This window comes from Dermacentor variabilis, chromosome 4, assembly GCF_050947875.1.
Source record: "Dermacentor variabilis isolate Ectoservices chromosome 4, ASM5094787v1, whole genome shotgun sequence".
NCBI lineage: Eukaryota > Metazoa > Arthropoda > Arachnida > Ixodida > Ixodidae > Dermacentor > Dermacentor variabilis.
In genome coordinates this window covers 176,062,414-176,282,364 of record NC_134571.1, presented here as the reverse complement: position 1 = coordinate 176,282,364, position 219,951 = coordinate 176,062,414, and the positions used below count along the sequence as shown (strand labels likewise).

Below are 219,951 nucleotides of genomic sequence, written 5' to 3'. Positions count from 1 at the left end.
TTACATCTACCCCACAACCGACAGCTCTGCAGCGAAACGTCATAGCCGCTGGGCAACCACAGTGCTTTGTTATAGGGAAGATAAGTTTGTTTGTCGTAATAATGCTGGTATTTTTAAAACCAACCTAGAAAAAATAAAACTAGTAATCGCAGAACGCCGTGCCACGTCCGCACGCTTCCACGGCGCGAGGAAACGAATTAAAATCCAGCTGTTATAACGGAAGTGTAGCAGACGAGAAATGCGAATCCCCACATTGATGTCTCCGTAGCGTCATTCTCAGCGTCGCCGTCAGATGAGCACGATCCCCGAGGGGAACAGGTAACAATTCAATAACGTAACAACTCAATAAAGCAAACCACGCCGGTTGTACATCTCCCATGTGGCCTCACGTGATTCTTCTGGCGTTAACGCTTTGTGTTTTAACATGAATATAATTGGAGGACGCTTAAGCTTTGGCTTTAGTAGTGGAACGCTACAGCAATTGAAAATCCTTGACTTTCTCACGTCTCCCGGCAACTGCTGCTTATGTAACCGTAATGTTTACTGGGAAACGCTAACGTCGAACGCTATGCATGAAGGCGATCTTTCTGGTAGAAACGCGACTCTTGAGGCGGCCGCGATGCGGCGGAGGCAAGCGCTATCTGCAGGTGTTCCAAGGAACCGGCAGCGCTGCTTTATGGCCTTTGAGATCTTCGCGCGCAAATCTGAGAGGCCAAGGCCCTTGTATGGGTGGTACAAACGCTGGAAAGTGGACTTCTTTTTTAGTTTTCGCGTAACAGAATTATGTTTTTTGTATATTCGAGTTACAATCCGATGCTATTATGTCTGTAGGTTGTGTGCAAGTTGTACTTTACGATTTTTCTACGTATTTTGTCTTGCGAAGTACAATTACTTCAGTAATTTTCTTGCGCCACACGGAAGGCCTGAGTTGTTGGGTATGCGTGGTTCGAAATTCCCGTTGTCGAGGGGACGCCACACAGGCGACGCCACATTTTCTGCAACACGTGGGCCTTAACACTCCCGCCTTAAGAGCGAATGAGTTTACGTGGCGCCAAAACATCACTGGAGCGCCATACAAACTGGCTGCCTTCTTCACAATGTGGGACATATTGTGGACATAAGGCATTATACAGGGCTTCATCTGCTTCTGGGCCGAGACAGGTTTCTTTTTAAACAAATCTTTCTTTATCTTTTCATTTGACTTGTCCGATGCTGCTGCTGTTTTGCACGCCACGTAGGGAGATGCTTGATAACGTGCATAATGTACATTGCAGGAGTGTGGGAAACCTTTCCAATGAACTTCGGGGGCGTCGCAACTATGCCCTCCGCAAGTCCCTGGTCGTTGTCACGATGCTCTCTGGAATTCTCTCGCCGTCGACATAATGATGTAATTACGCATGAGCCCCTCACAAAAGCATTGCAAAAGCTGCAGCCCTTACATTTTTAGTCACGCGCAATGGCCGAGAGGGAGGTAGAACGGTAGGCAGAAGGAACAGGACGCGTAAAGCCAACTCCGTAATGACGAGAGAGAAGGAAGTCCTATCAGACACCTTCCATCACCAAGGCAAAAATTTCCGCGAGCGTCGACTGATATTTTAGCCTTAAGCTTGTCCATTCGCCGTGCTCCTCTTCACAATCGCCATAACTTCGTACAAGGACCGATCTCTGTGTGCATTTCTTCTGCATTTGCTCCGCTTCTTTGAGTATTGATACTGAAGAGATCGCAGGTTATGTGCATTCACATCGAGCTATATGTGGAGTAAACTTGAAGAAATCAGTAACGTGGTCTCGTTTCGTTTCCACTGAGCACACTGACGCTTTGCTGTTAATCGTTTGTTTGAACTGTGTCAATGACTGCAAGGTGACACCAAGACCTGAGTCGGTCGCATGAAATGTGATATTTGCGCTATATTTAATTATTGGATACCTTACACTCGAATTTCTGGATTGAGAATCCGACTTTCCGCGAGGACTTGGCCGTGTCTTAAGCTCCTCTCAGACCAGAGATGAGGGAATACTTGTAGGAGCTCCAGTAGTGCTTCGAGAATTTCGGACTTTTTATTGGTGTATGCAGTTGCAAATCTTTTGGGAGACCGTGAAATACAAGCGCTAAGGCTAATCTTGATTGAAAATCTAGTTCAGCAAGTCGAAGCAGTCGCTGCTTCTCAAGAAAGTAGCGAAGCGGGGAATCGGACCTAAAACGTTAAAACAGTGCCTGGTCCTATCGCTGCACGTTATTACTTCGGGATGCTGACAAAAAAAAACTCTTTCCACATGCACCAAGGCTCACAAACATGCTCTATGAAGGGCAACTAATGCCGCACTCTGGCTAGACCACTCAGATGGTCTCGCAGGGTTAAGACCCGGTCTTGGTCAGAAATCTACCGATTGTATTTCGCTGAGGTCTCATAGAAATTCATCCATCTTTCTAGGTTATTGGAAGACCCGTGAAAAGTTTCTGGCATTAAAATTTCAAGTGAATGGTTTCTCTTGTGGCCTAAAGCAGACAGGCGAACTTGCGCCGCTGCGCTCTGTTGCGAAGATTGTTCTTGTTGCATTGCTATGGCTTGTAGAATTGATGATTTGCGGTCATACGACGCTGCACGACCGAATGGTCGTCCGAGTGCCAGCTGGTTAAACAGGGCCAATGGGATATTTACCTTAGCTGAACCCCGTTAAACAAGCTCTTCGGGCGACACAGAAGCTCGATCCAGAACAAGATCCAGTAGCTCACCCGTTGTGTCCTCGGGTAGGTCGACCGGAGAATAATCGTGGAGGTTGTAGCCTTTGAATACAACTGGGTCGTTGTACCTCTCCAGGAAAAAAAAAATGCCCGCTTCTTCGTTCACTTGTCGGCTGCGCCGAAATTTCCAATGCGCCCTCACATATCAAATAGGTCAAGTTAGCGCTATGTCGCCATTTCTTGCTTGTTTAATCTTCTCCTTTGTCTCCCGGTTCCTTCGGATGTTATCTCGCATCTTCTGTTTCGGCACGCTTCAAATAATTATAATAATATAATAATAATAATTCAAGATATGGTACGGCACGTTTCTGCTATTTCTGAAAAATAAGCACCATGGAAGTTGGTCCACGAGTACAACTGACGCAGGGTCTTTGTGCGCAGACGCAAAGCCGCTATAAAGCACCGCGGCCTGAAAATGACGACACGCAAGTGCTGATCCAGCAAATAAACAGTTTATCCGCGGTGCCCTTACCCTGCAACACTTGGGTGGGTGAGGGGGGAGATGCCTGATGCCTAACGGAGCACGGGTGGCCAGCGGGTGCTGGTCCGTCGGTCAAGGGACGTTGCAGCAGCTATTGCTCCTAAGGCTTCAGTAAAAGGATTTCTCTCTCTCACCCACCGTGGGATACGGCGTGCGAGGGAGGGACATTGCTAACCTTCTCTCAGGTTACGGACAATGGCGCCCAGCAACGCCTCGAGCAAACACTTCTCGCTGTGCGCTGTGTGCACAACTTAGACAAACGCAAGTGCTGCATGCAAATATTCTTTTAACACCTAATCACTGCTGCATGCCGTCGAAATCAAAGCCAAATGCAGTCAATGAACACAAACAGCACAGCAAGCTTCGATTACATCGATTCCCATAGTGCGTGGAATCTGCATAATGTTATTTTCGTCTAGGGCCCTTCACCTTCTTCGAGAGGGTTTAATGGACCGCTTTCAAGACTTAGCCCGGGTATCCGGCTCTAAAAATAATCGCCAATTCTTTGTCAAAACTGCGCTGCATTGTGTAGGGATAAGACTAAGATTGCTTACTTTAGGCAGAGGGCGGAGATTCCTGTGTTTGCTAGTTTCTAATGTCCTAAAAGCATAAGGCATGATGGCTTTCTGTGAACGCTTACCGTAAAACCAACCCACATGTTATTCATACAAAATTATTAATAAGATGACTCGGACGAAGATGAAGTCCCATCTACCGTGCTACCAGGTACAGAAGGAATAGCAGTTGCACACGTCCCTGCAAGTGTCGGCGCGCATGACGCGATAACCAAGGTGCACAATGGCCAAATGCAGTCGACAAACCAAGACCATTCGTCTCTTTTCGCTCATTTATTCCTAGGCTGCATGCCTTGGAAAACCTCGCTTGGCTTCTATTTGTCACCGCCCACTCATTGCAGCCCACAATTTATTCGATTATTCCAATTTGTTTGAATATTTGATTTGACTAGACCAGAAGTACATCATGCGGCAGGCTGAGACCCATTTACTTTCCACTTTGTGTGTGTGTGTGTGTGTGTGTGTGTGTAAGATAGAGAATCCGGACTGGGTTTACTTTGTAGCTTCGTCCTACAGTGGGATGGATGCTAATTTTCCCTTTCTTTCCTTCCTTCCCTCTTGAACCTTCATTGACATTGCAGGTTTGCGCATAACTGATTTGCCGTACATGTATTTTTCCATGCAGTTCTGGCAGCTGTCTGGCATTGTCAAAGAACAGCTCATCTGCAACGCACCGCCTACTGGAGCAAACGGCAAGAAGGTCCGCCAGCTCGACAAACTTGGCGCCCACATGTTGGATTACGTCCGCTCCTACCTGAAGGTCGGTGACATTCTGGACGACGAAGAGGAGGAAGAGAAAAGCGAGAACGCAGCTGCTGCCGTGGAGCGTTGCAGCAAGCGAAAGCGGGCGGACAGCACCGATTTGCTGCAGCAAGAGCACTGACCGGCACAGGAACTGAGACCAATAGTGCGGCTCTTCTTAGCCGTAAAAGCTTTTTAGCAACTGTTAACCAGGCTGAAGTCGGCGCTCACCTTTTTACGAGTTGACGACTGTTCCCTTTTAGGCAAAAGGAACGTGAAATTGGTCAATAAAAATGTTTTTAAAGAAATGGTTGTGGCGGGTTTCGAAAAAATGCGCTCTTTCCTTTTGCAAAAACATGAAAACAACATGGCATGGTAGCATACGAACGCGTCCGTGACTCTTATGTAAGGGAAATTTTTTCACTTATCAAGGGACTCTGATAGTTCCTTTTATAAGAATCTTTGTTCACTCCAAAACAAGCCGTCGCAAGCTCTTATTTCATTTCAGGCTACATGTTTCTAATTTCTTTATTTCTTTTTCTAATGACCTTCCAACCTACTTTGTCTGTTAGGATGAAGCATTTAATGAAATTCATGTAACAAAGAATCTTATAAAAAGTGAGAAAAAAACAGATTTCACAACAGGACGGTTCGGATGGACAATTTCCTGAGGTTCAGAGTAAATGAAGGTGGCACAAAAAAGCGAGACCTTGCGAAAGTTTAGGTTCTGGAAGGACTTAACAGAGGAATACAATAACGTTAGCGTAGTTAGGCTTAAGGCGCAATAAAATCCATCAGATGGTTGTAATGATTGTCTCCCACTACGACGTGTCGTCGAATTATATCGTGGTCTTATCTAGTAAAACCCAAGAATATAAATAATTTTGTTAATAGGCTTGTAGCAGATGCCAGTGTCCAGCAAGGTTATCGATGCCATAGAGCACTTTCGAATTGAACTTTTAAAATTTTGCTAGTTAAAACCGATTCATTGAATTAGGGTTGGTCATGCTTTAAAATGAGGACCAGCGAAGGAAGGTTTCCTCCGGCAGTCAGTCGGTAATACGCCGAATGGCTGTTACATGGCGTTCTCTTTGTGTGTGTCTTTGTGATAAACATGTCATAATTGTCAATATTATTCCAGGTAACGGCACGCCTTCAGTCCTAAATGTTACTACGAGGTACAAATTTGTATTTTTCCACAGCAGGAAACTTTCTCTCTGGAGCTGCCGCCTAGATAGATCAGAACGGAGAAATGGCTTCGCTGGTCACTCCATCCGACAGGCTGGCGCTAACTTGATATAAATGTGGAGGTTTAAGTATACAGACTGCTTGAGGCAGATATAAGTTCTGCCTCTTTGTTGTTTACACAGAAATTGCCGAAAAATTTATTTCTAAACGAAAATAAAAAGCACGATAGAACTCTAACTGTACAATGTGACGACATATCAGAATAGCGAGAAGAGGGTCAAAAGAAGTAACCAAAGACAAAAAAATGCATATTTAGACACCGTTCTGACAAATTACAATATTTGTGAACTAGGCTTTCTCAAATCTCGCATCTTGATAGCGGCTATTGCGCGTAAGCACCAAACTAGCATTCAATCTGCCCAGTGATGTATGACCTTCAATGTTAAACTTTTACTTTCCTGCCAACTTCGCAGCGACACTAGCGATGCTGCAGCGATCATAACTTTGGCTCACGGTGCACACGTCGCGATACTTGTCGCGTGCTCTGATGGGTAGACTAAAACAAAGCATGGAAAAGGAATCAGTGCGCTATAGCTGTACTTCCGGCTAAATTACGGCAGTGAATCGTCGCTTCGATAAGCCCTTCCGATTGCGCGCCGTGCTAATGACTCATTGGTGATATTTACGTCTAGAACGTCTTCAAGACGTCGAATAGGCTTAACACGGAGGAACAACAAGACCAGAAGCGTTGTCTTGTAGTCTCACTGTCTTGTTATTTTCATTGTGCTCGAGTACTGACACGATACACGCAATGAATAAGAATACAGGTACCCACGTCACGGTACACTGGATTCATGGACATGCTTCGAAGCATTACAATACTGCTGCTGACAAGCAGGCACAGAGCCCTCTCATTCGTGACACTTCGTCAATTCCCCGTCTGTGTCCCACCGGATGGGACTCTCGTGGAACACACACGCCATTACCCCCCCCCGCCCAGTGTGTCTGCTCTCTCACACCCCGCCCCAAGTCTCCTAACCAGAGCGGAGGAAGTTGTGCTTAGAGGTGTCACGCTGAGGGTGGCTGTTACACAGGCTGCCACTTCTCAATGAAATACGCCACACTTTACATCAATCGCAACATGCCCATACAGTCGTCTTCCAGTGACGGTGGGAGATGCTTGCCATCATTTATTTATTTATTTATTTATTTATTTATTATACCCTCAGGGGCAACGGCATTACAGATGGGAGTGGGGAATAAGTTGAACATATATTATGCACAACAGCGTGAGCAAACAGACAAAATATACTAGTACAAATATACAATATTAGCGGATAAGAAACAAAGTAAATACAGGTTATTTCGAATTATTCGAACTACATATCTTAACGTACATAGATTACATAAACCAAGTTGTATAAGGGACGTTAGTAAGCAGAGTTCACAATTCAATGTGGGAAGAGCGCTCAAACCATAGTTGTAAACACAGTGAAAACAAGAGTACGCAAAACAAGATGTCATGTAAGGTTTCTATTAAACGGTTGATATTCCTCATGGTATGGAATCACCGCGACCTTACGGTCCGTTCCTGTGGACTGCTCTTCGGTGACCATATATATACATATATATATATATATATATATATATATATATATATACATACATATATATATATATATATATATATATATATATATAGCTTCGCCGTTAGGTTTCCTTTTCTTCCTGCGGTTTGCATCAGCTTTTGCAGGACTTCTCGTAGCCTCCTTAAAACAGCTTTAAGAAGTTTTGCGGGATGTCTTGTAGTTCTCTTGAACAGTTGTAGACGCTTTACCCATTTTGGCTGGTCACAGACGTCTATAACATGTCTTGCGAGTAGGATGTTTTCTTCATGCTCCCCGACATACCACAACAGTCAAGGGTACCTTAGTTATCCCTACGTGGATCAATGTGAAGGCGTTGCTGCCACGTCAGCAGAAGCGCAGTGACCTCACATGTCGAATGGCGCTCCTCACTAGGTGGGCACAACGCAAGGGCAAGGGTTCGACTTCCAGCAAAGCTCTTGGGTTCGAGTTCCTATATAACTCTACCTTAAATAAATATTCCTTATTTAACTTCTTCTTAACACCCAAGTCGTGGGCTCGACTCCCATGCCATGACGAGGGTTTGACTGCCACCAAAGCTCGTGGGTTCGAGCGCCTTAAGTAACCACATTTTAGTTAAATTTGTCTTAATTAACTTTGCCTAAATAACACGATAGGCCGCGGGCGTGAGTACCATAACTCTATCTCAGTGAACTCCGCTTATTATGTTAGTCTTAACTAACAGAAAAGGTCGTGGGTTCGACTCCCACCAAAGGCTGCGGTTTCGAATGCCTTATTTAAATCTGCTTTAATAAGCTTTACCTTAACTAACTTCGCCTTAATTAGCACCAAATGCCGTGGATTCTACTCCTACCAAAGGCTGAGTGTTCGTAGCGTTTTTAGACCAGCCTGTGGTCCACGCCAATGCCGACAACGTCGGATTTTCTGCCTGATGAGCCATAATGATGTTTATGCATTAATACTTGGTTTCCCATGGCGCCTCATACAATCACCACAAGTCTTCTCGTGTGGCGAATGTCACGCGGCTTGGCTTCTGGGAGGTGGCGAGATGTGCTCGGCCTCGGCGCGTCGGTGTGGCTGGCCCCGGTTGGGGTGGTCACGTGCGCTGAGCGAGCACGTACGCTGCCGGTGCGGTTGTGGGCTTAATTGTAAGATGCCCGAGTCTCTCGAAAGAGTGGCAGGTCACGGCTGGCCCCGAGCTGGAAGCGCTTTCGTGCTTCGCGGATCTCGGGTAGGTGAGGGGCCAACACAACACACTACCGCTCATTTTTTTTTTATGGCGTTAGCATTCTTTGGCTACGTCACGCACTCTTGGAGCGCTATGTATCTATGAAAGTTTGTACTAAACCGTTTTCCCGCTTGGGTTGGTCACTGGGTTCGGTGGTCGAACGGGTAGCGCGCATCAGACTGTTGTGCAGAGGTAACAGGGTTCGAATCCAACCGTTGTATCGCTGCCAAATGGGCATTGCTTCAAGCGGCAGCGGGATCTCGATGACGAAGAAGACGACTCTGCTTGCGAACAGCATTGTCCGTTGGCTTCTTGGCCAATCCCCTGTAGCGCCATGAAATAATGAGCAAGGAAACAAGGCACCGCGCGATGTCGTTCGACATGCCTTGCACGAAGAGGGTTCTTATCGCGGACGAGTTGAACAACGAAAGCGGCAGCGAGGCTTCGTCGCGCCGTACTAATGCATTTTTGGCAAATATTTGCCAAAATACATTACAAACCAACGCATTAGCAGACTGCGCACTGCGTATGGGTCGCTTTTCAATGAACGTCTATCCCGCCAATGCTTTAGCCAGCTGCGCCATGAATGCAATATGACTGTGCCGTTCATCCATGAATCTCCCACCGACTTGGGTCACTGTGTACATGGCCCTAGCTGTGTAGCAAGCAAGGCAACAATTCCCGACATTCAAAGGGACTAATGCGCCACGCTTCTGGTCTCGGAAGCTATGTGCAGACTTCTCGGCAGCGCCCCCAGATGGAGCCGCGTATCCAGAAAAAAAAAAGCAGAAGCACGAGAGAGCTGCTCGGTTGCCACATGACGCGTTTCTCAGCGTTCGCACGCGCCGTCGCACCATGTATTTCGAGGGCCAAGCGCAGGTTTCGTGGCGGCGGCGCCAAATGGCGTCGAGTATTCTTAGGGAAGCGCGAAAGGGGAGTGCCGCTTCACTACACGCCTCAAACATAGCTCGTTCCGACGGTGGAAAAACCTCGTGTCTCTGTATTGATTCAATGCTAAACGCAATATCGTCGACAGTCATTGTGCGATGGGTTTTGCCGCAACTTTTCCCCGCCACAGAGTTTGTGAAATTGACAAGTATCCGCCGCTGCTCTTGGAGGCCGAACAGGGAGGGTATTCCGTATGAGTTCACCTAGTCGCCTGTCCATTTCAGCCGCTGCTGAATGGCTGGGGCTGCTCAACCAGTGCTGCCGCCGGGTTCGTACATGTAAAACAGGCACAAACGCGCTCCCGCCTTGGTGTTCAGCGACTACGATTGCTGTTCGGACGCTTGGAAGTACACCCACCTGTTGGGAATTCGGCAGCATGGGACTACCAGACATCATTGTTTTATTTACCTTTATGAATTTATTTAGAAGCCTACATCGCGCATTTGGGCATTGTTTAGGGAGGATGGAAGAGGAGCCACAATGAAAATAAGAAAGCCGATAGGCACCCCCAGCTGTCAATTGAACATTCAACTAAAGCATGCATCTTGCAAGAAAGAGGAAAACACATTTGCGAGAACATCAATAACACTGACACCAAAGCAATTCCACTCGTTAATCGTAAAAAAAAGAATGACCAAATACAGTCGTCGACATTCTAATTCAAGAACCATTTTAGCATGAGCACTTCTGCGCGATATGTAGAATGGGGTCTTTATGTGTAAAATTTTTATAATACCAGTTTCATAATACAAAATGGAATGAAAAAAATTTCCACGCAATACTTTTCTTCGCTGCTGAAGAGGTTCAGGACCTAATTTATTTTTACTGTGAGTTATAGTGAAATGAAAGGGATAAATACCGCTGACAAAGCGTGTAACACGATTTTATATGCGCCCAAGTTTATAGATGAGCGCTTGGCGGTGAGAATCCCGTACTGAGCAATCATATTAAAAGATTGGATACACATTGGTTACCCACAGGGGTTCTTTAAGGCTTTTGGGGACAGATTTGAAATTACGTTTACGGAAACTTAACACACCATTGGCTTTAGCAGTTGCGTGGCCTACTTGTTTATTCCATGATAAATCAGTACACAGACATCAAGGAAATTAAAATGTCCAATGCGATCTAGAGATGTACCATACAGGCTATAACCAGAATGGAACGGTTTGCATTACCTCGTAAACTAAGTAAAAGAACACTTAATTACATATAAAATCGTGTTTATAAGCAGTAGTTTTTCAAATAATAAATCTTATTTCATAAAAAAGGAAGCCTCATAAAGAAATACAAGTCCGCGTTCGTGTAGTGATTCTAAACTCCACAACTTTAACTTCAAGTTAACTGAATCATCCCTTATATATTCTGAACATACAAAACGCTTCGTCAGTCGTTTAATTATCTATATCTGTATGCCATTTTAAATTATATCGACAACTGTAACACCCAGTTACTCGAAAGAATCTGCAGTCAACAAGCTGTGATGTCCGATGGGTCATGAAGTGCTGCACAAGGACCGACATATCCCGCGAGTTCACCTGATTTGGACAGCTTTGAATGCGTGTCTGCCTGGAAATGAGCACGTTCGTGCGACAGCCCGATGCGTCAGCCTCCTGGCGCCGGTGGAACGCTGAGAAGGTGGAAAAGACACCACTTACATACACGCATAAACTGCAACACTACACACTATCGCGTAGAACGCTCACTCCACCACACGTGGAAGTAAACTGTGCAGGTGCAGCCGCTTGGCGCAAGCTCCAGACTAATACGTTCCCCAGCCTTGTTCTCCGCCGCACTTTTTACCCTACCCAGCATCCCGACAAATGTCCTTTCTATAGAGGACACCCAAACATCTACCATTCTACGTGGGAATCCTCCAAACCACCGGGCCTTCCAGAATATCCACGCCTCCCCATCCCAGCGGAAAGCCGCTCTTTCCATCAAAGCCTCGGACGACGAAGCGATGCCTGATTGACCGGACCAGCCCGATAACAGATGAAAATGGACGTTAGACTGAGTGCTCCACCCTCTGTTACTTCACTGCAAAACAACAAATAAAAATTTGTACTACTATTCGATATGATAATAAAAACGTCGCAGTTTCGCCCGAAAGGCGATAGCAAATTAGTGGACAGGTACACGAAGTAAGTAAGGATAAATGCGAAGTAAGGATAGTAGATATATCGGCCGTTTGAATTAGAAACATAGGCATGCTAACTAAATTAACCATCATGGGGTCACGCACGCACAAGCGAACATGAACACATCTCTCTCGATGACCGCGGAAACTCGCTGTCTAATCGCTGGAGCGAGGAAGCGCGGCAGCAGCAGCTAGCAAATTGACCTTCGTGCTGCGTCTCGCATCAGCGCGAGCTAAGCCGCAGAACAGAGCGCGCGTCGGAGTGGGTCCTCGTCGCAGATGGCTTTCAAGATAATTGCTGCCCGGCTTCGAGTCCCGGACCATGGCGAATTTTTCTTCAACAGCGAAGCATTTCTTTCGAGGAACCCGTATGGTTTTCCTTTGTAGCACTTCGCTACGTTTGGTTGGATGTGTCATTTTCCCATTATTCATTACTTCCCTCCAACTTGCGGGTTTGCGCACAACTATTAGGCCCTAATTAAATATAATTGCCATTACAGTTATATCGACACCCCAGACGCATTTCTGCCGTCGGTGTCAGCGCCGTCGCTGTCGAGGTAAGGTTCCATATGAAGTCCAAGGACGATAACATCGTCGCCGCGCTCGGTATGCTAGAACACGATAGTCTCTAACCGGATGGGCTGAGCGCATACTCCGGAACCCAGCGACCGGCCGCCATCTTCCATGAGCTGCCAAGACACATTCGCGTGCATGTAGTCTGTGTGTGCTACGGGGTGTTCAATGTGTGAATACATCTGTGCCCCCAACATCTAAGTACAGAACACCATCAGAGTGTCATTGGGTCATATATAGATGTGCAAATAACCAGCGTCAACGAAGCAGATTGCAGAGCACCGTTTGCGACGAACACGATGTGCGTCGAGAGCTGTGCCGCTGTGCCGTATTCAGCCGTGCATGTACTTTGGTCTCTGTATGTGTGTATCTATGCGTGTCTCTCTATGTGTATGTGTCTCTCTACGGGTCTCGATTACACAAAGGTCTGAGCTGGGCTTCGTACAGCGGCTCTCGTCATAGACCTCCGCATGTGATTCACAAGTAAATGCCGCGAAAGTGTTCGCACCGCTAGAAAGTTCTGACGCTCATGACAATCTAACTCAAGCGTAACAGATCAAATTCCATGCACTGGTGTTAGTGGCCACGAAATCTCGCAATACCTTTCCGCAACTATTCGAAACATTTACGTGTGAAAGTTGGTTTGTGTCGCTTATCATAACTACTGGCCAGAGGGCAAGATCGGCGTTATTTGTTAAAAAAGTTTGCATACATTGGGCACAGTAGATCCGACACGGCTGAACAAATGTTAATTCATTCTTCCGCCGTCCCGAGACAAAAAACGGACACGTCTGGGCGTCCGCGCACATACGCTACGGCATGCCACCTGTTTTTAAGGTGTGGGCGCGAGATTTTTCCAGCCCCTACAACGCGGAGTTAAAGCATATCGGGTGCCGCAAGGCTTTTACTAGTTCATTGCGTATTGTCAGACATGCAAATCAAAGCGGAATAGCCGCAGAACCAATGTTTCGGCATAAAAAGGTAACACGGACTTAGCCGAACGATCCGCTCCGCCTGCGGACGTTGCGCTTCCCACAGCCACAGGATTTGCAGCACAATATTGCCGAAAAGCTAAAGTTCGCTAACCGAATTCGCTAGCTAAAATTCAACATCTCGTCCTTCGTGAGAACTTCGAAGAAATGACAAAGCGCAAGCACTGCTTCTACCTGCGGTCGCCCCGCTTGGCAGCTCGGAGCCGTTGGAGCAGCAGGTGGCGCCACCGCTCTTTGAAAATGGCGCCACTCAATTTTTTTCTGTGTTCTGGTGTATAGACCGTTTTATTCATTGCGATCGCAGCGCGATCTATTGTGCGGCGGCATGCTGGTATGTGGGATCGCGCTGGAGGGTGCATAGTGAACGCGCTGTTGACGACGAGTGGCAAGATTTCGCACCTTCCTGACAGGTGTCAACAAGTTGTTTGATTGGAAACCTTCTTAGGCTGCCATCACTAAACTTTTACCTTCGATATAGCCGCAATATTGAACGGCGACGGGCCCAGAGGCGCTCCCGCAGGTCTCCCCACTATAGAAATAGGAGGCGAGTCAAGTGTGAACACTGTCGATACGTAACGTGTTATTATTGTATGTCTATCCTTGGTATCATTCGGTCGACAACAATCAGAGGTGTCTCCATGTGTCATGCGGTGTGCCGCGCCAGCGTACATCCCAATCTAGGTAACTGCGAAACTACGAGGAAGCACGCTTTGCTCACATTCTCGGTCCTAAAATTTTCGCGGTACGATTTCTTAAACGTGGTTTCTCTGGCACCCGGACATCAACTTTTACAAAATAAGGAACTGCAGAATAACTCGATCGAAAAGGCTCTTAATGTGTATAAATCGAACTGATGATATTAGCTGCGAATACGCGACGATCAACCAGATGCATGCGACGCATCGAAAGATTAGGCGAACTCTTAGGTCTCGAATGGTTCCTGTGCGTCCAAGGGCACCTCGCCTACTCGAGAGAGCTGAAAAACGGAACAATTTCTCTTTGCAACAGCAACTTTATTTTATGCAGTAATACAGCACGCGATGAGTGGCGTCGACAGCTTGCCGGCGAGATTCCGAAGCACGGGAGAGCCCATGTGATCTGGGACAGGCCGGCACGTTGTACGCATGGCTTTGATTTAAGAATGGAAAAGAACGCACCTGTATTTCTTAGTCGGCGCGTACTGTTTTCCTAATACGTCTTCGGTCAACTTCCCCCAGAACGTTGTTTGCCAAGCATGATAATCTTAGAACACGTTTGAACAGAATAAGTTTAATGTCTGTGCGCGAACAAATAGTTAGCTTCATCCATTCGCAGTAGTTGACCGATTTGAATACGCACCTTTCTTTCGTATTCCAGTTTGATCATGGGTGCCCAGTTCGGAGTTCAACGCCTAGCGCTCACTGGGAACAAAATCTTCAGAACATACAGGTGGTGGCATCAAGTCCTTTCTGCTTATACTGGCAATACAAAGAGGAAGCTTCTCTATCGCAGCGGCAGTGTCCATTACGTCGTCTCGGTTGAAAATGCAATTCACGCTCACTTCTTAAAGTTATTTTTGATGCCGAATACAGCAGAATGGTACTCCCGACGACCCGGGTGGGTGCGCACGGCCACCCGGGCAGCTTTTATCTTGAAAGCCATCTGCGACGAGGACATGCTCCGACGCGCGCTCTGTTCTGCGGCTTTGCTCGCGCTGATGCGAGACGCAGCACGAAGGTCAATTTGCTCGCTGCTACTGCCGCGCTTCCTCGCTCCAGTGATTAGACAGCGAGTTTCCGCGGTCATCAAGAGAGATGTGTTCATGTTCGCTTGTGGGTGCGTAACCCAATGATTGTTAAATGAGTTAGCATGCCTATGTTTACAAATTCACACGGCCGATAAATCTACCATCCTTACTTCGTATACCTGTCCACTAATTTGCTATCGCCTTTCGGGTGAAACTGCGACGTTTTGATTATCATATCGAATAGTAGTACGAATTTTTATTTGTTGTTTTGTAATGAAGTAAGAGAGGGTGGAGCACTCAGTCTAGCGCCCATTTTCTTCTGTTATCGGGCTGGTCCGGTCAATCAGGCATCGCTTGGTCGTCCGAGGCTTTGATGGAAAGAGCGGCTTCCCTCTGGGATGGAGAGGCGTTGGGCATTCTAGGAAGGCCGGTAGGTTTGGAGCATCCCCACGTAGAATGGTAGAGGTTTGGTTGTCCTCTACAGAAAGGACATTTGTTTGGATACTGGGTAGGGTAAGAAGTGCGGCGGAGAACAAGGCTGGGGAACGTATTACTCTGGAGCTTGCGCCAAGCGGCTGCAGCTGTACAGTTTACTTCCACGCGCGGTGGAGGGAACGTTCTAAGCGATAGTGTGTAGTGTTGCAGCTTATGCGTGTATTTAGGTGGTGTCATTTCCACCTTCTCAGCGTTCCACCGGCGCAAGGAGGCTGACGCATCGGGCTGACGCACGAAAGAGAGAGAGAATCAACTTTTGTGCTGAGCCCTTAGTGACGGTTGGTGCGCGCTGGCACCAGATGGGGTAGAACCTTCTTTTCAGGTCCCATATGCGTCCAGCAGTTCCTGGCCCCTAGCCGCCAGCGCGAGCTGGGTCGGTAGGTCGGGGCTGGACAACAAGGTCTCCCATCGCTCGGGGGGGTTGGGACTGGGGAGGGTGGGGGGTTCTTGAGCTTAGTGCACTCTGCAAGGATGTGTGCTAGAGTGCCTTTTGACCGTCTGCAAAAAGGGCATGAAGTGTCATGCTCTGTTGGGAACATCTTGTGCAAGAGCACGGGATGCGCTAGCGACCCCGCTTGCGTGCGTCGCACGATCGTTTGCTGCATTCGGTTGAGTTGCGGATGTGGACGGGGAAGCCTACATCTGCCGATTCTGCACATTTGCGTGATTTCTTTGTAGCTTGTCACGGGGTGCGGTAGCTCTGGCTCGTCCTCGGCCCGGATTGAAAGTTCTCGGGCATAGTGGTCGGCGAGTGCGTTGCCTTCCACGTGCGAGTGAGCCGGGATCCACACGAGCTCAACGGCCCGTCCCGGTGATTTGCATATGGTGAGGATCGCTAGTGCCGCGGGAGAGATGTTCCCCTTGCGGTAGCTTGCGTAGGCGGTCTGGGAATCTGTGACCACGGTCCTCACTCCCGGTTGTGCGAGTGCGAGGGCCACGGCCACTTCCTCTGCTTCGGCTGTATTCGTCGTCCGTATCGACGCGCCTGTGACCAGTTTATCATTGGTGGTGACGACCGCCGTTGCTCTGGTTCCGTGCTTGGGAAGCGAGGCGTCCGCGTAGAGGACCTCGGGGTCCTCTTCCAGCTGTCGAGCCAGTGCCTTGGCCCGCGCAGAGCGTCTCTCGTTGTTCCTCCCCGGCTGCATGTTCCTGGGGAGTGGCTTGGTTTTAATAATGTCTCTCCACGTTGTGGGGAGCGGCTCCGTTGTCGGTAGCTGTTCAATTTGCCATCCTATCTTGCGTAGGACGGCCCGACCGTGCTCTGTCCGGCTCAGCCTTACTCTCTGCTGGGATAGGTGTGCGTCCACCAGCTCTTCCACCGTGTTGTGGGCACCCATTTCCAGCAGCTTCTGCGTTGACGACTAGACTGGGATGCCCATGGCGAGTTTGACTGCTTTCCTTATCGTCGTGTTCAGCGTCTCCCGGTTCATCTGCGCAAGTTGGACGTACGGGGCGGAGTACGTTACGCGTGACACGACGAATGCCTGCACCAGGCGCAGTGCGTCTTCTTCTTTGATTCCTCTGTTCCGGTTGGTGACTCTCCGGATCATGCTCAGGACTTGCTCGGATGTGGTCTTGATTTTGTTGACAGCTGCGTGCGCCTTGCCGTCGCTGCGCAACAGCAGGCCCAGTATCCGGATCTGCTGCGTTGGTTTGATCTCTGTGCCGTCGATGGTGATGATTATGTTCGGCGGCGGCTCTTTCTTTGGTCTTCCGGGCTGTACCATGAACAGCTCCGATTTCTGTGGAGCGCAGCTCAGGCCGCAGGTCCTGGCATACTCGTGGACGGTCGTTGCCGCTCTCTGCAGGGCTTCCTCCACCCAGGCATCGGATCCCGCGCGGTTCGTCCACACCGTTATATCGTCGGCATAGAACGCGTGGTCCACGCCCTCGATCTGATTGAGTAGTTCGGGCAGGGGCAGGAGTGCTAGGTTGAAAAGCAGAGGCGACAGGACAGACCCCTGTGGGGTACCCCTGTCTCCGAGCTCCACAGGCTCTGACCGTTCATTTCCTATCTGGATAGTTGCTGTTCTATTGGTTAGCAAATCTTTAATATAGCCGTAGGTCTTGCGGCCACACCCCGTCTTGCGCAGGTGCTCGAGCACGCTGCCGTGGGACACATTGTCGAAGTCCCCTTTGAGGTCCAAAGCCAGTATACCCCGGGGCGCGTGCCTCGTTGCTCTTTTAAACACTAGTTCGTGTAATTGGATCAGGACGTCTTGGGTGCTCAGGTGCTGGCGGAATCCATACATGGTCGCCGGCATCTGACTTGTTTCGTCCAGGTGTGCTTGAAGCCTTCTGAGAACCATGCGTTCCATGACCTTGCCCACACAGGACGTGAGCGAGATGGGGCGCATGTTCTAGAAGGTCAGAGGTTTGCCGGGTTTAGGTATGAACCGTACCTCGGCCTCTTTCCATTCTGCGGGCAACTTCGAGCTTTCCCAGATTCTGGTGACGTGACCCAGCAGCCCGCGTGCCGCCGCATCACTCATGTTATTGAGCAGCTTGTATGTAATGGTGTCCGTTCCGGGTGCGCTCGTCTTATTACTCTCGTCTATGGCTGTTAATAACTCCGTGATGGTGAACGGTTCATCCAATGCCGGATTTTCCGGTCCCCCGTACTCCTCCGGTATCGGAAATCGCCCTCTCTCCGTCTTGAGGTAGATCGCCTTGAGGTCTTCAATGAGCCTTTGGCCGTTGCCATCGTACGCGTTCAGAACTTTGGTGAGGTTGCGGTTGGTTGCGGTCTTGCTGCTCAACGGGTCGATCAGGTGTCGGAGCAGGCACCAGGTCTTGCGCGCCGACAGCTTCCCCTGCAGCCTGTCGCACGTACTCATCCAGTTCTCTCGGCACAGCTTGGTTGCGTATTCAGCGATCTGTTTGTTGAGGAGCGCGATGCGTTTGACGAGCTTCTTGTTTCGTCGTTGACGCTTCCATCTTCGCGTGAGCGAGTGCCGCGCCTCCCCCATGTGTGCTAGTTTGGCATCGACGAAGGGCGTCTGCATCGTTGTCACAACTTCTTGAGTAAATCTATCGAGCGCGATCTTTTGTTCTCGCGCCCAATCTGCGTACGTTTGATGTCTGCCATCCTCCGTGTTTTCTCCGGAGGTCTGGTTTTCTTCGTCCGTGTGCTTGCGCATTCGGTCCCAGTCGGTGATCCGGGCTTTGCCGAGGGCTGCCCGGTACCTTGGTTCCTTCAACGCCCCTCACACTACATGGGGTTACAAATACCAATCTAAACGAGGCAAGGCTCTGGCAAAGGCAATGGAGGACCAAGAAATGGCGCTCCTAAATGAACCGGGCGTCGTCACCCGAAAGGGAAATAGCGTCAACAGGGACACCACCCCGGACCTGTCGTGGATGGCGGGCTCCCTAGAAGTGGCCTGGCGGAACGAAGACGTTGACCTGGGCTCCGACCACAGCATCATAAGTGTCGCACGAACGCGCTCATTGCCAGGCAGACACGCATTCCAAGCTGTCCAAATCAGGTGAACTCGTGGGATATGTCGGTCCTTGTGCAGCACTTTATGACCCATCGGGGATCACAGCTTGTTGACTGCAGATTCTTTCAAGTAACTGGGCGTTAAAATTGTGGATATAATTTAAAATTGCATACAGAAATACATAATAAAACGACTGGCGAGGCGTTTTATATGTTCAAAATATATAAGGGATTGTGGCGTCGAGCGACCACGTAGACCGGTAAAGTCTCGGGCTCTCGCAGGAGAGGAAGAACCGACACTGGATCGCTTGGCGTAGCATTCTTCTTTTAATAATCTTCTTCGGAACGCTAGCCCGTGCCGGAGCATGCCAGCCGCTTGTGCCTCGTGTAGACGCGAGCGTCTACGTCATCTCTCGTGTGACGCCGATGCTGCTGCCGCTACAGGATGATTCAGTTAACTTGAAGTTAAAGTTGTGGAGTTTAGAATCGCTACACGAACACGGACTTGTTTTCTTGATGAGGCTTCTTTTTTATGACATAAGATTTTATGATTAGTAAAGCTACTGCTTATACACGTGCGTTTATATGTAATTAAGTGTTCTTTTGGTCATTTTACGACGTAATGCAAACCCATCCATTCTTGTTATAGCATGTATGGTGCATCTCTCGATTGCGTTGAACATTTTAAATTCTTTGGTGTCTGTCTACTGATTTATCATGGAATAAACATGTAGGCCACACAACTGCTAAAGCCAATGGTGTGTTAAATTTCTTTAAACGTAATTTCAAATCTGTCCTAAAAAGCCGTAAAGAACATGGGATTGTTTCTCGGTACATTTGAACTAACCTGTTAGAAAAACAAGTTGGCACTAGATAGTTGGCTGCAACAAATTCTGTCCATTTCTGCTGGGGAAGCGAGCGAAATAATTGCAAAGCTAACAATAGGCGACACACATGACTATCAGAAAGTAAAATCTGCATTACTAAGGCAATATCGGCTCTCAGGGGAGGCTTTCCGCCGTCGTTTTCGGGAGGCAGCCAGAACGCCGGACATGTCGCTTCAAGATTTCACTTACAAGCCAAAAGCCAGTTTAATTCATTGGCTAAAAGAAAAAAAATGAGTTCGGTTGTCACGACGAGGTTGCGGAGCTAATCTCCAAGGACTAGTTCTATGGATCCTTGAACGAGAAGGCGCGCCTGCGGATTCACGGAAGGTAGGGCGAAAAATCTGGGAACTTGCTGCACCGCTTCGAGTTGAATTCGCCACACGTCGCGAAACCGAGAAAACCGCGCGTCAGGCCGTTCACCAAATTGAGCAAAGAGGAAAACAGGTGCCCGATTCACCGCGATGAACCTGGAGGCCGTACAAAAGGCGTGCAGTCTGATGACTCAGGAGAGAGTAACACCGCAGTAAAATGCGAAAAAAATCAGAAAAAGTTTGAGACTAGAAAACGAGTGGTCTATTTCTGTTGCCAGGAGCCTGGATACCTTGCGGTCGGCTGTTGGAATCCTAGAACGGTGTTTTCTTTCGTGAATGGCGACGATGACAACTTGGCCCTGACTGAAGCAGTAGCATCGCCAAATATGTCAGAATATTATCTTTACTTAGCTTGAAATCACTCAGAAATACTGCTGAAGAAAAAGGACCTGAGTTGTGGCCTCCATATAGTCCAAGTTCTGATGCGTTGGTCCTGCCAGCAATTCCAAGATGAAAGAGACACTCTCCTGGAGAATCTGCAAACAAGGACCAACAAGGAACACGGTGCTGCATCCGCATGCGCGCCTGCAGCACTTTATATTTCGCGAGGGATCCGTTATAGCCCTCACCTCCTCCTCCTCATCGTCTCCGTCTCCGTCTCCTCCGTCTCCTCATCGAATTCTTAAGAGAGACTGGTTTGATCCTTCAGCGCTATTGTGCGAGACGCTCCGGCGGAGCAATTGCCGGCCTTGATCGCCATGCTAAACCCGCCTGTTGCTACAATTCACTACCACCACCACCACCGAGGCTCGAGAGATCGCGGGTGAGGTAAATAACGGCAATGAAGCCAAAAATATTCGTCATGACGTAGACAGTCAGGAATCACAACCCATAGCTAGTGAAACCAGTGGAAATGCTCTAGCGAGGAAGCATCCGGGTCAGTGAGAATCTCTCTGAGGATAGGTTTACATGCTGTTTTTAGCGCGAGAAACTCGAAAAAAAGAAGGCTGTGAGAGGCGAAACGAAATACGAATACCACAGCAAGGGCTAACAGAGGAATCGGAGACTAATTTGGCACTGACACATTCGGAAAGCTACATATACCTGCTCATATTTGTTAAAGAAGGCATTCTGGCAGAACAAGAAAGCAATTACAGAAGATTACGAATTTGGGCAGGTTGGCTTGGGATTGCGAGTATCAAACAGCGCTAATGAACTGGACGAAGAGAGTCATTCCAAATGGTAGACTATTGTAGCACGCAGTTGCAAGCACAGGCTACTTGAAAGCTTTTCGTTATGCTAATCGCATAACGCAATGTGAATGCAAAAATGAAATGGGAAAGGATGTACGGTGCTTGCCTGGAAGACCATTGACCCCGATAGGGTCAAGGGCTTCTTTTTGCCCGTTGTTCTCTCCAAAGACAGTCCCATCAGCTCCTGCTCTGTGAACACGTGATGGTGTAAGACTTGAAAACTTGTTTGGTCCACCATGGCAGGCCATGGTAAGCTGTTCCAGGATCACCTCGTCGATGAGCACTCCTCCGACCTATGTGAACCTGCACGTGTAACGATAGGTTAGCAAGGTGGTTTAAATTTTTAACCGCATAAATACAACAGCCGTACTCCAAATGAATCACAACAGTAGTGCCTGTTGCATATCTGGAACTCTACTCTTAATTTTCATAGGTTTCTAAAATTTTCATAGCCTCTAAAACTGTTTGGATGCCACGTGCTTCAGAAAAACAAGGGTTTACGCAGCACAAATAATAAGAATGATAAGCAAACCAAAGTATAGAATATATTCAGGATACTTAGCGCAATCTGCATTTTTACGATACTTCACATACTTTCAGGTGTCTGACTCCAACCATTTTACCGCCAATTTCGCTACTGGGTAGTCCATGGTCTAACTGGTAGAGTATGGGGATTTTATGTTAAAGGAAACGGGTTCATAACCAACCGTCAGAACACCTTGGGTCACTCTGTAAGTGACCGTGGCTATGTGCCACTCTTCAATGAACATCTTTCACGCAATCTTATGCAACTGCTGCTTGAGTAGGCAAGAAGCAGCAGGAGCTCGAAGATGACTGTCAACATCAATGCAATTAAAACTACTCATTGGATTCGCTTGGTGTGCCCCAGAAGTAATCTGCCAGATTATACTCAGTTGTACGAACAGTACATAAGCAGGGTGCCTACCAAGTTGACATTTCTGAATTCCCAGAGTTTTCCAGGTTTTCCCTGAGTGCTATTGCAATATTCCCTGAGTGATGCAGAACTATGTTTTAACTCAAAACGGGCTGAAACCATATCGCCCGATGATGTCACTCTCTAGTAAGCATATGAAAAAAGTAAAGAAGGACTTAATCCAATTTGTATACTAAGGAATAGTGTTTATGTTATTCAATAAGAGAATAGAAGCGAGGGGTTAGTAAAATGCGCAGCAAATAAAACGTCTTCGAAAAATATTGCAAATTGTGTCTGACATTCTAAATACAAATAAAAAGGAGATGCATGCAGAAGCAAATATTTTCTAATATGATCTATTTCTATCAACTGATGCCAAGCTCAGTGGCGTGAGGCCCGAGCTTTGTCACAACTGAGATTCTCTATCAACAGCTTGTAAGTCAACCTCAACCGTCCTGACATACTCTCAGCCCGCACACGACGCCTCAGTCTTTTGTTTCACTGCTTTAAAGAGTTTATTTTGGTTTGGATGAGGGACACCTGAATCTCGACATCAAGCAACACTTTGTTTCTTGAACTCAAGCTCCTTCAAAACGGCGGCAGCACGCTTGCTTTCCCGTTCATTCCTCAGTGCATAGGTCCTTTCTGTTTTTGTCCACTTTCCGCCACTCGTTCGCCCCACGGACCATTTCAAGCATCGTCTTTGACAGTTGCATTGTCCACGTCCGATTTGTCGAACTCCCTAGGGGCCGCGAAAACGTCCGAAAATTGGCAAGTTGGAATAAATAAATACATGTAATTTACGGCCCTTAAGGGCTCAAACAGTCACAGGCACATTTGAAAACGCTCTGAAGGCCTGTAGGTACACGTATTAGGCATATCGGTGCTCGTACTGTGACAGTAGATACAAGGTGCACGCGTGTTAATTGAACAATACATACTGTGTCCCATGGCAATAGCCCGTTCCCACGCATGTTATGCTTCACTGCAATAGTTTTTCGTATGCTTCACCAAATAACATTTATGTGCAGAGGCGAAGCTGACTTTCGGAAACCGGCACTATGGAATGCATCGTGCTTTCCAAGTTTCTAAGCCATTCGCGAGGACCACAACAAGGAATCGCTGCCATTGCTGACAGCACCGAATTCCCTCAATGAAAAAGATGGCACTCAATGGAAACAAGCTTAACAGCGAACGTCGAAGCAGCTAGATCTAGCGTTGCCGCAGTGGTGGCTACGGCTGCCAGCGGATCTGCGTGCGAGAGCGCCGGTTCGAGGTGGCGAGGTAATCAAAATGACAACGGTGTTGGCTTTGATTAATGCCTTTCGGACCTGCGGTAACGGCAAAAAGTCCGAAAAATCGTTCGGTGGAGGGTTCTTGCGTCCGAAGGTTCAGAAGTTCTGATACATTGACTCTATGGGCTATGTGGTGGTGCCGCGAAGCCTTCAAATTATCCGGCATCCGGAACGTCGGTCGTTGACTGTGCACTGGCCACTCCTCCAGCCGACGACAGGGAGTCAAAGACAATTCATTACGATTCCTGTCTGTTACTCGAGCCAGCATATCGCGACTTTGAACCCTTTCAATAAGTCGCGGTAATGCTGGCTCGAGTAACAGACAGCACCCTTTCAATAAGAGACGACGACGAAGTTTTTGTGCAGGGTTGCTCGTTTTCTTCTGGTGCTGCAGTATTTCTCTATTTATGTTAATTCGTGCATCAGTAATAAGCAAAGACATTTGTGCTGAACCCCGAAGTCTCCTACTATGCTGGGAGATCCTCCATGCGGAGCTTTCCATGAAAGATACAGTCTTGGACTCGTCTGGCTGTCTGCGACCGCCCGACTACAATACCATAGTAGAATGAAAGGTGACACTGCCTTCACAATTCACACTCAATCAACGCACCGCATATAAAAATAAAAAAGAAATGCACTTATTCTTTAGACATAAATACCCGTCATATGCGATTAGGAACACCATTTGATTTATCCGACCACAAATACAAAAGTACGAAGTAGCAAGAACTAAAGCCCTTGAAAATTCTTAAAGTAGCAACACTATCCTCCTCTGCCTTCGCTTCTCCTTGTTTCTCCTTTCTTTCGCGCTTTCTCTTCGGCCGTGCTGCCAGCTAGATAGATCAAATTTATTAAAAGAATAATCAGAAAAACCGGTAATGGCCCGGGCCCCTAGTCCTGGGCTCCGCTGGCTCTTGCCATCTTCTCAGCTCTCTTTATCAGCTTGAGCAGGTCGCCGAGGGCCGAGCTGTACAGCTGTGCCTCCCATTGCTCCCTCGTGGTGTTCGTGTCTGGGTGTTCGATGTTGTGTTGTGTGCACTCCCACGTACTGTGGTATAGGGTTGGTGGGGCCCCACACCACGGGTATTCGTCCTTGTAGGCTGCGGGGTGTATCCGATGTAATATGTGTAGGTTCGTGTGAGTGCCTGCCTGGAGCCTACGCCAGGCATTGGCATCCTCTGTCTTTAGATTTCGGTGGGGTGGTGGATAACGCAAGCGACGCCCTCTGTGGTAGTTCACGATGGCTCAAGGTCGACAGGGTCCGAGTCTTCTGCAGCCGGCGTGATGAGTGCTCGGTTATGTACGAATCCTCGAGCTGCTCTGTCGGTCTGCAGATTACCCGTAATGCCAGTGTGGCCCGGTATCCATATGATGGTTTGGGTGGTGAATTCCTCAGGCTCCTCCTTGAGCATTGAGGCTAGGACTTGTGCAGCAGGTCTTCCAATTATTCCCTGTAAGAAGTTGCGGCAGGCCTGCTGGGAATCCGTGAGGATCGTCAGTGGTTGGTTTACGTGTAGGCCCTCGCGGATGACTAAAGAGTTGGCCAGGTCTTCGGCTTCCGTAATCGTGCAGGGGCTGGTCGATGCAGCGGAGTTAACTTAGCCTCAGTGGTCGCATGGCACTGCCACTGCGCCCTTGTTCGTCCCATACATGGCTGCGTCCGTAAAACGGGCCGTGGTATTGAACCTGACTGCTTTCTCCGTGTACTGGGTCCTTGCTTTCCTCCTGCCGAAGCGTAGCTTAGGCTCCATGTTGCGTGGTGTCGGGGCAAGGTGAAACCTGTCCTGGACGTGACGAGGTATCAAGCAGGTCTTATGGGTTCGTGTTATAGCTGGGAACCCCAAGGTTTGCAAGGCCTGCCCGCCTGTGCGAGTCCGCGCAAGTTTCTCTTGTTGCTACGCGTAAAGGGCTTCTGTCAGTTCGCTGAGGGTGTTGTGCAACCCTAGCGCCAATAATGTTTCAGTCCATATACTCATTGGCAGTCGGAGAGCGGTCTTCAAAGCCATCCTCAAAATTGTGTCGGCCTGCTTCGTCTCGGACTGTACGAGGTGGTAGTAGGGCAGGCTGTATGTGATTCTGCTCAACACCAGGCTTCCGACCAGTCGGAGGGTATCCCTTTCCGTCATGCCTCTGCTATTGGATGTTACGCGGGAGATCATGCGTGATGCCGCCTTGACACTGATCTTGAGGAGTGTAAGGCTGTGTGTGGCCCGCTGGTTGGACTGCAGCCACATGCCTAGCACCCTCAGCAATGGCTTCTCTGGTATGAGGCCCCCGTTGAGGCGCACCTCGAGTCTTCTTGTTGGGTCTGTGGGGACTGTGTGGCTACCCCGGCATCGCCAGACTCGTTTGAGCTCACATCCTACCATGCGTCAGCATAGCAGACGACGTTTCACAGGGTGAATGCACGCATAGCAAGGTGGAGCGCATTAAGCGCTCGTGTTGGCTTTCTAGCGGCGAGTAAGTCAGTGTACAGCATAGAATTTCTATGCGGAGGTCTATACAAATTCAGTAATTGCAGATTTTTACCTGTGTTGATAACTATCTGCAGAAAAAGTACCTAAACTACCGCTAACGCCGTCCCATGACCATAAGGAATGTATCGCGTGCGGTACATTTAGGTACGCGACATTTGTCGAGCTCGTGTCGCAAGATCTTGTTGCAAATGGTTGCAAATTACGATTGAATGCTAATATCCCGACCCTCAGCAAGCCCTCAGTAACCTAAATAATCGGCACCGTCCTTAGCAGGTGAATTTCCGGCGTGCGTCAGCTATGACGCACAAAGGCTGGCTGAGGGCACGAACGATCGCTGTTCTAAAATTTGATAGAGTATTACCAGCTACAGTGCTTCCTACGTCCTAGCCTTCGTGCGTGCTTGCCATTCTTCTATGCATTCGCAAAGGCTCAGAAGTGGGCATTGGTTCTATTGTGTATTTCTTGCCTCGAAGTCGATAGAAAAAAGCGCGGTCCATCATCCAGTCAGAACTGGGCGTGCGTAGAAAATTAAATAACTTTTTTAGCGTTCGTTCGCAAAGCGCGAAAGAGGTAATAACGCTTGACTCAGGCTCAAGCAAGAGCACAAAGCTTACACTGAGTAAATTATTTTTAGTCTTTCAGGTTAGTGACTGATCCTGAGTAACAGTTTATCGTGCGTTAGCACGTTCGATAACGAAATGACGCACTTGTGAATTGAGTTGCACCATTAGTAATTTAGACGGGCATGCACTGAGGAAGGTTGCAGCCGCTCCGAAATTCCATTTGCAAGATATTAGTGTACAGTGAAATTATGACCGAGCAAACGACTAAACCAGCCAACGGCAGAGTGGGCGAACCTATATTTTCTTTGCGAGTACTCTACTAAATTATCACACACTTTAAAAGTCACATAAATTGGCCTGTACGTTTCAAAGGCTTATGATGCTGTTTGGCTAAGAACGCGTCCCGTTACTAACATTCAGGAGAGCGCGCACGATTTTAATCACTGTGCTTGTATCGTAAATCCATTTACCGACAAAGCTAATCGCTCTAAAGAACGCTAATAATTGTGCAACCACAAAAGGCGGAGAGTTACATTTCTAAGATGCCTTTCTCGCTGCAGCCTCCAATTCTGTAAAAATACTTTCCTGGATGTAATAGTTTTGTGATCCAGTGTTCGGACGCAGCCGCGTGAACCAGTGAATTCAAGCCTGTTAGCGCATGAGCGCACAAAATACGAGCAGGTAGTACTTATATAAAAGAAAGTATACGTCGCGTAGGAATAGTGTTAAAACGGGCAGATAAAGGGCAACGCGCTCAGAGAACTGTGTCATATATACTACGTTATGGCTCGTAGCAAATTACGTAATCCTCGACACATAGTATACTATGAGAGATTCTCAATTTACTTCGCATATTACGGTGAAGTATGTCGGTCATAGGTTCTCCCTCCCAATTCGCTTAACCGACGTCTTTATACTTAACCCGACGGGTTTTTCGGACAATATCGCGAAGAGCCTGTTGCCTTGGTGAGTCTATTTCGACATCTGAAAGCGCAGAAGCTCATTGTAATGGAAAACGCCGTGGTGCGTCGTCACACTTAGCATAAAATGTTCTTTGGGGTGATCGCAAACAACAAACAGAACGCACACGGAGGAGAAATGCCGTAAGCATGTGCTTCTCACCAGCAGGTGGACGCTTCTGGGCCATAAATGGCGGTGACGCGCGACTTTAACCAAACAAAGCAGGCACGAGCTGCCACGTGACGCTATTAGGCCAATAGCGACGCGTCTTCAGCCTCTGCGAGGGCGCGCGCTCAGGAGGCGGCATTCTTCAAAGCGTGCCGCTAATTTGCAGTTTCAGGAATTTCAGCATCAACGACCTCGCTGAGCAGTATTTCCAGCACTAACCAACGTCGCGATCTTGGTGCGTCCTAATTCGCTTCTAAAAACACGGAAACAAGAAAGCCGGACAAGGACAAGCACTACTCACAACTGCTTATTGGAAGCAAGGAGAGTACATATATATCCTCTTGTCACGCATGCGCCTACCAAGCATGCATACCAGGCGCATGCAAAACATAGGCGGTTGCGCAAGAAGTTAACGTCGTCATCTAGGAATATGATAGAAGGCTCACTTGCACACATATCTCTATTCTTGATAAAGAAAGCCTCAAGAGCTAGCCTAGAAGAGGCGTTGCCGCTCCTACCCAAAATAGTTGTCGCAGAAAATCGAGCGTCACAACCACACGCGCTAACATGAGCCACCAAATGTGCGCTCTTATCCTCCTTTTTCTTTAGTTTTTGCGCATGTTTCTTTGAACGGGAACATGTTCCCTTAAACGCATGTTTCCTTTTCTGCGAGAAGCATTCGGGGCTGCCTCCTGCTCTCACAGCAAACTCGAGAACACAGCTTCGAAAGCTTGCTGGGCGCAGAAAAGGAAACATGCGTTTAAGGGAACATGGGCAAGAAACAAAAGAACAGCACCTTTCTGCTTAACGTCTAAAGTAGCCCTTCACACTGGATGCAAAAATTCAAGACGCTCCTTCACAGAGCCTGCACCGTGGCGGGAACTCACAGGGTCGTCGCCTGCGGAGGCTTCAACGCGGCGCAGTCGGCATAGGGATATAACAAGCAATTGGCCAAGGGGCGAGGCCTGTTCCAAGACACAATAGACCTGGGCTTCACCCTCATCGCAGACCCGACTGATCCTACGAGGATTGGGAACTCCGTGTCCAGGGACATGACGCCGGACCTCACCTTCGTGAGGAACGATGAGAAGGGAAATATCTCCTGGCGCAACACGGGGTCTGAGCTCGGCAGCCACCACTACATCGTAGAGGTCCTCATACCAGATGAGGTCAAGGCCTCGGTGGATACCAGAAAACAGAATTTTACAGATTGGGATGCCTTCCCTAACCTGTTACCAACGGAGATGCAGGGAATCGAGAACATAGAAAAATGGTCAGCCTATATCGCGGGGAAGATCACGGAGACGACCAAGATCATAGGAACGGATGACAGGTCGGACAAGGTTGACAGCCGCCTTGCGCACTTAATCGAAGCAAAACAATCTATCTTAAACAGGTGGAAGAAGCAATGACTAAACCGGCGCCTAAGGAAGAAGGTGGCGGAGCTGCATTGCGCCATCGAAGTCCATTGTCGGGTGCTCGCACGCAACAGTGGAACGAAATCTTTAGCGCTGCGGACGAGCAGATGCATTGCGGCAAGACCTGGAAATTGATGCGGCATCTGCTGTACCAGACTAAAACAAAATCCCACCAACGCGACCGCCTCGCAAAGATCGTTCACAGAGCAGTCAAGGAAAACGGGGAACCCGAAGTAATCAGACGCATATACAGCAAGTACCTCCCAGTTAGACCCACGGAAAGGCACCCCGAGTACGGTGGTCAAGCCAACGAGAAGCTCGACATCATGATCAGCGTCGTCGGCATCATCATCATCATCAGCGTCGAGGGGGTGCGAGCGGCCCTGCCCGAACTAAAACGCAAGTCGGCAGCCGGCCCAGATCACATCTCGAACAGAGTGCTCAAGAACCTCAGCGATGCGGCCATCGAGAACATCACCGGTTATTACAAGTGCTGGAGGGCGGGGTCACAGCCCCAGCAGTGGGGGACTGCCAAGACCATCCTCATTCCCAACCCAGGCAAGCCGCCGAACACAGTGCACCAACGGCCCATCTCCCTCACGTCCTGCGTGGGCAAGGTGTTGGAGCACGTCCTCATGTTAAGGTGGCAGGACTACCTGCAGGAGTCGGGACTATACCCCACCACGATCATCGGGTTTCGGCATTCCCTCGGCACCCAAAACGCGATGATTCTGTTGAAGACAGATATCATTGACGATGACACCCTAACGAAAGACAACAATGCCATTCTGGGGCTGTACCTGCGGAGCGCCTTCTACAAAGCGAAGCACTCTGCGATCCTAGCCCAAGTGTCCAGACTCAACATGAGCGCAAGAACGTACAATTACATCAAGGTCCTTCTGACGGGGTGGACTACCGAGCTCTGCACCGGCGATCTACGGCTCCAAGAGAAGAGGCTTGCCAGTGTCGGGACCCCACAAGGCTCGGTCATGGCGCCGTTTTTATTCAACCTCGTTGTGATCGGGGTGGCCAAGCGACTCTCTTGAGTCGAGAGGGTCCGGAACACTACCTACGCCAATGACATCACGCTGTGGATTCCGGGAGGCAGTGGTGGTCACAGTGAGAGCACGCTGCAAGAAACCGTCGACGCGATCGAAGACCAACTAAACGGTTCCGGTTTGATCTGCTCACTGAGCAAGTCAGAACTGCCGGTGTTACCACCGAAATACGTCAGGCGTAACAAGAGCGAACCGAGGGATTACGAGGCCACCAAAATCGAGACGAGGAACGGCCAAGTGATCCCGGCGGTCGACAAAATCCGGGTGCTCGGCATGATTATAGACGAACGACGGGGCAACGGCGAGACCATTTCCCGCCTTACAGCCAAGATTACCAACGCAATACGTCTCATCAGACAGGTGGCCAACCGCAAGGCTGGGATGAAGGAGGAAAGCTTGATTCGGCTTGGGCACTCCTTCGTAATCAGCCATGTCACCTACGTTGCAGCCTTCCACAACTGGATGCAGTGTGAAGAGAATAAGATCAACGCCCTGATACGCCGAGCTTACAAGGCGGCGCTCAGACTATTCGAGTGTACGAACACCAACAAGCTCCTGAGCCTGGGGCTGCACAATACACTCGAAGAAATTGCGGAAGCGCAATGGACCGCCCAGCTGGAGCGGCTCTCTATGACCGCAGCCGGCAGGCGCCTACTTCAACACTTGGGCTTCACGCCCGGGGCGAAAAAGGCGAGCAGCGATGTTCCTATCCCGGACGGGACCAGGCGGCGGATTCGGGTAGACCTCATCCCGAGAAATAGGAACCCAGAGTTTAACAAGGAGAGTAGAGCGGCGAGGGCCAAGGCTCTCATCGACTTTCACGCCAAGGACGAGCACGCAAGATTCGCGGATGCGGCAGAATACCAGGGAGAAAGCGCGTCGTTCGTAGCTACCGTCATCGAGGCCTCGTCCAGTGCGGCGAGGGCAGCGGCGAGCTTACGGGTTCGCGAAATGTGTCAGGCGGAGGAGGTGGCCATTGCCGACCCTGGGTGCCAAACGGTGTTGTGTGATTCGCGAAGTGCATTGCAGAAATATGTCAAGAGCAAAGTGTGGGGTGAGGCTATGCGCGTTCTGTGCTCGGCTGACCTGCAACGAGACAATATGTATGTTAAAATCAAGTGGTTCCCGGCGCACGCGGGCAACGATGCGTCGGAGAAGCATGATAACCACAATGAGACGGCACACACAGGCGCGCGAGTGTTAACCAACCACGCCGCTGCAACCGACCGTCCAACGTGGTGTAGTGCCAAGGACCGCATGACGAGGTTCAACGAACTTACACAGTTTCACCGCCTGGCTCGAAGGACTTTCCCACCCCTGCACCCGGGGCTGAGCCGAGCGGAGGCGGTACTGTTGAGACAATTACAAACCTGTTCCTTACCCACCCCAGTGTTAATGAATCATCTGTACCCGAAAGTATATGTGAGTGTTGTGTGCCGCGTGTGCAAGCGGGAGAGGGCCACCCTGACGTACATCCTATGGGATTGCACCATGTTTCCCGACGAAGCTTCGACAAGTACAACGATTCCGCCGCGACTCGCAGCTGCGGCGGAATGCTACGACTAAGACAAAGACAAAGATAGAGCGAAACCGACGGAACCTTGCCCCTCAGGACGACCGACCCCGGGAGTAACACGCGCTGGAGTTGAGTAGAAACCACCCGCTGAGAAGACGTCAGGGTCCGCGTAGCGGCGCCATTTAGTCATGACGTCGTTCTGCAGGCGACTAAATAAAATTGTTTCTCTCTATCTCACTGCAAAGAATGTGCACACTGGCCCCTCGTCCCAATCAACTGTACTCTATTCCACTCTATAGCTTCTCATGTATTTTCATTCGTATTTTAGTTTTTCTGCTACTATTTCAAGAGGACTTCGCCATCATTACCTTCAATTTTTAGAGCGCAGCTCTTAGGCGCCCATTCATGCTGCGAGCATCGGCATCGGCAGCGAAGCCGAGCGAACGAAAACAGCGACAGAAGACATAACGAATGCTCAGCGGGAGATGAAAAACTTTAGACGCGAACGCCAGAGACCCATGAGAGCGGCCCCTTCAGTGAAGTGCTCGCGCAAAACTGGCGCCATGCGAACCCGTCTCACTGCTCGTTTCGTTCTATCGTCTGCTCGCGTCAGCTCTCGCTCGCTGCTCTTAGGGTTGCTTGGTTTGCTATCGTTTGCGCTTGTTTCGAGTGTCATAATTTACGATTTTTGTAATCTGACTGCATGCGCGACGCGAATTGCTTAGTTCTTTCTGGAAGCCATGCGGGCCTCAGCGATTACACTGGAATCACAGATGGAAAAAAAATCAACAAGAGGGGATACTAGGCGAAAACTGGCAAAAGGAAACACGTCTCGCCTAGTTTGAATATCATCCGGTGACGCGAGCATTGAAAGAAAAGAATATTAAATGAACTTACAGACAACGTTTTATTATTTTTATCTTCTCTCATGCTAAAAATAAAATATTGTGTGTAAGTGAACTTATACTTTGCGACTTATTTTTCTTGCGTCACCTAGCAACAGGCTAACGGCACGCGAGGAGTGAAACGCATGCGTCATGTATGCAATCATGCGTGCGTCATGCGCCAGAAAGACCACCGAAGCCAGCGAGGCCGGTTGCGCATGCGAAGTGCGCCTGTTTGGCAACCCGGAGGTTGCCCGTAGGGGACTGGGCGTTCCACTTGCTCGCTGACGAAGCACTCACTGTCGGTATTGGCCAAGGATTGAGTGGCTGTTTTTTTATCTATTTTGTCGCTTATCAACAGTTTTTCTGGTCTCACTATTGTTTGGCTAGTCGGACCACGCAGATGTCCTTTTCTTCGCCGGGGCCGGGGGCCTTCCCCTGGTCCGCTTCTGTTCCTCCGCAGGAGTTACCTGTGGATCTGTTTCTACGCAACGGCATCACATCAGTTCCTGTGGCTCTAGTTCCAACCAATAACGCAGTCATACGGATGAAGAATCCGAAAGCGATTCAGGCGGAATTGCGATCGGCGACGGCCCAGTTCCAGACCATCACTGAGGTCCGCCAGTTTGGCAGAGGTGGAATCCTCTGCTTTTCGGCAGACCAGTCGTGTGTACAAGACCTGTTAAAGTGTTCGCTGTTTGCCGCCAATCCGGTGAGCGCATTTATTCCTCCCCACTTGGCATGTGTGAAAGGGCTTGTCCGCGGCGTCGACGTGAACATGACACCGACAGAGGTATTAGAGATGCTTTCACCCGCGGGTGTAATTTCATTTTATCGGTGTGGACGTGTGGTCGAGAAAAACAGGGTCCCTACTGAGTCGATCATAGCCACATTCGCAGGGATAATTCGACCCTCAGAGATAAAGGCATGGCCTCTAATCTACAGAGTGGAACCTCTGTCCCCTCGTCCCCTGCAATGTGTGAAATGCTGGCGCTACGGACACACGTTAAAAGGATGTAGATCTGCTTCCAGATGCCGAATTTGTGGTGAAGAGCACAATGCTAGCGAATGCAAAAGCAAGGAAGAAAGATGCTGCCTCTGCAATGACGCGCACTCTGCAGATTATTCTAATTGCTCAGCAAAGACACGGGAAATTGAAATTCTGGAAATAGTTGAACGAAGACGTTGTTCGCGTAGAGAAGCCGTAGCGGAAATTCATTCTAGGACACAGGGATACGCCGGCGTCACAGCCCGCCAGGTGACAGCTACGGATGCGTCTCTTTCAATTTCTATTGCTAATGCCATCGAAAGGGCAATGGAAAAGTCTATGGAGCGTCTAGCTGGAAACCTTTGTGAGTCCCTGACACAAATTCTAACTAGCCAGATGGCCCAGATATTCGCAACAACAACAGCAGTTGGTATAACTTCGCGAACTACTGAGTGTCCACGTACTCCAAATGAGGAAGTAACCGCCAATTGCACGTCGCAAGATGCCCAAATTGTAATCCCACCAGTCGATGCTAACCAGACCCAATGCACAGGCTCCAACGATACCACAGAGGGCGCAGATGAAATGGACATGGATCCTCGATCATTAAAACGATGTAGGTCCCCTTTGTCTAAAAAAGCTACGACTCTAACTCAGGCAAAGACAAAAAAGTATCAGAAAGACAGCCTTACAAAGGAAGCTTTCTTAAAGGAAAACATTTTAGGTAAGGCAGTTACTGAGTCCATACTTACACAACCATAGGTCTCCTTAAAATTATTCATTGGAATTGCCGGTCAATTTACTCTGCAGCAACAGATTTATTGTATCTATCATCGAAATTTTCCCCGGATATCATTGCTTTGCAAGAAACGTGGCTTTCAGTACATCAATATATTCAATTGACGAACTATCGATCTTTCCGACTGGACCGTCCATCGAAGGGCGGAGGTTTAGCTTTCTTTATCAATAACAGAATCAGCCTTAAGGCAAAGATTTCATATAAACATATGTCCCCCGAAAATGAAATTCTCGCATTAGATATAACTATACCAGGGTGTCCACCTTTCTCGTTAGTAAACGTATACTTTCCGGCGGGTGTACAGAACACTCGATGTTTGAATTCTGCAGTGACTTCATGGTGTAAGGACAAAATTCTGGTTGGAGATTTCAACTCACATCACACGGGCTGGGGCTTTTGGACTGAGCAATGTGGAAAACGCTTGTGGGATTGGACAATAGATAATAATCTGACTTGCCTGAACTCTAGAATTCCTACATATATTTGTAAACAGTCCCGCTCCGCATTGGATTTAAGTTTCGTAAGTTCGTCCTTCACTAACTGATCCTGGACAGCCTTGGACTGTGCAACCAACAGTGACCACTTACCAATAATGGTTGAAATTGCTTGCCCGATTAGGCCATCGTGCTCCCAGGTACGCGTATTTGTAGATTATAATAAATTTAAATCCGATCTTAAGGTACATTTGGCTTCTCATTCCAACAAGCAGGAAGACACCAAGGCTATGAAACTTTGTGCGGTACTTAAAAGAACGTACAAAAAGGCTGAATTCAGTGTTACATCTGCAGAGCAATCATCTTATAGCCCTTGGTGGAATACAGACTGCACGCGAGACCACCGACGCCGACAGGCAGCTTGGAAGCAGCTCCTCTACAACCAGTGCCCCAAAAATTGGTCTGATTACAAGTTTCATGCTGCTGTCTTTAAACATACAGTTGCTAAAGCTAAAGAGGATTATGATAGGAAACACTATGATTTCCTTTCCAAATCTAAAAACAAAAAACCGTTGTTTAGATATATGAGATATCGGAAAATTCTGCCATCGCCAGCTAATATTGATTATGTCAATCTGTCTCCCGATGAAATGAGAAAATCTCTTGAACTCCTTGCTAAAGGCTTGGAGAGTAGATTCTCGTCATCGATGTCGTATAATTTGCAAAAAGTTGCCCCATCCTTTGTGTACACTGAAGTTACATTGCCTGAATTATCTCAAGTGATTCGAAACTTACCTTTGTCAGCCCCTGGTCCTGATGGAATTACCGTTCACATGATAAAAATTTTATTTGATCTATCTCCTGGAGATCTTCTAAACATTATAAACTATTCCTTACACAAAGCCTGGATACCTAACGATTGGAAAGTAGCTAAAGTAATCCCGATACCTAAAAAACAAGGACTAGGTTATAACATAGAAAATATCAGACCTATTGCTCTTACTTCTAATATGGTCAAACTCATAGAGAGGGTATTACACTGCCGAATTACTGTCTGGATGACAGATAATTTAATATTAAGTCCAAATCAAATAGGCTTTAGAGCTAATTGCTCAATATGGTGTGCCCATGCTGATTTAGAGAGCCGCATCCAACTTGCCCGGAAAAGGAGAGAATATTCTGCTTTGATGAAATTAGATATAGCTAAAGCTTATGACAGCGTCGAACATCCAATTCTACTGGATATTCTGCAGCGTCGTAATTTGCCCAATTATATAACCGCGTGGGTGGCAGAATTTTTGCGATCAAGAGAATTTTATTGCTTCAAGGACGGATGTTCTTCGTCTAAATTCAGACAAACTCGCGGAGTTCCCCAAGGATCTGTCCTATCCCCAATATTATTTAATATATTAATGAGCTCTTTCCCAACTTGTCAGGACGTGCACGTTTACGTGTATGCAGATGACATTGCATTTTTTCTGCCGACACTGACATTAACACATTATACCAAAAATTACAAAGATACATGAGCATGCTAGAGGTATGGCTTCAGACAATTTGTATGTCATTAAATGTAAGCAAAAGCGCCCTTTTAGTTTTCTCGGTCATGGACCCGGTTTCAATTTCTCTAACTTATAAGCAAGAACCCATCCCACAGGTTGAGTCTCTAAAATATTTGGGAATCACATATAATGGCAAACTCAACTGGAGTCCACACATAGAGAGTGTAGCGGGTAAGGCACAACGTGCTTTAGGTATTCTGCGCAGAATGAGTAACCGAAAATATGGACTACGTAGGGATTCACTGTTGATGATTTATAAAATGTATATGCGCCCCATATTGGAATTTGGGTGTGTCTTGTTCTCAGGCGGCCCTGCTTATAAAATAAAGCCTCTGGTTCTTTTGGAGCGTGAGGCCCTACGCCTGTGTCTGGGACTCCCCAGGTTTGTGGCTATTAATGTTATCTACCAAGAAGCACGCCTTCCAACATTGCCCTGCAGATTTCGCATCTTAACAGTTCAAACATTTCTGAAATTTTACAGCTTGCAGCTTAGACGATCTCAATACGCATTCATTAATGATCCAAATTCCTTCTTCCTTGCTCACTGGCCTCGATTTCACACTCCACAGATCATATTTGTTCAAAAACAATTAGATAGCCTGAATGTGAACATTCGAGAGGTAATTCCGTCAACCGAATCACATCAGAATATTAAGATAGATTTTGATGACATTTTCCCCCCAAACTCCAAGTTTCAATCTGCCACTTTTTTAAATAACCTGTTGCAAGATTACCTAGCACACGTGCAAACAAATAACATAATAGCTACAGACGCTTCAGTGAACAACGAAAAGGCGGGCGTAGGCATCTTCTCGCTTCCGCTTGGCTGGTCATTCTCCTTGAGACTGCCAGACTTCACACCTGTCTTTGAAGCCGAGCTTTTAGCAATTCTTTTAGCGCTTCGGAAACTCCCGTCGAACTTAATAAGTGCGGTTATTATGACAGATTCCCTTTCGGTCTGTACTTCGCTTACGGCTTCACCCAATTCGCCACCACTAAAGACGTTTCTAACATTAGTTCCTCCACAGTTGAATTCTCTAAAACTATTATGGGTACCTGGACATTGTGGCTTACATTCAAATGAAATGGCAGACGCATTAGCGCGAGCGTCCCTGAGTGGACCTATAATGCCCGTTCTTCCTTTGGTGGCTCACATAACAGCAATTAGATATAGAAAATATTCATTTCATAGAGATATCAGTGAATCAATAACAACATGGACAGAATATCAGCACCTCAAATTTCCGTGGAAAATCCAGTGGTGTCCATCAAGACAATCAGAAGTAGCAATCACGAGATTACGCTGCCGTGTCCCTCCATTAAACCTATATTTACACAGGACTGGTCTGACGCTGTCACCTCTGTGTCCATACTGCCAAGAAACAGAATCACTAGATCATTATTTTTTGGTATGTCGACGATACAAATTGTTAAGAAAAAAGACATCTAGAACTTCCGTTCGCAAAATTAGGGTTAATGTTATCACCAGAAATTATACTATTTTTCGGTGCGTCAGTTATAGGGGGCAGCCACAGGAACGTTTTTGATGCCGTTTGCAGTTACATCCAGTCAACAAAACGAATAACTTTTTAACTTTCTCTTGCATTTTGTTTGTTTTTGTATGTTTTCTTATCTCCCTTTCGTTAATTTTTTTTTCTCATCGAATAAGTGGCACTTCAAAAGAATAGGTGAACGTTTCTGCACCCAATTCTTGGCCAATCCCCCAGTGTGGGTATGAGCCATAACATGAGGCCATCATCATCATCATCATCATCACGCTCTTTCACATGGGCTGCGCCGACTATCGACGTTTTAGCCGAAAACTCGTCAACTGCACCAGCCTCGACTATCCGACCGGGTTCCACTCGACAAACGCTCCGTTTCAAGACCAAGTTCAAGTCCGTGAGTACCCGCCGTGGTTGCTCAGTGGCTATTGTGTTAGACCGCTGAGCACGAGGTCGCGGAATCGAATCCCGGCGACGGCGGTCGCATTTCGATGGGGGCGAAATGCGAAAACACCCGTGCACTTAGGTTCAGGTGCACGTTAAAGAACGCCAGGTGGTCGAAACTTCCGGAGTCCTCCACTACGGCGTGCCTCATAATCAGAAAGTGGTTTTGGCACGTAAAACCCCATAATTTAATTTTTATGTCCGTGAGTGAATTTTTCGTCATCTCACAGGACGTTGAAAATTCGAAGCGGCGGAAGCCCCGTTAGGCCTCGATAGGCCTAGCGGGTGAGCGACCGCCTCATCACTTAATAACCGGATCGCTTCTGCCGAGCGTAGGAGATGGCTACATCAGAAGACACGGACCTCCAAATGACCCCCTTGCATCTGGTTAACAACGCGGACGAAAACGGGGACAAGAATAATTTCCGAAGCGGGGACTAGCAAAAGCGAAGAGATCGCCGCCCACAACCAGGTGACGGACGGCTGGCAGTTAGTTCTATGGCGGCGACATCGAGAGGCTGTCAAGCACAACGACAGGGAAACGGCTTCCAACAACAAAAATAATATAAACGGACAGCCATCAGCAGTCGGCGCGAAAGGAGACGGGCAAATCGGTCGTCGCAACATGCGCCCGAGGAAGGGGAAGCCTCTGCCACCATTACCGATGAATGACATCAGGATAATACTGAAGCCCCACAAGGGACTAATGCTCAAGGAATATCTGAGAGCAGACATAGAACAAGCGATTATTCGGGCTACTGGGACGATAATCACAGGAAACTTACCGAGCCAGCGAAAAATCACCGGAGAAAATTGCATACTGCGAATCCGAGAGGGAACGAATATCATCATCGTCTCCACACCTTCACTGGAAGTGGCGGACGTCATTCGTCGAATCAAGTGCATGGAGCTGCGAGGCAAGCAACACCCCTTCGACGTGTACGTAGCGGATCCAGATGATACCTACAGAGGGGTGGTGCACGGATTCCCAGCATATAGCGAATCAGCAGATCTCCAGCAACACCTAAGAATCAGGACCCAAGGAGTCACCATCAAAAGGGCCCGAATGCTAGGAAGCTCAAATACCGCTCTCCTCACCTTCTCGTGGGACACGCACCCCAAATGCGTGTACTACGTGGGAGTAGAGATGCGGTGTACAGAGTAGAGGCTAACAATCCAAATGTGCCTGGAGTGCATGCAAAAGGGACACCGCTCGGACGTTTGTCCGAACGCGAAGAACATATGCCGTGGCTGTGGACTCGAAAATCGACCCCCACAAGGACACGAATGTGCAGTGAAGTGCGCCGTGTGCAGGGCAGCGGCGCACGAGACTCATTGGTGCCCGAACAAGCTGATTGCTGCCAAGCGCGTGAAGACGACTTGCCAGTCTCGATCGCGAAAGCGGTCGGGACAGAACACCAAAAAGACACCGGGGCGCTGGTTTGAATCGACGGAAAAGGAGGACTTCTAAAGGCATCGATCGAGATCCAGATTTCCACACGGAAGCAGAGCGAAAGGCAATACCCCTCGAGGGATCCCTCCAGTCCCAGGGCTTCACAACGGTAGAATTCCCCACTGCCTAAAAAACAGCAGGTGAGCTGGACGAGGGTTGTTTCTCCCACTGCACCAAAACAGAATACTGGTGAAAATGATAAACCTATTGAGAAATTGGAAAAGGAAAATGCGCGACTTAGAGAACAGCTCTCAGGAGAAGAACGCAAATGACAATCACTTGAGAAACAAATGTCAGAGTTGGAGGCGCGCTTCAATAGCACAATACAACAGCTGGAAACGCCACGTCAGTCTGAAGAAATAGCCAAAGTGAAAGCGGCGGCAGATATAAACTCCGTCTCCGCGCAGTCTGCTACAAGCCAAATTTCAAATAACGCGCTGATAACAGCAGCACAGATCCAGACAGTAATCGCTGAAAACTTGAAAATATTTATTCACGAAATGATGACGTTAGTTACCCAAAGGTTAAAGGAATTGCAACAACTATGCACGAACGATTTCCAGAAACACAAGGTATTCGTGGTGGAACAGCTTAAGGCAGTCTCGAAGGCTGTTCCCACCAAAAAATGCGCAATTGCGATAGGAGCGGTTTCGGCAAAAACTAAAATGAGCCACTGCGTAACAGAATCCGACGCCTCGGACACGCAAACGTCACGGGCTCAAAATAACGGTGGGCAACATGGCTAATCACGCTAAGAAATCACAACAAATACAAAATTCAGAACAATTAGAGATATGGCAATGGAACTACCGCTTCTTCTCCAGGAAAGCGGCAGTCTTCCACCAGTTTATCAAAAACTCCGGAATTGCTCCGGACGTGATATGTCTGCAGGAAGTCGGGGCCAAGCCGGCCAAACTGAAGGGATACTACACTCTGAGCGATCCTCAAAATTCGAAGGTCACCACGCTGGTGAGCAAGTCGATAAACGCTCACCGTAGTTATCAGTGTGATGCCAAAGAAACGAAGTAAGGCACGCACACTAATCAGAAATCTGCACAGTCCTCCCAAAAGCAAAGGGGACGACTTACCCCACATTCTCTCAGCAACAAAAGATTTAGCGGGCACCAGGGATAAGGCGGTGATAGTGGGTGACTTTATTGCACCCCACATACTATCGCGATACGCGAAAACGTCGCACAAAGGGTTCCTACTCCAGCGCACCGCAACGGCCTTGGGCTTACGGGCAATCAGTCAGATCGGCAAACCGACGCGCACGGGTAACAGCGTTAGCAGAGACACGGCGCCCGACCATGCCTTTACAATTAACATCAGAGACGCACAATGGGTTTCCTTTGACGAAAATCTGGGAAGCGATCACGACATCATCCGAGTAGCGCTCTCCACGCCCAACATATGGAGAACAATAGGAATGACTAAATTAACTGACTGGCCTCGTTATAGAGAACTCCAGAGAGCACTGGAGGAGTCGGATACAGCCCCTACCAACATGCGAGAATGGACTGAATTCCTTCGACGAGCACACGGGGAGACCACTACAGCCATTGAGCGTACAGCGGAGGTGCCGGTGATAGACTCTCATCTGGTCAGCCTATGGGAAGAGAGGCGGAAACTGGCCAAGAGGTGGAAAACGCAACGTCTAAACAAACACCTGAGACAACGCATCGCTCTCTTGGCAGAGCAAGCCTAAGGCCACGCCAACGAGCTCGCTAAAAACGAGTGGGCGACGTTCTGTGGAACCCTATCAGGAACTCTGGTAAAGACGAGTACATGGCGAATACTACGAAGCATGCTAGACCAAATGAGCAGGCGTACTGAGAATAACAAGGAGCTCCAAATTATAGCAGACAACTTCGAGGGTACCCCCCAGACCAAGATCTAGTCCATGCTCTTCAGAAAAAGTTCATTGGACGCTCACCTGCCACGGGATTGTCGTACGCGAGGAGACATTACGCGGGGGAGGCGAGCCCTAAATTAGATGAAGAATTAACGTACGCTGAAATGTTTGAGGCGGCACAATCCACAGTTAAAAACTCGGCATCGGTCCCATACTCGATCACAAATGCAATCATTCGAAACATGGATTCGATAGCCCTAGCTAAAATAACAAAGATTTTAAATAGCCAATGCTGGGCCAAGGGAGACTTGCCCCAAGAGTAGAAATTGACTAAAATAATCATGATCCCCAAACCAAAAAAGAATCCCTCGATTGATACACTACGGCTGGTGTCGCTCACGTCCTGCCTGTGTAAGCTTTATGAAAGGGTTATCCATAGCAGATTGCAGCGATACCTGTAAGAGCGAAGCTGGTTCCCGGACTCCATGATAGGATTTCGCACGGGTTTATCTTGCCTAGGATGCGTTCCTCTTACTTAGAGACGAAATTCTAACTAATATACCGTACGGAGACAAGAGACTAGTCCTAGCACTAGACCTCAAAGGAGCCTTCGACAACGTCTCTCACGCCGCAATATTGGAGGAACTCGAACTCCCGGTTTGTGGGGAGCGTACATACAATTACTTAAGAGCATTTCTTTCCAACCGCGAGGCGAGCATCAGTATTGGCCAAATCACTTCGGATTTATTTAGAATGCCTGACAACGGAACACCTCAAGGAGCTATATTATCTCCTCTTCAACATGCCGATGTGTCGCCTGGCGCGCGATCTGGATCGGAACCCGACCCAGGTTACACGCTCTACGCAGACGACATCACGCTGCGGACCAGCAGAGGTTCACTAGGGGATAAGTAACATACGCTCCAAAGTGCAGTAATAGCGGTGGAGAAATTTTCTACATAGAGTTGCCGGAAGTTCGCACCCAAAAAATTTGAGGTCATCTGGATACACGCGAAAGGCTACACATCCAGAGGGTCGATTGACATCGTGGTTGAGGGCCAACCTGTCCGAGAGGTACCCACGATGCGAGTCCTTGGTTTGTGGCTTCAGAGCGACTGGATAGCAGTACACACACTCAAGACCCTCAAATCCAGCCCAGAAAACAGCCCAAATGGTACGTCGCGTGACGTATCGAATAGTGGGAAAAAAAGTGAGGCGTGCAGACAGGACACAAGAGTAGAGAAGGGGACAACACGAACGCCAACTATCAACTGAAGGGAGCGCTGAGGCGAGAAAAGAAAGAAGGCACAAAACTCATCTGCGCATGCTCAGGAATGGTAACACCACCTGTCAGTCGGGTACACGTGCTGGTCTACGTGAGAGATAACCGTTAAGGCACTTAATCTCTTCCTTATTGAAAGTAATCGAAGGCTGACTCACGCACGCACTTCCACCATCATAGATATGACATGCCTCTACCATAAGACGCATGCCTTCATTCTTCTGCCTGTACAATATCTCGCATTCATCTAACTCTGGCGTGCAGGAACAATCTCGGCAATGTAGCGAAGGATTAGAAGGCAATCCACCGGTTAACAACCTTTTATGTTCCATTAGCCTCTGATTGATACACCGTCCCGTTTACCCTACGTAGAACTGGCCACAGCTAAGGGGAATTTTATAAACCACACCCATACGACAGTCAGTAAAACTGTTGTTTTTATTGTGCTTCACTGGACAAATATCTGTTCGGTTTTTGCCTTTTACCCGCTCCTTTTTATTCTGTACGGCAGCGCATATCTTACCTAGCTTATTGGGAGCAGTGAAAGCAACATTAACATCATATCTACTTGCAACTTTTCTAGCCTGTGCGACACTGCATGTAGAAGGTAAAAGGCAAGAAACGAACAGATATTTGTCCAGTGACGCACAATAAGAACAGCAGTTTTACTGACTGTCGTGTGGGTGTGGTTTATAAAATTCCCCTTAGCTGTGGCCAGTTCTACGTAGGGCAAACGGGACGGTGTATCAATCAGAGGCTAATGGAACATAAAAGATCGTTAACCGGTGGATCACCTTCTAATCTTTCGCTACATTGCCGACATTGTAACTGCACGCCAGAGTTAGATGAATGCTCGATATTGTACAGGCATAAGAATGAAGATACGCGTCTTATGGTAGAGGCATGGCATATCTATAATGGTGGAAGTGTGTGCGTGAGTAAGCCTTCGATTACTTTACATAAGGAGGAGATTTAGTGCCTTAACAGTAATCTCTCACGTAGTCCGCCACGTGTGCCCGACTGACACGGGGTGTTACCATTCCTGGGCATGCGTAGATGAGTTTTGTGTTTTCTTTCTTTTTTCGCCTCAGTTGATAGTCGGCGTTCGTGTTGTCCACTTATATACTTTTGTGTCCTGTCTGCACGCCTCACTTCTTTTTTGCATATTGAATCCCTACCAACTAGGTCAGCTTTCTGTCGTTTGAAAAGTGGGAATGCGAGAAGACCGTACCCTAAGGCTCGTACAGGCCATAGTGGTTAGTCGAATCACGTATGGCTTACCGTACCAAATCCTGAACAGGGAGGAGGAAAAGCAGGCTAACACAATAATCCGAACCGCTTTCAAAGCTGCTCTGGTCCTGCCTAAATGTACTTCAACGTGGCGCATGTTAGCTTTGGGAGTTCACAATACTTTCGACGAACTGAGGCAGGCCACCCTGATGCGACAGAGGGAGCGCCTCAGCTTCACAAAAACTGGTAGGACAATATTGGCTGGACTCAGTATCCCAGCGTACCCCATTTATCAACATAGCAGGCCGTACCTCTCCTTCCTTCGATGAGATCCAAAATTACAGTGGCCCAAATGCCAAAAAATATGCGTCCCGAGCACAACAAAGAAAGTCGCAAAGCACGGGCACAACACATTCAATCAGCGTACTCTAAGAATCATAGGTACAACACGTGCTTCACGGACGCAGCTGTGTATGCAGAGGCGACCGGGCAGTGCTACCAAAGCAGGTACGCCCTGGCAGTCGTGAACACGATCAGCCAGCAGCAAATTACCGCGTCGGCCACGGCGGGATCCCCAACCACGGCTGAAATATTAGCAGTCGCGATCGCACTCGCTCACGCGGAGCGTTCGCAAAGGTACTCGGTCGTGGTCACGGACTCCCAGGAGGCATGTCGCATGTTTCTCAAAGGGCACGTGGCTGCGGCTAGCCTCGCGATAATCCCCAAATCCTTCAACTACCATCATCGCCTACTCTGGTGCCCGGGCCACGCGGGGTTACGGGGGAACGAAAAGGCTAACGCGTTAGCTCGAGGGTTCACTAACCGAGCGAGGGCGTCCTCTTCTAACGCCAACCATCCGCACTATCCCTCACAAAATTCTACCAATTTAAATGCCAAAGACATCCTTGCTCATCAGCGCGGTGTCCGCCGAAAATACCCGCCGCCTCACCCACAAATTAGCGGAGAAGAGGCCGCCGATTGGTGTAAAATACAGACCGGGGTATTCACCCATTTAAAATTGTTAAATGCCATGTATCCCACTCGTTATAGGGCGAACTGTCCTTGGTGCGGTGGCATAGCTACCCTAATACATATAACCTGAGAGTGCACTAAGCATCCTCATAGGCCAAATACCAGTAACGCTGTGGAGCAGTGGGAGGCACAGCTCGCCCGCTCCTACCTGGCAGGAACAAAGTCCTTAATTAGCCAGGTCAGGCAGGCGGCAGAGGCCAGTGGAGCCCTGGAATGAGAGGCTCCAACCACCCCACCTTCAAATCTTTTCCATTTCAATAAAGTTTCTATCTATCTATCGGCTACCCGTCTCTTTTGGATGTAGCGTGTTTGTTGGGCTCCCGGCGTATTCTTGCGTTCCTTCTGCACTTCAACACGGCACCACTGCACTATCGGACTACGGCAAGGTGAGAAATTTTGTTCGACAGTCTGCGACGTATTTCAAGCAATTTTGGCGTTTGCGACACGGAACCGAGACTTGTCACGCCGTTACCGAAAAACAGCTTGGCCGTTCTCTAGCAGTTAAATTGAGCTAATTTGTGGTACTCGGAGATGTTTACGACGCTTTCTTTGAGCCCCAACATATTGCACCTTATTTATGTAGTTTCTGGTTGCGCTCGGCGTACCCGGCTTTTTCACGCAGTGAGCGAAGAGTACCTCCACCGTGGGGACAGTTTCACGTCTACTAAACCTTACTGGGACAAGTTCGTGACGCTTTCCCTGACCCCCAACATTATTGTAATTGATTTCGCTACTTTTTGTAATAATTCAGAGGCACGCTCGCCGCGCCTGGCGTTGTGACGCAGTTTACGAAAGGCTGCTTCACCGTGCGACTCAGTAATTTTGGCACGTACTGAATTTTAGGGAGACAAGTTTGTGGCGCTTTCTATGGCCCCGCAACATATACCTACTTTCGGTATTCACGCTTGTGGAAGACGCGACGAGCGATTTCCAAGAGTTATAACACTGGAGTTTGTTGCTTGCTCTGGCAGAACGCGCAAAAGGTAACGCCGAGGAGCACGAAAACCAAGAACACGAAAATCCCGCCCTCCGAACGACTGCAAACAGGCTTTGCGTCCACGCCCTTCTTTTGAGTGCGAGTATAAGGCGTTTTGCGAGCGTCTATTGTGGTCTGGCTGAGAGCTTGTGTTGTGGCAACTTCTATGTATGTAGCGTACTATAGCGTCGGCTGAAGCGAATTTGTTTTGGAAATGCGCAGTCGCCGGTGAATTTGTGCTCTTGAGGAGTAGGAAATTGCTTGGAAATTAGATGTTTAAAGTAAGGCTTATCATTTATAGTAAGGCTTAGAATAAGTTGGGTATTTTCGACGCCGTGCTCGAAAAAGTGAACTGTTCTTGTCTGTAACGTCATCCCTTCACCACATTCGCACGTTTCTCCTCTACACGCAGTATGCCTATAAGGTCTCAATACGAAAATGATACGCGCTTGTAATTAACTTCTTTCAGCTGACGTAATCTGGTAGAGTCTCGTACGGGAACTACTGCTGCTTAGCTGGTGCCACAACGTTGGATGAACGCACAAAAAGGGCGGAACCAGTATTTATTTAGAACGAAACACTTTCTAATTTACAAGGCGTTTTGCGTCTACTTTATGAAATTGCACGTGGCGCAGATTCGATGGAGGCTTGTAACGTTACATTGTTTGCAATCCTGTTAATATCACTTAACTCATTTCGGCAATCATTCACTACCGCACACGAATGAGCAACAGAAGCAATAAAAAAAAGCGCCGAGTAGCGCTGCCGGCGTAGCACGGGCCATCTAGCGTTCAAAATACGCGCGCCTAGCACCGAAACCGGAAGATAATCTGATCCGGTTGGTGCGCTACAGTCAATGCGGCCGCTGGGCTCTATGGGAGTCTATGGGAGGGTCCGCTCTTAGTGAATGCCTCTCGATGCTGGAACATTCGACGAGTCACGTATAAAAACCGACGCGCTTGGCCTGCAGATAGACTGCCGACGATCACCGATTTCGCTCACCGCTATCGTTGTGCTTGAGTGTAACTTGTTTGCCGTCTTAAGTTCACCCAATGAATAGTTGTATTCTGAATCCATAGTTTCGGCACTGTGTCGTTTTTCACTGCCACGTGACAATATAATCATGATCCAAAATAGCGTCAGCCAGTTCATTCTGAACAATGAGGGACGCAACAGGTGGAAGTGCTTCGTCTGCCGCAGAGTATAATCTAGCTGCCTAAGCAGAGGCTTAGCGCCGTGTCCGAGAGGAACCTGTCGTTCAGAATCAAATTCATTACCACAATATATCGCGAATTCTAAACACCTGAAGAGCTGCGCTCTAAATTCATATTAGCGACTATGATAATCATCGGTGAACTTGTTTTTCTGAAAGCGAGAAGACATACCTCATTGTTAACGGGAATGAATGTCTTGTATTATATGTTTTGCTCATTTGCTGTAACCCAGTCCCCTCATTATTGCCTTTGGTCCTGAGGGTAATTACAAATAAATAAAGTATTTTGAATTTTTGTATTGGAGCGGCCTTCGCAGCTATCGGCACAAACAATTTTTTTCAAATAATTCATTTTTTTATTCAATGAAGGTTCAAATTAAAAATAAATCGCTTCTCCTGGGTACGTGCCATATTTTAAAATATATTGAAAGTGTTTTAAAAGCGGAAACAATGACTTCGTGCCCACTTAGTGCCACCCGAAACAGACTCTAAATTGGCTTATCGCTCGCAGAGTGCAGGGTCAGACCAAGAATTAGGCATTTCTCTCAGTTTTTATTAAAGTCCGCATAGTAATTCTCCTCCTCTTCATCATCGTCATCGTCATGATCATGTGCGTGGAAGAAGAAGATTGGCAACGGCTGGCAAGCAGTTACTGACGCCAAGCGTCAAGAGCCCTTCTCCGTCTTTCTTACTCCGAGGCCATGGCGGTCAACATCCCAGGCCTGGTGGCCATTGTGTTTTTCTATCTGGTCATCCTTGTCGTAGGCATCTGGGCAGGACGCAAGGGTGGCGGCCAGGAAAAGGACTCACAGAATGTCACCATTGGCGACCAGTCTAATATCATGCTCGCCGGAAGAAACATCGGCCTCTTTGTCGGCGTCTTCACAATGACAGGTGCGAATGAGCGATGCAGTGCTGCGATTTCGTAGTAATGATTTGCGCTCCATTCTGTGCCATTCTTATCAGCCACCGTTCAAGGCCGGCATATCCGCCTGATGACACGGTTGGAAAATCATTCTGACGCCTGAAGAAGGGCATAAAGCGGGAAAAGCCATAGCGTCAGAAAAGGGATCGCTACAGAATCGCAACCGCGCATCCTACTTTTCAGCCCTTCCGAACTGTGACGTGTTTCAGTCACCTGAAACGATGCTTCCGTTTGCTGTTATCTAAAACCATCGGCAGTATTGCATAGAGCGTGATGATGACCAAGGAAGCTTGCCGCTTACTGTCGACTTTCTGTAATAAAATAAGTAAAAGAAGTCTAATGTCTAAGTATTCGCCGAATTGTGCCATATTGCATTTAAGTAACCAGTAAACATATAGCGTTTTTGCTGATTAAGATGTCTTGCTATTCCCAGGCCTAAAAGCACACGAACTTGAGTGGCTTTGACAACGCGCCTGTAGCAGACGAAAAACACGGCGCGTGTAATGTGGATGCATATAAATAATTAGCTATGCACAGTTACAAATAAAATCTTTCTGTAATTTCGCATACTGAAATTTCTTTCAAGGCAGAACCTTCAAAGAAAAAGCAAAACAAAAAAGCTTCTGCACCCTCCACAACAAAAGTTAAACAAGGCAGGCTCGCTCTTTTGATCAATCGCAGCGCGCGTTTTCGAATAAGCTTTTGTCACGTGATCGTTCCTCATTTCATTTGCAATAAAACCCTGCAAAAGCCTGTCGGCAAATCACCATGCAAAAGATAAATACGATTTTTATGTGTTTCGATCATCTCTGTAGGACGCTGTATTTGTGGATGTGGTGTATGGAAATCGTAGACACATTCCTCTCTCCATGCTTGCGAATATACCGAGTCTAAAATCTCGCGGTCTCATTCATTGTATCGCATCACATCGCTTTATTTCCTTAAAGACCCCTCTAGGGTATATTACATAAGGGCGGGTTCACAATATAGCATGACGTCACTGGGAAAGAAAATCGGTTACGTTCTTCAAGAAAGTTGATGAACAAGTGATTGCTGCGATGTGGTGGGAAAGGTCGTCTCCTTCGGGTGCTGCGGGTTGAAAAAGATGAATACGAAAATGTAACTCGTGCGGGCACATGGGCGTGACACTTGTGTATAATTATATTTTGTGAATCTTAGAATTTTAGTAATCACATTTTGCTTTGCTTATTTGCTGCTAGCAATTTGACGTTTTGTGCACATGTAACATGTCGCAGACGATTATGCATAGCCTGCACTGCGCTATACATGGGTCCACATTTCCTTCAATACAGCTAATTAAAAACCTTTGCCAGCTAATGTCAACCTTACATGTTTTAGAATTATAGATGCACACGTAAGTGCCTTTGTGCCTAATCATATTTGTGCCAGCACAAAGCTGTAGCGTGCGGCGAACGTCTGACGTGAGGACAACACAATCCAGGATATCCAGTTGTCCTTACAGTTGATTGAATGTCGCCACAGCTTGAATATTGGTAAGGATGTGCAAGGACGTGTTGTGCTGCTAACATTTTGTGTTTTGCGCAGCCACCTGGGTAGGCGGAGGGTACATCAATGGCACCGCCGAGGTAGTCTACGTGAGCGGCCTCGCCTGGTGCCAGGCTCCCTTCGGCTACGCCATCAGCCTTGCCATCGGTGAGGGAACTTCCATGTGTGTGTTCTCAGTGTGCGCAGAGAGAGAGAGAGAGAAAGAAAGAAGGAGCAACCGTAGCACTCGCAATGAAAAGAAGAACGCTAGGCGCCATTTAGGCACTTATTTTACGCTTTATCTTCATAGAAACATTAAAAAGGGCAGGGGCGATGAAATATGCACGCATAAAATTATGCACGCAAGTGAGAGATTAAAACAATAACGTGGCTTTAGATAATCAGTATGTCGAAAAATACACCAATTACATAGAAACACATGCAAAAATACGAGAACAGCACTGGAGAATGGTGATTGACCAACTAATAAAAGATATTTATTATTGCGCTTTTGAAATGCTGGCTAACCCTGAATGCTCGTGACAGACTTCGGAAGCTGGTTGTTTAGAAATGAGAACAGACAAGAACTTCATTGTGTGTTTAAAATTGTATGCCTGGCACAAATGGCTCACGGAAATAACGTTGACAAGCATGTTGTGGGCAAAATATTTGTACTTCCTGCTCAAAATATGCAGAAAATATTGCGCTAGAAGTTCGTAATTAAGCCTCGCTTATCAAACTTAGGAATAGAGCCATACTGTTGCCAAGGCTCACATAACGATGTACTTGAAAAAATAAACATACGTGGTATGCATCGTACACAGCTATATGTACGTGAAATTCAGAGAATGTTTTGATGCATATGACTTGAGGAGACGAGAATGCAAACGTAACCGAAACTTTAGCTTACAGTTGAATCCAACCATACCGAACCCGGATCAATAGCATTATTCTCTATGCCGAACACCGGAGCCTACTGGGCGATACTGATGTAAAATAACTCCATTATAATTAACTGGACATTGGATATGCCGAACTCTCCATCGGCGCACAGTGCCCGCAGCATCGAGGCGATGAATGTCAGCTGCTGTTTCTGGTTATCTTTTTAATTATCGCCAGAAATACGATCTGATTTTGAGGCAGGCCGTAGTGGGAGACTCCTGATATTTAGACCACCCTATGTTCTTTAACGTGCACATAAACCTAAGTGCAGGGGTGTTTCCGAATTTCGCCGCGATCTAAATGCGGCCACCGTGACCGGCATGCGATCCCGCAACCTAGTGCTTAGCGGCCCAGCCGCATAGCTACTAAGCAACCACGACGGGTGCCATTTCTAGTCAAAACATGTTATTTTATTCTACAGATAGTGGGTTTATCACAGCTGCAAACGGGGGGCGGGGAGGAAATGCTGCCATAGAACACGAGCAACAGTCAAGGAGAGCGAGACCATCGCAAGGCGCACTGACAACTGAAAGGTCACTTCTTGATCACACGCAGCACAGAACTTCTTGATTGCACCGAATGATTGTTCTTTTTCTTGATACCCGTATAATTCCTGTCGGTGGTGGTGGTGGTGATGATGATGATGATGATGATGTTGTTGATGATGATAATGATGATGATGATGATTCATTGCCATTCCCTTTGCACCGCGGTGGTGAACAGTCACTCTGCTAGCTTGAGTTTATCGGATATGCCATACATCCATCGCGAGCACAGCACCCCAAGTGGCAAGAAAGGCCAGCGGACTGCTGAGAAAACCCCGGCCTCCCACACACGAGCGGAGACGCAGCAGTAAACCTAACCGCACCGATAATTCAGCCCGATAGCATAAAAATGTAATGCAAAGCAGTCTTCATTACTCCTTACTGGCCGCGACTACTACATGAAGGCAGCGGCGGGATAACCAAGGTAACAAGGTGCCCACGAGTACAGCGATCTCGACGTAGGAAGCCGCACACCCAAACGGGCGCCATGCAACAACGGCGTTTGACCCGCTTGCCGCAACCTGCCGACAAAGCTCCACTTCCGCAAGCATGAAGATTGGACACAATGGCATCGTAGGCGGGAAGATTATTGTCTTTTTAAATATACGGTCGCAAGAGCCAGGGCTAGATGACACAAACCAACACATTGTTCTACGCCTAGGGTGAAGAAGAGGTGGACTTGCTCATCGCCACGAAACTGACTGGCGAACAGATGCCATCGTATAATGTCCCAGTTAATGCTTTTGTAAAGTATTTTCTGTCCTGCAATAATTTCATACGAGCGAGCGAGATTCAAATCTCGGAAATGAGAGCCACATGAAAGCGCCGATGCGTTCGTTACTGAACGTTTCGCAGAAAGCTAGGACTATATACGCAACTCTCAAAGACGAATTGATTCGGGATAGGCTCGTGGTTGGCTTGCATGACGAGAAAGTCAGTGAGCAGCTGCAGCTTGATGCAGAACTCACTCTCTAGAAAACGATTATACAGCTGCCCACAATTCAGAGGTCGCGAAACCTGAACGCAAAGAAATCCACTCCATTTAACAGTGGGCTCTTTACGTAGAAGTGCTCGGCTAGACAAGCAGTAAAGCCCACCGCAAGGTAGAAAAAAAGGCCCTTTCAGGTCGTCGTGCCCACAACGCAAAATCAAGCTGTAAGATGAACGCTGCAAGTGGTGTGGCAGTGTGCGCGACGACACGAAGCCACAGTGCCCTACAGCGAACAAGACACGTAACCATTGTGGGACGAAAGGCCACTACAATTCCGTGCGCGTATTGAAGCCCGTGCGCCTGTGAAGCCCACGAATAATTGGCTTATAACTACATTTAGTGTACCCACATCCACAGTTACCCACTTGTGAAGAAGGAGCTGAAAAGGATGCTTAAGATGGATGTCATCCAGAAGGTAGAGCGAACAACCCAATAGTGTTTTCCCATGGTCGTCGGAAGGAAACAGAACGGGATTCGCATCTGCGCTGATATGACCAGCTCAATCAGCAGATAATTCCTGAACGCGTGCTTATGGCGACGAGTGTCTCGCAAAACTGGCATGTGTAACAGTGTTTGACCGCCTAACCGGATACACGAGCAGGATACTGGCACGTTCTATTGCCCAAAAATTGTCGCGAATACACCACTCTCATCAGACCAATGGGAAGGTTTTGTTAGACTATTATTCGGAAATTCCACGGCACCAGAGTTCTACCAACGCGACATGCTGCGAGCGCTGGAAGGACTAGCCGACGTGAGTTTGCAGCAAGAACACATCATTTTCTCAAACGACAATTGAAGAAACGGATGCTAATCTACGGTGTGGGCTAAAGAAGCTGGAAGGTACAGCTGTTACCCTGAACATTGGCAAGTGCACATTTTGTCAAACTGAAGCCGCATTCCTAAGGAATGTGGTATCCACAACAGAAGTCAGTGCCAACACAGGGAAGGTCAAGGCCATGACAAAGCTTGCCTCACCTCTCTTGTCCGGTACAACTCAAGAGCAATTCGTTTTTCGCCCTTGCAACCACTGGTGTCGCTGTGACAACACGTCGCGGCCGACCGCCTTCGCGCCGCGGTCGTGAAAGGAAACAAAAACCGTATTCATCCGTGTTTACAGACTTTTGCTAAATGGGCTCCTCCACTGCTCGCGTACACTTATCCGCGTCGTCAGTGAGACCGTGTTCTCTCAAGGTGCCTCCAGCAGTATCGCGCAACATGCCCATCTAAAGAGGCCGTGAAACACATTGGGTGATCATCCGGCTTCCTCCACTCAGAGGGGTTGCGGCATCGGGAGTAAGACCTCCTTTCTCGATGTGACTTGTGGAATGTGGTCAGTGTTTCGAACGCGAATAAATCAGACAGAGGGGAGTTCCAAATTAGCGACCTTCTGGTGGACCACAGCTTGAACGAAAGAAATCATATGCTTGTTGGCAGTCGAGACAACGGAGCTGGGTACATTACTTCTATTTCACGATGAACGATACTTGTCAATGCATCAGAAGCCGGCTATAGTGGGTGAGGAATAAGCAATGTATACAGGATGCTGAACCATCTTTTGGTTTCCATACAGCTTCTTGTCTGCCTTGGTCATCCGGTCACGCCCGAGCATTCCATGCAGAATCCGTTTTCTTATCTGGCAGCTGCCACATCTTCGACTACCACAGTACATGCGCACATTTCGGATTCTTGTGCAAAAGAACGCTTGTATCGCCAGCGAATGGTAATCTCGGTTTGCTGGTCAACCTGTTTGCCAAAATCCTGATCCACGAAAATGGACATGACGTTCACGTTTGTGACGTCACCTACGACCTGCCAAGTTCCGAAATGCGCAGCCATGTGACGTCGGAACCTTTGCCTATAAAGGCGCCGGCAGCACATTCCTTTTTCAGTGGGCATGGCAGCGGCAACGTACGCACGATAGACGCGATACTAAGAGCGCGTGGCGGCCGGCACTGCTTTCTGGCGCAATAAGTGCCGGAAGACACGCCAAACCAAACCAATCACTCGTCAAAACGATGGCAGCACCCGGATCTCCAGTGGTGGGCCTTGCGCCCAATTTACTGTGCTTTCGATTAGTGACTCCGCACGTTCGATTCCAGCTACAACTATGAGAATACCACGAGGATTGCCTATTCCTCAGGGAAAAGCTGCCTACCGCGAGCGTCAGTGAGAGTTGGCTCGTTAATGGACTTGTCATCGTAAGGCCGACCTCGAGCTGCGCGCCAGAGATGCCGTGTTTAAACGGCAGTGTTGGGAGGCCGATACCGAAGTGCGCGCTCGAGACGTGGGAAAGAATGGTAAAATATTTGCAATATAGACTGCTTGTGAAGTTTGACTTGCATGATGTAACACTCGGTGCCAGTAACACCGCATACCGAGATGATGCCACCCTCTCTTTAAGAAGAAAGGAGCACCTCCAGCAACGCACACGTGCTCTCGTACCTCCGTGTGCGGTAATTCTCCCCCGGCGGTCTTACCCGTGAGAGGAGGCTGTGCTTCAGAGGATCCGCGTCGGGGTTGCCCTCACTCCTGCCATTACTCGGAAGTGGCAGCGCTTTCGCCAGTTATATCCACGTCCTATGCGTCCGGTCTGCAAGTCACGCAGTGCCGAAGCCAACATCCCCCACATACTGTGAGTTTGCCCTGCGTTTAAACTGACCATGCTCCGGCACCCAACAGCAGCGGGAATGTCGCCGCATAATCCTAGCCACTACGCTGCTGGGACGCAGGTTCCGCGTTATCGATCCCTCCTGAACTTCGATAGATCCACAAATCTTTTTTTATTCATTTACTCATCTTTATTCGCCCGCACCCCATAACCCTGTATGTCTTGAGGCATTAACCCTCACATTTAAAAAAAAAAAAACTAGCACAGCTTCGCTCTTCGACCATCTTCACGAAGTGGAAGGGGCGGTGACTTTTATTTCTGTTCTATTGCACTAAATTGCTTCAGCTATCTCCTTTTAATCGGGGCTTTTGGACTAAATGCAGGCCCTCGCAATACTGCCAACAGTACGCGGCCTGGAAGTAACCTGAACCCCAATCAAACGAATGTCTCAGGAACAAGTTCTCCGAATGTTGATTGCACTGCAAATAGCGTCAAAATTTACATGCTGATATATTTGCGAGGCTAATTGCTGACCAGGAACAAATGTGTTTTGATATTAGGTTACTCGGACAGCCTGTTAATTCGCGTTTCGAGGCGATGAAATCTTGTGTGAATGCCATTGAATCTGCTCTGTCAGTAATGCGTTCTGGGCAAATAGGAAATTGAACATGTACTTTGACTGAGAAAGTTAACACTACCGTCTGAAGCATACATGCTAAAGACAGCAGTTTCAGGATCACTTTACTCACACAATCGGTTAGCTCGTTTTGAGCATTGATTATTTCGAAAATAGTCACGTAGAAATAAAGTGGTCTCGCATGGATTACCTGAAGTACAAGACCAAAACGACGGCGTACTACTTTCGAGTGTCTCCTTGTGGTTATCGGATGTGCTTAAAATGCAGTTAACTAGCATTGAAAGATTGCACAATATAATTCTGCATTGACCATTTTGTCCCTGTTAAAACGCAGTAAACAATAACATGGATAAATTATGGATAAGATATACTTTACTCTTGTTACGACGTGTCAATAGACTACGGCGCTCAGAGCTGAATTGTGATCTGCTAAAACAGCAATGTTCAACGAAGTTAAGGAGGAACTCCGAGCTAAACTTTAATCGGCCAAAGACTTCTATTTCAGAGTAACACTGCCTCGGCTTCTAAACAGCAATTCCAAAAAAATATTGGCAATTCATTATACCTTATCCAACTGATAATACCGTTTTTGGTATTATAGGTGTTACCTGCAGAACTAATGCACGTCCTGTATTCATTAACTTCCTGGATTTCAATTAGAAAATACAGGTACTCAGGAATTCAAGCGCAAAGACACTTGTTACACCATTCGGCAAGATTTTTCTAACCGAATATGTAAGCATCTGTGGGATGCTACCACATGCTTTCGTTACAATGGGCCTTCTGTAAGGATACGCTTTGATAATAGGTTCGTCCATAACGTATGCTATAACTGGCGTAAATACACCAATGAACTTGTCGAAGCATTCAACCGCATGTCAGGCGCTGCCGCACACAACCCTGCCCATAACACTAGATGAAATTATCGTACTTCACATTGTAGCCTACAAGTTCTGAAAGTCAATGCCACGAGCTTGCTTAACAAATTTAGTCACGTTTTCACACTCATTACTTGTCACGATCCTTGTATTATAGGCGTCACAGGGACGTGGCTACACGGTGACATACATGATGAAATAGCACCGCCTGACGTCAACTTTGTTAGAGTTGAGAGGCAACACGGCCGAGGAGGTGGTGCAGTCCTTTTCCTGAAATCTGACCATTATGTAATCCAAGCTCTGATCAAACTAGGATCTGCTTAGCGTAAGGTATCCCTTGAAAATAGATCAGTAATAATTGGCATTCTATATTGCTGCCCCGTTCATCTCATGGTGGCTTATCTAGACTGAATATGTTTTCGCACGAGTGCAACATCCTATCTTCACACATACTGCTTATGGAGCATTTTAATGCTACAGATATATCATGGTCGTCATTAGCCCTGCCTCGTCATCAGTTTCGCTCATCGAGGCAGTTTTATGGAGCTGTCACAGTCGACTAGTCTTAAACAACAGCCAGCCTACCAGAAGTGAAGCCCTTCTAGATCTAGACTTTCTCAGCCGACGCCTCGTGGATGGCAGTTTCGAATGCGCAGTGGCTAAAGATATTTGCGATTATCGGGTAGTTGCAGTTTTTATTTCTGTGCTGGCAAAAAAGCCACACATTTTGCACACCTCACTTCCAAACTTCGATCGTGCGAATGATGTTTTCATTATTGAAACCCTGAGTGAAAATGTCAATAACTGTTTAAACGAGTGCCGGTGATGATGTTAATCATATAGTTTCTGCTTTCGAAAACCTTATTCCGTCATACATTCACCGTTTTGTCGCTCTTATAACGCAGTAAACCAACACTTAGCTGAAGCATGGCTGCACTTGTCACGACGTGTCAAGAGACCAAGTCGCTCAAAGCTGAGTAGTGATCCGGCTAAAACTGTAATGTTTAAGGAAGTGAAGCAGGAACTTCGAAGTAAACTCAAAACGGCCAAAGATTTATATTTCAGAGAAATATTTCGTCAGCTTCTAAAAACCAACTCCCAAGAAATTTTCGCAATCCATCTTACCTTGCGCAATTTATATTACCCCTTGTGTAATTATTGGGAAGCCTTCTAGTAACTCCAATAAAATTGCATCTACCTTCAACTCATATTTTCAATTCGTTTCGATTTAAGACAACCTCGAACTCCCTCCTTTTCAATATTATATAGCTTCAACAATTAGTGACCTCTCTGTATTACCTGACGGTATTTTAATTTGGTGTTAAAACTCGACAGTAAAAGGTCCTGTGGTCCTGGCGGAATCGGTAGTGCCTTCATTGTTACTTACTTGCTTTGGTGTAATCGTTATCTTACTGTTATGTTTAAAAAATCATTAGCAACTGCCCTTGTTCGTTCTTCGTGTCGACGTATTAAAAGTCTAAGTTTTCACAAATCTGGCAATAAGATGATGCCAACTAGCTACTGACCAATCTGCCTAACCTGTAATTCTGGCCCACAACTCGAACATATAATTTAAAAATATATCATAGATTGCCCAGAATCCAATAACGTACTGATTGACTGCCAGCATGGTTTTCGTCGCGGTGTTTGCACCCGTAACTCATCTGTTTGAATTCATGCATGACATTGCTAAAGCACAAGACCAGGGTGCACAGGTTGACGAACTTTTCATAGATTTGTCCAAAGCGTCCGACACTGTGGTTCAGCATAATCTACTAGTTAAACTCAGCCTCATCCTTAATAATCCTAACTTCGTAGACTGGATTGCATGTTTTCTGTCCGACTGTTCCCATAGTGTACGCTACAATACTTCTGACCCACCTATTGATCATGTCTCCTCTGGCGCCCCGCAGGTGCAGTTCTCGGCCCAATTCTCTTTCTATTTTACATGAATGACTTGCCACAAAACATAATTAACATGCGTCTAGATGCTGATGATTGCATCCTCTACCGCAATATTGACTCCCCTCAAGATGATACTGTTCTTAATTAGCATTCTTACACTTCTACTCATAGTGTAACACCTGGAAGATGAGTGTGAACTTCACCAAAGCCGTTTCATTCACATTCACTAGGCTTTTAACTCCTTCGTTTCTCTAGTACTTTTTCAATGACTCCTTTCTACCAAGAATACCCGAATATAAGTACCACGAACTCTTATTCGCCCACAACTTATCTTAGAGCAATCCTGCTGAAGTAATATGTACTAATTCATTGAAAATATCGGCCATCTCCAACGCTCCCTTCGTGTGACTCCTCAAGAAAGCAAACTGGTAGCATACAAAACACTAATCCACCCTATCTTTGAATATGCATCTTTAGTTTGGAACCCTTTTGATAAAAAAAATGATATTAGCAAGCTTGAGTCCGTACAAAAGAAATCTGTTCGTTTTATCTACTGTCGCTGCGACAGGGATTTTTCACCTTCCTCTAACCTCACAGTGGAATACTCTCTTGACTCGTTTCGTCATCAGCCTGGGTGCGTGACACCCAAGAGGCCGTGGCGCCAGTGGCGTAGCTAGGTCGTCTGGCACCCGGGGCCCATAGGTTTTCTGTCACCCCCCCCCCCCCCCACCCCCCTGATGTAGTCGAGGAAGGCGAGGATATCGACAGTGTCCGGGTTTCAGCACCAGTACAGCCGCCTTGGATACCACGCACGTTCCCCTGGTCCCCCTCTCCTTCGCTTTCTTTCCCAGAGATCGCGAATGCAGCAAATATACACGCTGTTTTTCGTGCGCGAAATAACACAGGCTGCTGCACTGATAACGTGTGATAAGCCCATGTGCACATCTTATTCTGTCAGACTGTAAGGCTTGGCAGCCAATAGAAATGCGGCATCGTAACACAAAAGTAACAAGTAACAAAAGATATCTTTATAATAAAGCTTTAATTACCAATTTTAGCGGCAATATTGCATTTGCAAAATTGAAGCGCGACATTCATATTTTTCCCAACAACAACTTCACAAAAATCGTCGTAGGTACTATAGCACGCAGTATTTTGTCTGTGGGCAGCCCTGAACGAAAACGAAAGCTAAATTGTTTGTCAGCGACGCTGATCTCCCCACCCCATTAGAAAACGCTACCTGCCTCCCCGCTGCGCGGGCGCCAATGCTATGACAATTACGAGTTCTCTTCATTCTGATCAATGAAGCCTTGTTTTCATTTGCTGCTATACGTACAAACGTGATTATCCGAGCTGCGGTACCACCGCAAGATTGGGAATAGAATAGAGCACGCTTCACTTCGATTCTTGGCGTCACCATAAAAAAAGAAAAAAAAAGACCGCGATGAAGCCCGTGCCAGCGAAAGCTTGCACTACTGTTGGTCTGCACTCGCAATGGAGAGGATTAAGGGATCAACGTCACTGGTCCACTATTTCCTATTTCTTTCGCTGCTGCCATATACTGAGCGCCCCCCACAGTGCGAAAATACTGTAGGTTGCAGCACCCAAAACGATTTTGTTTAAGAAGTTTTTGTTGAGTTAATAACACAACTTTGAGTCCTCAATTCTCGAATCGAAGTTCTTCCTCTATACGTACTAATTACGGGATTATTAAGGATATGGTTATTACTTATCTGCCATATTTTTCGCGCTACCGAGTTCCAAGCAATCACAAAAAGACATAACTTCATAGAATCTCGATCGGAAAATACACTTACAAAATTCACCTTTCTTTTTTTAATAAAATTCTGTGCAACTGATACAGACACTGTACTTGTGACATGAAGTCAAACAACAACAACAGTTTTCTGAAACTTTCGAGGGTAAGAAGGAAAGCCTGAAACATAACGGCAGGTTTCGCAGCGGCTTCTCGGAGCGAGCGGGAGAGGGGAAGTAAAAGCGAGCCGGACATCGCCGCGGGCCCGCGACTACAGCCTGTCGAGTCATACGCCGCCAAACTCTTCGGCCGAACCGAGTCTGAAGACGATCCAGAGAATCCGATTCGCGACTTTTGACGGCTCCACTTATGCAACGTCGCTCTCAACGAACGCTTCGCCGTAAACGCGAGCGCCGGGCGCGCTGGTTGAATGCCTTCTTGCTGCTGTCTTTGTTCGTCTTCGCTGCGCGTTCTAGACGGAAGAGGGACCCAATGCCCCAACGCCTTACAACGCCTCACTGTATGTTTAGCGACTCCTGCTCCCAGCATGAACGCACAGCATGAGCGCATCCCACATGAATCGTTCCGCTAAGGCCACTAGTTTAGCTACCATTTTGCGCAATAAATTTTTAGCCCGCACATTCGTGCAATTATTTCGTGGGGTGTTGATAGAGCTGCAATCGACGATTCTGCGGCGCAACGCATCGGGTGCATGAGTTCGGGCTACTGGATACCGGAGCATTATTTGCAATTTGCGCCCAGTCAAGCCGGCGGAAACAGGGGTGTCTTCAGGCGTAAGGAGCTGTGGCTCTTGATTCGTTTCGGTATCAGCCTGGGTGCATGACGCCCAAGACACTGTGGCGCCCTCTCATGACTAATTTCATTATCAGCCTTGGTGCGCGACACCCAACGACATTGGACGGACGAGTTCCCGGGTTCTAAAGTAGTCCGCACTTAAAATCTTGCACAAGAAAGATACATTTAAAAATATTTACCAGAGACGCGAGTAGTCCAGGCGTAAGAACCGCCAAGATGGCGAGGAGCAACCTCTACCTCTTGCTCATCGGTGCCGGCATAATGCTACAGTCGTCTTCTCGCCCGCAGAAGTATATTTATTTATTTATTTATTTACGAGCACCTTACAGCCTTCGAGACGGCATTGTGCTAAGGGGGAAATACGGTAACATATTCGTATAGGAATTATGGAGAAAAAGCGGAAAATTATTACGATATTGCACATACACTATGAAGATGAATAAAAAACACAATAACATAACATGTGAGCACTATAAACGTTTTTGCATGTATGCGGTAATAGATATTGTAAGAAATGCAAGAAAGAAATTAGAAGAAGGCAAGACATGTTTGATTGTTGAAACGGCATACTGATTGATTATCAGATTGCGAAATGCCCTGTGCGTCGATTGGAAAGCGATGTTATTTGGGAGAGCGTTTCCTAAACTGATCGCAGGCGGTAAAGCTGAAAAATTGAAAGCGTGTGTGTTGCGATAAATTCGGGTGTGGCTGAACTGATTATTTAGTCATTGTGCCATCGAGGATCCTTTTTTTTAGGTTTGATAAGGATAGGCCAACTATGTGAATGAATCTATAAAACAATAATAGAAGGGAAATATCGCGGCGAGTGGTTAGTGGTTGGAACGAAAGTTCGACTTCTATTTGGGTTGCATTTGGCTGGTTACAATACCTTTTTCAAATGAAACGGCTCGCTCTATTCTGGATGTTCTCCAGGAGTTCGATGACGTATTTTGATGAAGTGACTATATACATGAGGCGTACTCAATTTGTGGTCGTAGAATAGTTACTTAAGCTAGTTTTCGTAGTGGTGAAGGCGCAATTAAGTTGCGGCTCAGAAATCCTAATGAACTGGAGGCGTTATATGAAATAGAGGTGATGTGATGGAGTGATGATAATATATATATATATATATATATATATATATATATATATATATATATACATATATATATATATATATATATATATATATTGAAAGGGGGTTTATTGCAGCTCGTACGAGGGATCGCAAGTAGCTCTTGATCGCGAGTCCTAGCCGTTCGCATCAGCAGCCCGAGCTCGGGACTCGCGCCGCAGCGGTGGCAGTTCGCACAGCGCCACATGCATGTTACCCACTACAATTGCCCCCACGGCGAAGAGGAGCCATCCTGGCGACCTAAGGTGATGACACGATAAGGGGGTCGTGGTACGGCTTCAGGCGACTGACGTGAACCGTCTCGCGGCCACGGCGGCGTTTGTCCGAAGATGGCGTCACCGGTTCGACCACATAATTCACCGGCGATGTACACGCGACGATCCGGTACGGACCCTGATATTTCGGAGCAAGCTTTGGGCTAAGGCCAGGGGATTGGAAGGGCAGCTGAAGCCAGACGTGAGAGTCCACGGCGAAGGACTGTGTGGGCTGCCCGTTGTCGCGTCGATCTTTGTGGATACCTTGGGTATCCGACGTAAACGAGCGAGCCAGTTGGCGGCACTCTTCAGCATGGCGAGCAACTTCGGAAAGAGGGGTGAATTCAGTGGCATCCGGATGATATGGTGGCACGGTGTCGAGGGTAGTGGATGGTTCACGTCCATAAAGAAGGAAAAATGGGGAGAAGCCTGTGGTAGCCTGAACGGCGGTGTTATACGCGTACGTCACAAAAGGGAGGACATCGTCCCAATTGGAATGATCAGACGCAACATACATGGTGAGCATGTCACCCAGAGTGCGGTTGAACCGTTCCGTGAGACCGTTAGTCTGTGGGTGATACGCCGTAGAGGTGCGGTGAATAGTGCGGCAAGCGGCGAGTAGCTCATTAATAACTTCGGATAAGAAGACACGGCCTCGGTCGCTGACCAGTTCTCGCGGTGCGCCATGCCGTAAGATGAAATGCCGTAACATGAATGCGGCGACGTCGCGAGCAGCAGCCGAAGCAAGTGCAGCAGTTTCGGCATATCTTGTGAGGTGGTCTACTGCAACAATTATCCAACGATTTCCTTTAGCAGTGGATGGAAGAGGCCCATAGAGGTCAATGCCAATCCGATCAAAAGGACGTGCAGGACACGGCAAAGGTTGCAGAGGGCCAGTCGTATGAGGAGATGTCTTGCGTCGCTGACAGGCTACACATGACCGAATGTATTTGCGGACATAAGAATACATGCCGCGCCAGTAGTAGCGCTGACGGAGGCGCTCGTAGGCTTTCAGGACGCCAGCATGAGCTTGTTGGGGCTCGTCGTGGAAATACGTGCATATGTCGGAGCGCAAATGGCGAGGGATGACTAGCAGCCATTTGCGACCATCCGGCTGATAGTTTCGGCGGTACAAGATGGCGTCCCGTAGCACGAAATGGGTGGCTTGGCGACGAAGGGCTCGAGGGCATGTAGCCGTCGAAGAACTGTGAAGAATGTCAATGAGAGACACAATCTACGGATCTTTCCTCTGTTCAGACGGCATGTCAGTAACAGCAAGTGTAGCAACCGGGCACTCTATGGGGGAGGGTGGCGTTTCGTCGGATCTCATGGGCGATCGGGAGAGTGCATCGGCATCAGAATGTTGGCGCCCGGATCGATAGATGACGCGAATGTCGACTTCTTGGAGCCGAAGAGCCCAACGTCCAAGACGGCCTGACGGGTCCTTCAGTGACGCAAGCCAGCAGAGCGCGTGGTGGTCTGTCACGACATCGAACGGATGGCCATACAAGTAAGGGCGAAATTTGTGTAACGCCCAAACTATAGCCAAACATTCTTTTTCTGTGACAGAATAATTGGTTTCTGCCTTCGTGAGGGCCCGACTCGCATATGCAACCACATATTCCGGAAAGCCAGGCTTGCGTTGCGCAAGGACGGCTCCAAGACCAACGCCACTGGCGGCCGTATGAACTTCGGTCGGTACAGTCGGGTCATAGTGGCGTAGAACAGGTGGTGAGGTGAGCAGACGACGCAAAGTGCTGAAGGCTTGGTCACATGCCGGAGTCCAATCGCGAAGGTCACCTGGGCCAGCCAGGAGCTTCGTCAGAGGAGCGATGATGCAGGCAAAATTGCGTACAAAGCGTCGAAAATACGAGCAAAGGCCGATAAAACTTCGGAGCTCTTTCAGTGTAGTCGGCCGCGGAAATTCTGCGACAGCACGAAGTTTGTCAGGGTCGGGAAGGACGCCGTCTTTGGAAACGACATGGCCAAGTGTGGTCAGCTGGCGGGCGCCGAAGCGGCACTTCTTCAAGTTAAGTTGAAGGCCGGCGGTGGCAAGACAAGTAAGGACGTCGCGTAGACGAGAGAGGTGAGTGGTGAAATCAGGGGAGAAAACTACCACGTCGTCTAAATAACACAGGCACGTCTTCCATTTGAGGCCTCGCAGAATATTGTCCATCATTCTTTCGAATGTCGCGGGCGCATTGCAGAGGCCGAATGGCATTACCGTAAACTCATACAGGCCATCAGGCGTAATGAAAGCTGTTTTCGAGCGGTCGGATTCATCCACTGGCACTTGCCAATAGCCCGATCGCAAGTCCAAAGAAGAAAAGAATTCAGCACCATGTAGACAATCCAGGGCGTCATCTATGCGCGGTAGAGGATAGACATCTTTTCGTGTAATCTTGTTGAGGCGACGATAGTCCACACAGAAACGAATCGAGCCATCTTTTTTCTTAACGAGTACTACGGGCGATGACCAAGGGCTGCAGGATGGCTTGATAACACCACGGTCAAGCATGTCTTCAACTTGCTCGGTGATGACACGACGCTCGGTGGATGACACGCGGTGCGGACGCTGGCGTAATGGTGCGTGGTGTCCCGTATCAATGTGGTGAGAGGCGGTACTTGTGCGGCCTAACGATGCTTGGTTCCAGTCAAAAGACGCGTGAAACTCATTTAAAAGAGTAATTAGCCGCTCACGTTGTGTCGGCTCGAGGTCATCGGCAATGGAGCGACAAAAAACATCCGGTGGTACTCGGTTAGATGGCACATGGGGCGTCAGTGCTGTTACGTTGGCAGTATCGACGTCGTCGGCCATGGGGAAGTGCACAATAGCGTCAGCGTCCACGCACTCGATGGTGCCAATAGTCTCGCCACAGTGCAAAGCCAAAGTGCACGATTTTGGGTTAGAAATCAGTATTTCTGCAGCACCATGGTGAACCGTGAGGAGGGCGAAAGGCAACAATATAGGCTGGCGGCGAATGAAGACGGCAGCGGGTGTAAACATGACCGTCGCTTCGGCAAGCGATGCGCATGAAAGAGGGACAAATACAGCACTGTGAGGAGGAAGGTCAGTATCTGAAGCTACACAGATCCTGCTAAGATCGTGAACTTGAAAGTCGCGAGATGGCAAATCGCACAGAACGGAGAACTGAACCTCAGCACGTGCACAGTCGATGACGGCATGATGGCGCGACAGAAAATCCCAACCGAGAATGACATCGTGGGAGCAACAAGTTAACACAAAGAAATCAATGGAATACAAAATGTCTCGAATCAGCACTCTGGCAGTGCACATAGCGACTGGCTGTACTTGTTGCGCACTGGCTGTTCTAAGCAATGGAACCGAAGGCTTCATGGTCACTTTCCGCAATGCACGACAAAGCTTCTCACTAATCACGGATACAGCAGCACCTGTATCGACGAGCGCAAGGGATTTGATGCCATCAACGCACACTTCAATGACGTTAGCGGGGGAAAAACGAGGACTTTGATGTTCCGACGATGACGCAGTTCGTGCCTCAGGAACTGCGGAAATCAGTTTTCCGCCTCAGTAGTATTGGCACTGGGTCTACGACGCATGGGTGAGAGTGAGCGCCGACGAGGGGAAGGCGAGCGACGAGTGCCGTAGAGCTGTGACTGCGGTGCCGGTATGTCATCAGCAGCGTAGACTTCCGGTGGTGGTCGTGAAGGCATACGGAAAGGTCGGAAGTCGGAGCTGGGTCGTCGCGGGGTGCCCACGAAGGCCGGCAAGCGCCGGCGGCAGAAGCGCACTACATGACCCGGGGTACCGCAGGCATAGCATATTGGGCGGTTGTCAGCAGTGCGCCAAGGATTTTGACCCTGCTGCTGTGCACTGAAAAAGGGATCCGCCGGCTGGCGAGGCGAAGGCGGAGGAGAGAACACCGGCGGGCGAGGCGCTGAAGGCGGAGGAGAGAACCCCTGTAGACGAGGTGCCCGTGCAACGGCTTCAGCATACGTCAGAGGCGCGGCCACGGGAGCCGGCTGACACGGAGGTGGAAGAGCTTCGGTCACTTGCTCTTGAATTATCTGTCGGAGCGCTGGAGCCAAACATTGAGAAGGCTTCTCCGTGGTCGGCAAAATCGAGAGCTGTCGTGCGACCTCCTCGCGCACAAATTCTTTTATTTGCGTCAGCAAAGTTGTGTGGTTGTCGCCAATAATTAATGCTGCTAACGAATCTTCCGTAGGCGGTGGGCGCCGAGCTAAGATGCGTTGTTTCCGTAGCTCGTCAAAACTTTGGCACAAATTGATAACTTCCGCCACGGTACGCGGATCCTTCGCTAAGAACATCTGAAAGGCGTCCTCATCAATGCCTTTCATAATGTGTTTGATCTTGTCCTGTTCTGACATTGACAGATTCACGCGCTTACACAGGTCAATGACATCTTCGATGTAACTTGTGAAAGTTTCACCATGATGTTGCGCACGCCCACGTAAGCGTTGCTCTACGCGAAGCTTGCGCACGGCGGGGCGCCCGAACACTTCAGCGAAACTTGTTTTGAATGTGCTCCATGTTCCGAAATCGTGTTCGTGGTTTCGGAACCAGAGGTTCACGACGCCGGTTAAGTAAAACAACACGTTGTGCAACTTGGTGACGTCGTCCCACTTGTTATGCTGGCTCACCCGTTCGTAAGATGACAACCAATCCTCCACGTCATGATCATCGGTGCCGCTAAAGATGGCAGGATCACGCTGGCGCAACACACCGGAAACGATGACCGCCGGAGGCTGTGGTGCATCTTCCTGGGTGGTTTCGTCAGGCATGGTAGTAGCAGTCGGTAGCGTCCGGCTTCGGAGTTCCAGTTTCCGAGGTCTACCCCGCACCTCCACCAAATGAAAGGGGGTTTATTGCAGCTCATACGAGGGATCGCAAGTAGCTCTTGATCGCGAGTCCTAGCCGTTCGCATCAGCAGCCCGAGCTCGGGTCTCGCGCCGCAGCGGTGGCAGTTCGCACAGCGCCACATGCATGTTACCCACTACAATATATATATATATATATATATATATATATATATATATATATATATATCACTTTTCTTATTTGGCTTCTAACATAATTGACCACACCACATGATATAAGTACTTAGGAGTGCTCCTTGCAAAAAGTCTTTCATGGACTAATCCCATCACCTAACTAGCGCCTCCAGATCATTAGGATTTCTGCGCCGACACCTCAGAACTGCGCCTTCACCAAACCTATGTGCATAGGTATATGCGGCGGTACTGCCCCACACACATACAACACATCTGCATACTTGCGCAGGTGGCAACCTCTTTGCGGTGAAGATGCGTAACGCCGGCTACAAGACGATGTTGGACCCCTTCCAGAAGCATTTCGGAACCCGCATGGGTGGCCTGCTCTTCCTGCCGGCGCTCTGTGGCGAGGTGTTCTGGTCAGCCGCCATCTTAGCCGCCTTGGGTGAGCGATAAATTGCGCTTTGGGTAACGTGGATGGTCGGGTGCATGCCGAGACGGAACTCCTACCTAGAGGGAAGGGGAAGTCATATGACAATGTTCTTGCCTCATGTTTGCACACGTCGTCAGACTAGTGACTAACCATTAATGATTATGATGATGACATTTGCGTACAGTGTGATCTATTGCTAAAAAGGGACATGATAATATCCCATGCGGATGTTTCCCGTTAGCGTTGTACAATTGCCCTCCTTTGCTGCAGATGCCTTGTGGTTCGCGCTGGCACCTTTCTACGCGGCTGTGCAGTGCATTGACACATATTCAGCCAGAATTTGCATCTAGCTCCTGCAAAGTAACAATCACAAATTATAGTTATACCTTTAACAGTGAACCGCACTCTACATGGTTACTCCGCACTATTGCAATTCTTAATGATATATTTTTAATGCTTTCTTTTTGAAACCGGTCTTTCGGCAGTTTCGTGTGTAGTGCCACGCTCAGTATCGTTGGGATATTTGTCTGTTGAAGATAGTGCTGTCGATAATGAAACATTCGGGAGGAATTGCGCTGCATATTCTTAACTCGGAGTTTCCAGAACACATTTCCGACATGTGTATTGTTACGGGGAGATTATAATTAACAAAACAGTTTTAAAATAATGTTAGTATGACAGCACCCGCACAGGGTGGGCGCCAAGCCAGTGTAATCGTGTTCACCATGACACAACTCCCCCGACACACGAACCCCGGCAGCAAAAGCACCGTCCCGGTTCATTCTACGGTAGATATCACGCAGTGAAGTAGGTCTTGAGGCGGGAAACGCTTGCAATTTTAGCTGAATGGATTTCTATGGTTACGACATGCTCAAACTACGATTTGTCTATGGGGCACGCCGTAGCGGGGGGCAATGGAATAATTTTGGCCACCAAGGGACACTTAACGTTCTCCTAATGGACGGACAAGGACATTTTTGCATTTCGCCTCCGTCGAAATGAGAGTCCGCGTTTGAGTTTGCGACCGCGTAATCAGGAGCGCAGCACCATAGCCGCTATACCACTGCGGCGGGTGCAATTTCAGCTGCCGGTTCCGCAGATACTGTGGAAGCCAGGAAGAAGAGTTCATATGTCACGTCCATGCCTTGCACAAGCAATTCGCGACACAGCAAATTGGTAAAAAATGGTATCGCCCTGTCTTGCCTCCGTTTCGCCATAACAAAGTCTTGTCAGCACTGCTTGCTGGAAGGGGCTATGGATCAAGTCACCAGGCTAACCATGGCTGGTTATCGTGAACACATGATCAGGACGACAGCCCAAAAACTGGCGAAATTGTTAAAAAGCAGAGAAAGAGCTAGCGATCGAAATGACATTGGTCATCGCAAAAGGCCAGCAGTTATTGCTTATATACATATGCTGGCAAATGGCCACAAGAACGTCGGGTACCATTATGGTGTTCGAGTTATTTCTATTTCCAAAGAAATTATCCACTCTGTTCCAGGCTGTGTAAACACGAGCACAAGTGTCAGATTTACTTGCGCACAATTCATGTAAAGCCTAGACCTGAATTCGTGACTTGCCGCAGCAATGTTGTGTACGAGATTCCGTTGTCATGTGGCTCTTGTTACGTCCGCCAAACGGGCAGGTGTATAAAGAAAAGGTTGCAGGAACATCCATCCAGAACAAAGAACGCTGGTCTATTACATTTGAACACCCATTGCGCAGCTTGCATTTGCAAGCCCATTTTAGAACGCACAAGCGTAATCTGGACAAATAAAAATGAAAAGACCCGCCTCATTTCAGAGGCCAACCTAACCAATAAATGTGCTGACATGTGCGTAAGGCAGGCGTCACTCGCAATACACAACAAGGAAAACTATTTTAGAAGCATCTAATCGGGCTGGTTCACGTTGCGGCTCGGCCTCATCTCTATAGAATTTGTCGAGGGATCCAAACATTGATAATAACTGCGTTGTCATTGCCAAAAATACTGCAAACGAATTATTGAACGCTACGCACTCGCAAGACAAGTAAAATATGTATTTTTTCTTAAACGAATATACTAGCCTGCCTCAAAAATTGTGCCCGAAATAACTTATATGAATGCTTCCATGTTTTCTATCTATTTAATAGGTAAAGAAAGTATCACACGAAATTTAGAACTATATCAGTTTGAAACCAAGAAAGCAGTGCATGCCACTGATATGAAAAATGTAAAGCCATGTATTGAGCAAGTTGAGGGCAAATATTTTAAAGCAGCTTTACTAACCTCCCTGTCTTTCTCTCATTTGCATTTTTCTCTCTCTGTCATTCAAGAACCTTGTTTACTTTTTTGTACATATGCAACAACTAGGAAAAATCTCAATGGCGCTATTCTTTGTTACAATATATTGCGCAGGAACAGCTGGCACCGGTCGTGTATTGTGAGTAATTGCGCCGAAATTATAGTGGCAACAGATAGCACATATAAAAAGCAGGAGTTCTGCAAAATCTATGAGGGCGAGATAAATGAAAGTGAGCCAATGCGAATATAATACAGACGGGGTGCTTTATTCAAAAGTAGTCTCCATGTGCATTTACGCATTTGTCCCACTGACTAACATGTCGCGTGATTCCCGTCAGATAAAACTCCTTGGGTTGCTGTTTAAAAAATTTGCAAATGACTTTTTCACGTCATCGTCCGACACGAATCTAATTCCCTTGACCTGCTTTTTTTTCAAATGCACCAAAATGTGGAAGTTGCAAGGCGACAGGTCTAGGCTGTATGGAGGGCGTTGCAGTGTTTTCCATTCGAACATTGCCAGTTTTGTATAAAGCAAATCCCGAAGTGGGGATGGTCATTGTCGTGGATCAAGATGACCCCATTCCTCAATTTTAGATGTCATTTGTTTTTGATTGCGACACGCAGCCGATCCGACGTTTCGCAATATCGTGAGCGATTGATAGTCTCTCCAGGTTTAGCAAATTTAATCAATAATGGCCCCTGACGATCGAAAAAAAAAGTCAACAACACCTTTCCGGCAGAAATGACTGCTTTTGCTTTCCCTGTGGTGGTGAATTCAAATGTTTCCACTTTAAGTTTTGCCGTCGTGCTTCGGGCTAGTAGTAGCGGCACCATCATTTCTCCCCGATCACAATTGCAGACAAAAAGTCGTCACATTCATTGTTATACCGGATTAGATGAGTCAAGGCAGGGCCAAACCTCTCGTTCTTCTGGCGGTGGTTAAAAGCCTTGGCCGTCCATTGCGCACACAAGAGCCGATAACGGAGATGTTCGTGAATTATGGCGTGACCCGAACCATGACTGATGCTCACACGCTCTGCCAATGCTTATCCTTCGTTCTTGCCTAGTCAGCCTTTGCAGTTGTGTTGGGGGTGAAAGCACGGTGGCTATGGCCCGGTCTTGGATCGTCTTTGCAACTTTCACGTCCTTCTTTGAACCGTTTGTTACAACGGTTCACAGCGGCCAATGAAATGCAATATTCAACGTACACGGCAGCCATACAGCGACTAATTTCTTTATGAGAAAGATCTTCAGCTTTCAAAATCTTCACGACACAATGCTGTTCAATTTTTTGAGAGTCTAATATGTCCCACAACCATGTTCAACCCACTGTATGAGAGCATTAAAGACCCTTTATCCTCACACCTGTGTGTCACTTTGTGAATGAGAGATGCCTCAGTGCTTTGCGCATACTTCGCACATAATGAACTGAACCATTATTGCGTGGGGTATTTTGGCTCACTCTCATTTGACTCGCCCTCGTACAATAGAAATCCGAAGACAGACTGGAATATACAAATGCGAAGATACAGCTTCGTAAAGCGCAAGAAAGTGTCACTGGATACAAAGTTCACTGCGCGTATATACAAAACTTCGCAACAAGATATCTAAATATTTGTACAAGTCTTTAATAAATGCACTAATTTAAGAAAAAGTTACTTTATATATTGCGTCAAACAAAGCAAATAAACATGTTTCGCAACCACAAATTCACAGATCACAGAACCATTTCTCTCTACTCCCACTGATCTATCGTGCAACTCAGGAGGCGGGGAACTATCTCCTCGCTTTTCTCCCTTGCGCACAAATGACTGAGCCAACATCGTGGGCTCACCCATGCCATCCCCCACCCCCCCCCCACCGTATACTTTCACTTGCACATACAGCACGCAGCACGCGGTCAAGGTGTTACCACCCTTGGATTTTATACGGAACGTGAGGGTGACGGCGACGGCAATAACGCGCCTGGAGTGTCCATATAACTTCTATGACAGTAATATAATCAAAGTATCTTGCAACTGAAGCGTCCCGTGGCCTACTACTTTCCGCAGAAGAAAAACAAGTACAAAAATCGAACTTTTACCATGCGAGAATTTGCTGCGCCGCAGCAATGTATTTTGTTCTTTTGTGGGGCCGGTGCGCGGAAATGAAAAAAAGCGGAAAGGAAAGCATGTCGGCCACAATGGAATGCCTACTTTCGGCACCTAATGTGGCTACTGAAGGAATATCGAAGAAAACGTGAGATGCTTGGTGCACAGAGAACCATACGCATGCTGCTCGGTATCCTACACCGGCGGGACAAAATTTTCCGCAGAGGCTGCGCTTAAGCGAACGCGTTGCAATCCTTCAAGTCCCCTAGTGATGGCAGCTAGCGACAACGCGTTTTCTTTTTCTCGTCCGCTAGCCAAAAAGCGTCCAAACCTCTGCCAGACAAAGATTATCTCGGCCAGAGAAAAAAGAATGCACATCGAAGTGCGCCGCGCGGTGAGCGGGAGCAACGCGAGAAAAACGCATGCGCTCTGGCTGGTTCCAGCAGCCCGCGGGTAGCGAGAAAAAAATTGAATAGGATCAATGTGTCCTCGCGTATAAAAGTCAAAGTATAAAAATAAATGAGAACGTAGTTACTCTTGCTGGTTTTAGTGTCTCGACATGAATGCTTCGAAGCAGGTGAAAAAAAAATGTTGACATTGTTTTCTGTTACATGACAGCACAAATGAACCACCACAACGCTTCGGCTCATCGGACCTCGCTGCGTGCTCTGTCAAATTTCTGAAAGTGCGTTGATTTGGCTTGTCCCATTGTATGGTCCGGTGTACGACTTTAGAAAAGTCAGTGCATATTTGGCGTGAAATACACACACGCGGAATAGGACATCTGCTCGCCGTAATTTCGCTGCACAGGGCCAGAAACCTAATTGTGGCTTTATCGCCTGTAGTTTATTATTTGTTTCTGTGTCCCACATGCGTTGCCGGTGGTTTCGCAGTTTATTTAGCAAGGAAGGCTTCAGATCTGTGACATGGACAGCAGCAGTAGGATTAACAGCATTTGATGCGATTGATGTGGCCATCTGGTCTGCCAGAACATTAGCCTCGACTCCACTATGGCCCGGTACCCAGAATATAATGATATGATGGTTAGCTAGATAAGCTTTACATAGCTCGGAATAGAGCTGAATAAGTACGGGATATTTATGCTTACAGATTGACATCAACGCTATCAGGACACTTGGACAGTCTGTATATAGAACTGCTTTTTGGAGTTTTGATTTCCTTATTTACGGTGCAAGAGGGAGTGAAACGAATGACATAGTTACCTTGCAATGGCACATGGGCGGGAGGCATATGCACATTGCCACAGGTGCCCACTGGTAACATCTGTGTGAAATTTTAGCTTGTAACGTTCTTGGGACTAAGCGTCTGCCCTTCAGGTGTAAAAAAATGGATTATAAGATTTGCACACGAATCAGGTAATTGACAAATCCGCAGAGTACAATGAAACTATCTGTATCGCATCCATAGATTCAGGAATATAACTAATGTTATTTGTTTCTATTGTTTAGTGTTTTCATATTTTAGTGTTATGCTCATCGCTTCATACTCATTGCAAAAAAATGTCGGCCTATATTCGTGAAAAAGCTAGCAATATTGATGAGCTAATGGTGATTCTTCGACGCGTAAGCCATCAAGTCTGTCTGGAGATTATCTATACTGGCTTCAAGAAATGCTGCTATTCAACGAACTCGATGACAATGAGTACGTTATTTGGGATGCCGAGGATGCCTGAGAACTATGCAAGGAGGATTACTTCTTTGGCAGTCCCAACAAAGATGTAGTTTAAGACATCGACTACGAAGATTTAGGAACCAAACTTACGGTAAAGAAAGGGGTGTCATGCTCGCAGTTCTGAGTTTTCCTAAAAAATATGAGTTCGCTTTAGTCAATTTATTATTTCTTTACAGCGAAATCAATGTATAGGAGTCAACCCATATACAAGTAAATACTGTACTTGCATGAGCTTTGCAATGAACTGCAATAAAGGATAAGAAAGTTTGTGGGCAATTATACCTGAGGACTAAAAACATGCACAATCTTTTTGCAAACGTGTTTTAAGATTACTATTATTTTAAATATTATTAGTGGGTTTCCATAACCCTGCATACAGCGACATCTCATTCAGACTGAGTTTCAAAGCAAAATCATCATTAGATGAAAGTTCACTCAATCCACATTGCTATAACAGAACATGGAACAAATTTACCATTTAAGAAATATGACAATACAACACTGTTATACAAAGACAATGTACAGGCTTGCAAGTACACTATAATATTCAGACTGTCACATTTCATGGTCTAATTCCTGCAAACGTTTTATGCTTCTCGTATGGTGCCTTCAACCATACATATTCTAGCACTATGTCCTTCCACCTGTAGCAATGTATACAAGCAAACGAAATGCTAGAGAGCTAAAACGTTTCGTACTTGTAGCAGGGATTTCCTTGAGCTCTTTCTGTGCCTGGTCACACTCCATCACATTGGCAAACTTTTAGGGACTATGTACACACTTCGTACACTCAATCTGCATTTTGGCTTGCACTAACGGTCAACAAACCGTCACTCTGGCAGACTTTATAAAAACAAGCTTGCCAGCGAGCTGTTCATAACAAAGGCAATTTTACTAATGCCGCTTGGGCATTGCTTAGATCTGCTTCTCATATAATGTGAGTCTTGACACGCTGCAATGCCGTGGTTATGTTCACATTGGAATTGGCTGATAACAATATGAAAATATTAGGGCTTTACGAAATTTATGTGTTTAACTTGTTTTGTGTTCTGCTTTGCGCTGCCATGACAAAATTTCATGCAGTGAGCCAGCGACAAAGTCACGAAAACGTGATAGTCCAGTAATAGTGGCACCATGCTCATATATAGCGGCACCGTGCTCCTTTTCTCTCCACTCAAAAACATCCTGTGGACCTATAGTACGAACTCAACCGCTGTAAGACAATCAAGAGTTTTTCGTGTGCGCTTCTTTGCCCAACTCACTTTTTGTTGTTGGAATTGAGCTTGAAGAGCAGATGGAACCAAAGCACGAATATCAAGTTACTTTCAAAATTGGCCAAGAATGGAGAAACAATTCATCAAAAGTTGCAACACGCGCCTATATATGGCGCCCTAAAGGAAAGGACTGTTTTAAAGTGAGTCGAGTATTTTTGGGGGAAGGGTTTGAAAACCCTAGCACGAGGAAAGATATGGATTCCACTCCACCTCATGCGAAATGGAAATATTGGTTCTGTACGTTCTCTTGCGTTCCGCGACGGCCGAGTGACTGCTAGAATGATGGCAGAAGCACTTGTTTCGGGGAAAGTTGTATGTTCACCAGATAATGACATAACGTTTGCAAAAGCAACGCTTGTAACAAAATGATGTCAAACTCATGACTCATGTGCAAAGGTTTGAGCAAGAACACTGTTGCATTGACTGGCAGGATTAAGTATACAGAATACATTTTGGTAAAGAGTTGTCATCAGCAAAGAGAAGAACTTACAACTACACCAAGCTGAAGTGAAAAAGGTGAAATAATAAAAGTCACGCTGATTGTGTTTCCAGATTGCCATGTTATAGTGCACCTCCAATTTTTATATTCAGCTCAAACAATCAATGCAGCTTTCTGCATGTAAGCCCTGAAGCATCTGAGAAGTTTGTGTGTTAGCAAAATGACCTTGCAGCCGGAAATATTACAAAGCACCTAAAACAAATGTGTTCACAATGGTCACATACTTTCCACCCAGCCCATTCAATGCACTGTCTGGAGAACTACCACTACTGAACAGTTTGATGAGTACACAGTATGAGCAAATGCACTGTTCTGTGGAAATGAGCAATGGGGGGGGGGGAAAGTTTCATGGAAAGGCCGAATTGTGTTATTTACCTGAAAGTAACCTAGAGCTACTAGGAAAGCCAATTTTTTATAAAGAAAGCTGCACAGTTCCAATATTATTCATCCTGGCCTCGGGATTGAATATTGGACTAATGCCTTTCCAGGACAAATGAATACACTGTTGCGCCAAAAAAGGAAAAATAAAGACTTGGGACGGAGAGTACGAAACGACAGATTGAGCGCTGAACTTCAACTGATTTTATTCTTGCAGCAGTGCAGGGAGAATGAGCAAATGCGAATGCGTACGTCAGTGTTCCCTAGAGCGATTACAGGGACGTTTTTAACAGTTGCAACTCATTTTCAAACATAAAAACAGACGTATCACTAATACAGCTCGTGTCTCTCTCTTTTATGTGACATGCCTCCAAAAGTTATCTTGCTACGTATCACCACTCCTGCCAAGTATCTTTATCTCAAGCAGTAGTGGCTGGCATCTGCCTTCCAGGCAAGCAATGCAATGCGCAGGTAAATGCGCATTACCTTTGTCGATTACAGACAATTCATGCTCCCGGGCCCGGTCATTAACACATCTCCCCGTTTGTCTAACGTAAGATTTCCTACATTTCAGCGGTATCTCGTAAATAACGCCCGTCGCACATTTCACGTACTGTCTAGTGTGCTTTTTCTGGCATCCTCACTTTTTGTCAACGCGGCTTATGCGCGGACACAGTCCAGCCAGCTTGCGTGGCACCGAGAAAAGAACCGGCACACCAAACCTAGTAGTGACTTTATTCAAGTTGTGGGAAAGCTTGTGGACGTATGGCACCACTGCAGGTTTGCATCGTTGTTGGTCGGGCCTAGGGGTATGTCTTTTAGAGCGCAGCTCTTTGGCGTCCGTTCCTGGGTTTCGCGTCGTCGTCGGTCTCGTAACCAGCTCCGCCCCCCTTTTATCCCCCCAGCGCTAGCAGCGACCGACTGATACCGCTGGATGCCGCTGACGCCGCTAGAGAGTCAAGATAACGTGACTGCATAGAACACCGTCGCCGCCATGCAGAAAGAGGAGGAAAGGGTCCCCCCCCCTGTATCGGCGTCAGCGGCATCAGTCAGTCGCTGCTATCTCTTCCCTCCTCCCTTTATCGTGTTGTCCGCTTGCTGCGCGCGCTTCTGCCCCCATCGTTTGCCGCTGGGTGTACACGCCGCCCCCCTACCCCCTCTTCCTGCGAGTCTCCGGTTGTCAAAGCGCCGGCTCGAACTTAATTCCTTTCTTCGCTCCTCCTCCAATGCAACCCCTGTGCGGTGGCAATCAGAGAGCCAGATCGGTGGCGGCGGATCTGTATATGTGCACCGCCCGAGCCGAAATTGCCGCTGCCGTTCGCCCTGTGCGGTGGCAATCAGAGAGCCAGATCGGTGGCGGCGGATCTGTATATGTGCACCGCCCGAGCCGAAATTGCCGCTGCCGTTCGCCACTGCGCAATTATCTGCCAGTTCTTTCTGAGCCATGAGCGAGACGACCGATGGAAGTTCTCAGTCTGCTGCTGCTGCTGCTGCTGCTGCTAAACGAGCTGCCAGAGCAGAGGCCCAGCGCCGTCGCCGTCAGAATGCAGAGGTGCGTGCCGCCGAAGCAGAAGCTTACCGTCGCCGCCGTCGAGATGATCCAGGAGTACGGGAAATATAAAAAAAAAATTCTGTGATAGCGCATACATGTGTTGCTCGATTTCTTTGCCTCAATCTATCGAACAGGTGAAACAGCTTATTTGCTGCGCTCAAATTTCGCATTAGGAAGTAACGTAATCGTCGGTAATTTTTTCCCTTCACCTTCTGGAGCAGTTCTTGACACCACCCCAACGGCCGAGCTCGGGTAGCCTGCTGTGTGTAGCCTCGCCAATTTCGTATCAAAGCTAACCTGTATCGCGTGAGGGCACGCGATGCAGGCTAGCTCAATGCAGGTTGCAGGTTGGCGATGCAGGTTTGCTATGCAGTTTGGCGCAACAATGTCTTTATTGGATCCCAACCAACTCGCCCAGAAACAAGTTCTACTCGTTCTGCTTTACAGGAGAGTTTCTCCACCGACTCAGCTAACCAGAGGACAAGATGAGGACGAACTAATTGATCATTTAAAGCAACAGAATACTGATAGGGTAAATGAGTTCTGCGGAAACCTACAAAGTGGCGACCATTACATGAGCACATTAACTATGTCTTCATCAAAACAACAGGAAACAGTTTACTTGAAGAACCGAGTACAAGAGGTACTATTTTACTGAGCTTTTATCATATGCACTGAGAATAAGGTACTATTAAATACGATATCATCGCTCAGGCGACGCAGACCATCCACTTGAGGACCACCTGCCTGGGTCATCGGGCTCATCATGTGGCTCCTGTTCTGCGGCAGATGTCAGCACTTCGCTGCTCTCCCCTGCAAAGAAAAAGATCATAAAATTTCGTAAAACTTTAAAAGGTAAAACGAGTAGCTTTTCTAACACTTAGGGCAGGTTACTTGTACTGATTCCCAACAGTTCAATCATAGGGAGGCGCGTTTGTTGAAATATCTGTCTAAAGAAATGTGGGAGAAAAATGCACGTCAAAGAAGAAGCAGCACAGTTCTACATGATTTACACATTTTTAAATGCAGCCCTAGAGAAGAAAGCAGGCTTGAGGCATTTAGATTACGGTAATTACGGTAATTACTTGGCTCATGATTCAAAACTGCAGCTACACGGCTAAATAAAATGAACATGGTATGCATACTTGAATGCGAGCTTTCAGGATGCCATACAGTGACATATCTTAGGTGTGAAATTAATAAATATAGCAATACATATAGTACGGCACAAGAGCACGCATCATTGTGATTAGCAATCGAATGGAGTGCTAACATCTCAACTCATGCGCGTCACCCCCCTTTCAAAGAAGAATGAAAGAAAAAAGTGAGGTAACAAGTCTCCTGCGAAAATAAGTAGATAAAGCGGCGAAGGCCTCCAAGGCGGCTGTCTGACGGGTGTTGGGCTGCCGCTGTTTGGCCATGCGGCGCTCACTGCAGCGAAGATAGGCCTGCCCTTTGTGACCAGGTGGCTCCGAACCACTGATCTCGGCTGGCGGTAGCCTCATTCGTGGGCCACGTCTCCTACCTGTTGTAGCAGCCTGTCGAAGACCTCATAGTCTTCCTCCGTCCCTGGTCTAGTAAAGGAAACAGGCACATGTAGAAAATTTGAGCGAAACAAGTCAGCTTAGGATATCGATGAGCGATAAATGTCTGTAACACTCACTTTCTCCTGTTTTTGATGCCCTCCCGCAAGAACTGCGCCAGGAGGAGGTCCAACCTTTCCCTTACACTTCTAACGTAGCGCACCACTCGGGTGAGGTCGCAGAGTTTTTCTTCAACCTTAACCCACATCGCGGCATCATCGAAGGGGTTGAGCGACAATACTTCTTCTAATATAACAATATCATCACTTGGCAGGAATCGCCTTCGTGAACGGACGACGGGAGGGGCAGCTTTTTGTTGTTTTGTTGTTCCGTTTCTTTTTTCCATATCTTGACTCGGCTTATTCGGTCGTCAGGTTAGACGCGGTAATCTGGCCACTTGGTTTGGAGCGGGCTGTACCGGGCGGATCCGGCAATGCGGTAACGCAATCCGGTATCCGGCAAAGGCATGCGCATGCGCAGTTTGCCCCCGGCAAAACGCCCCAACGGTAACGGGGCGGCTTTCCGGACAAGCTAAATTTCTCTAATATAGACTGTAACTGTTTCATTTTTAGAGCCCGGAATAGCGTTCCGGCGACGCTCGTCGAGCCGCACAAGGTCGCCTGACGTACAGGCGATCCGCAATTACACCTTGGGAAAGATGCTAGACGCGGCCAGTGTTAGCAGATTATTACGCATTTTGAAGATCCCCTATCGTGCGCTCTAGAACTGTGGCACTGAAGAGAAAGAGGCCCGCTAAAAGTGCATTCAGTCACAACGAATGTGCGCACGACTCAAGCATATCTACAGAACTTAGGTGGCTAGTGAAACCTCTGGTAGTAGTGAAATCAGCGATGCATTGTTTGCTCACTGTGAGCAGCTTTTAGCTTCTAGAAGGGTTGATGTCCCAGAATTTCAGAGCAGTTATTAAGGCTATTGAACACAGTAAGGAGAAGCTCACAATGCCCTTATGAAAATATGAGATGAGTTTCACAAGAAAGTCTGACGAGTTTCGACATCACAGCCATTAGACTTTCTGATGAGTTTCTTTGGAATTTTCTGATGTATTCCTAATGTCATTCTAAAACATATTGGCCACCGTCTTTCTGTAGAATTCTTGACGAGTGTTTTTCTTGTGAGCATGAAATGTGTTCCTAATGTGCGCTCCAAAGCAGTTTTCTTGTGACTTTCTCACGTCTTCCTAATGAATCTCTAATGAGCTTATACATTAGACTGCTGGTGCTCATATTACTCCTATAACAAAATTGGCCACCACGTGTGGTAACATTTTCTCATGTGTCCCAATGGCAGTCAGACCTTATTTAAATATGTTACCTGTGCGTGACTGTCTTTGGTGCTTGATATATGCAGCCTGTATGCATGTATGTATGTCCAGCGAAGATGCAGCACTTTTGACAACATGTACATGGGCCCAAGATATGCTGCATGTTAGACATTACTCAAAGAAAGATATTTAACAAAAACATTTATTGGGCATATCAATGCTTCCTTAAATGCAGAAGGAGGTTAAATGGAAGGAAAACACAGTATCAGTCTGGTTACGGATGTGATATTTTCCTTTCATTTAATCTCGCTACTTATCACTGAGGAGAGGCTGTTCTTGAGGTGGAGTGTCGTCATCTTGAAGTAAGTGCACGTGTACCCTGCATGGTAGAAAGGACAGAAAATTAACAAAACTTGGCAATCAACCACAGAAATACACGCTGTATCACTTGCTGCAGAACGATCTGGAGATCTTATAGTTAGTTCTGCGAAAAATTTATGTGGGGTCGGTTCACACAAAGTTGTTGAGGAACCACTGTGTGGACTTTGGGTGGAGCAGTAACTACAGTCAGCAGAAATTGCTCTTGGCTGTAAAAACGTGCAACGTGGATCAGCTGTGGCGTGTGTACATTTCGTGAACTACTTCAGCTATATCGGTTTCCACTTGACAAAGGACAGCAGTGTCTGTGGATTGCTAGCGTGAATGAGAAAATCTCACTAATTACTTGGCTTGGAAATAAGCGTAGGAGTGTTTGTGCACAGGCAACCCAATGCATCCCAGAGACATCCAAGTGCCAGTCGTTACAGAATATTTGCATCAGCTACGGGCACAGTTCTCATACATTCCAAGCCTACTATGTCATGCATGTGTTGGCCTCCTGAATGATGGCATACATCCCATTCAAGAAATACACCCCACCATGTCTGGTGTTTTTTATCATTTAAACCCGAGTGCTGCTTTCAGAGGGAGGGCACAAGTTGAAAAACAAATGCGTAGAAGCATGATAAACAAGCTTGCATAAAAATAATTTAATAAATAAGCATGGTGGTTGCTATCCCATGTCATTATTGAGTATTCCTCTTTGTCATGCAATCATAATGAGCGTTGACTGACACACGTCCCATTTTTCGATGTGGTATTCCTCACTGATTTTGTCGTATCAATCGTTGTTGTTTTGTTGTATCAAACAGATAAACAATCTAAATCTAGTGCACAGCTTGTCGTGTCAATGCATGGTCAAATGGGACGAGCACACTGGTCCTTTGAGTGAATTATGGTGCTCTCCTAGGCGCATGCTGAGGCACTGGCTAGTCAGCGCGCCCAATGTACATTGGACCAAATATGCACGTGATCAAAAGAATAGCCTACATTGACCCTCAGAGATACGAAACAAATTTTGGGTATCTTTAACTAAGCAAGCCTCCAATGCCTGGGTGCCTTTGTCAATTCACTTGTGGACTGCAATGCACATATATTTCCAGCAAAAATAAATTAGGCAGCATATGCACAACAGTCATGTTGTGTGGTCTCCCGTCCCTCGCTGCGCAAATTTTGTCCTGAAAAGTTACATGAACTGACTGAATTGAAAATTGAATCTAGAAAGGCAAGGAGGCAAGCGAGGGTTGCTTGGTTAAAGGTGGCACCAAATTTGTCCAGTACGTGTCAGAGGCACTGTACTGTATTCCTTTCACATGTGGTCAAATGTACATAGCGCAGACTGGCTGGTGCCTAAATATGTACCTATGAGATCACCATATTTCATTCAAAAGACCAGTATGCTCGTCCGACTTGGCCACACATATCCGCAATGGGGCTTCAGACCGGATTAGGATTGTTTATCTGTTTTCACCCATGGATGAAAATTGGCAAGAGAAATCAGTCAGGCACACCACATAAATAACAATAAGTGTGAGCCAGCTCCCATTATCAATGCATGAAGAAAGGCATCCTTTGTAGATTACAAGGGATAGAAATTAGTGTGTGCCTATTCACTTACTTCTTCTTATGCAAACACCATTTATCATGATTTTATGCCTTTGTATTACAACTTCTGCCATCCCTCAAATTAACTGGTGCACAACACAAGTGCACAACGAGTGCTAATTTTGTTAGTCCTTCCAACAACTTAAACAGTCAGTTGTTAGCCAAGGTCATGCTGCGTGGTCTCCCTTCCCTCGCTGCGTAAATTTTGTCCTGAAAAGTTACACGAACTGATTGGCAAATTCAAATAGACACTACAAGTTTTGCCGAGTGGACACAGCTGGTTCTCAGAAATGCACAAAAACAGTGATGGGTATCTGTTGGTATCCTGTAGTGTGTGCAAACTAGCTGTGACATTGCTGCAGTAGACACACTCACAACTGCTACAATGCCTACCAGCATAAATAGGGGCAGCTTGCAAAGAAATGAATACGAAGAAAGTGAGAGAAAAAATAGAAAGCTTACCAGAAAAGACCTCACTACTTAAGTAACTGCAGCACAATGAATACTGGCCTCCCTATTTCATTTCAAGAAATTCGAGTTCATCAAATGTGTATTTGCCAGTGACAGCTATTCTGAGAACAAAACAGACATAATTGTAAATATCAATGTTAAACAATGGTATGCCCACTGCGTGCTTAGACCTGTGACATATATGGCACACTACACTTCGAATTCTTACATGGACAAAAACAGCACATGTATCATAAGCAGAAAGGAAAACAGGGAAATATAAGCTACAGCATAAGAAACAGTTCCAAACAAATAAAACCAAAATAAAAAAGAAACATACTGCGTAATAGGCAAAAATAAAATGGACTTGCAGCCAAGCAATTGATGCGAGAAAAATACTAAACGTCAGGACATGCGAGGTGTAGTTTTAACAGAACAAGATTACGTGTGCATACTGTCTTCAAACACAAATAAGCAGCAAGTGGAATAAAGTTGCATAAATATTTAGCCTATTTAGCAAGATTCATTAGGTAATATGTCGATACACTTATCCACTAATGATACCGAAGCCCACTTTTGTGAACACGTACACTTAAAGCATACCTGATATGTCCATCCAGATTACATGCCGTGCTGCTGCAGCCATGGCCACGGGTTATGTGGACACTGCTGTGGGTCACGGCTTCACCACTACAAAGAGAATTCTGTGTTAACTTATAGCTGTGGCAGAATAAGACAATCACATCGTGAACACATGCAAGGAGCATGTAAAAACAGTCACGAAAACAATGCCTGCACTGGTGCAGGGTGGCAACAGAGCACAAAGTCGAAGTCACTGATGAATGTCACGATAACGGGGACCCCTTCAACAAGGCAAAATTTCACACGCAGCAGCAGCAGCAGCGCATTACATGAATGTTTGTTTACATAACGATTCTAGAGTTTCTTTCATGACATTAAGTAACTATCCCTTGCAATGTTTAGTTACGTCAAAGTTATGGCAACACCGCTTCAAAACAAACCTGTACCAGTAGCACGCTGTGATTGCTTACATTTTTTTTCTCCTAATACTACTCCTAAATCGAAAACTTTGTAAGCAGAGATTATCTACAACGTCGAATCATTTATAAGGGAGGAAACGTCATTGCAGTGAGAATCGGTCAAGAGGTAGATGAGTCGTTATTATGCGACTTCAGCAGAAATGCGGGAGCTCACGCACAAGCGCGCATGATGAACACGATTATTTCCGAACTTAATCTTTCTCATCAGAAGAAAACGCTTATCAAGATTTTCAATTCCGCATTATGGCAATAAATTCGCGCAACTAAACTCTGACACCCAGCAAGCATCGGCATAGGTTTCACTGTTGTCGTGGGAGTTCTCTTTCCTACGTTCGCAATGCACCCTATGCCGACACCGAGAAGCACGCACAACACGTGTGTAGTTAGCAAGCACGGTTACTCACCTTTTGAATGGCACGACGCGGTCGAAAAGCGCCCTCCAAGTTGCCGATGCTTCGATGTTACTCCCAGCAGACATACCGGTGCATAGTGGAGGAGCAGTGGCACGCTAACAATACGCATTATTTCTTCGCGACGTCCACCCAACTTTCCACGACAACCAGAGACAAAGGGAACGCACTCCACGGCATGAACATCGTTGGTCCACATTTGGCTGGCGCGCCACGCACACGGCGAGTTTGTAGCGAGACACAAGCTGTCTGTGGCACTTATGCGCACGCGAACTAAGTCATATTTCGTTACAGCAAACACAAAAACACACGATCAAACAAGCACATCGTTGCAGCTCGCACGCCCGACCGACTCGTAAACAGAGCGACAGGCTGATTGGATTGGATTGGATTGGAAACGGGATGGTGGGTGGCGCCACCAACAGGTCGGTTGGGGCCGGCCAATGCCTCGGCTAGCGTCATCTGAGGATTTGTGCGGCTGCCTAATTGCGCATAGCTGTTGCAAGACAAACAGAACCGCAGATAAGTCTATATTGTAAGCTATCGTTTGGGATAGAAAGAAATTCTATAACGCATTTTCAATTTGAATCGCTTCTGCTATCTGCAGCCAGCAAAAGCATGGCCTTCGAGATCTGAAAATCTTAACCCTATAGAAAGCCGTTGCGGTGACGTTATTCGAACGATTTTCGCTTCGGTTACCTCTCATAAAACCCGTGAATTACGCATTTCGCTGCTCCCCGTGCTACCTGCGCCATCACTTCAATTTAAATAACTTCCTGCTGTCGTTAACATCAACTATATGGCCTCAGACATCGTTGACGTGATCTCCGAGGGACACATGTGCAGTGTGAGATGTTTTAGTGCCAGTTGCAACAGTGTCAGTCGGAAAGCATCAAATCTGCTCGTGTGGCGCAGCTTACGCCCCTGTCGTCCGTATCTTGCTTTCGTGTTAGTGCGTTTAATGTGCGCGGGTTGCACTCCTGTCGCTCGTGCCTTCTGTGTTGATCGTGCTATCCACGAAGATTCCTCGAAAAACCCACATGTCTCGGTAGCGTGCATTTGTCCTATGTGGTATATGCAAGAAATGTGCGCTGGCGTACGATGTGCTTTCAACCAAGTACTACAGTGCGTTCCAGCAAATAGACGCTGACGCTTACGCGCAGTTCTTTTTTCTTTTTTTTTTCTTTTTACCCGTCGTGGTTGGTCAGTGGCTATGGTGTTTGGCTGCTGAGCACGAGGTCGCGGGATCGAATTCCGGCCTCGGCGGCCGCATTTCAATGAAGGCGACATGCGAAAACACCCGTGTACTTAGATTTAGGTGCACGTTAAAGAACCCCAGGTGGTCGAAATTTCCAGAGTCCTCCACTACGGCGTGCCTCATAATCAGAAAGTGGTTTTCGCACGTAAAACCCCATAATTTTTTACGCGCAGTTTTCCATGTCATGATCATGTCAATCTGCACAATTGTCGGTTTGCCACTTAAAGACTAGTAACACATCCGAGAAATCAAACTGCTCAGAAAAAGGCATACGCTATAGGATTGCACTGTTTACCAAAAATGATAACGGGGTAACACCATCTTACAGTGCTCTTTAAAAAGGAAAGAAAATGATATCGTTGTTTTGTGCCTAGCCCTGATATATCGGAAGCGTTTCCTGAGTACTCGGCGCTCACGCTGTGTTATATCGTTTTCATCATTTTTGTCTCTTAGACTGTCCCTAACGATGAATCGGAACCACTTCAACCAAAGGCCAAGGGTCCGAGTGTCTTAATTAACTGTATGGTAATACACGGTTCATTACTTAACATCGTCATCATTAACACCAATGGTCACGGATTGGACTCCCACCAATAGTCATGTGTCCGAGTGCTTTCATCAACTATATCCTAATTAACTGTACATTGATTAGCATCGCCTTCATTAACGACAAAGTTCGTGGGCACAACTCCTACACAAGATCATGGGTTCGAGTGCTTTCAGTAACTATATATTAATTGAATATGCCTAATTAACATAACCTTTAACAACAAACGCCGTGGGATCGAGTGCCTTAACTGACTATATTAATTAACAGTACCTTAATTAACATCGCCTTCATTACCAACAAAGGTCGTGGGTTGGATTCGCACCCAAGGTACTGGGTGCGAGTGACTTAATTGCTAGATCTCAATTAACTGTGCCTTAATTAGCACCATCTTCATTAACAAAGGCCGTGGGTTCGAGTGCCTCAAATAACTGTATCATAACTGTGCCTTAATTAACACTGCCTTCATTAACACAAAAGATCGTGGGTTCGAGGTTATTAATTGCCTATATCTTAATTAACATTACCTCAATTAATATCGCCTTCATTAACAACAATGGTCGTGGGTTCGATTCCCACACAAGGTAATGTGTTCGAGTGACTTAATTCCTAGATCGTAATTAACTGTACCTTAATTAGCATCGTCATCATTAACAAAGGTCGTGGGTTCGAGTGCCTCAAATAACTGCATCTTGACTGCGCGTTAATTAACAGCGCCTTCATAAGCACCAAGGGTCGTGGGTACGAGTGTCTTAATTAACAACATAATAATTAGCTGCGCCTTAATTAACATATAAATAACGGGCTTCGACTTCCACTAAGAGTCGTACGTGCGTTCGAGTGCATTAATTAACCAGATCTTCAATAACTGTCTTAATTAACGGTGCCTTAATCAACACCAAAGGTAGTGGGTTCGTAGCCTTAATTGCCGCCAAAGGTAGTGTGTTCGACTCCCATGAAAGGTTGAGAGTTTGTAACCTCTTTGTACATCGAGTGCTCACGCCGACAATGCCGGATTTTGCGGCTCATGAGCCATTTAATGCTATCGCATTACAAAGAATTTTTCACGACTTGGCATCGTACACATTCATATATGATGTACTTTGACATTAGCAATAACACAAAAAAGCTGTACACTCCTCTCATCAGAAATCCTAAGGTGCATTGTCATTTGAGTCTCTGATGTACTTGTGATGCCAAAAAACATTAGACGATGCATTTCTTATGAATGTCTGATGTCACCTTAGGAACACATCACGTCCTCTACAGAAACTCATGGTTCATTTTCATAAGGGTGAAGGCACCGGTTTTGTCTCATAAAGCGGAAGTCGGAAAAATCACTTTGTCTAGGTGGCCTCTAGGCACAGTTTTATAAACCTATCAAAAGGCGGCTCTTGCTTTTCTCTCTCCGCTCTTTAAAAAAGCGCTAACCCATTTCGACGGACCATCGGTAAAACTCTGACCACCTATAGTAATGGCAGAGACCAAGAAGGCAGAAATATTGCCTAGAGATCTAGAATTGTGTAGCCGAAGTGGCTTGATGATCTGCAGAAATTTCCGTTCCGGAACGGAGTAGGACCTATATCGTGAGGCTAATTCCTGGGGCTTCAAGCCTGCGCGCTTCAACTTGAAGCCTGCCCGCTTAAAATCGCACAGGTAGCCATTGGTCGACCTGGTAGGCCATTCAATTTGGGAGAATGATGAAACCCAAATCTCAAAATAAAATTTGAGATTGATTACTCATGCGAGGAAACACGCAGAGGCCTGAAACATTTTAATGCTGGTGAAGAAATTGCGGGAGTTACGCCTAAAGAGATGTCCGATGCCGCACAATAGTTTCAAGATGTGCCTGCAAAGCTGACATCGACAAGAAGAAAGCCGAAGGGACTGCCAATATGGAGTCCGGTATGTAATGCACACATGGCAGGCGAGCTGGCCACCGACGTGTCTGGTGCGTCTGCTAAGCAGCATAAAACGCCTGCGGTAGCAGAAGGGTGGTTTCTCGTGAAAGACGAATATGTGGTTGCACGTAGGAAGCGCTGCCATGGTATCACAATTTTGACATCTGTTTTGCAAATGGTTACGAGAATAATCAGTTACTTCATTAGCAATGCGTTTGGTTTTTATCAACGCCCGTTCCTGTAGATCTAAACTGGAAGGAACAAATTTTCAACCTATCTTTAACGGACGTCATCCGGCGTTGCGTGGTGTTTTTGCGGCGTTGTCAAGAACAATGCGACGCCGGTTCACGCAGGCTCGGTACCTGCTTTCGTTGCCTGAAACCTTCGTCCTCACCGGAATTCATTTGCAAAATGACAAACAAGGACTTGCATAGACCATATGATATCGGAAATAAGGCAACATGCATGTATAACAACACTCGCGATATTGAAGGCCCAGTAGAGGCGAAAGCCAAGCAATTTGTTCAACGTTAAATATAATGTGAGCCTTTCGCCCAGTATATACGAACATTAACGTTATGTAAATGTAAGGCGAGCGTAAGGCGGTTTACAGTCGGGAGAGAAATTTGCCTTAGAACTGAGGTTAAACAGCGCGAAAAAGACGTACACAAGGAAGCAAAAATCACAGACAAGCGCTGACTGCCAACTGGATGTTTATTTGAAATTCACCGGACATTTATACCCCTTTCAGAATAGCCATGCGCACATCAGTCGCAAAAACATCTTCAAATCAGCAACATTATAATATTTCTTCCAAAAATCTTATTTCTTTTCCCGACAAGACAAGGCAGGGAGTGCTTACACATTTATCTCCTTCCTTTCTAATGTGAAAAACGTCTATTATTTCCCTTTCCCCTTACCTTTTCCTTTCCCTATGAATTTTATTTTTTCAAATATGGGGGTGCAGTGACACTGGTGACAAGATCTTACTAAGACAATTAGCCGTGTGTTCACGCCAAAAATAAGTAGCAACTCTGTTTCTTGCTGCTTGGGCTCTTAGACGTTATCACATTCAGCCATCATTAGTGTACGATTATGCACCCGGCTATCCAACTCTTTCTGCTCCACCACTTTTTCCACATCGTTTTTGAATAGTGTAGAAGCTACCTATACAGAACTCTTGGCAAAATGCAGGTGACGATTCTAAGCAGGAAAGTTTTGCGCGCACTCACGCACGCAGCACCTCAAGCATATACACATGCATGCAGATTCTTTCTCGCAAACACACGCAGGTACACCCATTATTTCTCTCACGTCCACGCGCACATGCACACACGCTCTTTCTCATTCGCTCTTTCACAAACCCGCACGCGTGGATATACGTTATTTCTCTCACACGCGCTCAAGCAAACACACCCATGCACAATCTGTCTCACACGCTTGCACGCCCTCCCCTACGCACGCACACACACGCACGCAAGCACATTCTCTCCCACGCACGCACGCATATTCTTTCTCACACATATACAGGTACATTCTCTTTCACACACACGCGCCCACGCGCATTATCTCTTACATGCACGCAGGCACTCAAGCACGCACACACGCACGTAGATTCTCTCTCACACATACACGAACGGACCCATATCCTCTCTCTTACGTGCACACACGCACGCACATTCACTTTTGACTCGTACGTGCAGTGAAAATACAGTCCAAAGGGGTGAACAAATATGAGCAGCGCTTTGTAGGCTGGAGGCATAAGAACAGCCTCAATTATTATGGTGGAAGCGTGCATAAGCTTGTGATTCATGTATGACTAAGAACAGTGCAGAAAACGCTGCATGAAAGGAAAGTACACACACATACACTTTTGAGTGTGCATTTCGTTGAATTGTGTCCTTGTGTGATCTCTGCTTAGTGAAGTCTCGATTAGATAAATTTTTTGCCAGACACTAGGTAATAAATACAGTAAGTATGTATCAAACGCTATTTATCCAACTGTATTACTGTAAGTCATTTCCGCTAATGTGCAATGAAATTATCGCAGGGTGTCATTCATGCAGACAGCCAAAACCATTTATTTTTTGTACCGTACTCCATGTTAGGAAATTTAGCAACGTGGCAAAATAACAAGAGCCTTGTTTGAATCGCCTTTGAAGAGCAATAATTTTCTTATTACTTTCGACTTGCAAAAAAAATGACTACAGGAGTCTGTTTTATCCGCCTTGCACACAAAGAAATCTAAAGTTGAAAATGCGAAACAGTGTTTTTTCACTCACCGGTGCACACACCCTGAGGCTGCAAGGTTAGTCCGCTTTCTTGGCTAGTTTCCAAAGAGACTGCATAGAGAAAGAAATTTCAACAACAGCGGACACTCCCATAGAGCACAGCGGCCGAATTGACTGTCGCGCACCAAGTGGATGGTATTAACACCTTCTGGTTTAGGTTTTGGGCGCGCGCGTTTTGAACGATAGTTGGTACACACCGTGCGGCTCCGCTGATCGGCGCGGCATTTTTATTTTATCGTTTCTTCTGCTGAATCACGCGCGGCCTTGGCACAGAATTGTTCTATTATTTAGTAAAAATTATTACGAACAATTTTTACAAGCCTCCACCGAATCTATGTCACGTGCAATTTCAAAATGAAAACGCAAGACGTCTTCTGAAATGATGAAATGTTTATTTTGCTCCGTATAAATGCTCGTTCCGGGCTTCTTGTGCATTCACCATAGTTTTGGCGCCAGGTAAGCAGCAGTTGTTGCCGTACGAAGCTCCACCGTATGCAATCAGCTGAAAAAAGTAAATTACAAGCATGTATCATTTCTGTATTTTCACCTAACAGGAATATTCCGTGTAAGGGCGAAGCGTACGCAAGTGTTCAAAGAGTGCATTACAGATAAATTCACTTTTACTTATATTTAGTAGCAAATAGGCTCCTCCCAAACAATTCCATAAAATCTGAAGAAAGCATCCGATTTTCAAGCATCGCTCCCTTCCCGGACATTTCCTGCACTTTAAGAGCACAAATACACGGATGACTGCGCCTTTCGGAAACAGCTTGGCCTCAGTCGACGCGATGTTACGCTAAGTCCAAAGAGGTGGCTACAACACAGGCTCTTCGCCAAACGATGTTACACAGTCGTAGAATGCCTTCTAGTCGCACTCAAGGCAGATTCATGGGTGCAAATGCTGTTTTCAGTCGCTCAGAAGACAAATGTCAAGTGCTTATTATTTATTTTTTATTCTTACTGTAAGCCCGCAATGGGTCATTGCAGGAGTGGATCAAGTACAGAAAGCACATACAATGTGTTACATGCCTTGGCAGGTAGGGGAACATCATGCATCAATGTTGATTTTCTATGTGCAAGAATATTCTGTCAGATGAAAACTTAGAGAAAACAGCAGTTACTAGGTATAGTATAGTATAGTATAGTATAGGTAAAATGTGCTGTACACAAAGGCACTCAAAGTGGCATACAAATCTGATGCATAGAAAGACATACAAAGAATGTCCAGACCTTAGAAAAAGTAATATGCGGTACGGATCGGAACATTGCACTTCTATTACTGTCTTCATAGTTGAGCATATTGACACGTGTACTTATATTTATCGGGCGACCACGTTTCGCCGCCTAACAAATCTTATCGCACAGCGCGGGACGCGCCTGCATGTATCCGAAGTTTCTGGAAAGTTAACGATGCTTCTACCCGCTGTCTGTTGTCGCCGAACCTTGTGTTATCTGATTTCATTGGGTGACGCGAATGGTGTAGAACTTTGTGGAAGGCACACGGGTCCCAACGATTAGTCTGGAACATTCGATGACTGCTGTATAAAAGCCGACGCGCTGGACCCGCTGATCAGATTTTCGACGATCGCCGACCGTGTTCGCCGCTATCGTATAGCCCTTTGGAAAAATCTAAATAAGTACCTAAAGGAAACGGGACTCCGTCTGTCACCCAGCAAATCGGAACTGTTGTTGTACAGGCCCTCAAAAGAAGGCATGAGGAATTTGACGCCGGTCGATCAAATACCGATCAAATTAGATACGAGTGCCGGCCAGCCGATTCCCAGAGTGGACACTATAAGAATCCTGGGGCTGCTAATTGAGGCGAAAGGTGGTAGCACACAAACTGTCATGAAACTCACGTCCAGAACGGAGAACATGCTCCGGCTGATCCTCAGGGTGACGAACCGCAGAGGAGGGCTCAGCGAGAGCAATCTCATCAGACTTTACCACGCCTTCCTCATGAGTCACGTAAGTAACGTAGCCTCGGCGCTAAGATGGACCAAGAGAGACGCGGCCAAGATAGAGACACTGATGCGCAAGAGCATCAAAAGGGTGCTAGGTCTTCCGGTCACTACAAGCACGGAGCAGCTCGATCGGTTAGGGGTCTACAATTCACTATCAGAAATCATCGAAGCGCAGACCAAGGCACAGGTCGTGCGGCTGTCGACCACCAGGGCTGGCAGGCGCATCCTAGAAGAAGCAGGGATAAATGGCGAGGCAGAGTGCAACGCACGCAAGATTGCGCTCAGCGCGGTGGTGAGGGGCACTTTCAAGGTAGAACCGCTTCCGAGAAACGTCCACCCGCAATTCAACGAGGGGCGCCGAAAGGCGAGGGCCCGAGCACTGCTGAAATCAACCGCCAATTGCCAGGGCCTGGCGGCATTTGTAGACGCGGCCCAGTATGGGCGCAGAAGACGAAGAAGTTGCGGTAGTACACGCTCTTTCACATGGGCTGCGCCGACTATCGACGTTTTAGCCGAAAACTCGTCAACTGCACCAGCCTCGACTATCTGATCGGGTTCCACTCGACAAACGCTCCGTTTCAAGACCAAGTTCAAGTCCGTGAGTACCCGCCGTGGTTGCTCAGTGGCTATTGCGTTAGACTGCTGAGCACGAGGTCGCGGAATCGAATCCCGGCGACGGCGGTCGCATTTCGATGGGGGCGAAATGCGAAAACACCCGTGCACTTAGGTTCAGGTGCACGTTAAAGAATCCCAGGTGGTCGAAATTTCCGGAGTCCTCCACTACGGCGTGACTCATAATCAGAAAGTGGTTTTGGCACGTTAAACACAATATTATTATTATTATTATTATTACGTTTCACCGCCTAATAAATGTTACCGTATAGCGCACGACGCGCCAGCATGTATCGGAAGTTTCTGGAATGTTATCAATGCTTCCGTCCGCTGTCTGTGACCGAACCTTGTGTAATGTGATCGCATGTGTGCGCGACGCGAATAATGTAGAACTTTGTAGAAGGCACCCGGGTCCCAGCGATTTTTCTTGAACATTCGACGACTGATGTATAAAAGCGGACGCGCTTGACTCGCTGATCAGATTTTCGACGATCGCCGACCGTGTTCGCCGCTATCGTTGTGCTATTAGTGTAGCCTGTTTTTGTGGGCACAGGTTCGCCCAATAAAAGTTAGTTTTGTCTTTCACAGTATTTCTACTGTGTTCTTCAACGTCACCACCACGTGACAATATCATTAATGAATATTTAAAAGAAAGCGGACCCTAAACGCTACCCTAGGGTACACCGGATAGTACCCCTGAGGGACCAAAGCGACAGTTTTCAAGCACAACGTACTGTTCCCTGTTGGAGAGATAGAGGAAAACCATTTAGTGATCATCGGATTTTTGAAAATTTTATCAATCTTTTGGAGTGATTTAGGGTGTGAAACTTTATAGAGGTTTTGGCAAAGTCAAGAAATATTATCTCTACTTGTTTGCGTTCGTTCAAAAAATTAAAAAATTAAATTATGGGGTTTTACGTGCCAAAACCACTTGCTGATTATGAGGCACGCCGTAGTGGAGGACTCCGGAAATTTCGACCGCCTGGGGTTCTTTAACGTGCACCTAAATCTAAGTACACGGGTGTTTTCGCATTTCGCCCCCATCGAAATGCGGCCGCCGTGGCCGGGATTCGATCCCGCGACCTCGTGCTCAGCAGCCCAACACCATAGCCACTGAGCAACCACGGCGGGTTGCGTTCGTTCAAGGCGTTTGCGAGATCATGTGTTAATTCAACCAACTGAGTTACTGTCGAGGGCTGCTTAAGGAAACCATGTGGGCAGCGATCTAGTATATTAAAATCAGTGAGTTATATGGGTAATTGTTTGGAGACAATATGCTCTAGTATTTTGGCACATGTACTAATTAATGAAAGAGTCTATAGTATTAACAGCCAACTTATTACCACTTTTGTGAACCTGAACATTTTTTGCACACTTCCAAGCAGAGGGGAAGCAGTCAGTAGAAACTGAGTACTGATAGGTAACTGTAAGGTATTGAGCGGTCCCCTCTGCATATTATATACAAAAATTCATTTCGAATGTTATCGGGTTCCGGACTCTTTTTAAAAGCTATCGATGTTCAATAGAAGATTTAATACACCCTGTTCATTTATTTCAACGTCATTCATAGCGGGTTGATTGGGAACTTCGCCAAAATTAGATGTGGAGCAATCATCTTTAGTAGAAACGGTAGAAAAAAACTGTTTAGAGATTGAGCTCTATCTAAAATATTATCCTTACAGTCAGTGCGAGGCGAGGTGTTGGCATATCTCCAGAACTTACTAGGAGCATTTTTTAGGAATGATGCCACGATAGTGTTGAAGAAGTTGGTTTTTGAATCTTTAATAAGTTACTTCCATTCCTGGCTCATATTCTTGATAACAATAATAGAATGTGGGCTACCAGACTGTGCGAGCACCTGACGCCTTCGCTTTAATCTTTTTTCATGAATAATGTCTCTGGTTTTCCATGGATTTGTTTTTCTCGTGTTCTTAAGACGGTGCGGAACATAGCAATTTATGCAACGTTGAACCACGTCGGAAAAACGCTCCCACAGTTTGTCAGCGCTCTCACCAGAACGGTACATAGTTATGAAGTCTTCAAATGAGAAGGCAAAGGGATCGATCATTAATACATCGTTAGGATGTTTAAAATTCCGGATCAAATTTCGCAAGCGGTTCTCCGAGATCCTTGCATCAAGTCTAAAGCACGTGATAACCATTTTGTGGTCACACATTCCATCCTCAACCGATCAGCTAGAAAAATAGGGATGTAACGGCTCAGAAAGAAATAAAAGATGTACGATTGAGGAAGTACCCGCACACACCCTAGTATGTTCTGAAACAACCTGGGAGAAATTAATGCAGAAGGTCAAATTGAGCAGTTGTTCACACGATCGAGGTTCAGATGAGCCAGGATCCACTGTTACGCAATTGATTCCAGCTAAATTAAAGTCGGCAATCAAGCATGTATTATATGCGGGGCAAAAACTTGCTTCCATAAATGCTTTAAGGTTTCCCATTAAGCTGTCGGTTGAGCCAGGAGGTCTGTAAAATACACCAACGCAAAGTGAATGGTTCGGAAGTTTTACTTTTATCTATAGAGCTTAGATATCTCTGAAATCCAGTGATACTGTGTACGTAGTAGAATTTTTTACAAGTAATCCCCTCTCTTCTACTGCATCAGTCCTTTCTCAAAAGATTGTAACAGCAGGGAGTAACCTCAGCATCCGAAATGTCATTGTGGAGTCATTTTTCCCTAATGCCAACAATATCTGGTCCATGCTCGAGTAGAATACTTTCTAACACATCTTATTTATTTAGTATGTTGAGGGCGTTAAGGTTTGTGATCTTGAAACATGCAAGGTCGTTTGGTTGAAGTCACGCATCCCTGCTCATTGAAGGATCCGAGCGCGCCTACCGTTTATGATTTACGTCATCCCAAGCGTATACGGTGTTATTGTTTTTTTTATCTTATCGAAAGTGAGCTTAGCTCTAGCACCTCTCTTTTTTCCCTCGACTGCTGAGTACCACAGGCCTTTGCATGCGCTATTAACTCTCATAGAAAAATGCTCCCTGACGTTGAAATGTGTTTCGTTAAGCTTCGAACAATTGATTACTACCTTCTTTTTTTTTCCTGAAACCAGCAAAGCGCATTACAACTGGCCTGTTTTTTCCGTTTATCTTCTTACCAAGCCTGTGGATACGTTCAATCGAGTTCAACTTAACTTTCAGTATTTGCTGAAAAATGTCAGAATTTACATTGCGCACGAGATTTTCGTCTGTTCAGTCTTCTTCTGCTATACCCCTAATTATAAGGTTATTTCGCGTTGAGCTGTTTTCTATGTCATCAATTCTTTGAGCCAATTTGCCAATGTAAACGTCAAATTTATTTACAGCGCAATCAAGCACCGAGAGATGCTTCTGAATATCTTCTAAGGATTCCAGTTCTTTTTCTTTTCTAAATAGCTTGAAATCTGCTGTCAGCCTGCGAGAGGAAAGCCTATGATGTTGCCTGCTTATCTCTGATTTCCGTCACTTTCTCAAGTTGTTCTTTTTGAGACAGCATGAGCTACTCAAGCATGTTATCGTTACTTCATCGGTTTTCTTCGATATCCACCAGAACCTTTCAGTAGTAGGCTTATTACGGATAGGCATTCAGTGATACAACAACCAATAGTGCGTGCACACGGCAACAGTAATAAGCAGATGTGATCACCGCAGAAACCATATTTGCTTTTACCCACCTGCACAAAATGCGGAACTTCACGTGACACAGCCACGGCGGTGCTGCCGTGTCCACATCTCGGGAATGAAACCGGCATCCCTTTTAATGGTTTCGGTGTCTTGAGCTCCTCGGCGTTATCTGTTACGTGCCCTGCCGGCGCAAGCAACACACTCCCGTGTTACCACTCTCGGCAATCGCTCCTCGCGTTTTCGACAAGCGCGAGTGCCGAAATAAGGTATATGTTGCTGCAGGGCCACAAAAAGCGTCACAAATTTGTCCCACTAAAATTCCATGCACGCTAAACTAACTCCCCACGGTCGGCTTGCTTTTTTGCTAAGAGCTTCACAACCCCAGGAGCGGTGGTCAGGCCTCAAAAGTATCCCAAAAAGTTACGAACTGAATTACAATAATTTTTGGGGGGTCACAGAATGCATCACGAACTTCCCAACAAGATTCAGTACACGCAAAACTAACTGCGGCACACAGCCGAGCTGCTTTTCGCCAACTGCGCCACTACGCCGAGCGCGGCCACTGTACTTTAAGTGTACCCGAACAAGTAGCGAAATTAGTTACAATAATGCGTTTCGTCAGAGAAAGCGCCAAAACTTGTCCCGGTAAGATTTGGTACACGCGCAACAGCGTCACACGGCCGAGGTGCTTTTCGTCACAAAGCCAGGTGCGGCGAGCGTGCTCAAAAACGTCTGAAATAAGTCATAATAATGCTTGGGCTCCCATAGAAAGCGTCGCCAACATCTTCCAGTACGAGTAATTAACTCAAATTAACTAGGCCTGGAGGCGGAGCTCTTTTTCGATAACTGCCTCACTACATAGGTTGAGTCTATGCAGTAAGCCCAAATGTTTCACGTAGTAGTTTTGCGGAAACCCGCAACGTGGAGAGAAGTAATGAGCAAAGGAAAATCAGACATCCACCTGTTCGTAGCAATTGCTACAAAGGAAACCCATACAGGTTCCTCTAAAGAAAAGCCTCAGAGTTGAAGGGAAATTCGTCCTGGTCCGGGACTCGAACCCGGGACCACCGCCTTTCCGGGGCAGCCGCTCTACCATCTGAGCTAACCAGGCGGCTAGCAGATGGCAGGGCGAAGTCTCGTTTGTCGACAACACGAAGGCGATTCAAACAAGGCTCTTGTTATTTTGCCACGTTGCTAAAATTCTTAACACGGAGTACGGTATAAAAAATAAATGGTTTTGGCTCTCTGCATGACTGACACCCTGCGATAAATTCATTGCACATTGGCGGAAATGTACTTCCGGTGATACAGTTGGATAAATAGCAATTGATACATACTTACTGCATTTATTACCTAGTGTCTGGCAAAAATTTATCTAATCGAGGCTTCACTAAGTAGAAATCGCACAAGGACACAATTCAAAGAAATGCGCACTCAAAACTGTGTGTATGTACTTTTGTTTCATGGAGCGTTTTCTGCACTGTTCTTAGTCATACATGAATCACAAACTTATGCATGCTTCCACCATAATAATTAAGGCTCTTCTTTTGCCTCGAGCCTACAAAGCGCTGCTCATATTTGTTCACCCCTTTGGACTGTATTTTCTCTGGACGTACGAGTCAAAAGTGAATGTGCGTGCGTGTGTGCACGTAAGAGAGAGGATATGGGTCCATTCGCGTATGTGTGAGAGAGAATATACGTGCGTGTGTGTGTGCTTGAGTGCCTGCGTGCATGTAAGAGATAATGCCGCCTGGTTAGTTCAGATGGTAGAGCGTCTCCCGGGTTCGAGTCCCGGACCAGGACAAATTTTTCTTTAACTCTGAGGCTTTTCTTTAGAGGAACGCGTATGGGTTTCCTTTGTAGCAAGTGCTACGAACAGGTGGATGTCTGATATTTCCTTTGCTCATTACATCTCTCCATCTTGCGGGTTTCCGCAGAACTACTACGTCAAACACTTGCCTTTGCTTCGTGTTGTCGACAAATTCGACTTCGCCCTGCCATCTGCTAGCCGCCTGGTTAGCTCAGATCGTAGAGCGACTACACCGGAAAGGCGGTGGACCCGGGTTCGAGTCCCAGACTAGAACGAATTTTTCTTCAACTCTGAGGCTTTTCTTTAGAGGAAACGGTATGGCTTTCCTTTGTAGCAATTGCTACAAACAGGTGGATGTTTAATTTTTTTTCTTTGCCCAAGCCTAAATGCGCTTGAAGTACGTCACAGACTGTCAAACAAAATTACTCACCTTGCTGTAGTCCAGTAGTTCCACGGTGACGTGTGGAAATTCAGACGGAACACAAGAAAATGCCGGGAGGCCGACCAAACGGGCTACATCCAAAAGAGACGAGTCGCCGAGCAGGCGAGCTTCACATGTGCAGCCGGCCACGCTTGCTTTGGTGGCATGTCTGGCAAATGGCGCATGCATATGGCGCGTCTGGCGTGTCGCGAGCTTGTTGCTAGGTGACGCAAGAAAAATAAGTCGCGAAGTATTAGTTCACTTACATGCAAAATGTTTAAGGTTTGGTGTAAAAGAATGAAAAAAATATAAAACATCTTCTGCAAGTTCATTTCACACTATTTTTTTCCGATGCTCGCGTCAACTAACGGATGCAGTTGACACTAGGCATGACGTGTTTTCTGGTGCCAGTTTTCTGATTTTATGATCCCCTATTGCAAACTTTGCTTTTGTACGTCTCCGTTCTTTTTTTGTCGTTTTCCAACTTTTTTTCCACCAATCTTCCAATCGCCTCTTACTAATCTCTATTGCGAACATGTTTACTTTTCCACTGCTCTCGCTCAACCCGAGGGCTTCAAGGAGGCCAGCGGTGCCTAAACCGACCGCTGGGCAGGCGTCTTAACATTCTAATAAGACATGCTTCACCGGTTCCCTAGCTTTACCGCAGAAAGCACGTGCTTCTTCTACTTTCTTATATCTCGCTTTATAGGTCCGTGTTCTAAGACATCCCGATCTCGGCTCGAAAAGTAATGTTCTTCTCTTTGAGTTATCATTAATTGTTTATTTTTTGCTGATTTCGTTTTTCCTCTTAAGTAGTTACTTATAGCAGGTTTCTTTTCCACTGCCTCCATCCATGAGATTATTTCAGCCTCTCTGGCTTTCCGCTGGACGTTCTTTGTTGTTGTGTTACACACCATACAGGCCGCATACTTGTTGGTAAGCTTCCTAGTTCTTTTCCGCCACTGTGAATAAATTTTTTTTCCTGCACAGATACCTCAATACTCTCCCAGCCCGTTTACTTTCTTCCATATTCCTCAGTCGCTCTTCGTAATCACTTTTACTGCGAGCTTCCCTCACTTCGAAACTATTCCAGCCCATATCACCCTGCACAGCTTCATTTGTAGTCTTCCCATGAGCGACGAAAGCGAGGCGTCCCACTGACCATTGGTTCCCATTGAGTCCAGATTGTGCCCCTGATTTAAAGCAAACCACCGCATTTCCAAATGTAGGTCCTGGAACCATTACACCTTTCCATATATCCCGGAGCACCTCGTACCTGTCGTATCCCCACAGCGCTCTGGGCTTCCATTATGGCTGCATTTCTCTTCCCCTTTACTGTTATTCTTTTTTCTTGTCTTTCCATATATATGTTGCCTCCGTTTATCCATATACCCAAGGCATTTATATTCGCTTACCCGAGGTATTTCCTTGCCCTGTATTGCCACTGTCTGTTCTTTGTTTTTGGCGATGCGGTGGAGGCGAGCGCCATCTGGAGGTGTTGCAAGAAACCAGGCATGATGCTCGGTGCTCACCGTGCGCGCGCCGGTGCACGCGCGCGCGCAAATCTCCGACGCCATGGCCGCCCTATGAATGGTAGAAAAGCGGGAAAAGGAGTTTGTGTTAAGAGTTTCCGCCGAACAGTATTAACGTGACAGCGTTAAGGAGCTCGTGTCGCAGAAAAGCCGGTGTCGTCGGCGTCAGTGGCGTTGGCCGTGAGCGATAAATCCCAGAAGGCACTTCATAAATTAAAAAAAACATCTTGCAAGATGGGCTGGTGAGAATCGAACCAGGGTCTCCGGAGTGTGAGACGGAGACGCTACCACTCAGCCACGAGTTTTTTTTTCTTCACTGCCGGTCATTGGCCCGGATAAAAAATACACATTCACAAATAATCAAAAGGCACACTCACAATATGTTAAAAACGACCGCAGAACTTGTGCGGCCGCGCTTGTGCTAAAACTCCCTTATCGCCAATAATAATTCCACACGTGGCAACCACCCTGGGATGCACTCCAGCAACTTTTGTTCCTCTACAAAGTTCCGTATGCTTTCTTTAAAATACTGGCGAGCCGCTCTTGCATCGAGATCAGTGTGTCTTACCGCCATTCTACATTTCCAAATACTATGCAGGGCCATAAGCATGATCATATCAAATGGGGTACCATCATCACTTTCTATTGGCAAGTAGCGAATCCCATACGCATCTAGGGGGAAATCTTTTTGATTGTGCGCTGGAGCAAATCCCAGAGGAAAACAGCATCCCAACAATACAGAAAAACATATTCAATTGTCTCCTCCCGCCTGCAAATTGTACAATGAGTGCCCCAAGGAACAAAGAACCCTCTTTCAGCCAGCCACGGTTTGACAGTCAGCGTTCCAGTGTGCAATTTAAAAAAGAACGTCTTAGCGCGTGACGGTACTAGCATCGCCGTAACGCGCCTTAGAACATTGTGCCCATGGCCTGCTCTGTAGAGAGACCGATATAAAGGCACAGGAAGAATAACATCACACAGGTCCTTGTACAGTTTTTTCCGGTTGACTTCACTCAAATATTGAAGAGAAAAACGCGCTGACAGAAGCCTGCATGAAACCACAACTTCACGTAGAAAACCATAAACACCCCTTGGCAAACTGCCCACTGAGACAACCATATCGGGCAAGTGTTTGCCCAGGCGAAGTTGGCAAACAGTGTATAAGAAGGGGTTTTTTGCGTCCCTGAAGAAAAAGAAAAGCGATTGACTACCTGTCTCAAAAACAAATGTGACAATCCAAGTCCTCCACTTCGAACTCGAAGGAACAAATTGGTGCGACTTGATCTCTCCCAAGACGATGCCCACACGAACACTGCGAATACCCGGTGAATTTTTTGGATGTTTACCCTTGAGCAATGCAAGACTTGGAGGATGTACCAAAGTTTGCTCGCTAAAAATATGTTGCAAGTTGTGGCTCTAGAAAACATAGACCAATTCCAGCCATTCCATTTGTTTACTGTGTCCCGAAGCTTATCCACTTCACTCTTCCAGTACGGCTCACTGTCTTTGTAGCACTGAAGGGGAACACCCAAGTATATCACCGGAGTCGTAACGAAACTCATGTTGGCAAAAGTGTCTGGGGTCGGCCGCCAATCCCCGTGCCAGAATCCCAGGCACTTACCCCAGTTTACCGCGCTGCCGCTCACAGCACAAAAACTTTTAACACATTTGACAGCCTGTGTTATACTGTCCAAATCAGTGCAAAACACAGCAATATCGTCTGCATAAGCCAACAGGCGGACTTCAACCTCGTGCAGTTTAAACCCGCGGACACAGTGATTCTCCATGACACGCAAACAAAACGACTCTATATACAAGCAAAACAACAGCGGCGAGAGAGGGCAGCCCTGACGCACCGAACGCTTAACTTGGATTCGCGCTCCCAACATCTTGTTGACAATAAGCCGCATCGAGCAGTCCCGGTACGCCATGGCAACCCCCTCTCTAATTATTCTACCCAAATTCACATAATCTAGAATGCACAAAAGAATGTCATGAGGCACCCGGTCGAACGCTTTCTCGAGATCAATTTGGAGCATTGCCACTCGTGCACCCATTACATAGCAACATTCGAGGATACGGCGTGCTACGTGTATATTTGAGAAGATAGTGCGGCCTTTAATGCCACACGTTTGATGCGCCCCACAAGCTTCGCAATGACAGTCTGCAATATATTTGCTAAGATTTTCATCATTATCTTATAGTCTCCGTTAGTGAGACAAATTGGGCGGTAAGAAGTTACTCTTCGCAATGCAACGGGATCTTCTGACTTGGGTATAAGAATAGTGTGGGAAGATGAGAAGGGCGGGGGTAATACTTTGAGCTGGAAGGCTTCGTTGTATACATCCGCTAAGGCTGGTGGGATCGCACCTTTGAAATATTTATAAAAAGCTGAGGTTAGACCATCAGGGCCAAGGGACTTCCCCGGGTGCAGACTTTCAATAGCACCTTTCACTTCCTCTTCCGAAATTGGTTCCTCCAATATTTCTTTCGTACTTTCATCTAGCCTTGGCATCGACGACAAAAAGTCCCTTTTAAAACGATCAACGTCGACTGCGCAGTCGGTGAACAAACCACTGTAGTGCTCGAAGAAAGCACGCTCAATATCTTCTGCTGCGTCGCTGACTTTTCCGCGATGCTCGATTTCCGCTATCTGATTGCGGCGCGTATGCCACTTTTCTGAGCCTAACGCTCCTTTCGACGGTGTTTCTCCCATTATCAGCCTTTCAGCCCTTGTCCGCACCAAAGCACCGCGGTATCTTTCGATATCGAACTGTTCTATTTTATGTTTCAGTGCGCGAATATCGTCCATGAACATGCCAGGCATCCTACATTCCTCACTGATGTACGATCGCTCAAAGTGGGACAAAATCGCCTCTGGTGAATGCGGTGTTGCCTTAGAAACGTGCCGTAGAAAGTTATGCTGCGGTGTATATTGGTAATTATGACCATGCAAATTACAGAAGTCGCAGTTTCACGAGTAGCGAAGTAAGTTTCCGCTGCTTTTCTTCTGCGCTATGCGCACATGCAGAGCCATCTTGCGGCAAGCACAGAAGACCCCCTCCTCGCAATGTACGGCGCTGCCCTATACACGTGGCGCGCCACTCGCCCCATGATCGCGTCCGCCTTCATGGAGCGTCGCGGCCCGGCTGTTTGGCTCGCGTAGATCGCGACGTTTGACTCGCGTAGATCGTTTGAGTAGGCGGTGCGAACGGGGGGCGGAAACGCTATCGCGTCCACTCTTGAAGGCGTAGCTTAAGCGTCCTCCAATTTTTTATGTTTGCTCGTACATTCAAATTACACTCCGAGGCTATCACGTCTGAAGGTTGTGTTTAGATTGTACTTTACACTATTTCTGGCGCATGTTACTTTGATGAATTCAGTTAGTTCAGTGGCGCCTCTGCGCCACGCGTAGGGCCTGCGTGGTTGTGGTTCGCAAATATTTTTGGTCAGGCGACGTCCGACGCCCACATTGGATTTTCTTGCGGCGCGGGGCGCTTAACGCTCTCACGTTAAAATATCGTGTACTTTTCAGCTTCCAAATAAGTGACACCTGTATACATTTTAAGGACGCATGCGCGGTAAATGTCGTGCTCACTAATGCAAATTATTGCACGATCCTAAATCCTCACTACGCAGGATATTGGCGATTGCTGAGATAGCCGTTCGTGCTGCAGGGGGTATAATAGACTGATAATGTTGCTGAATCGTAAATTGTCATGTTGTATCCTGTAGGTTTTATAAAACATCCCATGCTATCATGCGGCAATTGAGATGTCAGCAATGTGGGGCGCGCGGCATTTAAAATCGGGCAACGCCGGAAACATGGCGTTCACTCAATGACGAACACTAGTGCAGAGACAAAGGGAGATAAATATTTATTTCCTGTTAACGAATGGTACCTAGGTGCGACGGTGGAGGTGATTATGGAATTCGACCGAAGGGAGTCGGTGATCGCTTCAGCCTGCATCGCACTCTTCTACACGTTCACTGGGGGCCTCTACTCCGTGGCCTACACGGACGTCGTCCAGCTGGTTGCCATATTTCTTGGACTGGTGGGTGTTGCGCTCAAGTGGCTTATTTTCATCGCAACAGGCGTCAGTGTAGGAGCTTAAATACTGAACCAGCGACAACGCTTTTGTCGGATAAGTGTCGAGAATAAAAATGAAAATAGAATAGCTCGGTGAAAACCGTGCCTCGCAAGTGAGGGACTGGCTGTTGGTCAACGTCTGCGCCTCTCTGACGCCCAGCAACTACAGCACATGCTGCGAGAAAATTGTTACGGCAACCTACTGATGGACGCTACAAGGCATCGGATCGCTTTGGTCTGATGCATTACAAATTTGCTCGTGATCAGGCATTCTTTATTCCAACCTGAAAGCTGATGAGTGTTGCGTATGGTAGAATAAATATCAGATTAACCATAACGGCGAAGCAATGAATACGACAGCAGCATGTTAGAATATTACACTAAGTGTAAGACTCCTAGCTGTAGTGGCTGTATCAATTGAAGTACACGTAAGCTAAGTAAAAACGAGCTGTTGTTTCGCCGCATTACACAAGTGTCGTGCATTGAAGCCATCATAAATTACCGCTTTCCTTTTTTTTTTTTACAACTGAAGAATCGCAGCAAGCTTGGTGTTTTAGTAGCGTTTCCTCCTCGGTCTACCCTTTATTCCAATAAAAAGCTTGACAACTGCGTGTTGGCGAAGCGCTTTTCCTTCACGCGTAGCGGGTATAAGAAAGTCATAACCCACGCTAGGGATCCCCTGTTTGAACCCTTTCATCGCACAATTTCATTTGTGTTATTAATTAAAACCAACGTCTATCTTAAGGATTTTGCCACCACTTTTGCGTATCATGTACGTTTCAAAACTCTTTCATGGGCTAATCCCGGAGGTAGTGAACAGCCGCGTCAATAAAATTACACCGTTTTGAGGTTTGAATTCTGTTATTATTTCGCGCTTTTAATATTAAGTCTGATAACATTTTGGATAAAAGGCATGCACGGTCGGTGTTTCGTTTCATTGCATTTGTCTGTGGGCTGCCATTCTCAAAATTCCGAGAAATAATTTTGTCAAGAAGGTAAGCCCGGCTATGAGAAATGTTAGTGATACTATGTTACGTCATATATGACCCGCATATATCGCATGTCAAGTAGTATGACATATTCTGTAACATGCATAGGCATAAGTATATACGGAAGCTCAAGGCAACGCAAACAGCAGAAATTCGCTTGGAGTGTCCATATAATTCCTATCGCACTATTCAATTCCTCCTTTACTAGATGCCCGCCGCGTTGCTCGCTTTCCCATTGTAGCGGCGGTTCCCTTAGTTAAAGTTAGTTCAGCATAAATTCCGTGAGGTGGCGCTCGTTGCCTTTTCAACTTCCGGCGGATGTGGCAGCGGCGGCTGAATGCATCCGCCGGCGCCTTATATGCGCAGGCGTCTATTAGCGAGCGTTATCGCGAGCCTACGAGACGGTGACAGATGCCATGTTAATCTCAGAGGTCGCAGCACGTGATTGCAAGTTGCAGGCGTTCGCTATAAGAGGGGTTCGTTGCCTTTTCGCGGAGGAGAGAAAAGGGAGAGGGCGCGGAACCGAGCTACTGGACAACGCGGCAGGTATCTAGTAAAGGAGGCATTGTACTATTAGGTGGGCTGTAGTGTGTGTTCCACTCTCCAGCTAGACCGGTCTCATCAAGGAGGCCATAACATGGCCTCGTTGCTCGCTTCCGTCTGCCTGTAAAACGATGCGAAGCAGCATGCAGAGTATACCACGCAAATAGCATGTGCAGGCTTTGCATGTTTTAGTTGCCTTTACTCTTCGTACCAGTATCGCTGCGCAGTGCACAACGGCTTCCTAGGAAACGAATGGTTCATGAAAAGTATCAAAGGTTCTGCATTTTTTCATATACAGCGCCGTAATGTATGCAAGATGCTAACATACGGATAATATTTAATTGGTTTATGTAGGTGTGGAAAACTGAAACGAGTTACCTCACCAAAATCATAAAACGACAAATATGTCATTAAAATATTTCTTCAAGTACGTTTATTGAGTATTTATTTATTTATTTATTTGTAGTACTGCCATTGTCGCTTGTGAACCACAGCATAGGCGTATGTGACCGTTTGATGTATTTATACAATTGAGAGCGAAGCATGTACATACCTATACAACTATCCCAGTGTGCAGATTTAACCAGACTTGAGTGTAACACATTACATATAAATATTTCACCGCATTCAATCACATATTTGATAGTTAAGTAAATTATAAATTACTTTCTCTAATCTGTAATGCTTACTGCAATTGAATTTTTCTTTTTCAAAAACGAATTACAAGCAACCAGTCACTTTATCGACGCGACAAGCTGTAACAGGCGACGCAGAGCTCTTGAAAATGGCTGGAACTGGGTTGTAACACCCGCGGTCGTGCTATGCAGCATCCTTGAGGATGCACATACCCAGACCGGCAAACCCGGGCGTCAGTATATGTTTCCTACCCGTAATACCCCACCAAGAATCTGCAGATGATTTTAAGCGGCGCTGCTCTGACTTGATATCGATGGCTACTTTGGACGTTGACGACTTCTTCAGCTTATGGTTGCCCTACCAGGAGTTCCTTTTTCGAGTTCCTGCAAAAATGAAGCGCTTGGCTCCACAGAAGAACCAAACGCCAGCATGACGGCATTGAGTAACAAGAATTTTATGCGCAAGGTTCTCGTACGTTAGCAGACAGCTCTTCCCTCCAGCGCACCCACCGAAAGAGTTCTCAGTGTCGCTGCTGAAGTCCTCGCAAGCAAGCGAGCGTTGATGACCAATGAAAAATTTAAAAAGCAGTTGTTAGCGAAAGCAAACAACGTCAATTAGGGCTGCAAATTGGGTAATGGAATTGAATTCATGGTTACAAACAAAACAAGGAAAAATGAAGCAAGTGTGCGACATTGCTCCGGTCGTGCATTTGTTGCATCCCTTGTCTGAGCGCCGAGTTTTCTTTGCAACTATGAATGAACAACGTGTTAAGTGCTCCAGATTATGCAATAAAACATCCAGGTCAGCCTGTTTTACTTAAGGTATTTGTGCGCTCCTAACAAAAATGGAGAGCAAGGAAATTCAAACACTAATGAATATCATCGTAGTAATTACTCAATTACTTTCATAGAGTAGTACTTAGTGATTGTCATCAAATACGTTCTTGAATAAAAATAATAATTGTAATCTGTTACCTTTTTTTCTGTGATTTGCGTTTTCTAAGCTCAACAAGCAGGCTCAAAGTCTATATTAATAATAATTGTTGCGTTCCCATGCTCGGGAATAAAAAAAAAATACCAAGGAGCCCATTTAGTACACCTTTTGTTATATTTCAGTACAGTGTCTGGTAATGCTACAATATAAAGAAGTACGCAAAAAACAACACAACAACTTATGATTAAGATAAGTCAAAATTGGCGTAAATATAGAGGAAGAACCAGTTTTTCAAACATTTCGTGTATTAGTTTAATGAATATTAGTCGTTCTGATCCCATACCCAGTGGCTGTGCCTTCCCTTTGCCATGTTTCACGAAGCCGTGGGCGTGATATCGTACCCCAAGAATGACTTCATCGGCACCGTTGAGTGGCTAGACTTCGGCATCTACTGGGATTCCATGCTACTGCTCATGATGGGGGGCATACCATGGCAGGTGAGGTTCAGGAACGTTTATGCCGAAAGCGTCCCCCATTAGGACTATAGCAATTTATAACGGCTCGATAATGAGAAAGTTCGTATTAATATTAATATTATAATATAACATATAATAAAATATTAAATGAAAATTATTAGGGAAGGAATAAGTAATTTGTACTTGCACATTATCTAGATATTGTGAGCCGGCATATTGACCTCGGCCTAGTAGTCGCGAGGGACTCGTGTTATACATTATATTTGGAAAACAAAGTGTGCATCAGAATATTTAGACAAATTTCGTCGAATATAAAACAGTACAGCCGACCCCCGGTCCTCAAACATAAAAAAATTGAATAATAATTGTATTGAGGAAGTGCTTGCATATGGGTGACGAAAGCCGGAGACTATGAATAGAACTTTAAAGTAAGCGAAATATTGGGCTTGGAAAGTATGGAAATAGCAATATTGGTCACGTAGAGTGACGTATGAAGAACACAGTAGCAATACTGTGAAAGACGAAACTAACTTTTATTCGGCGAACCTGTGCCTACAAAAACAGGCTACACTTAATGATCGGCGACAACAGCGAATGCATTTGGCGATCGTCAAAATCTGATCTGTGGGTGAAGCGCGTCGGCTTTTATACAGCAGTCTCGAATGTTACAGACTAATCGTTGGCACCAGCATATCTTCCACAAAGTTGTACACCATTCGTGTCACGCGATGAAATCAGATAACACAAGGTTCGGCGACAACAGACAGCGGATAGAAGCATCGATAACATTCCAGAAACTTCGGATACATGCAGGCGCGTCCCGCGCTGCGCGATAACATTTGTTAGGCGGCGAAACGTGGTCGCCCGATAAAGATAGGCAAGTGCACGTGTCAATATACACGATGTGTCAAATGCTGACGCTTGTGAAAGTCTATACCCGTTGCGGTAGTACAGTGTCTATGGAGGTGCGCTGCATGCTCAGCTCAAGGTCGCGGGTTTGATTGCGGCCGTGGCTGCCTCATTTAGATGGGGAGAAATGCAGACAGCGTTCGGCTTTTTAGATTCATGTGCACATTAAATGAACTCCGTCGGTAAAACCTAATCAGGGGCACCTTGCAAAAACATCTATTAGCGCTGTCTTGAATTCTGAATTCTTAATTTACTCTCCTTGTCCGCACCAGAACGCGTTCTTAATTTCCTATTATTTTGGTCATTAACTATTCGTGCAAGCCGCCCCTGGAGCTAAGGCGTGCCTCACCGTCAGGTCGTAGTTCTGGCACGTAAATACCCAGAACTGTTTTTCTGATAGTCTGTTAAGAAAAAAATATGCGGCTTAGATGGCCATGAGTGCCAAGAACCGGTAACTGGTAGCGATAAATATGCACTATTTACGTAGTTTCTGCATTTATTGTAATGTCCACTGAAAGTAAAGTAGTACAATGTGCAAAGAAGTCGAGATGAGCAATGCAAATTTGGGTGAGTAACACTCGAGCTGTGAGGACCGGCAAGACAAGCCCCTGGCCGAGTGCTGCCGCTTAGAAACGACCCTACGAGTGAATCTGCGCTGAGGAAGTCCTCCAGGTGCGCCTGCTGAGGGGACGCTGGCCGCAGCGTTACTTTTGAGGCCCGTGCTTAGAAGCCGAGACCGCCAGAAAAGCATGCTGCGTGTGTACCGAAATGGCCGGGCACTGTGTACGATACTGCAGCCGGGTGTTGTCATCCTGCCCACCACTTCCTGCGGGTCCTGCAGTGCTACCAGCATTCCGGCTCATCTTCAAAGTAATAATTTTTTCGCGTATGGGCCGTTGTGAATTATGATGGACATGGTGGACAGCAACGCAATGGAATTAGGTAAAGATACGGGACTAAGTCCGAAAGCTTTACACGAGCCTCGATTTTGCAACATAGCTATAGAAAATATCAAGGAAAGTGCTCTTGGTATTTCGGAACCCGAATCAAACGTCTTGTGAAAACCTCCTCAAGCACTGAAAATCCATATGGCCTGACATAGAGTTCCCATGCGAGCGCCGAAAAGACGGATTCCTCGCATTGCTAGACGTAGAACCGCACGCAACGGGCGACACTGTAACATTTCTTGTTTACCTTTAACCAACCCCTTTGAAATCACCTGTCAAGCCACGAGGCGTTATCTGTCAATACTTTCTAAAAAGAGTTGAAGCTTAATGAACGTTGGAAACCGACAGAAAGAAAGAAGGCGGAACAGTCGTCAATGAAGTCAGGACGAATGGCTACCGAAATTACTTCACTCGGACAACCATCCGACAGCATCAAATAAACATCAAAAACGCAAATTATAAGCTTTCAGTACCAGCAGTCTTCACAAAAAAGAATAGCTCCCCTCGCTAATAGGGTGCTCTCTAATCGGGAGCTCCGGATTATTTTCGACCACCTTTGGTTTTTAAATATGGTCACACACTGCACGGCACACGGGCATTTTTGCATTTCAACCTCATGGAAATGCGGCCGCCTAGGCCGGCATTCGAGCCCGCGCCATTGCGTTTCGCAGCGCATCGCCAAAGCCACCATGCCATTTCCGTGGGTCCTCCTTCCGAAACAGCAAGACTGTTTATCAAAACAGAAGGCGCGAAGCATTGTTTACAGGAACACATGTACTGACTGCGCAGTGACTTACACTGAAGAAACAAAAACTCGTAAAGGGAAGAATCAGGCAACACTTTATGCCGAGTATACGCATTTATTTCACCAAACATTCAGAAGATGCCGATCACAAAATTGTTTTCTATAAAATTCATATCCCCCCGGCCAACGCTAAGAGTTATTACTGGAGTCATGGTACATGCAGAACAAACCAAACTACATAAACCGTTCAAAGGGCAACGTCCACACTAAATATATCTATGGTCTGCGCACCAAGACGAGAAAGGGACAAAGATGCGCCGGAACGACAATAGCCTGACGTCTCCAGCGCCTACAACGCCGCACCTTGGTCCACGCACTTCTCCGTGCTCCTTCTCCCGTTTCCCTTCGTCTTAACGTAGGTCAAGCAGACAAGAGAACTTCTTGATCTCCCTATTATGAAAGAATTTCAAGGCACCCTGCCACCGTACATCGTTAACGAAGGAGCCGAGTTGGACCCGAAACGTCTTGTATTATTAAATGTACTATTTAGTTCTAGACTTACCTAAATTGTTAATTTATTATCCCTACCATGCAGGTAATTCTGCTAGATTGTCTAGCTTTCAAAAATTTGTTTATCAGTACTTTCGTTAGAGCCGTCTTATTCGTCTCCGGCATTCGTTCTCAGGATGCGTGCCCTTTTGACTACTTGCCCGATGTTTGAGCCGAAGTTACCTCGGGCTAAGTGGCATGAGTTACCAGCATTGTTCACTTTCACAAGTTCCTATAGCGCTTCAATTTAACAAAATTTAGAAGGACGCAACGTGCCAGGGCACACGTTAGGACCTGTGTTCTATAATGGAACACGAACAGCAGCTCCACAAGTGGCGTCATCTTGTGCCTTCCTGTGTCAGCACTGAGGTGCAGTCGTTGGAATGCGGACAATAATCATCAGTTCAATTTATACAGCAGTGTTATCTAGGTGTACGTAAATAACAGTGACGTCTTAAAGGCTCAATATATAGCATCACATTGGTATTTTATATTTATATACATGTAGATACTTGACTGAATAGCATTAAACGACGCATGAATACAGGGTCATATAATATTTATTCGTATATGGAGAAGGAGGCTGAAACAGCTCCACGGCTCGTGATAACTTGTGAGATGTTCGAAATGAGTTTCAGAGGCATTTCAAAATTTTATTGCGTATCGCTTTCTCTTGTGAGGAGCTTTCCCAAGAGATCCGTTAAAATTGCACGCTGTATGAGATATCACGGCACACTTCAAGCTTGAATCATTTTCTCGGTTGTAGTACAACGAAGAAGGTGATGAAGAAAGGAGCTTGTCTGTGACACAAAGGCAACAGAGCGGCGAGTCTGTGGCCGACTGAAAACTAGCGCACGCTCAAGAGCTACAGTTCCAAATATGTGACGTACCGCACGTGTCAGTCGCTTCAAAAAGTTAGCTTTAGCACGAGAGAAGTGTGCGTAACAAAAAAGTGACCGTGGCCTGACGGTAAGGGCGCCTGGCTACCGGATTGCATCCCAGCACCGGACATATAAATTGTCTTTTCATGAAACGAGGCGAGGCAGGAAGCTACCTCCCTCCTGCACACGTACCGCAAAGTGCCTTGATGAGCATTAAAACTGGCGCCACGTCAGCTATCTTTTTTTTTACCATCCTTTCGCGAGGCAGGTGTACTTCCAGCGGGTGCTGTCCAGCCGCACCGCCGAAGGGGCTGAGCTTCTTTCGTACATGGCATCGCTGGGTTGCCTCTTCATGGCCATTCCACCAGTGGTCGTCGGTGCCGTGGCTAAGGCCGCCAGTAAGTGGACAAGTCGAACACAAGTGCTGAAGCGGTGTTCGTCGCACATATTTGTAGCTACGCTTCAGTTAAATATGGATGCTGTTAATATCCAGTCTGTCTGCACTCACGGAATCGCTGAAATGCAAAAGCGTTAGCAGATTATAGCCAATACTTAGAAGCAAACTTTACGGATAAGGGTCGACTTAAAGCTAAGCGACATCAGTTGGCAACGGAGTTGTCAGCATTGCATGCGTTCGGTACAAAGTGGTTGGGGTCGTCACGCGGGCTAGTCAACAACGACATATTAGCTTTATTAGCGACGCCTAGTGAGCGTACCATCAGCTTAAGTGCTACAAGCTAAGGTACACGCATTGGCGCTTATACTTTTGCCAGCGCTGTGATTTTGGCTGATAAACGCAATTATACTCATGCTTTAACTCACCAGCTGATTTTCCATGCAAATCAACAGTAATACACGAGAAGAATAGGTATGAAGTCATCGCATCTGTGGAGCTCGCGCCGTCAATTTGGTAACTCCGCCACTGGAGTATCACTACTGCGCTACTCTTCGCCATGTATGTTGTTTTATTATGCACTTTATTTGATAATAGATCGAGCGATGAACTCTTGGTGCAGATTCTGAGCCCTCAACGCTTATTTTAAAGGCCTAGTGAGTGAAATGCTCTACTAAGTTACCTGTTGAGAGTACGGCTAACGTTATTCAAGCTCTTAAAATTAGAATATAGGATATACGAGTACGCAACCAATGCTATTCTGTCAGCTGTCACGTACAGCATCAAGATATATTTTTTTTTCATAATTGAACCGTTGATAATAAGATGACAATATTTCATTAACTTTTTATGTACTGAATTGAGGGCGCGAATTTTGATCAAAAGCAATAAATCTATTTTAAAACACGCGATTCAGTTGTTTTCAGCGTGCTATGTCTGGCTTATATATTTCGTCCACGTTATAAAGAAAACGCGCTAAATATGAATATAGCGGTGGTATGATTACGGCGCCCTGGCGCTGCGACGCCAGCAGTGCCAGGCGTTACTCGGAAGGACGAAGAATTAACTCGGATGAATGCCTGGCTCGGCGGCCATGTCAAATGGGTGAGGCGTAGGTATTGGCATTGGTCAGCGGGAACAGCGAGCTGTCTTTTCCACGTGAGGCTCGAAGCCATTGCAGTGGTAGGCGACATTGAGGAGGACAAAGGCATTTGGCAGAGTTAATTGTTCTGTGTAACACCGGGTTAGCAACCGCAGGGTTATTTCGAGCAAATAAACTAAATACCGCAGAAAGTAAATGGGAGAACAGATCCAGGGTTGCTGAATTGGTAAGAGCATCGCACGGGTAATGCGAAGGCGTCGTTTCGTACCCACCTGCGGGCTCCTTATGATATGACGCACGCACACACGCTCACACGCACGCACGCACACACACACACACACACACACACACACACACACACACACACACACACACACACACACACGCACACGCACACGCACACGCACACACGCACACACAATGAAAGGGCTACAGAATTACTTGCGAGGAATCGTGCGTGGCTCTGTATGACCAGTCCTAGCTCTTAGCAGCCGCAGCTCGAGCTCGGGTCTCGCCCCGAAGTGATGGCACCGTGCACAGCGCTGCATACATATTCCTCGCTACAGTTCCCCCCGCGGCGAAGATGAGCCATCCTGGCGGCTTAAGGTGATGACACATTGATGAGGTCATAGTACGGCTTCAGTTGTCTGACGTGAACCGTCCCGCGGCCACGGCGGCCTCAGTGGCGCTTGTCCGAAGAAGGCGTCACCAGTTCGATCACATAGTTCACAGGCGATGTACACTCGACGATCCGGTACGGGACCCTGATATTTTGGAGCAACCTTTGGGCTAAGGCCTGGAGACTTGAAGGGCAGCAGAAGCCAGACGTGAGAGTCCGCTGCGAAGGACTGTGAGGGCTGGTCGTTGTCGCGGCAATTTTTATTGCGAAAGCAATACTGCTCGCACTTTCGGCCATCGGTGGTCGTGGCGCCTCCTTACACAGCTGCGCGTCACGTGACCGTGTGACGTCACACCAGACCGATAGACGGGGCCCCAGCTCGCGGCATCGATGGTGGAGGCGCAGCCTTGCGCGCCGCTGCTGCGGCGTTACCGAGAGAGGGCGCTCGCTGGTGTGACATCACGCTAGGAGGATAAATGGGGCTACAGCTCGGCTCCACGCAGTGGTCGGCGCGCTCCCTTGCGCTATGTCGGATTTTGTATAGCCGTAGGTTTAACAAAGGGCAACCATGTCCTCACCATCAGCCGAACCAAGGCGCAGCCAAGGGTATTGCTTTCGCAAACTTCCAAGCTTAAGCAAGCCAAGCCTTCAGCCAATTTTTTTAATGCCTTGGGTATCCGACGTGAATGAGCGAGCCACTTATGACACTTTTCAGCATGGCGAGCAGCTTCGGAGAGGGGTAAATACAGAGGCGTCTAGTGGATACGGTAGTGCGGTATCGAGGGTAGATAAAAGTTCACGTCTACAAAGAAGGAAAAATGGCAAGAAGTCTGTGCCAGGCTGAGTGGCGGTATTATACGCGTACGTCGTCCAAATTGAAATGATCGGACGCAACATGCATTGTGAGCGTGTCACTAAGAGTGCGGTTGAATCGTTCCCTTATACCGTTAGTCTGTGGGTGACACGCCGTAGTGTTACGGGGAGTAGCGTGGCACGCGCGGCGAGTAGCTCATAATTCGGACAAGAAAAGGCCTCCGTCGTTGAGAAGTTATCGCGGTGCACCGTGCCGTAAAACGATATATATATATATATATATATATATATAGCGCCGACCCGTTTGCCAAATATAAACCTTGTTGCAACTCAGTTTTACTCAGTTGTATCTCATATACATTTTTAGTGCATTCCGTGTACTGCGCTGCATGTGAATCCGTACTGGCACCAGGGTGTCCCCCAAGTTCAATAACGTTGTGTAGAGCCACAATGTTAACCTTGTCTTCAGCGCACCATGTAAATTGGCCGAGATATGCCCTACGCTGGAAAAAAGCGCCAACTGAACCATGCTCGAAGAAACTTGAAGCGCAGCACGCGGAATGCACTGGAAATGTCGTATGAGATACACCTGAGTTGCTGCCTGGCTTATAGTGGGCAAACAGAACGGTGTTATAATGGAAGGGTGCGAGAGCACCCTTCCATTGTAAAGAACAATGCCATAAATAACAATGCGGGGGGTCATCTGGCTGAACATTGTCAACATCACAAATGCCGTCCGTATTTTCGTGACACCAAGCTTCTGGCGCGTTGTAGAGAACGCTAGGGCCGACAGCAAGTGCGTTAGCTGCCCGTCAGTGGAACTTGCCGAAAGAAAGACTGCTTTTCTGATGCGATGGACAGGTCTTGACGTCACGGTGCTACTATTCCTGTTTCTATCGATATAAACCCTGTTTCTTTACATAAAAATTTAGTTGGAAGTTAGCACCTGTCCATGTGGTGCTGCATAGGTACATTCTAAGATAATTTACGCCCTTAAAAGTCAGAAAGCGTGTAAATGTGTCTATAACTCACACCCTTAGGGTGTCAGTTATATAAATCGTGCCCTAAGGGTGTGAGTTATAGACACATTTGCACCCTTTTTCACATATAGGGGTTTAAATTATTTTACAGTGTAGTGCCGTTTCTTCTTCAAGTATGTAAAACCAACTCGCCCACATGGAGCTTCTGCTACTTTTATGTAGTACGTATTAAGCAGCAGAAAGCTGTATCGAGAGTTTTCAATGCGTGAGCATTTGTATGCTTACCCAACGGGAAAACCGTCCGTCCGACCCGTAAGACGACCGCCTTCAAGACAGCACCCGCAGGAGCGAGTGAATCCACTTTCCTGCAGCCTCTCGCTTCAACGCCAACGAATCGACGAGAACACACCGCCCATGGGGCCCTCAGGACAAACCGCACTCCACCACTTTCCCAGATCGCTTTCATATGGGCCCGCGTTTCGTCAAAGCTAAATAAGCAGTGAGAGCACAGCGCGCGAAGCTATCTGAAGTCGGCACTCTTTGTCGGCATTGCTAATCGCTTTCAACGTACTCGAGCGACAGGGCCGCCGCCGGAATCCGTTTTGTCGCAGTTCATAATGGTTCTATGGGGATGAATAAGGCGCTAAAGAGCGAAATGATTTTTAATGGTCGAAACGTCACCAGCGCACCTGGTGCCCCACCTGCGTTTTGTCCTTGCGTTGTGAATGCTCCTCGCAGCGCCGTCCGTAACACTTCGTGTCGCAACAGTGCTGCCGTTTCTACTCTGTCATAGAGCTTCATAACACTGATAATGACACCGGGCTGCACGAAGATGAGCAAGTGGCACAATGCTTGCGCGTACTTAAACAACTATCAGAGAAGCTCGTGCGTTTTTTTTCACGTTGTTCTAGCATTTTCTCATTGACACTCTTCATCTAAATACATTATTTGAGACGTTGATTAATGAAGACTAACCATGTAATGACACGGAATGGAAAAAGTAATATGAGTATCTCCGAGAGACGTCAAGCAACATTACCTCTGTGTCCAGCTACGTGTGATTTGCACATTTTTAAACTTTGGTGCATGACAGCTGCGACAACCTGTAGGTTGGCAAGGTGCTCCGCGTAAACTTACTCAAGACTTTAAATATGAAACGCGCATCGGAAGCGAATTGAGCAAAATACATACCATTCTCAAGAAGCTATAGTACCTCAGCCCATTCTTTTCCCCCGATAACTTCTTTTTATTGTCCCCATACCTCTCAGATTTATTAAGTTTATTTAGCCAGCTGGTGATTTCCGATCGAATTGTTCCCTGTGCGATGCGTCTCACTAGTCCGTTGTTCCAGGTGCAAAAAACCTTGGGGAATAATGAAAAAAAGCAGCATGACGAAGCGCTTGGGCAATGGTATCGTGCGGCTCTCAAGCGTGCATTCAGTGAACAAGGTCAGCAGCAGGAATTTGCGCCGTCATCCGATGGCAGCGACTGGCCGAGCTCCCTACATCTACAACCTACAACGCCCTGCCGCTTCCCCGTCGCCAGTAACGATCCAGCTGACCAACGTAGCGAAGCGCATGTGCACAGGAAACGGCAATGGTTGGCCGGACGCAAAATTTGAAAAAGGGATTGCTGACTTGCATACGTGGGAGCCGGTAGTGTGCTACACAGCGCAGCCATATACCAGCTTCTGAAACTGTGCAGCTGATATGAGCCGCAACAAAGTCAAACCACAAGTCGGAGTCATATCTTCGGCTGGAGCCATATCGAAAAATGCGCGCTCGTGGACACGCGAAGAACGTCCTGCAAAGCCCGCAGAGCCCGCAGCGGACGCCAGGCAGCTTTTGAAAAGCTGCGGGCGCACGCAAGAGACCGCGCTTGCCTCGGCGCACTGCGCATGCGCACGGTCGACCCCGCATGTTTCTTGGACTTACAAAGCTGCATCGGACGCACAGCTGAAACTTTCTAATAATTCAGACAAGCATTAACAAGCAAACAGCCCAACGACTGAGCGAGCGTATAGAAGCAGTTCAGCTTTAATAGCGCGCATTTCTGCTCGCTAAATGAGCTGCATTGCATTTCGACGAACAGCAGAGTTAAGCCCTCTTTTTTTTAGCGGGCGCTGAAAAGGTGTTTTCACCTCTTCACCAGGAAGTCGAACGCTTCTATGAAGACTTGGAATAGGCGATGGGTAGGGTCAAAACAAAATACACTGTACTGATGGGCGACTTCACTGCCAAGGTAGGCAAAAACCAGGCAGGAGACAAGGCAGTGAGGGAATAGGGCATAGGCACTTGGAATAGCAGGGGAGAGTTATTAGTAGACATTGTAGAAAAGAATAACATGCGGGTAATGAATACCTTCTTCCGCAAGCGGGATACCCGAAAGTGGACGTGGAGGAGCCCGAATGACGAAACTAGAAATGAAATAGACTTTATACTCTGCGCTAACCCTGGCATCATACAAAATGTGGACGTGCTCGGCAAGGTGCCTTGCAGTGACCATTGGATGGTAAGAAATCGAATTAGCCTAGACTTGAGGAGGGAACGGAAGAAACTGGTACATAAGAAGCCGATCAATGAGTGAGCGGTAACAGGGAAAATAGAAGAATTCCGGATCAAGCTACAGAACTCAGAAAGAGGACCTTAGTGTTGAAACAGTGAACGACAATCTTATGGGTATCATTAAGGAGTGTGCAATAGAAGTCTGTGGTAACTCCGTTAGACAGGATACCAGTAAGCTATCGCAGGAGACGAAAGATCGGATCAAGAAAAGCCAATGCATGAAAGCCTCTAACCATACAGCTAGAATAGAACTGGTGGAAGTTTCGAAGTTAGTCAACAAGCGTAAGGCAGCTGACATATAGAAGTATAATATGGATAGAATTAAACATGCTCTCAGGAACGGAGGAAGCCTAAAAGCAGTGAAGAAGAAACTAGGAATCGGCAAGAATCAGATGTTTGCGTTAAGAGCCAAAGCCGGCAATGTCATTACTAATATGGATGAGATAGTTCAAGTGGCTGAGGAGTTCAATAGAGATTTATACAGTACCAGTGGCACCCACGACGATCATGGAAGAGACAATAGTCTAGAAAAATTTGAAATTCCGCAAGTAACGCCGGAAGAAGTAAAGAAAGCCTTGGGAGCTATGCAAATGAGAAAGGCAGCTGGGGAGGATCAGGTAACAGCAGATATTTCGAAGGATGGTGGGCAGATTGTTCTAGAAAAACTGGCCACCTTGTACACGCAATGCCTCATGACCTCGAATGTACCGCAATCTTGGAAGAACGCTAAAATTATCCTAATCCATAAGAAAGGGGACGCCAAAGACTTGAAAAATTACAGACCGATCAGCTTCCTGTCCGTTGCCTACAAAGTATTCACTAAGGTAATCGCAAATAGAATCAGGAAAGCCTTACACTTCTGTCAACCAAAAGACCAGGTACGATTCCGCAAAGGCTACTCAACAATAGACCATATTCACACTATCAATCAGGTGATAGAGATATGTGGGCAATATAACCAACCCTTATATACAGCTTTCATTGATTACGCGAAAGCGTTTATTTCAGTCGAAACCTCAGCAGTCATGGAGGCATTACGGAATCAAGGTGTAGACGAGCCGTATGTAAAAATACTGAAATATATCTATAGCGGCTCCACAGCCACCGTAGTCCTCCATAAAGAAAGCAAAAAATCCCAATAAAGAAAGGCGTCAGGCTGGGAGATGCGATCTCTCCAATGCTATTCACTGCGTGTTTAAATGAAGTATTCAGAGACCTGGATTGGGAAGGATTTGGGATAAGACAATGGAGAATACCTTAGTAACTTGAGATTCGCTGATGATATTGCTTTGCTTAGTAACTCAGGGGACCAATTGCAAGGCATGCTCACGGACCTGGAGAGGCAAAGCAGAAGGGTGGGTCTAAAAATTAATCTGCAGAAAACTAAGGTAACGTTTAACAGTCTCGGAAGAGAACAGCAGTTTACGATAGGTAGCGAGGAACTGGAAGTGGTAAGGGAATACATCTACATAGGGCAGATAGTGACCCCGGATCCGGATCATGAGACTGAAATAATCAGAAGAATAAGAATGGGCTGAGGTGCGCTTGGCAGGCATTCTCAGATCAGGAACAGCAGTTTGCCATTATCCCTCAAGAGAAAATTGTATAACAGCTGTGACTTACCAGTGCTTACGTACGGGGCAGAAACCTGGAGGCTTCCGAAAAGGGTTCTAGTTAAATTGATGGCGACGCAACGAGCTATGGAAAGAATAATGATGAGTGTAACGTTAAGCGATAAGAAAAGAGCAGATTGGGTGAGGGAACAAACGCGAGTTAATGACATCTTAATTGAAATCAAGAAAAAGAAATGGGCAGGACATGTAATGAGGAGGGAAGGTAACCCATGGTCATTAAGGGTTAGGGACTGGATCCCAAGGGAAGGGAACCGTAGCAGGGGGCGGCAGAAAGTTAGGTGGGCGGATGAGATTAAGAAGTTTGTAGGGACGACATGGCCATAATTTGTAAATGACCGGGGTAGTTGGAGAAGTATCGGAGAGGCCTTTGCCCTGCAGTGGGCTTAACGCTGCTGCTGCTGCTGCTGATGATGATGATGACGACGACGACGACGACGATGATGATTAAACATGTTATTTATTTTTACTGATAAAGTGATATAAAGTTGAATTTCTTTCGCTCTCGACAAGTACAAAAGCTCGTTAGGAATGTTAATTTAGTTGAATGAAATGAAGTTGCGTCTTGTTCTTATTCTAAAGAATGCTTTCAAATGCGAATGATTTCTTGGTGAAAATTTGCCTTTCTGGCATCTATCTATCTATCTATCTATCTATCTATCTATCTATCTATCTATCTATCTATCTATCTATCTATCTATCTGTCTGTCTGTCTGTCTGTCTGTCTGTCTGTCTGTCTGTCTGTCTGTCTGTCTGTCTGTCTGTCTGTCTATCTGTCTGTCTATCTATCTATCTATCTATCTATCTATCTATCTGTCTATCTGTCTGTCTGTCTGTCTGTCTGTCTGTCTGTCTGTCTGTCTGTCTGTCTGTCCGTCTGTCCGTCCGTCCGTCCGTCTGTCCGTCTGTCTGTCTGTCTGTCCGTCCGTCCGTCCGTCCGTCCGTCCGTCCGTCCGTCCGTCCGTCCGTGTCTGTCTGTCTGTCTGTCTGTCTAGCCGCCTGCATCTTAGTAAACTTATGGTCGTTTCGTGTACTCGGTAGGTACCGATATTGGCCTAGTATGACAAGAGTCTATGACGAACATAGATGATTTAATGGAATTTATCACTACATGTCTGTCGTGTAGATCGTGGAACAGCGCCTACGTCTTGGTGCTCTCGTGACCTTTTCTTTAATTTGGTATGTACTAAGATTGGCATAACATGACAAGAGTGTATGACGAACATAAATGACTGCGCATGACATGAATATCATGACATGTGTGTCATGTAGGTCATGGAACAGCCGCACACGTCTTGGTGCTCTCATGGTAGTTTCGTTAACTTGGTGTGTACCAAAAGTGGCGTAGTATGACCATAGTGAATAACGCAGATAAACAATAGGTGACGACATAAATGTCATGACATACGTGTCATATAGGCCAGCAGCAGTATCGCGAAGATGTTCAGCAATCACTTCTGCTTTGCTCTAAAGGCTTTGGCGGCCCTTCTGAGCAGACATTTTCCACTGCATGGCTGCGGCTCAGCGGCTATGCGCGCGGACTGGACCTACGAGCCTATGCATCACGGGAATCATCGGTGGACCTGCGACTGCGCATCAACGACAATCGATGTGGATATGTTCAATGGGTCTGACACGTGCCAGATGTCCGGTGATTAAGGTGGCTTACGTTTCACAAGTAACAGCGTATTGTTCTTTCTCGACCACTGTGACGTAACATCGCGTGGCTCGCCGAGCTCCTTTGAAAGACCGAGCAACATCGCCTTTCGTCAGTGGGCAGGCGAGCAGCAGTATCGGCAATAGGTTCAGCAATCACTTCTGCTTTGCTCTACAGGCCTTGGCGGCACTTCTGAGCGGACCGCTTCCACTGCGTGGCTGCGACTCTGCAGCAACGTGCGGGAACCAGCACTACGAGCCTATGCATCACGGGAATCATCGGTGGCCCTGCGACTGCGCATCAACGACAATCGGCTTGGATGTGTTTAATGAGCTGACTGCAGAAACTCTGACACGTGCCAGACGTCCGGTGATTAGGGTGCCTTGCGGCACACAAATAACAACGTATTTCTCTTTCTCGACACCTGTGACGTCACATCACGTGGCTCACCGAGCTCCTTTAAATGACCGAGCAACATCGCCTTTCGTCAGTGGGCAGGCCAGCAGAAGTATCAGCAATATGTACAACAATCACCTCTGCTTTGATGTACAGGATAGTAAAAACATTCCTATGTACTGTTACCGTAGCGATGACCGGTTTTTGTTGCTGCTGCCCTACCCACAGTGTATCAAATGTATTTTGACAAAGATTGCGTTACTGCCTACTAACCTACTTCTTTCAGGCGACATTGAGACAAACCCAGGACCTTCTGAAAAGGAGCTGCTATCATAACTACTAGATGGCCAAAAGAAGGTCCAAGGAACTATTGAAGCAATTGTCGTCACACAGCATGAAATGGAAGAGTAAATCTTGACACTCAGCAATAGAATAGATGACATTGAGAAACAGTTATCCAGTGTGGGCTCACTGCCTAAAGAAGTGAAATAAAAAAACAATTACAGAGTTTGACAGTCAATTATCATTTCTCACAAATAAGGTGGATGAATTATAATACCAAAGCCGTCACAATAACCTTATCATTTATGGTTTAGAAGAATCGGGAAACGAGACGTTGGTAGAACTTCAGAAGATAAAGGACGACCTAATAACAACGAAGATAGGTATATCGCACATGGGGGTGTTGAAAGACTTCATAGGCTTGGCCGTATGTCTAATGGAAAATATAGGCCACTTATTATAAAGTTTCTTGACTATCGGGAGAAAGGCGTCCATTTTGCATGTATCCCACAAACTAAAACGCTCGTCGTTGTCTTTATCCGAAGAATTTTCAAAGCGCGTTCGTGAGGTGCGTAAGCTTTTGTGGGATAGTGCAACGGAAGAAAAAGCAAACGGTGTTCAAGTAAATCTGGTCTTCGAAAAAATAAGCGTAGATGGTGTTCTGTATGCTTGTGATACAGAAAGAGAGCGTATCGGATTGAACAAAACGAAAAATAAATTACAGAAACAACATTATACTGACACGTGTACGTGTTTCTCTTTGTCGGGCGACATGTTTCACCACCCAACAAATGTTATCGCACAGCGCAGGACGCACCTGCATGCATCGCAAGTTTCTGGAATGTTATCGATGCTTCCATCCGCTCTCTGTGACCGAGCCTTGTGTAATCTGATTCAATGTGTGCACGGCGCGAATAATGTAGAACTTTGTGGAAGGCACGCGGGTCCCAGCGATTACTGAGGAACGTTCGACGACTTATGCATAAAAGCCGCCGCGCTTCACCCGCTGATCAGACTTTCGATGATCGCCGACTGTATTCGCCGCTATCGTTGCGCTATAAGTGTAGCCTGTGTTTGTGGGCACAGGTTCGCCCAATAAAAGTTAGTTTTGTCTCTCACAGTATTGCTACTGTGTTCCTTCAACATCACCACCACGTGATATCTGGTGGAGGTGCTTTGCGTTCATGTAGCGGACGCCCCCACAAAGCCGTGATCCAAGCCCGAACGCCGAACACAACACAAACGTCGCCAAGAACCAGCCAGGTAGCCGCAGGCTGCAAGGAATGCCCCCGGAGCACAAACTTTTGCCGGAGACGACCAGGAAGATCGTCGCCCAGTGAACCCCAATGGCAGCAGCAGCGTCCCCCATCGTGCTGCAGCAGCCAAGGGAGCCTCTCACATTTCGCGGTTCAACATTCGAGGACCCGGAAACTTGGCTTGAGACGTATGAGAGGGTCGCTGCATTTAGCAGCTCGAACAGTGACGACAAACTTCAACATGTCTTTTTTGCATTGGAAGACCCCGCCAGGACGTGGTTCGAGAACCGAGAAGCCGCCTTAACGACGTGGGACCTGTTCGGAAGCGGCTTCCTGCAGACCTTCACAAGCATCGTACGCCGACAACGTGCCCAAGCACTACTAGAAACCTGAGTGAAGCTGCCCAATGAGACCACCGCGATTTTTACAGAAGAAATGAGCCGCCTATTCCGCCACGCTGACCCGGAAATATCCGAGGAAAAGAAAGTCCGCCTGCTGATGAGTGGAGTAAAGGAGGAACTTTTCGCCGGAATGGTATGGAGCCCACCGAAGACCGTCGACGAGTTTCTTCGCGAAACCACCAGCATCGAGAAGACACTGGAAATGCGGAACCGGCAATTCAACCGCTGAACTAACTCGACAAACTGCGCCGGAGTTCAGTCACTGGTCACCAATGACCTCCGCGAGACTATCCGAGCGGTCGTGCGGGAGGAGCTACAGAAGCTGTTCCCTTCATCAAAGTTTCAAGTGGTTTCAATTGCCGACGCCGTCTGTGAGGAGCTTCAACAACTTGGAGTAGCCCCTGAATCACCGCGGCTTCAGCCGCAAGCGATGACATACACCGCTGTAGCCCGCTGTCACATTCCCCCTCCGCGCCCACTGCAGGGCCCAGTGACGACACAGTTCCGTCGTCCGCCACCACCCACGCCGCCAGCACGCCAATCCATCGCCCCACGCAGAATTCCAAGGAAGACTGACGTTTGGTGCGCCCCCGACCACCGTGCGCTTTGCTATTATTGTGGAGAAGCCGGGCACATCTACCGTCGATGCTCATACCAGGAGATGGGACTCCCAGGGTTCGCCGTTAACGCGCCGAAACCAGAGCTTGGAAACGACCTCGCGATATCGCCGACTACCTCGCCGCTACTCAGTGGAACCCTCGACGACCGTCGCCGTCACCAGGACGCTACCTGTCGCCGCAGCACCGTCCATACACTGGCCCACCCTGGGGCCGGGCAGCGAGCCCATATCCGGAAAACTAAAAGCAGCAACCGATGGAGGTGCGGTTGCTGCTCGTCGAACTGACGAAGATCCTTCGCCGCCGACGAAGACGCCGCAGTAACTACCTCAACGACATAACGACACGCCGCCGTCCCGACGAAGTATGGAAGCAAAGAATACGACGACAAAAGACGACCTCGCGACGTCCCATACGAGCTACAGGTCAACACGACACAGCCCTGATACGATACCAAGACCTAACTGTAACGCAAGACAAAGAACCACCGACCACGCCGTGCTTCTCGACGGCCACACAGTCACCGCCTTAGTCGACACAGGGGCCGATTACTCCGTCATGAGTGGACAAATCGCCGCCCAGTTGAAGAAGGTTAAGACTACATGGGAGGGCCCTCAAATTCGGACCGCTGGAGAACACCTCATTATGCCGACTGGAATCTGCCCGGCAAGAATTGCCGTTCATGACCGGACTTACCCTGCCACCTTCGTTATCCTCCAACAGTGTTCTCGAGACGTGATTCTCGGCATGGACTTCCTGGATCAACACGGCGCAAACATAGACCTGAAGTCAAAATCGATAACGTCGTTGGAAGTTCAAGCGATACCGCCGGAGAGCTCTCGTAGTCACCACGCCTTCAGTTTGATCGAAGATCAAGTGAGCATCCCGCCGCGCTCCAGCATTATTTCCGTCGGCACCGAAATACCCGCTGACGTAGAAGGCGTCATCGAGGGCGACCAACATCTACTGCTCGACCGTGAAATTTCCGTCGCAAGAGGGATAGCTCGACTCCACGGAGGGAAAGCAGAAGTTATGCTAGCAAACTTCAGCGAAGACTTCAAGCACATCATCAAGGGCACGACAATCGCGTACATCGAGGAAATTGTGGAAATCAGCAATGCTTTTGTCCTCTCGAATTCTGCCGCATCAACCCCGATGAGCATAGTCCCCGAACCAGATTTCGACGTAAATCCATGTCTTCCTATGAGTAAGCAACAACAGATCAGAAGTCTTCTCCAACGATACAAACACTGCTTTTCGACGTCATCGAGCATTCGACAAACACCAGTTGCAAAGCATCGCATAATAACCGAAGATTGCGCTCGACCACTCCTCCAGAGCGCTTAGCGTATTTCGACGCGAGAACGTGAAGCTATTAGGCAACAGGTCGACGAAATGCAGCGCGACGACATCATCCAGCCGTCGAAAAGCCCGTGGGCATCTCCTGTAGTTCTGGTGAAGAAAAAGGACGGAACCCTACGCTTCTCCGTCGATTATCGTCGACTGAACAAGATCACGAAGAAAGACGCATACCCCCTTCCCCGGACAGAACACGCATTGGATCGGCTCTGTAACGTTAAATACTTCTCGTCAATGGACCTCAGGTCTTGCTACTGGCAAATAGAAGTCGACGAGAGAGATCACGAAAAGACTGCCTTCATCACGCCAGACGGCCTCTACGAGTTCAAGGTCATGCCATTTCGACTGTGTTCGGCGCCTGCAACATTCCAGCGCGTCATGGACACGGTGTTAGCAGGATTGAAGTGGCAGACCTGTCTTGTTTGCTTGGATGACGTCGTCGTCTTCGCCGGAAATTTCGACGATCACCTTAGGCGGCTTGGGACAGTACTAAAGGCCATAAAAATCACCAGGGCTCACTCTGAAGCAAGAAACGTTCCGCTTCGCTTACGATGAGCTTCTGTTCCTAGGCCACGTCATCAGCAAATCCAGAGTACGCCCCGACCCGCAGAAAACAGCTGCCATCGCAAAGTTCCCGCAGCCCATCGACAAGAAGGCAGTGCGTAGATTCCTTGGCATGTGTGTCTACTGTAGACGCTTTGTCGAGGACATTTCAGGCAACGCTGAGCCGCTAACGCATCTAACCAAATCTGATGTCGAGTTGGAGTGGCAAACGCCGCAGGCCGATGGATTTCAAGAACGAAAACGACGCATGCAGTCACCGCCGGTACTTGCACATTTCGACGAAGATGCCAGTACCGAAATCCACACTGATGCCAGTAGCCTAGGCCTCTGTGCCGCCCTAGTCCAGAAGAAAGACGGACATGAACGGGTGATATATTTTGCTAGACGGTCACTGTCAAAAGCGGAAGCCAATTATTCTACAACGGAAAGGGAATGCCTCGCCATCGTTTGGGCTACAGCAAAATTTCGCCCTTACCTATATGGCAGGCCATGCAAAGTGGCCAGCGACCCTCACGCATTGTGTTGGCTAGCGAATTTAAAGGATCCTTCAGGACGGCTGGTGCGGTGGAGCCTAAGACTGCAAGAATATGATATCACTGTAACCTATAAGTCCGGACGAAAACACTCTGATGCCGATTGCCTATCGCGCGCCCCGGTTGACTCGCCGCCGCAAGGTGACGACGATGACGAAGCCTTCATTGGCATTTTAAGCGCTGAAGACTACGCTGAACAGCAGCGAGAAGACCCGGAGTTGAAAAACCTCGTCGAGTATTTGGAAGGGAACACCGACGTACTACCTAGGGCATTTAAGCGCGGATTGTCTTCGTTCACATTACAAAACAACCTGCTCGTAAGGAACTTCTCAGCAGTGCGCACCAGCTACCTTGTAGTTCTGTCAGCGCTGCGTCCAGAAGTACTGTGCGCCCTACATGACGATCCAACCGCTGGGCACCTGGGATTCTCCCAAACGCTGCAGAGGATACAGGATAGGTATTACTGGCCGCGTCTCACCGCTGACGTCGCCCGTTACGTCAAGACATGTGGAGACTGTCAGCGACACAAGACACCACCGATACGGCCTGCAGGATTACTATAGCCGATCAAACCTCCTTGTCGACCATTTCAGCAGATGAGGATGGATTTGTTGGGACCGTTTCCGGCGTCAACATCCGGAAATAAGTGGATCATCGTGGCGACGGACTATATCACCCGCTTCGCTGAAACTAAACCTCTACCGAAAGGCAGCGCAGCCTAAGTGGCGAAATTTTTCGTCGAGAGCATTGTGCTGCGAAATGGTGCCCCAGAAAGCCTCATCACCGACAGAGGAACAGCGTTTACAGCAAAACTCACTCATGCCATTCCGCAGTACAGCCGTACAAGCCACAGGAGGCCAATTGCCTACCACCCGCCGACGAATGGTCTCACGGAACGCCTGAACAACCCTCGCCGACATGCAAGCAATGTACGTCGACGTCGAGCACAAGAAGTGGGACGCGGTCCTGCCGTATGTAACGGCAGGATTCACTTACAACACGGCTGTGCAAGAAACAACATGTATTACGCCGTTCAAGTTGGATTGCGGCCGGAACACGACGACGACGTTCGACGCCATACTGCCGCACGTCACTAACGAAAAGAATGTTGACGTCGCTACCTGTCTCCAGTGAGCCCAAGAAGCCCGACAGCTCGCCCACCTGCGGATCAAGAACTAGCAGTGTACCGACAGCCTACACTACAACCACTGACGACGCTTCGTCGTTTACCAGCCCGGCGACCGTGTTTGGGTTTGGAGCCAATACGCCGACGAGGACTAAGTGAGAAACTATTGCGACGCTATTTCGGATCCAACACGATCATGCGACGTATTCGCCCACTGGACTATGAGGTTGTGACAGACGGCATTTCGCATTCACAGCGGCTCCGCGCACGATCTGAAGAGGTCCACACGTTGCGTCTTAAACCATTATACGGACGCTGACAAACTTCCTTATTTTGTTGTTCTCTTTGCTACGGGTGTTTTCCTTTATTTTGTTTGCAGCATCAGGTCGATGCTTTTTAAGAGGAGGGATATATACACGTGTGCTTGTTTGCCTTTATCGGGCTACACGTTTCACCACCTAAGAAATGTTCTCGCACAGCGCAGGATGCGCCTGCATGTATCGGTAGTTTCTGGAATGTTATCGATGCTCCCATCCGCTGTCTGTGACCGAACCTTGTGTAATCTGATTGCATGTGTGCGCGACACGAATAATGTAGAACTTTGATGAAGGCAATTACTCTGGAACATTCGACGACTTATGAGTTAAAGAGGACGGGCTTGACCCGATGATCAGGTTTTCCGCGATCGCCGACTGTATTCGCCGCTATCATTGCACTATAAGTATAGCCTGTGTTTGTTGGCACAGGTTCGCCCAATAAAAGTTTCGTCTTTCACAATATTGCTACTGCGTTCTTCAACGTGACCACCACGTGACAATACTATATCCTCGATAGTCCTGTACGTTAACTGCAGAAGTGTGATTCATAAGGCAAGGGGCTTCTTCTTTCTAACAATTCTGACATTGCTGTACTGACTGAAATTTGGTTACATGATGAAATTTTTGACAGCGAATGCGTGGCTGCTGGGTACAATGCATTCCGGAAAGACCTAATTGGTAGTAGTAGTGGCGCCTGTATTACTTGCAAAAAATATTACGACTTTTCAGGATGCATGATGTTTCATATTGAGTACATTTTTAGTATAACTTATTGTGGTCGAATCAGGTACATCATAGGCGTGATGTGCCGGGCCACTTCTACTTCCCTGTCAGTTTTGGATGATTTAAAAGTTTACATGAACACATATATAAAGCCAGGCGATCAGATTATCCTGGCTGGAAATTTCATGCTACCTAATATTGACTGGTCCACAATGTCCCTCGTAAACCATAACGACAAAACAGGTGATGCTGTGTTGGATATAGCATTCGCTTTTGATTTATCTCAAGTTGTTGGCAAGTACACTGGATACAAGGCAGTTCTAGATCTATAGTATACCTTTTCTTCGTGAGCGGATCTATTAGTACTAAATCAAAATGCAAAATCGTCGCGGGAATCTTCGATCACCAGGCCGTACTGCTTACCTTATTCGACACTGCTATCGACAGAAATAGAAAACACTCTTATTTTCCTAACTTCTCACGTGCAGATGACACATCAATAATCCAGGTCTTATCCTTTCATTTTGATAGTCCTTTTAAAGTTAACAGCTACTGTAGATGATTTGTGAATTTTCCTTCAATGATCGCGTATTGGTGTGTATTGACCATATTGTGCCAAGCATAATTAAAAAGTTAAAACGTGATAATCCCTGGATTTGTCGTACTTCAATACAAATGCGCAGAAAATTAAAGCAATTAAAAAGAAAAAGCAAGCAGTTAACCGTCCTAGGTGTCTACAAAAAAAAATTTCCGTTCTTATCATTCAATATAGAAGTCAGATAGCACTCGATAAAGAAAATTACTTTGGGAACTTGTTGCCTAACTACATTTCAACTTCAATTCAGTTCATTTCAATTATGGCGCACAATGTGTCCGGTATCCAGAGATTCTCATGCGTTTGAAATCAACTGAACTCTAACGCATGATGAAAAGGAAATATCATCTGCATTTAACGAATACTTCAAATCTGCTTTCACTAATGATGACGCAATACTGCCCGCTTTCGAAACATGTTTACCTCCGATGCCTGATCTTGTCACCAGCGAGCAAGGTAATATTTAAATGCTTTTAAATCTCGATACCAAGAAGTCCCCCGACCCGATAACATACGAAACGCATTCCTAACTAGGTATGAAGAACGGGTAGGCAAGTACTTGTTTCCATTATTTTCAAGATCTCTAAACGAAGGACAGGTTCGGGACAACTGGAGGACGGACAGCGTTAAACCACTACATAAAAACGGTAAGAAATAGTGCGTCAATTATATGCGAATCTCACTAACATCGACAGCGTGCAAAATTTTGAAGCACATAATATATACCCGCATCTCTGATTTTCTTGAAAAACATGATTTTATTACAAATTTTCAGCAAGCATTCCGGAAAGGTTATTCTACTTGCACTGAATTAGTCCAAACTGTGCATGACTTTGTTAACTGTATTAATAATTGGAACCAAACAGATGCAATATTTGTGGATTTCGCAAAAGCATTTGACAAAGTTTCTTTCAAAAAGCTGCTTTCCACAATTAATAGCACAATAAAAAAATAAGAAGATTACTAATTGGATTTCACCATACTTGTGTAACCGTCAACAATATGTCACTCTTCGTGGCCATTCATCTCAGTTTCTTTCTGTTGACCCTGTCATCCGTCAGGGTACGGTGCTTCGGTCACTTCTATTCATCCTTTATATAATGACATCGTAAAAGACATTCCAGTTCATATTAAATTATACGCGGATGATTGCGTGCTCTACTGAAAAGCAAAACCATAACAGATCAATCAACACTGAACGAGGCCTTCCAGTGATTACTGAATGGTGTGATGCCTGGTAAATGCACATAAATTTTCAAAAAACCGTGTACATGAGAATAAGTCTCAAGAAAAATCCCCTCATATTTCAACATTCTTTTGCAGACAATAAGCTTTCCGAAGTTACACAATACAACTATCTAGGATTATGGATTACTAACGACCTTGACTGGACTAAAAACATTGATCAGGTTGTAAGCAATGCTAACCGTAAACTTTTTTTTTCCTTAGGCGAACCCTAAAACTCTGCTATGTTTACTCCTATGTTTCACTGCCATCATTTTACTTCATTCTCTCCACTGCTGAGCCGTTTTATTTGTTATCGTTTGCGGCCTTTGTTTTGTTCCGGCTTTTTTGTAAATATTTGATCTGTGCTTGTATCGGTACGCCCACCCCGCGAAAATCCCTTCCTGGGATTGCAGCATCACTAAATAAATATAAATAAAATAAATAGGTCATGATACAGCCTCCTATGTCTCGGTATGTACCAAAATTCACATAGCATGACAAGAGTGTATAACGAAGCTAAATCGTAGGCCACGACATGCGTGTCATGTAGTTCATGAAACAGTCGCCTACGTCTTGGTGTACTCATGGTCATTTAGTTACCTCGGTATGTACCAAAATTTGCATAGTATGACAAGAGCGAATGACGAACATAAATAATAGGGCATGATATGAATGTCATGACATACGTGTCGTATAAGTCATGACACAGCCCCCTACGTCTTGGTATGTACAAAAATTCCTATAGTATGAGAAGAGTGTATAACGAACATAAATCCTAGGTCATGACATGCGTGTCATGTAGGTCATGAAACACCCGTTACGTCTTGGTGCTCTCATGGTTGTTTCGTTAACTTGGTAGGCTCCCCGCAAACTGCTTCACATAATATCGATTCCCACAGGGTGTGGGCTCTGCAGGGTTTTTTCATCATCAATGTTTATTCTTTCTCATCTAGTTCCGCTTCAATCGCTGCTCTCATAGCCGCCCTTGCTTATGTCAGTAACAATTGGCTCTGAGCCACTTTTTGCCCGAAGTTTCGCGACCCATTTGATTGACCTTAGTGCGTGTGCCCGAAACTAGCAAGTTCTCACGATGCTCGCCTGCCTTACATGAACGATAAATACAATTACTCAGTGAGGCATGCCCCGAGCTGTGAAAACTGCTCCATAAAGGGAAGAACCGTGAGCGAATACACGTGCTGTGCGGCCTCCCGTCCCCGTAACTCCACGCCTGCGCGCCTCCGGTGTTGAGCTGCGGCGTGCGCCGCACACGCCGCAGCACGTTATTCCTGGGGCTGGACCACACAGGGGTCTCGGCGCGTACGCAAGACTTCCTTGCTTCACTGCGATCACGTTTCACGGGAGCTATTTTTTGGCTGGCCGTCTGACGATCAACAAGCGGCGACAAGTTTGCACGATGTCAAGTACGCGGTGATTCGTTGCAGAAACCTTGTACTGACATGTACTACCATGGCTACTAAATGTGGGAAGTCGATGGCAATAACTGGTAGGGTCCGCACATCCGTGTTACGATTTGTTCAAGCAATCAAATCTGTCTCCTCTGAGGTCCAGGAATACGGCTCTTTCTATGCACCAGTCTATGCGCTTGGAACACGAACATGCATAGGGATATTTCCCCACCCGGAGTTCAAACTCTCACGCAAAGTACAGCTAATGTCAGATTTCTTCGGAAAACGTAATAAACCTTAAGAAATCAGTATTTTTATGTGTAATTATCGATCGCATCGAAAGTTCGTTAGTGTACATATAATGTATATTGCAATAAAACTCGCCAAGCGCCTCAAAGCGCTGGCTTGCACGCACAAAATACACATATGTTAATACTTCCTCTGGGGCGCGCCCCGCGGTAACCTGTCTGGGGTCCTGTGTTCGAGTCTCGTTGCACAATTGCATTTATGCCTAACACACACACACACACACACACACACACACACACACACACACACACACACACACACATATATATATATATATATATATATATATATATATATATATGTTGTTACGTGTGGAAAGACACATACGAAAGCAGCTATTTACAGGCTATTTACACTGGAGCCAGAGAGCCAGGCTGACACTCTCTCGCGCCAAGGGCACAGACCCACTTCGTCGTTCTCGGGCCGGCTCGCCTCTTGAGCATCTGACGGTTAATATCGTAATACTACCCCCCCCCCCCTCGGCGGCAAAAGCACCGTGACGGTGTTGTTAAAGACCTTAGGCGCGCGGAGAGGAGTAGGGCGTGAGTCGGGTGACGTGGACAATGCCACTGGTTGTCACAGCGGAGGACCTAGTGGGCGTGGCTAGAACGAATTCATAGATGACATCGCTCACTTGGCGGAGCACGCGATACGGGTCTGTGTCACAGGAAAACAGTTTTTCACAAAGGCCGATTGTACGCGATTGTGACCAAAACAACACGAGGATGCCAGGCACAAAATAGACTTCACGGTGACGGTGGTCGTAGCGTTGCTTCTGTTCGTCTTGAGACACTTGTAGACGAGCGCACGCAAATTGACGAGCATGGTCACCATGGGCGATTGCATCACGTGCATAACTGCTAGTTGAAGATGTGGTGGACGGAAGCACTAGTGTCCAGTGATAGCATTGGTTCTCGGCCATACAAGAGGTAAAACGGGGAAAAGCCAGCAGTTTCGAGACGGGAAGAGTTGTACGCAAAGGTAATGTAAGGTAGAGCCAGGTCCCAGTCACGGTGGTCATTTAAAACGTATTTAGATAGCATGCATGTAAGGGTGCGGTTCAAACGCTCAGCGAGACCATTCGTTGGAGGGTGGTAGGAGGTGGTAAATGTAGGCTTTACTGAGCAGGCACGCATGATGTCTTCAGTGAGTGGCCAAAAACGTACGGCCACGGTCTGTTAGCAATTAACGCGGAGCAACATGCATCAAAATGACATCATGTAGCAGGAAGTCTGCAACATCAGTTGCGCAGCTAGTAGGAAGAGCACGGTTTACGGCGTAGCGATCCGCGTAGTCCGCCGCGACTGCAACCCCCTTGTTCCCTGATGTAGATTTAGGAAATGGGCCGAAAAGGTCCAAGCCGACACGATGGAAGGGGTCGGCAGGGATGTCCAGTGGCTGCAGGTAACCAGCGGGGAGCTTGGAAGGCTTCTTGCGTCGTTGACAAAGTTCACAAGAGGCGACGTAACGTCGTACGGAACACGCAAGGCCCGGCCAGAAAAAACCGCGACGTACACACTCATAGGTTCGAGATATGCCGAGGTGGCCTGCCGTTGCTGCGTCGTGAAGCTCTTCTAGAACGGTGGACCGGAGGTGTTTAGGTATGACAAGTAGGGACTCAGAGCCGTCCGGATGAAGGTTACGATGATGCAGAGTACCATCGTGGAGGACGAAGAGACGCAGAGCAGCATCGGCCGGAGAGTGTTCAAAACGATCGATGAGTGCTCTGCTGTAGGCGTCACGGCGTTGCTCGTCGGCGAAATGAAGCAGCTGTGATACAGAGAATACGCAAGAAGCACTGGTAATATTGGTGGAGTCAGAGTCAACAGGCTAACGCGACAAGCTGTCAGCGTCTTGGGGCAGGCGGCCAGACTTGTACACCACACAATATGAAAATTCTTGTGGCCTCAAAGGCCATCGACCAAGCCGGCCTGTAGGATCTTTTAGAGAGGAGAGCCAGCAGAGAGCATGATGGTCAGTGACTACGGAAAAAGGGCGACCGTGACGACTGGAGCAGTCGGACAAGCTGAAGCGGTTGCGGGGGCGGTCTCGTCACCGGGAGGCTAGGTGACAAGCTCGATGTACCAACCACTTCGGAGTTCCGTGGCGAGGACGGGGACCGCTAACCTCCACCAGAATGTTACGTGTGGAAACACACAGACGAAAGAGGCTGTTTACACTGGAGCCAGAGAGCCAGGCTGACACTCGCTCGCGGCAAGGGCACAGGCCCACTTCGTCGTTCTCGCGGTGGCTCGTCTCTTGATATCGTAATAATACATATAAACATAAAGGCGACCAGTGCTCCCAGGGGCACGCACCTTTCAGCACATGTCGACCCACATTGCTAGGCTTCAGTATCTCCGGGATTTGCCCACGACAAGAGGCGACCAAACAGACCGACAGACAAGAAACATTATTTAGTCCTAAGGGACTACGTTGTAGTAGTCGCGGGCCGCATCCGCGCCGGGGCCGGAAGACCGTGACCTTCAGCTCTGTCGCAGGCCCTTTGGACAGCCCGAAGCTGGACTTGAAGTTCGTCACTTTTGACGGCTTCTTCCCAGTCTTCTTGCCTGTTGAAAGGCGAGTGGTGCAATCAAGAACATTGCCACAGCATGTGGTTTAGGGTGGACCGTTCCTCGCCGCAGTCGGAGCAGCGGGGATCCACAGCCGGAGTGTAGTGGCTCAGCCTGGATCGAGACGGAAAGGAGCCCGTCTGCAGCATTCTCAGCACTGAGGCTTGGGGTGTGCCTAGGAATACCCGATACGGTAAAGGGGGCGGCGTGTGGTGAAACGCTACCTTTCCTTAAAACAAACTTGGCAGATCCGACGCCCTATTAGAATCGGTTATATGCAAAGCAGTGTGCGGAAAGCCTACCAAGTTAAGAAAACGCCCGTCAGAATACCAAGACGCATGCGGCAGTTGCATGTCACGCAGGACATGCATGTCATGACCTATCATTTACGCTCTTCATACACTCCTCTCATACTATTACAGTTTTGGTGCCTACCAAGTTAACGAATGCATCATACAACACCAAGACGTATACGGCTGTTTCATGACCTAAACGAGACGCATGTCATAACATTCATGTCACGACCTATCATTCATGTTCGTCATACACTCTTGTACTATGCCAATTTTGGTACATACCGAAGCGTACGCAGCTGTTTCATGACCTACATGACAAGCATGTCATGACATTCATGTCAGGACCTCTCATTTATCTTAGTCATACACTCTTTTCATACTTTGCCAGTTTTGGTACCTACCAAACTTATGAAACGTTCATGAGAGCACCAAGAAATAGGCTGCGGTTTCATGGCCTACATCACACACATGTCATGACATTCATGTCATGACTTGACATTGATGTTCGTGATGCGCTCTTATGGTACTATGCCAATGTTGGTGCCTACGAAATTTTCAAAACGAATATGCAGGCACAAAGACATAGGCCTTTGGACGGACGGACGGACGGACGGACGGACGGATGAATGGATGGATAGATGAATGGATGGATGGATGGATGAATGGATGGATGGATGAATGGATGGATGGATGGATGGATGGATGGACGGATCGATGGATGGACGGACGGACGGACGGACGGACGGACGGACGGATGGACGGACGGATGGATGGATGGATAGATGGATGGATGGATGGATGGATGGACGGACGGACGGACAGACGGACGGATACTAACGAAGTGGTAAATGTTCGCCAAGAAATGCTTCGCATTTAAAACGTCCGAGGACGCCTAAGCACTTCATATGATTTTTTAATGCGAAAGCATTCGTACTTTCTGCTGTCTAGACCGACGCTTTGCTTCGACTTCGCATTGTCGAAGGGCTTCGTACTCTTGACGCTTAAAACGCTTTGCATAGCGATGCGCTTCGGTCTCACGCTTTCGAATGGCTTCGTGCTGTCTCATAGCGCGTTTCGCCACTGCTCGTTCCGCCCGCCGTATATTGGGAGAGTTGACGACGATGGTGGATTTCGCAACCTGCTTTTTCGCTTATTTTGCTGCGTTCTTCCCCTCCCATACTTCAGCTGTGATGCACGGGCTTGAACGGCCGCATTTCGCCACTGCCGAGGTTGCGACCGCTGCCGTAGTGGATGCCGCGGACTCGATAGTCGTACATGGTGCCCTAGTCAGCAATAGCAGCAGCCTGCGGTGCTGGCTCGGGCGCCACCTGCCGGCTTCTGAGAGCGAGGGCCACGTGGAGGCGCATCGATGCCCTCTCCCCTCATGCTACACCTGGCGCGCTATGGCAGCAGAAGGTGTTCCCTTTCACCCGCTTTGCTCCGTCGAGGTGCGTTCGCGCGGTAGCGTGCGTAGCAGCCGAAGAGAATTAGTCGAGGTGCGCACGTGACGTGGCGTGGCAGCCAATGGCATTATAGGTGCCGCTTCGCTGATACAGACTGCACCCGCGGCCTTGTACACTCATCTGGCGTTTTGACGCTTTCGCATCAATGAGGGAAAAAATAATAGTCAGAAGGCGCTGCGCTAAACCTGTGAGAGCAGCGTATCAATCAGGTTCTACCACGTCGCCAGCACTGGCGCTCGCATAGTGGCTGTTCCACTTGTCATATAATACCCATCATCATCATCATCATCATCATCATCATCATCATCATCATCATCAGCCTGGTTGCGCCCACTGCAGGGCAAAGGCCTCTCCCATGCTTCTCCAACAACCCCGGTCATGTACTAATTGTGGCCATGCCGTCCCTGCAAACTTCTTAATCTCATCCGCCCACCTAACTTTCTGCCGCCCCCTGCTACGCTTCTCTTCCCTTGGGATCCAGTCCGTAACCCTTAATGACCGTCGGTTACCTTCCCTCCTCATTACATGTCCTGCCCATGCCCATTTCTTTTTCTTGATTTCAACTAAGATGTCATTAACTCGCGTTTGTTCCCTCACCCAATCTGCTCTTTTCTTATCCCTTAACGTTACACCTATCATTCTTCTTTCCATAGCTCGTTGTGTCGTCCTCAATTTGAGTAGAACCCTTTTCGTAAGCCTCCAGGTTTCTGCCCCGTAGGTGAGTACTGGTAAGACACAGCTATTATATACTTTTCTCTTGAGGGATAATGGCAACCTGCTGTTCATGATTTGGGAATGCCTGCCAAACGCACCCCAGCCCATTCTTATTCTTCTGATTATTTCCGTCTCATGATACGGATCCGCCGTCACTACCTGCCCTAAGTAGATGTATTCCGTTACGACTTCCAGTGCCTCGCTGCCTATTGTAAATTGCTGTTCTCTACCGAGACTGTTAAGCATTACTTTAGTTTTCTGCAGATTAATTTTTAGACCCACTCTTCTGCTTTGTCTCTCCAGGTCAGTGAGCATGCATTGCAGTTGGTCCCCTGAGTTACTAAGCAAGGCAATATCATCAGCGAATCGAAAGTTACTAAGGTATTCTCCATTAACTTTTATCCCTAATTCTTCCCAATCCAGGTCTCTGAATACCTCCTGTAAACACGCTGTGAAAAGCATTGGAGATATCGTATCTCCCTGCCTGACGCCTTTCTTTATTGGGATTTTGTTGCTTGCTTTATGGAGGACTACGGTGGCTGTGGAGCCGCTATACATATCTTCCAGTATTTTTACATATAGCTCATCTACACCCTGATTCCGTAATGCCTCCATGACTGCTAAGGTTTCGACTGAATCAAACGCTTTCTCGTAATCAATGAAAGCTATATATAAGGGTTGGTTATATTCTGCACATTTCTCTATCACTTGATTGATAGTGTGAATATGGTCTATTGTTGAGTAGCCTTTACGGAATCCTGCCTGGTCCTTTGGTTGACAGAAGTCTAAGGTGTTCCTGATTCTATTTACCTTAGTAAATACTTTGTAGGCAACGGACAGTAAGCTGATCGGTCTATAATTTTTCAAGTCTTTGGCGTCCCCTTTCTTATGGATTAGGGTTATGTTAGCGTTCTTCCAAGATTCCGGTACTCTCGAGGTCATGAGGCATTGCGTATACAGGGTGGCCAGTTTCTCTAGAACAATCTGTCCACCATCCTTCAACAAATCTGCTGTTACCTGATCCTCCCCAGCTGCCTTCCCCCTTTGCATATCTCCTAAGGCTTTCTTTACTTCTTCCGGCGTTACCTTCGGGATTTCGAATTCCTCTAGACTATTTTCTCTTCCATTATCGTCGTGGGTGCCACTGGTACTGTATAAATCTCTATAGAACTCCTCAGCCACTTGAACTATCTCATCCATATTAGTAATGATATTGCCGGCTTTGTCTCTTAACGCATACATCTTATTCTTGCCAATTCCTAGTTTCGTCTTCACTGTTTTTAGGCTTCCTCCGTTCCTGAGAGCATGTTCAATTCTATCCATATTATACTTCCTTATGTCAGCTGTCTTACGCTTGTTGATTAACTTCGAAAGTTCTGCCAGTTCTATTCTAGCTGTAGGGTTAGATGCTTTCATACATTGGCGTTTCTTGATGAGATCTTTCGTCTCCTGCGATAGTTTGCTGGTATCCTGCCTAACGGAGTTACCACCGACTTCCATTGCACACTCCTTAATGATGCCCACAAGATTGTCATTCATTGCTTCAACACTAAGGTCCTCTTCCGGAGTTAAAGCTGAGTACCTGTTCTGTAGCTTGATTTGGAATTCCTCTATTTTCCCTCTTACCGCTAACTGATTGATCGGCTTCGTATGTACCAGTTTCTTCCGTTCCCTCCTCAGGTCTAGGCTAATTCGAGTTCTTACCATCCTGTGGTCACTGCAGCGCACCTTGCCGAGCACGTCCACATCTTGTATGATGCCAGGGTTAGCGCAGAGTATGAAGTCTATTTCATTTCTAGTCTCGCCGTTCGGGCTCCTGCACGTCCACTTTCGGCTATCCCGCTTGCTGAAGAAGGTATTCATTATCCTTATATTATTCTGTTCCGCAAACTCTACTAATAACTCTCCTCTGCTATTCCTAGTGCCTATGGCATATTCTCCCACTGCCTTGTCTCCAGCCTGCTTCTTGCCTACCTTGGCATTAAGGTCGCCCATAAGTATAGTGTATTTATTTTTCACTCTACCCATCGCCGATTCCAAGTCTTCATAGAAGTTTTCGAATTCCTGGTCATCATGATTGGATGTAGGGGCGTAGACCTGTACAATCTTCATTTTGTACCTCTTATTAAGTTTCACAAGACCTGCCACCCTCTCGTTAATGCTATAGAATTCCTGTATGTTACCAGCTATATTCTTATTAACCAGGAATCCGACTCCTAGCTCTCTTCTCTCCGCTAAGCCCGGTAGCACAGGACGTGCCCGCTATTTAGCACTGTATATGCTTCTTTTCGCCTCCTAACTTCACTGAGCCCTATTATATCCCATTTACTGCCCTCTAATTCCTCCAATAGCACTGCTAGACTCGTCTCACTAGATAACGTTCTAGCGTTAAACGTTGCCAGGGTCATATTCCAATGGCGGCCTGTCCGGAGCCAGTGATTCTTAGCACCCTCTGCTGCGTCGCAGGTCTGACCGCCGCCGTGGTCAGTTGCTTTGCAGCTGCTGGGGACTGAGGGCCGGGGTTTGATTGTTGTGTTCATAGGAGGTTGTGGCCAAGTACTGCACCAGGGTGGCCAATCCTGCTCTGGTGAGGGAGTGCGTTACCGGTTCTGGTCACCGGGATCAGGCCACACTCCAGGCCTGTTCGTGCAATTTTATCAACACGCGGATTTTTTTTCAATCCGGTGGAAAATTGCCGGCACCGGGATTCGAACCACGGACCTCTTGCACGTGAGGCGGGTGTTCTACCTCTACGCCACCGCTGCACCCATGCCTGCTATCTATTAGGGTTTTTGCCAGATGTGTTTTGTTGATTTCCTCGTTGCAATGGACAATTCTTGTTTACTTTACGTGGATTCTGCTTTACCATTTGCTCTATAACGTATTTACCGCTTAGCGCCCCTTCCATGAACGCCTCTTTCATTCGAATTTCTTTTGCACTTCTTTCGCCTCTTTTTCAGAACGTTTTATACCATCTCAATATTTTCCGTACATCAATATAACTGCTATAAAATAGACCCTATCCCTTTCAGTATTTGAATCACGCCACGTAATCGCAAGTCTTTGGCTGGTTTATTCCTTCTTTTATCAGTCGTACACATAATATGCACTGCTAAACCCACCACTCGAATTATCCTCGAGATTAGCCCACACACGCCCCATCGCACACATAAGAAGCCGAGCATCGACAATGAATAACTCCTTATTCTCGCGCACAATACCCTTGTGGAAGTCAGTTTTTAGCAGGATAGATTCATGCTCATATAAAGGAAAATTTCACGAACAACTAATCCGGCACTTGCTCTCAGACGAAATACAGCCATAGCATAGTAAGCTGTTCGGCATGTTCGTTTGAGATAATTTTCGCAAAGGGGAGACCAGAAGTGTTCAAGAAAAACGGAGACCTGGACAGGATAGACGCTCACTGCATCTATCCTCTCCAGGTCTCCTTTCTTCCTCAACGTTTCTGCGCTCCCCCTTTTAGGAAATACAGCCACCATAGCGTGTAATTTACTTGCATTCGTACTACCGTAAGCTACTTTTGTTTGCTCTTTCTTTTTTACCAGTTGCGTTTTATTGAATTGAATTTGGAAATTTCATATACGCACCTCTTACTTGACGCCTTCGAACCCCTAAGGTGCAGTAAATGAAATAGCGAGCCCTCAGCCGCGCTTGCACTGATTTCCATTGAAATGAGCTGCGGCCCTTATATTCCCCTCTTGTTTGCGTAGAATACCAATTAGCGCTTATGACGGCGGTAAGGTATACGTGTAAGACGAACAGATCCGTACGTATTCTAACCACTGTAGTCTGAAAGTGTTGCGAAATTTCATGAGATATAACTTTGCGGAAGCGCTTCCGCCTGATAGACCCACCGTATGTTTAAGATCAACTGGATACGTCGACGATATCTTTAATAAACATCTGCGTGTGCGTCCGACGTTTCTTTAGGCAATTCTAATAATGTTCGTACGTGGACAATGTTGCAGACACTCGGCAAGCGCTGTCATGTGTGTAATGCTTCACAAACTTTACTCTGAGGGACTTCCACAGGTGCAAGCACCACCGTGCGCTCATTACAATGATGCCCGGCTCCCTCTAAAAAATCAAATCTCAAATTGTATTGTTCTTTGGATGTTTATCTTTATTGCGCCTCGAAAAACAGACACAAATGAGAACAGTTAATAATGAACACGCTTGTTTCTTCTATAAGGCTTACTATTAACAATATTACAGCGAGAATCATGCAATAAACCTTCACCACTATAACGTGCCGAGTCTACTTGGCATATTTAATACATTTTACCATGGAGGACTTTGTATCGAAGTAAGCGAGTTCTTTCTAGGGGCGCACTGGTAATTGGGAACTGAAAATTTTTCAATGTAAGTTTTATTCGCTGCTCAATCAAGTGTTTATTGAAATGTATGAAAACTCATTCAGGAAACGTCAGAACGTGAGGAAACAGTTTTCTCGAGGCTCAATTTTCGGAACTAGACCAAAGAAGCGGAACGCCAAGTTCATCGACGTTGTATGCGCGCATTTTTCTCGTGCGTCATTCCAGCTCTGCACCAGCGAAGTCATATTAGTCATACATGGGAAACTCACGCATTAAAAAAATGCTGCATGCAGATTTCACAGCGGCGGGCTACACAAAGCCTGTGCCGCTCGTGGGAGACGCAGCCTCGCTGACGCTGCCGCTGGTGCTGCAGTATCTCACGCCGGGCTTCGTGTCTGCCATGGGGCTGGGCGCCGTCTCGGCGGCGGTCATGTCCTCGTCGGACTCGTCCATCCTCAGTGCGGCATCCATGTTTGCCTGGAACATCTACAGGCTCACCTTGAGACAGCAGGTCAGATGCTGCAGGCTGCGCGCGCTCTTTACCGACAATCAGCGGCTTACTACATAACCATTGCAACATGCACTCATTCATGCTTATACTCAATTTTGCTTAATATTTTTTATTTGAGTTACTGTTTATCGGATGTTTTGGTTATAGACCCTTTTCGCGCCAATCCTCTGGGCGCCGCCATTTTTGATCCGTGGTAACGAGTCAATTCCTTGCTTCGGTTGCCTCCGTGTTTACAAATGTTCATTACGCCCTTGCGGCTCAGAAAAGCTATGTTTCGTTGGATATTATAGACGGTCACTAGTTTGACGACACCAAGTTTGGGCGCATTTGCAGGGGGCATGTAAGCAATCTCGAAGCCTATTTCGCCTGGTTGAAACGACGCAAGTAGCGTATGCGGTGCTTGTACTAAAAGGGCGGCCAGTGTCTGTTGCTCTTTGATCTTTATTTGACAAACATAATGAACCAACAGCTTCTCATGTTTCTGACTCAGTAAGGTCCCTCGGTGCTGTCGCTATCGGATTGTTTATTTTCTGCCTAATCGCTCGCGGCCGTGCTTAGATGCCATAGGTTTGAGTTTGTGGCACACAACGATTGCAAAGTAGATGTTCCGTAATTTTTAATAACTTGTAGAAAAGGCGTATTATCGCTAGTCACTCGCTTACTCGGTTGACCAACACAAAACGTTCAGCTTCGTTCATTCGTGTGCGGTCGCTGTAGTGGCCGTCACCGTTGCTTCGGCACATTTGTTCAACAGCGGGTCCGTTCACTTAATCTTGATACGTTGGCGATGGAGTGGCGTAAGTTTTGGGTGTCAGTCGAGGTGGTTGTGTGAAGATAACGTGCGAGACTGTCAGGAAGCGGCGCTGTACTCAATTTTCCCTGTGTAAGTATTGGCTGCTGGTGATGTTCCGGGGTTGAAGTCCTTTCTTTGGCAGTTAGCCATACAACACTGACGAATGAATCCTTTTCTTTTTCTGGAGAAAAGCCGTGCATTGAGAGGGGCCGGGCACACAGGCATATGTGAGCTTACGTGAACTGGGCCACACAGCTTCATTCCGTCCTTTAATACGCAAGTCACCATGTTTGCAGCAAACTACTGCATACGCCTCAACCCCTCATATTTTACAGTATGACGGGAGTACAGTGTGCCAACAAACACTCAGTTGCACTGCTGACAGCTAATCACACTGTAGCAGGCCAGAACCGATTATGGTTTCGTGTTCGTAATATTCGCTGAAGCAACGTGCAGTGCGTCGCCGCAAGGGCCATCTCGTTACTCTAGAGGAAACGGCTCCGCGAGAAACGTCTATACAAGTTCTTTGCGTGGATAATACACATAAGCATGTTTATGCCTCCCCCTTCAGGGTACAGACATCAACTTCAAGTAACTTGCGCCAAACTTTAAAAAATATGCATATGCCACGTAGCTGAATCGAACCAAAGTAAGTTGTTTGCCGTCGCTTGGAGATACTTAGATTATTAGTCTTAATATATACATTGCCTGCTCAATTATTATAATCAGATGAAAAACGTGAAGCAGAACATTGTAGAGCAACACCAAAAGCTCCAGAAACAACTTTATGTTGCTCAATACGTGCTGCATAAAAGTTTTTCTGAGCGTGAAAGAAAGCCCGCGAACATATGCAAAATTGCACACGACCGGGCCCTCGAGGCACATTACCTGCATTAGCGGTCTTTCTTTCACGCTCGGAAAAACACTTTTATGCAGCACATTTTGAGCAACAGAAAGCTGTATCAGGAGTTTTTGGTGTTGCTCTATAATTTTCTACTTGACGCCTTTCATCTCATTATAATATTTTAAGAGATTATTTATTTATTAGTAGTAATTATTCAGTTTGGTGCAATGCGAAAAATAATCTAAGTATATCCAAGCGACGGCAAACAACACAACCTTGGTTCGATTCAGCTATGTGGCATATGCATATTTTTTAAAAGTTTGGCTGAACTTACGTCAAGTTTATGTCTGTACCCTGAACAGGCATAAACATGCTTATGTGTAATATCCATGCAAATAGCTTGTATAGACCTTTTTCGCTTATTTTTATTCTTAATAATTTAAATACGGGTAATGATGTGAACCAATAAAATCCGGCCCCTGCAGAACCCGTGCTGCAAAGGATGAAAAAGTTTTTAGCGCCTGGAAAGTTACTATTATGAGAGTACACTACGTGCTCCGTGATCTTGCAGAGAATATTTCTCTATGAGATGATGTGCTAATTTAGGGGAGAATTTCCGTTACCTGATTTGTTGATTGAAATAACCATCCCTATCTTCCACTCCTCAGGCACGGGGCCTGTGTAAAGCGACTCTGCAAATAATTAATGCAGATACGCTGTAAAAATATGTTTCGTGATTTTTAGTAGTTTATAGGTAGTGTCATCGATGCCAGCTAATGAAGATAATAGTTCCTCTTACAGATAAAATGCCACCTGTTGTGAATGCGATAGCTGACATGTTGCACTGTATATTTGTGGTTAGCGGTAAAGGAAGCATCCCCATTTCACTAGTGAACACTGATGATGAATGCGCGTTGGTGAACAGGTTAGCGTAGCTTAAACCATTCACCGATTCAACCAGATCATTAATAAGAGTAATGATGCGCACTTTATTAGGGTCTATCTCCTGACATAATTTTCTGGGATTAGAAGCAGAAATGTCTGCCAGGTCTTGGTGAAAAAAATTTCCCAAAAAGGAGGGTAATAGCATTGGTGTTGACTGAAGTAATTTCATTTATTATGTTGTTTGAGAGATTACAAAAGTCCGGTTCATGGTGACACCCAGCAGTACTGTTCGCGGAGCACACGGACATTTTCACCACAGTGTTTCCAGGTTGCTGTCAATATTAAGTCGCGTGTACATTTGTTGGTTCACGGCAACCAAAAACCCCCCGCCACGTGCGCCTCTCTGATCGCATCGATAAACATCAAAATTGGGCCGATCGCTGAGAACGTCCGCGTCGATTATTTAGTTTGTAAACCACATTAGTTACTGGCAGATGATGAGTTAAAGTTTGACACGTTCTGGTAGATGGTAGAACGCTACCTATGGTAGTGAAAATGAGAAAGCTACGTATGTTGTGAAAATTTTTGACAAGGACAGATTATTACGCGGAGTAGAAAGGCGAGTTGTTTTTATTGGATTCCTATGATAATGTGATTGCTATGCCATTCTTTAAGGTCTGTGGTTGCTGCGCCAAGTACGTGTGTACAGCGTTTTCTAATGCAATGAAAAGGAAGCAGATCGTGCTTCTGCAAAAGCGACAAATTGCCTGCGGAGATGCTGCACAGCCTCAGAAAAAGATCTTCGCCGACACTGCGATCCGTACCTTTAAACATACGGCCATTAGATAAGACGGTCCCTTTTGTCTTCAAGTGTGTAAGTATGATCATTATAGGGCGGCGGTTCCCAGCGGTGTCCCTTTCTGGATGGTGTACTGGTTCAATTTGTGTGTGTGTGTGTGTGCCAATACCAAGGTGCTGAAAGCACAGCTATAATAATATAATATATATTAACATATAATAACATATAATAACATAATATAATATAATATATAATAACATATATAAATATAATATTAAATATAATAACATAATATACTTCTTAGCAAACTACCGTATTATGGAATACGAGGCACTTTACTTAAGTTATTGCAAAACTACCTTTCCGGTCGTTCCCAGTATGTTGTTAGTAATAATGCTACGTCTAATTCTGAGCTAATAAAATTTGGGGTTCCTCAGGGGTCAATCCTAGGACCTACTCTGTTTCTTTTATACATCAATGACATGGTATCTATCCCACAAACCCCTTCTATTATCCTTTACGCTGCCGACACAAGTGTATTTTTTTCTGGTGAAAATCTAGGTTCCTTAATTCCGCGTGTAAACTTATGGCTTAAGAATCTATCTGACTGGCTTGTTACAAATCAACTCTCATTAAATGTAGACAAAACTAAGTACATTGTTTTTAACCCTGTTAACAGACCTGTTTATATTAATAATGATGTGGCATTCGAGTCGCAACCGCTAAAGAAGGTAGCACAAATAAATTTTTAGGTGTTCAGTTTCATGAAAGCCTTCGTTGGTCTTGCCATATTCACTATATTAAGCGTAATATTGCACACTGTATTGGTATGCTTAATAAGTTTCGCTTATTGTTGCCTCGTTATATACGACGTCAACTGTATTTTAATACCGTTCATTCGCGACTGCATTACTGCCTGCTTGTCTGGGGCACCACTACTAGGTCTAACATGGAAAGCCTCTATCGATTACCGAAAAAAAGTGTGCGCTTTATTGAAAATTTACCACAACGTGAATCAGCATCTGTATATTTTTCGCAGAATCGCATCCTGGACATTGAATCACTATACAAACTGCGACTATCAGAGCTTGCATATTCAGATTTCAAAATCCATTCAAAACTCTTCTTTTTGAGGTATACCAAACATGAATCCCACTACGAGTTTAGAACCAACTTCATCAAGTTTAAATGCAGGACGAATTACGGGACGCAATTGTTAAATTAACAAATTCCTAATCTGTTAAACCTTTATCCTGCTCTGATAGACTTCATGAAAAACTGTTCCTCTTTGCCTGCTTTCCGAAACCAGGCAAAGAAATTTTTCTTAAATCGTGTATAAATCAGTTAGAAATTTGTTTCCTTTGTTCTTTTTTGTCAAGTGAACACATTTGTCATGTGAACATTTTTTTTTTATTGCCGTATAGGAGATCCAGTTAGGATTTCTTGCTTCGTTTTTTTCTTTTCTTGGTCAAGTGAACATGCTTGTAGGTATTATACATAATTAATTAGATTGATTTGAATGTACAGTGTATGTATATTGCTGTATGTGAATTGTTATAATCTGCCTGGAAAAAAAATTCCTGTAAAAAATTGTACTTCGCAACTTACCATGTCGAAACTGTGCCTGCGTGAATTCAGGGTGTCTAGGGCCTAGTCAGGTGACCACGTGTGTCACCTTTAGCGCTCTTCACCCGGACAACTGTATATTGTCTAAATTTCAATAAAGTGAAGTTACGTCTTCGTCAGGTTGGGCAAATGTCTCCGAGCGATTAGTATTGGGACGGCCGTAAAAGAATATATCGTTTCCTACGGGTTCGGTTTCAGCGCCATCAATACGCCGTTCCAAGCAAGTGGCCATGTCAGTAATTTTAGTAGCTTCCATTTTTCGGGGTGGATTTCATTTCGTAACGGAATAATGCTAGGGTAAATATGTTCGACTACTGTCATTTGTTACTTCGAATCCGGCACCAATTTATTCGTCGCTACCAGATGGCTCCTAATGCCTTTTATTGCTGTAATTGTTTCCTTTTGGTCGGCTGTTACTTTTTGCAGTTCTATTAGTAGAAGGTCCGCTCTCTCGGGACTCGGGGTGGACTTGATCTAGCCTGAGAAGGGAAGCAAAGAGCGAACGGCAAAAACACACTCGACAGCAATACCGACACAGCACCGGGGGCTCGGCAGCTGCACCAGAAGATAATTGCTAGATTTCTTTGCGAAAAGCGAATACTTGTTACCAGCACGCATGGTGAACTGCAACGGGTTAGTTGCCTGCATTGTAGTACGGCAGCGAAAGCTTTCTGTTAACGGGATGGCAATGTCAGTTTTTAAATATCCATGAACGAGAACGACTTTTATTTGTTCAGACAGACATACGATCTATAAATAGTGTTTGCATGAACGGGGATGGGGAAATAGCAATTAAATGCCTGATAACATGCCAGAAGCCAGCCTGACAACTAAACTGCGCAGCACTCAGCGCATTGGGCTATTGCATTTCCATATATGGTAAAGAGGAAACGATCGAAGCTTAAAGTTATGCGCCTTACGTGAAACGTTAAATAATTCTGTTGATTCAAAATTTATGACAACGTTTCTTTTTTATCTGCGACTTTTTATAGCACATGTGGTAATATAGTAGATAAAGGTTTCGATTTTCTTTTTTTTTTTGACTGAGCTATATGACACAAAAATATGTATTTCTAGTCATTCCTCTTAAAATACGGCAGGCACGGAACTTACTCAGTTATTTCACGTGAAGTGCATTAAAAAAATACTTACCTTTTGATAAATTTGCCTATGCAGATATTACCATCTTTAAAAGCGAAAGGCGATAATCTGCCATAGGGTAACCCAATGGCACCGTGAAAAGACGGCTAGATGTAGGCGTTTTCAATGTTTCAACTGGAACACTTGCACATGTTAATTTTACAGCAGATGCTAAAAGCAGCGGGGTCTTAAGATAAACACAAGATATATTAAACTGCACTTGTTTTAGTAGTGTTTCTTTCTTTGACGCTTTCTCATAAGCCATCAAGACGAGCTGAAAAAAAAAAATCTGCGAACTTTCACACATTAAAGATACCAAAACGCATTCCCGTGCTCATTCTGTCATGCCGCCCTACGAACGCTCCAGAATTTCTCGAATGCTGGGATGCATCTTTCACACTAATAGCTGTGACGGTTGACTGACGCACGGGTCGCCAAGCGTAGCAGCATTGTGACTTCAAATATAATTGGGATTGTTGTACGATCGCCATGGTAGTTTACATTACTACATACTCTGTTATTACTATATACTCTGAGCTGGGGTGCATTTGGCAGGCATTCTCAGATCATGAACAGCAGGTTGCTATTATCCCTCAATAGAAAAGTGCATAACAGCTGTGTCTTACGAGTACTCACGAACGGGGCAGAAACCTGGAGGCTTACGAAAAGGTCCTATTTAAATTGAGGACGACGCAACGAGCTTTGGAAAGAAGAATGATCGGTGTAACGTTAAGGGATAAGAAAAGAGCAGATTGGGTGAGGGAACAAACGCGAATTAATGACATCTTAGCTGAAAGCAAGAAAAAGAAATGGGGGGGGGGGGGGGGCATGGGCAGTACATGTAATGAGGAGCGAAGATAACCGATGGTCATGAAGCGTTACGGATTGGATTCCAAGGGAAGGGAAGCATAGCAGGGGACGGCAGAGAGTAATGTGGGCGGATGAGGTTAAGAAGTTTGCAAAGACAACGTGGCCACAATTAGTACATGACCGGGGTAGTTGAAGAAGTATGAGAGATGCCTTTGCCCTGCAGTGGGCGTAACGAGGCTGATGATGATGGTGATGATGATGATGCTCTGTTCCGGTAGGAGAAAGGTTGTCGCCGCTATAAAGAAGGGGGCACCCCCATCCTTTTTTACATGATGACGGGAAACACTGACACTTGACAATTAGTGTGAGTAACAACTGTAGCGAAAAATAATGGCGATGCAAAAAAATAATATGAACGCAGAAAGGAATAAAATATGGCGTTAGCAAGCTTGTACCCCGTCGTTCACGGCCTAATGTTGCCCCTATTATATTTCTCGATTTGCCCCCCCCCTAATTAGTGTAGTGGAATTGACTAATTACTTGATAAGAGGAGTAGGCAGAATTTTTTTTCCGAGGAATGGCGAGCACCCGCTTGACCAGGGACTGGGAGAAGGAGAAGATGTGGAGGGGCTGCGAAAGGCCGCATACTAAAGCCGTAAACTGACGGAGGGGGGGGAGGGGAGGCACGTGTCAAGTGTGCCACCCCCTGGCCATTGCCCCTAATTAAGCAGCTGCAGGTTCTGCTCGCAATGTTACGTGTGACTATTCCTTCCTGTCAACTTTTGTTGATTGTCTTAAGAATATAGACTGCAAACAGGTGGTTGCTCTAAATAAGTCGTGTTACCGTACGCGATTCGATAAACTTGCTTGCACAAACTGACCGCTCCCTTAACACCTTGTTCCCGTGAAGGGTAGGGACCGAAATTTTATTAGTTTCTTGAAACACGCCCACCGTAATTTCTACTCTGCTAAGCTGATGAAAAGAGTAAGCGAACAGTTGTCTTGCTATGATGTGGTAGCCACATTAGTTTTGACACAGCTTAAATAAATGGTAGAAGTATCTTATATGTGTCGACTTCATGGCAACAACAGGAGTCTCCAGCTTGTACAAAGTACACTACAGAGCCAATATGATGAAAATCCAACCTAATATAGTGGTCCGAGGCCTGTAAGGGTGTTGCGAATTTCCTTTCATTATCTTGAGACAGAATGCACAGTATCCGGGCGGAACTTTAATTAGGAAGCTCCAGCAACATAGGAAAAATTTGTGCGGTGTCTTCAATCGCTGTCTTTGTTTTCATAGCAGAATTCAACAGTGCATAAAATTCACCGGAACTCAAGTTTAATGCCAACTTTGCAAACGGCGGATTTAGTCATAGGCTGGCTGATACGTGCAATAATACGCCATCGACTGAAGAAGGAGCTCGCTTGACCGAACCATTGAAACACTGCATGCAGGAGGGCGAAATTTGTGACTATTCAGAATGTTTTTTTTAACCTTTGGCGCCGTGTTGTTTTGAGGTATTTATTAGCGTTTTGTTGAAACACGTACACGTGCACCAAGCACGTGTATCTTGGCGCGCGCTCGGTGCCCTGATCTTACGGTTATATATGCGTAAAACTAAACGCAGGCTTTTTGAGTGTCATCGCTTTGTGCCTTCTCGTTGCTCTGTATTCATCCGTTATGAATACGCGGTGGTATGGTGAAAGTAAAGCATACACGCTTACAACGCTATCGAAGGCGGTATTTAGGTGTGGCATCCTGGAAAGTAGGCCTGAAGCTAGGCACGACCACATAGAGATTCTCCCCAAGGACAAGGTCAGCGCCATCGTTATTATGGACTTATACTGACATTCCACAAGTGCACTTCCTTTTTTCAGGTAAGACGACATGTGCCAGTGGAGACTGCGGCATTCATTAAATAGTCTACTGTCCCGAAACAAACACACGGTCTATAAGTGGAAACGTACGGAGAGCTTCCGATTAATTTTTTAAGCCTCCGCTCGTCTAAAACGCTCAGTAGACAAGCATTCTCCGCCTATCTTGAAGCTGCCAGGGTAGGCAACCCATAAACCCGGGGCCGGCACGGTGGATAGACCGCGAGCGGACAGTAACTCAGTGTAGGAGGTGAGCCCAATGAATTTGCTCAGGAGTGTCGCTGCAGGTTTGTGCGCCTAGGCAGGATTAGTCCGCATGCGAAAGTTGGATAAATCACGTAGGTTATTACTAGGCTTCCATGTTATCGGCCCTATGTTTCTTCGAATTCGTGTTTTTTTTTATCGGTGTTTATATTTGTTCCTTTGAACCAGTGTTTTTCGCTGTCTAATTTGAATGCCGGAGAGAAACGGCGTTTATCGGGGCTTGCCTTGTAAAGCGAATGTTTAATTACTCGAGAAAATATTTCTCGCCTGACATTACACAACTTTATTGAATGCATACCAAGCACCCTACACACATAACTACTGCATCAACGAGTGAAAATAAGAAAGCGACGTTATACTAATGAGGTTATTATTAATGTTACTGAAAAAAAGGTCCATGTACATAGCGACAGATTTGTCATCCATCGCAGCACGCTCCTTATGACTAAGAAAACACTGTCCAGAAATCGCACTTCATGCTTTTGCGTTTGACACCGAGAAGCCAAGAAAATCAAAGGAAGCTTTGGAAAAGACTGGCCATTCTTTGCGACGTGCTCTCCTTAACCTGGCAAGGCAAACCACAGCAGATGGTACTTGATACAGACATTAGTCTAAAAAGTTCCTGAAAAAAAAAAAAAAAATATATATATATATATATATATATATATATATATATATATCTATATATATATATATATATATATATATATATATATATATATATAAATATATACACGCTTGTTGTAGCTTTTCCAAAAGGAACGAAAGAGAACTGGAAAGAAGTGAATCCAAGTTACGCAAGAGTAGTGAACGAAACACGTGTCTGAATGAATCGTGGTGTCAACATAGATAGTGCAATTGAGCGATGTCTGCCCACCTTTTCTATTTGAAGAACAGCTTAATTTTCTGGTTTTTCAGGTTTTGCGGTTTCAGAGAAAACCACCTCTGGGGTTTTTTTTTCGGTGTCTACTGGTATATACCGAAACCACGCAACCTTAGTTATTACCTGCGATATCTATGGTTTTACCTTTATGAACTCTGATCGGCTACCTCAGAACGTACTTATCCCCCTGTAAAGCGAAGGATGCAGACGTCCGTGAAGACAGCTCATTTTATTCAAGGAGCTAACAAAATAGGATATGTCGTCTCTAATACCTTCTGTTTTGCTTTGTGACAGTAAACCACATTACTCAACTATGGCTTAGTTTCGCCGGTGTGGCTTCCTTTTTTCGTCACACAATCGGTCGCGCTACCTGTCAACAGATTTGTCGATGACGTTACGGGTGAAGGCTGTACGTGTGGCATACCTAATTGGGTGTTCCCTTGCAGGCTTCGGACAGCGAGGTGATTTGGGTGATGCGCTTAGCCATCGTGGCGGTGGGCGCACTAGCCACCTACATTGCGCTCACGGCGAACTCGGTGTACGCGCTGTGGTACCTGTCCTCGGATCTCGTCTACGTCATCCTCTTCCCGCAGCTGCTGTCCGTCATCTACTTGAAGGCAGGAATTCTCATGAATTTGCTTGCTCCCAACACAATCTGCACCACTCAAACCACAACGTGTTGTCGAAGTTAGTAAAGTTGGTTAACTTGCTGTAAAGGAATGCCAGCTTTAAAGGAATACGCGGCTGCGATACAGTTGCTGGTGAACCGCGTTTTACATAGCGACAAAAAAAAAAGTTTGGCATGTTGTTCACCAGTAACGCGAATAAACATAAATTTGAAGCCGTCTTTTTTATGGATCTAATATTTTTAAGACAATCGTATATTAACCGTTCCTTATAGCAAACGGTGTCTCTTTCCTTGTATCTGGTGATCGCATACGTTTCTTGCTCTGGGGCGATTTTCTTTTCATATTTGTGTGTGCTGTCATTCGCGTGTTCTTTTCTGCTCATTTATTGATCCCATCTGCAACGCTGTAGTAATTTTTAGTCTGTTGCACATCATTCCATGTTGTACAGTTTGATCATGTAGGCCACGCTGTCCCGGCGAGGGACTGCAGTAAAGCAAAGCGGATAGAACATAAACTAAAAACAGCCTTGGCTGAAATACAAAAAAGGAGATAAAATAGCATTTCATAGTCCGAAACAGAATTAAGACCAGCTGCACAGTTCACCGCGTTATGTTTTTTGGCTCTCTTCGAGTGCCAGCTTTGCTAAAAATACAAAAACCAGCAAGTTATCGTTAACTGGGATGTATGCGGCCAAGACAAGACTACGTTGCTCGATGCTCTCCTTATGCTGGAAAGTAATAACGGGCACAGTGATCCCGAACGCCTTGCATTGCACATGCGTAAAACTTAAGAAAGCATACTTATGAATCGGCGCTAAAACAACGGAAGACACAGAGTTAGAACGCAGGACGAGTGCTGTCTAACAAATTAAATTTATTGAACAAGATGCTCGAAAAATAAAACACGAAGAAAACAACTACCCGGGTGCGCAGGAAATCTAGGTGACCTGGAAAAAGACACTGAGCAAGTGCGTTTCGCTATCTAGCGAAATGACGGATGCTGGCCGAGACACAATCGCCACTCGACCTTTCTGCACGGAAGGTTTCAGGAAGTTCACGAGCCCTTCTTTCTTTGTGCCTGATGGTTTTGTCAGATTTTGGAAAACAGGTTTGCACGCCCAAGATCCACAAGGCGCTGAAAGATGAGAGGTGGGCGTTCCTTTTAAAGTATTATTGTGCTCACGAAGGTGTTCATTGATGCATTTGCCCGTCGGCCAATGTAGGCTTTTCCGCAAGGGAGACGAAATCAATATACTACGCCTACGGCACAGGAAACGAAGGATGTGCGATAATTCACAACGCAACCAGCCTGCGAAAGTATGCGAAAGTTCGCCGTGAAAGTCCCCGACGCAGGCATGCGGCTTTACATGCATCGGTAGCTGCGTTTATTGCGCATAGTATTTCGCCTCGAATATTTTTTGAGACTGCTTTATTTACCAGATGGGCAAGTCAGTACATAATGTACTTAAATGGTTAGGAGAGCGGGAAAAACTGCATTTTATCAGCCTGAATAGCCCCGCCATCCCCTGGTTACAAAGGCAGCGAAGGAAACGGGCTCACACCGAATAATTCAAAACAGTTTGCGCGTTTCGAAGTAGGAAATCATTCTTGATATCATAGCTAAAGCAGCATTTTTCGTTAACTTGCGTAAGCTTTCATCTGCTTGCGCAAACTCATTTAGTGTGGTCGGAAAGCAATGCTGTAATAGTAACAGTCCATAATTGGTTCACGGCATGGAGATATACCAATGATTCGTATGTCTTGTTAAGACCGAGGAGACTTTAAGGGTTAAATTTGCTGAATTGCAAATGTGGCGGCCTTTTCGAATTAATTCGGACCTAAAAGCTGTCAAAAGACAATATTCGTATAAGATTGTATGGGGTTAAATTTGGCAAATAAAATTCGGACGTGTGCGCATTGTACGACAAACGTGCACTGCAACGCAAGCCATTTTTTTTGCAATATGATTAAGTTTTGCAAATATTTTTTGGTGCCAGTAGCCTATACTAGACGACCATAACGCAGATGAGGAGAGGAGTGAGCGTTATGTAAAATTAGGATTCGCCACTCTGGCAGTATGCGCCGATAGTTTCGCATGCTACCTACGGTTTCGTTAAGTATATTTCTTATGTAATATGTGTGGTGTTTCCAGGACATGCACTTGTTAAACACAACACCCAGTATCTTTGCTGATGACGAAATTTCTATTGTGTTATTTAAACATGGGGAATTATGCGATAACACTAGGTGCACGTTAAGGAAACCCAGGTGGTCCAAATTTCCGGAGTCCCCCACTACGGTGTTTGTCATGATCAGCAAGTGGTCTTAAAATTCAAGTTCGGTTTATTTCAACATCAACATCTACAGACAATGATGCTGCGGACAAAAATTCTCAAGCTTGACTACGTCCACTGACCGTCTACTTGACAGCAGTGCAAATAAAGATTGCATACAAGAGTGTGAAATCGAAGAACACAAGAGATAATAAAGATACACACTTAGAATAATCTGATAAAAAGCAATATCATTATTACAAGAGGGAACACCTAAACAAACAGCCAATAAATATATAAATATTAACGTGTGTAGAAATAGAAAATACGTATGAAATGCAGGACGACAAATATATATGCGCATTCATTTATTAAGCAAGTTCGGGGGTTGGAAACGCAGCATCTGATTACAATATTTTGGGCGATTGCGTGGAATGACCCAAATCTCATGAAAGCGAGTGTCTCGAAGATTTCAGCTTGGTGTGAGACACGATATGCTCTCAAGAAAGTCATTCTTTTTCCAAATCTGTATCTGATAGCGCTTTCTTAGAGTTCATAATTACTTTGGTTAGCGCAAAACAACGGACACAAGAAAGACCACAGGACAAAGCGCTAAAATGATGTGAGTTGAGACTAACGCCTTGTCCTGGTCGCCTTTCTTGTGTCCGTTGTTTTGCACTAAACAAAGTAATTATGGATTCGTACCAACCGGCCTGCCAACGCATAGTGCTGAATTTCTTAGAGTTCACTGATAAAATTCACGCAGTGGCAATGATTTCACTTCCCTGAACAGTGGTTCGAAATGAGTCAGACATGGGACATTAATTATCGCTCGAACAGCCTTGTTATGTATTATGTGTAATTGACTAACATTTGATAAAGCCAGACTAAATACTAATGACTGGCTATTGACATAACGAGGGAGCTATAAACAAGCATTTTTTGCGTTTAGGGAGGCAATGTCTCAGTTTAGAAAGCACTCCTGATACTCTGGGTATTTTACCACCTATTGTATCTGCTTGGAGATCCCAAGACATGTGCTGTTCAACGAATATTCCCAAACATTTAATAGCAGACACTATTTCTATGACAAATTTTCAAGTTGCAATTCACATTGGAAATAATTTTTGTAGTTTTTTGGTCGGAAAAGAGCAGCTGTTGTTTTAGTTGCATTCACAATAAGGGAATTTGCAGTGTAAAAAGTTGGCAGCTTCATTAGCGTGATATATGCTTTCATAACAGCATCGTTGTGATCTCGTGCAGTGATTAATGTGGGCGTATCTTCAGCATAGACAATGAAAATAGCAGACCTGTAAACAGTAACGACATCATTACTGTATATACAGAATAACAATGATCCAAGGATGCTTCCCTGTGGCACTCCAGATGCTATAGATCTTAAATTTGAGGCATGGTTATTAATGATTACGTCCTGCTTTCTGTACTTTAGGTAAGATTTGATTAAATCCAGAATTACGCCGCGGAAACCATAATGATTCGTTTTCCTGTAGTAAAGTCCGGTGTTATCCGGTCAAAAACCTTGCAATAATCGATACAAGCGCCTAATGCACACATTTGTTCCTCAAATTCTTCTAGTATCATTTCTCTTTGCGCTAAGAGAACGTGTTCGGTCAAAAGACCTTTCATGAAGATGTACTGACCTGTTGTTATTGTGCTGTGTTTACTAAGGAATAAGACGATTCGGACATGAATAAATTTTTCTGGGCCTTTAGAGGAGACAGGGAGTACCAATATAGGCCTGTAGTTGGAGAAAACATTCCTGTCTCCACCTTTATTCAATGCAATTACTTTCGCGGTCTGCAGTTTTTTAGGAAAGACGCCATTGGTGAATATAAGGTTAAAAACGTATTGCAAGACAGGGGCGACTATCTCTAAAACGTATCTGACAGGTCTGACTTGTAATCCATGAGCTTCAGAGCAACCACTGTTCTTTATAGATTAAAAAATTCCAACTTTCATCCGTGGTTGTAGGGGCGAGAAAGGCACTTTCTTTCTGCCTGTCGCCCATGTACTGTAAACTATTTGGGTCATTCTTGTTACTTGTTATAGACAAAAATGGTCATCGACAGAATTTGCGACATCCTCGTTTGAAATTATTCTACGATCAATGCAACGTTCCTTCAGATTGTTTTCGTAATTCACTTGACGGCTTAGGAACTCATTTATTCGCTTCCAAGCCAGATGACTTTCTTTAATTACCTCAGAGTTGAATGAATTCTGCAAATAGCACTTTTTCTCATGTCGTAAAAGGCGGGTGACCTTGTTTCGTTGAAATTTGCAGGTTTTCAAGGCAAGCTTACACTTGCCGTTTCTGAAAATTTTCCATAATTTTTTCGCTTGCGTATTTCTTTTAGACATTTCATCATTATCCCTGGTTTTTTGCTCTTAAGTGAACGCTTCAAAGTGCTGAGTGGGAAGCATTGATCACAAATACCACTAAATGTGTCTAAAAATAATCGTAGGGAAGTTCAGGTTCATTGATACGATAAACATTTAAGCGGTCAGCCATTTATAGCTGATTGCGAAAATTGCCCAAGCTTCTCATGGTAATATCTCTTACGGTAACTGTCAGTTCAAGTGATGTGTCTGGTGTACAGTTCTTGAGCTTAGTAAAAATATAGGGAGGTGGTCACTGATCTAGGCGGTTACTAACCCTGACAAGAGACATGAATAGTCAATCTTAGTAATAATTAAACACGTCCATTGTGCAAAAAAGAGGTGAGGCGTGCATAGCGCTCGTACTGTGTTCTGCTTGTCCCTGTGTCAAAATTTTTGCGCTATGTATCCTAGTCTGAATGTATCCCACCAACACACCCAAACTTCTTCCCTGCTAAAGGGTAGAGAAGTGGACAACACGAATACGGCGTTCATGTTGTCGACTTCTCTGCTCTTGTGTCCTGTCTGCACGCCTCACCTCTTTTTTGCATAATGAATCCTTACAAACTAGCTCAGCTGTCTGTCGTTCTAAGGGAAACAGGTCTATTAGTGCTGAAGAGGCATTTGAAATGCGCGTGGGTGTATTGAAATTTGAAATGTGCTTTTATTAAATTTGAAAAACCATTGACTTCTAGGGTTCTGATGTGTAGAACATTTCCGGAGGTCTATCTATATTCTATCTACTTATGGCACGGTATTTCGTGCAGTTAAGGTAGAGCGTACTTGTTATTGCGGCGGTCAGTCAGCCTGCTCATCTCGCGGGGTACTGATGCGCGTATCATTTTGCTAGCTTTCGCTGTAACGGTTTGGAGCACTGAATTGATCGGAGCTGCAAATTTTAAGGCGCTTAGGTATGCTTGTGAACTAACCAAAATTTTTCTTTTCTGACTGCTTTCGGGTGCCCATATCGAAGATCGCGCAGTCTGACACAGCGGAAAAACAACTCGGTTGTACAGAGGTGAGCAGTCTTGTCTAGGGCGCGAGGCCAGGTCTCTGCGGAGGGGGCAGCACTTCTAACGATAGTCGCTAATATTGAGTGTGCACTGCGCACGCGCGGCAAGAAAAAAAAAAGACAGCTGAGTGCCTGCTCATCGCTTCCTTGTCCAGTTCCCAACTTGTACGTTCGCTTGCCGCTGACAGGGACGCGCTACGTGCCTACATTCTAAAAACAAAGATTTCTTTGAGGGAGTATCTGTTTGTCCCATGTTGCACTCTCTTTTCGAGAACAGATCGACCTTTTTTGAGACAGAGTAGGATAACTCCTCCTGACAGAGTTTTGTTACTCCACCGCAAGGGAGTGGTAGTACTCTTCCGTAGAGTGCTAATACTCTCCTCACAGAGATAATAGTACTCCCCCAGATTGAGTGCTTCTACTTCTCCGAGCCGAGTGTTTCTACTTCCCCTAACAGAGTGCTAGTACACTTCCCAATAATGTGAAAGCACGATGTAGATCCATGCTCACGTTAGAAGGGATTCTCAATACTTACACGAGGGGAACATTTTATTCTTTCATAAGCAGCTCCTGCACTTATGCTTGGTCAATGGGATGTAATCTGTAGTCACCGAGTTAATTAAATGAAACATTTTCTCTCTTAATGTGTCAAAACCTTTATTAATCAGTCACAAGAAAACGGAATAATAATTTCAGAAACATCTGAAAAACACATAAAATCACATTACAATGATGCCCATGAACTTTAGAACACATCTTGTAATAAATCATAAGTACATTTTCTAAATTTTCACCAGTATTGTAGTGTTGACATATCCTTCATTATGGTCTGGCTCCACCTTCTTAAAAATAAACGATACAACGGAAAGTTAAACATACAACAAACGTGTGCAAACTCACAAAATATTGACACTAGGATCGAAGAGAAATATGCACCACATTACTAGTCAGCAAACGCATTCCTGGCACAAAACGCATGCACTTATGTGGAAGAGGTTACCAGATGAGCTGCTTGGCATGGGGCTGGTAATGTAGATAAGTTGTGCAAGAAACTTTTTATGTGTGCCATATTCTAAGACAGCAGCTCATTTGATAACGTCCTGTACAGCGTATGAATGTTCGTGACTGAAAGCGCAGTGCATTTAGAAATGTGTTGCATATTCTCATGTGAGACCGCAGGTCTAGCTAGCTTTGCTTACATTTCGCATAGTTATTCATGTATGGATTGCACCCCATTGTTTGTAAGTGTGTCTTGTGGTTCTGCAGCAATAGCCTGCCCTGTGTCAAAGTGGAACAGAGGCGTATCACATTTCCTATTCGGTTGGCCTCCTCACGAAAGTAGTTTCCTGGTGCTGTTGGAATCAATCCGCTACACTTTCTCACAAATAAATAAAAATAAATTTACAATATTAACTAGTGTGCAGCAAATGAGTATAAAACTCCAAAGAGCACTGGCATTAAAATCTTGCGCATCAAATTCCTTGTCATTTATGATAGCTTTTCAATCTCATTAAGGCAAGAAGGCTATGCTTCGGAGGAGCTGCTTGCATAATTACCTGATCAATTATTGTGACTTGTTGAAAATGCAATCTAACTAAGCATAGCATGGCTTCAGATGGGAACCAAAAATAAGATGTGATGAATATGATGCACCAGGGGCGATAAAAGCATGAGTACAGGCAGGGACGTGCACGGAAAAGACAAACAAAGAAGCCAATAATGAATTGAGAAAGGCACCATCCTGTTGCACTTATCCGTTCTACGCACGTGGATTTTGCATGCGACTGCATATACTTGCACAATGAACAAAATACCTGAAACCAAAGCTTTTTTCCTACTGAAGTGTTCAAGATGCGCTAAAGTAAGAAATATGACACTTCACAGAATCTTCGTCTCAAAACAAGTACGTATGTGACTGGGAAGATTAATACATTGCCTCACTGTACACTCTATCATAAGTTCAGAAATTTACCATGTGCAAAGATGCTTTAACATTATTTTGCCTCATAAAAATTCTGTCTACAGATGCCATGAAACTAAGTGGCTTTTGCTTAGCACTGTGTGTTCGCATCCGGCAATTGATGAACCAGTGTTCGACTCAGATGCTGTCAGTTCTTTGCATTGAACCCATTTCTACCTCGACTAGCATACTTGGTTGGCAAGTAGATTGAGTCACCCTAATCAAAATATCAAATACCTGACAGAAGCTATTATAGACTATTTGACAGGAGAAACCACTATTTTGCATTTAAAATATTTCCAATTTCAAGTGACTCTCCGAATTCTAAGACGTAAGGTGCGCACAATCGTGCACACAGTTAGAGGCTTTAATTGCTTCTTGCTTTCGCTTCGGGAGGCACGATCGGTTCAAATAAACTGGTTTCGTTAGCATGCACGTAAGCGATAATGACTTCTTAAACATGCTTCAACAATGTTCCACAATGCCAATGCTTCCTCAGTGCTTCCTGTTTCTGGAACCAAAAGGAGGCCATGCTTCTAAAATTATGTGTAAGAAATAGATAAAAGGCGAGACATGAAAATCTGTCTGCTTCATGCCAGCATTTAAAATACAGAATGACCGAGGCTTGTATTTGCACGAGTGCATTCGCGTGCTGTTATATGCAAGCTATTAAAGCCGTTAAATGTATGTAAGCACCTAACCAAGCATGAGCTGTTGCTTTTTATAGTGAAAACAAGCACCGTGCTCATTGCAAGTATCTATTATGTCACTAAGCAAATATGCAATTTCATTGTACCACTATACTTTATCACATGGATATATATGTTGTAAGGCAAGACAAAAAGCAGTCACTTCTCAAAAAACTAGTCAGCATTTCTTAAACACATTTCTAACTTTTCAATGACACTTCCTCCTAGTGTTTGTCTCCAGATAGCATACTTCATTGTGACTTTCCCATCAGAGGCATTATATAAATATACCATGTTAAGATGACTGAAGTGACTAGCGCAAGAGCGGACACGGGACACAAAAGGCGACAAGGACAAGCGCTTGTCCTTGTCGCCTTTTCTGTCCCGTGTCCACTCTAGCTGAAGTGACGCTTGTGTCCCGTGTCCGCTCCTGCTGAAGTGACGCTTTTCCCTTAAGCATGGAATGCCAACTAGCCCGGTCTCACACCCTGCTTAACATGACTGCATAGAGCATGTGAGAATTTTCATCTTGGAGGGACATACTGTATTTTGAAAGTCTTGTTGACATTTAGTCAAATGGTACACCCAACATACCCACATTCTAGTTTTCTCGCCCAAATTGCATGGCAACGTATTTTGATTTTTGGCGTGCGCTCCTCTGCACTACATGGGGTCTCCCACGGCTGGCTCTTTGACATCCTTCTGCCGTTGCAGCTGCGTTTTTGCATTATATAAAGCGGGTGCCTTAAAAAATATTGTGTACAAAAGTGAACACGAGGACATGATGCAAAGCAAGATCAAGACAGTCAAGGTCATGGCACTAAAAGAAACTCCTTAGCTCTTATTCTTCCTACTCAAATGCGTGCGAAACAATTAAGTGAATGCAACAGTCAACTGCTAAACTAACCTAAATTTTTACATTAAAAAATAACTGACAGTTAAACCTCGTTCAGCATCACCGTTAAAGTACTCCTACTAATAAGTAGAATATTGGTCATTATCAGATGTCATAAGTCTGTCCTTTGTCTGGTGTGTCGAAAACACCAGTTGACACACCCTAAGCACGTGCCGAGTGTGCCCCCACACCATCTCTTGTTGTGCCACTGCTGAAGCCGTAATTTGAGGAAAATATCCGCAAATATGATGCTCAGTAGGGATGAACATATGGTCCTCAAGTTCTATGGATATGAATGGATGTGCCTATAAGAAAGGGCAAGAAGGCTTGTTATGCAAGCTTGCCCACATTTCAATACTAACAAGATAGTTCACTGCGGCCTGCATCTAAGCTTACTAAAAGGCGTGAACTTATTTTCGTTTATGAAGTGTGCAATGAAGTTAATTTTTGTCAGACTTGACAACTGCTGCAGCTTGAAATCTAGCATTTTACATTCTAGAATACATGTAAAAATTGCAGTTAAACCGTAGTTATTAGTTAACGCTTTGTTTGGCGTACGGCAGACGACTGGTAGCACGGAAATAAAGCAACGTTTTATTTTCATACTTTATTTCTTCACTAAAAATAAAAATACAACAGCGATAAACACATTATAATCTGCCATGCAGTAGCAAGATGCACACATTACGCTTGCAACCCCCAGAGGAAGGGTGATTTAGCTGTTCATATGACATAAATCTGCAACCCCAACTCATATTAGCAAATGCACAGACATCTACAAAACAATGCGCGGGTGCAAAGCGCGCCCGCAATTGTAGTTCCACGCAGCAACTGCTATATTCGATGCCGATGCATAACTCGCTGCTTGACAATTCACCGAGTTCGTGCACATAAGAACCCTTCCCGGATCGCACCATGCGCGAAAACCGCCACAGGAGACACAAAATCAGACGCATAATCACACCATTGCAACACATGCGTAAAAACAGTTCAGTCTTCTGGCTAAACACCATGAGAGGAATTTATTGCGGGACGGACACGAGCGACGGCTTCGAGCGACAAAACGGGCCATCGCTTGAACAGATCGCTCGTTTCTGGAAATCTAGAATTCGTCGCTCGTCGCCTGGAAGTGCCATGAGCGACTAGCCAATAGCACAAAGCCGGAACTGCATGTACATCGCTCAAATAATGCCGATTGTAGCGGGGAACGAGCAAAGGATTGAATGTTTTTACATGCAAGAATAAGAACCTACTGCAAGACCTTCAGAATTATTTTATGCTGCTTTTTACAGTCAAATACATCAATTTAAATTACTAAAGCACTCTCTCTCTCATTCCACTCTCTCCTTGCTGACGGAGTGAACAATGCATTTCACTCCACTCAACGTTTTGAAAGAATAAAACAACGCTTTGAAGAGTAAATCGGCCGCTTCACTCCTGTGATAGCCTCCCTAGTTTTTAGTGTGTGTGTGGCTTTAATATGACGTTGACCGCCGTGTTTTACGCGTGTAACGTGGTGGCCAGGCAAGCAAGTGCGAGTGTTGGCGGCTGACCACGTGTTTTAACTACGTGAGCATTTCTCTGCCTACCCGAAGACGAAACGCGTCCGTGGTCCGTCCGTTCATCACGTAAGAAGATCGCTTTCAAGATAGGGCCCGCAGCAGCAAGTGAATTGATCTTCTTGCTGCCTCTCGCTCCAGCGCGAACTTAGGGGCGGGAACACAGCGCCCACGACGCTATCAACCCTCTGCGCACTCTCTTGCAATCGAAGATCGCTTCAAGCAGGGCCTGCGCGGCCCGCCATGTGCAGCCGCCGCCGGAGTACGGTTGACAATGGTTCGCATCGAGAAGAGGCAGCGTCATCGACCACGTCTACGTAGGACGTGCACCAAACGTGACACTGTACAATTACGCGCCGTACTACAGCACACATAATCCACTGCTCATCTTCCACGAAGCAGCGGGATCATCCATATGCACCATCATATATCATGAGTGAACATTGCTACTACTCGCCTCTTCTTCGTTGTCTCATGCTGGTTGGTCTCATTCAACATGTCGGCGTTGCAACCGCTCTTCTCCTTTTCGCGATTCTTTCGCGGTGTTTCTCAGTGATGCCAAACACAGCAGCATACGATGACGAAACAGCACATGATTAGTAGCAAATGTTTATGCATCGTTTCGATAACTCCCACAGGAGGTTCTGCATGCAATATCTTTGTGTACGCACCACGGTAACCGGCTGCGTTCTTTGTTCGCCTGTCTTTGGGCTGCCGGTTCATTAACGACAAATGACGCATTTTGTACCCGTACAGAACGGCCAATTTGACCAGTTCTGCTAGACTGACGAACACACAGCATGGACGGTGAGCATGGTGCGTGTGACAAACACGCGGTCATCCGCCATCACTCGCGCTTGGCTGCCTGGCCACCACGTCAGACGCGTAAAACACAAGCGGCACGGCGCTGCTCTGGCTGCCTTGGCAACGTCATATTTAAGGGGGCCGTGGACCACGCCTCGGGCTTGGTGAAATAGTCTGTGGGTAGCATGCGCTGCGGTGAACATCACAGCCAAGTTTTCATGTCGGACGATGTACGTGGAGCTCGCAAGCGCGTCGCGAAGTCACCTTTCGATCAAACGCTCTTTTTATCAAAAGGCCCTGTCCTCAATCTATTATGGACGCACTATTTCGTCATCGGACACACTATTTCGTCATTCCCTTAGACGACTGCTGAGGACGATCGCGTTTGGCTTATGCTTAACGTGTCGCACGCACCAAAGGCGGGTGCTACTGGGTCTCCGTTAACAACCAAAACGAAATTTCAGCTGCGCGCCACGGTGGGCACGCCCCACTGCGCCGTGGCTTTCGCAGTGCAAGGCATTGAAGAATGAAGTAAAGCACTGCAGAGGCCGTGTTTGATTGCCAATAACTACGCTTCTGCTCAACGCACTGAAGTACATTTTGTGGCAAAGTATTTTCGAAATGGCGTATTTTCACTTCAAATGCCTTTCTCCACTTCGATAAAAAGTTTTTCAGGGTCCCTTTAAACCACATAGACGTGCAGCGCGGCGATGGCGGCGGGAAGTGAACACGTAAGTTTGGAGCTGGACAAGGAACCAAGGTTTGCAATGTGGGCTTGTTGGTAATGCATCTTCAAGGGGTGTACGGTAGCGCGATTAAAAGACACACAGGGACAGGCACAGCGCTGTGTCTGTGCCTGTATGTCTTCTTTTGTCCCGTCTTTTAATCGCGATATCGTACACCCCTTGGACAAGGAAGCGATGAGCAGGCACACGGCTCTTGCCGCGCGTGCGCCATGGATACCTAATTCGAGCCGAGTGGCTGACGTTACATGGTGTTGCCTTGCTCCGCAGAGGAAGGCAGCGACACATCATGCAGTGCTTATGGAAAGGACGAGGAAACGGCTGAGCACCTGGTACTTCTCTGTGAAGGGCTTCGTCCTGCAGTTCAAAATATTGGGGTTTAGGGACACAAATCACAGGGACACAAATAATCAAATCGATATTGCTGATTGGGGGCTAAAATCAAGGGAGGATTGAAAGTTCACCTTCCACTAAGTAGAAGAAATATTACTAGTGCTACGATCGGCCAGCGATGGTAGTGCCCTTCTAGCCTCTCCTAGCCCACTGCTACGAATCGTTTCGTGAAGTTGACAATGCGTCTCCAACGGGCAGACTGCAGGCGCCCGCAAAGCGAGACACGTTTCGCGGACCGAGTATTCTTAGCTGGTTTCCTGTCACCTTCACGGACCAATGACAGCAAGAAAACTCCTGGAAAAGGGTATTCAGTGGTGTTTCATCAAAGACCCCGGTTACCGACACGGTCGTTTGACAAACGCCCCAGCTAGTTGTGGGGTCATTCCAGGAATCAAGACGCGCCAGCTTGACTCAAGCCAGACAACCCCTCTCTACGAAGTCTCCCTCCTTCTCTCTCTCCACCCGCCGTGGTTGCTCAGTGGCTATGGTGTTGGGCTGCTGAGCACGAGGTCGCCGGATCGAATCCCGGCCACGGCAGCCGCATTTCGATGGGCGCGAAATGCGAAAACACCCGTATGCTTAGATTTAGGTGCACGTTAAAGAACCCCAGGTGGTCAAAATTTACGGAGTCCTCCACTACGGCGTGCCTCATAATCAGAAAGTGGTTTTGGCACGTAAAACCCCAAATATTATTATTATTATTATTCTCCCTCTCCCTCCTTCCTTTTCTGTATTCAGTGAACAAAGGTGCGGGAGTAAGTATGTGAACGCTCGCCCGCAAAGCGAGTCTTTCGACAGCTTTGGACTCCCATTGAACGAAGCTTGGATGGCAGTTAACCTGGCCTAGGGATCTAGGGAAGACAGAGGGGCTTTTGAGCAGCCGTTTGCGGCTCTCCGGTGTCTTTCATTTTAGTCTTGGCAGATTGATGTGATGTAGCGTTCTACACTCTTCATATAGAAATTGTAAACAAACCCAGTACTCGTTCTTCTCGATAAGAACGCATTCCTCCGTTCAACAACGTCGTTAGTGTGGATGAGTCGGGCGACGGCACGGGCCAGCTACCTCTTTTAACATGCCCAACTCTTAGAACTGGCTTGCAGCGGTGAGACGGACTTTGCGGCGTGATGCTGTGTCCGCCGTGATGCTGTGTCCGCCGTGAGTGCTTCGTTTTTCCTTTGACTTATAGTCCTCATTTTGTGGTTTTTCAGTTTAGAACAGTAAAGAAGCTGGATTGTTGATTGTTAGCTAAGTTGTGTTTACCTAGTTGTGGTTAGCGAGCAGGACCAAGGCAGCAATCATCGATTGGAGGACTGGATTGGAATTGTTGGTTGTCGGTGAGGAATTGAGACTAGAGATACACAAGGAAATGATGAAATTGGAAGTAATAAACCTGATTTCCGAACAGGTCAGTGAGGAAGACATTGGAATTGGGTTAGAACTGTTGAAGAAATTAAAGAAACGGTACACAGAGCGAGCAGAAAGGTCAATACGGTGAAGGAAAGAATAGGACAGAGAGAAACGCGAGAACTATCGCGAGTTAACAAAAATGCAACTTCACCTCGAAGGCAAACGTTTGGAATTGTCTCGAGCGAGTGAAGGCGGCTCTGGAACAATCAAGGGAGGCAGAATCATACCTCACGGACAGCCTGTTAAAGCCATTTCAAGTCGGGTATGACATAGGGTTGTTCCTAGTAACACTTGAAAGGACTTGCGAGAAGATGAACTTCGATCCGAGTACATGACCACAGCGGTTGCGGTCTTTGTTGCCGTGTGAAGCTGCTGAAGTAATCGCCAGACTAAGTGCCCCAGATGCATTTGATTTTGTGAAGATTAAGGTTAACCTTTTGAAGATGTACCGCCTGTAAGCCGAAGCTTTTCGACAAAAGTTTCGAAGTACGGGCAAGAAGGATAGTGAGGGACATTCGGTATTTGCATAAGGCTGAAAGGGAAATCTAGTCGAGTGGTTGAGAAGCGCGGAAGCATACGAGAGCTGAGATGAGATTATTAAATGCACGTCTCTAGAGCAGTTTACTCATACGAAGCGCAGACGTAATTATTGTACGCATGTATGTTGAGCTGTTTCACATATGCATCCCACAAACTGTGAAGATGTGTGCGTAAGACAGAAGAAACGTAAACACTGTGGAAAGGGCGACGGATTTAGCCGAAGAGTACGCAAAGCGTAGAAAGCTGGACGCCAAGAACGGAAATTGAGGCGATGGAAATGTTCTGTGGAAAGAATTTCCGTTCAGAAAGAGATCCCAGAGGAAATGACTGGAGCATGTAAACGCAAAGAAAAGGGCGTCAGAAAAGACCGAAGATCAGTCAAATGGCGAAACTGTCCAAAAAGAGGAGAAAAAGACATTCAAATCTTTTAGACCGACCCGCTGCTATAAGTGCCACAAACGCGAACATATCGCTGTGAAATGCTGGAAGCCTAGCCCAGTTTTTTCATACGTGGACAAAATATGCGAGGACATTGAACTTTCACGTCCATATCTTCGCGACCTTCATTTAATGAAAAACCATGCCGGGTGCTACGACGCAGTGCCGCCACCATGGACATTGTCCATCCGTCTTACGTGACGTTCAATGACTTCACCGGAGAAGTAGTATGGATTAAATAGGTTGTGCAGGAACACAGCGTGTGACTGCCGATGATGAAAGTCAAAATCAGTGGGCCGTTCGGTGAGCTCGTGAACGGTGCTGCAGTCTCCTAATTCTTGTCGCTGCAGTACGCGTACTTTTTTTTAAGTCGGTAGGATCAGTTACTGCCTCAAAACGGGCTGAAACTTGGAGAGGGCGTAGTACAGGCGTTGACGCGATCCCAAGCTCATATCACGTAGCTATCGTCTAAGAATGCAAAAGCCGCTCCATCAGAATTAAGAAAAGTGATAGCCTTGGCAACAGGAACCATGCAATCTCGACGGATGAAAAAGCGCTTGAGTAAATCCTGCCAGCAGACCAGCTCGACGAGAGCGTATCACAAGGCATATGTCTAAGTTCACACCTGCTGGGAGAGCCAGCTCACGCACTCGCAAGTGAGCAGGGTCGTTGCAGTCACCGACTTTAAAGAACTTTGATTGTCTCTTACGTGTTGACAGAGAGTCATTGGTAGCCATGAAAAAGAATGTCAGCCTAGCTAAATTACATGGAACAGCTAAAGAAAACTTTTCTAGGTGCTACGTCCCGCTGCACGAGAAAGGAAGCTTGTTATATCGGCACTACAGAGACCAAAAAGCAAGATTCTGGATAAGTTAGTCGTACCTACTAAGTACATGAGGACTTTTTGGGTCTATGTCATAGAAATGGGTGGTCTGGCCTCCTAGGTATATTCAAGTCAAAAGAAAAGATTGCTTATGGAATATTACTGTCCTAGCTATTTCAAAAACGCAAAACACTTTGTGAGATCATGCGACGCCTGCCAGTGCTTGGGTAAACCAGGGGAAGCATTGAAAGCTGCACTAAAAGGTTGTGACCTTAATATCATAACCTTTCAGACGAGTTGTGATAGACATAGTAGGGCCTCTACCAAAGAGAATGTCGGTTTACAGGTACCTCTTTACCATGCGGTGTCTGGTTACAACGTTTCTGGAGGCAATCCCTCTGAAAGAATTCCGTTCCGCCGAAGTAGTTGGCGCGCTTTTGACAGCATTCGCTCGAGTCGGGTTGTCAGCTGAAATTCAGGCGGATCAAGGGTGAGTATTAACCAGCTCACTGACTTCCACACTCTTACAAAAGTGCGGGAAAAACTTAATGCACAGTTCCGTCTATCACCCTCACTCAATTAGTGTAGAGAGCTGGCATTCAGTGATTAAGTGAGTTTTGTGGGCGCTCTGTTATGAGCCCAAGGAGGACTGGGAGAATTGTCTTCCGGCTACTTTGTTCTATGGGAATGGTTCCTCATGAGGTAAGAGGATTCTCGCCACAAGAACCAGTGTACGGGAGGACACTCCGTTCCCCACTGAGAATGTTGAGAGAGATGTGGGAGGAAAGAGGAGAGAGTCAAACAGTGTTAAAGTACGTGCTAAAACTGCTGAAACGGCTAAGTGCAACACAAGAACTAGTCGAAAAGAACATGGGCTAGCACAAAAGCACGTCAAGCTCTATTACAATAGGAATGCGAGGATTCGATTGTTTAACGCTGTGGACCAAGTAATGATCCTCAAGCCTTCAATGAATAACAAGCTTGAAGTCGTCTGGGACCCACACGCTAAAGTGTTGCATAAACTTCCATATGCTAACTATGCTCTTGAAGTGCCCGGTCGCAAGAAGAAGGCGAGAATATACTACTGCGATTTGACGAAGCCGTATGGCGACTGGAGCTGGAGCCGTTAAGTTTACCATCAAAGAGCAGGATGACAACACCGAGTTAATGAGTGTAAGGCGCCCTCGAAGTCTGATATCAGCCTCGAATTTGTAGAACACTCGCTAAGCACGCAAGCTCGTAAACCCGAGCTACTGAATGAGCTAAATGGGCTGCTACGAGAATATCTCGATAGATTCAGCAATTGTCTAGGTTGCACTGAACTAATAGCGCATGAAATAGAGCTAACATCAACCGAACCTGTAAGATCAAAGCTTCAAGGGGAAGCTAGAGAAATTATGGAGGCATAGATACAACGCATGCTAGAGTTGGGAGCTATTGAGACCTCTGAGAGTGACTACACGTCACCGGTAATACCTGTGGAAACGCCTAATAAGCACTATCATTCATGTGTTGACTACAGGAAGCTAAATGTGCTCACTACGGATCAGTTGAATCTGATGCCCAACATTGAGGAACGAATTGAAAAGTCAGCGCTGCTAAATGCATTTCGGCTCTAGATCTCGGGCTGGGATAATGGCAAGTTTCATTTCAGATAGTTTCAGCCGTTATGCCACATTTCTCTCACCTGTAGGCACTCTTCGCCCTCTAGTTCTCGGCTTCGGGCTGATCAATGCACCGTTTAGCTTCCCTAAGCTGTTGGACATTGTCTTAAAAGACCTGGAGGAGTTCCCAGTGCCATATTTTGGGGATGTCGCATTTTTTTTAACAGCTAGAAACAGCTCGTACTGCACCTCAAGTAGGTGTTCTTGCAGTTGAGGGAAGCAGGCTCACCAATGGAGGCGGAAAAGTGTAGTTCTCCTGTTCGCAGGTTACTTATCTCGGCCATGTTGTCGGCCAGGGCACGAGACGGCCGGCAGTGCTCACTACAGCTATGATTAGATATTTTTCGCAGCCGCGCACGAAAACTGACATTCGTTCATTTTGCGACTTGTTGGGTACTATTAACGGCGCATTCCGAATTATTCAGAAATATAATCTCCTTTAACGGATGCACTCAGAAAGGGAGCACCGAGTAACATGCGCTGAGATAAGGAAACAGAGAACTCTTTGCAAGGTTTGAAAACGTTACTAGTTCTTCCTCCTGTGCTCCGCGCACCAGACTATACAAAGGAGTTCATAGTTCAGCGCTATGCAGGCGATAGGGGAATACGCGGTGGTACTCAGCCAGGTCGGCTATGATGATCAGGAACATCCTATTCTGTATGGCAGCAGTAAACAAACTGTAAGAGAGGAAGGTTATAGCACTTCACAGCAGGAAGGCGCTTGTTTGATTTGGGCAGCCCAGAAATTGTCGCGTTATTTGTACGGAGATAGATTGAAATGAATTGATAGATTGATAGATTGATAATTGAATTGAGATTGAGATTGATGAATAATGATTGATTGATTGATTGAGATTCATGAAAAATGATTGATTGAGATTGAAATGAATAACGAATGATAATTGAAAATGAGATTGAAAATGAATTGATAGATTGAATGAAATGTCACCATAAATTACCGCTTGCTCCAATAGAGCCTCACTCTTCAGCAGCACAAATTCTCCGTTAGATAAAGAAGCAAAAGTTGCGAAGCATTGCGGATGGCCTGAGCAGGCTGATTTGAAAGTCGTTCTGCGTTTTGGATCCCGATTAATTTTGTTGTAGCTTTTGCTTATTTTAATAAGCCAGGACGATCACCTTTTATTTAGGAGGACTCCATCCATGATTGCTAACTTTGTCGGCACGAAATTCTTTCGAAATTTGCATAGGAAAATGCAGTGTTTGTTGTTTTTCCACTCATGTTTTCTTTGAAGCCTGGCAGCTCTAAATCGACATCCAAGATACTTCATCTCAGCGCAGTGTCTCTCTCATTGTGAGCTGTCTTTAGGTGTATGTCAGCATTTCGCAGCTGGTTGCTACAAGCCAAGTCATCGGCTTTGCCACCAGCCATTCTCTTCCTGCCCAGCGGTTATAAGCATTGGCCAGTCGAAATCTTCCGGGCCATGGAGGAGCTGTTGCGATCAGCCTGCGGGACTAGTGACATTCCTGCCTCTCCCATTCCACTGCTACGAATCGTTTCGTGAAGCTGACAATGCGTCTCCCACGTACAGACTACCGGCGCCCGCAAGGCTAAAAACGTTTGGCGGACCGTATATTCATAGCTGGCTCACATTCGCCTTCAGGGACCAATGGGACCAAGCAAATTCCTCGAAAAGGTTGTTCTACGGCGTTTTTTCACGGGTCCCGGTAGCCGCCACGGTCGTTTGACAACCGCGCAGTTAAATGCGGGGACATCCCAGGAATCAAGACGCGCGTGCTTCAGTAAAGCGTGACAATCCCTGTCTACGAAGCTTTCTGTGTGTTCAGTTAAAAAAAGGTGAGGGAATGAGTGGACGGCAGTTAACCTTGCCTAGGGATCTAGGGACGACAGAAGGAGCTTTAAACAGCCGTTTTCGGCTTCTCGGTGTCTTTCATTTTGAGTCATGCTAAAATGATGTGATGTAACGCTCTCCAGACTTCATGCAGGTACTGTAAGTAAACCAGTACCCCTCGTTCTCGATGAGAACGCTTTCCTCCCTTCAAGAAGGTTCTCAGTGTGGATGAGTCGGACGACAGCATAGGCCAGTTACACATTTTGACATGCCTGACTCCAACTCTTGTACTAGTCACGGCTAGAAAGCGTGAACGGCCATTTGGTTTAAAGTATTCAGCCTTATTCATCTATTCATCCATCCATCGAGCCCCGGCGGCGCACTCTAGACAACGCTGCTCACCTCTTCACCGCGCCGCCAGTACCGGTACCGCTACTGTGGCACCGACAGTACCGTTGGTAGAGTGCGGTATTGTACGGTATTGGCGGTGACTGGCGCTGCACGGGATTCCCAATTCGTCCTTAGGGAAGTAGCACTCGAAATACCGGTTAGGTCCCGCATAGAAAACATCAATGCTTACACTGTGGAATGTTATAAACAAAAAGATAGCGTTAGCTAGTTACCTACAAATGCATTCCGATCCTACGGCTTTTTTTCAACAATATCTAACGAAAGCACACACCTACAACACCCGGCACATATGTTACAATAAGGAAAAAATACGTACAAACTACGGCACCCAGAAACTTAACTACAGAATTTCCAGTTTTTTAAACGATCACCATCCTGCTGTAAACATTATCCAAGAAAGTAAATCATTCAAAGCTTTAAAAAATAACATCCCTATGTATCTATTGTCACTGCAGGCATAACCACTCCTTTTGTTTTGTTTTTTTCTGTTGTCTCTTACAGCAATTTTCCCAATTGTACATACATATTCAATATGAAATAACTCTCGTCTCAATGTTACCAACCACTCTGTATTTCGATCTTGTTTAGTGTTTATTTTATGCGCTGAATGTCTTGTGCTCTCGAATGGGAGCAAGGGCACAGACTCCTTGTCAGGCAACCACTTGCCTTTTGATCTGCGCCCTAGGCAACTGTACCACGTTGTCTGAATAAACTCTCTTTGTCTCTTTGTCTCATAAGACACGGTAGTAAGGGATAGCGCCACCCGTAACACACCTTGCCACAAATAACCAACTGCCAAAGCATGCTACACCTGTTCTTGTATGGGAATAATGAACGGTTCTTCCAAATTTTATTCTCCTTTACGGTGTAGTAAAAGTGTTCAGCGATTTTTGCTGCATCCTTCGCGTGACAGGACTACGTGAACACGTACGGCTCGCTGACTGCCTACATGGTGGGCGCCTTCTTTCGCGCCGCTGGAGGCGAGGACCTGCTGGGAATACCGGCCTTGATCCATTACCCGTACTACGACGACGAGAACAACGTGCAGCGCTTCCCCTTCAAAACCTTCTCAATGTGCATGTGCTTCATCACACTGATCTCCGTCTCGCTGTTGGCCAGCTGCCTCTTCAATAACGTCCTGCCGCCCTCCGCGGACATCTTCCGGTGAGTCTCTCCTTTCTCGCTGCCGGCGTTCATACAAAACGCTCGCCTAATGCTGCAGTTAATGTACAAGTGTCACACTAACAACTTAAATATTGAACTTCTGGTAGCATCTTTGGATGATCGTTGCGACCTTGCAAATTCGGGGGAGTCGCTTCCACTCTGGGTCTGAGTAGGACATATCTTCGACCATCCGAACAGCCAGTGAGAGTCGGTAGTGAGAAGGAAGGAAGCGAAAGGTGAGGGGAACTCCTGGGAACGAGGCCAGCGCCGCCACCGGCTGCGTTTAGACTGGAAGCATAGCAGCGATGTCGCGCACCTGGACGATAGTTTTCGTGGGCCTGAAAGGAACCAGAGTCAGCCTTCGCCCACGTAACAACAGTTTTGCGTGAGGTCATGTGACCGGAAACTGGCGCGATTTCCCGGCTGCGGTGAAGGCGATACTGACAGCACCTGTCGATATCAGGAACGCTCTGAAGTAAGCTTAGACAATCAGACAAGGTCATCCCAATGCAGCCGGAGCACCTATTTTCGGTAATCCCAACAGGATCGATCCTTTGGGCGCGCTCTAGAGCATTCGGAAATGATCATCCATGGATGAAATAAATTTCAGGGCAAGCACCATTGTTTCTCTTAAAGCGTTTGCAAGTCCTAAGCTATCAGGCTTTAGTTAAGCAAAATATTAACCGAGTAATACATCTGCACCGCTGATGTGTGCCACGTGCTTAAGTAAAGCATTCAGCTCGGTCTCAACTTTGATTTCGTAATTCTAATGTACTTAAAATGCAGACATGTTTTAATGAGACAACTCGTGGACAGTTTTGAATGAAATTTTATGCAGTTGAGAGAAAAAGCAAACGGCCGTAAAAGCTGCGACAAGCAGTACTTTGATGCATGGTTTGGAACCTTCTATAAGAATTTTCGAGCACTAAAAGTGGAAATCCGTAACTGCATCCACTAGAATATCTAAAGGGAAATGTATATTGTTGGATGCGGCGGGAGGAGGTAGCCGCTGTAGCCACGGTTTATTTAGGGCCACTAGTCATGGTGCAGCGTGATCTCGGGAGCGGCAAACACCGCGGCCACTCAGGTCGACAGCGCTAGCGTGCTCTATTCGCGCGCTGCCAGCAAGCGAAGCCCTCTTCTCCTTCGCGGCCTTTCGAGGCGATAGTGGCGCTGCTGCAGGGCACCCCGAAAAGCGCGATTGAAATAAAGTGCGATGTTAAAGTACATGTAAAGGAGTGCAGATAAAGCGTGCAGATGGTGTCCTCGTTGGTAGTGGCGGAAGTGATGTAAGAGGCACCACCGGCAGCGTAGGCTGTCAGCGGCGGCCTGTCGCAGTGATGCCGTAGTGCGAAATCACGACCTGCCACATGTTCTTGTATATGCTTGGGTCTGGTAGAAGTAGGAGCTCCGAAAGAAGACCGTCTGGCGGCTCGCGATTTGCGTAGAGATAGCACAAGTGTTGGTCGCTCACGTCAACAACATACAGTGATTCTCGAGCTGAATAAACCACATGGTAGAGCTGTTCCTGCGAAACTTCGGCAGGCCATGCATCCGCGGAAGGTGTGAACACAGAACATAGGAAGGCTCAATTGCTGCTGTTTGCGTGGACATCTCCAATTCCGATAATGTCAGGGCTGCGGTGGTCCCTGCAGGCATCGCGAAGGTTGTGCTTGTAGCGTCGCCATGCCTGCGAGAGGGAAGTTTGTGCCTCGTGCTGGTGGGACAGACTCTGAATCGGTGATGAGGGAGGTCCCCGAACCGAAAGCGGACATCTTCCGGGAACGTCCAAGCGGCGGGCCGTAGAATAGCTGAAAACGCTCGCCTATGGCCCAGTGAATACCTTGAAAAGAGGTGTCGCGCAGTCGCCTTTGAGATGGGGAGGAGGCTTCCTGACAGAGTTGAGGTTTGATGCTGGGGTCGGCGCGCGCTGACGATCGGCACGGGTGGACGCAGGCGATGTGGGATGACAAGACGTAGTATGACGCGACGGCTCAAATAGCGAGAGCTGTTGTGATCGAGTGCCAGCTGGAGGAGAGCGAGCACTCGAGGTGACGTTGAGAAAAAGGACGGCTGCCCGCAAGTCCTCGTAGAACTCGGGGCCGGCGGTGGCAACAGGCGCCTGGAACGCAGCCGGAGCCTGGAACGCAGCCGGAGCCTGGAACGCCGCCGGTGCTTGGAACCTTCTTGAGAAGGAAGTGGTTATCCAGCTGGATGAACCAGATGTCCGGCATGACGATTTAGAATTTCCGGACACCCTAAAACGCGGGACGTCTGCCGGACCGCGTGAGGCCACGTCACTAACGCCTAAGTAGAGTCGGTGCGCTCGGCATGGCTATGCTCGGTCGTCCGGGTCATCAATTTGTGGGAGGCGGCGCGAAGAGGTAGCCGCCGCAGCCACGGTTTCTTTAAGCCGGCCAGCCATGGTGCAGCGGGATCTCGGCAGCGGCAGACACCGCGGCCGCTCAGGTCGAGAGTGCTTATGTTTTCTATTGTCGCGATGCCGGCACGTGAGCCCTCTTCTTCGCTGCCTTTGCAGGCGATAGTCACGCCGCTAGAATGTGATAGGCATCCTACAAACAATGATACCAAGGAGTGCATAGTAGATAATATATTTAGTTCTCAACGGAATTAGAGATATGACAAAGAAATGGTAATGAAAATTTATGAAATGAGAAATGGCCGCAGGTGGGATAGAAACCCACGTCGTCACATATGCATGCCATGCTCTTAACAAATCAGATGTTGCGGCGCCATTTCCCCACCCACTTTCGGGGGTATTTATGTTTATCTGCTAAAGCTAACCTATGGAGTGGCGGCGCTGGCTAACACTCGTGTGCGTCGACTACCATAGCCATTACTGCCATATGGCTGCCTGACCGTCCGCCACTATATCTGTATGAAATTGGAGCTTACGTGAAATGGTTGCAATCTTTAAAGATGTTTCGCAAAAGTCCTGCTCATAAACTGCTGGTATGTTGGCAAGCACAGTACGTCATATCAATATTTCTCGGTAAACGTGTATTATTGGACGCACTATAAAGAATTGCGATAATGTTTTAATTTCTGAGTTACAGAGTTGGAAACTTAATACTTAAGTTTTAATACCTTTCCAATTACGAAGAATGTTATAAAAATATTATAACTTAAAGAATTCGCTTTCTGCCATCCCTAGAGTTTACCTTTTCTTTTAACTGCAACAAACCTAATCAAAATTGGTGCAGTGGTTCCTGATAAGAAATATTTCTCCGTTCCCATTTATTTCGATACGACCAACGGAGCTAAAGCTCCCCCTCAAGGTGTATTGTTTTCATTCAAGCTTAAGTGTTCAAAATAAAAATAAAGAAAAGCGATGCCGGAAAGGCCCGTCTGCATCTCTAAAAGCAATAGAATGTGTACTACAATATGGAAAGGAACCACACTTAATGGCATCGGAGGCCTGCCTAGAGTGATGATATAAAACAATATTTTTAGCTGGATGAGAAAGGGCTTGAGCAGGGCGAGAGTAATTGGAGATCTCTGAAAATGAAACTTGTCTTCGAAGAGGAATGAAGCGACGACGGCAGTAGCATTTAGAATTATTTGTACAAGCCGTAATATGTGCCATGTTTATCCGAAGCCAATAAACATGCCATGTTAATTACTCTCGAGAAGCATTTTCACAACCTTTTTTCGCTCATCAGACCTATCAGGAAAATATTGTTGAATGTTGACGAATTAATGTGTACTCTTAAGCATTATCCATTTATTTCTTTAGTTACGTACCCTAGAAGACCCTGGAGGACATTACATAGGAAGAGAAGGAGCAATAAAAATAATTGTCTTCATATGAACTAAGGCATATTGTTGGGCTAATCGGTTCACAGATTGATCAAAATTTAAAACTGCGCGAAGAAGACGGGACATGAACCGACACATAGATGCACACTGCGCTTTGTGTGTGCGTCTGTGTTTCTATTCATGTCCCGTCATTTTCGCGCAGATTCAAAACCTTTCTGAATTCACATGAACACCTGAACAAAAGGAAATATTGAGAAAAAAACAGATTTGGATTGCGGAAAAGGTAAATATAATGGTATGAAGGAAGCATAACGACACATTTCAAATCTTCTTCATAATTCAAGAAGGGCCTGCAAGAGTGAATATTATACAATTCTAAAGGCGCATAATTACCAGCAACAGAAAGTGAAAAGCGCTGGCATGTATCCTGGAAATGGTAAAGACAGTAATGCAGGTCTAACGACGCCTTCAACTGCTCCCGTATAAAACAGCAGCAAAGACAATAAAGATTCTACAATCCTAACAAATGCATAACAACAATGAAAATGGAGCTGGTAATTACGGAAAGTATGTTTGAGAAGTTTCCTTCGAAGAATAGCCGCTTCAGTGTGAGCGGCAATGTTTGCTGGCGACGCGTTCCGCTCGTCTATGGATTTCACTAAGGATAAGCATAGGTTTTTAATGTTCGAGCGTATATAGGCAGCAGTTTATGTTCCTCTTTGCGACTGCATAAATGCCATGCACGGGCTGCGTGTATTTGGGGCAAATGTTGGCTCGGTGTAATAAAAAAAGAACGAAGAATGCCAAACACGAATATTTCGAGAGCGGGGTGGGAGCATCGAGAGCTAATTTGGAAACACTTATGGTGCGTTTTAACAATGATACGCTCAGATATAGGGTTAATATGGATAAAGTATGAGCCTTAGTGCAATATTCTCTACTGACTAAATGCGGCTCCCTAAAGCAACAGAATTTCGCTGCCACATTATCGATGCATTTTCTAAAAGAACGTGATGGGAGATGTGTTAGCGTGAAGCTTCGTTTCAAGCTGCGATTGATTGGTCCTACTTTCCTAAATGCCTCATTTGTTTCGTATTTTATCTGTGTATGTCAAATTAGGATAGTGAATTATTAGTCAGCGTAGAAACTGTCATGGGCTTTGCTTTTCATACGTTAATCTCCATCTGCCAGACCTTACACCGCTCATTGCGTTCCACTAAGTCACGTTGTAAGCCAGTTACGTCCTCGGTAGTAAATATCTACCTGTGAAATATTGATGCTTTTACGGCAAAACGTGTCAATTTATCTTATTTGTTATAACATTAAAATAAATGAGAAAAGGCAATGGTCCTAGAGTAAACTCCTGTGGTAGCTCTGACATGAAATGCATGCTTCCACATGTACGTTCCTTTATGACAATCTGCAGATGTTGGATAGTTAAGAATTCGGGTGTCGAATGGGTTGCGCTAGAATGTAATTCTAGGTTATCGACTTACTTAACTAGTCAGTTATGTGCAACATGATCAAAAGCTTCTCTAAAATCAGTCAATATTGCGTGCGTGTATTTTTCTCATATATGTAGTCGTGGACGTCAGTAACTGGTTCAAGCAATTGTGTTTGACAGTATTCTTGCGCCTGAAGCAATGTTGACTGTTTAAAGGTATCTTATTTGTATTTAAATAAGTCCTAATCAGCAAGAAAAAATCTCTTCCAACAGTTTGGTCAAGATAAAGGTCAGGGATATCGGTCGGTAATTGTTAGGGCTCCTGCTATGGCCGGAACTGAATATTTATTTATTTATGCGACTGACATGCGCCATTTTCCATCATCGGGAAGACACCCGGTGTGTAAGCATTGCTGAACGATGAGCGATGGTCAGAAGGATGAAAGACGCACTGCAATTGTCAGAAGTTTAGTGTTGGTGTCATCAGTACCAGACATTGAGTTAAGCGGCAGTCACTCAACAGCGTGGGCTATGCTTGGTGCACGCCTATGGTTGTCAGTCCACATGGGCAACGAAGAGCTGAATTATTGCACTCAGAAATAGCCTGGAAAAGTGAATCACTAGTAAATTTTTCTGAAAAACATTTATTATTTACAGTTGCCGTGGATTCCACAGGGACTACATGACCGTTTTCGTCGTGTATTACATGAAATGTAGAGACCTATTTAGGATAATTCACGCGCCAAAATTTTGTATGGTTTCTTTTTAACAAGTTAGGAATGTATAAGTAAAGAACTTGTCTACCTCTGCAGTATCGTGGGCCTCTTTGTATTCTTGCCAATTACTATTAGCTTTTCTTTTGTGCACTCTCTGTTATGCTCTGTTTTTCCTAAGAATACATTTTGAACATCCTTTGTGAACCACGGTACACCTATTCCAATATTCTAATAGCTGGAGACTGCCCCGTTCTTAAATGAATACATGATGGCTGCCCGCTGTACGCTGTTGCACTGGCTGATCGTAGATGCCAGGGACAATGGATTTATTTGTCGACAACAAAAAATGTTTGTGTGGCAGATAACATTGCCGAGCCTGTTTGGCACGTACACGACTTCCCTATGCCAACTTTTCTTCGTTGAGGATCTGTTTTAGCGGCATTTATTTACTGTTCCGTCGCACACCGCCGCAATTTTCTACGGGACACCGAAGGCTAAGCAAGGGGAACCAATCGCCGGTGCCGGCGCTGCCCTCTTCACTCGGCTATATACTTTCACTGCGTTAGGTCGGCTCCACCGGAAGCCTATCCCCATGTGCATGCTACTCGCCTCTAGTCAGCCAGTTAGACAAGAAAATCAAGTCAAGGTGGGCAATGCTATTCGCCAAAAAGCAAAAAAAAAAATGCCGTCCTATAGACGAGGACTGCGTTTGAGTGGACTGTTGAAACAATGCTGTGGGTGCCCGCCGGGTACTTGCGTCGGCAGTTACGTAAAATTGACGTCAGGAGATTGCAATAGTTTTACGTTATAAGGCCCATAGTACGCCATTGGGAACATCAGCGGTAAGCCGTGTTTAGTGCAGAAACTATTATCCGCAGTAAATGTGCGAACCATACTTTTCACAACGTGAAGTTTACGAAGAACTATGAAGAAATTGGTGAGCGGCACATGTAGGGCTGACTTGTGTGTGGATTTGACTACGCAGTAGCCCTCGTCGTTTAGGAAGACGCATCACCTGTACGGCTGTCTCGATAACCCTACCTTAGACTGCGACGTACTTTAATGCCTTACCATGCACCTCAAGTTTGTTAAACCTGATTTTTCATTCTTCCTTGCATTGCGTTTTAGCAAAATCGCTCGACTGTTTTTCGAATTAACTGTTTTTTCAGCGAGGAGTCGTCTTCGAGCCAGCCATGCCTTACGCATTACATTCTTTAGTTCCCCGGCATTGGGCAATACTTCTTCCGTCAGCTTGAAGGTTAAGAATTTACGGTAATGCGATAATTGTGTGGACTCCTTCAATGTTCTTTTCGTGTAAGTGCAAAGTTTAGATTATTAAAACTTGAACTTGAATAATGATGTACATTTGTGCTTAGGCGGCAGACAAGAAAGTTGAAATGCAAGCTCGGATTTTACTTTCAGTCATTGCAAAGCACATTTTTCGGCCTCTGAGCATGTCTTTATGAACCAGTTGTTACGTGTCGATCTGGTATTAAGCTCATCTACCATGTCGTTGAGCTCCTCGTTTGCTTTTGATATGGACTGCCTTGTGCCATAAACAGAACAGGCATCATCCCTAATTTGGCAGATTCCGCTACTGTTCTGTTCAATGCTGCTGAGTTGTACTCGTAGTCTGTAACATCTTTTTTTCTATTTCCATAAGGCTAGCCACGGCATTCTTGATTGTCGTCTCATTATTGCCCACGAACTCTCCGAGTAATAAAAAAGGGTCCTCAGTCCTAGGACCAAGGTTGGCCTCGACATCAACAGCACAGTATGCCATGAAGTTAGCTGGCGCTTGCAAATTCGAAATAACGATTAGTGATATTGAGTACGTGTGACCAAGCAGCATCTTTGAGCTGCAAAACTTGCAAAAGCTTGCAAAACCTCACAGACGGATAGACAGACAGATGGACAGACGGACGGACAGACGGACAGACAGATAGATGGATGGACGGGCGGATGGATGGACGGATAGTTGGACAGACGGACGGACAGACAGTGTCATTAAAGAACATGTGAATTCCAAAATGCCCAAACAACGTCCTGCGACCGACGTCGCTAAGCTGTATGAGAAGACGCACTACCCAGTTGCCGCATGTTCGTCGTACTGGTTTGGGATTCTGGCTATCACAGGCGACGTGTCACATTACTCCTAAGCAGGGATTGACTTCTCCTTGGCCGGCCGATGTGTGTTGTCGCACGCTTTCTGGAGCCTGAAGATTGTGTTGCGCGATGTCGCCTAGCAAATAGCAAATACCACGCTTTTGTACAGATCGTAATGAAAGATGTCTCGTTGTGAAGATGTGTTGAAACAACAATAAAATATGTATTTGTTCCGATTATGGAATTTCGCTATTCCAACAAGCCGAAAAAGTGCCACTCACGGCAACTATCATGGTTCCAACTGCGCAAAATGTTCTCGTCATAGCAACGCGCTCTTGTTCGTAGGCGTGTTCGACGTATGGTTGCTCTTGGGGTCAGTCACGTGCAAGAGCACCAGCTGGCGGAACACAAAAAGAAAACTCGAAGCGTACTAGGGTACACTCCGGAAGCCGACCAAAAACAAAATTTTGAATAACGATAAACGTATACAAAACAATAACATCTAAAATTACAAGACAGAGAGACAAAAACAAGAAAGGGGCTGACAGATGGAAGAGCACACTGTGGTATAAAGTTTGTAAACAGGGATGAAGTGCCTCAGACAGGCTGGCCAACGTTTCGATAGGAGGACCTATCTTCGTCAAAGGCGGCCTCGTCATCCTCGGCGTGTCAGTAAGTTTGTAAACAGGGATGAAGTGCCTCAGACAGGCTGGCCAACGTTTCGATAGGAGGACCTATCTTCGTCAAAGGCGGCCTCGTCATCCTCGGCGTGTCAGTGACACGCCGAGGATGACGAGGCCGCCTTTGACGAAGATAGGTCCTCCTATCGAAACGTTGGCCAGCCTGTCTGAGGCACTTCATCCCTGTTTACAAACTTTATAAGACAGAGAGACAGAAACAACTTCATTTAGTCGCCTGCAGAACCACACCATGACTAAATGGCGCCGTAACGTGGGCTCTGACGTCTTCTCAGCGGGTGGTCTCTATTAAACTCCAGCGCGTGTTACTCCCGCCGTCCGTCGCCCTGAGGGGCAACGTTCCGTCGCTTTCGCTCGGCCTTTGTCTTTCAAGAGCCGCCGAGACCTGCTGAACTGCCCAGGTTTGGCTTTCGTGGTCGTGGCATTCCGCCGCAGCCGCGAGTCGCGGCGGAATTGTTGTACTTGACGAAGCTTCGTGGTGGAACTTGGTGCAATCCCATAGGATGTGCGTCAGGGTGGCCCCCTCCCGCTGGCATACGTGGCACAAATCACTCACATAATTTCGGGTACAGATGATTCGTTAACACTGGGGTGGGTAAGGAACCAGTTTGCAATTGCCTCAACAGCACCGCCTCCGCTCCGCTCAGCCCCGGGTGCGGGGGTGGAACAGTCCTTCGAGCCAGGCGGTGGAACTGTGTAAGTTCGTTGAACGTCGTCATGCGGTCCCTGGCACTACACCACGTTGGACGGTCGGTTGCAGTGGCGCGGTTGGTTAGCGCTCGCGCCACTGCGTGTGCCGTCTCGTTGTGGTTATCGTGCTTCGACGCATCGTTGCCCGCGGGCGCCAGGAACCACTTGATTTTAACATACCTATTCTCTCGTTGCAGGTCAGCCGAGCACAGAACGCGGACAGCCTCACCACACACTTTGCGCTTAGCATGATTCCGCACTGCACTTCGCGAATCACACAACACCGTCTGGCACCAGGGGTCGGCAATGGCCAGGACAATGGCCACCTCCTTCACCTGACAAGCCTCGCGGACCCGTAAGCTGTCCGCTGCCCTCGTCGCGCCAGACGACGCCACGGGGACGGTAGCTAGGAACGCCACGCTGTCTTCCTGGCATTCTGCCGCATCCACGATCCTTGCGTGCTTGTCCTTGGCGTGAAAGTCGAAGAGGGCCTTGGCCCTCGCCGCTCTTCTCTCTTTGTTAAACTGCGGGTTCATGTTTCTCGGGATGAAGTCTACCCGAATCCGGCGGCGGATCCCGTTCGGGACAGAAATGTCGCTACTCGCCTTTTTCGTCCCGGGCGTGAAGCCGAAGTATCGAAGTATGCGCTTGCCGGCTTCGGTCATAGAGAGCCGCTCCAGCTGGGCGGTCCGTAGCGCTTGCGCAATTTTCTCGAGGGTATTGTGTACCCCCAGGCTCAGGAGCTTGTTGGTGTTCGTACACTCGAATAGTACGAGTGCCACCTTGTAAGCTCGGCGTATCAGGGCGTTGATCTTATGCTTTTCGCACTGCATCCAGTTGTGGAAGGCTGCAACGTAGGTGACGTGGCTGATTACGAAGGAGTGCACAAGCCGAATCAAGCTTTCCTCCTTCATCTCGGCCTTGCGGTTGGCGACCCATCTCATGAGACGTATTGCGTTGATAATTTTGGCTGTAAGGCGGGAAATGGTCTCGCGGTTGCCCCGTCGCTTGTCTATAATCATGGCGAGCACCTGGATTTTGTCGACCTCCGGGATCACTTGGCCGTTCCTCGTCATGATCTTGATGGACTCGTAATCCCTCGGTTCGCTCTTGTTACGTCTGACGTACTTCGGTGCTAACACTAGCAGTTCTGACTTGCTCGGTGATCAGATCAAACCGGACCCGTTCAGCTGGTCTTCGATCGCGTCGACGGCTTCTTACAGCGTGCTCTCAATGTGGTCATCGCTGCCTCCCGGAATCCACAGCGTGATGTCATCGGCGTAGATGGTGTGCCGAACGCCCTCGACGCGAGAGAGTCGCTTGGCCACCGCGATCATAACGAGGTTGAATAACAACGGCGAGATGACCGAGCCCTCGGGGGTCCCGACATTGCCAAGCCTCTTCTCTTGCAGCCGTAGATCACCGGCGCAGAGCTCGGTAGTCTGCCCCGTCAGAAAGGCCTTGATGTAATTGTACGCTCTTGCACCCATGTTCAGTCTGCACACCTGGGCTAGGATCGCAGAGTGCTTCACCTTGTCGAAGGCGCTCTGCAGGTCCAGCCCCAGAATGGCCTTGTTGTTTTTCGTTAGGGTGTCATCGTCAATGATATCTTTCTTCAACAGAATCATCGCGTCTTCGGTTTCGAGGGACCGCCGAAACGCGATGTGCGTGCTGGGGTATAGTCCCGACTCCTCCAGGTAATCCTGCCACCTACACATGAGGACGGGCTCCAACAGCTTGCCCACGCAGGAGGTGAGCTAGATGGGCCGGACGTTGTCCGTGTTCGGCGGCTTGCCTGGCTTGGGGATGAGGATGCTCTTGGCAGTCTTCCACTGCTGGGGCAGTGACCCAGCCCTCCAGCCCTTGTAATAACCGCTGAGGTTTTCGATGGCCACATCGCTGAGGTTCTTGGGCGCTCTGTTCGAGATGTGATCCGGGCCGGTCGCCTGTCATTTGCTTTTGAAATGAAACCATACAGTGCGCAAGAGTATCAGCGTCTCATAATCTGAACCAAGGTAAACATATGAAATCTGCTCGGTTCACCGGAACTATAGCGCAGGTCGTGCCTAAGAAAAAACGACATATTCTGAAAAACATCATGTCAATGCGCTGGCACACGTGCTTATACGATGTAATATTGTTACACAATGATGAAAGAAGAGAGAGAGGAAGAACAAGATCGCGAGACGCTGGCTGCGGCCCGTTGTTCCTAGTCAGCAATTTTAACCCCATTGGCTCCTATTGTATATACATTGCAAATATAGTCTTGTAATCCCAACATCCCCATGTAAAAGCTGCTTTACAGCTGATGCTATCATCAAAGAGTGCCAAACATTCGAGCAGGCCAAAAGCCGACGAGTCTTGCACCCATTCACCAGGCTTCCCAATACTGCCGCAACGTCCACGTGTGAAGATCAGCCCGCGCAGCAGCATGCGCCCCCATCAGAGGACGTGGTGCGAATCCTTCGACGTGAACTGGACGTGATGGCACCCGCAGCTTTCAGTTCGCGTAGCCCTGACGCTAGCCCTTTTTCAGTTTCCCTCGTGCAAGCCATCATTCGAAAGGAACTTGAAAACTTTGGCCTACATTCTGGCTCTGCTGTCACCAACCCTAGAGCCAACGAACGCCCTTCTACTATTTTCAGTCCTCCCCGACGCTTCTCTCCGCGTTATCGCAACCCGACTGAGTGGAGCACCACAAACCACCAGCCGATATGTTTCACCTGTCGCCGCAACGGTCATGTCGCGAGATACTGTCGCAACTCGTGGCTCTCAACACCTCGCACGCCGACCAACCTGAGCGGCTTAATGGAAATGCTCGCAATGTTTCGCCTGCCGCCGAGTCTAACAGCGCCGACAACTCTGCCAGGAGAACATGGTACAGTCGCTCACAATTGCCGCGCGGACGCCAGCCTCACTCACTGAAAACACGTCGCCCATCTTCCCGTTCGCCGCAGCCACGTCGCCTTTCGTCCTCTGTGTCTTTTGGCCACGCACTTTCGGAAAGCTAAGCAATGCAACCCTCGAAGGTGGTGCTACTTTTCCCACTGCTGAAGCAAATTCTCTGTCTGTGCCCACCAAAAGAAGTGTAATTGACGTTCAAATAGACGGCTTACATGTCCAAGCACTCGTCGAAACTGGAGCCCACGTATCTGTGATGAGTGCTAGCCTACGTAGACGTTTAAAGAAGGTCCTAACCCCAGCAGTTGCCCGAGTGCTTCGTGTGGCCAACAGCGGCGTGCTGGTTGTACTTGGAATGTGTACTGCGCGCATTAGTATAGCCGGCCGCCCTACCTATATTCTCTTTGCTGTGATCGCCAACTGCCCTCACGACATTATCCTTGAATTGGACTTTATATTCCATAATTCCGCTCTCATCGACTGCGCAACGGGCGTTCTTCAGTTGGGACTGCCTCAAGTTGCCGAAGCTACAACCACCACTCCACCGTTTTTGTGTTCGCTTCAAGATGTACGTCTGTCACCTGAGGCAGCCACTTACGTCGCTGTGACCGCACAGCCGTTGATTCCCGACGATGAATATGTCCTTCGCCCCATCATCGACGTGCTTTTCAACCGGAACGTTGCTCTTCCGCCTTGCGCTGGTGACGATTACTGATAACAACGTCGTTCTTCTGCTTCTTAATTTCAGCCTGTGCCCTCAAATGCTTCCAACCGGCATGTTCTGGGCCAGCGTTTCTAATACCTCCGAATTAGACATTGAAAGTCTGAATACCGATAGCGGTTTCTTAGCACCAATTGTAGCTCACAGCTCTGATTCCTTTACTGATGACTTGGCGAAGATTACTGCACCTGACCCCACCTCTGCACAGGCCACGGACATATGTCTCTACCTCGAATCGTACCTTGACATCTTTGATTTCGACGACAAGCCTTTAGCACAAGCATCTGTTGTTCAACACCGTATCAACAATGGAGACACGAATCCTATTCGTCGGCGTCCCTATCATGCATCGCATGTTGGACGTTGAGTCATTCAATCGGAAGTGGACAAAATGCTCCGAAAAGGGGTCATCAAGCCATAAGCTAGCTCTTGGGCTTCGCCTGTCGTCCTTGTGAAAAAGAAAGACCGTACCTGGCGTTTTTGCTTCGATTATCGCCACCTAAACAATATCACGCAAAGAGACGTCTATCCACTACCACGCATGGATGACACCTTCGAATGCTTGCACAGAGCTAAGTACTTGTCGTCCATCGATCCATCGATCTTCGATCCGGCTACTGGCAGATTTCGGTTGAAATGGACCCCGACAAGATGGCCTTCGGAACGCCGGACGGCTTATATCAGTTCAAAGTCATGGCCTTTGGCCTAGGCAATGCTCCTGCGACATTTTAACGTATGATGTACTTTCTTTAGCGAGTCCCCCTGTCTATGATACCTTAACGACATTATTGCTTTTTCTCCCACGTTCAGCAGCCACCTTACGCGACTTGCTGCCATTCTTGCGGTCTTCCGAAAAGCCGGCCTCCAAATTAACTCCACGAAGTATCAATTCGGGCGCCGGCAGATTACAGTGTTAGGCACCGCGTTGATGCATCCGGCGCCCAACCAGATCCCGAAAAGGTTCGCGCCGTACGCAGTTTCCCTGTACCATGTTCTGCTTCTGACGTGCGCTGCTTTGTCGGCCTGTGTTCTTACTTTCGCCGTTTTGTCAAACACTTCGCCGACGTTTCTCGGCCTTTGACAGATCTTCTAAAGAACACGCCGTTCTCATGGGGCCCAGAGCAAGCTTACATGTTCACCACTCTCATCGGGTTTCTGACCACCCCTCCCATACTTGCCTACTTTGATCCATCGGCACCGACCGAAGTCTACACTGACGCAAGCGGCCACGGCATCGGCGCTGTTCTTGCCCAACAGGGGAATGGTACCGAGTGCATGATAGCTTACGCCAGCCGCCTGCTGTTACCTGCTGAGAGAAATTACTCCCTCACCGAGCGGGAGTGCTTGGCTTTAATTTCGGCTGTCGCCAAGTGCCGGCCATACTTGTACGGCCGCACGCCTTCGGTCGTTACAGCCCACAACGCCCTCTACTGGTTGTCTTCCCTCCGGGACCCCACAGGACGGCTTGGTCGCTGCGCTTTGCGGCTACATCATCATCATCATCATCGGCCTGGTTATGCCCACTGCGGGGCAAAGGCCTCTCCCATACTTCTCCAACTACCCCGGTCATGTAGTAATTGTGGCCATGTTGTCCCTGCAAACTTCTTAATCTCATCCACCCACCTAACTTTCTTCCACCCTCTGCTACGCTTCCCTTCCCTTGGAATCCACTCCGTAACTCTTAATGACCATCGGTTATCTTCCCTCCTCATTACGTGTCTTGCCCATGCCCATTTCTTTTTCTTGATTTCAACTAAGATATCATTACCTCGCGTTTGTTCCCTCACCCAATCTGCTCTTTTCTTATCCCTTAACGTTACACTTATCATTCTTCTTTCCATATCTCGTTGCGTCGTCCTCAATTTAAGTAGAACCCTTTTCGTAAGCCTCCAGGTTTGTGCCCCATACGTGAGTACTGGTAAGACACAGCTGTTATAAACTTTTCTCTTGAGGGATAATGGCAACCTGCTGTTCATGATCTGAGAATGTCTGCCAAACGCACCCCAGCCCATTCTTATTCTTCTGATTATTTCAGTCTCATGATCCGAATCCGCAGCTGTAGCCGCAGATTGCGGCTACAGGAATTTTTATTTGTAGGCAACTATAAGTCTGGACGTCTGCACAAGGACGCTGACTGCCTCTCGCGTCACCCAGTGGATGCTCGCGATCCTGTTGGGCACGATCCGGTGAGCTGCGTGATAGCTTTGACTGACATGACCGTCATGCACCCTGAACAACAACACGACGCATCCTTAATGTCCATCATCGCCGGAGTGCAATCTGGCAGCACCGACGGCACGTGTGGCATGTTCGTGCGGCATGACGGCATCCTCTACCGCCGCAATATCAACCCTGATGGCCCTGAGTTGCTCCTTATCCTTCCTCATCATCTGCGATGCGTCGTTCTCGAACTTCACGATGCACCGACGGTGGAACACCTGGGAGTTTTGCGTACATACGACCGCCTACGACGCCAGTTCTTCTGGCCGGGTCTCTAGCGCTCTGTGAGTCGTTCTGTCGTTACTTTCGAGTTGTGTCAGCGCCGGAAGAAACCTCCCCTGCCACCTGTCGGCCGACTCCATCCAATTGAAGTTCTCTCTGAACCATTCTTTCGCGTACGCCTTGACCTGCTTGGCCCTTTTCCGACGACTACTAGAGGAAATAAGTGGATCACTGTTGCTACTGATTACGCGACAAGCTACGCGATAAGAAAGGCTTTTTCTTGCGCAACTGACGTCGCCGATTTTCTCGTTCACGACGTCATTCTCCACAGAGTGCTCCTCAACAGCTATTTACAGTCAGCGGCCGCTCGTTCTTGTCTCGAGTTGTGGACGTCCTCCTCCGCTCTTGTGTGACTGAGCACAAGCTGTCCACCGCCTACCGCCCACAAACGAACGGTCTTAGGGTACGTCTCAACCGAACACTCACAGAGATGCTATCGATGTGCGTTTCCAACGATCACCGCGATTGGGACGCCACACTGGACTACGTGGCATTCGCGAATAACTCGTCGCGGCATGACGCCGCAGGATATTCACCCTTTTATCTTTTGTATGGTCGCGACCCCACTTTGCCCTTTGGCACCATCCTACGTTCTGTGTCCCGGGTTGCCACTGAGTACGGTCGGGAAGTCATCGATCGCGCTCACATGGCGCGTTAAGTCGCCCGATCTCGCTTATTAGCCTCGCAGCATCTGCAAAAAGAGCGTTACGACCGGGGCCATCGTGGTGTTCAGTTCATCCCAGGCACCTGGGTGCTGCTTTGTTCACCATGTCGTCATGTCGGTCTTTACCAGAAGCTTCTCTCTGTGTACACAGGGCCATATGAAGTCTTACGTCAAGTTGACGACGTCAATTATGAAATAGCGCCTCTACAGTTTCATCTATCCTCAGGTCCGCCGCCTATTGACGTCGTGCACGTTTAGCGGCTGAAACCACACTTCGCTCGCCGTTCTTCGCCTGCCATGTGCCTACACGACGCTTCACCACACGGGGGGTACTGTTACGGAAGGATGAACGAAGAGAGAGAGGAAGAAGATCGCGAGGCGCTGGCTGCTGCGTGTTGTTCCTAGTCAGCCATTTTTAACTCCATTGGCTCTTCTTTTACATACATTGTAAATATATCCTTGTACGCCCAATATCCCCGTAACAATATATTTATTAATAGGACTCCTCAAATTATTTGCTGCCGCTACATCTCACCCATTATCAGCAAGTAATCTGTGCTTCATCAGTGGCGAAGCACGTTGCCTACGACTTTACCGGCCGTAAATTCATAGCCTGGCTAAACTATCGTCGTCAGCGTCTTCTACGTGAGGTAAAGCGGTCACACCGCTCCGAGCACAGCGGCACACAGGTTTGTTTTCGACCTCAAGGATCGCATTGAGAACACGTTTGATTTATAACCACGTGCTGACTGCGATGGTTACATACAGTAGCCCAATTTGGGGAGAATTCAATTTATGGCTGAATTAGAGGAGCAATTAAGGCTAATCACCACTTTCTAAAACTGGCACACCGCAACATAGAAAACAACAAGCCGAGCTGGCCCAGAGAAAGAACAGAGGGCTGACTGCCAACTCGTTTATTGGTAGGTTGCCCGAAATATATAGCTACAAGAAAGCATCACGCAATGTCGTGGGGACACTTCACAAAACGTCACACCGAGAGAAGACTACCCCATCATGAGTCACAGAATGCGCAATTCTGTCATGGATGATTAAACTGATCAAGAAATCTTTGTGTGACCATAGACACAAAGATGGCGCGCTAACACAGATGCTGTCAGCCCTTGCTATGAGATCAGCTGCAATAATCTCCCGCGTAAGTTTTGATCGGTGCTGTTCTAAGACTTCACACCGATAAAAATTCGGCTTACATCCAAACTGAAGTGACTAGCGCAAGAATGGACACAAGACACTAAAAACGCGACAAAGACAAGCCAGTTGCCATGGAATACCAACTAGTCCATCTCACACCCTGCTTCAGTAACACCCACAGTCGCGACAGTGGAGAGTTTTAGGTTAGGGGACGCAAGCGGCTTCCGCGCGCAAGAACTAGGGGCGACGGTACTGCGCATACGCAGACCCAGACGTAGGGCTCTGCGCATGCGCAGTGCCGTGGCCCCTAGTTCTTGCGTACGCAATCCGCTTGCGTCCCCTAATCGAAAATATTCTAGTGAATTTCTTATTGTCCCTGTATAGTTAGGTGCACATTGTAATCATGTAGCGACCAGTTTGGCCTACACATCTCTTCCCACATGATAGTGAAATTGAATAAACAGCCCCAAACGTAAGGTCCGAAACACTTCTTCTACATGATCGAACAGACTGTGGAACGCTTATATTGCGGAGTTACGGCCGTACAGATCCTGCGTAGGTTGTCCAGCGCGGAAAACACTACTTCCATGCTACCCCTGCGGTCAATTATTTTTAGGCTGTGAGAGACGGTATGCAAAGATGGTATGACTACCGGCCTTTTTCGTTAATTATTTGTTTATTGTGCTTCTGTGTTACGGCACGTCATTATCTGTCTTAATACGTTTACAGCTATAGCTGACAGTAGTGTAGCCGCGTGTCAGGCCAACAAAAGTCGATCAACTTGACCTGCGAGACAGTGCTACATGGCATGATGACAGGATTACGTGAGGGCAATATTAAGACAAAGCTTACTGATGATTCGCCTAACCAACGTAGAATGGGCTTAGTCAAATGATCAACAACAGCCACAGAAGCTGACACACAACACATTCTGACCAGTTGTCAATGCTTTTCAGAGTAAACAAAAGGGAACGCTTAATCTGAGTTGACAAAGCTATTATAGAGATGTGAGAACATGGGGGTGGTGTCACTGCTGTTTGCTATTTGGGTGTCGTGTTTCCAAAACTGCAGCCTGTGAAAATTGTAGTGCGCTGCAACAAGCGTGCAGAGCAAGAAGGCCAACCTGCTTTGACCGTAATTTTGGCCCTGCCTTTCATATCGCCACGCAATGTACGCAGTCTCCAGCGCAGAACTCTTCACCATCTCTGCCACATTGAGTGCTGCAGTAGTGCTAAATTTACCTATTGAGGCACAGACCGTGAAAAATTCTGCAACTTCCACTACTCTACGCGTAGGTGCTTCACTGGCGAGGAAGTGAAGCTGCCTGGTGAACGGCGTGGCATGCACACGGGCTCTCTATCGGGCTCTGGCAGGCGTGCTCTCTCTTCTGGAGAGCAGCCGATCAGCTCTGGCGGCCAGTTCACTAAGACTGACTCCACTAGCGAGGGCAAGATGGCTTCTGCGCTTTCATCCGACGGGTACGTCACACCTGGGGTTTCAACCCTGTCGTGCAAAACTAGAACTGCATACTCTCGATCGGTAATTTTCTGGGACACTTGAAGCTCTGCGTGACGCGGCGTGTGACGTGACGCATTGATGGAGCAGCGGACATTCTGCCCTGCTGCTTAGCCAAGTAACACTCACTGAAAATGATATACACAAAAGTACTAGATGACGGAATACGCTCTATATACTGCATGCTCTTGCATAACGAAAAACTGGTGAAAGGTTCAGAAATGCTCCGTTGGAGAGAAGTACCTTGCGCGAATAGCTCCTTGCTAAGATCTAGTTTGCATGCATGTTTTTGTAGTCAAAGTATTCAGTGAAGTTGCTGCGCTGGTAATTGTACGGAGGCTACATGCCCATTCGCACCATCGACGCCGCCGTTGTCGTGTTGTCCTGCTGACGGCCCATGCACGGTTCGCGGGCGTTGGGTTAGAGGCTCTTGAGTATTGATCAAGCAAAAAGTTAGGAGGGAGCATCACACAACGCGATTGAAGCGAAGCCTCTCGGCCCAACACGTGACCACCCGTCAAAGTGCGCGGTTGGTTTTAGTGTGTCCGTTCTGCCGGCAGAGCCACGGCAGGGCAGCCGAATGAGCGCGCACCCAATAAAAACTACTTACATAGCTACTTGGAACCGAACATCTCACCAAACTCAATTTTCGCTCCGTGAACTCGACGCAAGAGGTAGCGTGTTGGGCCGCCAGCGAGAAAAAGAACTGGCTTCACGGAGCGTTCGCATGCCATGGCTGGCTACGTGACGTAATGCTCTCTTCTAACTTTTTCCTACCTTCGTGCTTTTGTGGCGCCCGTCGGGCATTTGGCAGCAAAAAACGACGAAGTGGACGCACCGTCAAAGCTATGCTCACTCGCCTCGTTGACAAAGCAAGCGATGCGTTCTGTCTGCTGCTTGCACTGCTGTGGGAACAGTGAACGTGAACTATAAGGTTATTTGGCATTGCTGACTAGCGTTCCCCGTCGGTCTCATCTCGTACACCATCGACGCTTGCACTGACGGCGCTCTCCAGCAACCCCAGCTTCGTGACACGCCTAGTCAGGCCGCTGTTCCTTCTGCCGAGCGGCAGTTGCCTTGGGTGTTTCGCCGCGTCAACGCATCGCACCTGCATATATGGAACGCTGTCCGAGAACTCAAGAGAAACGCCGAGTTATGCTATCCCTGCCAACGCCTCGCGAAACTCCCAAAGATTTTATTCTAAATCCAGTGGCGTATCAAGTATTTATCGAGGGCAAACCTGCGAACCATCTGACCTTCTGTTTCTGTCTTTATATTTATATATAGAAATTTTCGAATTACTATTGCATTACGACAGACAGCATGCCAATGCGTCTGTCAGTTAATATTGCTGCAAGAGCAATAGGCAAGCAGTCAGTTCTAAGCGAACGGCTGTTTTCTTTTAGTTTCTGCAGCAGCTACCCCGCACACTTCTTTTTCCTCGGCTTCTAGCGTAACTAGCGCGTGCCATTATCCCTCCCCCCCAAAAGAAAGAACAAAAAGAAGAGAGACTACTTCTCCATGCGACTAGACGAAAGTAAGCATCTTCTCCCCCCCCCCCCCCCAAAAAAAAAATGTTGGGGAGATGTTTAATGCCACAAGGAGAAAAATAAAAGAAACGAGAAAGACAACGGACGTGACGACAGGGAGTGCACCACAAAGCTTGGGGATGGGAGTCAGCGCCAGTGGTAGGACTTCAACCTGGCAACGTAAACAATGTCAGAGAAACGTGGTCTCACGGGAGTGGTGCGAAGTTTCTGCTGGAATAACTTCACAGTTGACAGGACTTAGATGATGCAAGACTATGTAGGGTCCGAAGTATCGGCTCAATAATTTTTTTAGCGGCCTCGTAGACGTATAGGGGGCCAAACCCATACAAGATCTCCCGGGTTGTATGTGACGTCTCGCTGGCGTATGTTGTATCGACGAGCATCTTGACTTTGTCAGATAGAATTCATTGCCGTACAATGTGCCGCGCTGCTTCTGCACGCTGAACAAAGGCGTTTGTATCTGGTGTGGTAGGTTGAGACGAAGTGGGTGGGAGCATCATGTCGAGAATAGTGGTGACGTCGCGTCCGTAGACGAAACGAAAAGGATTAAACCCGGTGGCTTCTTGAAGCGCAGGGTTATATGCGAATGTCACATAATGGAGCAGTTCATTCCAATTTTTATTATCCGTGGCGACATATATAGAAAGCATATCCGTAATCGTTTTGTTGAGACGTTCTGTTAACCGTTAGTCTGCGTGTGGTACGCAGTTGCCGTATGGTGCGTTGTTCCACTCAGTTGCAGAATATCTAGGACCAACTGGGCGGTGGAGGCCGTACCATGGTCTGTGATGACGACAGCGGGAGCACCATGTCGCCGGACAATATTTTGACTAAGAATTTGGCTGCATCTGAAGCAGTAGCTCGCTGAATGGCTTGTGCCTCACAGTATCGACTGAGGTAATCGGTGACGACAACTATCCAGCGGTTACCAGCGGAAGGCTTGGGAAATGGGCCGAGTAAATCCATTCTACTTGTTCAAAAGCTGAGCAAGGATGTCGTATAGGCTCAAGCAGATCGGTTGGTTTGAGTAGTGGAACTTTGCAACGCTGACAATCTCGACAACTTCTGACGTACTGCATCACGGTTTTTGTGAGTTTTCTCCAGTAGTTCTTCTGCTTGATCCTTGCCAGAGTACGCGTGAAACCAAGATGCCCGGACGTTGGTTTGTCGTCGAATGCACGTAGAACGTCGTCGAGGAGAGGAAATGGAAACAACGAGCAGGAAAACGATTGCCGTAGGGCGAAAGTTCCGCTTGTAAAGAATGTCGCCGCGCGGGCAGAAAGAGGGCAAGTGACGTGAGAACTGCTGCGGGGGTTGTGGGTGGCTTCCTTCAAAGTAGTCAATCAAGGGCTGGAGCTCGGAATCTTGGCGTTGCTGTTGAGCTAGGTTTAAAGACGGAAGAGTGCAAAGAAAACCAGAGGCGTCGTCAGTATGTAGTGGTGAGGTTCGACGGGGGCGCGGGAAAGACAGTCGGCATCCGTGTGTTTCTAGCCAGACTTATATGCGATTTTCACATTAAATTCCTGCAACCGAAGGCTCCATTTTGCGAGATGGCCTGCAGGATACTTGAGATACGCCAGCCATCCGATAGATTATGGTCGCTGACGACGCGGAAGGGGCGTCCGTACAAGTATGGGCTGAACATCTGGATAGCCCATACATCTGGCAGACATTCCTTTTCAGTTGTTGAGTAGTTTTTTCAGCAGCAGACAACGTTCGCCTGGCATACGCAGCAACGCGTTCAACACCAGCCTAAAACTGTACGAGTGTCGCTCCGAGACCAACGTTACTAGCATCAGTATGGACTTCTGTGTCCGCCTGGGTGTTAAAGGTGACCACGGATCGGTGGTGTCTGTAGACGTCGCTGAAGGTCCTGGACGGCATCAGATTGTGCCGGGCCCCAAACAAACGTGACGTCGTTCTTGATGAGTCGTTGCAAAGGTTCGACGATCTCACAAAAATTGGGCACAAAGCAGAGGTAATACTCACAAAGCCGTAAAAATTGGCGGACATTGTGCTTTGTCTTCGGTATCGCGAACACAGCAACTGCCATGGCTTTGTCATAGTCAGGGCGCACACCGGTGCTGCTGACAAAATGACCTATATATATATTATCGGCGTCAACACGGTGAAGTATGGAATAAGGCGACAAACTAGAAGTGCGCGCTTGTTCGGTGTCCAGCTGAGATTGCCCCGTTTTTGTGGTCTTCTGTCAGGCGTCCTGCAGAATTGTAACCACCAGAACATCCTGTGGCATTTGGTGGAGCTCTGGGTGTTCGTGTTTACCACTTTGGAGCTCCGAAACCGTAAGTTACCATCTGACTCCTCAATGACCAACGATGTCGGCCCGTCGCAAACCACTCCCGCACCCACTGGTGTCCTGCGCTCTGGTGTGGTACGTCAGCGCGACCATACAATCTTCAGTGGCACCGACGATCACGACATAGATGACTGGCTTGCAGAGTATGACCGCGTTAGTGCGTACGACAAGTCGCACAACCGCGTGAAGCTCACCAACGTCATATTTTATCTGACCAATGTAATCACTCGCTGGTTCAGTGACCACAAAGCCGATTTTACCGCCTGGCCAGCTTTCACCGAGACCCTCACATCTTTTTTCGGTCATTTCTCTGTCCGCATACTCAGCGCTGAACACCGTTTGTGTGGTCTAGCTCAACAAAGCGGTGAGTCATTCCCGAGCTATATTATACACGACATGCACTTCTGTAAGCGCGTGAATGCGTTCATGACCGAAGCCGATAAGATAATGCATATGAAGCGCGTACATGACCATACCTTCCATATGCTCACGGCGAAGAACACTAAGACGGTAGCTCAAGTAATGAGCTTTGTGAAAGTTTCGATGAGCTGCGCAAACAGCGCATTTCGACTCTTTGTGCCATTAGCAAACCGTAGACCTCTCGGCCTTAGAGCCTAGATGTGTCGGTGCTGATCATTTCTGTTTGCTGCCGCAGATTCAGCAGTAAATTTGAGATGTGACTCTCCAGTTATCTCTTGTGGCCTGTGTTGCTAAGCCTGCTTCCACACTAGACCTGTCGCTCGGTCATGTGATCCAAGTGCATGTTGCTTAGGAGCTCCCACCTCCCTCTCAACCGCCGCATGTGACTGCACCTCTGACTTACGCAGCCACTCTCAACCGACCGACCGCTCTATCGATGCCTGCTACCGCCAGCCCAGCCACGCACTTCTACTCGTCTTGACGTCCGTTACGCCAGGTTCACGTTCCGTTGTCGCATGCCGGACCTTATATTAACCTCTGGCGTACTCCACTTTACCATCCCGTCTACCTGTTTCTCATGCGGCATTCCGGGCCACATTACGCGCTTGTGTCGCCGCCATGGATTTTATTTTAGTCAGGAGGCGCCGAAGCTTAGCCATCTTCCCCAACCACCTTCAAATCATTCTATCTCTGATCGCACGGACTCGGTATTCACGCCGCCCCGCCTTCGGTTCACGTCGGTCTCCTCCTCACCGCCGTTTTCTTTCACCAATGCTTAGCCGTTCCCGCTCTGGCCAGGAGCAAAACTGCCAGTCGCAGTTTCTTGAGCAACAACTGCACCGTCCTCGAAGTTTTTAAGATCTCAGCTTTCCTGTCCTAACGACGTCACAGTATTTGTCGAAAGCGTCGCGATAACTGTTCATGTCGATAGAGGGACTGCCGTATCTGTCAAAAGTAAAGACCTCAGCCGCAAACTGAAGAAAGTGACCATTCCTATTTCCAATTTTTCACTACTCCCGGCAAGCTCGCAGCAAGTCGAGCCTTCGACCGCTTTACAGCCCGTGTTATCATCCAATGCACACTATATTTTGTAGAATTCATCGTTCTATGCTGTGCTTTGCATGACATTACTCTAGATTGGGGATTGCTGCGCATCATGCTGTTCTCGATGGTGCTGGTGCAAACTGCCTTTGTCTCCGTTCAGCGACGCCAGCGTCGATCTCCCTAGCCATTCTCTTAAAGTGGTCGTCGCCACTGAAGCCATTATCTCGCCTTTCTCTGCCGCCTTGATGTCAGTTTCTTGTGCCTCGACTACTGTTTTTACACCTTCTGAAGATTGTACACAACGGCAGAACCTTCTACTCCCGTTTTCCGTCGTCACACTCGCCGATAGTTCCGCAACTATGTATGTGTAATTGATTTCGCTGTACTTCAACTTTATTACAGGGGGAATGTTTCGCGCGTCTCAGCACCTTTGATGTCATTCTGCCATTTCACCTAACTTCTGATAAGGCACTACTGCCTATCGGTGCCGTCACTTTTGTTGCCGCCCCAGCCTCAGGTTCCCAAGGAGTTTTCTTGTGTACCACTGATGACGCGCGTACGCCAGCTCAGCGAATTCAAGTTATATATATATATATATATATATATATATATATATATATATATATATATATATATATATATATATATATATATATATATATATATATATATATATATATGCTAGTGTAAACCAGCAAACGTAGTGGTTGTGCAACGCTCCATATATATATATATATATATATATATATATATATATATATATATATATATATGGAGCGTTGCACAACCACTACGTTTGCTGGTTTACACTAGTTGACGCGACCTACCATGCCCTGCATCACAACTTCCAAGAAAACAATCAACATCCAGAAGTACTCGGTAGCTACTGAGGACGTCCCCTTTTAAGTGGCTCCGGTTCTTCGAGGTGAAAGCTGCAGCCGCTGCATAGATGGAATGAGAGAATCTGTCATTTCTCCAATTACCTTGACGGCTGGGGCTTGGGATGCTACCTGACTGATCTATTTGACACTGGTGCATCTTAGGAGACCTTCAATACATGTATGGCGCAACCTTTTAGAAGCGCCATTGCGGATCCTTTCCGTCAGTTCATCCACTTTTGGATAAAACCGAGCCAGAGCCTGATGGACTACTACAATAAAATAATGTGTGCAATGCCGACCTAAAGGACGCACACCTTATATCAGGGCTCATCTACGGCCTTCCTGTCAATACGGAGATGGCTCTTGCTGGGCTTAAGCGGTCTGCGCCAGCCACTTGGCTTTTAGCTGCGCTGTGAGTAGACTAAACTACACAACGAGCCCAATCACAGCATGTTCTACCAGGTTGAAAGAAGCTCATCAAAGCAGCAAGCGGCAGTATCAATCATCGTCCACCTGATAAGCCGATACGAACACCCGCGTCCGAATACAGGGACTGCGTAATGGATGGCTCGCCCGAACAAATGAAGTGGCACAATAAATATCCACGACGCACAGGCATTTCCGCCATCGCTACCAACGAGAGAAACGAGGAAGGTGGCCCAAAGCGCTGGTAATTCAATTTGATGCACTAATTAACTGGTACCCAGTCAGCGTTCCTCGTGATACGGGAGCCACAACTGCCTTTATCAGCCAAGCAGTGCTGGCGGCCATTCACCTACATATAATGAGATTTATGAATCAATGTTCAACAAATTACCTCATCAACGGAAATTTTGGCTCGAATCAATCTAAAGATACAGATCGGAAAAATCACAAAGGGAATTCAGGCACATGTTCTGCAAGGCATGAAGAGCAACCTACTTTGTATTGGACAGTGCTTGTCTCTAACTTGTCACCGGATATTGACACCCTGACTCTACGCCGAGGGCATGACATTCTCCACCCTAACCCACAAAACCATTCCACCGCTAACGTACACACTTGTTTGCAGGAAGTTCAAGTTTTCGATTTAGTGCATCTAAACGAAACTCAGAGATTGGCTTTGGAGCAGGTTGCGCATAAGTACGAAGACATTTTTTTGCAAATTACAGATTGACGTTGGATGCATTATTAGCCAACTGCATCGAATTCCTATCACCAACAATGTTCCTACCCGCAAGCCTCCCTATCGCTTCTAGAAGCGATAGCAGGAGGGTGAATCTCGGCATGGGGGCTGCCATTCGTTGTTTTCGAGCAGACGCTCATTCGACCCTAGCGCCAAGGTCCCCTTCAGTTACGGCCCTAACCAATGGGCTACGCAGAAGCAAAATGGCGGCGCACACGATTGTTTACGTTGTCATGGCAACAGGAAGAGCAGCCGCGCTGCGCCTCCTCTCCCAAACATTTTTCTTTTCTTTTTGTTTTTTTTATGACGAGCCGCTTACTTTTTGTTTTTACCCGTACGAGGCGCGTTTCTTCTTTTTTATCGCGCGCGTGCTACGGTGCACCACGCGCCATCTCGCAACCAATGCGCGCGCTACGCAGCGCATTGGCATTGCTTGCGAGCTGGCCCGTGGTGCGCCGTGGGCTACGCGTTGGCACGCACGCAGTCTTGCCCATACTTATATTATACCAGCATGTGCCGGGACATAAAAAAATTCCCCTTCCAACACAACAGATCTTTGGTGTCGCTTTATTGACTTCGTTTCCGAAAACAAAATTTTCTTATAACGTGGTGTCATACATGCTCAAATATGAGCAAAAGTGAAAGGTGCATGACATATACAAGAGTACTAAACACAAAACTTTACAGACGGTGAAATAACAAAAGAAAGTGCTACAAAACGCGAAGGCCGTTTCATGTACACACACATAAAAAAACTAGATTTTTATATAAGGCCCTCAAGACCGAGATGTAGACGAGCTTCTGATATATGCACTAAGATATTGCACAAAACTGGACGACGTGTATGACATACTCATGACAACAATAGAAAGAAAAAATTCAGTGGTAATCGGACAACCAATGGCATGCAAAACACAAAAAGGCTATAAAATGCTAACCTTGTTTGATTGAGAGCCATACAAAAAAAAGCTTACTTATAAATCTGCCCGAAAATATATGAAATGCGTGACATGTTCATCACTGCTGAACAAATTGAAAAAGACATGGCATAACAAAAATAACATTGTACTAAGAACTGAAATACACATTATCACATTATTTTGCACTTGGCCACAACTTGAGTAACAGTGGCAAGGGGAACAGAAGGTAGTCGGCTTTAGCAGCAGCACATAGAAAGCACTCGCAGAAAGGCTTATTCCTCAATCAAACACCAGGTAAAATAAGTCAACAACATGACTTTTCTTTCGACCGGAATGCAATGCTTAGCCATAAAATTACATCACTTAAGGCACTAAGTCGTATCTACTGGGCACTCGTTTGTATAATAAACACGAACTGCAAAAAATCTGCATGTAGGACACTTGCAATGCTCATGCTTTCCAGAAGAAAAGGAAAGTGTATCATGCCTACACATGAAGGTTGTTCGCGCGGTTTTCCCATCGGCGCTTGCTGAGATAGTACGCAAACAGGAACAGTAATTTTTCAGTTGTTAGTACGTTTGTGCACGTGGCACACAGAAAAAGCACTGAGAGCGGTATGGAAAGCTGGGCAAGTTACTGAAATCGCAGAATGAGACTTGGCACGGAAACACACAAGTCATAGACCAGGTGACAATGAGGAGGAACATCTATTTGTCAGCTTTCTCTGCCGGCAAGAGGGGAGTGTAGCACAATCAAGGCGCAACGACGTCCGGAGGCTCATGGAGCACACACATGGACAGGGCTGTGTTCGTGTACATGCGTCTCCTGATGTCCTTGGGTCTGTGCGCTCACCTGTTGTCTTTAGGCACCCGGAACAACCTTGCGGGGCTTGTTTTTGAGGTATTTGTGCACCACTACACGATGCACGAGCGGTACGAGTCGTGAAACGGGCGAAACATTGGGGAGCACAAGCACACAGCTACCGAGGACCAGGAAATTAATGGAACTACCCACGCGGGTGAACGCACAGCAGCGCACGCTTCACAATAGGAGCAGATAACGAAAGATGAAACGTCATGCAGCGGGCTGAGCTGGCACCGGGCCGGTGGGGCCGCAAGGCGAGCGCGCGGAGACAGTCGAAGGTGAGGGAGTTGAGAGGGAGTAACGAGGGAGGGCGATTGGAGAGGAGTTGTGGGGAAGGGCTCGGTCACCTGGCGCGTGCGCGAGACGATCCACGAAGCCATGCTAGGGAAACGGATTTTCGGGTTGGCCCAATACAGAGATGGCGACAATTACCTCTGCCACCGAAACCGGGGAGTTTCCACCCACTGACGATAGCGTCGAAATTTACAAGCAAATCCACGTCCTTCACATACAAGGCCTGATACGACTACCTACGTCACCTTAAGGTGCACCGGCGCTTCTGGAGGAAAAAAGGAAGGACGCAGGCGTTTCTGCATAGATTACGGCAAGCCAAACGCAGTTACATTGCCCCACTGCCAATACTTTCCTCACATCAATGACGTTCTTGTATCTAACGGAAAATCGACGTGCTTCACGACATTTGACATAACGTCACGTTAGAGACGTGACGTTGCATCCAAACGACATTCTGAAAACGGCCTTTGTCACACGTATCGGTCACTACGAATGGCTTGTCATGCCTTTTTGTCTCCGGAACGTTCTAGCCACTTTCGAACAGAATGTCAACTCCATCTTGACCAAACACCGCTTGACGCACGTCACAAACTACTGTGATGACATTGTTGTCTATTCTGAAGCTTTCCTGGACCATCTGAAGCATCTAGATGCCGTTCTAAACGCCTTTAGAAGCGAATGACATAAGCTGAAATTGAAGAAATGTCTGTTCGCAAAAGTCTCCATTGAGTATTTGAGACACAAGGTTGCAGACGGCACCATCACTCCAAAAGGAATCAACGTGGAGGCTTTCCCTCGCTTTCACACCTAAAGATATACCGCGTTTTCTCGGCACCGTCAATGTTTACCGTCGGTACATCGCCTGTTTTAGTGAAATTGCCCACCCACTGACACGCCTACTATGCAAAGACTCAAGGTTTCAGACGGCACCATCACTCCAAAAGGAATCAACGTGGAGGCTTTCCCTCGCTTTCACACCTAAAGATATACCGCGTTTTCTCGGCACCGTCAATGTTTACCGTCGGTACATCGCCTGCTTCAGTGAAATTGCCCACCCACTGACACGCCTACTATGCAAAGACACCACCTGGAACTGGGACATGGGGGCGAAATGCGAAAACACCCGTGTGCTTAGATTTAGGTGCACGATAAAGAACCCCAGGTGGTCGAAATTTCCGGAGTCCTCCACTACGGCGTGCCTCATAATCAGAAAGTGGTTTTGGCACGTAAAACCCCAAATATTATTGGAACTGGGACCCTTACTGTGAACTGGCTTTCACTCAGCTTATGAAATCTGTAATGGAACTGTCTATCCTTGGCATCTACGATAGCGCCAAATCTTGTGTGCTCTACTGTGGTGCGTCCAACAAAGGCATCGGCACCATCTTTGACGGTCGGGAGCATCCATTTGAATACCATTCAAGCAAGCAGCTCAAACTTGACATGAATTACGCCATCACATAACTTGAATGTTTAGCAAATATTGATGCCATCAATAAATGACAATGTTATCTACACGGTCAACGTTTCACCCTGATCACCGATCACCCGGCTTTGTAGTGGCTTAAACACATCAATAATCCTCGAGGCTATCTGTTTCAATGTACCTTGAAACTCTGCATGTAGGACGTAAGCATCTAACACAAATAAAGTAATAACATCATCAAAGCCGATGCACTATCTAGAAGCCCTATTATTCCAGTCTTATCTGCTGAAGAACTGCGAGAGCAAACCCACGACAAACCGCCTTGGAAGCCTACCATTGACAATAGAATGACCATTGTGATGGCCAGAGGGTTACGAAAAGTCTACATTCCTTTCGCTCTCCGTTTGTCTCTTCTTCAGAAGACTCATGACGCTTTCGGTCATGTCGGAGTTAAAGAAAAGGACATTGCGACTTCTCTCTAGACAATATTATTGGCCTGATATCGTCACCGACGTTTGCGAATACGTTCGTCACAGCGACACCTCCCAACACTGCAAGAAAATGAATACTAAACGTTTGGTTCCTTGGAGTCGGTACCACAAGCGGAACAAGCATTTGATCTACTTGCCATGGACATTATCGGAGGGTTTGCCAACTATGGTTGTTCCAGAAGATTCGTTCACTTGGCCGCTGGCCATGTCACCTGTTATGTGTGGGCATTTGCACACAGAAATGAGACCTGCAAAGCCTACATTTCCTGCCTGAAGAGTATCTTCAGTGTCGAAAAGCCTCGGAAGTTCCTTTCCGACCGGGGCGCAAGATTCACCACCGGTGAATTCATGTAATTCCTCAAACACAATAACATTTATCGGGTTTATACAATTTCACAACACCCACAGTGTAATGGCTTAAATGAGCGCACTAATCAGTCCATAGTCACTCCTCTCCACTGCGCGATCAACGACGGACCCCAAAAACCATGGACGCGTCTCCTCCTTGACGTCGTCGAAGAGTGCAACATAACACCCCACGAGGTAACGGGCTATCCTACCCGTTTCCTTATGTATGGTACACCATCTTACCCCCATCTCCTCTGCGACGTTGTCGAGAACCTGCAAGAAGCTCGTGCAAATGCGGTCCGCAAGTCTCTGGCGTATCACGAGAAAAACAAGCTCATATATGACAAGAAATTGCTTCCCTCTGAGCTTTAAGTGAGGGACTCTCATTCCATACGAGACACATCGGCATTCCAACCACACTAAACTCAGTACAATAATGGAAGGACCGTATACGACCAGACCCAATGCTTTAAACTTCGAAATCGACCACAGTGTGGCCCCACTCGGTCGCCAGATTAACTTCGCTAATTTGGGGAGATTAAGACGATATGGTCCTCCCCTACACCTACGACTCTCTCGGAGGGAGGGAGAAGCATGTGAGGAGCAGCACAACGGCTGTGCGGTGCGATAATGGTGGAAGACGCAGACGAGGTTTCCAATAAAGATGGGGCTTCGCAAAACCGCCATGGCTCCTGCGTGGCAAAGATATATATATATATATATATATATATATATATATATATATATAAGAGCGTGGTATTATCGCTGCTCTACGCCTGTTGGCTGAGCCATTAAAAGCCATCTGGAAATAAACGTACGCTTCTTATTTCCCGTAACATCATTGGTGGAGGTGCACGGTCATCACTTGCGCAAGACGGTGCTCTGCAGCGGACGTAATCTTGCCGCCATTTCATCCGAAGAAGAGCATTTAGCCACGGCCCCGTCGTAGCCACCGACGGTCATCCTGGTCCAGCCTCGCGACCCTGGCATGTTTTTAGGGATCGACAACATTGATGTCGATGACTGGTTGCAGAATTACGAACGGGTCAGCGCACACAACAGGTGGGATAGCACGCTTATGCTGGCCAATATAATATTCTACCTCAAGAAAACAGCACGGGTCTGGTTCGAAACACACGAAGAAGAAATTACGAGTTGGGACCAGTGCAAACAGAAGCGTAGAGATTTGTTCGTCCAGCCCGTCGGCCGCCAACGTGCTGCGAACAAGGACCTTGGGACCCGTGTACAGACGTTCACTCAATCTCATGTTGCGTGTATCCAGGACGTCCTCGCCCTTTGCCGCAAAGCGGATAACAATACGGCAGAGGCAGACAAAGTCAGCCATGTTCTAAAAGGCATCGCGGACGACCCGTTTAACGTGCTTGTTTACAAGAACATAACAACCGTCAATGAGATCGTTAACGAATGTCGCCGCTTTGAAGACGCGAAGAGTCGCCGCAAATTTCAACAGTTTACGCGTCTACCTAATACCGCAGCCTCACCGACGTGTGAAGACATTCGCCCACCGCGTGAGCCCACTTCCTGCGAGAACGTCGTATGTTTCGTTCGGTGAGAAATCGAAGCAACGTCTGCTGCGACGCCAGTGACACAGTGCTCTGACGATTCCCGGCCGCTTGTGTCTCTCATTCAGTCGCTAATTCGCCAAGAACTTGCCAATGTGGGTCTTCCGTCCATCTGCCGTCCTGACATTGCTTCGTCTGCTGCCTCTGCCCCTGTTCACCGGATTCAATACGGTCCATATCCGAACTATTGCTACCCGGCTGAATGGCGCACAGATGACGATAGACCCATCTGATTTTACTGTGGGCGTGTGGGCCACATCTCTCGCCACTGTCGAAGTTCGTGGCCAGCCCACTCTAGACCAAGCTACCGCCGCTCCCCACTGAATCCTCGCCCGCCATCACTCTCGAACGAGGTTGAAGACGCTCCTGACAACGCTCGAGCCACGGCGGCCTGGCGCTCGCCATCACCACATAGTCGCCGCTCCCCTTCGCCGCGGCTGCGTCGCTCTCCATCCCCAGCTTACCGTCGCCGCTCTCCCACGGAAAACTAACTCGGGCAGCTCCTGGAGGTGACGCTGCTCTGGAAACCCAGCCTGAAATTCCACTGCTGGCCCTGCCTACTAATCGGAACCTTCTAGACGTCGACGTGGCTTGTTTGCCCGTTACAGCACACATCGTCACTGTAGCCCAAATCTCCATCATGCGCGCGGAACTTCGAAGGCGCTTAAAGAAATTACTGACTCCTGCTCCGACTCGACTGCTCCAGGTCGCCGTCGGTGGAACACCGGCTGTGCTTGGAATGTGTACTGCTTGTGTCAGTGCCGCCGGTCGCCGCACGTCCGTTTTGTTTAGTGTGCTCGAATGTTGCCCTCACAATGTGATCCTCGGACTCGACTTTTTCGCCACCCATCCTGCTCTGATTGACTGTTCTACGGCGTTGTATACCTTGACCTACCACTACTGTTCCCGTTGACCTACCTGCTCAAGCTCCAACTCAGCTGTGTTCCGAGGATTTTATACGCCTGCCATCTCTTGCAGCAACCTCCATCCCTGTCTTAGCCTGCCCCCCTGTACCTCACGGAGACTATGTCCTTACTCCCGCGACTTCTGTCCTGCTTTCTCACAATGTCTCCTTCCCGCACACCATCGTTTCTGTTGCGGACAATCAGACATGTCTCCCCATCCTAAATTTCGGACAGTGCCCACAAGTACTTCCTCGAGACATGTCTCTTGACACATTGTCTCCGACGCACGAGTGCCACATTCCCGTTCTTTGTGTTGCGCCGTCTCCGACTAATGCTCATTGTGCGCCTTCTGCACCAGTCCCGACCGACGACTTTACAAAGATGATTGCACCGGACCTTTCAACCCAACAAGCCGCAGAGCTCCGTGGCCTCCTCGAGTCCTACTCCAAAATTTAGGTCTGAACGATCGCCCTTTGTGTCAAAATACGGTCGTGAAGCACCGTATAAATACCGGCGATGCAGCACCTGTTCGCCGACGCCCATACCGGGTGTCGCCGTCTGAGCGACAAGTCATCCAGAGCGAGGTTGACAAGATGCTTGCCAAAAAGATTATTGAACACTCTTCCAGCCCGTGGGCTGGAAGAGTCCCCTGTTGTTCTCGTCAAAAAGAAGGATAACAGCTGGCGATTCTGCGTTGACTATGGTCATCTAAACACGATCACCAAGAAAGATGTATATGCACTTCCCCGCATTGACGATGCTCTGGATTGACTCCACGGCGCCACTTATTTTTCATCTATAGACTTTCGCTTTGGATATTGGCAAATTGTCGTGGATAAAATGAACCGTGAAAAGACCGCATTCGTCACACCAGACGGCGTATATGTGTTCCGGGTAATGCCTTTTGGCTTGTGCAATGCCCCGGCGACCTTTGAACGGATGATGGACATGCTCTTACGTGGTTTGAAATGGTCCATCTGTTTGTGCTACTTGGATGACATCATCATATTCTCTTCAACTTTTGCGACTCATCTTGAAAGACTTTCATCTGTTCTTCCTGTTTTTCGCACCGCTGGCTTACAGCTCAACTCATCCAAGTGCCACTTCGGTCACCGCCAGATAACGATGCTCGGACACCTCGTCGATTTGTCAGACATTCGCCCCGACCCCGCTAAAGTTCATGCTGTGCAGAATTTCCTCGTACCAACTTGTGCCAAAAGTTTTCGCAGCTTTATTGGCCTTTGCTCGTACTTCCGCAGGTTTGTGGAAAATTTCGCCCATGTTACCCGTCCCCTGACTGACCTCCTGAAGAAAGACGTTCCTTTCTGTTGGGGCTCTGAACAAGCGTCTGCTTTCTCTCAGCTCATCACGCTACTCACCATACCTAATGTTCTCGCCCATTTAGATGCCTCCGCTCCGACAGAAATCCGCACTGACGCCAGTGGCTACGGCATCGGCGCAGCTTTAGCTCAACGCCAATGTAGGCACGACCGCATCATCGCCTACGCCAGCCGCCTCCTGTCTCCCGCAGAGCGCAATTACTCGATTACTGAGCGCTAGTGTCTCGCCCTTATTTGGGCGGTGGGCAACTTCCGATCCTACATACGTGGTCGACCAATTACAGTTACAACCGACCACCACGCCCTCTGTTGGCTTTCCTCTCTGAAGGATACCACCGGACGCCTCGGACGCTGGGCCCTACGGCTGCAGGAATACACATACACTGTGGTATACAAGTCGGGTCGTCTACATGAGGACGCCGACTGCCTGTCTCGTCATCCCCTCAATGTACCGGACGGTTTAGTGGATGTCGTACCGATCTGCGTTCTTTCGCTCTCTGCCTTGCAAGACAATGGCGCTGAACAACGACGCGATGAGTCGTTACGCCCCATTATCGAACGCCTGCTCTCTGATCCGTCTGACCCACCCCTTTACATGTTCGTACAACAAAATGGCATCCTATATCGCCGCAACATGTACCCTAACGGGCCCGAGCTCCGAACCGTCATTCCGTCGCATCTGCGACAGATTGTACTGCAGCAACTGCACGACGTTCCCACCGCTGGACACGTTGGCATCGCGCGGACCTATGACCGAATTCGACGGCGGTTTTTGTGGCCCCGTCTCAACCGCTCCGTCCGGCGCTATGTTGCCGTGTGTGAGTCGTGTCAACGCCGCAAAAGACCAGCAGTGCCTCCTGCTGGACTGCTGCAGCCTTTGGGTATTCCGGCCGACCCTTATTTTCGCGTTGGCGTTCATCTTCTCGGACCATTCCATATATCAAATGACGGAAATAGGTGTATTGCTTTCGCTACTGACAATACAACTCGCTATGCCATTACTAGAGCCCTAGCGACCACCTGCGTTACAGACGTCGCTGATTTCTTGCTTCACAACGTTATCTTGCACCTCGTTGTACCTCGTCAACTTCTCACCGATCGCGGCAGATACTTTCTTTCCAAAGACATAGACGACCTACTTCGATGATGTGCTACTAAACACAAACTTACTACCGCTTACAATCCTCAAACTAATGGTCTTACCGAACGCCTGAACCGCACGTTAACTGACATGTAAGCAATGTATGTTTCCTCCGATCATCGCGACTGGGACATTGCTCTACCATTTCTCACGATCGCCTACAATTCCTCGAGCCACGACACAGCTGGCTATTCACCCTTCTATCTCATCTTCGGCCGTAAGCCGACTTTACCTTTCGAGACTCTCCTTTCGATTACACTCGACTCGCCGACAGAGTACACTCGGGATGTCATAGCCACAGCGACCCAAGCACGTCAGATTGCCCGTATTCGTCTTTCTCCTTCACAGACGCGCCAGAAGTGCCGTTACGATCAGCGCCATCACGACGTGCATTACGAACCAGGTGCTCTTGTGCTAGTTTGGTGTACAACTCGGCGTGTTCGTCTTTCGGAGAAATTCCTCTCGCGATACTATGGCCCTTACCGCATGCTTCGCCAGGTGACCCCTGTCACATATGAAGTGTCTCCGCTGGATGCCATGGTGCCTTCGCCTCTCTTTGACATGATCCACAGCAGCCGTCTCAAACCTTACGTTTCTCAGACCGATGAGCCGCACCGATAAGGTGCTTTTTCTGATGGGGGTGATGTCACAGTCGGTAATGTCGGAAGAAGAGAACGATGATGGTGGCCTTGGAGACGGCGAAGAAGAGTAGTATTATCGGTGCTCCACGCTTGTTGGCTGAGCCATCAAAAGCCATCTGTTAATAGACGCACGCTTCTTCCTGCCCTTAACACTATATATATATATATATATATATATATATATATATATATATATATATATATACACATTTCTGCATCGTGGATACCATTATCATCTACCGTCGCACCGCTTTTGCTGTGACACTTGTTTCAGAAGCGGCTGCTAATGCTGAAGAATGTCTCCAACTCGCTCGCTCGTTCAGCACCCAACATCAGTGGCGCCAAACATCTCACAGTCACTCATTCGCTTCGAGTGCCCGCTGTTCCCCCCGCATGCATGTTTCCAGAATGGTATTCCCAGGAACAACTTCACCGCGTTGAGCGGACGTAAGTGCGTCATCAACGGTATGCAAGAAAACAACTGGGGAACCTGAGGCTGGTGCCGCAGCAGAAGTGAGGGCACTGATAGGCAGTAGTACCTGAACGGAAAGTAGGCCAAATGGTAGAATGGACTGTGGTCAAATGTGTCGAGCGCCGTCTGCCGGGATCCGGTAGCCAAACAGGCACTTGTAGGTTCAGTGCAGGTACAAAAAGAAGAATGATTTATTTGCTACTTATCGACCGGGGTCCGGCTTTCGAAAGGATAAAAGGAACGGTGAGTCGTCATGCTTAAATGCATACATGGCATAGGGGTCACCTCTATGCGCTCATCTGCTGCCAAGACATATTGTTGCTGTAAGGAACTTGCACTCGTGACGAATCAACAGTGCATGTCGAGAGAATTAGCCACCGGTTGGTTGTAACAGATTCGCAGAGCAACACTATATACTGTAAAAGCGGTTTTTTGCTGATGCGAAGGTTCGTGAGTGGTGGCGTTGGCTAACACTTCCAAAGTTAGCTCTAGTAGTAGAACATTCCAAGAAATTTTATGGGAAAATGGTGCCGTGGTAGCTTCATTGCTAACATCATTGCACGCGTAATGCGAAGACATGGGATCGTTCCCCACCTCTGGCTGATTGTTTCTTTAACGACTTTCATTTCCGTTTATTTATCATTTCTTTAATTCGAATAGTAAGCACAAGCAATTTCTCCCATGTTGCCCTTCGTGACTTTGTTTGTTGGCTTCTTTTGATATTACTAATAAATATCGGGCTACTCGGTTAACTCCTTATATAGGTATATCGACACATAAAGCTTTAAGGCACGCCGTCGTCGGTTGCGGCTGATTATAATAATTTATCCGAACCCGTCCCCTGATCGTTAGATTAAGTGCAACAAGCTAACTCGTGTTTCAGATATCATTAGGTGGCTCCCCTCACCCCCCCCCCCCCCACGCACACAAACAACGGTGCATGATGCTAGAAGCGCAACGTGAAATTTGTTATTGCCGGTATTGCCCAGTGCCAGCCTTCTGCGCAATGCCAGCTTGTATGCGCAAGCCATACGCGCTGCCCCATTCGTCGTATGCTACAGCTCTTCGCGGTGAGGCACGAAAGACAATCCTCGCTGCCCATTCAGGGGATACGTAATAGAGAAAAACGTTACTTAAGTGGCTGATGCTTTCAGAAACAAAATTTTGCCGGAGCTGAGATTTTGCTAGATTTTCCAGCGCGCCACCGAAAGCGCCGAGTTTCAGAACAGAGAGGGGGGGGTCACAAATGGCATAATTCGCCCCCTTCCACTTTTTACAATGCAAGGGCAAGTGCCCCCCACCCCCTAACACTCCCGCGCATTGTAAAAGCGCCTATGCCTAAATATTTGGCTCTGGAGTTGGTGTACAGTTGACGCTAATAGATTGAAGTCGGATACTGTGACTTGTTCTCTATATTGAACACTAGATATACATTGGACCCATGGTAATGTATATTAACTCACTCGTAACGAACTGGACATTGAATACATCATGGTTATGCCTCCTAAAACTTCCGAAATAGTAACTTGTATACACCGGACTCGGGGCGTCCACTGCCGGCGCCAGAAAGCGGCTTGCGTGTCGCCGATGCAGCGTTCGGGGAGTCTTGTGGTGGAGAGAGTAGGCGGTTCTTCAGCGGAGGATGTGCTGCTGGGTCAACAGTGAGGTAAATGCGCTGGCGCAGGTGTACGCAATCTCGCACATCGAGAACGCCATCATTCTGAAGCCCAAAGACAGTCCAAGGCAAAGGCAAAAATTACTCCTAACATAGCGTCGTCATGTATTCACAATATGTATCCATTTGCATTCGTCTTTTTCTCTTCCTAACGACGAACTGTCGGCAAAAGCAGCAACGCACTGCAGGGTGCGTTGACGCAAATTTTCCTTCTTGCACAGGTCTCGTCGCGCCATTTCTTCCTCGGCCAAGAATAAGGCAAAGCCCAAGGGCTCGGCGCCTTTGCGAAAAAGCAGCAAGGGAAGCAAAGGGGGAAGAAGCAGCGAGAGCAGCCGCGCAAGCCGCAAGAAAGGCCGGAAGCAGAAGCGGTCTCCCCCCTCGGAAGAATCTACGTCATCATCGGAGGCGAACCGAAAAAGAAAGGGGCGCGGCAAGAAATCGGAAGCTACGACAGATACGTCCTCGTCTACGGACGGGGAAAGCCGTTCGTGAAATGCGACCGCCGGTGGCGCTTCCTCGGGGCTTCCAGGTGCTGCATCGTATTGTCCATGGAGATTATTGGCGAAGAAACGAACGGGAAGAAATTGAGGGTGGGAGCAGAAGGTGGGGAAAAAAAGGGGGAGTGAGGAAAAAAGCTTCGCCTGACTCACTCGAGGGCTCCAGTATGGCCGTCAGTGCGGCGATGTACGCGATCATTTACAATGACCGTGCGCGCCCCTTATCGCGTGTCGTCCACTTCCCCTGTCGCTATTTGTAAACGCTCGCGGCACTCTTCTCGCTTCACTCTCACCTCGAGCTATTTCGGACACGCTGCACTTGGAAGCCCTAGGACGCGGCCGTGGTTGTCGCATAGTAATTAGTGTGCCCTGTGAAATAATAATAATATTTACCGAATTCCTTCTGTCCGTTACGATGCTTTCAAATCCATATCTGCTGTTGAATTGTCGCACCAGAATTCGGTGCTGTAGTACACACATCAAAATTTAAGGGAACTTCCTAACAAAGCCGACGTGCTGCTCGAAACATATAAGAATAACAGAATGATTCGTTTGCCGAATTTGAAGGATTTACCTGAAGTAAGCAATGCAGTACAGTATACATGATCTTAAGTTTTACAGAACAACGTCATCAGGAAGAAATCATTATAGGGCCTTACATTATAAAATGCTCAATTACAATGCATAATTAGCGGGCAAGAGGAAATATATAATTAACACATACAATAGCGTGAAACAAACATTAAAACTGCGATAATGTACCTGAAGGGTATAACTGAAGGAAGGATGAATAAAAGAACTGGGAAAAGCAGGAGTAAAAAATAAGGGTCTGGATAATTACTGAAATGTCATTACATTATTTTATATATCAGTAGTAGAAGTGAAAATCATTAGCGTAGCGACTATCATCAAAAATTATTTACATTATTACGAAAAGAAGGAAGTATATGGGGTGATTCTAAAGTAAACAAGTAATGAGCTCCAAAGAGATACACCTGAGAAAAAGCTTTGCTTTCCATAACTGCAGAAAGCTCTTTGTAGTATTAGGTTATAGTCACATACAAATCCTGTTTTGCTATAATTAGGTTTCACTACGGTACGGAGTTGGTGGTAGTATCACTACTGCGTACTCCAAAAATAAACAGCTCCTCATGAAAACGGGTTAGCTGAGTAACGGGAAGTTTATCAAGACTGCGGTAAACAGTCGCGATATGAATCCCACAGTGACTAAATAAAATGAGGCGCAATGTTTCGCCTTCTAATTAACCAATTCTAGTAAAATTAGTATTATATGTATTACTAAAACATAATGCACAGTAGTTGAGATGATTGTGAAACTAAGAATACTATACCGAACGTAGAATATGCAAAGAAAAATGGCTGCGCACTTTGTTAACCTCGGATTCTGAAAGCAGGCTTGTGTGTAAGCAATGTAATGCGCAAATAGGAAAACCTGAAATGTATTAATTCAAACAAATTAGGACTTGGTTGTAGGACATCCATTCGCATAAAGTATGCGATGGCTGACGAAAACTTCCAAAGAAAATTAAACGAAACACAACATATTTTGACATGTACCAATGCTGCAATCAGCGCGCAACAATTAACGACACAGAAGAAATGAACAAAAATATTATGCTGATCCAACGCACACCTTACAATATATGCGAAGCGAAACTTTCTTGAGGCATGTAATGAACTGCTTTAAATTCGCCCTTTTCGTTCAAGCGTCTTCAGCGTAAAGAAAAATGGTGCGTGCGCATGCGCTCTTGAGCATCCTTGCTACGCGATGTGGTGCACATGATGTATAATTGTTTGATTGATTGATTCCCTATTGGTTTATCACATATAAATGGGATGGGGGGCGAAGGGAAAAACCAATCACGGATGGCTTGAGGGAGTCCTTCGCCCCCATACTGGCAAAGACAGCAGCAGAGGCGCACAGATTTTGTTCACATCGTCGTACACTTTCACAAAACCATCATATTAAACAAAACAGTGTCATACACTTTGAGAAAATTTTTAAATTAAACACATCACCATTCACTGCCCTACAAAAGGCAGAATGCGCTAACATACGTGAATGCATCAGCATCGAACGCCAGCACATTTCATAACGTGCGCGTAATAATTATGACATTAAAAGAATATAAATAAATACAAATCATATACAGCTGTAGAGGTCAATGTTAGCCTAGAAAGAATGCGTACAACTCAGATAATTTTACTTCGCAAACATCGATTTGTTTTTCATTCTATTCATTTAGTAGACGCGGAAGTCTGTTGTGAAGCATTTGCCGACGAAAGCCAGTGTGACAATACGGAACGTTGTATACTTCTTGTGTTATATTTACACGTGTAATGAACGAGAAAAAAGGGGGTTAACCGAGGGGCCCGATTTTTATTAGTCATATCATAAGAAGCGAAATGCGAAGGTTGTGGGTTCAGTTCCCACCTGCGGCAAGTTGTTTTTTCATCCACTTTAATTTCCATTAATGTATCGTTTCTTTATTTCATTTATTAAGCACAAATAATTTCCCCTATGTTGTCCTTGGTGTCAGTGTTTGTTGGCTTCTTATGATATGACTAATAAAAATCGGGCCCCTCGATTAACCCCCTTTCTTCTCGTTCATTACTTAACGAGGGTCCCCCGCAGGGGCGTCTGCGTCAGCAGGCGTTTGGTGTGTTGCGACACCACGTACCCGAGCACGCGAGGGTTGGACCCTCCCGCGTGTAGCCGTGCGCGGCTTAGCCGTGTCTGGGGAAAAGGGGATCCTGGGGGTTGAGCCGATGCTGGGTGTTCGGACCTTTAAGGCCCCCCGGCGGAGGCAACACACCTCTTCGGCCTCGGCTTCACATAGACGGCGCCTCCAGACTGACCCACCTGGAGGACATCGGCAGTCGCCTTTTCCTGTCTCTCCCTCTTCGAATCTTCGTCTTTATCTCCCACTTTTTGACCTTTCCTGTCTCCTTCTCTCTTCTTATTACTTCTTTTCTCCTGGCGGCAAGGGTTAACCCTGTGTGGCTATCCAACCTTGGGTACACCATATTCGGTTATAGTGACGGCGTACGACTGGCGTCGTGCAGACTTGCATGCAAGCTCTGCCGCGTCCCCTTGTTGGGCTCCGTGGTGGGTGGTCGGCGCTGTTGCCGAATTTTTATATATTTCATGGAAACTTCTTTTCCCAAACTTCCTGATCGCCCTCAGAAACGAGGGCGCACCGAAGATCTCTTCCAATTTTTCGGACGACAAGTCCACAACTTTCCGCGATTCCACGTGATTCACTCAGAAAAGCCAGACAAACTAGTTCGATCCATTTCACCGTTCCTTGTTTCCAAGTCTTTGACCGAAGTTTTTGGTACAGGATATAAGGTGTCGAGAATGTCAAGTGGTGATCTCCTTTTGGAGCTCCAAAACCAGAAGCAGTATGAGAAGCTGCCGAAACTTGTGTCATTTGGAGAGACCCAAGTAACAGTAACCCCGCACCGTACCATGAACACAAGCCGCGGTGTTGTCTCGGACGATGACTTGCTGGAGCTCACTGAGGATGAACTCTTGGAGGGCTTCAGTGATCAGAATGTTATCAATGTTAAAAGAATTAAGATCAGGCGTGACAGCAAAGAAATCAACACAAAACACCTTATATTGACTTTCGGCTCAAGTAATCTGCCCGAGTCTGTAGAGGCCGGGTACATCAAGCTTCGTGTTAGGCCATATGTGCCAAACCCCCTGAGATGCTTCAAATGCCAACGTTTCGGCCACAGCTCGCAGAGCTGCCGAGGCCGCCAAACCTGTGCGAAATGTAGTGCCCACGAACACACCTCTGAAGCTTGTGAGAACTCTCTCCACTGCGTGAACTGTGATGGGGAACATGCCGCGTACTCGCGGTCCTGTCCATCATGGAAAAAAGAAAAAGAAATAGTTACAATCAAGGTTAAAGAAAACATATCTTTCAAAGAGGCACGCAGGCGGGTTTCATACCTGCCCAAGAAAAGCTTTGCCGATGTGACGCGTCAGGGGGCAGCGACACAAAGGCTTCCGGCGGCTGTCCGACCCACAGTCAGTGAGTCGCCAGTTACGCCGTCTGCCCCCGCGGCGGTTGCAGCTAGCGCTGCTCCGCCAACCGAGGAGAAGGGACCATCGACCCCGAAGGTGGGTGCAGCCGAGGCTGCCTCAACCTCCCAGGTCCCATCCAGCGCTGGCAACAGCCGGCGCAGCCAAATCCCCCAGGGAGCCCCATCGACCTCCGGGCTGGTGGGCGCAGGGGTCTTGCCCTCCAAGGCGGGACTCTCCCTGGTGACTTCTCGCTCGCAAGAGCACGTGTCCGGCGCCTCACAAGAGGCAATGGACACTACACCTATCCTCAAGGCGCATCAAGCGCCTAAGGAGCGGCGAGGTTCCCTCGAACGCTCCAGAAAGGGCAGAACTCCCGTTACAGGGCCTCGAAAGGGCTCTGTAATTTAATCTCTGTATTTTCCATAATCTCTACTTCTGTTTCTGTACACACAGCACTTATTGACCTCCAATATGGATACACAAATAATTCAATGGAACGTCAGAGGCCTTCTTAGAAACCTTGATGACGTGCAGGAACTCATCCACAAACACAATCCAAAAGTGCTGTGTCTACAGGAAACACACTTAAAATCTAAACACACAAATTTCCTGCGACAGTATGTTACGTTTCGCAGAGATCGCGATGATGCTCTCGCATCATCGGGCGGTGTTGCCATTGTTATTCAGAAAGGCATAGCGTGTAAACGTTTGCAGCTACAAACGCCCCTTGAGGCAGTGGCGGTTCGTGCTGTTCTCCTAAACAAACTTATCACTGTCTGCTCGCTCTACATACCCCCCCATTACAAATTAACTAAACATGAATTTCTGTCCTTCATAGACGAATTGCCTGAACCTTACGTTGTGCTTGGGGATTTCAATGCGCACAGCAGCCTGTGGGGAGACTCTCGTATCGATGCGCGAGGTCGCCTCGTTGAACAGTTCCTTTTTTCGTCCGGTGCGTGTCTGCTGAATAAGAAGACACCCACATATTATTCTGTCGCAAACAGAACATTTTCTTCAATTGACCTCAGCCTAGTTTCCCCTTGTATGCTGTCTGAACTCGAATGGGAGGTCACCAAGAATCCTTACGGAAGCGACCACTTCCCCATACTGCTAAAAACACATAAAGAAAAAGAATGTCTACCACAGGCTCCTAGGTGGAGGATCGATACAGCCGACTGGGAGAAGTTCCGAAACTTAACTAATATCTCATGGAATGACATGTCTTGTTTAGGAATTGATGCTGCTGTGCAGTATCTCACAGGCTTCATTATAGACATGGCATCTAAATGCATATCAGAAGCACATGGCTTGGCATGTAAACGGCGGGTCCCGTGGTGGAACGAAGACTGCAGGATCGCTCGTAAGAAACAAAACAAAGCGTGGGGGTTGCTGCGCGCTTCTCCGACTGCAGAGAATCTAGTCAACTTTAAGCAAGTAAAATCCCAAGGCAGGAGAACCCGCCGACTGGCCAGAAGAGAAAGCTGGCAGAAGTATTTATCGAGCATTAACTCGTTTACAGACGAGGCAAAGTCTGGAACAGGGTAAATAGAATTAGAGGGCGACAAACATATTCACTCCCCCTTGTAAATACACAAGGCGATACACTGCAAGATCAGGCAGACTCACTTGCGGAGCACTTTCAGAGCGTGTCAAGTTCAAACAATTATTCGCAATCTTTTCTCAAATATAAAGAAATAGAAGAACGTAAGCCTTTAACAAGAAAAAGCCGAGAGAATGAGCCTTACAACCGTCCTTTCAGTATTGCCGAATTGAGAGCTGCCTTGAGTGCATGCAACAGCTCCGCACCAGGATCTGATAGAATCATGTACGAAATGCTGAAAAACTTACACAATGACACGCAAGTGACACTACTTACACTTTTCAACACTATCTGGGACGCAGGGTACCTTCCGACTGCATGGAAAGAAGCCATTGTGATCCCTGTTCTAAAACAAGGCAAAGATCCTTCATCAGTGGCAAGCTACCGCCCGATAGCCCTCACAAGTTGCATGTGTAAGGTGTTTGAAAAAATGATAAATCGGCGACTGATCCATTTGCTTGAACAGAACAAAATGCTTGATCCCTATCAGTGTGGCTTCCGAGAAGGGCGCTCCACAACCGACCATCTTGTACGTATTGAAACAAATATCCGGGACGCATTTATACATAAACAGTTCTTCCTCTCGATATTTCTCGATATGGAAAAGGCGTATGACACAACGTGGCGATACGGCATCTTGCGAGACTTATCGGAAATGGGCATTCATGATAATATGCTCAACGTAATAAAAAGCTACTTGTCCAATCGTACCTTCCGGGTGAAAGTTGGCAATGTGCTGTCACGTCCTTTTACACAAGAAACTGGTGTACCCCAGGGAGGCGTGCTCAGTTGCACACTTTTTATTGTTAAGATGACAACGCTTCGTGCTTCCTTACCCCCGGCCATTTTGTATTCCGTCTATGTGGATGACATTCAAATAGGCTTCAAATCCTGTAACCTCGCAGTATGCGAGAGACAGGTACAGCATGGTTTGAACAAGGTGTCAGGGTGGGCAGAGAAAAATGGTTTTAAAATCAATCCTCAAAAGAGTTCTTGTGTGCTGTTCACAAGGAAGAGAGGCCTGGTCCCGGATCCTTGCTTGGAAATGTGTGGACATCAGATACCTGTAAACAAAGAGCACAAATTTCTAGGCGTTATACTCGACAATAAACTTACTTTCGTCCCACACATTAAACATCTTAAAGAAAAGTGTCTGAAAACAATGAACTTATTGAAACTTCTATCCCAGACTACATGGGGTAGTGATAGGAAGT

The 219,951-nt window shown here is 46.9% G+C and overlaps 1 protein-coding gene across 1 annotated transcript; it reads left to right on the top strand.

Annotated features, from left to right (window-relative positions):
• Positions 1-48,077: 48,077 nt before the first annotated feature.
• On the top strand, positions 48,078-213,072 carry LOC142578432 (high-affinity choline transporter 1-like). The gene is made up of 11 exons (XM_075687818.1): positions 48,078-48,270; positions 49,868-49,975; positions 67,562-67,717; positions 104,121-104,269; positions 107,753-107,902; positions 112,181-112,322; positions 142,469-142,677; positions 153,046-153,216; positions 173,961-174,211; positions 192,881-193,063; positions 212,802-213,072. The coding sequence occupies exons 1-11, from the start codon at positions 48,078-48,080 to the stop codon at positions 213,070-213,072; spliced, it is 1,983 nt and encodes a 660-aa protein (XP_075543933.1).
• Positions 213,073-219,951: the final 6,879 nt, after the last annotated feature.

Bases quoted from the DNA above. Each gene is read 5' to 3' on its own strand.
- LOC142578432 (XM_075687818.1), top strand. From the start codon at position 48,078: ATGGCGGTCAACATCCCAGGCCTGGTGGCCATTGTGTTTTTCTATCTG. The intron at 49,976-67,561 runs GTGAGGGAACTT...ATACTTGCGCAG, and splicing joins CGCCATCAGCCTTGCCATCG to GTGGCAACCTCTTTGCGGTG. The intron at 174,212-192,880 runs GTGAGTCTCTCC...CTCTACGCGTAG, and splicing joins CCCTCCGCGGACATCTTCCG to GTGCTTCACTGGCGAGGAAG.